General features: G+C 40.3%; 2 protein-coding genes and 1 long non-coding RNA gene across 12 annotated transcripts; 2 read left to right on the top strand and 1 right to left on the bottom strand.

Annotated features, from left to right (window-relative positions):
- The first annotated feature begins 113417 nt into the window (after positions 1–113417).
- On the top strand, positions 113418–136242 carry MOCS2 (molybdenum cofactor synthesis 2). Of its 7 annotated transcripts, XM_055555269.1 has the most exons (8): positions 119086–119230; positions 120073–120194; positions 121371–121515; positions 123823–123950; positions 124552–124702; positions 125766–125889; positions 127746–127851; positions 134049–136242. In XM_055555269.1, exons 3-7 carry the CDS (start codon positions 121418–121420, stop codon positions 127812–127814), a joined length of 570 nt encoding a protein of 189 aa, XP_055411244.1. In that variant the 5' UTR covers positions 119086–119230; positions 120073–120194; positions 121371–121417; the 3' UTR covers positions 127815–127851; positions 134049–136242. The 7 variants fall into 7 exon arrangements, with proteins under 7 accessions (XP_055411240.1, XP_055411242.1, XP_055411243.1 ...); XM_055555265.1 differs by lacking the exons at positions 119086–119230; positions 134049–136242 and adding an exon at positions 113418–113570 and having other exon boundaries at positions 127746–128925; XM_055555267.1 differs by lacking the exons at positions 119086–119230; positions 134049–136242 and adding an exon at positions 114076–114094 and having other exon boundaries at positions 127746–128925.
- Positions 136243–136378: 136 nt separating this feature from the next.
- ITGA2 (integrin subunit alpha 2) lies at positions 136379–243287 on the bottom strand. Of its 2 annotated transcripts, XR_008705034.1 has the most exons (31): positions 243020–243287; positions 210791–210911; positions 194875–194984; positions 191072–191163; positions 187709–187823; positions 187420–187547; positions 184130–184278; positions 179324–179474; positions 178875–179040; positions 176761–176837; positions 173685–173823; positions 172662–172807; positions 171061–171204; positions 168942–169145; positions 168110–168246; positions 166220–166359; positions 161047–161198; positions 158575–158685; positions 157906–157988; positions 155447–155588; positions 154252–154344; positions 153401–153477; positions 153231–153314; positions 149731–149833; positions 148127–148237; positions 147093–147197; positions 144811–144924; positions 141711–141800; positions 138717–138833; positions 138151–138282; positions 136379–137417 (listed from the first exon to the last, which is right to left on the bottom strand). XR_008705034.1 is itself a non-coding variant. In XM_055555263.1 (30 exons), exons 1-30 carry the CDS (start codon positions 243075–243077, stop codon positions 138202–138204), a joined length of 3540 nt encoding a protein of 1179 aa, XP_055411238.1. In that variant the 5' UTR covers positions 243078–243287; the 3' UTR covers positions 138074–138201. The 2 variants fall into 2 exon arrangements, 1 of the variants encoding a protein (XP_055411238.1); XM_055555263.1 differs by lacking the exon at positions 136379–137417 and having other exon boundaries at positions 138074–138282.
- Positions 142004–153222, top strand: LOC129633336 (uncharacterized). 3 transcript variants are annotated; one of them, XR_008705035.1, is made up of 4 exons: positions 142004–144677; positions 146297–146449; positions 146964–147036; positions 147131–148223. It is a non-coding gene; the product is annotated as an uncharacterized LOC129633336 (long non-coding RNA). The 3 variants fall into 3 exon arrangements; XR_008705036.1 differs by lacking the exons at positions 146964–147036; positions 147131–148223 and adding an exon at positions 152303–153222; XR_008705037.1 differs by lacking the exons at positions 146964–147036; positions 147131–148223 and adding an exon at positions 149721–149852.
- Positions 243288–243793: the final 506 nt, after the last annotated feature.

Consider the following 243793-nt stretch of genomic DNA (forward strand, 5'->3'; position numbering starts at 1 on the left):
GCATGTACCTTTCACAACTATTAGGTTTTGTAGTTTGAAGACTCTTTATAACTTTAATTGTAGTTCACTGTGGAGCTGGCTTAAATTCAGTAGTTAAAGGTCAAAATACAATTACATAAGGAATTGGCAACCTCGATCAATTTGAAAGTGGCTCACATTTTCATCTTATTCTTTCATGGCCCCAGATTTGAGTATTTCTTAGAGAGAAATATTATATATATAATACATATTTTATATATATATATATATATGGAGGAAAATGAAATGAATTTCCAACATTCTGTGGTGATATGACAAATTACAGCATGATTTTTTTTTTTAAGTTCATAGTAGAAACTTGGACAATATCTTATTTTCCTTGTAACTCCCCATCCTTCCATCCTCAGAACTATACTGCTTAGGTGAGGTCTTTTTTGTTTCTCTATATTTCATTTTTGAAATACTGGGAGCACAGAAATGGTCAAAGGCAGATAAGCAAAAAAAAAAAAAAAAAAAAAAAGAGAGAGAGAGAGAGAGACTGAAATGTGTGTATCTGACTACAAGTTTACTGTTTAGGCTGTAACAAATATAAAGTTCTAGAAATACTTTAGGTCAAAGTCCTGGAGTTTTCATATAAAATGCAGCCCTTTTAGAATCATTTAACTCCATTCAACATCATTATTATTTGTAACACTTGATGCCTGGCCAGTGATAGGTAGTCTGGAAGAGAAGATATCCTACTTTGTCTAACCTTGAGTGAAGCAACATGCAAATGACATTCCTAAATCACTTCATTCGTCCCCAAGACTCTTTCAATTCACACCAACCCTGTGACATAGGCGGGTCCAATATTGTTTTTTCATTTATAGAGAGGAAAACTGAAATTCCAAGGAAAAACTTTACTTGCCTAAGATTATCCAAGAAGTGGTGTATGGGACTTAAATATACAATACCAGACCACCTTACCTGACTTCTGAGAAACCTGTGTGCCAGTCAAGAAGCAACAGTTAGAACTGGACATGGAACTGCAGACTGGTTCCAAATTGGGAAAGGAGTACATCAAGGCTGTATATTGTCACCCTGCTTATTTGACTTATATGAAGAGTACATCATGCGAAATGCTGGGCTGGATGAAGCACAAGCTGGAATCAAGATTGCCAGGAGAAATACCAAAGCCCAAGATATGCAGATGATACCACCCTCATGGCAAAAAGCAAAGTGGAACTAAAGGGCCTCTTAATGAAGCTGAGAGAGGAGAATGAAAAAGTTGGCTTAAAACTCAACATTCAGAAGACTTAGATCATGGCATCCGGTCCCATCACTTCATGGCAAATAGATGGGAAACAATGCAAACGGACAGACTTTATTTTCTTGGCTCCAAAATCACTGCAGATGGTGACTGCAGCCTTGAAATTAAAAGACGCTTGCTGCTTGGACAAAAAGCTATGACTATCCTAGACAGCACATTAAAAAGCAGAGACATTACTTTGCCAACAAAGGTCTGTATAGTCAAAGCTATGGTTTTTCCAGTAGTCATGTATGGATGTGAGAGTTGGATCATAAAGAAGGCTGAGCGCTGAAGAATTGATGCTTTTGAACTGTGGTGTTGAAGACTCTTTAGAGTCCCTTGGACTGCAAGGAGATCCAACCAGTCAATCCTAAAGGAAATTCACCCTGAATATTCATTGGAAGGACTGATGCTGAAGCTGAAGCACCAATACTTCGGCTATGTGATGTGAAGAGCCAACTCATTGGAAAAAACCCTGATGCTGGGAAAGATCGAAGGCAGGATGAGAAGGGGATGACAGAGGTTGAAATGGCTGGATGGCACCACCAGCTTGATGGGCATGAGTTTGAGCAGCTCCGGGAGATGGTAAAAGATAGGGAAGCCTGTTGTGCTGCATTTCATGGGGTCACAAAGATTTGGACATGACTGACTGACTCAACAACAACAACATATTTTTCACTGTGGGACTCCAGTGGTAATGGATACAGATGTTGTCAACCGCAGGGCAAGACACAAACATTTAGATCAAGCTACACACAAAAACAGTAGGTAGAGACATTACTTTGCCAACAAAGGTCCGTCTAGTCAAAGCTATGGTTTTTCCTGTGGTCATGTATGGATGTGAGAGTTGGACTGTGAAGAAAGCTGAGCAGTGAAGAATTGATGCTTTTGAACTGTGGTGTTGGAGAAGACTCTTGAGAGTCCCTTGGACTGCAAGGAGATCCAACCAGCCCATTCTGAAGGAGATCAGCCCTGGGATTTCTTTGGAAGGAATGATGCTAAAGCTGAAACTCCAGTACTTTGGCCACCTCATGCGAAGAGTTGACTCATTGGAAAAGACTCTGATGCTGGGAGGGATTGGGGGCAGGAGGAGAAGGGAATGACAGAGGATGAGATGGCTGGATGGCATCACTGACTCGATGGACGTGAGTCTGAGTGAACTCCTGGAGTTGGTGATGGACAGGGAGGCCTGGCGTGCTGCGATTCATGGGGTCGCAAAGAGTCGGATGCAACTGAGTGACTGAACTGAACTGAACTGAAGTTAATGATTGTTGTTGTTATTCAGGTTAATGGTAGCTATTTATAAATCATCCTGAGTAGGTTGTTTCATCTGCTGAAGCTGGAGCTACTCAACTGGTGCTCCAAATTTCCATCAGGCCAGTTGCTAAAAAGAGTCATGAAAATATATAATTCACCTTCTGTGTGTGTGTGTGTGTGTGTGTGTGTGAGTTCTTGTAGACATGAGCATATATTATGTACACACACATATATTCAATAGGCACACACATACATTTTTGTACCTTATCAATCATCTACTTTTGTCAAACATTATTCTAAGTACCAAGAGCACAGTGCTAAGCAGTAATAAAAGAAGAACGTGTTAAATTTACAATAAGATACATTTTTGGTTTCTGATTGTCAAAATTTTTCCAGTTATATTTAAAAAATGGTGATGGACACTCATATGCCATTCTTGATAACATAAAGAGGTACCAACTTTGGGGAGAGAATTTTGGTAATATGTATCTAAGGCATTAAAAATGTGCTGTAGAGTCAGCTGTTCAACTCCTAGGAATGTATCCTATAGACATCAGGAGGCACTCAAACGTATTGTACATTTGGAAGTTGCTAAGAGAGTGGATCTTAAAAGTTCTCATCACAAGGGAAAAAATTTGTAACTATATGTGGTGATGGATGTTAACTAAAATTATTGTGGTAATCATTTTTATAATATATACATAGATCATTATACAATAAAGCTAGTACAGTATGGCAATCATATCTCAATGAAATTTTTCAAAGTGAAGCTGTGGAACAGATAAGAAATTGCATATTTGGGCCTGAGGGCCACTTGAGGCCCACAGATGTGTTTTCTTTAGGCTGCATGCTTTGTTTTGGTTTGATTTTGGGGGGCAGTGGGTTGTATTAAATTTTAATTCCTTTAAGATGGCCAGTTTAGACACTGGCTCCATGACTCCTTATTGTCTTAAACAAGTCTGGTTCAAACATTTATGTACTCACCTGGTCCCTGTAGGCTTTTGAAACTGCAATTTTTGGATTAAATTTTTTCTGAGACCAATGTCAATTATGTTTATTTCCCACTGGAACTCACTCCCCTGCTCCCTCCCCCTAAAAATGATGTGATCAAGATTTAACTTCTAGGGAGTTTGATTAATGTTTATAAGAGAGGGAAATTATAAATTTAATAGTTCAGTTCAGCCGCTCAGTCTTGTCTGACTCTTTGAGACCCCATGAATTGCAGCACACCAGGCCTCCCTGTCCATCACCAACTCCCGGAGTTCACTCAGACTTATGTCCATTGAGTCAGTGATGCCATCCAGCCATCTCATCCTCTGTCGTCCCCTTCTCCTCCTGCCCCCAATCCCTCCCAGCATCAGAGTCTTTTCCAATGAGTCAACTCTTCGCATGAGGTGGCCAAAGTACTGGAGTTTCAGCTTTAGCATCATTCCTTCCAAAGAAATCCCAGGGCTGATCTCCTTCAGAATGGGCTGGTTGGATCTCCTTGCAGTCCAAGGGACTCTCAAGAGTCTTCTCCAACACCACAGTTCAAAAGCATCAATTCTTCGGCACTCAGCCTTCTTCACAGTCCAACTCTCACATCCATACATGACTACTGGATGAACCTTTGTTGGCAAAGTAATGTCTCTGCTTCTCAATATGCTATCTAGGTTGGTCATAACTTTCCTTCCAAGGAGTAAACATCTTTTAATTTAGAATGCAGTAGTAAAAAAGATAATGAGAGTTATCATATATTTACTCTGATGTGATTATTCTAGGTAGTTTACATACGTTAATGCATTTAATACTTGTGACAATCCTACAGTTCTAACAATAGTGGTAAGAACTCTTATTGCTCTTATTTTGTGGATAAGGAGACTGCCACAAATAAGTGATTTTTCCAAAGGTTTAGGTAAAGGGTAGGATCAAAATTTGATTTCAGAGAGTCTGCCTCCCTTTTTAACCAATATACTTAACTCTATATATTCATAAAATGGAATTCTATTCAGCCATTAAGTATGCTAGGAAAGTGTCCAGGAGAACAGACTTTAAAGTGTTTAAGGTAGTTCTCTTATCATGTGAAATCCTGAGTATTATTTCATTTTTTTCTCATTTAGATTTTCTAATAATGAATACATATGTAGTGTTTCTAAAATAGACATAAAATGTTATTTAAAGAAGAAGAAGAGCCAAAAGAAGGTTTTGTATTAAAAGAAGATTAATAGCAATTCAAACTGGGCTGCATTCTCTGGTGTCGCTGTGACGTGTCACCTTTGAATGTGCACAAGGCAACTGCAAGATGATCATCCCTTACAAAGCTTTAAGCCTAGTCTAAAACAGCCCAAATGCCCATTTTCTTTTTCTGATGCAAACCATGCATATTGTCACACCATGAGCAATAGCATGTGAATGTCCCAAGTGAAACTTAGAGAACAAACTAAAACACTTAATATACCCCTGTAGAGGGAGGTGAAATCAAAACTGTAGTATTCACCAGAAGTCCTCATTCTTTTATGATAGACACTAAAGCAGTGACCCTATGAGTTGTTGTATCTGAGATTCCAGCTGCAACACACTGAGGACAGTACTTTGCTTATTTCTGGAATATTGCTGTGTTCAACTCTGGATACGGTAACTGGTATTAATGTCCTTTGTGGCATTCATGACATATGTGCATATGGGAATGGTAGACAACTTCAAGGAGACATGGTAGGAGGTTCAGCCTCGTATATATGCTCAATCCCTTCAAGACTAGAACCCTCTAAGTATGATTTATCAAAGACCATTGCTAAATAGTAACACCAGAAAGTGATACCATGGATCCAACAGGTAGTAGCTTCTAAGTCCCCAGAGTTTGGAGGCACATTTGCCTTCAAAAACAGAATGTCCAGAATGAGAAGTTGTTGTTGTTGTTCAGTTGCTAAGTCGACTTTGACTCTTTGTGATCCCATGAGCTGCAGCACATCAGGCTTCCCTGTCCTTCACTATCTCCTGGAGATTGCTCAAACTCATGTCCATTGAGTCAGTGATGTCATCCAACCATTTCATTTGCTGTAGCCCCCTTCTCCTGCTGTAATCTTTCTATCATCAGGGTCTTTTCCAATGAGTCATCTCTTCTCATCAAGCAGCCAAAGTATTGGAGCTTCAGCTTTGGTATCAGTCCTTCCAATGAACATTCAGGATTGATTTCCTTTAGGACTGACTTGGAGAAGGCAATGGCACCCCACTCCAGTACTGGAAAATCCCATGGATGGAGGAGCCTGGTGGGCTGCAGTCCATAGGGTCGCAAAGAGTCAGACACAACTGAGTGACTTCACTTTCACGTTTCACTTTCATGCATTGGAGGAGGAAATGGCAACCCACTCCAGTGCTCTTGCCTGGAGAACCCCAGAGACGGGGGAGCCTGGTGGGCTGCCGTCTATGGGGTTGCACAGAGTCAGACATGACTGAAGCAACTTAGCAGCAGCAGCAGCAGCAGCAGCAGCAGCAGGACTGACTGGTTTGATCTCCTTGCAGACCAAATGAGCAGAGCACCAGTAAAGTGGAAGAACAGGTTCCATTGCAAGAGAAATGTGCAAATCTGAAAAAAGATGTCTCTGAATGAAGCACAAATGTAAACAACTGGGATAGTGTGAAGAGCTCACAATGTCGGGACCATTGCTGTACAGTAAGTTATATTCAAACTCTATGTTATTATACAAAATTCAGGTGTTGTGAATAATACAGTGTAGAGGAGCTAAGTAAGTTTACTTTTAAAACAATGGGCGTATGCTAATTTGTGTCATATACCAATGAGGTACCCAAAGATAGGCAAAGGCTAATTCTTAATAGCCTTGTAGGATCACCCAAGATGGAAGAGTCATAGTGGAGAGTTCTGACAAAATGTGGTCCTCTGAAGGAAGGAATGGCAAACCACTTCAGTATCCTTGCCTCGAGAACTCCATGAACAGTATGAAAAGGCAAAAAGATATAACACTGAAAGATGAACTCCCTAGGTTGGTAGGTGCCTAGTATGCTCCTGGAGAAGAGTGGAGAAATAACTCCAGAAAGAATGAAGAGACAGAGCCAAAGCGAAAGCAACGCCCAGTTGTGGATGTGACTAGGGATGGAAGTAAAGAACAATGGAGCACAGGAATCTGGAATGTTAGGTTCATGAAATTGGTGCTGGACAGGAAGGCCTGGCATACTGCAGTCCATGGGGTCACAAAGAGTCGGACTCAACTGAGTGACTGAACTAAACTGAACTGAACTGAAACAGGAGATGACAAGAGTGAACATCAGCATTTTAGGAATTAGTGAACTAAAATGGACGAGAATGGGCAAATTTAATTCAGATGACCATTATATCTACTACTGTGGGCAAGACTCCCTTAGAAGAAATGGAGTAACCCTCATAGTCAACAAAAGAGTCCAAAATGCAGTACTTGGATGCAGTCTCAAAAACAACAGAATGATCTCTGAATATTTCCAAGGAAAACCTTTCAATATCACAGTAATCCAAGTCTATGCCCCAACCACTAATGCCAAAGAAGATGAAATTCAATGGTTCTATGAAGACCTACAAGACCTTCTAGAATTAACACCAAAAAAAGATGTCCTTTCTATCACAGGGGACTGGAATGCAAAAGTAGGAAGAGATACCTGCAGTAACAGGCAAGTTTAGCCTTGGATTACAAAATGAAGGTGGGCAAAGTCTAGCAGAGTTTTGCCAAGAGAACCCACTGGTCATAATAAACACTTTCTTCCAACAACACAAAAGATGACTCTACACATGGACATCACCAGATGGTCAATACTGAAATCAGACTGCTTATATTCTTTGCTGCTGGAGATGGAGAAGCTCTATACAGCCAGCTAAAAAAAGACTGGAAGCTGACTGTGGCTCAGATCATGAACTCCTTATTACAAATTCAGACTTAAATTGAAGAAAGTAGGGAAAAACACTAGACCATTCAGGTATGACCTAAATCAAATCCCTAACAATTATACAGTGGAAATGACAAATAGATTGAAGGGATTAGATCTGATAGAGTATCTGAAGAACAATGGACAAAGGTTCATGACATTGTAAGAAGGTGGTAATCCGCAAGAAAAAGAAAGGCAAAAAGTCAAAAAGGATGTCTGAGGAGGCCTCACAAATACCTGAGAAAAGAAGAAAAGCTGAAGGCAAATGAAAAAAGGAAAGATATACCCATCTGAATGCAGAGTTCCAAAGAGTAGCACAGAGAGATAAGAAAGCCTTCCTCAGTGATCAATGCAAAGAAATAGGGGAAAACAATAGAATGGGAAAACAAGAGATCTTTCCAAGAAAATTAGAGATGCCAAGAGAACATTTCATACAAACAAGGGAACAATAAAGGACAGAAATGGCATGGATCTAACAGAAGCAGAAGATATTAAGAAGAGGGGGCAAGAATACACAGAAGAACTATACAAAAAAGATCTTCATGACCCTGATAACCACAATGGTATGATCACTCACATAGAGCCAGACATCCTGGAATGCAAAGTCAAGTGGGTCTTAGAATGATTCACTATGAACAAAGCTAATGGAGGTGATGGAATTCCAGTTGAGCTATTTCAAATCCTGAAAGATGATGGTGTTAAAATATGCCAGTAAATTTGGAAAGCTCAACAGTGGCCACAGGACTGGAAAAGGTCAGTTTTCATTCCAATCACAAAGAAAAGCAATGCCAAAGAATGTTCAAACTACTACACAATTGCACTTATCTTGTATATTAGCTAGCAAAGTAATGCTCAAAATTCTCCAAGCTAGGCTTCAGCAGTACATGAACCAAGAAGCTCCAGATGTTCAGGCTGGTTTTAGAAAAGGCAGAGGAACCAGAGATGAAATTGCCAACATCCACTGGATCATAGAAAAAGCAAGAGAGTTCCAGAAAAACATCTACTTCTGCTTTATTGACTACTCTAAAGCCTTTGACTATGTGGATCACAACAAACTGTGGAAAATTCTTCAAGAGATGGGAATACCAGACCACCTTACTTGCCTCCTAAGAAATCTGTATGCAGGTTAAGAACCAACAGTTATAACTGGACATGGTTCCAAATTTGGGAAAGAGTACATCAAGGCTGTATTTTGTCACCCTGCTTATTTAATTTCTATGAAGAGTACATCATGAAAAATGCTAGGCTGGATGAAGAACAAGCTGGAATCAAGGTTGCTGGGAGAAATATCAATCATCTCAGATACACAGATGATACTACCCTTATGGCAGAAAGTGAAGACAACTAAAGAGCCTTTTGATGAAAGAGGAGAGTGAAAAAAGTTGGCTTAAAACTCAACATTCAAAAAACTAAGATCATGGCATCTGGTCCCATCACTTCTTGGCAAATAGGGAAACAATGGAAACAGTGAGAGATTTTATTTTTTGGGCTCCCAAATCACTGCAGATGGTGACTGTAGCCATGAAATGGAAATATGGTTGTTCCTTACAAGAAAAGCTATTACTAACCTAGACAGCATATTAAAAAGCAGAGACATTACTTTATTGAGAGAGGTGTGTCTAGTCAATTCAGTTCAGTTCAGTTGCTGAGTCGTGTCTGACTCTTTGCGACCCCATGGACTGCAGCACTCCAGGCCTCCCTGTCCATCACCAACTCCGGAGTTTACTCAAACCCGTGTCTATCAAGTCAGTGATGCCATCCAATCATCTCATCCTCTGTTGTCCCTTCTCATCCTGCCTTCAGTCTTTCCCAGCATCAGGGTCTTTTCAAATGAGTCAGCTCTTTGCATCAGGTGGCCAAAGCATTGGAGTTCAGCTTCAACATCAGTCCTTCCAATGAACACCCAGGACCGATCTCTTTTAGAATGGACTGGTTGGATCTCCTTGCAACCCAAGGGACTCTCAAGAGTCGTCTCCAACACCACAGTTCAAAAGCATCAATTCTTCAGCACTCAGCTTTCTTTATGGTCCAACTTTCACATCCATACACGACTACTGGAAAAACCATAGCTTTGACTAGATGGACCTTTGTTGGCAAAGTAATGTCTCTGCTTTTTAATATGCTGTCTAGGTTGGTCATAACTTTTCTTCCAAAGAGTAAGCATCTTTGCCCTGCTTTATTTTGTACTCCAAGGCCAAACTTAATATGTAAAATAACTTAAAAAAAATCCTTAGGAAATGTCAAGGTAAATAATTTTTTTTCTTTCTGTGCTTCATTTGAAATGATTTATACAAAATCTTCTGTAGTAATCTTCATGAAGTTTCAAAGACGGAGATACTTGTTTTGGTTTCAAAACAGTCTCACAGTCTTTTCCTTTATAACCATGCTTAGTGTCTTTGCAAATATCAAGACTTTTACATAGGCTTTCCCTTATTTTATTAAATGGCAAACAGGTATTCATGAATAAAATCTTTACCTAACATTTTGAAGTATTAGTAAGATTTTTCTAAAACTTTATTTCAAACATACTTTGGACATTAGTCAGTTCATTATGCACGTAGTCATTTAAAATAGCACCTGAAACACACATAATTAAATTCAAGTCTGCCAAAATCACAGTATAGACTTGGAATATAAATTTAAGCCAGATAATCGAATTTTTGCACCTTCTTTGCAGCAGTTTTTGCTCTGAATCATTTTTTTCATTTTATTTCTTTAGCTGTGGACTTTGCGTGTCTTTGTTTTTAGCCCAAATGCCTCTGGTATTTAAGAAAAAATCATTTTCAGTAGGAAAAACTGTTCTGTTTCCCCAAAATTTACATTTTAGACCAACTAGTTCCTTTGTATAGCTGTTACCACTGCATTCCAGACTACTGATAAGCTTTCATTAATCAGCCGTCTGTTCTTAGTTAAAATATTTCAGAATTTAAAAATAATAAATCAGTTTTGAGTGTACATTCCTCTTTGTGCTTGAAACTTTCCTAAATACTGACAAGGTATACTTAAAGACAGCTTTTTCTACTATAAACTTATTCATCTTACAATGCATGTACTTATGATAGTCATAAATGTGGCAAGACAGACAGAATAAGAAAATAATGTTGATTAAATACAGATCAAAAATACCAATGAACACTTGTTTGCCATAGGACACTTGAAGGGGATTTTTACTTAATTATTTTACTTGGATCTGTTAGTGGGCTGAATTGTAATGGAAGCAGGTACCTTAAAAAGCATGGGAAGGTTGTTAGGGATATAAGGGTTAGCTTATATGTTGCAGATGTGAGGTGCATAAAAAAGCTTTTCATATTATTGCACATTTTTAATTTGCTTTTTTCATAAAAACCTGAATGCTTTTCTCTGTCCTCTGTGCATTAGAGTTGAGTAAAAAAATCCACTACTTAAAAAAAATTTATTTTATTTTTAATTGGAGAATATTACCTTACAATATTATGATGGTTCCTGCCATATATCAACATGAATCAGCCATACATCAATGCATATATGTCCCCTCCCTCTTAAACCACCTCCCTCCTCATCCCTACTAGTTTGAGAGTGGAGAAATGGAATGACAAATAGGAATCACTTACTAAGTTTTCTTTTCATGTATAAAAGGCAACACTTAAAAAAGTGTGACTTTTATTACATCTGCTAAGTTAGAGTAGTATTTTTCTACTCGATGTCATGGTACCATATGCATGTCACTCCCTTTTTTCACATGCAGTGAAATTCCAGATAAGTTGAGGGAAATGAACTTCCTCCTCTCCATAACCAATGTTCGTGGAGGGAAGAGGAAAGAAAAGGTTGACTTAATCAGTGAGAAAGAATTCATTTCCAGGGACACTGACATTGAGAGAGCAAGCTCAGGTACTGCTGATGACTCAGTGTTGACAGGAAAGCCAACAAAGGCTTTTCTAAAGTGAATAATTTGGTAATGTCATGCTAGGTAGCAAAGCGTTTAATTACCATTAATAATTTATAATTCCAGTGGTCAGCTTATATGTTGCAGATGTGAGGTGCATAAAAACACATTTCGTATTATTACACATTTTTAGTTTGCTCTTTTCATAAAAACCTGAATGCTTTTCAAAGTCTTCTGTGTATTAGAGTAAAAAAATATCCACTACTTTTTTTTTTAATTGGAGGATAATTACTTTACTATATTGTGATGGTTTCTGCCATACATCAACCTGAATCAGCCATTTTTTGCTAAGTCGCGTCAGTCGTGTCCAACTCTGTGCAACCCCATAGACGGCAGCCCACCAGGCTCCCCCGTCCCTGGGATTCTCCAGGCAAGAACACTGGAGTGGGTTGCCATTTCCTTCCCCAATGCATGAAAGTGAAAAGTGAAAGTGAAATCACTCAGTCGTGTCCGACTCTTAGCGACCCCATGGACTGCAGCCTACCAGTCTCCTCCATCCATGGGATTTTCCAGGCAAGAGTACTGGAGTGGGGTGCCATCACCTTCTCCATAGGTATACATATGTCCCCTCCCCCTTAAACCACCTTCCCACCTCCCTTCCCATCCCTGCTTTTAAAGTACTGTGTCTTCAGTTCCTGCCTTAGTCTGTTCAGGCTGCTACAACAAAAATACCATTAACTGTGTGGCTTAAAAAGAGCCATTTATTTTCCTTAATTCTGGAGGCTGGAAAGTTCAAGATGCCAGCAGATTCCTTGTTTGGTGAGAGTCTGCTTCCTGGTTCGCACATGGTCGTCTTCTTGCTGTGTCCTCACAAGGGAGCTCTCTGAGGTCTCTTCTATAAAAGCACTAATCCCATTCTTGGGAGCTCCAATTTCAGGACCTAATCACCTACCATAGGTTCTACCACCAAATGCCACTCTGGAGATTAATTCTCAACATGTGACTTTTGGGGGGTAGGGGACACACAAACATTTATTCTATATCAGCTTTCTATACATCCACTTTTTTTCCTCTTCACCAGAAAATATTTGAGGAAATAAATTATGATTGTTATTTTTTGAAGTACCTTCTGCAGATGCCCCCTCCCCTGCAGTTTGTGTTTGGAATTGTATTAGCTGCTGTGAAAAATGTAGTAGAATTAAAACATGTGTTTCCCATCAGGGCTGCCCATAGCCTATAAAGAGTCTGTGTGTAAATTTGAAAAAGATGCCCCTTTCCCTGGCAGCCACAGCCCCAAACCAGGGTCCAAGACTGGAGGGTAGAGCACTGGCCAGACTTCAGCCCCTGCTCACGCCTTATCTGGGTGCCTGTGTGGGACGACCCCACCAGCAAGACACGGGGCCTTGTTCCTGCCTTCCCCTCTGGAGTCTTCACTGAAGTTGGGGAGAGTGGTAGATAGGCAGCAGCTAGAACACCCTGTGGTGTGTAGCTAAATGTGGGATTATGTGGTTTGAACTGAGAGTGGAGACATGGAGAAAATGAAAACAGTGGAGAGGAAGAGTTTCTGCTCGGTGTAAGCATTTTGATTTCATTTCAAAACATGGAAGTTCATTTGGGTCTTGCTTAGCTTGGTGCAAATTTACCCTGACTAGCATTAGTGGAGAAGCAAAGGCCCCTCTCTAAAATGTATGAGGTCCTGAGGTTCATGTACTTTCCAAGGAAGAAAGAAGGGACGTTCCAAATGACTGATATTGGATTTTCCACCACATTTTGGCAGATGGAGGTTCAAGCTGGTTCTAATTAAATCTGAGAAAATCAAGAAATGTGCCAGGCATTATGATAAGTATTGAACACACATTTGAACTTACAGATGATCCACAAAACACTCTTTTGAGGATACTGCTTTTCATGGCAGCTGCATTTTACAATGAGAAAACTGAAGCTTGAAAGAGTTTAGTAACTTGTCACCAGCTGGTAAATGGCAGTGCCCTCATTCAAACTGGGCAGCACCCAAAGGTATCACTACGTGGCCACACTGCCTGGCTCTACCAGGGCTGATTCCACAAGTCATACACTTCAGAGCACGCAGACAGGCTCAGCAGGCAACTTTATGAACTAGTAGTCCTGGCACAAACTGAAGGACTTTTGTTAAAATATTGGTATTGTGACTAGAGGAAAAATAGGAATAGCACATGACCAATATCCATATTCCTTGAGGTCCATATGACTAAACTGGGTATGGTGTGTGTGCGCTCAGCCATATGTCCGACTCTTTGTGACCCCATGGGCTTCAGCCTGCCAGGCTTCTCTGTCCATGGAATTTCCCACTCAAGAATACTGGAGTGAGTTGCCATTTCCTTCTCCCAAACTGGGTGTAGTTATGACATATCATATAAGATAAGCCTATATGCATATGACATGTGGAGCATGTCTTCTACACATGCTAATAATGACATGCATAAAAACAGCTCAGGTGATTTTCAAAGCCCTTAAAGACTTTCTGGATCCTACTTGTTAATTGTTGATATTTAACTTACTCTTTTGACTTAATTTATGCCTTTCCCCACATATATTTTCCATTCACATCTCCATTACTGAGCAAGAAGAAGGCATGGGTGTAGGGGTATGGGCAAGAACTAGGTATTAAGTCTGAAGGCTGGGGAACCTGCACAGGAGCCAGTGGGAGATGATACTGAGCCAGGCTGAAGGATCTTGCTGGCCTGCATGGAGAGCTTGAAGGGGGTTCTGAGGCATGAGCCCATGAAGTTCTAATACTGTCCAAGGCAGGAGGAGGGGGGCTCTCTATTGACTGATCCAGATTCACATTCAAACTGGTTCTAATTAAATCTGAGAGAAGAAGGAAAATGAAGGAAGGTGAAATTACCCCCATCCTAAATGTCATAGGAAAGGAGACAACAGAACTTATCTTCCAAGCTGAGATCTTTTTGAGGGTAAAAGGGGATTACTGTAGGTATGAGATATGTTAGTCCCCAGAAAACTAGAAGATAAGGCTTACATATCCCATATCTCTAGTTATTTTTATTTGTATAGTATTTTAGAGCTTAGCCAGGTACCCATTTCTGTATTTAGGATATACTAAGCATCAACCACCATAGGCTCAATTGAATGACTTATTTTATTCTTCCTGAGATAACCTTTTTTTTTTTTAAGAGAAAATATTTCCATTTGAAGTTTATCAAGAATCCTCTGCTTCACTCATATATACTTTAGTCTATTTTATGAGTTGGGTTAGGCAAGATTTGGATCAGGAAGTCAAAGGTGAGAGGAAGAAATAATCAGGGAAGTCAAGTGGGATGCCCCCAAGTGAACTCCTTAAATGCGTACTTGCCAGATTGGTCTTCAAAGCCTTCGATAATATATGCTGTTGATCTTCCTTCTTATCTGCTCTCTCCACTCCTCTGCTCAATCACCCCTACCACACATACCTTCATCTGCCTTCAGTTCAGTTGCTCAGTTATGTCCAACTTTTTGCAACCCCATGGACTGCAGCACGCCAGGACTCCCTGTCCATCACCAACTCCCGGAGCTTGCTCAAACTCATGTCCATCGAATCAGCAATGCCATCCAGCTGTCTCATCCTCTGTCGTCCCCTTCTCCTCCTGCCTTCAATTTTTCCCAGCATCAGGGTCTTTTTCAGTGAATCAGCTGTTTACATCAGGTGGCCAAAGTATTGGAGTTTCAACTTCAGCATCAGTCCTTCCAATGAACATCCAGGACTGATCTCCTTTAGGATGGATTGGTTGGATCTCCTTGCAGTCCAAGGGACTCTCAAGATTCTTCTCCAACACCACAGTTCAAAAGCATCAATTCTTTGGTGCTCAGCTTTCTTTATGGTCCAACTCTCACATCCATACATGACTACTGGAAAAACCATATCTTTGACTAGATGGACCTTTGTTGGCAAAGTAATGTCTCTGCTTTTGAATATGCTGTCGAAGTTGGTCGTAGTGCTCCTTCTAAGGAGCAAGTGTCTTTTAATTTCATGGCTGCAATAACCACCTGCAGTGATTTTGGAGCCCAAAAATAGCCTCTCACTGTTTCCCCATCTATTAGCCATTAAGTGATGGGACTGGATGCCATGGTCTTAGATTTTTGAATGCTGAGTTTTAAGCCAACCTTTTCACTCTGCTCTTTCACTTTCATCAAGAGGCTCTTTAGTTCTTCTCTTTCTGCCATAAGGGTGGTGTCATCTGCATATCTGAGGTTATTGATATTTCTCCCGACAATCTTGATTCCAGCTTGTACTTGATCCAGACTGACATTTTGCATGATGTACTCTGCATCTAAGTTAAATAAGCTTTAACTTATTTAAAGTTCGTGACATTGTACAGGAGGCAGTGATCAAGACCATCCCCAAGAAGAAGAAATGCAAAAAACACAAAATGGTTGTCTGAGGAGCCCTCACAAAATTCTGAGAAAAGAAGAAAAGCTAAAGGCAAATGAGAAAAGGAAAGATATACCTATTTGAATGCAGAGTTCCAAAGAATAGCAAGGAGAGCTAAGAAAGCCTTCCTCAGGGATCAATGCAAAGAAATAGAGGAAAACAATAGAATGGGAAAACAAGAGATCTCTTCAAGAAAATTAGAGATGCCAAGAGAACATTTCATGCAAACATGGGCTCAATAAAGGACAAAAATGGCATGGGTCTAACAGAAGCAGAATATATTAAGAAGAGGTGGCAAGAATACAGAGAAGAACTATACAAAAAGATCTTCATGACCCAGATAACCACAATGGTGTGATCACTCACCTAGGGCCAGACATCCTGGAATGTGAAGTCAAGTGGGCCTTAGAAAACATCACTATGAACAAAGCTAGTGGAGATGATGGAATTCCAGCTGAGCTATTTCAAATCCTGAAAGATGATACTGTGAAAGTCGTGCACTCAATATGCCAGCAAATTTGGAAAACTCAGCAGTGGCCACAGGACTGGAAAAGGTCAGTTTTCATTCCAATCACAAAGAAAGGCAATGCCAAAGAATATTCAAATTAGTGCACAATTGCACTCACACCCTAGCTAGCAAAGTAATGCTCAAAATTCTCCAAGCTAGGCTTCAACAGTACATGAACCATGAACTTCCAGATGTTCAGGCTGGATTTAGAAAAGGCAGAGGAACAAGAGATCAAGTTGCCAACACCCACTGAACCATAGAAAAAGCAAGAGAGTTCCATAAAAACATCCATTTCTGCTTTATTGGCTATGCTAAAGCCTTTGACTGTGTAGATCACAACAAACTGTGGAAAATTCTTCAAGAGATGGGAATACCAGACCACCTTACCTGCCTCCTGAGAAATCTGTATGCAAGTCAATAAGCAACAGTTAGAACAGGACATGGAACAATGGACTAGTTCCAAACAGGAAAGGAATACATCAAGGCTGTTTATTGTCATCTGCCTGCTAGTTTCCAAAACGTCCTACTCACTTGTACCTTGGATCTTTGCTCAAACTCAGAATTCGAATGCACTTCACCCCAAAACCTTACCTGCTCCACTATCTCCCTAGCAGAACACTATTTTCTTTTAGTTTCAGTTCCAATGATCAAATTCTGTGAATAGGGTTATTTTAAATCTCCTCAATTCCATACATATCTCCTATACTATTTATCATATCCTCTCTCTATAGGGTAACCATGTAATTCATCATCCAAACCAGTATACTTCTTAAAGCGAAAGGATGTGCTATAGATAATTAACAGGTGTTAACTAATATGTAACAAGTTTGAGAAAGTGAGACGTGTCATCAACAAACTGGAATTTTTGAGATGTGTGACTATTTTCTCTTGTTATTATGTGAGCTTCAGAAAGGCAAGTGTATTGGTCAAGATATGTCAGGCTGATGCTTCAGTAACAAAATATTCCAAAATTTCAGTGGCTTAATTAGAAAAAAAGAGAAAGAGTATGTATCATGCTATCTGTCCAGCATGTGGACATCTGGACAGTTGCTCAGAATTCTACCTGGTAAAGGCTCTATCATTGTGGAACTGTACCATCTAGAGCAGCCTTCTTGGTTTTCAAGGAAGGGGAAGAGGAACAGGGAAAGTAATGAGCTAGCTTTTCTATGCATTGACCTCCCTTCCACTGACAGACCTTTGGCAGTACTGACCACCTTGTCTTGTCCAACCCCACAGAGGCTGATAAACGCAGCAGAGCAGATCAAATGTTTGGTGGACACTGTTTTCTCTGTTAAAGGGAAGATTCTTGAGGCCTCTATTTTTGTATATTTGTATACCCAAGCATAGTGATATATACATGGAAAACAGTCAATAATTATTTGTCATCTTAAATGTGTTAAGTAGTTTGTCTTGCCCCGCTTTCCACTGTATATTATTTGCCTACTTGAAGAGGAAACCTGACTTTTTGAAAGCCAGGTTTATGTCTGAATAACTTACCCTGTCTATATCAGAAACAAATGCTTTAAAACCAAAAACAAAAATAAGGAAAGGGTGGGAGTTCATTCTAACCATGAGATACTGCCACTCATAAACATATGGAGGTGCCTCTCATTGCCAAAACATCTGTTTGCTGTTGTGTAGACATGGCCTCTCTGATGTGATCTACATTTAAAAGTATGTTATTACATATAGATGTATGACTGAAGATTACACATGGAATCTTGTGAAATTTACTGATGGCTTTAACACTGGGAGCTGGAGTGTAAAATCCATTCAAGTAACCCTCAAGCTGAATCTTTGAGATTGCACACAAAGAACTGGAGAAAGAAGCACAATTTGTTCTTTGCACATGGGCAGAGGTATTTCTTGTGGGGGGCAGGGCTTCTGGAGCATCACACTGTGAGAGGGCCTCATCTGTGCCCAGGCTGGATGGGATGGTCATGGAAGTGGAAAGAATTGGGGAAGAAATAATCTTTGATACTGTTGACAGCTCTTTATCCTTTGGTCTTCATTCTTTTTCTTTTCTTTTTCCTTCTGTGACCTTCCTTCTTCCTGTTTCTCCTCTCTATTTTCTCTATTTTTTTCTTCCCTAGCTCCTCTTCCTCTAGCTGCACATTTAATATAGTTCCCAGAGTTTGATCCCTGGTTCAAGAAGATCCCCTGGAGCTGGAAATGGCAATCGACACCAGTATTCTTGCCTGCAGAATTCCGTGGACAGAGGAACCTAGTGGGATACAGTCCATGAGGTCACAAAGAGTCAGACGTGACTGAGCACGCAGCAGCACAGAGGAAGTTTATCAGCTTGCATGGTTCTATGTGTCAACTTTTTGCAATAGACCCAATCTATATTTGCAAACAATAAATGAAGAATTCCTGTTTCCCAGTGTCGTGTCTAGGAAATATCAGCCTAAGTTTCAGAAGGGGAAAGTCTCGTTCTGGTCTTAGCATTTTCTTCCAGTGTGGCCTTGGGGCAGATTATTTAATGTCTCTGAATATTGATTTCCTTTCATGTAAAATGGAAATAAAATTTGTTCTGCTTACTCTTGCTGACCTGTAGCATGAGTAAAATGTGAAAATGGTGAAGTTATACTGTGTTTAATGTTCAAAACTATTAAAAACATCACTCTAAATGTTACCATGGAAAACAAATCTGAAGCTGTAGTCCCAACTACTCTCCTTACCATCAGTTCTGAATTTTTACCTACTTGCTAGACACTGACTGCCATGTCATTGTCTTCCAGGCACTTCAAATTCAACATTTTCAGAAGCAAGTGTTGTTTTCCCTTCCCGTGGGGTTTCCCTTCCCCTTGTCTTCTGGTTCCTGCATTTCCTCTATTAGTTCATGGCCATTTTTCTCAACTGGGAACCTTGGGGGTCATCTTGAACTCTGTGCTGAACCTTCATACTTGCCTCATCCAGTCAGATTATGCATCTTGTTGATTCTTCCTCTGAAATGTCTCTAGAATCTACCCCACCATTCCAGTTAGGCCGCTTATTTTCTGCCCTATTCAGATCCTGATCATTTTTCTTCTTCTTCCAATATATAGACTTCCATACCAGTTATGGCTCATTATGGGAGAGGGTCAGTAAATGTTCCTGGGCTCCTCCCTTTGGCAGAGCCTGACACAACTTTGGGATATAAGTTAGACCAGGTATTTCAATCCTTTCTAATGTGATCATCTGCCTCAGCATCTTCAGCTAGGAAATATTTCAGCCAACCAAAAAAATTCCCTTAAATAAAATACAGAGGCATCTGCAAGGCCCTGGTCCTGGGGTTTTGGTGCATAGTGAACCTGTGGAGGGAAGAAATGGGCTGTAGCGAACCAACTGTGAACCAACCGACTACGACCAGCATCTTACCTGCAACCAAGGATGATAATTATGGGACAGCAACAAAGGTACAAAACTGTATTGGTATCCCTTGTTTCCAAATCACTAATGTCTGTGAATTACAATGGGGGTTTTGGTTACTTAAGTTTAGACAACAGTTTCTGCATCTTATTGTTTTAAGCCAAGCATGTTTGTGCCCTGAAATGTGTTTTTTGCAAAAGAAATCTTATGTTTACTTTGTGAGACAAGCAACAAATGAAGATAAAACCAGCCTCAAAGCTTTTTAGTGTGTTTATTCTTTCATCTGTATGTCTTGTGAAAGGCATTGTTTTTTACTTATTATATAAAAACTTGTGAATCAATTAAAAACAATGTCAGGTCTCACACATTCCAACAGAAGATTTATTCTCTTTTCTCCACATGTTTCAAATTAGTCCAATTTGTTCATCAGTGAAAAGTAAAGCAGTAGACTGAGTTCCTGGCAGAGGCTAATCCAGGAATATCAAAGTATTGGAAGAAAAATACAATATTAGGATTCAGAGTTAGTAAATTTCTTTTCGTAGGCATTTCACTTGAGATTTTCCATAATGATATATAACAGTATTTCTGAAATGCTATTTTTCCCTTTCAGTTTAAGTGAGAGACTATAAAGGCACTAACCTTTCCAGTTTTATCTTACTGCTAATGTTGTGCTAAAGTATTTATTTGAGTTAAATTTGTCATTTGAGATTGGTCTGTTTTCTGCCAGATCACAAAATTATAAAAATTAGTTGAAGCTCTAAAACTTCTCAGATAATTTATTCATTACTTTCCTGGAAAAAGTCTTATCTCTTTACTAACAAGAAAGAGTTGAGAAAAATTATAAATAGAGAATACATAGTTCTGATACTGTATCAGTTGTTGTTCTAAGCCTTTTACATATGAACTCATTTAATAGTCACACTAACTCTATAAAGTAGATTATACCTTCTTACCTATGAGGAAACTGAGGTAGCATAAAGAAATGGAAAAGTGATGACTCTTCATCTTGCATCTCACCTTACTTGAACATGAAACTCCAAAGGCTCTCACTGTCACTAATGTAAGCTTATTTATGCTTTTGTTTATTTAGGAGCTAATGTGACATAATTGATTCATTCTACAAATATTCTTAAGCACAGACACTCGCCAGACACTAGGTAGAGCTTGAGATCAGAGATAAAGGCATAGACTCTGCCATAGGAGAGCTTGTAGTCTAGCGAGGAGAGAGACAAGCCAAAAGACGAGAGTATGAATGAGACCAGAGTAAAAGAGCATGTAAATGGAGCCCTCAAGCTTCAGGTGTGTGTGTGTTTGGGGGGGGCGGTCAGAAAAGTGACCTCCAACCTTGAGGTCATATATGAGAGGACATCTGGTGTAGGGAGCAGAACACAGTAGGGAGATGGACAAAGATGTCTAAGTTATGTGGCTGGCACACAGAATGTGAGAAAGAGCTTCAGCTTTGAAGTTCAACTGAACTTGACTTTTCCTACCCACTTATGTGTCAGGAGGGCTTCCCTGGTGGCTCAGATGGTAAAGAATCTGCCTGTAATTTGGGAGAACTGGGTTTAATACCTGGGTTGGAAAGATCCCCTGGAGAAGCAAATGGCAACCCACTCCAGTATTCTTGCCTGGAGAATTCCATGGACAGAGGAGCCTGCTGGGCTACAGCCCATGATGTTGCAAAGAGTCAGACATGACTGAGCGACTAACACTTTCACTTTCTATGTGTCAGGTGACTTCAGACACTTATTCTGACTTTCAGTTTGCTCATCAAGAAAATAAGGATGATAGCTCCCTCAAGAAGTCATGAGGATTAAATGCAATAACATCGTGTATTTGTGTCCTATGACTGTTATCAAAAGTAACCACAAGTTTGGTGGCTTAGAACAACAGAAATTTACCTCGTACAGTTTGGGGGGCCAGGGGTCTGACATCACTATCAACTGGGCTGCATTCTGAGTGTCAGTAGAACGGCCCTATCTCTGGAGGGTCTGGAGGGAATCCATTCCTGGCTGCTGGGGAGGCCAGTATTCCTTGGCTTGGGGCTACCTTACTCCAGTTTCTACTCCCAGAGCCACATTTTCTCTTCATCTTTAATATTCCTCTTTATTGTCTACTGAGCCCAAAATTCCAAGGCACATTCTGCATGAATTCTCAGCTGGTTTTAAAGAGGATTGAACCCCATTTGCCCACAGTAGTAGCCACCTTGATCATGACTCTTGGACTGGCTTTTCTTCAATTCCAATTTTAACTTTCTCTGCCTCTCTCTTATGGAGACACTTAAGATTGCATTTGGGCTTCCCTGGTAGCTCAGCTGGTAAAAAATCCACCTGCAATGCAGGAGACCCCAGTTCAATTCCTGGGTTATGAAGATCACCTGGAGAAGGGATAGGCTACCAACTCCAGTGTTCTTGAGCTTCTCTGGTGGCTTAGATGATAAAGAATCCACCTGCAATGTGGGACACCTGGGTTTGATCCCTGGGAAGATCCCCTGGAGGAGGGCATGGAAACTGACTCCAGTATTCTTGCCTGGAGAATCCCCATGGACAGAGGAGTCTGGCAAACTACTGTCCATGGGGTCACAAAGAGTCAGACACAACTGAGCAACTAAGCATAGCACAACACAAGATTGCATTTAGCGCTCACCTGGATTAATCCAGGATAATCTTCCCATCTCAGAATCCTTAATCTAGTTCCATTGGCAGAGACTCCTTTTTCACAGAAGGTAATACAGGTTCCAGGGATTAGGATGTGATATCTTTAGGGAGCTATTATTCACCTTACTCCCAATACGTAAAGGATATTGGCAAATCAGAGCTCCTCCATACATGCGAATTCCTACCCTCCCATAATTATGTGTCTCCTAGACCATGGACAGGCCTTAATCTCAATGGTCAGACTTTGCACCTGCTTTGCACCTTTTTATTTTTAAGCAAGGTTTCATTAGCTTAGTCTAGACAAACCTGGTCACTATACAAGTAAAAACAAAACTAAACAAAGATGAATAACTTTGTGTTAACGTAGGAAATAATTTTGTTTATTTTATTAATGCAGGTTAAACCCTTAAGATTATTGTGTTGAGGACTCGATGGTACATTTCAGAGAGGGCTTCCCTTCCATGTTGTATTTTGCGAGATATGGCCGTGGGCTTTGTGTAAAAATTTAGTTATATGGTGACCTTTTTCCCTCTGAGCATTACTCATTCTCCTTTGCTCATCAATGTAGGGAAAGAATAATCACTGCAGAGGTCAAGTAGCACTTAGGAGCAATTTAAGAGTCATAGCCCTTGGCTATGAACTTAGGGATATTGCTCAACTTTACAGACTCATCAGCACTTATGTTCATTTTGACAAAGAGACAAATATTTTCATAACTCACTAATCCTAAGTCAAGAGGGAAAATCTTAAGGATTTAAGATAAAATATTCATTGCCCTGAAAAAGTAAAAATTTGTATCCACTTACAAAATTACTGTTAATGGACTAACAAGCAATTGGTTATCTGGAATGAATAATGACTCACAGGATATATAATGTCAAGGATGTGAGCCATTCTATGTTCCAGTGGTTGGCAGACTTGATATTCTTTTACTTTGGCTCCTGGGCCTAACTTCCCACATTAGCACCTTAATAGTCGTCTGTTTACTTGGAACTCCGCCATTCATCTGCCATGTACTTGTCCCACTTTGGTGCTCATCCTGCTCCTTTTGTCCTTTCACTTAGATTATAAAGATAGATATATCTTGGGTACTCTCATGTACTAGAGATGTGGAGTTTGCCTCTGATGAACAGTTCGTCTTAACCTGATTTCCCCTGAAAGTAGAAACTGAGGCATAGACCTGAGGACAAGTGGTTTATTTGGGCAGTTGATCTCAGGGAACAGGAATGGGGCATTGAGAAGTTAAAACAGAAACTGAGGGAAAGACAGTCCAAGAGTTGTGATCAAGTTGGTTACTACTGTGGGCAACTGGGGCTCAATCCTCTTTAAAATCAGCTGAGAATTTATGTAGGATGTGCAGTGGGATTTTTGGCTCAGGAGACAGTAAAAGGGAATATATATTTGTTGGCTGCTGTCCCCTGTTGGTCAAGGAACCCTTGCACTTCCAGGGTGGCATCAAGATGGCTGAGTGGGTCCCTGCAGCAAGGATCCAGAGTGACCATGCCTGAGGGGCCATGAGGCAGAAAGTGAGTTAGTCCATTTAGCTGAGATGGATGAGGTCCTGCCAGGTTATATTGGTCATACCTGATGGCTGCACCAGTTCCTGGTCTAAAATATAGGCGTGAGAACATGAAGCTGGGCACATACCCAAAACCTCCATGGAAAGCCGAGAGTGCAGAGTATAGATGATAATTTATGATGGATAGGATGTCACAGGCTGAAGGAGTGATATGGCCAAAGGAGTGATAGAGACAGTATATTTGGGAGTTCACTGTAGAAGCCTTCAGGACTTCAGCATGTTCAGAAAAGTTTAACTGGAAAGGATGGGTTTTGATCCCGGTCTTGAAGTAAGGGTCAAGTTCAGTTCAGTTCAGTTCATTTCAGTCGCTCAGTCATGTCCGACTCTTTGTGACCCCATGAATCACAGCACGCAAGGCCTCCCTGTCCATCACCATCTCCCAAAGTTCACTCAAACTCACGTCCATCGAGTTGGTGATGCCATCCAGCCATCTCATCCTCTGATGTCCCCTTTTCCTCCTGCCCCCAATCCCTCCCAGCATCAGAGTCTTTTCCAATGAGTCAACTCTTTGCATGAGGTGGCCAAAGTATTGGAGTTTCAGCTTCAGCATCAGTCCTTCCAAAGAAATCCCAGGACTGATCTCCTTTACAATGGACTGATTGGATCTCCTTGCAGTCCAAGGGACTCTCAAGAGTCTTCTCCAACACCACAGTTCAAAAGCATCAATTCTTCGGTGCTCAGCCTTCTTCACAGTCCAACTCTCACATCAATACATGACCACTGGAAAAACCATAGCCTTGACTAGACGGACCTTTGTTGGCAAAGTAATGTCTCTGCTTTTGAATATGCTATCTAGGTTGGTCATAGCTTTTCTTCCAAGGGTCATGTAGTGAACATTAACTGTGTTTGCCACTCTGCTTCCATCTGCCCTTTTCTGGTAACTCAATCAAAATTTCTCTCAAAAATGACTTCTCTCCCCCCAGCCCAGGTGCTTCAGCTTCCCTTTGCTCAGGGGTGGAGCATGTGACCTGAGCCTATGCAAACTGGAGCAGGGTGCTTCCTGGCCACTGGGATTGGCTTGTGACTTTGGAAATGAGACTTTTGCTGAAATTACTGGGCAAAAGACTTGCTCTCATTTGCTGAATTGAAAGCAGAAATGATGCAAAGTGTAGACTTGTTAAAGTTATCCTGCTCCTTTAAGGTGTGAGGCTGCCAGAGGAGGTGGAGTTGAGAAATGGAAACAGAGAAACCAAGACAAAGAGATGATGATGTTTGAACGCTGGCATCAAGCACTATTTGAAGCCAGAAGTTCCTCTGGACTTTTCAAGTCTATGAATTTCTCTTTAATGTTTAAGCCAGGTTTTCAGTTGCTTCCAACAACAAAAACAGCAACAGATCTTATAACTTAAGTAGTTTTTAGGCAATTTTGTCTTCTCTATAATTTATTCGATTTTTCTTACTTTACTTATAATGATGCCAGTATTTTCTTCCCTAACTTTTTCACTGGAGAATGAATAAAACAAGGAGAATGACTGTAAACACAAAGAAGCAAACCAGGGTAGGGGTAGTAAAGTGTGACTTGGAAGTTTGATGGTCTGAATATGGTAGATAGGTCTGTGTGTGTGTCACACTTGTACCATGTCTTGTAGCTTTATTATATAAGACTATGTTGCTCCATACGCATTGCCCTTATAAATCTGTTGTTGGCTTGATATGAAAACTGTATCAGTATCCGTATGAAAACCGGTTACAGTATGAACCAAAAGTTAAAATCAGACTGTCTCTGAAGGACCTACAGTTTCAAGTAGGACACAAGGAAAGTGAAGATGAATTTGCAGAAAAGAAAATTTAGCCTGGATGCCAGGAAATCTTCTAGACAATGAGATGGTTATTACTTATTTATCATATTTACAGGACTTGCCTATCACTTAATAACTCATAGGCACAATTGTGTATCAAAAATTGAAAAGGTTGAATGTCCATGTCAGACGTTATAGCTCATAGTCTATCAGTTCAGTTCAGTTGCTCAGTCGTGTCCGACTCTTTGCGACCCCATGAATCACAGCACGCCAGGCCTCCCTGTCCATCACCAGCTCCCGGAGTTCACCCAGACTCACGTCCATCGAGTCAGTGATGCCATCCAGCCATCTCATCCTCTGTCGACCCCTTCTCCTCCTGCCCCCAATCCCTCCCAGCATCAGAGTCTTTTCCAATGAGTCAACTCTTCGCATGAGGTGGCCAAAGTACTGGAGTTTCAGCTTTAGCATCATTTCTTCCAAAGAAATCCCAGGGCTGATCTCCTTTAGGATGGACTGGTTGAATCTCCTTGCAGTCCAAGGGACTCTCAAGAGTCTTCTCCAACACCACAGTTCAAAAGCATCAATTCTTCGGTGCTCAGCCTTCTTCACAGTCCAACTCTCACATCCATACATGACCACAGGAAAAACCATAGCCTTGACTAGACAAACCTTTGTTGGCAAAATAATGTCTCTGCTTTTGAATATGCTATCTAGGTTGGTGTACACCTCAAAGGTAAATTCAAGATGAAAACAAACTCTCGCATTTCCATGGTGGCATCAGGATGGCTGAGTGGGTCCCGGCAGCATTTCAAATAAAGCCAAGCAGAGCCAAAGGCCTCAGGAAGGAAATTGGCAATGATGATGCTGATTTAGGACGCTAAGTGGAAGGCAGCCTGGTCAGGCTCACCTTTGCTGTAATTTCAGATTTTTAACATGAACTGCAAATGCAGCTACTTTAGTATTCAGACAATATTTTTTCATCAGAGTTTTCCAAACACTTTATAGGCCATAACCAGTCTACATAATCCTGTCCTTTGGCCTCCATAGTGGAGTTTGCTCTTAATATAAATGATTGAAAACCACATGAACAGCCACTTGTGCTGATCACATTTATAACCTTTGTTTTACAGAAAACATATATTGGATGGTCAGGTCATTATATTTGCCCAAAATCATATTTTAAGTAGGAATATACCATGCAAATACCTACAAAGTAAAAGTTAAATTAGAAGATTGAGGCTATTATCTTGGATCCACAGTCTCTGGTGTGAAGGTTTAAACTGTCTAAATTAATCTCCACCCATCTTTTCTTTATGCATCAGATCTTTGCACATACTTAGAGCTCAATTTCTTAAGTAAATTAATGATATGAAAGGTGAACCTTCTTTCAGTAGTTGAAATTGATATTGTGTTCAATACTTGAATAACACAGCATTATTTTTTGTTGAAGTATAAGTTAAGCTACAATATTATATAAGTTATAGATATACAATATGGTGATTCACAGTTTTAAAGATCATGCTCCATCTATAGTCTTTATAAAATATTGTCTATATTCCCAGTATTGCACAATGTATCCTTGTGGGTTTTTTATACCTAATAGGTTGTGCCTCTTAATCTCCTACCCTTATATTGCCCCCCCTTCCCTCTCCCCATTGGTAGCCACTAGTTTGTTCTCTGTACCTGTGAGTCTGTGTCTTTTTTGTTATATGCACTATTTTGTTGTATTTTTAAGATTTATTCCACATATAAGGGCTATCACACACTATTTGTCTTCTTTACTTATTTCATTTAGCATAATATACTCTTAAGTCCACCCATGTTGTTTAAATAGTAAAATTTCAGTCTTTTTTACAGCTAAGTAGCATTCCATTGTATCTACATATGTATATATGTACGTATACATATATATACACTACATCGTCTTTATTCATCTGTTGATGGACACTCAGGTTACTTCCATATCTTGACAGTTTTGAATAATGATGCTTTGAACACCGAGGTGAATGTGTTTTTTCAAATTAGTGTTTTTGTTTGTTTGGTTTTGGCATACATTGCCAGGAGTGGAATTGCTGGGTCATATGGTAGTTTTAGCCTTCACAGATCACAGCCTTGTCGTGGCAAAGGGGTTTGCATAACTCAGTGAAGCTATGAACTATGCTATGCAGGGCCATCCAAGATGGATGGGTCATAGTGCAGAATTCTGACAAAATGTGGTCCACTGGAGGAGGGAATGGCAAACCACTCTAGTATTCTTGCCTTGAGAACCCCATGAACAGTATGAAAAGGCAGAAAGATATGACACCAGAAGTTGAGCTCTCCCCAGTTGGAAGGTGTCTACCATGCTACTGGGGAAGAGCAGAGTGCAATTACTAATGGCTCCATTAAGAATGAAGCGGCTGGACCAAAGTGGAAATGATGCTTAGTTGTGGATATGGCTGGTGGTAAAAGTAAAGTCTGATGCTGTAAAGAACAGAATTGCATAGGAACCTGTAATGTTAGGTCCATGAATCAAGATAAATTGGAAGTGGTCAAGCAGGAGATGGCAAGAGTAAACATTGACATCTTAGGAATTAGTGAACTAAAATGGATGGGAATGGGAGAATTTAATTCAGATGACCAATATATCCACTACTGTGGGCAAGAATCCCTTAGAAGAAATGGTGTAGTCCTCAAAGTCAGTGAAAGACTCCAAAACGCAGTACTTGGGTGCAATCTCAAAAACAACAGAATGATCTTGGTTCATTTCCAAGGCAAACCATTCAACATCACAACAATCCAAGTCTATGCTCCAATCACTGATGACAAAGAAATGAAATTGACCAGTTCTATGATGGCCTACAAGACCTTCTAGAACTAATACCAAAAAAGATATCTTTTCATGACAGAGAACTGGAATGCAAAAATAGAAAGTCAAGAGACACCAGGAGTAGCAGGCAAGATTGGCCTTGGAGTACAAAATGAAACAGGGCAAAGGCTAACAGAGGTTTGTCAAGAGAGCACACTGGTCATAGCAAACACCCTCTTTCAACAACACAGAGATGACTCTACACATGGACATCATCAAATGGTCAATACCAAAATCAGATTGATTGTATTATTTGCAGCCAAAGATAGAAAATATCTATACAGTCAGCAAAAACAAGACTGGGAGCTGACTGTGGCTCAGATCATGAGTTTCTTAATTGCAAAATTCAGGCTCAAATTGAAGAAAATAGGGAACCACTAGGCCATTCAGGTATGACCTAAATCAGATTCCTTATGATTATGCAGTGGAGGTGATAAATAGATTCAGAGGATTAGATCTGATAGACAGAGTGCCTGAAGAACTGCAGACAGAGATTCATAACACTGTATAGGAAGCAGGAACCAAAACCATCCTCAAGGAAAAGAAAGCAAGAAGGTAAAGTGGTTGTCTGAGGAGTGTTGCAAATAGCTGAGGAAAAAGAGAAGCAAAGAGCAAGGGAGAAAGGGAAAGATTTACCAACTGAGTGCAGACTTCCAAATAATAGCAAGGAGAGATAAGAAGGCCTTTTTCAATGAACAATGCAAAGAAGTAGACTTGCATAAAGTCTACTTTATGGGAAAGACTAGAGATTCCTTCAAGAAAATTGGAGATTTCAAGGGAATATTTCAGACAGGAATGGGCATAATAATAAAGGGTAGAAGCAGTAAGGACCTAACAGAGGCAGAAGAGATTAAGAAGAGAACTATACAAAAAAGGTCTTAATTACTGGGATAACCACGATGGTGTATAACTCACCTAGAGCCAGATCCTGGAGTGTGAAGTCAAGCGGGCCATAAGAAGCATTGTTGTTGTTCAGTTGCCCAGTCATATCTGACTCTTTGCAACTCCATGGACTGCAGCATGACAGACCTCCCAGTCCCTTCTAGTTCCAGTTCAGTCACTCAGTCGTGTCCAACTGTTTGCGACCCCATGAATCGCAGCACGCCAGGCCTCCCTGTCCATCACCAACTCCCGGAGTCTACTCAAACTCATGTCCACTGAGTCCGTGATGCCATCCAGCCATCTCATCCTCTGTCGTCCCCTTCTGCTCCTGCCCCCAATCCCTCCCAGCATCAGGGTCTTTTCCAATGAGTCAACTCTTCGCATGAGGTGGCTAAAGTATTGGAGTTTCAGCTTCAGCATCTGTCCTTCCAATGAACACCTAGGACTGATCTCCTTTAGAATGGACTGGTTGGATCTCCTTGCAGTCCAAGAGACTCTCAAGCATCTTCTCCAACACCACAGTTCAAAAGCATCAATTCTTCGGCGCTCAGCTTTCCTCATAGTCCAACTCTCACATCCATACATGACCACAGGAAAAACCATAGCCTTGACTAGACGGACCTTTGTTGGCAAAGTAATGTCTCTACTTTTGAATATGCTATCTAGGTTGGTCATAACTTTCCTTCCAAGGAGTAAGCATCTTTTAATTTCATGACTACAATCACCATCTGCAGTGATTTTGGGGCCCCAAAAAATAAAGTCTGACACTGTTTCCACTGTTTCCCCATCTATTTCCCATGAAGTGATGGGACCGGACGCCATGATCTTAGTTTTCTGAATGTTGAGCTTTAAGCCAACTTTTTCACTCTCCTCTTTCACTTTCATCAAGAGGCTTTTTAGTTCCTCTTCACTTTCTGCCATAAGGGTGGTGTCATCTGCATATCTGAGGTTATTGATATTTCTCCCAGCAATCTTGATTCCAGCTTGTGCTTCTTCCAGCCTGGCATTTCTCATGATGTACTCTGCATATGTTAAATAAGCAGGGTGACAATATACAGCCTCAACATACTCCTTTTCCTGTTTGGAACCAGTCTGTTGTTCCATGCCCAGTTCTAACTGTTGCTTCCTGACCTGCATACAGATTTCTCAAGAGGCAGGTCAGGTGGTCTGGTATTCCCATCTCTTTCAGAATTTTCCACAGTTTATTGTGATCCACACAGTCAAAGGCTTTGGCATAGTCAATAAAGCAGAAATAGATGTTTTTCTGGAACTCTCTTTCTTTTTCAATGATCCAGCGGATGTTGGCAATTTGATCTCTGGTTCCTCTGCCTTTTCTAAAACCAGCTTGAACATCTGGAAGTTCATGGTTCACATATTGCTGAAGCCTGGCTTGGAGAATTTTGAGCATTACTTTACTAGCATGTGAGATGAGTGCAATTGTGTGGTCCCTGTCCCTTATCATCTCCCAAAGTTTGCCCAATTTCATGACCATGGTATGGGTGATACCATCCAGCCATCTCATCCTCTGATGCCCTCTTCTCCTTCTGCCCTCAGTCTTTCTTGGCATCAGGGTGTTTTCCAATAAGCTGGCTGTTCCCATCAGGTCACCAAAATACTGAAGCTTCAGTTTCAGCGTCAGTCTTTCCAATAAGTAATCAGGGTTGATTTCCTTTAAGATTGACTGGTTTGATCTCCTTGTATCCAAGGACTATCTGGAGTCTTCTCCACACCGCAGTTCGAAGGCATCATTTCTTTAGCGCTCTGCCTTCTTTATGGTCCAGCTCTTACAACCATATATGACCATTGGGAAGACCATAGCCTTGAGTATATGGTAAGAAGCATTACTACAAACAAAGCTTGTGGAGGTGATGGAATTCCAGCTGAGCTATTTCAAATCCTAGAAGGTGACGCTATTAAAGTACTGCACTTAACATGTCAGCAAATTTTGAAAACTCAGCAGTGGCCACAGGACTGGAAAAGGTGTTTTCATTCCAATCCCAAAGAAGGACAGTGCCAAAGAATGTTCAAACTACTAGATAATTGCACTCATTTCACATGCTAGTAAGACTATGCTCAAAATCCTTCAAGCTAGACTTTAGCAGTACGTGAGCTGAAAACTTCCAGATGTATAAACTGGGTTTAGAAAAGGAAGAGGAACCAGATAACAAATTGCCAACATTTGGTGGATCATAGAAAATGCAAGGGAATTCCAGAAAAACATCTGCTTCATTGTGTGTGTGTTTGTGCTCAGTCGGTCACTCATGTCTAACTCTTTGAGACCCCATGGACTGTAGCCCACCAGGCTTCTCTGCCCATGGGATTATCCCAGCAAAAATTGTAGAGTGGGTTGCCATTTCTTCCTACAGGAGATCTTCCTTACCCAGGAACTGAACCCTCATCTCCTGCATCTCCTCCGTTAGCAGGTGGATTCTTTACCAACTGAGCCACGTGGGAAAGGCTTCCCTGGTGGCTCGGATGGTAAAGAATCTGCGTGCAATGCAGAAGACCTGGGTTTGATCCCTGGGTTGGGAAGAGCCCCTGGAGAAGGGAATGGCTACCCACTCCAGGATTCTGGCCTGCAGAATTCCATGGACAGAGGCCTGGTGGGCTCTTTGGGGTTGCAGGGTCAGACACGACTAAGCAACTTTCACTTTCTGCTTCATTGACTACACTAAAGCTTTTGACTGTGTGGATCACAACAAACTATAGGAAATCTTTAAATAGATGGGAATACTGGGCCACCTTACCTGTCTTCTGGGAAACCTGTATGCAGGTCAAGAAGCAACAGTTAGAACTTTACATGGAACAACTCACTGGTTCTAAATTAGGAAAGGCATATGACAAGGCTGTATATTGTCACACTGTTTATTTAACTTCTATACAGAGTACATCATGCAAAATGCCAGGCTGGATAGATGAATCACAAGCTGGAATCAAAATTGCTGGGAGAAATAACAACCTCAGAGATGCATATGATACCGCACTAATGGCAGAATTAGTGAAGAGACACTAAAGAGCCTTTTTTAAAAAATTAATTTATTTTAATTGGAGGATAATTTCTTTACAATATTGTGGTGGTTTTTGCCATATATCAACATGAATCACCTATGGGTGTACATATGTCTCCCCATCCTGAACCCCCCTCTCACCTTTGTTCCTACCCCATCCCTCTTGATGAAAGTGAAAGATGAGAGTTAAAAGCTGGCTTAAAATTCAACATTCAAAAAGCTAAGATCATGGCATCCAGTCCTATTACTTCATGGCAAATAGAAGGGGAAAAAGTGGAAGCAGTGACATACTTTATTTTCTTGGGCTCCAGAGTCATTGTGGACAGGAACTGCAGCCATGCTAGACAGCGTATTAAAAATCCAAGGTAACACTTTGCTGACAATGGTCCATCTGGCAGAGTTATGGTTTTTCCAGTAGTCATGTATGGTTGTGAGAGTTGGGCAGTAAAGAAGGATGAGTGCTGAAAAACTGATGCTTTCAAATTGTGGTGCTGGAGAAGACTCTTGAGAGTCTCTTGGACAGCAGGGAGATCAAACCAGTCAATCCTAAAGGAAATGAACCCCGAATATTCATTGGAAGGACTGATGCTGAAGGACCAATATTTTGGCCACATGATGTGAAGAGCGGAGTCATTGGAAAAGACCCTGATACTGGGAAAGATAGAAGGCAGAAGGAAAAGAGGCAACAGGATGAGATGGTTAGTTAGCATCACTGATTTAATGGCCGTGAATCTGAGCAAACTCTGGGAGATAGTGAAGACAGGAGAGCCTTGTGTGCTACATTTCATGGAGTTGCAAATAAGTTGGATATGAATTAGTGACTAAACAATAGCAACAACAGTGATAGTTTTATTTTTAGTTTTGAGAAACCTCCATATTGTTTTCCACAATGGCTGAACCAGTTTATATTCCCAAGAGTGCAGGAGGGTTCCCTTTTCTCTACATCTTTGCTAACCTTTTTTATTTGTGATCTCTTTTTGATGATAGCCATTCTGACCAGTGGTTTTAATTTGGATTGTTTTGTATTCTCATTGTGACTTAAATTTGCATGTTCCTGATGATTAGCTACATTCAGCATCTTTTCATGTGCCTGTTGGCCATCTGCATGTCCTCTTTGGAAAAGTGTCTATTCAGGTCTTCTGCTCATTTTTTAAATCAGGGTGTTTGTTTTTTTGTTATTGTATGAACTGTTTATATATTTTGGATATTAACCCCAAGTGGTGCTAGTGGTAAAGAACCTGCCTGCCAATGCAGGTAAGGTGAGAGATGTGGGTTCAATCCCTGGGTCAGGAAGATTCCCCTGGAGGAGGGCGTGGCAACCCATTCCAGTATCCTTGCCTGGAGAATCCCCTGCACAGAGGAGCCTGATGGGCTACAGTCCATAGGGTCTCAAAGAGTCAGACATGATTGAAGTGACTTAGCATCATATCATTAGCAAATAGTTTGTTCCCATTTTATAGGTTGTCTTTTGTTTTGTTTATGATTTTGTTTGCTAAGCAAATGCTTTTAAGTTTAATTAGGTTTCATTTGTTTACTTATGCTTCTATTTCATTTGCTTTAGGAGACAGAGCCAAAAAAATTGCTAGGATCTATGTCAAAGAGTGTTCTGTCCATGTTTTCCTCTAGGAGTTTTTGGTTTCTGGTCTTACATTTAGGTTAATATGCTTTGAATTTATTTTTGTATATGGTGTGAGGGAATGTTCGAATTTTATTCTTTTACATGTAGCTGTCTGATTTTCCCAACACCACTTATTGAAGAGACTATATATATTTTTTCTATTGTATATTCTTGTCTCCTTTGTCATAGATTGTTTGACCCCTTAGTGTTTGGGTTTATTTCTAGGTTCTCTAGTCCATTTCATTGATCTATATGTCTCTTGTAACACACAACATTTTGTTTCTGTTTTGTCTTAAAATTAGATTTAGAAAGCTGTTTTAGAGATAATATTGTCAATATTCAAATCTGATAGAGTGTCATCTGATATATCTCCAATTATTCCAATATGAAGCAAGAAAGACCTAAAAATGATTTCCAAATCAGAGTAAAATTTCATTTTTTAAAAAGGAATGCCATGCAATATTTGAGATAAAAGTAGAAGAAGGTCACAAAATCAAATAGCATGCTTCCCTCTTAGAGAGCAAAGAATCATTGCCCTGAACTAATGAGGAGGTAACTTGGTTAAACAAAAATATTTGGGTTTATTTTGGCTTGATTTAGAGTCTCAGAAATACCATGTGCATGTTAACATGGGAATCATTTTGAACATGATTTGGGTATTTAAAATCACTCACTGAATGACTTTAATCCCTTCTGATGGGAGACTTCACTACATCTGAGACAAGCTTGATTTTGTTAAACTTCTAAGTCCCATGTTTGGCCACATTAACCTGCGAGCATGATTAGAGTTAGAAAAGCGACTCTGTAGAAGATGTCACCTTCCTACTGAACCATATCTGCAGCTCCCCATGTGTCTCTGGATCACATCTGTTTACTGACAGTGGGCCAGCCAATGTCCTCATTCACTCACACGCACCATCAACGAGGGTTGCGTGCATGTTCTGACAGTACATGTTGACCCCAAACACAGTTGTTGTACTGTTAGCCGTGCAGTTCATACAGAAGTCACCTGGATTCTATCTACTCACCTTTGTACATCATCAAAACAACACCCATCCAAGTTCTTACCCCTGAAGCTTTACCTTCATGACAGTGGGAAAAACAAATATTGCAGTACATTTGATTTTCAGATTTCAAGGAGGCCTGTTTTAAGCTGGCTGAAATAAGAAAGCTTATATTTCTAGCAAATGAAGCTACTTTGGCACAGAGTTAAAATTTACTGGTTAGAATTAAAAGTATTTCTTTCTTCAAAATGTAGAAAGGTACATTTACTTTTTTCCCACCAATCCTTGACATCCACACATAGATTTTTTTTTTTAATTTTTTATAAAGAGGAGTTTTTGGAGTTAAAAAAAATTAGTGTGAGATATTGCCTCATATAATCTCAGCATGTTTTGTAGAGAAAGGATAGAGAAGTGTTTGAATAATAATAGATGTAGAATCTTATTCTTATCATCAAATGAGTAGTTTGTTTAGTGTGTTTTTCTTTATGATAGCTAAAAATAAGATTAGGCCTTTTCCTTATAAGACTGGCACAAATTTTCTCTTCTTTGCTAACTTTTCCTAGTTTTAAAAGTTAGCTTTTCAGAAATAATACCAAAGCATGACTATATAACTTTACTTTTACTTTTTATACTTTACTTGCAGAGCAGCAGTGGATACCCAATGATTAATAGTGTATTACAATCAGTGACCCAGTTTGAGCCAGATTTGTTCTTTTTTGCTTATGGGGAAGAGAGGTCTGCAAATCACCACAGACTCATGGGCAGCAAATAGAAGTAGGAGTCAAATATAGAGCTGTGACTAGAAGCACAGACAAAGGTCACACATCAATCTTTGTAAACACATTTACTTATGTGGGACATGGAATAGACAGAAGTATCTTTTTTCAACATATTTCCAAGTTAGAAATAATATGCTGCATAAGTAGTAAATATATCAAAGAGTAAATTCAGGAATTGAAGTTTGTTAGATGATTGACCAATTTTACTTTTTTGCTTATATATTGGTTTCCCAAAAATGTATGAATTTCTTAAGGGTTGGTACCATGCTGACTCACCATTTAGAGTGCAGATTACTAGTTAAGGATTTACAGTCCATTCATATATTCCATGTGTTTTTTATTTAGCACCTATTATGTGCCAGGGAATATGTTAAGTGGTGGATATAGAGCCCTGAATGAAGGGAATGAGGAAGAAGAAATGCCTAACCCAGGTGATTAGGTTGTACTCTGATTTATAAGTTTAGAAGAAAAAGTCAGGCATTTCTAGCTCAATGTCTTCTTCCATCTGGGGTTGTCTACTGGCAGAGAGCATGTTCTATGGTCTGTCTTTTGTCATGAGATAATAGGGACTTTCACCGAGAGGAGGAGGCCTGAAGTTGCCCACCATTGACTAGGTGAGGTTCCCAATTTCGGCAACAAAGTATTAACCTGCCCACTTGGTCTTCTGCTTAAGATTAGTTTTCCCCAAACATTCTCATCATTAATAAAGTTAGCACTGTACCTGCATGACTCATAGGTTGCTCTCTCACTTGATGGTAAACAAGTGGATAAGAGAAGGGTAGTAATATTGATGCCTTAAAACACCAATATAGGGGCTTCCCCAGTGGCACAGTGGTAAACAGTCTGCCTGCCAACGCAGGGGACACAGGTTCAATCCCTGGTCCAGGAAGATCCCACATGCTGAGAAACAACTAAGCCCATGTACCACAACTATTGAACCTGTGCTCCAGAGCCCAGGAGCTACAACTACTGAAGCCCACACGCCCTCGAGCCAGTGCTCCCCAGCAAGAGAAGCCACTGCGGTAAGAAGCCGGCATGCTACAACTAGAGAAAAGACCACACATCAGTGAAGACCCAGCACAGGCAAAAATAAAAAATTTTAAAAACCACCAAGATAAGCTGACCTCATTAACTAGCAGGAAGACCTGTAGAAAATTACTTAACCTCTGAGTTTCTTTATCTATTAAATAAGACTAGGAAGTGATTTCTAAACTCCCTGGTTGCTCAAATATTCTGTGACTCTATGCTTGTTCTAGCAGAAACTTTTTAGAACTTTGATAGATTGAGATTATTTTTTATTATTGAGAGTTTAGAATGTTTCTAGCTTCAAAACTTCAAAACCAAATTGCTTTTGGTTATGTGATGCAAGAGTTTAAGACCATGGTCAAATCTGGGAAAGTACCTATCAAGTTTCTTTCACATATGAAGTATTACCACTGGTGCATCCTCCAGACGCAGGAATTCTGATGTTTTGTTTTATATGATTTTAAAGTATGGTGCATTTATCATTGTATTAACTGTATTATTTAATATATTCCTGAAGGAAAGAACTTCCCTTCTGATAAAGCATCAGTGAGAACCAAATCTTTTCCTTCCACACTTCCATGCATGATGATTAGATGAATTTTCCACAGACTAGCTTCTGGGTTCTCTTGCATTCTCCAGATACTTCCAACTGCCATTAGAAGTATGTGAAATTGACTTTCTTGTGAATAGTACACACTGAGTGACTATGAACTTCATAAATTTTACCACTAAACCCTAACTAAGCATATCCCCCTATTGGGCTCACTTCAGCTAGATCTCAAGAATGCCCAGGACTCCTCTTGCTCCATGTAACACAAGGGTCCATGTGACAGAAGGTTTAATGGACTGAATTGTGTCTCCCCCAAATTCATATGTTGAAGCCCTAAATCCAACATGACTGTATTTGAAAATAAGGCCTGTAAAGAAGTAGTTAAGGTTAAATGGGTCCTAATGGTAGGGCGCTAATCCGATAGAATTAATGCCCTTATAAGAGTGAGAGAACAGGGATTCTTGTGTGCATGCTGAGGAAAGACTTGCTCAGCAAGTAAGGAAGTGAGGACTCAGGAAAAACCAAACTTGTCGACACTTCGATTGTGGATTTCCAGCTTCCAGACTGTGAGAGAATAGCTTTCTGTTGTTTAGGCCACTCAGTTAGTAGTATTTTATCACAGCAGCCCTAGCAAATTAAGTAATACAGTGGGAGAAGTAAGGTGACAAGAGTCAGTGGGTCTTATCTGATTTTGATTAAAATGTCTTAATGCTGCAACTTTTACAAAAATATATGAGTCGAGGTTTTGCTTTCATTCAGGATGTCAGAGGATGCAGGAGAACACTGATCTCAACCTAGCAACAGGTGAAATCTATATAATCAAAATATTCACAACTTTTCTTGAGCGTATCAGAGAGTGAGATTGGAAGACAATCAGATGGACTGAAGTCCGAAGAGTGATAAGGTCCTTTTATAAAATACAGACACAAGAACTATTTCACCTTTGATAGAGCATTGGAGGAAGAGTCAGGCACCGTAAAAAAGGATAAGAAAATAGCTGAAAACTCAACAAATTCTGAATTCATGTTGGAGTCCAGGCTAACATGACAGTGTACTGAGGCATAGGGGTTCAGTTCAGTTGCTCAGTTCAGTCGCTCAGTCATGTCTGACTCCTTGTGACCCCATGGACTGCAGCATGCCAGGCTTCCCTGTCCATCACCAACTCCTGAAGCTTACTCAAACTCATGTTGATCGAGTTGGTGGTGCCATCCAACCATCTCATCCTCCATTATCCCCTTCTCCTTCTGCCTTCAATCTTTCCCAGCATCAGGGTCTTTACATCAGTTCTTCACATCAGGTGGCCAAAGTATTAGAGTTTCAGCTTCTGCATCAGTCCTTCCAATGAACAAGCACAGGGGTTAGCAAACTTCAAATCATGAGCTAAATCCAGCTTTCTGCCTTTTAAAATATTTTATATTATTGGGAAAAATTAAAAAAAACAGTACATCATGACACATGGAAATTATATGACATTCAAATTGCAGCATCTCTAAAGTTTTGGGGGATACAGCCATCATCATTGTTTATGCTTTGTCTATATCTGCTTTTGCACTGCAGTGATGGAATTGAATAGTTGCAATAGGCATATGGCCTGCAGAGCCTAAAGTACTTACTATCTGGCCCTTTACAAAAAAGTTTTTGTCCCCTGGTTTAGCCTTGTGACACTTAGACATAGGGAAGTTGCACTTACTTGGCAGCTGTCTTGCCGGGTCTCTACCATGTTCCCATGAGAAAGGTCGTGGGCAGGAGAGGAGAGATGAATTCCTTGGCAGTTGTTGTTCAGTCACTCAGTCGTGTCCAACTCTTTGTGACCCCATGGACTGCAGTATGCTAGGCTCCCCTGTGCTTCACCATCTCCCAGAGCTTGCTCAAACTCATGTCCCTTGAGTCGGTGATGCCATCCAACCATCTCATCCTCTGTCATCCCCTTCTGCTCCTGCCTTCACTCTTTCCCCAGCATCAGGGTCTTTTCTAATAAGTCAGTTTTTTGCATCAGGTGGCCAAAGTATTGGTGCTTCAGCTTCAGCATCAGTCCTTCCAGTGAATATTCAGGACTAATTTCCTCTAGGATCCTTACAGTCCAAGGGACTCTCAGGAGTCTTCTGCAACACCTTGGCAGTACACTGACATAAAGCTACTTCCTCTTCCCCAGAACTTTCTCCCATACAAAGCAAGAGCTGCATGCCACTGTAGGAGTGCAAGGAAATCCTTCTACACACATCTTTTCCTTTCCTAGGCCAGGAAAAGATCCAACATCTGAGGGGAAGGGTAGGAGTAAAACCCACAGGATGCTATGGAGAGGAAGGAAATTCTTCTACATCCCTAGTCTCCCTGTGAGGAAGAGACAGAAGTGTGTGTACCTTGAAAGGAACTGAATCAAGAGCAAACCCAAACTCAGCTCAAGTATTGAGTAGACTGACTCAACTCTCTACACTAACAGCTTTCAGAAGAAGCAGTGTTTCCTTTTCCAGGTAGAAATGCTATTGACCTCAGTTTCTCTTGCTTCCCTGGCCCTACTTCCCCAAAGTAACCAACATACTACCAAAAAACAAAAACAAAAACAACTATCAGACACATAAGAAGAAGCAAAGAAAAGAAAATCTGACCTACTGTCAACAGAAAATCTCAATAGAACCAGATGAAGAGATGACTTACGTGTTAGAATTATCAAACAAAGGCTATAAAATAAATATAATTCACATGTCAAAGATCTGGTGGAAAAGATAGACATAATGCATGAACATATAGTATATTACAACAGAGAAATGGAAACTGTTTTTAAAAGTTAAATGGAAATCCTAGGAATAGTTAGAATATTAGAGTTGAATACTTTCTTTGACAGGTTAAGTAGCAGACCAGACACAGCTGAAAAAAATCAGGGGGAGATGGTCAATAGAAATTATCTGTATTGAAATACAAAGAGGAAAAAAACAGGAAGGAGGGTAGAACAGTGCCCACCAACAAATGTAACTGTTTTGTAACAGGAGGCTCAGAAGGAGAAAAGAGAGAGAATGGGGTAGAAGAAATATTAAATTAAAAGAGTTAATAGGAAGGACTTATATTATTGATAATATGAATATTAATAATGAAAGATAAGTCATTGGTATAGGCCCCACAGATATTAAAAGGGCAATAAGGGACTATCTTTTACCTTCTCCTACTTCATGTACATAAATCTGACACCTTGATGAAAAGTATAAATCCACTTAAAGGCACAAATTCTCATAGCTCTTTCAACAAAAACATATATCTGAATTGAGCTGTAGCTATTAAATAAAGTTGATTCATATTTTTAAAACTCTTTCATTTTGTGGATTTTACTAAACATTTAAAGTTAAGGTTTCACCACATGAAATTGGGGAGGGGGGCATAATTCAGTCCACATCAGGTATTGGGGCGGGCACTCTGTAGGGGTGGCCTCTAAAGATCTGAGGGTTGAGGCAGAGCCAACCATGAAGAATGAGGAAAAGAGCCTCATGGGTGGGGAGAACTGTGGACATAGGACACCTTCAAGTATTAGAGTTTGGGGTTATCAAGAGAAAAAAATAAATCCAGCTATTTCCAGTCCAGTCAGAAGTGAGGCTTTACGATCAAACCTCTCATCTTCAGATTTCTGTTCAAAAGTCACCACGCCAGCATTTGAAACTGGCAGGGGAACAAGGTCAGAAAGCATACAAAGAGAAGAGACTAATTATGGGCAGATGGGAATTGCAGCTTGATTTCCAACTCCAACCAACACTACTCACTGAAACCGGTTCACTTAAAAGCCACCTCGTGAAGGATGACTTCTTGGGGTGTCTCATTAAGTCTTCAGTGACTAGATGCCTGCTCCATTGATGGTGATTTTAAAGCATTGCCCAATTCTAGTGGGAAGGAAGATGCCTCAGAAAGTTCTAAAGGTCTCATTGGCTAATGTTTACAGAGATTCTTAATCTCAGTCCTTTCTAAGTCAACTGAAAAATATTTGACATCACATGTCAGCAAAGACTTCTTATGGGCGCTGGTTGAAGTCTGCGGCTGTAGTTTTCCGCTGTTTACCAAGCAGCAGTGCCCGGCAGATTATGGTTGAGACGTGCTCCAGGCAGGAACGGGGAATGTGAAACACAGAAATCCTTCCACATCTATTCAACCACACCCCATTTTTATTATCTCCACACAGGGAGGTGAACAGAAAGAACTACTAAAGACAACAATGAGCCTGGTTTATGCTTGATTCACTGTTTCCTCCCTCTGATGGCATAATTATCAGCTGCAGCATCCCGGCGCTATGAACAAGCATCCATCTTGCCGAGTTCAGGCCGGGGAAAGCGTTCCTTTGAAGAGAGGCCTTTAAAGACTTGAAGTCTTAGCTTAATTCACTCAGACTCTTCATGTAACTTTGTGGTGTTACTTTTTAGCAATCCTCTAATGAAGAATTGTATTTTTAAAAAATTAGCTGTCTTTACAGCGCATAAGATTCTGTTGTTTGTTAAAAAGAAATATACAGTATGGCACAAGGAACTATATTCGATATTTATAATAACCTATCAGAAGGGGACGACAGAGGATGAGATGGCTGGATGGCATCACCGACTCGATGGACATGAGTCTGAGTGAACTCTGGGAGTTGGTGATGGACAGGGAGGCCTGGCCTGCTGTGATTCATGGGGTCGCAAAGAGTCGGACACCACTGAACGACTGATCTGATCTGATCTTATCATGGAAAATAACCTAAAATATGTGTGTTTATATGTATAAAACTATCACTTTTCTGTACACCTGAAACTAACATAATATTGTAAATCAATTATAACAGAAAAACAAGAAATATACAAATATAATGCCAAGGGCTTCCTAGGTGACTCAGTGGTAAAGAATCTGCCTGCCAACCAGGAGACCCAGGTTCTACCACTGGGTCTGGAAGATTCCCTGGAAAAGGAAATGAGAACCCATCCAGTATTCTTGCTGGGGAAATCCATGGACAGAGGAGCCTGGGGCGCTACAGTCCCGGAGGTCACAAAAGAGTCAGATAGGACTTTGACTAAACAACAACAACAAACAACAATAAAATACACACTATATGCTTTGTTATCAATGGGTAAATGTATTCTTGCTTGATAGATTCTATAAGTCATACTCCTTTGATATTCAGGAAACTGGTTGATTTAAGTAATGGCCAAGGAAAATTAAAATTTAGCTTTTTTTACATTGCATTTTGTACTTATATAAATGATAAATAGAATAGTTGCTTATCTAGTTTTCTGTGGTTTAATTCGATCTTAAATGGGCAGAATTGGAATAAACTTTTAAAAGTACTTCTGAAAATCTGACTGTAACTATTATAATCAAACAGAATCTTACATTGTCCATCATGAGATATATTAAAATATCTACTTATACATGAACACAAATCTTTAAAATTTGAGTATGTATGTTATAATATATACATTTATTTAAATCCAGCTTCTTTTTAATGAGCTATAATTTTTCTTTCTATTAAAATCACTTAAGCAGTTATTTAGTGAGATACATTACCTTAAAACTACTACTGTAGATTGATCAACTTTAAATGACAATTACTTAGTTGAAAAATCTAATTGCTGTGAAGACTGTCAACAAAACCTGTATATTCTTGCTTTTCTTGAAGGGCCAATTTGAGGATCTTTTTCTGTTTTTGGTTTGTACTAATAATCTTTTCTTCTTACAAATAATTCCAAGTTTACTTTATTACAGATGGTATTTGTCTATGGCCAAAAACAGTTTCCAAAATGCACCCTAGCTCAATAAACTAGTTTAAAAAGCATCTTTAATAAAAATAAACAGTCAAGAGAGAGATTAACAAGAATCAAAACTCCTTAGCGCATCATAAATGGCCCTTTTCACCTCACTAGTCTTGTTTTTTTTTTTTTTAATGTAGAATACAAACATATAAGAAACAGAAAATTGCGTGACCATATACGCAATTTAATGGGACACAGTCACTTTCAGCAGCCACGTGCACTGTTTTCAAAGCAGGACCTTGTACATCTCTCTAAATCGTGCCAGATAAGAATAGTCACTGAATTTAGTACCATTTAGATGGTTTGGGTTGAAACCCTAGACAGTTGGTTGACTAGACAGGAATATTAACTTTTCTGAACTTCTCTGACCTCTGAATTTATCTTTAGATTTTTAACTTGGCAGGAAGTTATGTTTTTAAAAAAACATCTGAATGCCTCCTACTTGCCAGGCACTGAGCTATATATTCATAAACAGAAATATACATCGTCTCAGCCATCATTAATTAAATAATTATAAACATCTGAACGATAGTTGTATTCCCTATCATCTTTTATCAGTTACATCGCCAATCAATGGCCTTTATAAAGAGATTGTTATTAGAATTTAAGAAAATGAAATGCAAGTTCGATCTCAAAAGTAACATGTTAAAACCAGCAGTGTTAGGTTGTTCTGAACATGTACTGCCACCCAATGGAAATGTGCCCCAATGGCACTGGTCTGTAGGTCTGGAGCCCGTACATCCTTCTGGACAAGTAATGGTGGTGGTCTAATCGCTCAGTCGTGTCTGCCTCTTGCAGCCCCATAGACGGTAGCCTACCAGGCTCCTCTGTTCGTGGGATTTCCCAGGCAAGAATACCAGAGTGGGTTACCATTTCCTTCTGCAGGAGGAGTAACACTATTGTGCAAACCATTCAGTGTGGTAGATGTTTTGCCCAGAATGAACTGATTGTCCTAGGAGAGAGGGGCGGGGTGTGGAACTTTAACTAAAAATATTTTCCTCTCTATCCCAGCAAAAAGAAATACTTGTCCAAGATTTGATCTGAGGTTATCATAGTGAAATAGTGAAACTGTCTATAAATATCTTGAGTTATATCAAGTAACAGTAGCCATTTCATAGAAACACTACCAACATGCTGCAGGTTACATTTCCATCATATGTACAAGTTGGATAGGGAAGAAATGAGGCTGGAAATAAACGATGGAATAGACCACTGTTTTTTATGGTTTGCGGGACTCAAAATCTCAGCCTTAATTTTGTTTTAATTTTGTAGAATCAGCCTGATTCTTATGTATTAAGGATAATTTGTTAGGGGTCCTGACAAACTCAGGAGGAATGGATTAGAATGTTCTTCAGTATCCCTTCCACCCTCATGATCACATTATTGATGTCATTGTTTAAGCCTCTAACAAAAAGTATTTAAAGGGAGGGAATTTGTAACTACCTCAAGAATTTTTAAAATCATTTGTTGTCTTAGGTGCTTTTAAAAAGATATTAAATAGGCATATTCACATTTTATTGATAAAGAAATTGAGATAGGCAGTATATTGTCCCTTGGCATGTTTTTAAATAAAAAGACATTTTGATGTCAAAGACTTGGGTTATGAAGGGAGTTTATCATTCTGAAAGAGCTAAGGTTATTTCCAGTACAGTGAAAATGTTGCTGCAAAGACTCTTTATGCCCCAGAATGCCACTTCTCCTTTTCCCCCAGGAAGTTAACAAAAGGAAACTGATTGGGACCCCAGTGCATAGGAACCAGAGCTCCCTTTTTAAATTTAGTTTTTTAAGAAGGTGTGAGCATCATAATATCCTGCTGGGCATGCTAAAAATTTTTCCAGGGCAGCAGTTGCCTTACTAAATTTATCATTTGACTACCTTAACACCCCAGTCTCCAAAGGGATTAATTACCTAACAATATATCATGTGACTATTTATGTTGTATTATGAAATGTGACAAGAGAGATTAAGTTGGTTTAATGAAGAATGTTATGGTAAATTTCTACTATAGATTTTCTGACTAGGTGATTAAAGCCAGGCTTCATGGAGGCTTTGCAGAGTTTTTCTGCTTAATGAAGTGTCAGAAGTGATAAACATCATTTAGTCATTCAACAAACATCGATTGCATACTTATTATGTGCCCTGTGGTGGATACCTTGCTGTACATGTGGATATCAAGATAAGTAACAAGACAGAATCTTTGCCTAGTCAAGGAGGAATACTACTGTGGCTTGACCAAAAGATGCTGACTGATGGTCTAAGACAGAAGTTAGTTCAAAAAGTGAATCCCATCTACTGAATGCAGGAGTATTGGGACATTTACATTAACTGATTATCATGTTACTATAATTAGAAGCTACTCTGTTCCATTAAAAAATACCTATTAAATTTTTAACAAAAATTGTACCAAAGATAGCATCTTTTAGTCAGAAGAAAGTTTCTGCAATGGAACCAGATTACTTTGATAAAAAGTACTCTACTAAAAAAGTTATAAATGTATGTGTGTAAGATACATCGTGATACTCTACTGACAAGTTATACACATGAGAATACAATTGCTCTGCTGGGTCCTCATGAATAAATTTGTCTTAAAGGAAGTTGCTAGAGGGCCACAGGGGAGAAACTACAGGCTTTGTCAAGAGACAGTGTCTTCTGTCTCACTTGAAATTCATTGGGACTGGGAATCACTAGAGAACTACATGTAAATTGCGACCCTGCTCTTGACTTGCACGAGTCACAAAAGGATCTGTCTTCCTCCCCATTTGTCTTAATCGTGACCAAATTCTCCAAGTACAGAAGTGACTTCCATCTTAATCTGACAGGCTCCTCAGGGTACCAGTTAGCAAATTCACTCTTTCACTAATAGCTCTCACAGGACCTTAAAGTTGACAGCTTTCTAAAATTGCCAACTGAGTCCCAGGGAATAACTTACAAATGGAAAGTTACTGGTTTTGATCTGTGTGTTGGCTTACTGTATACATCGGAAGGTGAGTGGACTAGTAAGTATCGTCATAGGCTGTTCATGTTTGAATCTTGATTTTCATGATTAGAGTTAGTTTAATTTGCCCGACTTTATTCCGTTATATTTAACTTTATCATCCATCATTAATAACATCAACCGCACATCCACTGTTTGTAGAACCCTCTGTTATCCTTCTAGTTTTCTAACTCCTTTTAAGGGAGATATTTTGTTTTCTTTTGACAGAATTTATATCTGTTCTTCTCCCTTCCCGTGGACTGAGGGAAACAAACTGTTCTGTGGGGGAGTTATGTTTAATGTGAAAAGATTTCTGTTCTACGACCTCATCTGGACTTTCTAATTTAGACAGTATACAATAAAACTTGATTATTTTGGAAGATAAAAGCAATGTCTTTGGATTGATTTCATCGATAATAGATTGGTGCTTTATGAATGGGCAAACCCCTCAACTAGTTAATTAAGGAATATAATAAGCAGTTCAGAAGCCATGTTGTACCTCATATAGGCCTTTAGTGACAAAATGAAAACAACGTTTTGAGTATTTGTGATTTCTCCAGAGCCACCCTCGTCCTCCCACTTGCAGAAATCACCTTGTCCTTTCTTTGAATTCTGAGGCTTTTTCTGTATCTTTAAGACCATGCAATGTTTCTTGTTTGTCTGTTCCTTCCCATGGTCATTGCCCAATGACACCAGGTCCAGCCAACTTCTATCCACAAGGATCTGAGTTTGCCCACAGCTATGTCTCCTGATTGTCGCTGATTTCTGTGCTCTGTTCTCAGCTGCTGCTTGTCCCTGGAACTAGTCCCGGTCTTAGAAACTAGCCAGAAGAAGCTGACCTACAAGAGGAATAAAAGAGAGATTTTCTCGGCCCTCTCCAACTCTGTGAACCCGTGGGGCTGTGGTGGTAGCTGGTGGGTGGCTTTCAGTTTCCAGCAATGCCCTTCCATCCTCATTATGGGCATTAGTCCCTTGGATCTTCTCAACAACCCCAGAAAGTAGATAATCCTTTTATAGACAAGGAAACAGATTTCTGGAGGTTCAATCACAGGTCTGCACTGGCATAGCTAGTAAGAATCAGAGCCAGGATTTGAACCTGACACTGGGGATCATGCTGTTAATTATTACAGGTCAGATACCATACCATGTAAACAGCGCCTATGCCATTTGGATTTACCAACTAAAACAAGTGAAATGTAATACAGATGACCTAATCAGTTATGTTTTATATGATATATTTGGACTTTAGAACCTCTTGAATTCATATATGAATTTATGGTAGCTAATAGTTTTGAGCAGATAAGTGCTGGACCCTAGAGCTTTACATAAATTTTCTCATTTAAATCTTACAATTACAATGTAGAAAGGCAGGCACTAATTATCTTTTTAATAAACATTTTACTGAAGTAACTCATATGGAAAAATGTACAGAATCATAGATGTACAATTCAATAAAGCTTTACAAATTGAAAGAACTGTGCAGGTCAAAAAAATGAACATTACTGCCATCCGAGAAGAACTCCTCATTCTCTCTCCCAGTCACTATCCCCTGACCCCGGTTGTAGGCACTATTGTTCTTTGCACGTAAAATAATTGAACACAGATGCACAGCATGCTTAAATAACTTGCTCCAAATCAGAAGTCTGGGAAGAGCTGAGGCTTGAACTAGGTATTGCTTCTTCACTCTACTTTATCCCTTCTGATAGAGTTTTATGACTTCCATTGTAAGTGCTTGCTATGAGTAGGTATTAGGCAAAGAGTCATTAACTCATAATGTATTGAGTCCTCAAATTATCCCAAAGGGCTAATACTATAATCCACCTCTTACAGCTGAAGAAATCAAGGATAAGAGAATTTCAGTGATGCCTTGATGGAAAGTAGTAGAACTAGGATGTGAACCTAAACCTGATTTATTCAGAGCTGATGCTTATGGGAAATAATCTGAAAAATAAATAATGCCCCCCCAAATAGCATTTCTGAAGAGGAGGTTTCAGAAGAACTTCCATTTTCATGCAGGTTTTTGTACCTCAGGTTTCACTTGAGGCCTCCACATCACTTTTGCCCTTGAGCAGCATCATGTGTATCACATAAAACAGCACTTATTGGACTGAATTCTGCCTCTTGGTTATAGTTATACAGTTGCAGCATTAGTGTGTTGTTTTTACCTGCTAATTAAAGGGCTATATTATCTATTTTTTTTGTATGCCTGCCTGGGAAATCCCATGGACAGAGGAGCCTGGCAGGCTACAGTCCATGGGGTCACAAGAGTTGGACACGACTCAGCGACTAAACCACCACCCCCACTGTTATCTATCTGGGGCTTCCCTGGTGGCTCCGATGGTAAGGAATCTGGCTGCAATGTGGATCCTTTGACTCTGAATTGCACACAGGTTGACGAGCATAGGCAGACCATTAAGACGCCTGTCATTTGCCACCTATTCCATGTTCCTGGAGTCCAAAAACCTTTCTACTGTGAGTTGTTTGCAGTCACTTGAGGCTATCAAATAGATCTGCCAACGCATTTCTCCTGGCTTTTCTGAAAGTGCTACCAGCTCATTCTGTGTTGCTATTCGAGTTGGCTCACATGGCGTTGACCTGAGGTGTCCCTCTGTGGTCTTGTTACAACCCTCTCAGCTACATAGCCTGGTTCATATAATATTTGCAAATATGTAAAGTTTTAATCTCTATTCTTGGAAGTATTGGACTCTATTTGGGAGTGAATAGTACTGTGATTTTCGTTACTTGCTCTTTTTTTTCTCCCTTCAGAACAGAGTTTGGACAGTTTCTCTGTTTCATATTATAATTCCCAGTTGTATCGGCATTCATATTTCCAAGTTGAATCTCATTTCAGGACTTTCTGCCATATTTCCAGCCTCTTTTTTTCCATGCTATGTTATATTGTCTATTATAACAATTGCAAACAACTGCCAACTTGACACATTTATCAAGCTAGCAGAGGATACACTGTAACCCCACCCTCTACCAAACAACTAATAAAGATATTAAATTAACCTGATTTCAATCCAGTACTATAGAGGCCTTACTGGACACCTTCCCCTTGTCTGGGGATGGCCATTTATCACTGTTTTTGGATATCATACTCTGGCTTATTTTCAGCCCATGAGACAGGGCTTCCATACAAATAAATCTACCCCAAGGGAGATTTTTGTCTTATAATATATTAGCTGTGATATTAAAGATCAATTCTATTAGGTCTACTGAATTCTTTCCTGTACACTAATTTGGGTAATTCATTCAAAAGAGGGATTAAGTGTGCCTGGCATTATGCACACTGTATTTTGTTTAGAATTCCATTATTCCAGATGTTCAGAATAAGCAGCTGTGGGCACTTCAGAGGAGATAAGTAAAATATTTCCAGGTACCTCATTATGTGCATAAATGCTGGAAACGGTCAATCTCACACACACACACACACACACACACACACACGTATATATGAATCTCTATGTGTGTACTCATAGATGTGCTTGTATGAGAGATCGAAGTGTACTGGAGTGGGGTGCCATTGCCTTCTCCGGGTTGTGGGTGAAGCAGAACCACAAAAGAGAGAAAGCACTGAATAGGTTATCACAAGATCTCTCGTCTACTCCAGGCTCTGACACTGTTTGACCTAGGTTAAGACAACTGATCTTATAAAGTCTCAGTTTCTTCACAAGTAAAATGTCTACGTCAAAATTATTTCTAATATCCAATGTGGCATATAAATGTGTTTTTTTCTTTTTCCCTTTTAATATTCAATTTTAAAATCAGAACAAGCAACATTCCTTTAAGATAGCCTGAGCAAACTTGTATATTATATGACTCTTTTTTGAGCACTATATTAGGGGATTCAGGCTTTCTTGGTACATAAGCAGAAAATATTTGATTCTGGAACCAAACTTTAGGGAGGAAGTGGAGGATTTGCCAATGTTGTTATTTGCAGAACAGGAGCTGTATCACATACCCTGGACTGGAAGATTTACCCTTAAGTTTGTTCCTGAGGGTTTCTAACAAGAAAATGGAAACTTCCTTGCCTCTGTAGAGCTTCTGCTTTAGAGATGCACAGAATTTTAGATCTTGGAAGATGTATGAAGGTCAACTATTCAGTCCCTCATTTTAGAAGACCTAATTGCCCTTAACTTTCTTCTGCATGCAAAACAGAGAGAGTCAAAAGTTAATAGCAAAAGCGTGGCCCTGCCTTTAAATTCCACTTGTAACAGAAGCCAGGACCTGCCTGCCACAAATGAGTAAGTGAGAGGCACAGAGAAATGTGTCAGACACCATCCATGCTTCTAGGGAGTGGGTAGGGAAGGCAAGGCCAACCAACCTGCTTCCAAAGCCAGAGGAGGAGACTTTGTCCCTGGGTTTTCATCAGGTTTTAATTCACAATCTGAATGTAAGACAAGTGGCCATGACCGTCCACCCTGGTTTACCTCTAAGAGCTTAGAGTGAAAGTACAGGTGAGGCAAACACTGAGGGATCCGCCCCCACCAAAGCATAAGAGAGTTGCAAAGTTGTTTATTCACAAAAGCAGTAAAACCAAAGAAAAGTCTGTACTTTAATCAAATGCATGTCATTTGAAAGCCAAGTTTCCTAGAGTAAATTATGTCCATTTCTATTACCAGTGAAATATCTCTATCCTTTAATTAAGTGATCTGCAACACATGAAGTAATGAGATGCTGCATGTTTCAAAAATTATACAAATGCTTTGCAATCACTGGATTCTAAAAACGGTTTCATAAACTATCAAATGTGCAAACTGGAAAAAGAGAAATAATCTCTTATTTTCATTAAAAATGTGTAATTGCATAGACGGGTGACTAGAAGAATGCCCACCAAAACATAGAATATTTATCTCAAGGTTGTAAGATTTAGGATAATTTTCCCTTTCTTTTTAAGCTTTTTGCATATGGCTTAAACAGTCTAAGTAAAAAATTCTTTTGTACTCTAAAAAACCAAAACTTGTTGTATTTATAAAAGTATAGAGCTAGCTTTTGATCATCCCCAGAACTCTCGAGCTTACTGTTTGTGGCATGCACGTCCATACGTCATCTATTCAATCTCTTCTTAAACTTCCATTATCTGTTCCTCTTCAACCTCACTCTGATGGAATGCTCTTTTGAATCTTACTAATAATGTGTCCTTTTAATTAAAAGGCTTGATGCTATTTTTCTTAATTTTCTCAGTTTTCTATAGTCCAGAAACCAACTGGCTATGTATTCCTTGAATATCTCTTCCCATAATTTTCAATGATGCTGAAATTTTCTCTTCCTCCTTCATCCTATGTGAGGATTCCTTCTCCATGCTACCACTGAAGTGAGCTGGGTCCCCCCACCCCCGCCACACCCCTTCTCATCATTCACTTCTTTTGTGCACCCATCCAGTTCCATGATTCTAACCACTCAGGATTCTACCACATAGAAAGTGAGAGCCCCTGGGTGCCAGGCATTGCGCCAGGTGGTAAGGATCCAATCCCCAAGAAGACACGTTGTCTTTAAGGAACTTACAAAGAATGGACAATGTTAGGTTATTCAGCTTGCTAAATTGAAAGGTAGAATCACAATGAGAAATGCAAGGAAGGAAACCTAGCCCAGCCTGGAAAGTGAGGAAAGCCTTCATTAAAGAAATGATCAGTCATTTCAGAAATAGAGCACAGTACAGACAAAGGCACAAAGACATGAGAAGGCACAATAGACAGTGGGAGCTATAAGCAGCCTGTTGTTGATGAGCCTGCAAGACAGGGATGCCCACAGAAGGCAGATAACAGAGTGCCTTGTGTGATATGCTAGTGCTATGGACTGCCTTGTGTCTCCCCAAATTCATATATTGAAGCCCTAACCCATAATGTGACTGTATTTGGGGATAGGGTCTTTATGGGAGTCTGAGCCAGCAGGGAAGCTCTTTACGGAAGCAATTAAGGTTAAATGAAATCATAAGGGTAAGGTCCTGATCCAATAGGATTAGTGCCCTTATTTAGGGCCACCAAAGGGGCTTGCCCTCGTCTCTTTCCACCATGTGAGGGCACAGTGAGAAGGCAGCCTTTTGTAAGCCAGGGAGAGTGTACTTGTAGAACTGCTGACACCCTGATCTTAGGCTTCTAGCCTCTAGAACTGTTTAAGCCAACTAGTCTGGTATTTTGTTATGGCAGCCTGAGCTGACTAAGGCAGTGAGGGAGTCTGGACTCCATCCTGCAGAGCAGGGATTCTTCACAGGGAAGTACTGCTGCCAGGGGTATTTTGGAAATTTGAGAGGGAGGTTGTGTGTGTGTGTGTGTGTGTGTGTGTGTGTGTGTGTGTGACTGTCACAGCCATTGCCAGGTGCTATTGGCATTTACTGGGTGAAGGCCAGGGGTTTAGATGTTTTCAGCTTTGTGGAGCATTCTCATGCAGTGAAGAAATGTCCGACACCTATCAGACATTTATGTAGGTGAAAAACATGTTTATCCTTTCTGGGTCCAGAACCAATCTTCACTTTACACAAAAATACCAAGTATTTCAATATAATTTAATATACATTGAACTTTTTCAGGAATGTCACTATCTGTAAATAGAGGAAAAAGTATTTTTAAATGTTTTAACATTATTCAGAATTTCAGAAAATCGTGTTGCTACAATTAAAGTGACCGTGTTCGTGTTTTGAACATGTATGCCAGTATCAGTTAGTACAGATTATTGTCACATGTGGTGGGTCAACATATACATGTAAACATCTATCTACTTTATCATGCCTTTTAATATTTTGTGTCTGGGCATTGATTATTGAAAGATAAGTACTTTATGTTTTTCTTTTATAATACAATTAGAAAGAATTCTAATTTTTTGCATTGTTTTGTAGTAAATATGTACAGGAAGGTTCTACTTCTCTGTAGATTTTATTTTAGGATAATGAAAAGGACATTGTTGTAAAAATAGGAGGATTAAGAACTGCTGCTATGGAAGACTGGGACCTTGTGGAGAATTTTAAGGCAATTTTATTTATTTATTTTTTAATGTATCTTAATCTCTTCAGAGCCCTTAACTTTTTCCTCTCTTCCCAAGGGTTCAGAGGTGGGTAGGACATAAAAGTCCTTCTTCCTACCTCCCTCTCACTGGAGGGTACTGTTGCCATGGGAAATCTGTCCAAGCTCCCTCTTTGAAAGTCACTGAATTAAGACCTTGGGCTTGACTGTAGGGGCATAGAATGAACCTGAGGAGAGGGAACCACCCATTTCAAAATTGTGTTAGCCAGCCCCATCAAAACCTTGCTCCCTGCTACTGTCAGTCTCAAGAATTGTGGTAACCTGAAGACCCTTCTGTCCCTTTTCCTGAGGTTGAACTTCTTTCAGGATGAATGAAGTTCTGGGCTCATGGGAGCCAGGAGCGTATGTGGCCATGTTGGTTTTGTATTTGGCAAGGATAACAAAGTGATCAAGGTGTCTTTCAGCCACACTAAGTCACACAGCAATAGCTCTGTGAGTTGGTTACCAATACTACCTGAGGGTTACCAGTACTCCCAGCCACACCCAACCCAGCTTCTTTGCCCAAACCTAGCTCTGTGACTATGAAGATGCCTTGACGCTGGGGATTCTGGCCCACCACTCCCTCCCCTTTCATCAGTGCTGCAGCTGGAGCCACCTGTGTTGCAGACTAGGCCTCAATTCCTTGAAGGAGGAGTTACAATTCCAGTGGATTCCCAGGAGATGGGGGTTTGTTCCAGGTTATGACAATGGATTCATTGGCATGGGCTGAGCTTTCACTGCTAGACCAGGCTGATTGTCTCCATCAGGGCTGGCATTTCAGATATACTTCGCTCATGGTTGGGTTAGTACCCAGGAGACCACATCCATTAAGAGAGGTGTGAGGGAAATCCTGAGATGTTAGGACCATTGATCATGTGCTTCCTACACCATACTTCAGTCTTCACCTGCCTGGCTAGAGGTCCATGACTTGACCTTCTTGTAAATGAGCTACCCCTTTTCTTCTTTTCAGACTTCAGCTAGCATGAGCTAGGTTCTCCCACAAAGCTCCGTGCCACCTCTGTGCCATTGGTTGTGAAGAACCATGCCACTTATGAGGAAGCATATTCCCCAGTGCTTGTCTCCTTGCCCTTATTTGCATCACAGATAAAACTATGTGATTGACTTAGAGTTCACCTTCAAGGCAAGAAGATAGACAAACTCTTTTAGGATTCACAAGTGCATTGACACAGATTTAATAGAGTTTTATTGGGCTCCCAACCACTTTGGAGAGAAACATAGTATTCTGTGTGAAGACCAAGTTTGTGCAGCTCTGCTTCCGGAAATAGATGATGGCCTAAACATGTCTTTTAACTGGTGTCAATTTCCCTGATTCCTGAGCTCCTGGATTGGCTCTTGGGATGCCCTCCAGAGATGTTTCAACCTCATCTAATTTTGGAAAGGTGATAAATAGAAGGTCTTGCAGACATGCCTTGTCTAGTGTGAGTATATCCTAACACTATGTGCGGAGGTTGTGGTCCCTTCCCCAACCCCCAGCAGGTTCTCTTTCAGGAATGAAGGATTTATTACCTTAGCTGTTGGGTGTGCTATCAAAAATACTCTATGGCTGTTAGTCTCCTTCAGGTTTGCCTCAGCTGAAGAAATCACCATTGCTCGGTGCCATATTCCATTCCTAGCATGGTCAGCATTCAATGTGAAGCAATAAAGGCCTTGACCTTTCTAACCAATGTGGTATGGCTAAGGGAGGATCCTATCTTCAGAGTAACCTAGCAGATCAGCTGAGGCTTCTGTTAAGACTGTATCACAGATGAACTTCTCTGTCTGACCCATCTTGCTCCTTTCCACAGGCCTTGATCCCAAGAGCACCACCTAATAACATCCTATTTGCCATTCTTAGCCCCAGAGAACACAAACTTCAATAGCTGGTGCTAGGAGTGCTCTGAGAAAGCAGATACTGAGATGTGATTTTGGAGCTGGGTCCCCTACCATGGTGCTGAACCAGGATTGTATGCTTTGGACTAACTTCTAAAGGTATTGATCAAGGGAAGAGGAGTATAGGTTTGGAAAATGGAGAGGTTATCAATTGGGATCATGTTTCTCAGATGCAGCATTTAAACATCCTAGAGATGGTGCACACTAGTTACCAGGATGATCCTTAAGGTTTGGGGAAAATGGTGGTCCATTCTAAGTGAGGCAGAAGTGCCAAAATGCTGTGCCCTAGAAGGAGAAAGACATTGCAAGGCTCAGAGAAGTGGGCATGCTGGAGTGGGTGTACCTTAAGGCAGAAAACCCATCAAGACTGTGTTGCCTTGGAAGGTTCGGAGGATACACCATTTACTCGAGCAATAAAGAATGTGCTGGTGAAAGAAGCACAAAGGTCACTCAAAAGCTCCATCAGCAGAACCCCTCTGCAGCCCTGGGGGTTGGTGGGTAATGCCATTACAGAATTAGACCCAATATAGTAATGTGGATAATGGGACTCTGAAACAATATAGACCAGGTGACTCACTTTACCAACAGAATCCTAGTGGATGAAACGATGTTATGAGGGTCAAGAAGCGTTCTAACCCATAGCGAGTTATGGATATGGTTAAAGGAACATGGGGTCCCTAATGATAAATAAAATCAAGAATGGGTGATCAAGAAATTAAGCAGTTTTGGTACATATGCACAAAGGATTATTACTCAGCCCTAAAAAGGAATGCATTTGAGTCAGTTCTGATGAGGTGGATGAACCTAGAACCTATTATACAGAGTGAAGTGAGTCAGAAAAAGAAAGATAAATATCATATTCTAACGCAAATATTTGGAATCTAGAAAGATGATACTGAAGAATTTATTTACAGGGCAGCAATGGAGAAACAGACATAGAGAATAGACTTATGGACATGGGGAGAGGGAAGGAAAGGGTTTTATGTGTGTATGTAAGAGATATATGGAAAGAGTAACATGGAAACTTACATTACCATATGTAAAATAGATAGCCAATAGGAATTTGCTGTATGGCTCAGGAAACTCAAAACAGGGCTCTGTATCAACCTAGAGGGGTGGGATGGGTTGGGAGATGGGAGGGAGGTTCAAAAGGGAGGGGATATATGTATACCTATGGCTGATTCATGTTGAGGTTTGACAGAAAACAACAAAATCCTGTAAAGCAATTAACATTCAATAATAAAATAAAATAACATAAACCAAGCAGTTTCCCAGTTTTCCTGTATGGGGCAGTTCTCAGAACTAGAATATATTGACTGAAGAAGAGCTCAGGTATCCAGGAGGAAGGATTTTGCAAACAAATGTGTGTGCTTAGTCACTCAGTTAGGTCCGACTCTTTGCGACCCATGGATGATAACTGTCAGGCTCCTCTCTCCATAGGATTGTCCAGGCAAGAATACTGGAGTGCGTTGTTCCAGGGGGTCTTCCTTACCCTGGGATTGAGCCCTGGTCTCCTGCATTACAGGCAGATGCTTCACCATCTGAGCCAACAGGGAAACCAGAATTTTTACAATGTTGTGATCTTGTGTTCAGTCACTAAGTTGAAAACAATAATAATTCCCTATCCTTCCCAAAGAGACCTACAACTATTTATTGAGATAAATATATTCTGGGAAAAGAATAATATACATATATTTTGAGGACTTTTTATATATTGAATGAACTGACATTGATATCTGGTAATCTGAAGTGACTTTATGGGCCCTGGTTAAAGTGAGGGCATGTAAGGGGCAGATGATAAATGGAGACCTGGTCCACATCTGCTTCCCAGTGGGTCTACTGGATCCTGGACTATCCTGTGGTCATTTACTTTGTCCCAAGTGCACAACTGAAATAAACAAATTAGTAGTTGACACAACGTTCGAACTGAGGTGCTGGAGAAAGTCCCTGGGACAGCGAGGAGATGAAACCAGGTAATCCTAAAGGAAATCAACGCTGAATATGCACTGGAAGGACCGAGGCTGAAGCTGAAGTTCCAGTACTTCGACCATCTGATGCAAAGTACTGACTCATTGGAAAATACCCTGATGCTGGGAAAGATTGAAGGCAGGAGGAGAAGGGAGTGACAGAGGATGAGATAGTTGGATGGCATCACCAGTTCAATGAACATGAGTTTGAGCAAGCTCTGAGAGATAGTGAAGGAGAGGGAAGCCTGGCGTGCTGCAGTCCATGGGATTGCAAAGAATCAGACATGACTGAACAACTGAACAACAACAACAACAACTTGAAAGGTTGTTGATGAGCCATGAAAGACACCGGGATTCTTGGCCTCCAGAGGAGAAGAATTCAATCCGGGGCCAGTGATGAGGCTTCATCCCTCAAAGCTTTTGTTTAATAAAGTTTTATTAAAGTATAAAAGAGATAGAGAAAGCTTCTGATATAGACATCAGAAGGGGGCAGAAGGAGTGCCCCCTGATAGTCTTTAGCTGGATGTTATATAGCTACTCAGTTCAGTTCAGTCACTCAGTTGTGTCCAACTCTTTGCGACCCCATGGACTGCAGCATGCCAGGCCTCCCTGTCCATCACCAACACCCAGAGGATACTCAAACTCATGTCCATTGAGTCGGTGATGCCATCCAACCATCTCATTCTCTGTTGTCCCCTTCTCCTATTGCCTTCAATCTTTCCCAGCATCAGGGTCGTTTCCAATGAGTCAGTTCTTTGCATCAGGTGGCCAAACTATTGGCACTTCAGCTTCACCATCAGTCCTTCCAATGAACACCCAGGACTGATCTCCCTTAGGATGGACTGGTTGGATCTCCTTGCAGTCCAAGGGACTCTCAAGAGTCTTCTCCAACACCACAGTTCAAAAGCATCAATTCTTCGGCGCTCAGCTTTCTTTATAGTCCAACTCTTACATCCGTACATGACTACTGGAATAACCGTAGCCTTAACTAAATGGACCTTTGTAGGTAAAGTAATATCTCTGCTTTTCAATATGCTATCTAGTTTGGTCATAACTTTCCTTCCAAGGAGTAAGCGTCTTTTAATTTCATGGCTACAATCACCATCTGCAGTGATTTTGGAGCCCCCCAAAATAAAGTCTGCCACTGTTTCCACTGTTTCCCCATCTATTTGCTATGAAGTGATCGAACCAGATGCCATGATCTTAGTTTTCTGAATGTCGAGTTTTAAGCCAACTTTTTCACTCTCCTCTTTCATTTTCATCAAGAGGCTCCTTAGTTCTTCTTCACTTTCTGTCATAAGGGTGGCGTCATCTGCATATCTGAGGTTATTGACATTTCTCCCGCCAATCTTGATTCCAGCTTGTGTTTCATCCAGCCCAGCGTTTCTCATGATGTACTCTTCCTACAAATTAAAGAAGCATAGTGACAATATACAGCCTTGATGTACTCCTTTTCCAATTTGGAACCAGTCTGTTCCGAATCCAATTCTAACTGTTCCTTCCTGACCTGCATATAGATTTCTCAAGAGGCAGGTCAGGTGGTCTGGTATTCCCATCTCTTTCAGAATTTTCCACAATTTCTTGTGAGACACACAGTCAAAGGCTTTGGCATAGTCAATAAAGCAGAAATAAACTAGCAGTCTGCTAATTAGAGAAAAGAAATGTTTCAAAACTCAGACTGGCACCAGGCCCCTCAGCCATAACATGCATTTTGAGATAACATTGGCATGAGGTGAGTTGTCCTGGGCCATAAAATGATTGACATGAATCTTGGAGAAAGGCAGGTTTCCAAGCAAATACAGTCTCATTAACATACAGTCTCATTAACATAGCTTAAGAGAACATTTGCATGAGTAAAACATACTGGTTTGTCAAGTTGGTTCTGAGTCTTAGGCTAACCAACTTGAAGACAGAGTCTAAGGTAAATACACAGCTCATTAACATGGCTTAAGACAAACATTTCCATAAGAAAAACGCGTTTGGTTAGCTCAAGGTTCTGCACTCAATATGCAAATTTGGAAAACTCATCGGTGGCCACAGGACTGGAAAAGGTCAGTTTTCATTCCAATCCCAAAGAAAGGCAATGCCAAAGAATGCTCAAACTACTGCACAATTGAACTCATCTCCCATGCTAGCAAAGTAATGCTCAAAATTCTCCAAGCCAGGCTTCAACAGTAAGTGAACTTCCACATATTCAAGCTGGATTTAGGAAAGGCAGAGTAACCAGAGATCAAATCTGTCAGATCATCAAAAAAGCAAGAGAGTTCCAGAAAAACATCTACTTCTGCTTTCTTGACTATGCCAAAGGCTTTGACTCTGTGGATCACAACAAACTGGAAAATTCTGAAAGAGATGGGAATACCAGACCACCTGACCTGCCTCCTGAGAAATCTGTATGCAGGTCAAGAAGTAACAGTTAGAAATGGACATGGAACAACACACTGGTTCCAAATTGGGAAAGGAGTACGTTGAGGCTGTATATTGTCACCCTGCTTATTTAACATATGCAGAGTACATCATGAGAAATGCCAGGCTGGATGATGCACAAGCTGGAATCAAGATTACTGGGAGAAATATCAATAGCCTCAGATATGCAGATGACACCACCCTTATGACAGAAAGTGAAGAAGAACTAAGGAGCTTCTTGATGAAAGTGAAAGAGAAGAGTGAAAAAGTTGGCTTAAAACTCAACATTCAGAAAACAAACATCATGACATCCTGTCCCATTACTTCATGGCAAATAGATGAAGAAACAGTGACAGACTTTATTTTTGGGGGCTCCAAAATCACCACAGATGGTGACTGCAGCCCTGAAATTAAAAGACACTTACTCCTTGGAAGAAAAGTTATGACCAATCTTGACAGCTTATTAAAAAGCAGAGACATTACTTTACCAACAAAGGTCCATCTAGTCGAAGCTGTGATTTTTCCAGTAGTCATGTATGGATGTGAGAGTTGGACTATAAAGAAAGCTGAGCACCAAAGAATTGATGCTTTTGAACTGTGGTCTTGATGAAGACTCTTGAGAGTCCCTTGGACTGCAAGGACATCCAACCAGTCCATCCTAAAGGAAATCAACCCTGAATATTCTTTGGAAGGACAGATGCTTAGCTGAAACTCCTAATACCTTGGCCACCTAATGCAAAGAACTGACTCATTTGAAAAGACCCTGATGCTGGGAAAGATTGAAGATGGTATGAGAAGGGGACAACAGAGGATGAGATGGTTGGATGGCATCACCGACTCAATGGACATGACTTTGAGTATACTCTGGGTGTTGGTTATGGACAGGGAAGCCTGGCATGCTGCAGTCCATGGGGTCATAAAGAGTCGGACAGGACTGAGTGACTGAACTGAACCCAGTTCAGTTGTGAAAAGTTAAATTCAGGTGGAAGCAGGTGTGGCCATGGCAAATTCAGCATTTTAAAAGAAACCTCTTTTTAAATTTGTATAGAGAAGGGGAAAAAAATCTAACACTTGTTGTTTGTTTCCTCCTGCAGCTTAAGAGAGAGATAAAAAATGTCTGACACTTGCAGCCTATTTCCTCTGTTTGGAGACCCCTGGCCTTCCTCCCTGTTACCCTTCCAAACCCATATTGGTTCCTGGGCTTCTTGGATAAGAGCAGTCATAGTAGGAAAAGCTCAGTGGAGCCTCTGAAACTATCTTGGCTTAAGCCAAGAGAGTAAATAAAAAATAATATATCTGGAGGTTATAACAGAAACCAATAAGACCCTTAAAATATAAATACTATTATATTTAAAGTAGATAGCTGACAGGGATCTGCTGTATAGCACAGAGAGCTCTGCTCAATATTCTGTAATAACTTAAATGGGGAAAGAATTTGAAAAAGAAACATGCATGTGTATAACTGAATCACTTTGCTGTACACCCAAAATGAACACAACAATGTTAATCAACTGTTCTCCAATATGAAATAAATTTTTTTTAACAGGGTGCAGGAGTAGTGGTCCCCATCATATCTCTGTTTAATTCAGGGGTCTTGCTCCTGCAAATATCAGAGAGATCCTAGAGGACAAGAGTAGAGTACAGTGAAAGCTACCAAATAAGTAGCCCCAATGAAGCTACTGTACTGGATGTATTATCTTTGCTGGAGCAGATCAACACAAATCCAGGAACATGATAATTTGCCATTGGTTTTGTGAATGCATTATTTTTTCATCCTTATCAGAAAAGAAGTTCAGAGTCATTTTGTGTTTATTTGGAAAAAACAACAATATACATCTTCAGTCTTGCCTCAGGGCTGCATCAACTCCCCTGGTCTTCATCATAATATAGTCTAAAGAGACCTGGGCTTACTAGACATACTGTGTGTGTGAGACTCAAGGATGAAAGAGCAGATAAAACTGAGGAGGGTCTTGGAATGCAGGAATGAAAAAACCAGACCCTTATCATCCTTCCCTCCCCATGTTGTAACTATTAATGGAACAGTATAATCTGTGTCCCCTTCTACCCCATAGGGAAAGGTATTTGCCCTACTCTTCCCTCACCCAGGATACATGCCTCATCCAATCAGCAAATGACCCACAAGACCTTGATCCCACTCCTTGGACCCTGAGTATAAAAGTGGACTAAGGACCCCTGTTCAGTGTCGGTTCTCCCTTGAGCTGGCCCGCTGGTCTAACAGTGTCTCCCATTCTAATAAACTTTGTTTCCCTTTCATTCTGTCTCATGTCTGGAAATTCTTTTCCAACCCATGCCCAGACCACAACATTTTTGGTGGCCCATAAGGAGATTTTGGGGTCTCTTCCCCCACCTCCTTGCTTCTCCTTTTTCATAGGGACCCTCTGAGAAGAGGCAAGTGCTGTGAAAACAACTGAGGAACTCCAGCCAGGGTTACTCTCTAGTGTATTCCAAAGGCTCCACTGCTCACTGCACCCCAGTAGCTGCCACCCAAATGGGTGAGGGTCTCTCCTTTTAACTTCTTTCCAACTGAGGTCTCAGATCAGATCAGATCAGTCGCTCAGTTGTGTCCGACTCTTTGCGACCCCATGATTAGCAGCACGCCAGGTCTCCCTGTCTATCACCAACTCCCAGAGTTCACTGAGACTCATGTCCATCGAGTCAGTGATGCCATCCAGCCATCTCATCCTCTGTTGTCCCCTTCTCCTCCTGCCCCCAATCCCTCCCAGCATCAGAGTCTTTTCCAATGAGTCAACTCTTCGCATGAGGTGGCCAAAGTACTGGAGTTTCAGCTTTAGCATCATTCCCTCCAAAGAAATTCCAGGGCTGATCTCCTTCAGAATGGACTGGCTGGATCTCCTTGCAGTCCAAGGGACTCTCAAGAGTCTTCTCCAACACCACAGTTCAAAAGCATCAATTCTTCGGCGCTCAGCCTTCTTCACAGTCCAACTCTCACATCCATACACGACCACAGGAAAAACCATAGCCTTGACTAGACGGACCTTTGTTGGCAAAGTAATGTCTCTGCTTTTGAATATGCTATCTAGGTTGGTCATAACTTTCCTTCCAAGGAGTAAGCGTCTTTTAATTTCATGGCTGCAGTCACCATCTGTAGTGATTTTGGAGCCCAGAAAAATAAAGTCTGACACTGTTTCCACTGTTTCCCCATCTATTTCCCATGAAGTGATGGGACCGGATGCCATGATCTTTGTTTTCTGAATGTTGAGCTTTAAGCCAGCTTTTTCACTCTCCACTTTCACTTTCATCAAAACCAACCAATATTGTGTGGGCATGGGTTGGGCACTTAAAAACCATTAGGGCTCCTGCCACATGAAGACTCTCGTGTGAGGATAAGGGGAACATGGAACAGATCATGCCACAAGGGCATCCGCCCCCAGCAAGACAACTTTTATGCACCGTGTCAGTGGTTGAAGCAAAACAGAGACCATTGTCCCTTGGCCACTGCCTCCCCAACAGGATTGTAAGGTGGATTCCTCAGTCTTCTTCCCTGTCACTTTCATTTCTTTCCCTTTTGGTCCAGATTGATTTACAGGAGCTTAGGTGTTGCCTAGGAGAAATATCAATAACCTCAAATATGCAGATGACACCACCCTTATGGCAGAAAGTGAAGAGGAACTAAAAAGCCTCTTGATGAAAGTGAAAGAGGAGAGTGAAAAAGTTGGCTTAAAACTCAACATTCAGAAAACGAAGATCATGGCATCTGGTCCCATCACTTCATGGGAAATAGATGGGGAACAGTGGAAACAGTGTCAGACTATTTTTCTGGGCTCCAAAATCACTGCAGATGGTGACTGCAGCCATGAAATTAAAAGACGCTTACTCCTTGGAAGGAAAGTTATGACCAAACTAGATAGCATATTGAAAAGCAGAGATATTACTTTGCCAACAAAGGTCTGTCTAGTCAAGGCTATGGTTTTTCCAGTGGTCGTGTATGGATGTGAGAGTTGGACTGTGAAGAAGGCTGAGCGCCGAAGAATTGATGCTTTTGAACTGTGGTGTTGGAGAAGACTCTTGAGAGTCCCTTGGACTGCAAGGAGATCCAACCAGTCCATTCTGCAGGAGATCAGTCCTGGGTGTTCATTGGAAGGAATGATGCTAAAGCTGAAACTCCAATACTTTGGCCACCTCATGCGAAGAGTTGACTCATTGGAAAAGACTCTGATGTTGGGAGGGATTGGGGGCAGGAGGAGAAGGGGACAACAGAGGATGAGATGGCTGGATGGCATCACCGACTTGATGGATGTGAGTTTGAGTGAACTCCGGGAGTTGGTGATGGACAGGGAGGCCTGGCGTGCTGAGATTCATGGGGTCGCAAAGAGTCGGACACAACTGAGCGACTGAACTGAACTGAACGGAGGTGTTGCCTCTGAGCCATCCCAAGAGTGCCTTCCATGTTTCAGAGAATTGCCAAATGGTGAGTCACCCGGTTGCTCCCAGGAGTCTGTCTTTCTCTGTCCGCGTCACATGGTGCCTTAGTTGCATGGTTCTCAGAGGTCACCTCTCACTGGATGCAACTGTTGGGATGGTCGGTCATTTTTGTGCCATTTGTTGCATGGAGACATCACTGAAACAGAAAGGGATGCCTTTTTGCCAGTCAATGATCAGTACCCCCATTCTACAAGATATAGGCTAAGGATGGATTCTGGTACATCTCAGGAGCCTCTCTCAGACACACTCCTTGGATACATTCTCAAAAACTGGAAAATTTTGACCCTACACAAGGCCTGGCCCCAATACAAATGGGGGGACCAAAAAAAAAAAAAAAAAAAAAAAAACCACGGCCTCTAAATGGCACACTAGCTTTTGCCAAAAGCAGGGAAGGGACTCAGAATTTCCTATGTTCAGTCCTTCATGGCCCTCAGTCAGAATTTGGATTTCAGGGACTCATGCCGCATGTGTCTTTCTGTTTCCTCCCTATCTCCTGTTCCCCTCTGTTTCTCTCTATCAAATATCCCAGACAACCCCTACTTGACCTTTCATATCCAAATGACCTCTAGGAAAGAATTCTGAGGTTCCCTTTGGTCCAGGTCTTTCTCCTATTTTCAAAAGCCTGAGGGATCAAAAACTCTCCTAACATTCTAAAGAATTCCCTTCTAACTACTCCTGTTTCTCAGGGTGGAAAAGGACCAAGCTTCCCCCACTCCTGAAAATTCCCTTAACCCTTCAGATTCTTCTGATGGAATAAAGACCTTACTTCCCACCAGAGGGACAACCCAAGATTTTTATCAGCTGATCTGCCCCTGAAATCAGAGTCAATTTGAGCACTGTTTGGTCTATATTTTAGCTATAAAACTAGGACTACAGAAAGGAAAGGTGACTTTTTGACACAGAATGGCCATGATATTTTTTACACTCCAGAGAAAATTGTTTAAAATGAATTTGTTTCTTGGAAACTGCAAAACCGGTTCTTTTTGCATATGCAGTACTCTTGCCTGGAAAATCCCATGGATGGAGGAGCCTGGTGGGCTGCAGTCCATGGGGTCGCTAGGAGTCGGACATGACTGAGCGACTTCACTTTCACTTTTCACTTTCATGCATTGGAGAAGGAAATGGCAACCCACTCCAGTGTTCTTGCCTGGAGAATCCCAGGGATGGGGAAGCCTGGTGGGCTGCTGTCTATGGGGTCACACAGAGTCAGACACGACTGAAGCGACTTAGAAGCAGCAGCAGCTTATTAAAAAGCCTGCCTAGGGAAAAGCTTGAAGTTAACCCTTTCCATGTCCCTGAAATACACAGCCCACCTTTGCCCGAGACCTCAGCCTTGGGCAAATTAGAACTTAAAAAAAAGCGGGAGAGAGAGGGTGAATCAAAGAGACATTTTAAATCTCAAGTGGAAAACTATGCGATCTCTGTCTGTCTGTCTGTCTGGATTTATGTATGTCTCAGTGTCTGTCTATGAGGTTTTTTTTTTTTAATGATATTGCTGAAGTTGTAAATGAGTTCTGATTTAATTGGCATAAAGAACAGTAAGTGCTTACCAGTCAGACAATCCTAAATACAAGAGAAATTAATCTAAATGAATTTCAGATTCACAAGAACTGGGACATATTCAATATTAAATATCTAGTATTACTGTTTGCTTGCTAATCTAATATAGACATGTCTAAATGGCATCTGGTCCCATCACTTCATGGGAAATAGATGGGGAAACAGTGGAAACAGTGTCAGACTTTATTTTGGGGGCTCCAAAATCACTGCAGATGGTGACTGCACCCATGAAATTAAAAGACGCTTACTCCTTGGAAGGAAAGTTATGACCAACCTAGATAGCATATTCAAAAGCAGAGACATTACTTTGCCAACAAAGGGTCTGTCTAGTCAAGGCTATGGTTTTTCCAGTGGTCTGTGAAGAAAGCTGAGGGCCAAACAATTGATGCTTTTGAATTGTGGTGTTGGAGAAGACTCTTGAGAGTCTCTTGGACTGCAAGGAGATCCAACTGGCCCATTCTAAAGGAGATCAGTCCTGGGTGTTCATTGGAAGGAATGATGCTAAAGCTGAAACTCCAATACTTTGGCCACCTCATGCGAAGAGTTGACTCATTGGAAAAGACTCTGATGCTGGGAGGGATTGGGGGCAGGAGGAGAAGGGGACGACAGAGGATGAGATGGCTGGATGGCATCACCGACTCGATGGATGTGAGTTTGAGTGAACTCTGGAGTTGGTGATGGACAGGGAGGCCTGGCGTACTGCGATTCATGGGGTCGCAAAGAGTCGGACACGACTGATCGACTGAACTGAACTGAAAAGTCATAAATATTAAGCATAATATTTTCATTGTGCATAGGTTTATTATAAGTTAAATGTTGTTATATTGTTATATCTGTTACAAGTTTGTCAGCAAGGAAAGTAATTCGAATGAAGAAACTTTTAAAAAAGAAAAATATAAACGAGCTTTTAGATAAACTGTTAAGAATAATTATACTTTAGAAGTGTCTGTCTGAAACAGTCTCTCTAGATTTTGGTAACCTGAATTTCTCAGTTCAGTTCAGTCACTCAGTCGTGTCTGACTCTTTGTGACCCCATGGACTGCAGCATGCCAGGCTTCTCTGTCCATAACCAACACCCAGAGTATACTCAAACTCATGTCCATTGAGTCGGTGATGCCATCCAACCATTTAATCCTCGGTTGTCCCCTTCTCCTACCACCTTCAATCTTTCCCATCATCAGGGTCTTTTCAAATGAGTCAGTTCTTTGCATCAGGTGGCCAAAGTATTGGAGTTTCAGCTTCAGCATCAGTCCTTCCAATGAATATTCAGGGTTGATTTCCTTTAGGATGGACTGGTTGGATGTCCTTGCAGTCCAAGGGACTCTCAAGAGTCTTCTCCAACATCACAGTTCAAAAGCATCAATTCTTTGGTGCTCAGCTTTCTTTATAGTACAACCTTCACATCCATACATGACTACTGGAAAACCATAGCTTTGACTAGATGGACCTTTGTTAGTAAAGTAATGTCTCTGCTTTTTAATAAGCTGTCAAGAGGGGTCATAACTTTTCTTCCAAGGAGTAAGTGTCTTTTAATTTCATGGCTGCAGTCACCATCTGCAGTGATTTTGGACCCCCCCAAAATAAAGTCTATCACTGTTTCCACTGTTTCTCCATCTATTTGCCATGAAGTGATGGGACCAGATGCCATGATCTTAGTTTTATGAATATTGGGTTTTAAGCCAACTTCATTAAGCCATTAGTTTTAAGCTTCATTACCTCCACCATCGTTTGGCCTCAGATCAAATAACAGGGAAGGAACACAATCCCACCCTTCAACAGAAAATTGGATTAAATATTTACTGAGCATGGCCCCGCCCACCAGAACAAGAACCAATTTCCCCCTCAGTTAGTCTCTCCCATCTGGAAGCTTCCATAAGCCTCTTGTCCTTCTCCATCAGAAGGCAGACAGAATGAAAACCACAACCACAGAAAACTAACCAATCTGATCACATGGACCAGTCTTGTCTAAGTCAATGAAACTATGAGCCATGCCGTGTAGGGCCACCCAAGACAAACAGGTCATGGTGGAGAGTTCTGACAAAATGTGGTCCACTGGAGAAGGGAATGGCAAACCATTTCTTGCCTTGAGAACCCCATGAACAGTATGAAAAGGCAAAAAGATAGGATACCGAAAGATGAAACCCCCAGGTTGGTAGGTGCCCAATATGCTACTGGAGATCAATGAAGAATTAACTCCAGAAAGAATGAAGAGACAGAGCCAAAGCAAAAACAACACCCAGTTGTGGATGTGACTGGTTATGGACGTAAAGTCCAATGCTGTAAAGACCAATATTGCATAGGAACCTGGACTGTTAAGTCCATGAATCAAGGCAAATTGGAAATGATCAAACAGGAGATGGCAAGAGTGAACATCGACATTTTAGGAATCACAGAACCTGAATTTCTAGGGTTGTGCTAAACTAAGTAATGGAAGTTTATTGAATAGCTAGGTCATTTCCAAAGAAAATAAGATTCTGAAACATTCATTACTGAACACTAGCTTCCACTTACAGAGAAACTAGAGATTTTGGACTGTTAATGAATAATGTTGGATGCCATTCTGAGATGTTCTCTAGAATATTTTTTTAAGAAATTGTCACTGATATTTATGTTCACCAATCTATAGAATGCTAATATAAAGGTCAGTTCTTGGTTGCTTTAGGAAAGTAGGATGTGTGTTTTCAGTAAAGAAGGTATGAGGAATGAAATTACATTTTATGAAGGGAAAAGGAAGTAGGTATGACTTACAGGTGGCTGTTTCAGGATGTGAGAACCAAGTGATGGGTACAGAAATTGATAAGGTTTTATGGAAAGTGGACCCCAAGGGAAGAGTTTGGTGCATAAATATGTAAGGGGAATGTGTAATTTCCTCAGTTCTGGCTCTCCACAGCAAAAATTTGAAGCGATGGACAAATCAGTGTGATAGCTCAGTTTTATTGGTAAGCAAAGGAAAATAGGCGTGAGAGTGGGCCAACCCAAAAGACACGAAGAAAGAAGCCCCGGCTCAGTTTTGGCATCTCTTTTTATATGTTTTTTTCTCCTCCCCCTGAACCTACCCCACGTAAACTGGGCTAGCCAGGAGGGCTGTTTGTTTTACCTGAGGTCTTTACTCTGGTCCTGGGACCTTCCTTTGTTCTATTTTTTCAGGCTTTTTCCTTCTTTGTCTTTTAGCCACCGCCATTTTGGACTCCTTTTTTCTATTCTAACTTCCTAACATTCCCTCCTCAAGAGATGGGAGGCCCAATTCTTTGGGAATATGGGCTTCGAGGTCTCTCTGGCTACTTCCTGCAGAACTGGGATAGCAAGGGGCATTGAGCCTCGCCCTCTTGCTAGTCTCAAACCTCAGAGTCCTTACAGCAGTGTCCATCTAAGGGTGAGTGATATTTTCCATGGTCTGCTGCAGTTTTATATATCCTTGTTAAACTGGCAGTGTGTTGTAGCCTGTTGACCTGGGCAGAGACAAAATGGGTTAGACAATTGATAATACATGGAACAATCATAAGCAGCATCAATATGGTGATAACAAGGATTAGCAAGGGCATTAGCCAACTCCAAATTCCCCATCGCCAGGAGAAGGATCCCCCAAAGAGAGATTGTAGCCACACCAAGAACTCTCCAGCTCATTCTTTGAGGTCCTGTAGGATCTAGAATGTTTTTCTTGAGGACTGTGAGACTTTTTTAAAACTTAGCTGGAGGTATTTACCCAGAAACAACACATCTCATTCAAGACGGCTCAAGTCCCTCCTTGTTCAGGGATCAGGAGATCTATCTCCTATCTCTTTTGGAGTACAACCCCTGCCAAGCTGTGTTGGCTCTTTCAAGCTGTCCTGAGAAATCTTATCTCCAGAAACTTAATTTTGGGGGTGTTCATTAGAATGACACTCATTTGTGGTTCTGAATAGGTATCTGAGATCTCCTAGGGTCTCACAGGTGGATTGAGTGTCCTCTTCTGTTTTCTTCCATGATTTGATTTGTGAGTAGTGAATCCAGAAGTCATGTCCTGGAAACTTGACTGCTGTTGGGGTAGAAAGTATTACAGGGTAGGGGTCTTTCCATGTGAGCCGCATTTGAGCCTTTGGGGACCCATCTTTCCAGACTTTAATTAGGACTTGAGTCCCTGGAACATATAGTGGTGGCTCTTTAGAACCTTTTGGGTCCTGGTTGACACCACACAAGATTATATCCTGCTGGAATTGTCCAATGGCCTTGGTATAAAACTGGAGGGACTGAGCCTCTGGATCAAGAAAGAGGTCTGACATAAGCAAAAGGTCTCCCATATAGCATCTCATAAGGACTAAGACCAATCTGTTCCTTAGGGGCAATATGGGTATGGAGGAGAGCTATTGGTAAAGCTTCCTTCCATCCCAGGGAGGTCTCCTGGGTAATCTTTTTTATCGCTGATTTTAAGAATTGGTTGGCTCTTTCTATTTTTCCTGAAGACTGAGGCCTGTGGGCACAATGGGCACAAGTAATGCCCAATGCTTTAGAGACCCCCTTGGGTGACCTTAGACGTAAATGATGTCCCATTGTCACTTTGCAATGACCTGGGCAGACCAAATCTCGGAATAATTTCATGGAGCAGTTTTTTTGCCATCTCCTCAGCTTTCTCAGTCCGGGTGGGAAAGCCTTCAATCCATCCTGTGAAATGTATCTATCATGACTAAAAAGTATTTATATCCTTGAGAAACTGGCATCTGGGTGAAGTCCATCAGCCAGTCCTCTCCTGCATAGGTCCCATGTCATTGGATGGGCTGGGCCAGCTGGGGTCTTTGAGCTCCTTGGGGGTTGTTTAATTGGCAGGTGGGACAAGAGGAGACCACTTACCTTATAGTCATTTGAAGGCCTATTCCTCTGAAGGACCTTTTTAGTAATCTTTGGAGAGCCTTCTTCTAAATGAGTTGTGGCATGTAAGGAGTTAACCAACTTCTACTGGAGGTCCCCAGGCAAAAAAAAAGGAGTCCCTCCTTTTGGAATTACCTCTTATGATCTTCTTGAAAGCCCTCACTCTTAGCTTTAAGTGTCTCACCTTCAGTATATGAAGGGGTTTCTGGCAAATTAGTTTGTGGAACTAAGGTGGCAATGCCTATTAGGTCATTGTTCTGTAATGCTGCTCTCTTAGCTGCCTGATTGGCTGCTTAATTCCCTCATGCCACTGCCGTGCTCCCTTTTTGGTGTCCTTTGCAATGGGAGACTGAAACCTCAGCTGGCAGATGGACTGCCTCCAAGAGCCTAAGGATTTGATCACCATATTTGATTGGGGACCCTCGGGTGGTCAAGTGGCCTCTTTCCTTCCAAATAGCAGCATGTGTATGTAGCACCAGAAAGGCATACTTGGAGTCAGTGTAAATGGCTACTCTTTTTCCTTTTTGCAGCTCTAAAGCTCTAGTCTGGAGAAGGCAATGGCACCCCACTCCAGTACTCTTGCCTGGAAAATTCCATGGACGGAGGAGCCTGGTGGGCTGCAGTCCATGGGGTCGCTAAGAGTCGGACACAACTGAGCGACTTCACTTTCACTTCTCACTTTCATGCATTGGAGAAGGAAATGGCAACCCACTCCAGTGTTCTTGCCTGGAGAATCCCAGGGACGGGGGAGCCTGGTGGGCTGCCGTCTATGGGGTCGCACAGAGTCAGACATGACTGAAGCGACTTAGCAGCAGCAGCAGCAAAGCTGTAGCTGGGGCTATGAACTCAACTAATTGGGCTGAAGTGGCAAAGGTTTAGCCTCTGTGGTCTCAAAACTGGAGACTACTGCATATCCAGTTCTTCTTTTTCCATCCAAAACAAAGCTGTTTCCATCAGTGTACCAGATTTTCTCAGGATTGGTTAGAAGATCTTCTGACAATCCCTCTCGAGGTTTTGTCCAATGGTCCAAAGTTTCTAGGCAAGAGTGAAAGGGAAGAGAGCTCTCAGGAGTACTCAGGAGGGTAGCAGGGTTAAGAACTTCACAAGGGGATATAGTCAAGCCTGGATTTTCCATCAGTACTACTTGATACCTGGGGATTCTTTGATCAGACATCCATAAGTGGCCTCTCCCATTCAGGAGTTGTTTCACTTGGTGGCTGGTAAAAATAATTTGCCCCCCGAGAGAGTTTTAAAGCATCTCTATTAGGACTGCAATAGTTGCAATATTTTGAAGGCGGGGAAAGATCTCTTCTCAATAAGGGAATAGGATACTCAGGGGCCACCTGAGTATCTGGTGGGAAAATATTTGCCCATCCCAGCAACAAAGAAGTGTTCAGGTGAATCTTTTGTAATAATTTTTCCTGTATCACCCAAAATGGTACAAGTTTGGGAGGAGTAGGCTCTGGAGTAGGAGGTCAGGACAGAGTATGTAGCCCCTGTGTCAACCAAGAAATTCTCAGACCTACCTGCCACATCCAGTGGCACTCTTGGCTCCAGCCCCATGTTGGTTATCTGTGACAGGTGGGCTGGCTGGAGCAGGCTGCTTCAGTCCTGTTGAACCATCATGAGGGAAGGCTTGGCTCTTGACCTTGAGGCTCTTGGGTCCCCAGGGCAGAGTGCCACCCAATGTCCAAATTGATGGCATTTGTAGCAAGCCATCTTAGGAGCCTTGTCAAGGTTTAGACACTCTGGCTGATTGTCCCGGCTGTCTACAGATTAGGCATCTGCCTCATGCCTTGTCCTTCAAGGACTCAGGGTTTGCCATAGGGCTTCCCTGGAGGGCGGCCAGTATCTGGGCATGTCTTATCTCTTTCCTTTTATCCCTTTCCTGGACCTTGGCCTCCTTCTCCTGTTCTCTGTTATAAAAGTTATTGGTGGCTGTCTGGACCATCTCATCTAAAGAGGCAGCAGGGTCCTGCTGCTGTAGCTGCCTGTCCCTTGTAAGAGTCTATGTCCAGATTGGTAAACTTTTGGAGGGCCTCTTCTAGCCTTTTCAGAAAGGCAATGGTTCTCATTGGACTCCTGAGTTATTGATGAGACCAGGTATAGTCCCACAGCTAATAGGCTTCTTTTTATTTCCATGGGTGGGCTTCCTTAGTTGCAACCTGAGAGCCAGGCTCCCTGGGTCAAGGTGCAGATCCCCAGGCAGGCTGAGGCATGACAGCCTCCTGGAGATCGAATCCCCAGGCAGATTGAGTCAGGTTGGCCTCCTGAGAATTGGATCCCTGGGCAGGTTGAGGCATGTCGACCTCTTGGGACCCCTGGATTGGTGGATCCCCGAGAAGGTTGAGGCATGACAACCTTTCAAGGACCAGATCCCTAGGCAGGCCAAGGTAGGTGGGCCTCCTAGGACCCCCGGACTGGAGTTGGGTGTCCCCAAGGTCTCCAGCATGACCAGTGCTGGGTAAGATTAAGGGGTTGTAATCTTAACTCATTGCCGGTTTGTCCACTGCAGATGGGAATAGATACCATGAATTAAAGTAATCCAAGTCTGTGCCCTGAGACTGGGAACCTGGTGAAATAGCCATAAGCTTTATCCTCTTATTGCTCTGAGGAAATGTAAGTCACTGAATTTTTTCCCCTAGTCCTTCATAAGAACAGTTTAGCGTGTTTCAAATAGTAAACATTTCATTATCATAGACCCACCCTAGGTAATAACAGAAGTAATGACAAAGGAGTGGGTTATCTGGTCCTGTTAGGGGCATTAAGAATATTTTAATAATAAGTGGGATGGAGCAGTGTTGCCTACAAGGGGGCAGGGTCCTGATTGTAGGAGTTAGTAAGTGGCTTAAGAACAAATTGATAAGAGGCAACAAACCAGCTCTTCTGTAAAAGCAGAATGGAGATTTGATCCAGGGGTATGTATGTAACTTTAGGAGAAGGGTAGTAAGGGTTTGGGCCCAACAGGGCTAACTCCCAAAGTGGCAAACATTGTCCCTGGAAGCCCAGTTGCCCTTGAAGGGATGCCACCAACAGATGATCTTCTAGCAGGCATTGTGTACCTGTCACCCTGATGCCCTAGTGCATCCCCTGAGAGGTGCTATTGTCGCATATGTTGTAGGAAACATGGAAGACGAAGGCTTGAATCTCTACAGGGATGGATATTGTACAGTATTTCCCTCCCAGGGGCCAGGTATTTTCTGGTTGTCCTGCCAGAAGATTGTAGAGACAACATTGTGGGCCTGGATGGGGCTCAGGAGAAGAGAATAAAACAGGAGCGAAGCGGGCAGGGCACAACTTATTAAAAGTATGACATAGCCCAAGGTATAACATAAACTGATTAAAATCAAATGGGTCCAAGATGACAAGTCATATTCAACTAAACCTTGATCCTCAATCTGCAAGCTAAATGACACACCCAGGGGTGCCAGGACAGTTCCAAGTCACTGTCAAAAGACCTAGGAGTGAGTGGTTCCCCAATTGTAGGAACAATCCTCCTACTCATTAGCATATGAAATCACCCAGCTCTTGAAAACTAACCACACCACATTCCATGGCTGCTGCAGTCTCCTCTGTGATGGCCCACACCCTGTGGAGTGTGCGTCTCTCTGAATCCGAACAAATCCACCTCTTACCTATCACTGTGTCTCTCTCACTGGATTTTTGTAATGAGACATCAGAGCCTGAGCTTCATTAGGTGACATCAGAGCCTGAACTTCACTAGGTCCTGAAGCCAGTCACCATGGGTTTTGGCTGGGCTCAAGTCCCAGGAGAGAGGAGCTGAAGGACGAGAGGAAAAAGCAGTGGGAAAAATGTGCCCTTCATAACCTGCCAGAAGATCTGCTAAATACCTGACCTATGCTCACAGTTTTCATTGGCCTGATCGTTGGCACAAAGAAGATTAAGAACTGAAGAACCCCCATCTGCTTGGGCAACAGTTACTAGGGCACTGCAGATAGTGGAGCCTTCGGGATACCCTCGGGCATCCACTGCTGCTCACCTGTTCGCAGGTGGTTCGAGGAAACAAGAAACAAGAGATTGTAAAGGAATTAAGATTTTGTTAGCCATATGTCCTTCCAGCCATAGGAGCGAGGACTTTCTACCTTAACCGAAGGTTTTCTGGAGTCTGAGACTGAGCTGCGTGAGCTTTCTGTCAAGTTTGTTTTTGCTGTCCCGGTTTCCAGCACGGTAGGCTTCTTGTCACTTCCACTCCGCTGGGTTTTCTTCGTGTTCAGCTTCCACTTCGGGAGCTTTCACAGAGTTGGGCTTCTGCTGTGCTTGGCCTCTGCCTTGTGGGGGCAGAGCCAAGGTTGTTTCAGCCAGGTTAAATCCGAATCATGGCACCATATATGTCAGGGGAGTATGTAATTTCCTCGGTTCTGTCTTGCTGCAGCAAAAATTTGAAGGAATGGACAAATCAGTGTTATAGCTCAGTTTTATTGGCAAGCAAAGGAAAATACATCCTCAAGGCGTGAGGGCAGGCTGACCCAAAAGATGCGAAGAGAAGAGAAGCTCCCAGCTCAATTTTGGCTCCTCTTTTTATGTTTTTTTTCCTCCTCCCCCTGAGCCAGCCCTATGTTAATTGGGCTAGCTAGGAGGGTTGTTAGTTTTACCCGAGGTCCTCACTCCAGTCCTGGGACTTTCCTTTGTTCTATTTTCACGGGCTTTTCTCATCTTTGTCTTTTAGCCACCGCCATTTTGGACTCCTTTTTCCTACTCTAACTTCCTAACAAATACAAGTTTTCTTGAGATGTTGAACTGCCTTTGATGATTTTAAGTTTCTTCACCTCTGAAGTGATCTGTTCTGTTTATCTTTGAAATCTTCTTTGTTACTTTGGCTAAGTGAATATATAGTTTCACAGTGATCTATATGATTCTATCTGACTGTTATAAACCCTTTTGATATTTATCGACAAAACTTCCTAAATAACTTGACTTCTAGCTGACTTTGGGGTGCTTCAGAGGGCCCCTGTGACATCCCAAAGAGCTATTAAACTACCTGGGTTCATTGGACATATTAAATTACAAAATCTTCTCAGGTTATACTGTATGGTTGATGTCACTAATATAGATATCCTAAAATTATGTGGAATTCATATATCTCTGGTATGCCCTGATAAAATGTGGTCAGTTATAAGTCTAGTTATCATATCAAAGTGTTGCATATCACAGCAATGACCAGGCTACTTTGTCAACTGCAATTTAATCAGATTTTAAACGTTCCTTTTATGGTTTCACTCTGATGCGTTTGCAAGAATACTGCTGCTTCAAGATTTATGGAAAAGTCTTTTCTAAGATTAACCAATAAACAAATTTTGCTTGTTTGTTATCTAGTAAACTGATAACAGACTGTAATTTAGTCTACTCTCTATATTAAGAGAACAAAGTTTTCTTAGAATGCAGCTTTTGATAACTGATTATTAGTTTCTTTGCCTTTAAGTGATTTATATTTGATTTTAAAATCTTCTGTTACTTTGGTAAAGAAGCATTATTTTAGATTATGGTACATGTAGACAAGCTCATTCTGCTTCTACAAAAATAAGCCCTCACAGTTAGACTTTAGCTATTTTGGTGTCCTTTAAAACATGGCAACAGTCTACTCCTAAATTGGGGAATTAAAAATGGGTGAACAATAGCTGTAAATCAAAGAGCTAGGGCTATGGGAAATCCAAGATGGCCTCTTGGCTTTTCCTGGATCCCTGAAAAGCCTAATTTTTATTTGATAGATTAAAGCCTTCCCTGGCTACAGGGTTAATGCTCTCATAATGAAAAAAAATCATGTTTCACTGAATATCATTTTGTTACTTGTTAAACTAAGCTTCTAGTTTTGTTTACTGTTTACTAAGTGTTTCTCAGTGTTTACTAAGACTCACTTCTGAGATAGTTCCTTGTTGTTATATTGCTAAGAGATTTAGTTAAGTTATTAAAAAGGACACTCTAAGTTTGTTTATAAAGCTTATCTCAGTAACCAATCTTTGGATAAAGGTCAGAAGTTCCATGATGTACAACCAGGAGATTAACACCTGGCTACAATCATTTAACTAAGTTAGATGACCTGGGGTATACTAGGCTATGAAAGTTCTTGACTTCTAATTCTTACTTATGATCTTACTAATAACTGCTGCTGCTGCTGCTGCTGCTAAGTCACTTCAGTCATGTCCGACTGTGTGCGACCCCATAGACGGCAGCCCACCAGGCTCTGCCACCCCTGGGATTCTCCAGGCAAGAACACTGGAGTGGGTTGCCATTTCTTCTCCAATGTGTGAAAGCGAAAAGTGAAAGTGAAGTCACTCAGTCGTGCCTGACTCTTAGCAACCCCATGGACTGCAGCCCACCAGGCTCCTCTGTCCATAGGATTTTCCAGGCAAGAGTACTAGAGTGGGGTGCCATTGCCTTCTCTGACTAATAACTGCTAGCTATATTATTTTCTATGTTGCTTGTTTCAGAAGATTGTTTCTTACATTACCAAATGTGTGACTGAGCCTGTGATAAAATGCTGATATGCAGTTCCACATGAGATCAATGATTGTACTAATGTAACTCTAGATATGGGAAGAAGCAAGAGGAGGGAATATTTTTCTGGACTAAGAGACTAGTAAGAGAGGTATGGTCCAGAGACTTTTGCTACTTGCAAGATCTGGTCTAGTAATAGCACACTGAGTGACCTGTCAATGAAATCTTCATTGAGCCTCCCCAGCACCATGGGACACAACTGCCATGAAATGCCCACAAAGCATGGTCAAATATGTGGCTTTGCAGGGACCCTGCTGACTGGAAGTTGGCACTTACTTGCCAACTATCTCTACAAAGATTACATCGTGACCACTGCAAGCTGCTGACCTTCAACAGCCCTTGAAAGGAGTTCACAGTGGAGATCAGAAATAAGACACTTTGTGCTCTGGGAAAAACTCAGAAGAACTGGCCTTCAGAGAGTCAGATGTTTTCAGCTAAAGATTTTTATGAGCCCAAATTCTTGCATCTTCTCATACTTAGAGAAACACTAATGTCATGAACCAATGTCTATTCCTGGTTCTCCTGTCTAGCTCCTCAGAAGCTTTTCTACTTCTATTAATCTTTGGGCCATGTATCTTTATATTTCTTTTTAAGTTTGTTCCTTCTAGAATACAACAAATCTCCAAGTGATAGTTTGACACCAATATTCCCTGGCCAACACCCAGACAATGCCGAAACAAGCCACCATATCATTCCATGGACTCTCATCTCCTGCTGTAAATTCACCCTGACAGGGAGCAGGCACAGGGAACCCAGAGCCCCATGATGCCCCTGTACAGCCTGAAGAAGCCAGAGCGGTCATCACCCCTTTTCCTTTGAGACTGGGTTCCCAAATGCCTGAGAAGGGAAATATGTAGATAGTTAGACATGAGCAGGGTTTCAAAAGGGTCCAAAGAATTGGCCCTAAAAATAAAGAGAGGGAAGAATGTGGTGACCCAAGGACAAAAGAGCAGATAAAACCAAGGAGGGTCTTGGAATGCAGGAATGGAAAAACCAGACCCTTATGGTCCTTCCTTTCCCCTTGTTGTAACTATTAATGGAAAGGTATAACCTGTGTCCCCCTCCTACCCCACAGGGAAAAGGTATTTGCCCTACTTTTCCCCCACCCAGGATACATGCCTCATCCAATCAACAAATGACCCGCAAGACCTCGATCCCACTCCTTGTACCCTGGGTATAAAAGTGGACTAAGGACCTCTCTTCAGTGTCGAGTCTCCCTTGAGCTGGCCTGCTGGTCTAAGTGTCTCCCATTCTAATAAACTTTATTTCCCTCTCATTCTGTCTCATGTCTGGAAATTCTTTTCCAACCCATGCTTGGACCACAACACTGTGGAACATCACTTCAAGGGCATCATACTAATCAGACCATATGAGTACATAGTGGAAGGACATTGATGGCTTTGGTAAGATACATGTACTCCAGTGGGGAGGAGTTAAGTTTTGAAGCTTAACAAGAATTTAGGGGCCCACCACCCTTTTAGGTGGCTAGTGGTCTGGGTTGTGCTGGAACATCCCTTTCAAAGTGAAAGCCACATTATTGATTATTTTACCTCCCACCCAGTAGCAATTCCATGCCTATTAGTATTGCTCCAATTAACATAGTGGGTAACACAAAGACTGCCAGCTTTGAGAGAGGTCCAGAATAGGAAAAGACTCTGCATCCATTCCAGGTTGCAGAGTAAGGAGACTTACTGCTCTAACCATATAATCTGCAAGACACTGTGTCATTAGACATATCCCTGGTGGGATAAGACACTGTTTCGAGTTTATGACAAGCTTCAATGGGGGATTCATAATGCAGATCTCTTCAGTTCTGGGGCAAAGCCATGCCATCGTCAGTGTAAAATTATATACCTATCAAAAAATAACAAGCTGTGCTGTTGAGCCCTGATACTAGAGCACATGACCATGAGACATCAAATAACCATGTCACCAGAACTACTCTCCTAACTATTATCAAGCCTACTAAACCTGAAAGTCAAATGAGTACAATATTAACCTGTCTTAAGATGGAAGTGTGGTACCTCTAAGATAAAGCCCAAGTAGGACCAATACAGGAATGCAAGCTCTGTGAGCCCAGACTCCCATGTCTTCTACCACTGTTGTACTCGTGGTTTGCACCTTGGTTTGCACCTATGAGAGAATTCCTTAGGACCAGGAAGTGGCGAAGAATAAAGGCCCAAACTTGGTTCATGGATAAATCAGGTTAGGAATGTGGTATAAGCCAAAAATTGAAGGTGGCTGCACTATAGCCTCACTCACGCATGGCTTTGAAAGTCAAATAAGAAGGGAAATTTTCATAATGGACAGAACTTTAGGCAGTAGGCCTGGTGATCCACCTTTTGTAGACGGAGAAGCAACCTGAGGTTAGATTATACACAGTATACATGCACTTACTGGCAGTGTCAAAAGATTTGGTTCAGTCTGCAGGAAACTGGAGATGAGAAAATTTCAAGATAGAGACAAGTAGACCTATGGGAATGGACAGAAAGGGGGAATATCTTTGTATTTCATGTTACTGTCTACCAGAGAGCATCTCTCACTGAAGAGACACTAAACTATTAGCTAATCAAAAGGACTTGGCAGTAGACATCAGCTAGACTCTGTCATTGGCCACTCCGGTATTGTCATAATTGACATGTGAATCAAATAGCCATGTTGGTAAGGATGAAGGGTATTTGTGGGCCCAATAACATGAGCTCTCAAGGCTGACCTAACTACTCCTGCTAGAAACAAAGGCTAATGCTGAATCCCCAGTGGCTTGTTAGATGTATGGATCTGGAAGCTAGAAAAGAAGGGTGTGTTGGTGGTACACTTTCAGTACTTATGGGATAGAATTAGTATGTTATGGGGAGAGAAGATGGTACAACCTAGGGAGTAACAGCACTTAAAGGGCAGGCAAAGGGAGATAAATTTTAGATGGAGGCTGAGAAGGAGAAGTTAGATAGAAATCGAGAGCCAAGAGAGGAGAGCTTTATAAGGAAAAATATATAGATGAATTAGGTAAAATTGGGGTTAGAAAATATCCACTGGTTTTAGCAACAAAGAGGACGTTGAAAATTTTGGCTAGAGCAATTTCAAAGCAAACTAGGGCAGAGGGAAGTTGAGATGTGATTGGGAGCTGAAGAAAGGAATTCAATGAGTGTTGTTGAATTTTAAAGCGTGATATTAGTATGGGGGAAAGAACAGAAAAGGTGGTACATAAAGAGGAAAGTAGTAAAGTTTTAAAGGATCTGCTATGGAAAAATAAGGAAGGTAACCAACTCTGTGCACATGTAAAGATCATCAAGTAGTGCCAAAGCCAAGCCAAAGTTGAAGTCCACAAATCTACACTGGCATCAATCAATATGGTTTAGATATATTTTCCACTAGGGGTGATTGGCTTCTGGGGGTGGAAGTATGAAATGCATGTGATTAAACTGGCCTAAGAATTGATATGAAGGTAAAGGTTTTCACTGTGAGTGTCGTTGAAAAACAAAAAAAATGGAACCAAAATGTTTAGGGTTCTGGCAAGTGAGATTATAGTGTGACTCACTGTGGTTGTGAGTCTTCTCTGGTGGCTTAGATAGTAAAGAATCTGCCGGCAATGCAGGAGACCTGGGTTCAATCCCTGGGTTGGGAATATCTCCTGTAGGAAATGGCAACCCACTCTAGTATGCTTGCCTGGGAAATTCCATGGACAGAGAAGCCGGGCAGGCTACAGTCCATGGGGTCACAAAGAGTCAGACACGACTGAGTGACTAACACACTGTGGTGGGAAGGACAGGAAACCATGAGGAGGGGAGGGTCTCAGAAGAAGAGGGAGGGCCCGGTATTTTAAGACCAAGAGTTTTGAAAGGCGGTGAGTGAAAGAGATGGAGAGGTGAGAGGTTATGGGCCGATACTGATGTACCAGAATTTATACTTTGGTCATTCACTTCCAACTGGTGGTAATGTCTACCTAAAGCACCAGTATAGAGTGAAGAAGAGCCTTTTATGGATCACCAGCACCAATAAGTCAGTGACCAAAGTGCAACAAATTCAAAAACCATTGAAGTGAGGAAGGAAGTAGAAGTTGAATAATTGTTCAGTATAGATGCTGACTGGCTTCCCAGGTGGTTCAGTGAGTAAAGAATCCGACTGTAATGCAGGAGATGTGGGTTCAGTCCCTGGGTCAGGAAGATCCCCTGAAGGAGTGCCTGGCAACCCACTCCAGTATTCTTGCCTGGAGAATCCCCATGAACTGGTGGGCTACAGTCCATGGGGTCACAAAGAGTCAGACACGACTGAAGTGACTGAGCACGACATAGATGCTGACAATACCCAGTAATTCAGCTTTGAGCTTCCCAGCGGCTAAGGCACAATGGAGGATCCATCAGGTTATTTAGCTCTTATCTTATTTTTAAAAGTATCATATTGGTCTGAAGAGATGCTGAATTCTAGAAAGAATGTATTGGGGGAATAACTTTCACTATGACTTAGATGAAGCTCATGAAATTTGTTCTGGGGGCAGCTCTTGGACTGCAAGGAGATCCAACCAGTCCATCCTAAAGGAGATCAGTCCTGGGTGTTCATTGGACTGAATGATGCTAAAGCTGAAACTCCAGTACTTTGGCCACCTCATGCGAAGAGTTGACTCATTGGAAAAGACTCTGATGCTGGGAGGGATTAGGGGCAGGAGGAGAAGGGGGCGACAGAGGATGAGATGGCTGGATGGCATCACTGACTCGATGGACGTGAGTCTGAGTGAATTCCGGGAGTTGGTGATGGACAGGGAGGCCTGGCGTGCTACGATTCATGGGGTCACAAAGAGTCGGACACAACTGAGCGACTGAACTGAACTGAACCTGAGTTCTGTAACAGGCTTCTAACTATTCAAAGTGTATAATTGTCATTTTTCTGTAAATCCCCAAAAGACAACAGTACAGGTGTGCAGACGAAATGTCAGTCATGTGCCTCAGATGTCATCAAGAGCCTCTGTACTTCTTGAACCCTCCAAATTCCATGATCTGCAGGAATTCAAAGCCTTCCCAGACGTGTCTGCTAATGCACAGGTGGTTTCCGTTTCCTAAACCTCCCTTAACTCTTCACTTTTTCACTCACCACCTTTGCCCCACACCATAATGACTAAACCTCCCTTAACTTTTCAGTTTTTCACTCACCACCTTTGTCCTCCACCATAATGACCCCAAAATTAAATTCAGTCCTTTCTGCAGTTTTTGCTATTAAGATGACCACAAAGAAATTACTCAAATTAATCATTCTTACTTAGGAGTCAAAATTTATAACTTAAGTCTTATAATGGATGGAAACCAATAGATAGCACATAGAATCTTTATCCATTCAGCTGCTGATGGACACTTTATTTCTTGACATACTCATAGAAAATTTTTTTGGATCTGTTTCCTGAAGCAAGGGAAATAAAAGCAAAAATAAACAAATGGGACCTAATTAAACTTTAAACTTTTGTTTCTGTCATATCTTGGCAATTGTAAATAATGCTATGAACATTAGGATGCACGTGTTTCTTCAAATTAGTGGGTTTTGTTTTTTTTTTTGTTTTTTTTTGTTTTTTCAGATACATACCCAGGAGCAGAATTGCTGCGTCATACAGTACTTCTCTATCTATCAGATCTAGGCCCTTAAATCTATTTCTAACTTTGATTGTATAATCATAAGGGATTTGATTTAGGTCATACCTGAATGGTCTAGTGGTTTTCCCTACTTTCTTCAATTTAAGTCTGAATTTGGCAATAAGGAGTTCATGGTCTGAGCCACAGTCAGCTCCTGGTCTTGTTTTTGCTGACTGTATAGAGCTTCTCCATCTTTGGCTGCAAAGAATATAATCAATCTGATTTCAGTGTTGACCATCTGGTGATGTCCATGTATAGAGTCTTCTCTTGTGTTGTTGGAAAAGGGTGTTTGTTATGACCAGTGCATTAAAGCTCAACATTCAGAAAACGAAGGTCATGGCATCCGGTCCCATCACTTCATGGGAAATAGATGGGGAAACAGTGGAAACAGTGTCAGACTTTATTTTTCTGGGCTCCAAAATCACTACAGATGGTGACTGCAGCCATGAAATTAAAAGACGCTTACTCCTTGGAAGGAAAGTTATGACCAACCTAGATAGCATATTCAAAAGCAGAGACATTACTTTGCCAACAAAGGTTCGTCTAGTCAAGGCTATGGTTTTTCCTGTGGTCATGTATGGATGTGAGAGTTGGACTGTGAAGAAGGCTGAGCGCCGAAGAATTGATGCTTTTGAACTGTGGTGTTGGAGAAGACTCTTGAGAGTCCCTTGGACTGCAAGGAGATCCAGCCAGTCCATTCTGAAGGAGATCAGCCCTGGGATTTCTTTGGAAGGAATGATGCTAAAGCTGAAACTCCAGTACTTTGGCCACCTCATGCGAAGAGTTGACTCATTGGAAAAGACTCTGATGCTGGGAGGGATTGGGGGCAGGAGGAGAAGGGGACGACAGAGGATGAGATGGCTGGATGGCATCACTGACTCTATGGACGTGAGTCTGAGTGAATTCCGGGAGTTGGTGATGGACAGGGAGACCTGGCGTGCTGCGATTCATGGGGTCACAAAGAGTTGGACACGACTGAACGACTGATCTGATCTGACAGTACTTCTATTTTTAGTTTTTTTGTGAAAACTCTAAACTGTTTCCACTATGGCTGCATCAATTTACATTCCCACCAACAGTGTAGGAGGGTTCTCTTTTTTCCATATCCTTGCTACATTTATTTTTGTGTTCGTTTTCGATTATAACCATACTAACCAGTGTAAGGTGATATCTCATTGTGGTTTTAATTTATATTTTCCTGATGAGATGAGCAATGTTGAGCATCTTTTCATGTACCTCTTGACCATCTGCATGTCCTCTTTGGAAAAATGTCTATTGGAGTCTTCAGCCCATTTTTAAATCAGGTTGCTTGTTTTTTTGATATTGAGTCATATGAGCTATTTATATGTTTTGGATGTTAACCCCAAACATCATTTGCAAGTCATATTGTTTGCAAATATTTCCTCTCATTCAGTGGGTTGTCTTTTCATTTTGTAATGGTTTCCTTTACTGTGCATAATTTTTTAAGTTTAATTAAGTCCTAGTTAAACCTAGTTTAATTAGGTTTAATTTGTTTATTTTTGCTTTTATTTCTCTTCCTTTAGGGAACAGATCCAAAAATATTTTTCTATGATTATGTCAAAAAGTGTTCTGCCTGTATTTTCCTCTAGGAGTTTTGTGGTTTGTGGTCTTACAGGTTTAACAGGTTTTTTTATTCACTTGCTAATGCAAATGGAAACTTCCTTCTCTGTAAGAATTTTGTGCTAATCGATTGAAAACACACACACACACACACACACACACTCATATGTTCTTTTGTCACTAAGAGAACAGTTTACCAACCTGTCTCTTTGATGGTCCTCCTGTCTAGCCTAAGGAAACAGGAGAGGGGGACACTGAGGATGCTGTGTGTGGGCATAACAAAAAATTCGTACGGGGGCACAAGAACTTCACTATAGACGTCATTAAAGCTGTTATCCTTAGAGGAACTGGCAAGCGGCAGATGAGTTGTCACAACTTGATTCTTTCATTTCTGTAACAGGAATGATCTTGGCACAGTTTACATGCAGCAAACTGTGCTTAGAAAATGGTGGTGTTTTCTCCTATGTATCAGAATAGATAATCATATGAAAGATGGTGTGATGAAGAGAAATGTTATACCTGTTACCAAGTGTATGTTACTTTAAACTCTTTCCTTAATCATATTCCCCCAAACTAACCAATAGTACTTTTATTACCTTACATAGATGAGTATTATTTGGCAAATTATGAAACAGTTTGTTACACTTTTTAAAAAGTTAATAACACAGCATCTGATTCTTTTTAATAAAAATGTTCTTCCCTTGAATGCTTTCATTATTTTTGTCTTTAGATTATAACCAGTTGTTCTTTCCACTGAATAACCCAGCTTTTCTAGTTTCTGGTTCCACATAACTGGAGCCCAGTAGGCTTAATTACATTTGAAGATGACTTATGTAGATGAACTTTGCCTTAGCTTGAAGATGTAAGCTTAACTGTGCCTTGCTATGCATTAGCTGCCTAATCAATCAATCAGTGGGCTACATGTGCTGCAGAAGAATTCAGCTGTGTGTTCACGTGAAAAATAATGGAACTGGGTCCAAAAGAATACCCAGTGGATTCTCAGATCATTAGTTTTGGATTAGGTCTTTACTTTGGCAACAAGTGTACAAATAAACAAGCATGACTGAAATTAATTTATTGCATTCAAGAGACATCTGTAATTCTGCAGTTACTCTGTGAGAAAGAATTAAACAATTTCATCTTTGACCACTTCCCTTCATATTTCAGCTAAACAAACCTCTCCTTCAGATCCTCTTTTCAGCTGATAGGAAAACAAAGGGCCTCATAAATAAGCCTTTGTGTTTATAAATATTAATACATATCAAAACACAAGGATGACATTAAAGTGTCATGAAAAGCCAGTTTAGAGACAAATTATAGACTAATGCTTCTTGCTTCAAGTGGATCTTGGGCATATGTGCCAAAGTTTTGTAGCACATGCTATGTGAGAAAACAGGAAATCATCTCTTTCCCGTTTTGAAATACGAGGGCTGGGGTACAAATTACCTTTCAATATCTTATGGATCCTGGGGAGTTATATTCAACAGGACTTTATTTCAATTGAACTATGACTAAAGGAAGCCAAAATATACTGTCTGTGAAGCTGTCATAGTGTAATGTGTCTTATTAGGCATACACTCGGCAAAGCTGCAGGGCTAGCTGATGGATGGGTTGGCCTCTAATGACCCAGGAACAGTAACCAAAGGCCAAAGGGAATCAGAAATAAATCAGAATAAATGACAATCCTGCTCCAATTGTTGATCAACATAATGTTCAAGGGTATTTACTGTGGACTCAGAAAGAAGTGTCTTGAGATTTCTGCCAAGGTCAGAAAATGCTTTAATCCCAAGTGATTAACTGGGAAAATGTTCATGAGTACCAGTATGTGTTATTGAAAGAGCCATAGAAAGAAGGGAAAAGGAGAGAAGGAAGAAGATAAATACAGGTGGCAGGAAAAAAACAGGGATGTGGGACCATTTAATGATGATAATAATAATAGTAATAATAATGGAAGGAGACAATCAGCAAAATAAAAAAGCAACCTATGAAATAGGAGAAAATATTTGCAGACCATATATCTGATAAGGGATTAATATTCAACATATATAAGGCACTCATACAACTCAATAGCAAACCCCCCCTCCAAACAAACAAACAAAACCAACCAAAACATCCACATAACCTTATTTAAAACTGGACCAAGTAGCTGAATAGATATGTTTCCAAAGAAAACATTCAAATGGCCAACAGATATATGTAAAGATGCTCAACATCAGTAATCATCAGAAAAGTGTAAATCAAAACCACAATGAGACATCACCTCATATTTATTAGTATGGCTATTATCAAAAAATCAAAAGATAACAAGTATTGGTGAGGATGTGGTGATAAAAGAATCTTTACACACTGTTGGTGGGAAAATAAGCTGATACAGCCATTATGGAAAACAGTATGGAGGCTTCTCAAAAAATTAAAAATAGATCTACTATATGATCTAACAATCCTACTTCTGGGTATATATTTAGAGGAAGTTAAGTTAGTATTTCCAAGAGATATCTGTACTTCCATATTGATTACAGCATTATTTACAATAACAAAGATATGGAAAGAAGCTAAGTGTCCATCTACAGATGAATAGATACAGAAAATGTGATAAACATATATATGTGTGTGTGTGTGTGTGTGTGTGTGAGTATCTCAGAGTAAAAAAAAAAGCTGCATTTATATATATTCTGACCTGGGAACAGTAACCAAAGACCAAGGGGATCAGAAATAAATTAGAATAAATGACAAAACGTGCTCCAATAATTGACCAACAATATATATGATTTATATATGTGATTTATAATGATATAATTTATATATTTATATATGACAGATATATGCAGTTTTTTTCTTTCTACACAGGAAACTTTTTGACACTTGGTATTGTTTTGAGAGTTTTATGGAAGTAAATTGAATGGAATAGGTTATATTTGCATATGTGCTCAGTTGCTTCAATCTTGTCCAACTCTTTGTGGTTACATTTATTGAATATCTAATATATACTCCCTTTTACAGCAACATTATAAGGGGTTTTATTTGGATTTTACTGATAAGGGCCCTGGAGGAGGAAATGGCAACCCACTCCAGTATTCTTACCTGGAAAATTCCATGGACAGAGAAGCCTGATGGGCTGCAGTCCATGGGGTTGCAAAGAGTCAGACACGAACTGAGTGAGCACACACATGCACACAGATAGGAAGTTAAACCTCTGGAAAGTTAATATATTAAGAGATTTGCTCAAGTCATGCATATAACAGGAGGAGAGGTGGGCTTGAACTTGGGTCTGGCTTCAAGGCCTAACCACCTTACACTACCCACTCCAGAGAACCAACTCCCCTGACCACAAATTGAACTCACTGCATTGGTATTTAATTTTTCAAGATTTACCTTTTTTAAAGTAAGATTTATTATATGAAAATGTCACCTTCTTAATGTGCTTTTTGTTCCATAGGATATTATTTTCTAAATTCATTTAGGACTTGGAGGACGGCAAAATGATATAGAAGACAGACATAGGGTTAGAAAACAAAGGGTGTGATGCCTGTTTAGTGTTGTTCAGATGATCCCATGGTATGTTATTTATGCTTTTATTTTACTTTAAATTATATTTAACTTACAGAGTTAAAGACATGAAATTAAATTGACTTACAGAGTTAAAAATAATCCATAACTCATCCTATTCTAGAACATAGTTCAGGTGCCATGAATCATAGTTAGCTAAATGTTTCTAAACTCCTTCATCTGTCCAAACTAGATTGTCCAATTCTTGGGGTCAGAGACAGTTCTAGCCATCTTTGTTTCTCCAGAAGTACTCAACAGTTCAATTTAAAAACATTTATTTATTTACTATGGTTGTGCTGGGTCTTCATTGCTGTACCTGAGCTTTCTCTAATTGTGGCAAGCAGGGGCTGTTCTTCAGTGCGGTGCCCGTGCTTCTCATGGTGGTGATTTCTCTTGTCGCAGAACACGGGCTCTAGGGCTCACAGGTTTCAGTAGCTGCAGCACGCGGGCTCAGTAGCTACAGCTCGTGGGCTCCAGAGGACGGGCTCAATAGTGGCACACGGGCTTAGTTGCTCAGACGAAGATTCCAGCATATGGAATCTTCCTGGACCAAGGATTGAACCATTTTCTCTACATTGGCAAGTGAATTCTTATCCACTGTACTACCGGGGAAGCTCCCCAGTAGTTCTTGATGGGGTAAGTCACCAACATTTGTTGAACTCATTCCTGCTGACATGACCTGACAGATGGAGTGCACAAAGAAGGACTTCTGTAGGAAAGAATTGTACTGATTGTTTACCAAGTGAAATAGGATATTTTAGAATCAAGGCTGGGCTTCCCTGATGGCTCAGTGATAAAGAATCCACCTGCAGTGCAGGAGACACAAGTTTAGTCCCTGGATTGGGACAATCCCTTGGAGGAGGAAATTACAACCCACTCCAGTATTCTTGCCTGAAAAATCCCATGGACTGAGGAGGCTGGCAGGCTACAGTCCAAAGGGTTGCAGAGTCAGACACGACTGAGCGACTGAGCACGGGCTCAAGAATTGAGGTATGATTCAAGTTCAGAAATCAATACTCTTTATGGGTTAGCAGATGACCCTTTTGAGTCTTTTAATATCAATAACATGTTGAATTAAAAATATTTCTATGTTTAAAACCTGTCACTCTGTAAATTTTTCAGGGCCAGCAACTGTCATCACCACACCTTTACATTGTAATAGACATTATTATTTCTTCCCCGTTTTGGGCTTCCCTGATAGCTCAGTTGGTAAAGAATCCGCCTGCAATGCAGGAGACCCTGGTTTGATTCCTGGGTCTGGAAGATCCCCTAGAGAAGGGATAGACTACCCACTCTAGTATTCTTGGGCTTCCCTTGTGGCTTAACTGGTAAAGAATCCACCCGTGGTGCTGGAGACCTGGGTTCAATCCCTGGGTTGGGAAGATCCCCTGGAGAAGGGAACAGCTACCCACTCCAGTATTCTGGTCTGGAGAATTCCAAGGACTATACAGTCCATGGGGTCACAAAGAGTCAGACACGACTGGGCAAATTTCACTTTCACTTTTGTAAGGGGACAAAAGAGGCAAGTGTCCTGAAAGTACATGTGCTGTTTTTTGCCCTAGGTTTTGCTTTTATCTATCTACAAGTTTGTGAGTGTTCATGACTGCCTTCTGCCTGCTTTACTTTTCATTTGTTGGCAGATTAATTTGTATTTTCAGAAAATAAAAAGGGCACTTCAAAGACTTTGGTCTTACCTTATTCTTGTATTATTTTTTTGCTTTCACAATATGAATGCTATATTAAAGTGGAAATTAAAATACAATGTTACATTATATATATTTAAAGTTATATTATCTGTGACAGTGCAAGGCACATAGTAAATAATAAATAACTGTGGATTAAGAGATCGATCATCATAACTATCCTCTAGTTATGCAGAAGCCTTAGTTCTGCAACTCACTGTTGACTTTGGACAAGTTATAGCATGCCTCCAAGTTTCAGTTTTGGCATCTGAAAAATAAAGAGAATAGAGCAAACAATATATAAGAACCACTGAAACTTTTTAGCATCTTCTGATCAACTGCAGAGAATGGGTTAGTATCATTACCTCTGATTTTCCACTAGGAGAGTCAAATTATATGTATTTTATGGGATAGATGAGTTTAAAATCCATTTTTATCTTTTCTGCTTTTCAGAGAAAAGGTCAAATTCAGGGAAAATTATATTAGGATTTTTTGGTAGTATCATAAATACTCTTTCTTCTTCATCCATCTAGGGTAGGCCTAAGGCTGTAAGCATGGATTCTTTCTGGCATATCATTTCACTAGTGGGGTAAAGGCTTTCAGAAATAGCACTACTCTCACTGATATTCAAGCTATCCTGACTATAAAAAAATTTTTTTAGCCTGCTAAAATTGCCCAATAAGTTTAAGAAACACCTGGCATGAACCTGACTTTAGATGAAATCATAAACTAATCCAAACACAAGTTAACTTGGAATGAAATTAAACCCCGTCATAGTGAACTCCTAACGTCTGTGAAAGTGCTTGCTGTTTTTCAGAAGGGTGTTGGGTGGGAAGGCCACCTAGCTACAAATTACACTGTAAGAGTTTGTGGGTCTGTAAATCATTTCTAAAGGATTGTTGGTGATATTCTTCTGTTATACAGAAAAAATTTCCAGCAAGAGAATTACCAGGGTTGATATCTGATATCAAGCAACATGAAAAGGAAAAATGGAAACTTTTTATAAATGCCAATAAAAAATCACTATTTCCCCCTTCTTTTTAAGATGGATAATTTAAACGTGATTTCTTTGAAATTTTTTTGTCCCTGGGAAGCATTTTTCTGACTCTGGTCATATGTGATCAACGATGTAATGTGCTCCAAAGATGGAATTAATTGTAGAAGTCAGACAGAAATTTATTTTAAAAGCTTAGACTACCCAGAGGATCAGAAAATATACCTTGGGTTTCTAGGGATTCTGGAAAAAGAACTTGGATTATGCTGCTAGCAGTAGGTAAGTAACATTCTGCATACACAACTGCAATATGCTGACATCTTTACTGAGTTATAGAAAAATCTCCCTTAGTGCCTTAGGTAACTGTTTGCTCTAGCACATTTATTGTTGCTGTCTACAGTTAGCAATATAATTGTTGCTAATCACTGGTAGATGATTCTAATCAAATGTGCAAAATATGTTTTGAATCCATTTGAGTATCATATTGAAATCAATATGTCTTGAGTTGCTTCCTTCCATGCAAAATGTATGGGCTTCCCAGGTGGCTCAGTGGTAAAGAATCCACCTGCAAATGCAGAATACACAAGTTCAATCCCTGTGTCAGGAAAATCCCCTGGAGAAGGAAATAACACCCACTTCAGTGTTCTTGCCTGGGAAATCCCATGGACAGAAGAGCCTGATAGGCCTGAGTCCAAAGGATCTCAAAGAGTTGGATACAATTGAGTGACTGAGTACACATGCACAAAAATACTTAAGTTTGGAATTAATGTTTGAGTATATGGTTACAGATTAATATTTAGATTTTAAAAGAAAAATCTATAAATAATTTAAATAAAAACATCTCATGAGTTGCTGAATGAATGGTTGTTTATATCTTATTTTATAAAGATATGTTGGAAATCAGTACTATTTTAAGAATTATTTTGTGTAATGTGTTCTAGTTTATAAATAAAGTTTGTAATACATATTGGCTGCAGCTAAAATAATACAGCATTTAATCACTTCATACAAACAGTGCATTGAAATGAAACATTTTGAAAACTAGAGAAAAAAAAAGAAAGATGTGTTGTAGTCGTATAATTTGCTCCAGTATTGTGTGCTGCTCTCAAAAGTGAACAGCAGATATTTGGAGATGCTCTTGCCTTCTCTGGACAGCTTGACTTTTGGAGATTTTTGTTCTCAAAAGTTATATACAATTCTGGAAGTTTATTGCATGCTAAGGTAAAGGCCTTTGCAATCTCTCAAAAACAAAGACTACTTTCTAAACTGGCCATAGAGAAATTTGCAACTACTCAAGTCTGAAGGGTGGTTTGAATTCATGTGCCATTGATTAGTAGGCTCCCATTCCCTGAATTCTGCAGGCAGCCCATTCTGACCTTGACTCAAAGAGCAGAAGGGTGATTTGCATTTACATTAGAATTTGCATGCCCTTGGATCAGTTGAGTGTGCAAAACTTCACACATGATAGAATTAATAGAGAAAGATGGGTGGATAGGTAGGTAGAGAGACTCCTAAATGGACAGAGGTCACCATAATTATTTTTGTGATGTGGATTAAATTCATCATAAGGAGACATAATTATTTTTAAGAACACCTTCTCTAGCCAATCTGCAGTTTCTGGTATTTAGTGGAAATAATAGGCGCCTGGGACTTTCCCATGCCTTCACTAGTATCAGATGTTAGGAGACTTTTGCACCTCAATGAATTTGGCAGCAGTTTTGCTTGTCTCCACAGAAAACTGCCCAGGTGTGGTTGGTACCTGTAATACTGGCATAAAATTGGACTTGAATTTCAAGTGTTGGTTTGATCTCAGTCGTGGCTTCTCTTGTTTGTAATGATCTTATTGTGGCTACAGGAGAATCATGACTGAAGGTTATGTTGCATGCATCTGCTTTGTATAAATGCTCTGTTTCACTTGGAAAAAGTTCATCTGTTCAAGAGACCACATTTTTTGATGATTGTAGATGGACAAATGATGCTCTGGAACTTTAAGAGAGGATAAGGAAGTGTTTAGTTTTTCAGGGATAATTGAAAAACATCCCTCTCCTTTACATCAGATGTGGTTATCTTAGAGGCCCCCTTTGTTTGCTTTCTTCTTACTTAGAGCCAACATACACATCACTCTGATTTCCTGGAGTTTCTTCACTCCTCCTTCTGCCAAATTACATCCCAGTCTGCTTTCAAAACTATGCGGAAAACACACATCCTTCAGGGAGCTTTCTGCACTAACCCCACCAAGCTCCAGTCACTCTCACAATATTCCTGTTGGGCTTTAATTTTATATTTTAAGACTCAGACATTCATTCACTGAATCATCTAACATGTGCACCAACTCTATACTAGGCCTTGTTTACATGTTGGAGATATATTTGTGAAAAAAAGTTTCTTTCCTCTAGGAGTTATAGTTCAGTAAAGAGGGTGTGATGGTTAATTTTGTTCCCATGGGTAGGTCATAGCATCAAGATATTTGGCCAATACCAGTCCAGACATTGCTATGAAGGTATTTCTAAGATGAGATGAGATGAACACTTTGATTAAAGTAGATTATCCTCCATAATTTGGGTTGCCCCATCCAATAACTGAGGCCTTAAGAGAGAGTAAGGGAGGAAGAAGGCATTTTTGTCTCCAGGCTGCCTTTGGATTTGAGTTGGAACATCAGTTATTCACTGGATCTCTAACTGGCCAACCCACCTTGCAGAATTCAAAACTGCCAGCTCCTACAATTCCATGAACCAATTTCCTAAAGTAAATCTTTTCTATCTCTCTGTATATGGGTGTGTGCTAAGTCACTTCAGCCGTTTCCGACTCTTTGAGACGCTATGGACTGTAGCCCACCAGGCTCCTCTGTCCATGGGATTTCTCAGGCAAGAATACTGGAGTGAGTTGCCATTTCCTTCTCCAGAGGATCTTCCCAACCCAGGGATTGAACTCTGGTAACTTATGTTTCCTTAATTGGCAGACAGGTTCTTTCCCGCTAGCGCTACCTGGTAAACTATATATATATATATATATATATATATATATATATATATTTATATATAGTTGTTGTTCTTTAGTTGCTGAGTTGCGGACAACTCTTAATACTGGTGAGGGTTGTCATTGCCTTCTCTCTCTGTGTGTGTGTGTGTGTGTGTGTGTATACATACATAGTGGTAAGTATTACCACCTGTCACATGGGAGACTGGGGTTCGATTCCCTGATGGGGAGTCAACATCCCCTTTTGGGCTTCCCTGGTGGCTCAGATGGTAAAGAATCTGCCTGAAATGCAGGAGACCTGGGTTTGATCCTTGGGTTGGGAAGATCTCCTGAGAAGGGAATGGCTACCCACTCCAATATTTTTGCCTGGAGAATTCCATGGACAGAAGAGCCGGCAGGCTACAGTCTGTGGGGTCGCAAAGAGTCAGACATGACTGAGTGACTAACACTTTCACTTCACTTTCATATATATATGTGTATGTGTATGTAAATATGTGCATATATAATTTATATAGTGAACTACCATACAATTGCACTCATCTCACACGCTGGTAAAGTAATGCTCAAAATTCTCCAAGCCAGACTTCAGCAATACATGAACCATGAACTTCCAGATGTTCAAGCTGGTTTCAGAAAAGGCAGAGGAACCAGAGATCAAATTGCCAACATTCGCTGGATCATCAAAAAAGCAAGAGAGTTCCAGAAAAACATCTATTTCTGCTTTATTGACTATGCCAAAGCCTTTGACTGTGTGGATCACAACAAACTGTGGAAAATTCTGGAAGAGATGGGAATACCAGACCACCTGACCTCCCTCTTGAGAAATCTGTATGCACATCAGGAAACAACACTTAGAACTGGACATGGAACAACAGACTGGTTCCAAATAGGAAGAGGAGTACGTCAGGCTGTATATTGTCACCCTGCTTATTTAACTTACATGCAGAGTACATCATGAGAAACGCTGGGCTGGATGAAGCACAAGCTGGAATCAAGATTGCTGGGAGAAATACCAATAACCTCAGATATGCAGATGACACCACCTTTATGACAGAAAGTGAAGAAGAACTAAAGAGCATCTTGATGAAAGTGAAAGAGGAGAGTGAAAAAGTTGGCTTAAAGCTCAACATTCAGAAAATGAAGATCATGGCATCCGGTCCCATCACTTCATAGCAAATAGATAGGGAAACAGTGGAGACAGTGGCTGACTTTATCTTTCTGGGCTCCAAAATCACTGCAGATGGTGATTGCAGCCACGAAATTAAAAGATGCTTACTCCTTGGAAGGAAAGTTATGACCAACAGAGACAGCATATTAAAAAGCAGAAACATCACTTTGCCAACAAAGGTCCATCTAGTCAAGGCTATGGTTTTTCCAGTAGTCATGTATGGATGTGAGAGTTGGACTACAAAGAAAGCTGAGCACCAAAGAATTGATGCTTTTGAACTGTGGTGTTGGAGAAGACTCTTGAGAGTCCCTTGGACTGCAAGGAGATCCAACCAGTCCATCCTAAAGGAGATCAGTCCTGGATGTTCATTGGAAGGACTGATGTTGAAGCAGAAACTCCACTACTTTAGCCACCTGATGCAAAGAGCTGACTCATTTGAAAAGACGCAGATGCTGGGAAAGACTGAGGGCAGGAGGAGAAGGGGACAACAGAGGATGAGATGGTTGGATGACATCACCGACTCAATGGACATGGGTTTGGGTGGACCCTGGGAGTTGATGATGGACAGGGAGGCCTGGCATGCTGTGGTTCATGGGTCATAAAGAGTCAGACACGACTGAGCGACTGAACTGAACTGAACTGAATTTATATAGTATATTAGAATATAATAAGTGTGAAAGAAAAAGTGGGGAATGTAGAGCAGCATAAGGGGTACTGGGAATGTTGGGGATGGGAATAGGCTGTTTTATTAAACAGAGGATGCCTCATTGAGAAGGTGAGATTTGAGAGACTATCAGAAGATAGTGGGAAGGTTAGCCAGGGGACTCCTAGAAAAAGCGCATTTCAAGCAGAGCAAGCAACTGGAGTAAAGATCCTAATGCAGGAGTGTATCTGGTATGTTTACGGAATAGCAAGGAAGCTGGTGTGACTGGAATGGAGAGCATAAAGTGTTGAGTACTAGGGGATGTGAGCATGTAACAGGAAGCCAGATGAAGTAGAGCTTTCCAGGCTTATTGTAGAGTGTTGAGCCAAATTGAGATCTGATTCTACATTATGATTTTTTTAAAAATTATTTCTGGGAACTTCTCTGGTGGCCCAGTGGTTAAGAAGTCACCTTCCAATGCAGGGGATGCAGGTTTGATCCTTGTTTGGTAATTAAGATCCCACATGCTGTGGGGCAACTAAGCCTGAGTGCCACAACTAGAGAAACCCGAGCACCGCAACAAAGAGCCTGCACACTACGATGAACACCTAGTGCAGCAATTTTTTAAAAAAAGTTACTTCTGTCTGATCTACTAAGAAGAGTTCAGGATCTCTTGAGGCCTAGGCTCTGAACTGGTATGCCATTACCTGGGGCATATTTTGTTAGTTGAAGCAAGTCATGGAGTTTTCATTGGGAGTAACAGATTATACATCTCGATAGGAAAAGCCACAAAGACACATTACAAAGGAGTACGATATAGTGAGGGAAATAATTGCCACTATTTTGGCAAACAAGCTGTAGTAGAGGCTATTTTGGATGTCCAGGTGAGAGACAGTGGTTGCTTGGACCAAGATAGTAGAGTAGAAAGTGAAGTCGCTCAGTCGTGTCCAACTCTTTGCGACCCATGGACTGTATTCCGCCAAACTCCTCCATCCATGGGATTCTCCAGGCAAGAATACTGGAATGGGTTGCCATTTCCTTCTCCAATAGTAGAGTGGAGGTGGTGTGAATTGGTCAGAGCCCATATTTACTTTCAATGTTGGGACTGAAACATGATTTCTTGATGAAATCAAGGGTGGAGAAGAGGAAAGGAGAGGAGTCAAGGGTCAGTCTGAGGTTTTTGGCCTGAATGACTGGAATGATGGAATTGCTATACACAGAAATAGGAAGATTGTGTGTGGAGATGTTTTCTTGAAAGCAAGAATTTAATTTTAGTCATTTCAAATTTCTGTTAAACTTCAAAGTTGAAATGTGAAATAAGCAGTTTTATATCAAGACTAGTGTTTGACAGCTCACACAACAACAACAACAACAACAACAAAACTCAATCAAAAAATGGGCTGAAGACCTAAACAGACTTTTCTCCAAGGAGGACTTACAGATGGCCAAGAAGCACATGAAAAGATGCTCAGCATCGCTAATTGCTGGAGAAATGCAAATCAGAACTGCAATGAGGTACCACCTCATACCAATCAGAATGGCCATCATCAAAAAATCTACAAACAATAAATGCTGGAGAGGCCGTGGAGAAAAGGGAATCCTCCTACACTGTTGGTAGGAATGTAAACTGGTACAGCCATTATGGAGAACAATATGGAACTTCCTTGAAAAACTAAAAATGAACCTACCATCTGACTCTGCAGTCCCACTCATGGGATTAGAGAAGACTCTAATTTGAAAGGACACATGCACCCCAAGTTGAGAGCAGCACTATTTACTGTAGCTAAGACATGGAAGCAATCTATATGTCTATTAACTGATGAGTGGATAAAGAAGATGTGATGTACACACACACACACATACACATATACATATTTGTATATGTGTATGATGCAAATGGCATCATATGGCAAATAATGCAAATGGCATTATTTGATTCTTTTATATGCCTGAGTAATATTACTCAGACATATAAAAGAATCAAATAATGCCATTTGCAACAAGATGAATGTACCTAGAGATTATCATACTAATTGAAGTAAGTCAGACAAAGACAAGTATCATATATCACTTATATTTGGAATCTAAACTATGATAGAAATGAACTTATTTACAAAGCAGAAACAGACTCACAGACACAGAAAACAAATAGTTAGCAAAGGAGAAAAAGGGGAAGGGATAAATTACAAGTTTTGGATTAGCATATACAAACTACTATAAATGTAAAATATATAAACAACAAGGTTCTACTGTATAGCATGCTAAGTTGCTGCAGTCGTGTCTGACTCTGTGGGACCCCATAGACGGCAGCCCACCAGGCTGCCCCGTCCCTGGGATTCTCCAGGCAAGAACACTGGAGTGGGCTGTCATTTCCTTCTCCAATGCATGAAAGTGAAAAGTGAAAGTGAAGTTGCTCAGTTGCTCAGTCGTGTCTGACTCTTAGCGACCCCATGGATTGCAGCCTAACAGGCTCCTCCGTCCATGGGATTTTCCAAGCAAGAGTACTGGAGTGGGGTGCCATTACCTTCTCTGCTGTATAGCATAGGGAACTGTATTCAATATTTACATAAAATTATAATTAAAAAGAATATATACATATGTATAACTGAATCAGTTTGCTGTATATCAGAAACTAATGGAACATTGTAAATTAACTATACTTCAACTTAAAAAAATTTTTTTTGAAGACTAACATCTGAGAGAGAGGCTTGGGCTGGAGTCCTCAGCAAACCGCTGATATTTACAACCATGGGACTGAATAATGTTTCTTTAGGAATGACTAAAGATGAAAGAATCAAATACTGAGCCACAGAACGAATACCCTAATACAAACAGTAATACTGCAGTGTATTAGAAGTTCAGGAAAAAGAATAAGAACCAGTAATGGAGGCAGAGAAGGAATAGCCAGTGATACAGAGAAGAAAACGGATCAAAAGAGTGCAGCGTCTTGGATGCCAAGAAAAAGCAGCGATTTGAGGAGAAGGAAAGGACTACACCAGATGCTGCTGACGGGTCACCTGAGGTCATTGCCAGCCAGATCATTTGAGGATCCTTAAAAAAAAAAAAAAAAAAAAAGCCTTTGGGATTCTCTTGCTAATTTTTCTATCAAGAAATGTTCCCACCTTGGCCGTCTAAGGAGTGACAGCGGTGGTAATGGTGTCAGGTGGTGGCGGTTGCAGCCGTGGCGGCAGCAGGAGCGCGGTGGTCGTGGCGGCGGTGTGATAACAGTAGGAGTCGCGGCGGTGTTAGTAGAGTAGTGGGGTAGCAGCAGTAGCTGGTGGTGCTACGGTGCTAGCGGTGGTGGTGGGGTAGCAGTGCCCTGGCAGCCGTACGACCAGCGTGTTAGTAGCAGCGGTGGCCGCAGTCGGGGCGTTGAGCAGCCCTGTCTAGCAGCAGCAGCATGCTCCAGGCTTTGTTTCTCAGGCTCCGTGGAGATAATCTCCCTGCATCCTCACAGTAATCCTTTTGTTTATAGATGAGGAAACTGTGTCGCGGGAAAGTGAACTAACTTCCCCACAGTCACAAGGCCATAATGTTATGGGTGGTGGTGGTGTAGTTGCTAAGTTGTGCTCAACTCTTGTGACCCCGTGGATTGCAGCCCACCAGGCTCCTCTGTCCGTGGGATTTCTCCAGGCAAGAATACTGGAGTGGGGGGGTGCCATTTCCTCCTCCAGGGGATCTTCCTGACCCAGAGATCGAACTCAAGTCTCCTGCATTGCAGGGGCATTCTTTACAGCTGAGCCAGTGGGGAAGCCATGTTATGCGTTCGGAACTCAAACCCTGCCCTTCTGATTCCATGGCCTTTGTATTAACCACTCTGCTATACCAACACTCAGGGAGCAGGAACAAGGGCCGTCATAGTGCTGTGGTTCAACAGATTACACTTCAGGCCTCAGGTTCCATCATCCTTTATTATGAAAGCTAGGCTCCTGATTCTGTAACCATTTTTCTAGCATATCTTGTTCTTATTTATTTACTGAATTATTTCCATTTGAAAATTTGAAGCAGCTTATACAACTTATACAGCATAAACAAATAAAGAATAAATGATGTAGTGTGGTAGACATCTTGCTTCCATCAGCCATTCTAATACCTGGCATACTTGTGGTAGGAAAATTATAACATTTATTGCTTCAAAATTTACTCGCCAACCAGATTCAGAAGGTAATATGCAAATTTTGACAAACGTGAATGGTAAAATTTCCTTTGACATATAAGTATAAATAGCATGTTGAATTTTTTGCACTATACATAATCAAAATATTATCTGAATTATAAACACATTATAATTGTGGCTAGCACAGCAAAAGAATAAAGTTTATTCTACCTCAAATTTACCCTTAAAGTCATTTTTGTCTATTTCATGTTTCTCTAAAATAATACAAACAGGCTTCCTATTTTTTCTAATAATATAGAATGCTTCAACACAATACAAAAATATACCTTTGGCCACAAATTACTTTAGTTGTGGTGGCCATTTAAATTCATTGTTGCAAGTGATAAATTGGAGAAGGTTGTGAGAAGTTCAAGTGGAGATGCCTTCAGGCAGGCAGGTAAGCATCTGTAACTTAGGCCCAGTGGTGCCCACTATGGGCAAAGTGTGATTGTAAAGCCAGTCAAAGACAGGAGACACAAACGAACACAAATCCACTCTCATCATCAAGCTACTCCAATTGGGAATGAATATACGTGTGTGTGTGTATGTGTGTGTGTACACGCACACTCAGTCGCTTCAGTCCTGTCTGACTCTTTGTGACTCTATGGACTGGAGCCAGCCAGGCTCCTCTGTTCCTGGAATTCTCCAGGCAAGAGTGCTGGAGTGGGTTGCCATTCCATTCTCCAGGAGATCTTCCTGACCCAGGGATCGAACCCATGTCTCTTGTGTCTCCTGCATTGGCAGGCGAATTCTTTACCACTTCACCACCTGGGAAGCCCGTGTATGTATATATACGTGTATAAAAAGACCTCAGATTAAACATGTTTAAAATAGGACATGCTCTGAATTTTTCTATTTGCTTTTAGTCTCTCAGCTCTCTATCTATTCTTTGTATCACCTCCAGAACAATTATATTAAAGTTTGCGTGTTGTTTTTCTTCTGAAAGTCTTCTGAAAATAATTGTCAATAAGATCCATGGACTCCATGCTTGCTTGGGCAGGTTGACTTGCTAAAACAACAGCCGTTTATTCTTTGCCATCCAACTGCAAAAGCTGGAAAGCACATGCTTCTTGTCTCAGCCTCTCTTTCACTTGCAAGTGGCCACTGACTCATTTGTAAACAATGAGATGTAAGACCACTGGAGATTCTTGGGAAGATTGATTTTCTGATAAAGAGAACATAGGTGGTTGTTGCTGTTCTTTCTTCCTGTTTCCTATATTGAATATGATCATAATGACTGTAGATTCAGCATCCATTTTGTTACCACATGGAGACAGATATAGGGATAAAAAGTCCCTAAAGATGGCAGAGTAGTATAAAGACTTTGGTCCTTGAGGACTCTGTTGAACTGGTGACACAACCCTGAGACTGACTACTTTTGGATGTATTGTTAAGAAAACAATACATTGTGTTTATGTTTTAATCAGGTTTTCTGTTTCTTGCATATGATATTATTCCTAATTCAGCTTTGCATTCAAACACCTACACTATCTGATTTGAAGTTGTCCTTCCATACGTATCTGTTTTCTTGGCTACCTGATCACTATGTTTCAGAAAAATCTTCATTATTTCCATGTCTAGAACATGCCCTGGCCTTTCCTGCATCAGTGATTTGGCTCCTGCTATTTCTTCTGTGTGGAATTCCTTTCTTATTTTTTTTTTTTATTCTTCTGCCAACACTGCCCTCTTTTTGTTGTCTTTAGTCTTGCTGTATAGTCTTGGATGTCCAGCTTACATGTCACGTCCTTCATGAAGATTTTTCTGCTCTTACTGGAAGTGATAGCTTCCTTCTTGAATTCCCGTGAAACTTGGCTTCATGCAACCAAGATCACACCAAGTCCCAGAATACAATTATTGATGTTCTAAATTGTAACCCTTGACTAAAATCTGACTCATATGTCATTATTTCTTCTTGGGGAGGGATTGAACCTAGGTGTTTATCTATTTTTCTAAATGAGTAGATAAATGAATAAAGCAAGTGAATTCTGGCTTTCAAAAGTGTCAAGTAGGTTGGGAGCAACAGACACGGAGAAGAGGTGAAATAGGGAGGATTCCATAAATAGCATCAAAGAGTACTCACTCACTGTGAAGAGGTTATGAAAAGTTCCACCAATTTCAGGACAGCCTAATGAGGTTTTTGTCGATTTCAAGGAATGAAGCAATTCTTGTGTCTCAGGGCACATTTTGACTGTTGGATAATGCTTTTTTACATTGCTTTTGTTCCATGTAATGAGAATCGGGTACATAATTCTATATATTCTAGTAGGAACTCTGGGCCCAGAAAATATTCTAATAAAAATTATGTTCTTTGAGGTTTTATTCACATGTTTTCTTCTTATTATAACCTAATATGCTTCTTAGAAAAACACATTTCATTGTTTTTGAGTCATTTCCCCATCTTGAGTTTATTAAACTTGAATTAAAAAATTATTCTAAAAACAAAGATCTGTTTTCTACACTGGAACTTGAAAAACTTTTGAAACTAAATAAAGTTAAAATTCAAAACATTAAGCAAATATAAATCTTAAAAATGGTAAGGTCTTGCCCAAATCAAACATAGACATTTATTGCTGCAACATGGGAGTCATTTCTGTCCCTTGGTCTTTTCTAGCTGAGGCCATTTGATTAATGTGATGTTAAATGCCTAATATTAGGTAATGAATTAAGTTACTCATCGTGTGCCTAGTCCCTTCCCACCCACTTGTAGAAGCAAAGGGTGGATGAGGATAAACAAATCCATGAGGGTAAATAAATAAACTTACACATATGTACAGATAGACATATCTATGGCCTTAGAAAAAGAGAGAAGGAAGGTGGGGGGAAAGCTTTGGGAGAATATGTTTCAAATATTTTCCTCTCTCTCTCCCTCATGTTTTATAAATATGTATTACGAGGAAGACATGCTTAGCAAACAAGGAAAGCCCGCTATCACTCCCTAGAGACCGCTGTCACTACTAAGTCTTGATGACAGCCAAAATTCTGAAGAAATATATTTAAATCGTAGACTTTTCTTTAAAAGTTAAGAAATCCAGAAAAGTCACAGGTCTTGATTACCGATTCTGGCACAAGCTCGGTAACAGTTTTTAGACATAATGTCCTCTCAGTTGTAAACCCACATATGGGTCCTTTGCTGGCCAAGTTCAGAGCCAATTTCTTCATACAAGCCTGGAACTTTATCTGCTCCTTTCAGATCTTTCAACAGTTTGCAAGGAGTCAGCCTTCCTTCTTTCCAGAAAGCAACCACCCATTCTTTCAACTTCATGTCATTAACATTACTCATCACAGTGGAGGAAAATACATGGGTAATCTTTTCTTTTTTTAATTTTGGAAACAGTCCAAAAGTTCCAAATTTCTTTCAAAATTATTTGAAAGTAATTTCCTCATCTGTGACTGTCAGTCTTTTCAGATGTTATCGGACATTTCCTTACTTTGTTCATTTACTCATTCACTTCTTCATTCCACAAATTTTTGTCAAGCACCCACTATGTGCCAGGCACTGGTCTTGACTCCAAGGGTACATCAGTGGACAAAATCCTAATGGAATTTGCATTCTAGTGGAAAGAGATGATTATAAACAAATGAATGAAAAACAATATGCCAGGTAGCGATAAATGATACAAGAAAAATAAGCAGATTATGGGGAAAGAGAACGCTAGGTGGGAGGGCCGCTTTGCACTGGGTGGTCAATGAAGGCTGCTCTGATCACTAAGCAGGAAGTGAAGGTGTGCACTATGCAGACGTCTGGGAAAAAAGCCCTTTAGACAGAGGATACAGGCAGTGCAAATGTCCTCAGTGTGCTGATGTGTTCAGGGAATGTCTTCAGCTTGTATGCCTGAAGCAGAATGGGCAAAGGTGTGTGGGGTTGCGGGAAATGACATTAGATAATAGAGAGCTGAGGCCAGATCAAGGCCTTGTTGTCTATATTAAGGCTTCTGGCATTTACTCCAAGTAAATGGGAAACAATGGAAGATTTTTTTGAAGAGTGATATGATCAGATTTAAGTCTTAAAAAGACCACTTTGGCTTACAATGTTGAGAACAGACTGTAGGGATCAAATTCCTAAGCAGGGAGACCAGTTACGAGGCAATTACAATAATTCAAATGCTAGATGAGTTCTTGTCTTCAGTTCAGTTCAGTCACTCAGCTATGTCCACCTCTCTGCGACCTCATGAACCGCAGCATGCCAGGCCTCCCTATCTATCACCCACTCCCGGAACCTACCCAAACTCATGTTCCTTGAGTTGGTGATGCCATCCAACCATCTCATCCTCTGTTGTCCCCTTCTCCTCCTGCCCTCAATCTTTCCCAGCATCAGGGTCTTTTCAAATGAGTCAGCTCTTCACATCAGGTGGCCAAAGTATTGGAGTTTCAGCTTCAACATCAGTCCTTCCAATGAACACACAGGACTGATCTCCTTTAGGATGGACTGGTTGGATCTCCTTGCAGTCCCAGGGACTCTCAAGAGTCTTCTCCAACACTACAGTTCAAATGCATCAATTCTTTGGCACTCAGCTTTCTTTATAGTCCAACTCTCACATCCACACATGACTACTGGAAAAACCATAGCCTTGACTAGACGGACCTTTGTTGACAAAGTAATGTCTCTGCTTTTTAATATGCTGTCTAGGTTGATCATGCAGAAGGCAATGGCAACCCACTCCAATACTCTTGCCTGGAAAATCCCATGGACGGAGGAGCCTGGTAGGCTGCAGTCCATGGGGTCGCTAAGAGTTGGACATGACTGAGCAATTTCACTTTCACTTTTCACTTTCATTCATTGGAGAAGGAAATGGCAACCCACTCAGTGTTCTTGCCTGGAGAATCCCAAGGACAGTGGAGCCTGGTGGGCTGCTGTCTATGGGGTCGCACAGAGTCAGAGACAACTGAAGCGACTTAGCAGCAGCAGCAGCAGCAGGTTGGTCATAACTTTCCTTCCAAGGAGTAAGTGTCTTTTAATTTCATGGCTGCAATCACCATCTGCAGTGATTTTGGAGCCCCTAAAAATAAAGTCTGCCACTGTTTCCACTGTTTCCCCATCTATTTGCCATGAAGTAATGGGACCAGATGCCATGATCTTCGTTTTCTGAATGTTGAGCTTTAAGCCAACTTTTTCACTCTCCTCTTTCACTTTCATCAAGAGGCTCTTTAGTTCTTCTTCACTTTCTGCCATAGGGTGGTGTCATCTGCATATCTGAGGTTATTGATATTTCTCCTGGCAATCTTCATGCAGCCCAGAATTTCTCGTGATGTACTCTGTATATAAGTTAAATAAGCAGGGTGACAATATACAGCCTTGACGTACTCCTTTCCCTATTTGGAACCAGTTGTTCCATGTCCAGTTCTAACTATTGCTTCCTGACATGCATACAGCTTTCCCAAGAGGCAGGTCAGGTGGTCTGGTATTCCCATCTCTTTCAGAATTTCCGCAGTTTATTGTGATCCGCACAAAGGCTTTGGCATAGTCAATAAAGCAGAAATAGATGTTTTTTCTGGAACTCTCTTGCTCTTTTGATGATCCAGCGAATGTTGGCAATTTGATCTCTGGTTCCTCTGCTTTTCCTAAAACCAGCTTGAACATCTGGAAGTTCACAGTTCATGTATTGCTGAAGTCTGGCTTGGAGAATTTTGAGCATTACTTAACTAGCGTGTGAGATAAGTGCAATTGTGCAGTAGTTTGAGCATTCTTGGGTATTTCCTTTCTTTGGGATTGGAATGAAGACTGACCTTTTCCAGTCCTGTGGCCACTGCTGAGTTTTCAAATTCTTGTCTTAGAAATTTATAAATCCAGCCTTGTTTAGATTGGATGGTTAACCAAGATGCTCATCTCACGGCCAACTTGTAGGCCTAGCATTTTCTCAGAACAGTGTGTCTCCTGCTGTGATCTCATTGCTGTACATGGACCAATGAATGTGTCCCTAATTCTCCTACACCCCACTCAGCTCTGTGACACTATTCTGGGGGAGGAAGACATTTGGTCTTTTGGTTCTCATGGAGAGATGGAGTCTTCCTCTGGATTTCAAGCATTTTTGCAGGAACTTTGCATTTGTATCTTTCTCCTCTTCCAAGGTGTCTCTCTCTTTTTTTATGGGTAATAAAAATTTTTTTTTTATTGAGTATGGTTAATTTACAATGTCGCATTAGTTTCAAATGTACAGCAAAGTGAATCAGTTATGTGCGTGGTCAGTCACTCAGTCTTGTCCGATTTTTTGTGACTCCATGAGCTACAGTCCATGGGGTTTCCCAGGCAAGAATACTGGAGTGGGTTGCCATATCCTGCTCCAGGGGATCTTCCTGACCCAGGGATCGAACCCACATCATCTGCATCTCCTGCAATGGCAGGTATATTCTTTACCACTGAGCCATCTGGGAAGCCCAATTGGTCAAATATGTACATATATCCATTCTTTTTTTGATTGTTTTCTTATATAAATCGTTACAGAGTATTGAGGAGCAGTTCCTGTGCCATATAGTAGGTTCTCGTTCGCTGTCTAGTTTATTTATAGTCGTGTATGTATGTCAATCCCAGTCTCCCCATTTATCCCTCTCCCCTTTGTCCCTGGTAACCATAAGTTTGTTTCCCACATCTGTGACTCTATTTCTGTTTTATAAATAGGTTCATTTATGACATCCAAGATGTCTCTGATACCTCTATGTTTGAGGAATTCTCTGCCATCCCTTGGTGTATTTAAAAAAAAAATCTTCTTGGTCTTATCTACAGCCTATTCAGTTTTGTGTTACCAAAGCAGGTCCTAGCTTTAGTTGGATCTCAGTTCTCCTCACCTGTTCTGAGTGGTGCTAGAGACTAACCTGTAGCTGATTTGCAGTGTGTGACATTATCTTAGGGGCACTCGTGCCTCATTCTTAGCATTAGCAGAATTTATTCCACTTCCTCTACCCTTCAGACCTCCTATAAAATTCCTGTTTCCAGTCTGAGAGATGCTTCTGGTCCAGAGATGCCTCTGCTCTAATTCTAGAGCAATAATGATTGACAGGTCCTGAGCCTTCATTCCATTTTCAATCCCGACCACCTTCCCACATTACCTATGGCAGAAGTTGCTGGCAACCCATCAGCCATGTCAGCTCAGAGATATGTTTCATTTGGCCCCTACAGTGCTGTTTAAAATTGTTTGAATAATTGCCAGTACTTAAAAATTATGAGATTTATATAATAACCTGAATTTTTCATTTCTCTTGCAAAATTGTTAGTTTTGGCCAAACTGGGTACACATGCTCACATGGCAATAGCACAGCGCTGTTCAGCAGCAGCTACGTCATGGGATGAGCCATGTGCACGGCAGTGCGTGCTCCCAGCCCCTTTCACTGCCACGTCTCCTGCTTGCTGGTTCCTCTAGATATCTGAGTGCAAACCTTGGTCACTACCCTCATTCTCCCGTATCTCACTGGCCTTTAAAGTTAGCCTAGAAGTCCCCATTGCCAATGCAAACATTTTAAGGGTGAGAGTTATCTATATAAAAGCAGCAACAACACCTCCCAACACATAGAAAATAAGAGACGTGAATTTCACAGAGGAAAGAGCAACTGATGTCTTATGGCTTCTCAAAATGAGAGTCTAAATAGATTTGGGTTGGTTATCCAGTTTAATGCAACCGAGGTAACCACTGAACACGCACTTTGACCTTCCGCTTAGCCTAACCTTCTGCACCCCGAATTTGTTCTAGCAAAGTCTTCTGAAATGGGACTTATAGAAGGGCAGCAGTGCAGCGACTGTGGGCAGAAATATTGGTGCCACAGTTGCCATGGCTACTTCTGACCTAGTGCCAAAGTTTCTCCTGCCTCCTGGTACATTTTCAGATGTCTGTATGGTGACGGAAGAATTCTCCAATCTCTCGTTAGAGTTTCTAAGCAGTCTCAATTCTGTGGCGTAGAAATTTATAAAGAGTTTATTTCTTCCAGTCACCGCCTTCAACTGTGCCTCATTCCTTCTCCATTTCTTGTCACTTAATACCATCTGGGATCGAGCCCATAAATTTCCAGTCATTTGAGTCATTAAAACTCATTTTTTTTAAAGCATCAATCTCAAATTTGATTTAATCCCATCCTTCCTTTGTGATCTTTCTTGTGTGGTCCATGTGTGAATCTTTCAGAGGGTCTTGTAGGACCTGTCCATTCCACAGTTCCCTGGCCAGGAAAGCCAGCTCTCAGTCCAATTCTTCCACCTCTGATTGGCTGGTACTCCACCCAAAACTTCTCCTTACTGGACCCGTTGCCAGGAGGTCACCACCATGGGCTGAGCAAGATGCCCCAAACCTGGCTACTTTCTGTGGCAACCACTTGACCCACAGTCAACTCACTCATCTTTGCCACCAAACGGTGGAAGAGGAGACTGCCCCCATCTCCCTTCTGCTGTCTCTCTTTAGGTCCCCCACCCAGATGGTCACAGGGACAGATGAGTCAGTTCACTGCCTAGGCAGATATCTCACCAGGGCATCCATCCAAGTGCAACCCCAGGCTGAGCCATTCTCCTGCAGTCTCACTCTCACTTGCCTTGGTGACCGGAATGCCCTCCTCTTCTCCCTGGGGAAGGGGGAGAATCATCTTTCATTTACACCCGACAGTTTCCCCGAGGACAAGGAATCCATCGACTCTCACCCTTTCCTCTCCCCAGTCCTCTGCCCTCCAGACTGGAGGATGGGAGACAGTCACTTGTGGGTAGGTCAGTTCTACAGACTCTTTGAAAGCCCCAGGAGAGTTGTCTGGTCCACTGCTGGCCGCTGTTGTCAGAATACAGGCACTTTGTGATTTCACAAGCGGTGTTCTCTGTTGTTGGTGCCAACTTGGGAAAATCTGCTCAGTATCTGCGGCACCGTTGTATTTGCTCTAATTGCATCAGCTTGAGCACATCCAGTTGTGAGGGACAGAAAACTTGACCCCAAATAGATCTGCCAGCGAGGAGGTATATTGTGTCACTTAACTTCAGATTGTATTGATTCCTGGTTCAAATGGTGTTCTTGGGTCTCCAACTTCCTCGTGTTTTCTCTGGGTGAGAAGTGGTAGGTGGGGGAGTCTTGGGGCTCTTATGGAAACTCATTCAAGGATTAACTCATCAGACACCAGCAGAGGAGAGTCCACTTTCCCAGCTGCTCAAACAAAAGTCCTGGAATGTGACTTAGGTCATGTGCCCATTCCTGATCCAGTCAGAGTGTTTGGAGGTGGCTGATGCCACTTTCAGAGCCAGGTGAAGATTGGAAATGACTTTTCTCCATCTCCCCCACTTCCCATGACATCCTTCAAAGGAGGTCATAGAGTTCCCACATCTACCCTTGCTCAAACAACCTGAGGGTTGTCCTGCACTTTAGGACCTGAGCCTGAAGTATGAGTCTGGCAATACAATGAAGTTATTGTCAGGTTTCAGTGGGGCATGAAGACTAATGGTTTAAAGTTTAGGACCTTGGAATAGTACAGAACTGGATCCAAGTCCTGGCTCTGTTGGAGCAAAGGAACGTGACCAGGTACACCTAAATTATCTGAGACTTAGTTTCTCAGTTTTCCCAGCTATAAAATGGGAATGTTAATACCCAAGTCATCGGGTTGTTAAGAGGATAAAATAAATTGTGCCTATTTCAATTATTATTGTATAATGCCTGACACAATTAGCTGTCCAATAAATACTATTTTTATTGCTGAGAACTTCCTTCTTTGTGCACAGACACCAATACTATGGAAAAACATACCAAAGTAAGAAGGTTCTTGCAGTTCCTAGAAGAGACTAACTTGACACTGTTGTCCCAGGGAGTAAGCAGATTTTCCTGCCAATTTTCCTGTTATTCTTTGCATGGAGCAAGTGAAAGACTCAGTGTGAAAGATGGAGGATGGAAGAAATCTAAGTGTATGAAATATTGTAAGCATCGGGGTGTGTGGGTATGTAAACCACGATGCTCATGCTAGGAGTAACCACCAGAGATTCATGAATCATTTTCAAAGAGCAACATCAGGTGCTTTGGAGAATCTGCCAAATTCTGAGTAACTTATGAATTTAGCAACACCCTCAGGCATTGCTGAGGCCTTCTACCCTTAGATTTGTTTATAAAACAGGGAAAATGGAAACATTTTTGTTTTGTCATCTAAAGCAAAGAAATCTTGCCCAAATTTCATATTTTAAGGAAATCGTAAACATATGAATAGAATCAATTCATTTCTAAAATGCATTTTGTATTTATTTTTAAAAATTAAATAATACTGGAATTAAATGTGAGAGATTATTTTTTATATCAACTAGGAACTGCAGCTTTTTGAAATGTAAAATCTCACGTTTTGAGAGACAGTAACAGTGGAGGTGATTTTCCCAAGTAGAATATGTGGATTATGTTGAAATATATATGTTGTGCCTGTGTAAATGTAAAATATTAACAACAGCCTATTTTGCATTCCAAAACTGAGCCCCTATTTGTTCTGAAAATAAGGTAGCAACTGGTGCCCTCTTGTGGAAATGATTATTTTAGCTATTTAGTTGGAAAGGAAAATCTACACAGTATTAAAGCATACCAATCACAGATATGTTTTTGCCAGACACTTTTGATGTCTTTAAATTAATCATATGGTTTTGTTTAAACATGAAGTCCAGGAGGAGATTTTAATATGTAGCACAGTGATGGTCCTCACAGATTTATTTACATTATGGCTTTTTTTCTTAAATAGATTTTGATCTGTTATCTGAGTTGGCTCTTCTAAGAACTTAAAAACTAATGAGGCCTCGTTTAGGTACATTTATATTTCACCTCAAAAAACTGAACCAAACAGGTGTGTTTAAATACCAATAAAAATACTTTTCACAAACTTTAAATGTCTGTGCAGCATCTCCCCTCCCAAAACTTCTCTTGATGGCGCTCCTCCAGGGATAGGTTTTGACCCAGTTCCTGAACCAGCTTCGATCAAGTGGGAAGTCCTCCACCAATTTTAACCACCATGACCACCTCCATATCCTTAGCAGCTGGCTGTCCCTGCTGTATGTCAGAATATAAAGAACAGTCACACTAGTCCAAGACTGAAAGTGATTCTCGGGCTCCAGAATTCTCTGGCATTCAAGGTATTCAAGGAGTGGGTGGCCAACTGCTTGGTAGGCCTACAGCAGAGAGCATTCAAGGTCAGTTATTTGGACTCAGTGATCTTCATCATCCTTTCCAACTCTGAGATTCTAAAGCTCCTCTATGTAATCCAGTCCTGCTGAATGAACTAATCTTCAGCCCCATGATAGCTGTGCAAATTTGAACCCACTCAGTGCAAGTCTGTATGTTCTTCTGGAATTACTCCATCAAGTATACTCTCAGAACCTTCACAGGGCCATTTAAAGCGCACATTAAGGGGGACACTGGAGCGTAATAGACATACTATGCCCTTTCACCATTATTTTTGAACAGTTATAAATAATCGTGGAATATGCAAATTATCTTTAGCAAAAAATTGTTAAGCACAATTACAAGTGGATGCCAATTCACATCAGAAATGGTAGAAGGCCTAGGGTCACATATTCAAGGGAGACATGAAGCATCCCGGGGGGGAGTAATGTGTGGGTTTGGGGGGGCACAAAGGAGCCAGATTCAAACCCTGATTCTGTTATTTGCTAGATGAATGACCCCAGGTAAATGTCTGAGCTTCCTTCATCTGTAAAATGAGAAGAATTATACTTACCTCAGAGGGTTGCAGTAAGAATTCAATGATATAAGAAAATATGCACAGAGCATGGTATGTAGAAGGCTCTAAAAATGCTAGGTATTCTCACTTAAGGGACAGAAACCATACAAAAGTGGAGCCACGGCCAGAAAGGATCCTTGATGTTTAAGGCTTCATAAGCATTGAGAAAGAAAAGTTAAGTGTTTCCTGTATATAGTTACACTGTGTTCATTGATTATCCCTGATAAGCTTACCTTATGAATCAAGGAACTATCTCCATCTTCCCCTAGTATTTTATCTTTGATTATTTATCAGGGTATATTTTAATCTCTCAGCATTTACATTCACATAGTAAGCATTCTTAGCTGACTCAATTATATGTCAATAAGAGCAGAGCACTGGAATTTGTACAACTCCCTTGGCTTTTCATAAGGACATCTCTGAACTTGACAGCAAAAACTTTTAGTAAACAACAGCTTCAGGTGCCCATCGTGAAGGATCTGTGGAGAATCTTGATAGATTAGACCTGATTATTCCATAGTTCAAACTACTGGATTAGTCAGGCCTACAGACTGGGTGGTCACAGTTTATATATACAAAAGAATAATTTACGAAGTCTTAGTAGATTCAGAAGATACATAATTTAAGACAGAAATCTTTTGGAAAATGATATTCATAATTATTAGCTAAAGTGACGCCATCATGTGGCAAAAGCAAAAATAGCATGCACTCAGAGCTAATTCGGAGAGTAGCAATTTTGGACTGATTTTAATGAATTGCTTTTGATAATTGGATTAATTGATTGTCATTAATTTTAATTGTTGTTATTTCAAATATTTTACAAAATGAAACTTTATTACTGTTTCTTAGTGGGATGACTTCAAATGCATGTAATTCAAATGTGCATAAAATGTGAATAAAAGTGCATAAGATATGTAAAATAATTAAATGGACTGCCAAAGCTAAGTGAAATGTGAGGAAGTCTGGATAATGTTAACTAAGCATTAGATTTCTTTACTCTTTTTTAGAACTATACTAAATAATTTGATTCCTTGAGTAAAAATAAATATATAGACCTACTAAGAGAATTGACCAGCATTAAAAATATAAAAGCAAGGTTTTGTGGTCAATATGGCAGGCTGAGTGCATGCAAATATAAAAAAAAACTGAGAAAGATACAATACAGGAGGTTTAGATCAGGCTTCAGAAACCTAGAGCTGGAGAAAAAGCACAATGGTATATGGGAATGAGAACACAGAGCAAAATAAGAGTTTTAAATTAAAATATATACTTAGAAAGACTTTCCCAATGGCTCAGTGGTAAAGAGTCTGTACACAGTGCTGGAGAACGTAGGAGATGTGGGTTTGATCTGTGGGTCAGGAGCAGGAAATGGCAACCCACTACAGTATTCTTGCCTGAGAAATTCCATGGACAGAGGAGCCTGACGGTCTACAGTCCATGGGGTTGCAAACAGTCTGACACGACTTAGTGACTGAGCACTGAGCACACACTTAGAAAGTTGAGTCCTGAATTCCTAGCCACCGGCCTTTGTATGCACAGAACTCGAGGCAGCCAGACTCTCATGCCCCGTGAAACAAACTAGACTGTACCTCTCTGGCTTCCTTGCCAAACACTATGGAAAAAGCTTCTTCTTCTGGTTAAGATAGAGTAACATGGGCTAGATTTATCCTTCTAATTGAAACAGCTAAAAAACAGAGCAAAACATATAAAACATATGAACTCTTAAGACTCTGAGAAGACCTGAAAGGCAGACAGAGGTTAAAAAAAAAAAAAAACAACTTAGGTAAAGAGGAACAAAGATAAAGTACATAAGAGAAAATAAAAACAAAATGCTGTAGAGAAATATCTTTAAGGCACCTAAAGAAAAAAATCTACTAACCTAGAATTAGGTTAGTGTTCTATATGTTAATGAGATCAAATTGATTAACTGTTGTATCCAAATCTTCTATATGCCTGCTAAATTTTTTCTTCCTGTATATCTATTTCAATGTGTTAAAATCCACAACTATGATTGTGAATTTATCTACCTTTGTTTTAATTCTGTAAATATTTGCTCTATGTATTTTGAAGTAATGTTATATGATATATTCTAATTTAGAATTGTACCTTCCTCTTAAATTGACCCTTTTATTATGACATAATGTCCTTCAACTCTTACACTTCTTGCCTTATAATATATTTGTTCTCAAACTAATGATCACCAGTGGGGAAGAATAGGGGGAAGAGATAGTTAGGGAGCTTGGGATCGACATGTACACTCTGCTATATTTACAATGGATAACCTAAAAGGTACTATTGAATAGCACAGGGAACTCTGCTCAAGGTTATATGGCAGCTTGGATGGGAGGGGAGTATGGGGGAGAATGGACACATGTATATGTGTGGCCGAGTCCCTTTGCTGTCCATCTAAAACTATTACAACATTGTTAATCAGCTATACTCCAATATAAGATAAAAGTTAAAATATATATACATATATTTCTATGTGAATATTTTTTTTCAGTTAGTGTTTGCACACTGTATCTCTTTCCATTCTTTTCTTTTTGTTCTGCTTGCTCTCTTCTTGAACACTAGTCCCTTGTGCCAGGGTTTGGAAAATACCCTCAAACAGAAACCTGGAATGACAGTGAGGCTCATTCCCCACACGTGCTTTCCTTCCTTTAGGGCCAGTTTCAGACAGCTGTTTAATGCGGCTGAATTCTCTTCCACGCCACTGTTTTTTCCTTACTATATAAGTGATACTGCAAGGGTCAGCAAATATGGCCTGAGGGACAAAGAGGCCCATCTCCAATTTTTATAACTCATTTTTACTGAAACAAAGCTCTACTCATTCACTTCGTATTGTCACCGGCTGCTTTCATGGCGCAACAACAGGGTTGAGCGGCTGTGACGGAGATCGGATGTTGGGATGTCTAAATATTTACCGTCTGGCTCTTTACAGAAAATGTTTGCTGACCTCTGAGGTAAGAGAAGGAAAAATTACGTGTAGCCTGAGGGCATGGGGCAGGATGACAATCAGGGTTAGAAGAGATTTTCCTCAGCTAGGGCTGCCTGCAGCCTCTTTGGCCCAATCAGGCTTTGTTCTCTCCTCTGGCCCTTTATTAAAGGCCTTCAGCCAGGTTTACTTCCTAATGCAGGGCTGTCCTCTTTACGTCCGGGGATAAACTTGAGCTTCAGATCATTCTCAACCTCTAGTTGGATCTGGGCTTCTGGAATCTTTGTTCCTTTTAAGGAAAGACAGCCCTGCTTGTGCTGTTGCCCTGTATTCAGGTGTCAGTCAGTTCTACTCCCAGATTGCTGTGTGGCAAGTAAATTTGGTTCTCTTCTTGAGCACCTTTAAGATGACGAGGGCGTTGCCTGGCCTGTCCACCAAGGACTCTGGACTCAGCCTCTTCGTGCATCTGCAACTGCCTCAGATTTCTTTTTTATTTCTGTAGCCTGTGGGTTTTCCAGTTCTACAGATTGCTGACTCACCAACTCCACTTTGGTAATGTTTTTCAGGTTTTTGTTTACTTCAGCTCTTCCTCTTAATGATTCCAGAAAGCTATTAGGAGGAGCTTTCCTAGCGCCCACACTGTGTTCCTTTACATAGCTTTGCTTTCCATTGGTTAACAACCCTTGTGTGGGACATTTTTCTCTCTCTCTTTTTTAACCAATTTGTTGTGTATATTTTAGATTTCACTAATGAAATTTTGAGGTCTGGCTTTATTCTGTTATCTGAAACTGGGAGATTCCATATTGGTTTTAGAATATGGTCAGTAAAGTACATATACTATTTGTAAAAAGCTCTTTTGTTATCAAATTTCTTCCCACTTGTAAGATGAAGGATTTGTAATTAGAATTTTAACCACAAGGGGGGAGTGTTTCTTTTGATTTTCTTTTCCTTAAAAAAAAAGAAAAAAACCCTTTTATGTTGGGTTTTATGTTTGTGACCAATGAATAAAATCACACAAGTGGAGTATGATGTTTTTGTAAATAATTCTATCCGAATACAAAGCTGAATCAACAACTTTTTTGTATACTTACAAGGTGCAAGGCTCTCCTAGGCTGTTTATTAGTAAATGCTACAATGTGTCTTTACAAGCCAGTTGTACAGAAAAAAGCTTGGAATTCTGGGTGACTTGTTAAAAAGAGTAATTCTAGATGAGTTTATGTTGAACTAATAATTTAAAGAATAACTATGACATCATCTATTTTTTACTGAGAAATTTACATACCACCAAAAATATCTTGGGGATTCCCTAGTGGCTCAGATGGTAAAGAATCTACCTGCAATGCAGGAGACCCCAGGTTCAATCCCTGGGTCGGGAAGATCTCCTGGAGAAGGGAATGTCAATCCATTCCAGTATTCTTGCCAGGAGAATCCCTATGGACAGAGGAGTCTGGCAGTCTGTAGTCCCTTGGGTTGCAAAGAGTCAGACATGACTGAGAGAATAACACTTCCACTTCCAAAAATATCTTAAAGATATCAGTTAAATGACTAATGACTACAGATCTCCCACCACACTTGACTTCCTCAGAGATATTTTCACTTTCTACAAATTATGTTACACTTAATAAAAAGGTATATGTGGACTGAGATTTTAAAATCTATTTCCTCTATTTTTTAATATAGCATATAGGCTTCAACTTGCATAAAGTCACTGACGCTAAATAGCATTTCACAGAGAGTTCCTGATAGTGGGCCAAAACGTATGACATGGTGCCTGGGACTAGATACTGTTTAATAGCTCAAAATGACAGCAGAAAATATTAGGGCAAAATAAGGAATTTATTAGCTTGCATAAGTGAAATATCCAAGGATCAGGCTTTGTCAGCTTTCTCTTCAGAACTGTTTGTGCTCAGGTTGCTCAAAATGACTCCAAGCTGATGCAGGGTCAAATCTGAAAATGTGTGTGCATGTGTGTGCATGTCTGTCTGTCTTCCGAATGAAAGTGGAATAAAATCCTAGCTGGCTTCCAGGACCTGCCAGGATCTTTAATGTTCAGATTCCCTTTAATCTCTTCAAAATCATCCCACCAGGCTCTCCCCTTTATATTTCAGGCACACTAGTTTCTCTTCTGTTCTTCAAATGTGCAGAGTCCTCTCCTACCTGGAAACCACTTTACCATTGTTCAGAAACTATTTCCCTGGCACTGCACAGGCTGGCTCCTCTCCTCCTTCAGGTCTCAGCTCAGCTCAGTGTTCATTCCCTTCTGACCCTAAGGAATGGGCACCCTGCTCCTTCCCTACATGCCACTCATCAAACTGTCCTTATTTGTTTTCTTACATATAGCCTATCTTCCTAATGAGAAAGTAAGCTCCATGATGCAAGGACCTTATTCTTACAGCTCACAGATGTATGCCCAGAGCCTAAATAACAATAAGAGCAAAAATAACAAAGAGCACTCAATAAATTTATTACTGTTAAAAATTAAGCAACACAGAAATTTACAAGAGGAAGCAAAAGTATTTTTTATATTATCCACAATTCTACTACCAAGATACGGTAACTGTTATCTGGTGAATGTTATTCCATCCCTTTTCTTTGGGCATATATATATATGATACTATATATCAATTTTCTTTTTAGATTTTATTTTCACTTGTACTTTATTTACAACAGAATAACTGAAGTGAAACTAAAGGAATTAAAAATCATCAGAATATTTACTTGTAAGACATAGTCACCCCTAACATATCCTTCTAAACTTAACAAGATTGTGAGAGCTATTAAGCATCTTGAATCAATGTTTTGTTGACTACATGTTCCAATTTGGGGGCAGTTTCTATTTTTTAACAAAATATTCTGATGTCATTTACATTTAATTCCATAATCCCACAGTTGTTTTTGGTTTATATTTAAATGGATTAAAATCTCACCTCCAGTTTTTTGTTTTTTTGTTTTTTTTTTTTTTACCATTAACTTCCTTAACACTGAGTTTTAAAGTTTGATTACCCTCTTGATTGACTGGATTTCTGCCCAAGGAGATTTTTAAAGAGCTGTTGGTATCTGAGCTATTGTGCTTTTTGAGCTTTTGTGACTTTAGGAGTGTCAATTTGTATTTTATCAACACCAGCTTGACTGTATGTAATATTTTGGGTCATACTTTGCTCTCAGGCTTTTTTAGATATTGCACACCACCATCCTCTGGCATCAGATGTTTCAGACAGTTCTAAGGTCATTGTCATCACTCCCTTATTTTTCTACCTGGATGTGAATATAATTCTTTATACTTGTTTAGTTAAAGTTGTTTAGCAACTTTGCCAGAATATACCTTGGTGTTGTTGCTGTTTAGTCGCTCAGTCATGTTTGACTCTTTTGTAGTCCCATGAACTGTAGCCAGCCAGGCTTCTGTCCATGGGATTTTCCAGGCAAAAGTACTGGAGTGGGTTGCCATTTCTTTCTCCAGGGGATTTTTCTGGCCCACGGATGGTACCTGGGCTTCCCTTGTAGCTAAGTCGGTAAAGAATCTGCCTGCAATTCAGGGGACTTGGGTTCAATCACTGGGTTGGTAAGAGCTTCCGGAGAAGGAAATGGCAACACACTCCGGTATTAGTGCCTGGAGAATCCCATGAACAGAGAAGCCTGGCAGGCTATAGTCCATGGGGTCACAAGAGTTGGACATGACTTAGCGCCTAAACTACCACCAGGGATGGTACCTACGTCTCCTGTGTCTCCTGAGCATTGGCAGACCTATTCTTTACCATTGTGCCACTGGGAACACCCCCACCTTAGTGTTACTCCTTGTCAATTTCTCTGTCCGTGGGCTACTACTTGTTAAGTCCAGCCTCATTTCCCACTACTTCCTTGAAGGAGCCACACCTATTTTGCCAACTTTTTGCCCTTCTGTGACGTCATTATGCTGCTTTATATCCTCTGGCTTGGCAAAGGCTAGTAAAATTTCCTCATCCCTACTCCCACCTTGCCCTTTGCTGCCAATCCTTCCAGCAGATTTAGCTCAAGCATCTCTCTCCTCCAAGAGGACTTCGTAGACCACACTCCTCAGGTGCCCGCCTCTATTCCCCCCCACCCCACCCCATTCCTACGAAATGTAACATGTAACCCTAGTATATTGTATTCGGTGCACTGAGCTACCATCACTGGTTCATGACCGTTTCACATCCAGGACTGTGAGCTGCAAGGAGAGGGCCGCCTCCTTTATACTCACGTAACTACATAACTACCCAATTTAAAAGAATTCTTGGTGGTAAAAAGTTGGAGACGGTAGAGGAGTGCGCGGACAAATCACTAAGCAGATAGTAAACTACTCAGAAAAAGTATAAATGTATACAGGTCAAATGCCTTAAGCATCTAATGAACAGTAATCACAAACCGGAAGGTGCTGCTGCTGCTGCTAAGTCGCATCAGTCGTGTCTGACTCTGTGCGACCCCATAGACGACAGCCCACCAGGCTCCTCTGTCCCTGGGATTCTCCAGGCAAGAATACTGGAGTGGGCTGCCATTTCCTTCTCCAATGCATAAAAGTGAAAGTTAAGTCACTCAGTCGTGTCCGGCTCTTCGAGACCCCATGGACTGTAGCCTACCAGGCTCCTCCGTCCATGGGATTTTCCAGGCAAGAGTACTGGAGTGGGTTGCCATTGCTTCACCGGAAGGCGGGGGTGTAAAAACTGTGAAAGAGAAGCATGCTGGTGAGCGAGCGGAAAAGCAGAGTTTCCGTAACGGAGGAGGCAGGTGTCCAGGAGAGTCCAGGATCGGCTCTCCTGTACCTCGGCGCCTCGTCTGAGGATAAAGGCACGCGTGGTCAGCCTTTTACCCGTTGAATGACAGCCATAGCTTTCGCCCACCAACTCGACCCATCCGCGACCGAACACCAAACTCCAGGGAACCGCGGCGCAAACTCAGCTAGGTAAACAGCGGGGCGGAACCAGCTCTGCGCATGCTGCGTAGGGGCGGAAGGGGCCTGCAGGTTGCGCCTGCGCGCTGCGCCACTTGGCGCCTCCGCTTCCGCGGCCGGGATAGCGGGCGAGACGTTCCTGGCGGGATGGTCCCCAGGTGCCAGGTAAGGGTGGGGAGTCCTCCCGAATGTGTCCGCCCTTTCCTCCACAGAAGCAGCCCTGCTCAGTCAGACCCCGGAGACTGTCACCGCGGTGGTGGCCCCTCCCGGTTTCGGAGGCTTTGCTATGGCCTCCCCAAAGAAAGTCAAGTCGATTTCTGCGAACTCTAGTTATGCGGGTGACGGCCCAGAAGACCAGCTGGTTCCTAAACGCTTCTCAGATTATTCTTTTCTAAGAAGACAAGTTTTCAATTTAAAAAGAAATGCTCTTAACTAAGAATTCTTAGGTGAAAGTGCTGCATCTGTGCATTGGCCAACCGTTGATTATCTGCAGACCTCTGCTTGTTTCGTGGTTTCCCTAGTGACTCAGCGGTAAAATAAATAAATAAATAAATAAATCCACCTGCAGTGCAGGAGCCTCAGGAGATGGCGGTTCGATCCCTGGGTCGGAAAGATCCCCTGAAGAAGGGCATGGCAACCCACTTAAGTGTTCTTGTCTGGAGAATCCCATGGACAGAGGAGCCTGGTGGGCTGCAGTCCACAGGGTCGCAGAGTCGGATACGACTGAAGTTAACTAGCACTCACGCACGCTTGTTTCGTAGAGAATGATTTGCTCCGAGTGACAGGTGGGTTATTTTACTTGGGCGGATCCCTTGGATACCAGGCTGTCTTACATAGGTTTGTCCTAGGGAATACCAGTTTATCCTGTGTTTCAGACCCATCTGCTTTTGTAACTATCAGGGTTTGTATGTTTCGTAACATAATTCCGGACAGCTGGGTTCAATGTAATGTAGACTGGAATCGAAGGTCATATGACAACCGTGAAAGACATGTCTTTCACTTATTTGGTCATTTATTTGTGTTATTCATCTCTTGACTCAGACATTTGTTCACTGCCTAAGTGCTTATAAAAGGTGCTATGCTGCTTCAGTCGTGTCCGACTCTGTGCGACCCCATAGACGGCAGCCCCCCAGGCTCCCCCATCCCTGGGATTCTCCAAGCAAGAACACTGGAGTGGGTTGCTATTTCCTTCTCCAATGCATGAAAGTGAAAAGTGAAAGTGAAGTCGTGTCCGACTCTTAGCGACCCCATGGATTGTAGCCCACCAGGGTCCTCCGTCCATGGGATTTTCCAGGCAAGAGTATTGGAGTGGGGTGCTATTGCCTATAATTTTATGTAAATTAAAGGCCAACTTCATGGTTTCTAAGAAGATATTGTTAGAGGTTTAGTCGTGCCACGCGTACATTTATAAAGCTAAAAAGCATCTGAAAGTCTGAATTATACTTAGAAAGCCTACAATTTCTTCAAAATTGTGGATATAATGAAATTTTTATGGGCATTTTAATTTTCTCTAACTTATCAAAAGTGTCTTTGATTAAAGTAATGCATTTGAAAAACAAAACCCCACGTTGAGAGTCAGATAAGGGCTATGAGTTGTTACTGTTAAATACGTTTTCTTTCTTTTCAGGTGGAAGTGTTGTATTTTGCAAAAAGCGCTGAAATAGCAGGAATTCGCTCTGAGACCATTTCTGTGCCGCAAGAAATAAAAGCATTGCAGCTGTGGAATGAGATAGAAACACGCCATCCAGGGTACTTAAAAATTTGTAGAATGTATATGATAAGCACTTTTTAATATTTAAAAATGCATGAGTAAATGATAAAAGTAAGAATTTAATGTTGATTTCCATGTTTAATGTCAAAAGTATCATTAGCTGTATTTTTTCTGAAAACTTAATAGTATTTAAAAATAAATAGTTCCTTAAGAAAGGTTTGATATTTTACTTAAAAAACACAGTGAGCTGAGATACTCCGAAAGAGACATGACTATATTAGCTTTTTTAATTTACATAATACTGAAAATTTAGATTTTGCATTTTTATAGCATTAAATGAAATTGTTACAAATTCTGTTAAGATGTGTGCTTTAAATTTTTATGTCCCACCCCTTCTTTAGAGAACTCAAGATAGAAATTTTTAAGACTGAAAGAAAAATGAAAGATAAGAAACGGTAGCTGCTGCTGAATTTTCATTTTTGCAATATTTGATTTATTTTTTTTCTGATTCTTGAAAATTGTCTAATTTTACTGCTCTTGTTCCTACCTCAGATGAGTCTTATTTGGAACAAAGTATAAAATTGGCTTACCTGAATGTGTTCCAGGAATACTGAGTCTCACTTAAATCCATGTAGATGTTTAACTTTGGAGCTTTGGTGCTGTGTAGCAAACAGTCCACAATGTATGTTCCAAAAGAAAACTATTCCTTCTTGATTTCATCTCTTTTTAAGTTCTTAAAGTGCCCTGATAATCAATGGCAGTGGTTGGGCCTCTGTCCTGCTTTACCTTTAACCTGGCTGAGAGGCACTTGGTATTTTGCAACCTTACAGGGTATACTTGGCATACTTGCTTCCTTAGATGGAAAGCTCCTGGGGAGGGCATGCACTGATAAATTTTTTTTTTTTTTTTAACTTGGTCTGAATGTTGTCTCCAGTTTAGTGTGGTGTTTTTTTTTGTTGTTGTTTGTTTGTTTCTTTAATTGCCTAAGACACCCAACATCCAGTAAAGAGTTGTTAACAATTTACTGCATTCGTCATGGTGAATAAGTATGTTCTTCAGTGGATATATACTTTCTCTGCAAGATATGAGTGAGTTTAATTAGTCATTTTGTAGCGGATGCTTCATAAAATAGTATTCATGTAATTTTAATTGCAGCTGAGGAGATTTAGGATCTAACAACGTTGATAGGTCTAATTATACTTTTTGCCCTGCAGATTGGCTGATGTCAGAAATCAAGTGATATTTGCTGTTCGTCAAGAATATGTCGAGCTTGGAGATCAGCTCCTCCTGCTTCAATCAGGAGACGAAATTGCCATTATCCCTCCCATTAGTGGAGGGTAGTACTTTTGAGCCCCCTGGGTATGTGAGAGAGTTTTTTTCTTAACCAGTGTTGTGGAGCAGGATCATACAGATAATAACCTGTATATTGTTTACTTTATACTCTTTGTAAGACTGCCTGCACCAGCTCTTTATTGGTGCAGGTGGACTTACAAATGCCTGTCTTTGCAGTTGAATGTCATTTTGATATGTTCACTCTGTTGATTTAACATGGTTCCCTTGAGCTTTTATTTTGTGTTGGGCACAGTGCCAGACACTGGTGTTTTAATATTCCTATTTTGCAGAAGGGAAAACTGAAATTCAAAGAAGTTAAAAAAAACTTGTCATGATCACATAGCTAATAAGTGGGAGAGCCAACATTTGAAGTCAGATTATTGGACTTTATGGGTACTTTTCCACAAATAATGCTTATTAATACTGGATAATAGCTTTCCTCATTAGAGACAAATGTAGAAAAATTGCGTAGCTGGAAAGTAAGAATATTTCTCTTCCTAAGGAAAAAAAGAGCTTGCCATTTTCCAGGTACAAAAAGACAAGCTTTATTGTTATAATTGTATTGCAAATGGCTCTAGGACCCATGTCATCTTTCTACTACATAAAAATGAGGTCCATGTCTGAGTATGATAATGTGTAAGAACCTTGCTTAGTATGATGTGGAGAGGCAAACAGATGAGGCTTAATTTGTCAACTGAGAAATAAATGATGTAGAAATTAATAGTCATCCCTAATTGTAAGTTAGGAATGAAAGAAAACTTTCTTAATATGATAGTGGTTTTATTTCAAAGTCAAGAGTAAGTATCATCCTAGACGGCAAAACTTTGGTTGCATTAAAGAAAAAAACAAGCCATGAATGCCTGTTTCTTTCTCTCATTTTTTCTCTCCACTCTCCTGGAGGACAGTCCCCCAAAAAGTGAAGAATAAATATTGCAAAGCAAGTCACCTGGCAAGATTTTCTATTTAGAAAAAATACTATGCTTTGTTAGATATGTATCTCAATTTGATTTGAAAACTGTGGCCACCAACCATATCACCACCATGGTTATAGAAGAATGCTACTTTTTGGGTTTGGAATTTATTCAGAAAACAATCGCCTGCCATTGAAGGTGTGTGTGTGTGTGATGATTAGAGCTGTCCTTTGAGAAGACTAGGAAGATGCTCTGCAGCAGTGTGTGTTATTTGAGTGTGTTTGGCAAGATTTCTAACATGCAGTTTTAGAATCTGTGTTCTTATAGGATCAAGTTATGGGACTCAGTATGGTCTGAAGTTCATAGATGTTTGGGTTACCTATATCATATTGCAAGAAAAAGTGGAAACTCAGGTGGCACGTGCAGGAGGTTGAAACATCCTGAAATCTCGTAGCATCAGAATAATCCAGTAGTTTTTTTTTTTTCTCTTCAGTAGTGTGATCATAAATATCCTCATAAGTACCCCTTCCCCAGCCCCCATGCTTTGTCTCAGAACCCTGTTTGTTTCTATAAGTTATCCCTGTTTGTAATTCCTATTTACTGCTTTGTTCCTCCTCCAACATAAGTGCCCTGAGTGCAGGAGCCAGGTCTTTTGTCCCCCGGCCAATATCCAATCTCTCACACTTAGTGAGTATGTAATAAATCCTTGATGGATGAAATGAAATATATGGCAAAGGACCTATAGCATCTGATGAATAGGCCTTCAGTTCGTTCCCTTGTTTCCTCAGTTACTTAACTGGGTTGTGCCTGATTATGAAATGAACCCAGTTCCTGTGGCATCTCCATCATTTCTGCTTGCTCTCCTGTTTGGATAAAGAAAAAGCCAGTACTGAGTGTACTGCTTGGTAACATAGTGGTTTAGAGGTGATGTGCCTGTGGATGAAGGAGGTAAGAGTAGCAGTTCTAGAATGGGGAATATTTCGCCCTATGAGATAGATTACCTTTTAAGTGATGATGTTAATGGTAAACTTCTTACAACATGCCTGATTCATTAGGGGTATTTGTAAATTACTGAGTTCTGCTAAAATTTTACATTTTTTTTATCATCATATTTCAAATCATGCCTCCTAACATATCTAAGAGTCACAAAGAGTTGGACTTGACTGAGTGACTGAACTGAACATATCTAATGTAGAAAAAACTGTAAATTGAAATACAGCCGATAAATTGGGTGTTTTGACTCTAGTACCTATATTAAGATTTGCTATGCATGCTAAGTCGCTTCAGTCGTGTCTGACTCTGTGTGACCCTATGGACAGCAGCCCACCAGGCTCCTCTGTCCACGGGATTCTCTAGGCAAGAATACTGGAGTGGGTTGCCATTTCCTTCTCCATATTAAGGTTTAGTATTATCTTATTTCTAGAACAGATATGAATGAAGTTGAAGAGAAATCTAAAGATATAATAAAATTCACACCTGAGAAACTTTCAGTAGATGAAGTCTCACAGCTGGTGATTTCTCCACTCTGTGGCGCAATATCCCTATTTGTAGGTGAGTTTTAATTTTCATAGCGTCCATTGACTGTATGAGACGGTTGAAGTTAGCAAGTGTTTCTCCTATTCAAGTGTTTAATAGTCAGAGGATTTTAAGATCCTGAGCAGTAAGCCGAGATTACCCATGGTGGTGACTAGAAATTTTTTTAGTTCTTATTTTGCTTTAATAATCTTTAAATTAACCTATGTTTAAAGAAAAAAAAAGTAGAAGAAAAGTCATTATTAATAGAGAATTCTGTGTTTTCCAGATATTGAGGGGAAAAAATGGTGATGATAATAACTTAATGATAATCCTGGGAGCATGATGTTTTCCTTTTAAGTGTCAAATCTTAGTTCTTAGAAAGGGAATATATACTGGTTTGTCTTTTGAGTGTTTTCAGTAAACCTGGCTAATGAGTGTCATTTTATTTCCTCATCTTTGTGATAATTATCTTTTGATTTTCTAATCAAGTCTTCATGTTTAGAAATTTTCAAAGTAATTTTTACACAAACTGGTATGCTATTAAAAAATAACCCCCTCCTTTTTTTTATTAGTGTGGCTATTTCAACTATAAGGAGAAGCTTTATTTTGTAATTTTTTTTTTTTTTTTTTTTTTTAGGGACTACAAGGAATAATTTCGAAGGGAAAAAAGTCATTAGCTTAGAGTATGAAGCGTATCTACCAATGGCAGAAAATGAGATAAGAAAAATTTGTAGTGACATTAGACAGAAATGGCCAGTCAAACACATAGCAGTGTTTCATCGACTTGGGTATGATTTCCTTTATCAGTTTAAAAGATTAAGCGTGTTTGTTCTCCAGCTTTGTACTAATTCTGATTCTGAGATCTTTCACTGGCATCCTGTATTACCCTGAGAGGGAGGTTCAGGTATCATTCTGAGGGACTGTGCCTTTAAGGGCAGCTTGTTATATTGTAACATTTGGAGAGTAGTAGTGGTAGATGCTGTAACAAAGTCCAAATGTGCAAGACTCTCAGGCCCTGTGCCTAGCTGTTTTGTAGCCCGGACTTTGTTTGTGTGACAGTCTGAGATTTTTTGATGTAAAAGCCTCTTGAGGTCATGAAATTAGTTTATCTTTTTATATCTCTGAGAAGAGTAGAATTCCAGGCTTTGTAAAGAACCCAGCAGTGGGACTAAATCTATCATCTACTATATTTTTTAATACTGTTACCAATTCTGTTATTTACTGTTTATTGCTATTCAGTATTTTAAATTGTGTTATATTCATCATGCAATTGCTTTGTATTTCTAGACATTACCTGACCTGTGCCTTGTTGTTTGAATCAGATACTTGTTGAATCAGTGAGGTCCCTTTCTTCTTGGTGCCCATCAAATAAATCTAGTGGATACACGCTAACAAGTTGGTCACAGCTTTGGCTTCTGCTAAATGCAACTGAGATGAATTACTGTTTTCTAACTAAATGGGATGTTTAGGTAAAATAGAATTGGATATTTAGTTCTGTGTGCTGTGCTAAGTGGCTTCAGTTGTATCTGACTCTCTGCGACCCCATGGACTGTAGCCCACCAGGCTCCTCTGTCCATGGGGATTCTCCAGGCTAGAAGACTGAAGTGGGTTGCCATTTCCTGTTCCAGGGGATCTTCCCAACCCAGGAATTGAACCCTCCTGCTCCTGTGTCTCCTACTTTGGCAGGCAGTTTCTTTACCACTGAGCCTTTACCGCTGAAGCTCAGATATTTAGTTCTAGGAATTAAACATTTGCTGGATTTCAGTGGAATTTTTTTTTTTTTTCACATGTCGATTCTTTAACATGCAGCTTCAGAGGAGATGATGAGTTTTTGTCTTCATTTTGTTAAAGCTTGGTTCCAGTGACAGAAGCAAGCGTTATCATTGCTGTGTCCTCAGCCCACAGGGCTGCATCCCTTGAAGCTGTGAGCTATGCCATTGATGCTTTAAAAGCCAGGGTGCCCATATGGAAAAAGGTAAGTTAGAAAAATACCTACCTTTCTCTCTGGACGTGATTTTGTCTTAGGAATTTTTAAAGGACAAAGAAAAAGAGTACATAGAGTATATATTCATGGGCCTTCCCTGACTTTATAGAATCTTGTTTTCTTTTATCTGTGAAATAGGGTGTTTATGTAATAATCTTTTTTCCAAGCATGAAAAATACATGCCTCAAATAAAGCATGACTGGGAGAAGACCTCAGCAAGTGGTAGCAGTTAGAATTCCTAGTCTGGAATGTTCCAGTGGCTCATATATGCAGTAGTATCCCTTGGAATTGAATTCCCTTGAGTTAGAGGGTCTTTCCTTTGGAGAGCAGGAATCATGCATGGCTATTTAGGCAATGGCTAAAATAGAGATTTCTCAAAGCAAAAGAACCTTGTCCTAGAATGCCTTCATTTCAGGGGGAAAAAAAAGGATATTGCCTCTGTGGACAAAATGCAGAGTGGATTTAAAAACCTAACTTTGAAAGTCTAGCTTGTTTTCAGTCCATACATCAAACCCATCAATAAAAGCAAACAGTTCTCTTCTTAGAGCATCCTGAAGAGATGAAAAGGCCCAGCTCCCTGATTTCTCCCCTGGTATAGTTACCTCAACAGTGGGAACTCAGAACTCTGAGACACGTGTAATTCCACTTGAGAGCCTTGAATTGCCCACGGCTTGTGGCTGAATGCAAAGCTGAGGAATGCATTCACTGCCCAGTAGAGCAGGGCTCGGAGTGAAGGACCAGAGGGCGAGTCCTTCCTAGGAGCTTCCTGCTTCAGTCAGTGCTGAGATGAGTTAGTTGGACTCTGAACCAGCGCTTATGAAATTTAGTGACCCATATTTCCTGAATTAAAACTGAAACCCATTGTTATAAGGGGATACTTAAGGACTAGAAGATAGCGTGTGTGAAAGGAATCTGTCCTAGTGAAGCTCAGGTATCTGGTTGCTTGGCTGTGAGCAAGGCTGCCGCCATTTTGATAGACCATGAGACAGGCGCCTGGAGCGAGCAAGGTAGAAAGAGCATTCCAGAATGAATTGTGAGCCTGGCTGAAAGAGCTTTCTTTACCTGGGAGGAAAGAATAGTGAGCTAGCCGACAAAGTAGAGAGAGCAGGAGATGGGATGTTGAGGACTAGCTGGGCTTTCTGTTTGCTTCTCTGTCTGTAAAAGGTGAGAGGGTGTCCATAAAATGGAAAAACCTGAACTTTGTGGCCAACATGATAGAATCTGATAAGAGAGAGAAAGAATAAGTGATATTCTTATTCCTCTTCTGTCCCCAAATTGTCTAAATTCCAGTCTGGTTCTGGTTCCAGCCTGTGCTTTGAGATTGTCTGTGACGTCGGCAAGAGGGCGGTGGGCAGGCGGGCACTTACAGAGCAGTTGCCTCCAGCATGTGGCTCAGCCTGTTTAGGAACCTCCGTGGTCTCTTTAATTTCAGAGCTAATGCAAACATCCCTTCTGCCTTTGGAAAAGCATGTTTAGAAATGTGGAAGTAGTAGGTGTGTCTGATAGAACAAAATGTTTAAAGACCTTCCATCTTCCCCACGTAACTTGGCCCAGGCTATTGCCCATCGTGGTCCCGAGTAGATTTAGTAGTTTATTCTTCTCGATGTTGGCACCTTGCCTTGTTAAGGCTTCTTGTCTGTTGTTTCTCCTACTGGACTGAATCCTTGAGTGTAGGAAGCATGTTTGTTTATTTTTTTGCTCTCAATGCCTTACGCAAATGTCCATTGGATTGTTAAAAGAAGAGCACATTTAAATAGTTGTGATACTCATTTGCTTGATTTATTCCAGTGTATTTGCATTTATTAAAATGCTCTCTTTTGAATTCTCCTTATGGTTCTGTTTTTTAGGAAATCTATGAAGAATCATCATCATCTTGGAAAAGAAACAAAGAATGCTTTTGGGCAACCAGTGATTAAACCACTTAGGTTTTTAGAGCCCTAAAATTTAAACTGGGTAAATTCTTATCTTTGATCATATTTCCATTCTTCTTCTCTAGAAGATAGTTTAATGAAGCTGATCTCTTATGTTATACCAGTGGAACAAAAGAGAGGAGAAAAGAAAGCAAAATAAATGAGTGTTTAGGATGAGGGCTTATATGGGAACTAGAGACAGAGGAAAGAAAGGCTTTAGGGAGAAAAATGGAAGAATAATTTGAATGTGAGGAGTAATGCCTGTGGTGGACAAACAGTTCTATGACTGAGTTCCAGTTGTAATTTGACTCACACTGAGGGGTCGCCCCTCATCAGTGACTATCTCAGGCTGCCCCCTTTGTCCCCCCTCCTGCCCCCAGCACCCTGACCCCACCCCCCTGCCCCTATGCCCAGCGATATTGTTGTCAGGGATGCATTTTGGGAATGTTGGCAGAACTGAAAGTTATAAAAAGTCCTTATCAGATACTCTTGATATATTTTTAGAATTTATATATTTTAAAAAATAAGCTAAGTACGATTTTAAAAGTTTAAAGCAATATTTTCTTGTTTTTAAAAATTCAGTGATGATGTGTGTGTGCTCAGTTGCTTCATTTGTGTTCAACTCTTTGAGACCTATCAGCTGTAGCCCACCAGGCTTCTCTGTCCATGGGATTTCCTAGACAAGTATATTTGAGTGGGTTGCCATTTCCTTCTCCAAGGACTCTTCCCGTCCCAGGGATTGAACCCACATCTCCTGCATTGGGAGGCGGGTTCTTTACCGCTGAGCCACTGGGGTAGCCTGATGATATGTAAGATATTTCATAATATGAGGATTTCTTCTATTTCAGAATCTAGTATAATCTTATCATAATGCTTATTATATTTTGTTATTAGTATTGTATCAGTATATAAATGAGCATAAAATTGTCAAGACAAACTAGCAAGGGTGGTTTGTGTTTTAATGTTAGTTATAAGATTGTACTCACAACCAATTAAGAAGGAAAATTATACGATTATTTCGTAAAGCATTTTCAGATATCTTTTGAGCTTAAGCAGCATTTCTGTTAGTGAAGTCATTAATAAAGTTATGTTTTCTGCAAAATCTCATACTAAATAATGGTCCAGTTTTTGTTTGGTCAACCCATATATTACCTTGATAGATCTTAATGTATAATTTTCATATAGTTCTTTTTTTTTTTTAACTGAAGTGTGATTTGCAATATTTGGTTAGTTTTAGGTGTGCAGCATAATGATTTGGGGTTATTTTGCAGATTATATTCCATTATAAGTTATTGCAAGATTTTGGCGTAATTTCCTGTGCTGCACAGTAAATCTTTGTTGCTTATCTGTTTTATGTGTAGTAGTTTGTATCTGTTAAGTCCACATTCCTCATTTGTCCTTCCCCTCATCCTCTCCCTTTTGGTAACCATGAGTTTGTTTTCTAGGTGTTTTTGTTTATATTTGGCTTCATTTGTATTATTTTTTTAGATTCCACACATAAGTGATATCATACAGCATTTATCTTTCTCTGACTTTTTTCACTAAGCATAATACTCCATCCATGTTGTAGCGAAGGATGGTTTTGTGTGGTGAGCAATACTCCAGTGTGAGTGTGTCTCATCTTCTTAAGTCGTCTGTTGAGCTGCTTTCGTGTCTTGGCTGTTGTAAGTAGCGCTGCTATGAACACTGGGGTGCATGTGCCTTTTCAGATTAAGAGTTTCATGTTTTCCAGACATATACCCAGAAGTGGCATTACTTGATCATATGGTGCTTTTAATTTTAGTTTTTTAAGGAACCTCCAAACTGTTTTCCGTAGTGGTTTCCCCAGTGTACATTACCACCACCGGTGTGTGAGGATTCCTTTTTCTCCACGTTCTCTTCAGTATTTATTTGTAGACTGACTGATGATAACCATTCTGACCAGTGTAAAGTGATAGACCTCATTGTGGTTTTGGTTTGCATTTCTCTAATAATTAGTGGTGTTGAGCATCTTTTCATGGGCCTTTTACCTATCTGTATGTCTTCTTTGGAAAAATGTCTTTATGGGTCTTTTGTCCATTTTTTGATTGGGTTTTTTTTTTTTTTTTTAATTTTTTTTTATTGTATGTGTGCTTAGTCACTCAGTCCTGTCTGACTCCCTGTGACCCCATGGACTGTAGCCTGCCAGGCTCCTCTGTCCCTGGGATTCTCCAGATAAGAATATTGGAGTGGGTTGCTATTCCCTTCTCCATGGGATCTTCCCAACCCAGGGATCGAATCCGGGTCTCTTGCATTACAGGCAGATTCTTTACTGTCTGAGACACCAGGGAAGCCCCAAAAGTACAGTAGTACAGTATAAGAGCTGGTAAACAGGAGCTGGCATCCAGTGAACAGGTAAGAAGAGTTACTGACTGGAGGAAGGAGAGGAAGTGGGAGATGGCAGAGCTGAAGGGTCGTCAGCAACAGGAGCCGGAGGGCGAGCTGCAGTTTCACTCACCCCTGATGTTGACGGCACAGGTTCTGGTTCCTTGCTGGCTCTAGTTAGAATTATCTACCTTCTTGAAAAATGATCCAGTGATGCCTGAGTAGTAGCTCTCTTTTTCTCATTGTAGATGACATAGTAGCACTGGATTGCATTCTGAACGGCTACTGCAGCCTTTGTGTACCGTTCTGTGTTCAGGGCTTGTGCCTCAAAAGCTGACAGTGCCTCCTCAAAGAAGAGCCCTTGCCTTTTCCTGCGACGTGACTTTCCTCGGTCCTTCAGTTACTGCTTCTTCCTCTTTGTCCTCCCTCTGGGCCTCCAGGTCCACTAGGCCTTCATTACCAAGCTCCTCTTGTTGTACAGCAAGGAGTTCAGTGAAGTTGTCCTGCAGATACAGCTCTAGCTTCTCACTGAGTGTCACTGAGTCACTGAAGACCTCACTTTTGCATCCTCAAAAGCCCACAACTTGAAAGTTCCTTTGGAGGGGACTTAAGAGTATATGTTCATATGAGGTCTATGTGGCTTTTGGAATTTTTCTACTCAATTTCTTTAGAGGATCTTTATTGATAGTAATTATAAAAAGAACTGACTCATTGGAAAAGACCCTGATGCTGGGAAAGATTGAAGGCAGGAGGAGAAGGGGATGACAGAAGATGAGATGGTTGGATGGCATCACCGACTCAATGGACACAAGTTTGAGCAAGCTCCGGGAGTTGGTGATGGAATGATGGACACGGAAGGCTGATGTGCTGCAATCCATGGGGTTGCAAAGAGTCAGACATGACTGAGCGACTGAACTGAACTGATACAAAGTACATGAAACATTCTCTAAGCATCTTTTTTTTTTTTAATCATATCTTCATTTTAAGTAGGTTTTGTTTAAATCAGAAACTCAGACTATTAAGCTTTTAAGTCTCCAATGCAGACAGGTTAAGAAGTTAATCTGGGGCATGCTAAAATTGGGATGGAGCGTCTGACAGTTTTCAGTGCATTGCACTGGACTTGAATCGGGTCGTCGTCGATCCCTACTTCTCTTAGGAGTGGCAAAGTTAATTGGTGAAATATTAAGGAGCTGGCATCACTCTGACATAGCCTTTCTATATCTGTGACTTAACTGGCCAAGTAGAAGAGTAATCTAAAAAAACTGACCTTTAAATAGATTGTAATGTTTAAAGTCATTTGGTGACTGTGGCTTTATATGACAGCTTAGGAAGTTCATTTAAGAAGTAGGAAGCTGATTTCTTGTGTTTCAAGTGTTTTAACAGGTAGCAAAAGTGAAAGAGTTTTATCTTTGAGTGAAAGTAGCAGCAGATGTTCTAGTGAACTGTTTTGTGATTTTGTGGCTATGCTTGTTCTTTACATATGCTGCTGAGTCACTATACTTTCAGTATGTTTTGAGAAGTAGTAAGAAGTTAAAAGTTTGAGTCTTGATCTTAGATCTTGAATGACCCTATTGGACAATTGGAAAGCAATTCCTGGATGCCTCTTGAATCCACTCATTTCTTTATTCTGCTGCATCTGTCATCCAAGCCACCACTCCCATTTCTCTTGAACTGTTGCTGTGGCCTGGTGACAGTTCCTCTTCCTTCTACTTTGGTCACTTCATCATCCTACTTGAACCTTCTGATAGGTAATCACACCCCAGAACCTCTGTCCTCACCATGACCGACAGCCTGCATGGCCCGGCTCCTGCCTCACTGCTCTCTCGTTCCAGGCTCCCTCTCCCCAAGGGTCCTCGCCTGCCCCTTTGCTAGGATGCCCTTCCTCCGGCTATTCCCTCAGTTGCTTCCTCACTTGCTCCTTGATGAAATGTTACCTCTGCAGAGAGCCTGCTCCAACTACACTCTCTACAGCTGGATTCTTTGTTCTGCTTTATATCTTACAGTGGCAGTTAGCGCACTGTCTCAGGTGCTACATCTGTTAGTGTATCTCCATCACTAGACCATCAATTTCCTGAGACTAAGGACTTGTCTCCATCATCAGTGTCTAACCATAACATGCACGCAGGAGTGCTCAGAAGTTTTGTTGGTGTTAAGCACTGAAGTGAAGTGAAGTGAAAGTTGCTCAGTCCTGTCCGACTCTTTGCGACCCCATGGACTATACAGTCCATGGAATTCTCCAGGCCAGAATACCAGAGTGGGTAGCCTTTCCCTTCTCTGGGGGATCTTCCCAACCCAGGGATCGAACCCAGGTGTCCTGCATTGCAGGTGGATTCTTTACCAACTGAGCCACAAGGGAAGCCCAAGAACACTGGAATGGGTAGCCTATCCCTTCTCCAGGGGATCTTCCCGACCCAGGAATTGAACTGGAGTCTCCCACATTGCAGGCGGATTCTTTACCAACTGAGCTATCAGGGAAGCCCATTAAGCACTGAAGCCCATATTAAACACACGTGACGTGATGTGTAGTTGTAGTGCTTAGAGATGTGTAAAAGTACCTGGCATGACGAATGAAGTGGATAGGTGCAGCGAGCTTTCCTTCTCCACTCCCTTCCTCACTCCCGTCCTGTAACATCTCTTCACAGTTCCTGAGCATCTAGTAAAGGCCTCTTCACATTACATGATTTGTGTGGTGTAGTTAGGCAGCTCACCCAGCAGAGGGCGAGTAGAGCCAGGGCTACAGCAAGAGCAATTTGAGTGAGTTAGCTTTTTGCTCTATTTGCACAGAATCAAAAATTTCAGATTTAATTAGTAGCCTTTTTCTTTTAATTAGGTTGGAGTGGTCCTCAGATGAAAATGTAGCCTTTTTCTTTTACTTAGGTTGGAGTGGTCCTCAGATGAAAATCAGCCCTTCTTTTTGAATAAGAAAATTTTCAGTCTTTAGTTGGTTATCTTTAAAATACTAAAGGGTTATGCTAGGATGAACCCCCAGATGGTGCAGTGGTAAAGAATCCGCCTGTCAATGTAGGAGACGCGAGGGACGTGGGTTTGATTCTTGGGTCGGGAAGATCTCCTGGAGGAGGAAATGGCAATCCACTCCAATATTCTTGCCTGGGAAATTCCATGGACTGAGGAGCCTGGTGGGCTACAGTCCATTGGGGTCGTAAAGAGTCAGATACAACTAAGCGAATAAACACATGACAGAATGAGGATTATTTTTATGTTCTGTGTAGTTTTTCAGAGGTGATAAAGAATAAATAAAAGGGATTATTTTTTAAAATACTGGAATATAAAAGTATGTTCTGATTTGGTACAGAATGCTAGCTTTCAAATGGCACCCCACTCCAGTACTCTTGCCTGGAAAATCCCAGGGACGGGGGAGCCTGGTGGGCTGCCGTCTATGGGGTCGCACAGAGTCGGACAACGACTGAAGTGACTTAGCAGTAGCAGCTAGCTTTCATACAGCTAGCAGCATTTCCTAACCCACTGTGACAAAACAAAAATGAATGTTCTTTTTCTCCAAAGTTGTATTTTAATGTATGAAACATATAAGATACACTTACTGGTGGTGGTTCTGCAGTCTGCTTCTGTCACGTGCTTCACCAGAATTGAGATGGGTCGAATTGAGGGAGGTGTTGGGGGCGCGGTGGGAATCAGAGCTATTTGTGCACAGGTTGTGAAAGGCAGCACCTACCCCTCAGCCTTTGCATCAGTGTACCATCTGTGCAGTGACAGCCAGTCTCTGAGCCTGATATGTGTCTTGTTTTACAATTTCAGCACATTCATTTCAGCTTATTTAATTCTTAAGAGTATGTAAATGCTCTATTAAAAATTTTTTTAAACTATGCAGATGACTGCTCGTGTAGGCTGCAGTAGCTTGACTCTTTTTTTCTGTTTCAGGCACATATTTCTTTCTAGAGATAAGTTGTGCTTCAGAGTGGTGCTTCTCAAACTGTATCATACTGTAAGTCCTCTGGTGATCTTATTAAACTTCCGGTTGGAATTCAGTTCTGCATGGCTCCTGGGAGCTCCATTTTGTAACAGGCTCCAGGTGATGCAAATGCTGCCCGCCTGTCAACCACACTGAGGAGCAAGGCTTTACACCTCGTCTCTGAACTGCAGGCGGCTTGTTGCCTGCAGAACATCCTTGTGGCCACTGCTTTTATAAGTGGTGAGATACATCCTCACTCCTATAAGTGAGTCTTGACTGACTGTTCTCAAGCACAGTGAGTGCACAAAATACAGTGAGATCCGTAAGTCATAAAGTTCAAATTCCAAAGTGAATAGCTTTATTTTCAAAATGATTTTAATGATATTCAGTAATGTGCTCTGTAAAGAGTAGTTTACAATTGAATAATACTCTTCTGTTTGATTCTCATACTTTAATAGGAGAAAAGCTCTTAACTAATTTAATGTTGATTATTGCTCCAATTTGGTTGTTTCTTAGAAATCAAATGAACTGTGTGACACTTCATGTACAAACATGCATACATTCATTTTTGTATTTTTGGTGGAGAGAAAAAAAGACAAAAACCAGTTAATCAAAACAGCAAATATTCTTAAAGATTTATACATTATGTATGAAGGAAACTATCCAAGACAATTTGTCTTTAAAAAATATACAATTTAGCATAGTTGTGCAATATATACATTTACATTTTGACTTTATCTGCCAAAATAAACCAGGTATGAAACCATTTTTTAATATTTACATAACGGCTACATTTTCATTCTTTAAGGTTCAAACAGTCAACATTTTGTTTCAGACACTGCCCCCATATATACTTTCTACCCCTACATGGTTAGTCTTTCTAACTAACTAACATGATTAGAATGAGTGTGCATTAATGAGGGCATACTCCTGAAAGTCGTGTATATGATTATTTTCTATGTGCAAACTGTATTAAAGATGGACCAGGGAGCGAAGTTTGAGGACTCCTGTTTAATGCTTATGATATCTTAATTTATGAGATTGTCATATATTAAGTTATAACTGTATATCAGAATACACTATAAAATTACACCTTTTATAATAACTACTTGTGTAATAACCATTAGTATAATCACTTGTGTGATTATGATAAATTGTTTTCCACTTTTTTTTCACAGTTAATAATGTTCACTATTTTATAAAAACACATCCAGTTAGGAATCTGTCCAGTTTCTCAGTTTGCTGCTGAAGTGAACGATGCACAAATTCAAATTTCAATGCAGTTTCTTCAGACTGTTTTACTTTATTATTTTATAAAGCTTGTATGGCAGCCATGCATGAAGCAACTCAGTTCTTACCCCATTCTATACACATTGTCTATATACCATTTATGAAATGGAAACTTTAAGATGACATCTTTTAAGCCCTATATTCTACTTACTTTTAAAACAAAAGTATGGCTGAATAGGAATACAGAGCCTTTTTTTTTTTTTTTTAAACAATTTTTAAATATCTTGGATGACTATTCAACCTTTGCTTAAAAGTGCTCAAAGAATACTCCTCAGTGGCGCCTCTGCCTTAGACCCGTGGTCTGGTGACAGAAGTTGTATATTTAGGCCACGTGCTCTCGTGCAGTGGTTCTCAGCTGGAGCGACTATACCTTTCAGGAAGCGTCAGCCAGTGTCTGAGACATTTTTTGATTGCCACGAGGGGGAGAGGGTGCCTCTGATGTGGGTGGGTAGAGCTGTAGACCGAGGCCAGGGATGCTGCTAAACATCCTACAATACGCCGGACAGGCCCGCATCAGAAGGAGTTACCTGGCCCCAGTGTCAGTAGAGCCAGGGCTGAGAGACCTACCCCAGCGAGATAAGTGGTGCAGAGACGAGCGGCTGGCTTCTTAAGTTTGCAGTAATCCAGCTCCTTCATGGAAACAGTGCCATCAAGGCGACTTATCTAAGGCGAGGCTCACCAGAGCTCACCAGCTTGCTGTGGGCATGTGACCTCTGTCTAGTGTTTATCTAAGGAAGCTTAGAGGCAGAGTAAAGGAGGATGACATGCTGTAATTCTTAGTATATTACTTTGAAGAACTAGTATACATATATATACAGTGGTTACCCAGTTTATTAAATAGTCTTTATCAACGTAATGACCAGTTTCCCCTCCGTTCTTTTTTTAACACTCCTTGGAATGAAACAGTGTTTGAGTCCACACAGCTGTTACAAGAATTGGGCTCTAGCACATGTTAACTAGAGAATACAATGTCATTTTTGTTACAAACCCCTGACATTTTTTTTGCCAATTGTTTCTTTTCCCTTTGTTTCATCAGACGCAAAATGAATCCCGGAACTGTGCAGACAGCTCTGCGCCTCCATCACAGACACACACGCGGGCACGTGCCTGCTTTCCTGACTTCCGAGTCACATTCTGGGAGGATTGTCTATTTGTGTTATAAGAAACCCAGACAATGGGTTTTTAAAAGTTGAAAGTGTCACTACTGAGCTCCACCCCAGTGTCCCCCATTTTATAACGAGGACGCTGAAGTTTCAGAGGCTGAGCGACTTGTCTGAAGCTTTAAGTATGTATTTTCTGGCAGAAAATAGTCCCCACAGCCTTTGCCTCTGCGCTTTCTCTCTCAGGCCCGCCTAGAGGATGAACCTAGAAACTAACAGAGAAAAGAAGGTGCAGCGGAGGAATGGATGGTGTTCCGCAAGGTGGCCCGTTTACATCATAAGGACCTGGACCCTTGTTAAAATACAGGTCATCAGGCTTCATCCCAATTTGATGACTAAATAAGATTATCAGGAATTGGGGCCTGAGACTCTCTGGTGAGCAAACTCCCAGGTTAAAGTCATTCTTCTGGAAATGTAAGTTCTCCAGAACCAAGCACAGCAGGTGCTTACTAGGTGGTTTCTAAGGTCTTGTAATTTTCTGCAAATTCCTGAGATTATTTATATTTTACCTTGTTTACCCTGCCTGAAATATCAACAATTAGAAGTTCACTTGGGCTTAATTTTTCTTACATATTTAGCCAACTGAAAACAGCTCCCTGAAGTTAAGGGGATTATACAGTAACTCACGCAAGTGCGGGAAGTGGAACGGATGACTTCCTCCTCACACCTGGGGAACAGCCCCTGCCCTGGGAGTGGAGGTTTGGACAAGAGTCCCAGGAGGGTGGAAAACTCCGGACTCCTGGAGAGGAAGGTGGGCAGCTGCAGGCTTGCAGAATATGGAGCACCAGGACATGGGAGAGGTTCATTGTGGAAGCAGAAAGGATTCCAAAGCAATTACTCAAATTTCAAAAATTGACAAGGTGCCAGCCAGGTCAGCCAGTTTTCATCCTAAAGGAGAAAGGAAATGTCTTTCTTCTTCCCAGAGGGGACTCCAGCAGACAAGATTTTACTATAAATGTTAGAGATGCTAAACAAACGTTAGTGCTGTGGCTTCTAAACCCTTTAGGCCCCTAACCCTCCGCCACTTAAGAGGAGATTCCATCTGCAGGAGGCTCCTACCAGTCATCAAGCATGTTTTGATAAGCACATCATCACAAGAAACGGGACCCTGGGAAACAGCTGTGGGCTGACAACAGCAAGTTTTACCTCGTTTATAAACAAAATTATCACTGAAAATATCCTCTGTGGCAACTTTGGACAAGCAGCAAAAGTTGACCTGTTTTTTTCCCCCAACAGTATCAAAATCCAAGTTAATGATGTATCTACACCTACTACTTCCACTTGTTTAAAAACAGTCGTTTTAAATAATTGGGTTCCCCACCCCTCCCACCCCCCCCCCCCCCGCCCCGCCCCCAAAAGTTGTATTTTTCTCTTAAGACTTCTCCTGTTTGGAAACATGTCATGCTTCAGATACAATGTACATGATAATGTAAACTCTGGACCAGCCAGCGGTAAAGAGCACTTTTTCCTCCATATAAAATAAGTCTTTTACCCTTTGTACCCCTGCCCTCCCAATCCCCTCACAATTTCTTTCCAAACTGACCTGCAGTTCCTTTTTAATTATTACATTATTAAGTTACCCTGGTATTAAAAAAAAAAATCCATTCATGTGAATAGTAACCTCTGGCTGTACTGCTGCTGCTACCCACTATGGTGGGAGCTGCTGGATGATTCAGCTGTTGAGTTCTGTGGTCTCATCAGTTTCATCTGGATTTTTGGCCATTTTTTCATATTTTCTTTTGAAGAATCCAAGCTGTAAGATGATGTAAAAATGTTACCACTTGTGGCTAATTTTGTATAAGACCCAGACCCAAGCCCCGGCCGGGAGAGGGGGGTGCTCCGGAGAGGTGGCTGTGCAGAATACTGACCTAGCATCAGCCCTTCAACGAGGAGATTGATATCCAGAGTTGAATGAATTGCATAAAGTTAAAATTTTCAGGGTCTGCGTATTTGCAGCTGAACAAAACATTCAGGGTCAGCACGAAAGGAGGGTTGGGGGAAAGGGATGAAGACCACTGGAAATAAAATCCTTACTGATCGTTTTCAAAAACATGAGTGAGAATTTGCAAGCTAACTTGCATTTACTTTTTTCTTACAATATAAAACGTAGGGTTGCTCTGTGATAAGGAAATTGGAAGACAGAGGTCTTTAGGACCCTCATATTTTAAAATACGAAACAGTTCTTACCTTCCATAAAATTGCAACTAGAGCTAATAGCAAAAGGATTCCAGCGATTACACTTCCTACTATCACTCCAGTCGGTACTTCAACTTTCTCATGGGGTTTCATTATCGTAAGGGGAATCTGTAAGTGTATATACAAAACAATTGTGTTAATTTTAGCACTAGGAAAAAAGTAAGATGGTCTAGTCAAATCCTCTAATCTTAAAAGTGATGCTCTAGAAAGGGGATGTGATTTCCTCACGATCACAATCCTTAGTTAAACATTGTGAATTAGAATCTCTAGAGGAAATGCGCCTGCAAATACAGGCAAGGCAGCACGCAAGTCTTCCCCTTTTCTTCCTTTAAATGCATCAGTGCTTAGCAGGCATGTCATCTCTGACGATCTCAGATGCTTTAATCATTTATGAAATGGGAACTTCAGTTTCTGACACCCACTCAAGTGAAAGCATTTGGAACCCAGTCTTGGGAAGGGAAGTCAACAAATTAACCACCCAAATCCCTTGTGATTAAACAACAATTTTGTATTGGGTTCCTAAAATGTTGATTTCACTTACTCTCACTCAAGATTACTTGATAATGAGTTGTTAACAAGTAGAAGTAATATCTCAAGACTCAAGCTGACATTTTCAGTGATAAATTGCCCTTGAGGCTATGCGTGATTCTTAATGTCCACTTTCTGGCAGTCTTTGTGACTTTGGGCTTCCCTGGTGGCTCAGCGGTAAAGAATCCACCTGCCAATCCCTGGGTTGGGAAGATCTGGAGAAGGAAATGGCAACCCACTTCAGTATTCTTGCCTGGAGAATTCTATGAACAGAGAAGCCTGGTGGGCTACAGTCCATGGAGTTGCAAAGAGTTGGACATGACTTAGCTACTAAACCACAACATCAGCATGGCTGCTGTAAGTTCTAACAGTAATGTTCTGCTTTTTTTTTTTTTTAATTGGAGAAAGAATCACAACCATTTCCTCCACAAAGAATATTCTTAAAAGAGTTACATTTTGGAACCAAATGAGAGGAGAAAACCTAACTAACTTACTTACATTTAACACTGAATTACAATGAGAGATGAGCTGCTTTTCACCAAAGAATTTATGAGTTGGGCTAAATTTTAGTCTGGTTTTTTGGTGACTATAGTTCTTCTAATTTGGATTTTGAAGAGCTAAAATAAAGCTTTGTAAATTTAGGAATAAAATAACTAAATTCATATAGTTCACTGTGTATTGGCCGTCATATCCCTACTTCTGTCTATTTTAGAACGTCCTAATCCAGGCTCCACAGATCTTTAGGGAACCATGAGTACAAGATTTTTGTATCAGATTTTTAAGCAGGCTTAGAATTCAAATCTAAGAATCATTCGTCTACCTATAGGGATAGGTCAGTTTATTCTTTGGATTCCAAAAACTATTTAAAAATTATTTAAAATAGTATTTGAATTAAAAAATATATTTTTATAGGCACAAGTAGTAGTTGGCCTCTATTATCAGTATTGAGCAGAGAAAACCATGGAAAGAAAAATCTCCCAAAAGGTTCATTGATGTTAATTTAAACTTTTCATTAACACATTTATTTAGTGCAGCTTTCTTAAAGATTTCAGCAGAGGTCCAGGTATTGTCTGAATACTGTATTTTTCTGAAATGAACTTTTAACATATGTATAGTATTTCCTTCCCCCAACCCTGCAGGCTAAGTTCATAGCGCTCTGATTTTGAATCCCACATTTCCTTTGGCTCCATTTCTGTCTTTCCACACTCCAGCCCCTGAAGATAGGGTGTGGGCCTTCTCTGATAGTCCTAAACCAGAAGCAGAAAAGCATGCTGTGTGGAATCATTTTTGTTGGGACAACAGTGGAACGGCAGTGCTGTGAGCTCTACTCGCAGGCAGAGAGGCCCAGGGTTCACAAGGCCATTGGCATTTTAGCCAAGTCCATAGGCTGCAGCAGTGGACTGAGGCCAGCTGCCAAGCTGGCCTTGGGGGCAGAGTCTTGAACTGGCTTCCAATTCCTAACAAAAGCATTGGGAGGAAAATGCCCAGTTCTCTGCCAGCAGATTAACTGAGCATGGAAATCCCGCTATACCTAAACAGCGTATTCTAAGCAGAGTTCCAGTGCAAAGGAAGGTCGTCCCATGCCAGCTCTTGGAACAGTGAGCCTCTGTTTTCTGTGAACATATGTTTCTTTGCCAAATCTTTTTTTATTTTTTTAAATCAAGAGAAGCATTTATAGTTTTCTAGACTGAAGATCTAATGAATGGATGTGTCATACAGTGTCAGTTGTAAGGAGTACTACTTAAAAAAAAAAGCCCTCTAATAAATGCCTTATTTATTAAGCATGCTTCAGCACTTAAAAATACTCTGAAATACCATGTATGATTCAAACAAGCATGACTTAGACTTCATGGCCTAGGATGTAGATTACTTAGTGTAAGCATGAGCAGCAAGGAGGAGCCGAGGTGCTGGTTGAGGCTGGAGCAGCGAGAAGGGGGCCACAGCCAGATGGAACCCCTTGCATCCTGCCTTCTGTGGGATCATCATGTCTGATCCAGCTTTGCCAATGTTGGGACATGGAGTAGGGCAAGTACACAGCTGGGCTTTTTTGAGTAGCAAACACCCTTGTCAAAAGCTCAACATGCCCCCTGCACACAGCACTGGCAGAGGGGTGGGCAAATCACCTGAGCCACCCCTCCAGCCCAACCCCTGGATACAGCCCCCTACCCTCACCCCATGTAAGAAAAAACAGCTCCCCTCTCAGGGGGCGAGTAAGCAGGGGAATCTGTTAACTCATTCTTGCTCCCCACCTGCTAAAGCAGGGCCCCTAATAAATCCTTGCCTGAAAAAAGAAAAAAAACTCAACATGATTAACTTTTAGAGTTCAACTAGACTTGTAGAGTTTCACTGAGATAGTTCTATATACAGGTAGGTGAGAAGAATGAGCGTTCCATAAACTGTCAGAAATGGAATGCCTGCCAGACTCCACGACCCACAGGGAGGGGTATGAGCACTCACCGTGACCGTGTTTTCTTCGATCACGTATATCTGAGGGTTGTACGTGTCAATTTCTGCAGCTGCTGTCAACTGTACTGTCTGGAAAGTCGACTGGAACATAAGAATAAAGAGCATATTTTTATCCTAGCAGAAGTTAATGCATAAAACAACATTATTTATTTCCTTGTGGAAAGTGACTAGAGCAAATGCCAACTCTGAAGACTCAAACATCTTTGTGTGCTTAAATCACTGATATGACAGGACCCCACACGGGAACTTAGGCCGTGTGGGTGGCTGGGCCCTGCAGTGGCAAATTAAACTGAGTCTTGGCGGGTGGGGTCTAGATATCAGCTTGTTAAAATGTCTCTCCAGACGACTCAACTTGAAAATGGGTGAAAAACAAAGGTTTAGAACTGAAGTTTTTAATTGGGAAAGATCATAGTTGAGGCTTTTAAAAACTTGTTTGTGACGTGAGAGAAAACTGAAAACTTTATGCTTGCCTAAGTCACAAAATGAAATAGAAAATCAGATTAAAAAAGAGTTTTTCCTCTGGGTACACATGTATAAAATAATACTGTTTGAAGACCACACATGTCAGTAGCAGACACCCTAAACCTTATGTCAGCCCTATATAACAGTGATAACTTCAGATTTCTTAAGTATTTCTACAAAAATATTGGATTTGGGGCAGGCATTTGGAAGGACATACATTTTGTGCTGATGTCATTAGTAACCTCCACAAATGAAATAGTTTTGCATGTGCTCCTGAACGCACTTACAGAAAAAGCTATGCACTACCGCTGTGTTGTTTTCTCTGTAATCAAATATTGGGACTGATGCTTATTTTGAGATGAAATATAATGCCTGGATTTGAGAACTGCCTTCCCATGCTCTGGCTACTAGGATTGAGTTTTTCTGGTTACCAGGCACATGATTCAATATACTCCATGAGGTAATTTGTTAAACTATATCTGGGAGCCAGAAGAAGAGAATGCATATCCAAAAAGTGAGCAATTTATTTCTTTTCCACTGGCTCAGTCTCTGATTAGTCTTCTTAATTTTCTCAAAATGGAAGACTGCAGCAGAAGTTAACCCTGATTACTGGTCCCTCAAACATGCATTATTTGGAGAACATTAAGAGTACTGACAATGGTTTAAATTTAAAAAGGAGTAACAGTTTAGTGAATGCTCACTTCATAGTCCCTGCAGAGTACAGGTGAAAGCATTTCCTTACAGCACTGATATATCTGCCCTCCCGAGTCTGGCCGTTCGCACAGGCGCACAGCCCCTGCATGGCTGATAAGTAGAGGTGGGCGTACCATGCATGCCCAGGAGAGGGAAGTCACACCTGCTAGCATTCGGCCTTTTCCAGAGCAGCCAACATGCCATTGATTTGGAGGTCTGAGCAATCACTTTGTGATGAGATTACTTTAAAATGTTGACTTACACTGCCTCAGGAAAAGGGCAAAAAGTGGTATATTAATGGATTCTAATACAGGAAATAGGATTCCTATTTCAGACTGGGTCTCCTAGGTGGTCTGAACATCCACTTGGCTGTTGAAATAGCTGAAAACAAGGTGGGGAGAAACATTTGACCTTTCATAAAGGAGGAAGATGTATAAGCCTTGATATACAGTAATTCCCATGAGTGTTTTTCAGCATAAATAATACACTGCTTCAAAATTTTGTTCCCAGAAATGAAACTGCTGCTTCTGAAAACCTTGGGAAGGTACTTTAAAAAGTCTTACAGTTAAAATGATGTAGCTTTAAACAAACTTGAGAAAAACCAAATGCATTTTACAGAGTTGGAGTGATTGCCTTTTGATTTGCAACGGTTTTCCTTCCCAGCTGGCAAAGATTACTATGAAAACATTTGTTCCTCAAATCCAAGGAGCCAAGATCCAATGGGTAAAACTCAGCACCAATCTGCAGCAGCTGGGATGGTGGCATAACTGCATGCTTTGCCTCTTAACAGTATTTAGAAGCGTCCTGAAGGCTTGAAAGCAACTAACGAGAAAACAGACTAAAAAGCAAACAAGCAGAAAACCCAACTCCTCACTCCTCCACTTCTCTAGCAAATTTTCCCCTGCCTTTCACAGCTCTTCTGTTATTTCTTTATCCAAGAATATTGCTTATATTTTTGTTCCAGGGACAAGTTTGGAGGGAGCTAATTCTCCAATGTTACATAAAACTCCTCAGCAGGGAATGGGGTCTGCTGGAGAGATCACGAAGTGGTTAGAATATAGGGAATAGGATACAGTTGGTAAGCACCTTGAGGACTGATTTATTCATTTTAAAATCACCTAGAGCTGCAAGGCCCCTTGGAGATTTTAGACTAATTTTTATTTTGCCTTAGAGCCAATGTTAGTAAAATGAACAACTCGCTGCTTATGTAGTCAGATTTAAAGAGCTTGGTCCATCCTTCCAGTTTCTGAGCCAGATTGAAATTCTGGCTTCCGAAATCTCTATTGGAAGCAGCTATCACTACTGCCAAGTCACACTTGCTGATGGAATAACACCCTGACATTGTTCTGGAACTTTCTTTGAACTTTTCATGAGATTGAAATGACTTTAAAAGAAGTTGTAAGCAAACTGGAGACTTCATGAGAGAAGGGGTAAGAACAGGCGAGCAGAGTGTTTATCTGGCTCTAGGAAGACAGATCCTTAGGTCGGATTCTCCCTCCAGGTGGTCTGACATCAATCAGCAGCCCCCTGGGGGTGCCAGGAATGAGGCTGGGATGTGCATGCTTTGATTTGGGTGTGGCAGAGGAGACAGAAGGTCAGAGGAGAGCATGAGGAGGCAGATAGAGAAGGTGGCCCCTCGCACCTCAGACAGCAGAGGGGATCCTGACACCACTCCAGGGATTCTGCTGTGGTAGGTTGGCCTGGGGTCTAAGAAGCAGAAGCTTTGCAAGCACCTCAGGGGATTCAGAGGCACAGCCAGGTTGGGCAAGCCTTGGAAAGGGATGGAAGCATATTACTTCCAAGGTAAGATTGCTCTGGGCCACTGGGCACAGCTGACATTAGCCAGAATGCTAATTTTGTCAAGGGGTGTGAACTTAAAGCGAAGCTTTACATTTCCTTGCTATCCATAAACCCAGTAAATTAAGCTGATACTTACTGCTGCGAAAGTCCCATTCCAAATCCTGGTGGACACATTAAGGAAGTATTCTCCTTTCACCTGAAGGTCTCTCAGCCAGCACATGATGCTACTGCATGAAGCAGTTCTACAGTTCTTTCAGGTTGGAGTCAATGATAAGAGAAGTTAGTATGAGCTTTAAAAGAAGAAATGCTAAAATTTTACGAAGACAGATAAAACCCAGGGAAGGATCTAGGGAAATTGGCAGTCTCGTGAACTACGAGTAATTATTACATAACCCTTCTAGAGATTCTGGCACTTTGCCTCAAAATGTAAGAAGTACATGTCCTTTGCCCTGCCATTTCCCATCTGTATGGAGGACCTCAGGAAATAATCATAAATGAGTGCAGAAAAATACAGCAATCCTATTTATTGCACTACTATTGATGAGAGAGGAAAAAAAAACAATAATTCATGTTTATCAACAGTGTACTAGTTTATTACTGAATATATATACACTAAGGGCTTCCCTGGTGGCTCAGATGGTAAAGAATCTGCCTGCAATGTGGGAGACCTGGGTTGGATCCCTGGGTCAGGAAGATCCCCTAGAGGAAGAAATGGCAACCCACTCCAGAATTCTTGCCTGGAGAATCCCAATGGATAGAAGAGCCTGGTGTGCTACAGTCCACGCGGTCGCAAAGAATCAGACAACTACTCAGTGACTAACACGTTCACTTTTTCGTGTATATACACAAAATTCAGTACAGTTTAGTTAGTAACCTCATGATAAAGATGCCTTCCTTGAATTTTAAATAAGTCGTCATTAAAAGAATCAATGGTTACCAAGGAAGGGTTAGTGGGGAGAGAGGGATGAATAGGTATAGCTCAAAGGAGTTTCCGGGCAGTGAACTATTCTGTATGCCATAATTGTGCATCCACGTCATTATACATTTGTCCAGACTCATAGACTATACATCAAGAGTAAAACTAATGTAAACCATGGACTTTGGGTAATTATGATGTGTCAATAGGAGGGATTTGATAGTGTGGGAGGCTGTGGGTATGTGGGGGCAAGGGTATATGGGAAATTTCTGTAATTTAAACTCATTTTGCTGTGAACCTAAAACTACTATAAAAATAAAGCCTGTTAAAAGACCTATGATATATGGGCCAAAGAAAAAAGGTAGCTTGGTCCATTTATGTAACAGTATACATGTGCCTATTTGTAGATTAATGATTATAAAGAAGAATGCTCAGTAAATGTTAAGTGGTCAACTGTTAGATTTCTAAAGAACTTTAGTTTCTGCTTTGTAGTTTTTTGTGTTCTGTTTGCTTTATATTGGAAGTTGCCATTTTTACAAAATCAAACATTTTCACAAAAATATGGAAACTTCTAAGAGGTATCATATTTTGGCATACACTGAGATGAGTTTCTCCTGGGCATTTTTACATACCTCTGTTCAGATTTAGACCACATTTACACTGTAATTACACTATAGTCACTTAAGAAACTGTTTCATTCTCCTAGCTCCCTGTTTTCCCATCCTTTGCAATGAAAGGAAAACAGGAGAAATTCCACGTTGTTCATAGAGGAGAACTGACATTGATCTTGTACATGTGCACTAAGTCACGATTCTATGGACTGCAGCCCACCGGCTCCTCTGTCCATAGGATTTTCCAGGTAAGAATATTGGAGTAGGCTGTCATTTCCGTCTCCAGAGGATCTTCCCAACCCAGGGATCGAACCCACGTCTCCTGCTTGACAGGCAGATTGTTTACCACCGAGCCCCCTGGGAAGCCCTGAAGTTGATCTTACTGTTTGCTAAATGTTTATGTATTTGAATACTTAATAATGTGCCAAGCACCATGCTAGACACTAGACAAGCCTCTTTCCCAAAGAAAGTGGCATATAGCTGCACAGCAGGATATGATCAAATATGGAAAGCAGAGCAGGGTTGTCAGAGAGTCAAATTTAACAGCTCAATAAAGACATCAGTGATTCTGTGGAGAAGGTGAGAGAGGCTTTACCTCGCATACATGCCCAGCTCCCGCCCAGCTCTTTGCAGTGTTTCCAACACGCACGACACAAAACTAGTGTGACATGGGGTCCTTTTGATTTCATGAAATTATAATAATGGCATAAGTGATAATGCCAATAACCTGGATTTGAGTGTGTATTTTCTTGATTCACACAGACCATCAAAGGCAAAACAGGAAAGTTCTCCCACATGTGTGGTGGCAGGGAAAAAGAAGTGCCTCAATTTCCAGGTAAAACAAACAATGAATCAGCCAGGGAAATTTTCACCCCATTAACCTGTCCTTACCAATTCTTTTATGTGCCGGAAATTTTCACTCTTGAAAGATACAGAAGAAGACGTCTGTCCTATTTTCAGTGGATTTATTTCGGCTTCGCAACTGATGTCACCAGCCTACAAAGAAGGTCATCAAATTGGTCTTCGGAAGCAAGATGGTTTATGATGTTTTCAACTTGTCAGGAAATCCTGTTGTCCCATGTTGGGGCAGGGGGGGCTCCCAGGACTCCCTTCATTGTGCTGACCTGGCCACACTTCTGTACATCACTACTGTAATTCTCAAGCATTCAGGTCCTTCTGATGTGACTGGACAGCATGGCACCGGTTCTTAACAGTCCATGTGTGATGAAAGAAATTTGCAATAACAACTGACTAGGAGTGATTTCACTCGGGTTCTTTGCTGTGGAACAGTTGAGGCTTTTGCTTCCCTGTGGCCACCTATGAGCACCACAGAAGTAATGCTGCTGTAGCATCAGCTAAGCGCTCCTCACGGGGTTTGGCTCGAGTCTCTCGGAACTACCTGGATGGCCCTTAAAGGAGAACACCAGTGCTAGAGCCTTCGCCCTGGAGATTCTGGTACAATTGCCTGGGGTAGGCCTTGGCATCACACAGATTCGAAAAACGACCCAGGTGATTAAATGAGCACCCAGGGTGGACAACTACCGGACAAAAGCCCTGGCTGAGAGCTTGAAACAAAGCTACTGCCTGCAGCTGTGTGGCCCAGTTACTCTCCCACCATGGGTTCAACCTCTCACTTCCCAGCCAGCTAACTTCTCTATAAACAGGGCTCTGACAAAGTCAGATCTTCACCTGATCAGAACGAGGTGCTAATAATTTCTGCTATCTGTAAATCCCTAGACTCAGACATTTCTGATGACAATATCCTGCTTTTACTATGAAATTAACTGCTAGTTAACTGGCCCCCAGGGTGCAGAGGGATTATCTTTTCAGTTCCTCGTCTATAAGAGGGCAGGCATGATCACCCCACCTCGGGGTGTTCCCACATGGGAGGTGTGCATTTTTATAGGCAGTTTGGCTGCCTTTACCTGATCTGTGTGCACCCCGGTCAGGTACATCAGCGGGTTCTTGTCTTTGGTGTATTGAGGGATGTGGATGATCACAGATGCCATGCTTACTGGAACACTTCCTGTTGTTACCTGTGTAGTAAGGACACATTCTGATTGCTGCTGCATCAGACACACATTGCAAGGAAAGTGATCAAAAACCTCAGGGTTGATGACGGGCAACTATTAAGTAGTTAGACTGAGTTCCTATGACAGTGAGTCACTACTTTGTGGACTCTCTGAGTCCTTGTGTCTTCTCTCTCATTAAAATCTCAACATCTATGATTTGGACTGGTACATAATTTGTGACTTAGGAGATGGTTAAAAACACCTGCCATCTGTGGGTTTGGCCTGTCAGGGCATGAAGTCCCACTCTGCCCCTGATAGCAGTGGGGCTTAGGCAAGATACTTGACCTCTTCATGCTTCAGTTTTCTCATTTGTAAAATAAAGATAGGCAGCAACTCAGTAGCCATGCACAAGTATAGCCTCTGTGCTCACTGGTGGGAAGTCTGTCCTAATTGTTCAGGGCTCATACCCTATTGGGGTTAGACATTTTAAAGAACGCTCATAGGAATAATAATCCTACCAATCTCATAACTGATCTGGGAATTAAATGGGTTAACATGTATAAAGCATTTCATACAAAGGCTGATACTTATTATATGTCTTTGAATATTATTTTATTGTTACTACTAATTGACTAAATGTTTCATTAAAGAAGTAACTGCCAAATACCATGCACATTTTGTCAATTCCATCAATTTGGATCACAAATCAAGATTCCTTTAAGACTTTTTAAAGAATATAAATTATCACCAAATTATAGAGTTGTAACCACTTGACAGATTAGTAGAATATGTACAAAAATAAAATGACAGGCTGGTGGATGGATTCTTTCCTTTCTATTTAACAAAGTTTATGTAATGTCATTATAAAATATTCTCTCACAAATTCGTTTCTCTTTATATAACTGGAAACAAACTTTAATAATTACCAATTAATAGCCAATAGAAATTGATTTAAAAATATTTTGTATACTACTTAGCATGACTGTACAAAGTAAATATTTGTATACAAATGGTGAGCTTCTCAAACAGAAGTGGTTTCCAAGCATAAATTGGCATTATATTGCAGAGACTTCTGTCCACAGCAGTAGCTTTATGTTAATACTCTGTTGATTAATATTCAATATTTGCTTTCAAAATACACCAATTATCCCTTACCCTGGATACAAAAGTATGTATCAATACAAAGCCCAGCTGTTTATTTATCGATGGCCCATCTTTGTGGTTCTCAAAGAATGGCACCTGGTCCAGAAGCATCCGCATCCCCTGGGAACTTGTTAGACCTGCACATTGTTAGGCCCACCCCAGACCTTCTGAATCAGAACTACTGGAGATGGAGCCCAGTGACAAATGTTTGACCACACTCAGGTGATCCTAATGTGTGCTCAAATTTGAGAACCACTGGCATATTTCAACTTCGTTTTACTTTCTTCTTCTCTTCCTGCCCTCATTCCCGGCACCACCCCCCTCCACCCCGCCACTTTCTCTTGACTTCCCATTCTTATAACAGGTGTACCAACCTTAATGGAGAAGATGAATTTTGGACCAATATCTTCAAAACTGTGCACGACAGAAGAAACATTCCCATCCAAGGAGACTTCATAAAAATTTATGTTGGTAGATCTGTTGGATGATATTTGTAAAGCTGAATATTTTAGTTATGCTATTGCTCTTGAAGTTTAATATATCTTTTACTTATATATCTTCCAGCTTATATTACAAGTGAAAGAATTCACATTTAGGTACAAAACATTAAAGGAAAACAAATATTTGTTATGGACTTAAGGCCCAGTATACATTTCTAAGGCTAAAACAAGTTCATTTCAAAACATATCCCTTCATGATCATTCTGCTAAGATTCTTTGTGTTACATCAGTTGTATATATAGATACATATATCAGTTGTAAGTTTCTAAAATAAGTACAAATGTATTACTTTGGAACCTGTAGTGAAACTCTTTGCAAGATTGCTATTATATTGACTGCTGTGTTAATACAGTGGACACCTGGTCCTTATTGATTGGACGAACAGATTTATAAGGCAGAGGATTTTCCACTTGTTATGATGGCTGAAATATTATCAGGCATTAGCTCCTGTACTACTCATCACTGGATGCCTGTGAAACGGTATGCTGCTGTTGCTAAGTCGCTTCAGTCGTGTCCGACTCTGTGTGACCCCATAGACAGCAGGGTATACATTTTGTTTATTATTCCTTCAGTATTCTTGCCTGGCATATCCCATGGACAGAGGAGCCTAGCAGGCTACAGTCCATGGGGTTGCAAACAATCGGACACAACTTAATGACTAAACAATGACAACAATCCTTGGTTTCAAGCCAACTCTGACGCTTTGGTCTGAATCGGGGTAGGTCCATCTGTTTCCACTGCTGACCACAGAAACCACTTCTAAGATGGCTGACTTGGGAGTTTTGTTAATAGATTAGACCTAGGGGTAATGGCCTAACTGAATGTCTTTGCTTGGGGCTGCTGAGTAGGGTTTGCAAGTGGAAGAATGACCAGGCCTTAGGGAACCCACATAGGACAACCCAGACTGAAATGTAACCAAATACCATTCCCTCTCTTCACTCATTTCTGGGAATCTGAGGCTGAATTCCAACCAGGGCAGCTTCCTTGTGGGGTAGAGGGCAGATGGCAGGGGCAGGAGTCTGAGAAGCAATATTTATTGCCATCAGACAGTTTATCCTAATTATAATACATTGATTCTATTTCCTAAAAAAAAATTGGACTGGATATTTTCAAGATAGAGTCCTTTGGTTTCTTTACTGAAAATCTTGCCTTTTTCTCTTTTATGCCTTAGAATTTTCCCCCAAATTCTCAAAAGGAAAATATGTCAAAGGGACTGAAATAAATGTAGTATTTGTCAAGGTTATGTCTATGAGAGGAAATAATGATTTGTCAGCTTTACATGGAAAATGGGAAAACTGGGATTTAAAACAGAAAGCCTGACTCCAATAAAAATTAATTTAAAAAATAAAATAGAAAGGCTGGCTGTATGTGCCTTTCAGATCTTTGTGTGAGCCCCTATGTATGGCCAGTTTTCAAATTGATTAATATGCTTTGTTTCTGCATTTTAAAGAGATCCAACATTTTTTTCATTTGTTCCTTAAGGGTTCTGTCAGTTACTTAAATACTGATCAATATATTTACATTAGCAGTTAGCTATAGTGGGGCAGATCCTGTTTTAGAAATAAACTCCACTGTCATCTATTTCCACCCGTCATATATGCAAAATATAATTGCACACTTACATAGTATCAAAATGGTTCCTAAGGGATATACTCAATAATTGGGATTGGGTAGGAAACTTTTTTTTTTTCCCCAAAAAGTAAGTAAACTGTGTGTGTATGTGTGTGTGTGTGGCATATATCCTAGTAGATAGATAGACCTTGTATCTGGAAAATATTCTGAAACAGCCGAATTAGTCATTACAAAATGACCAGAGGAGATCGGAGGGATGATTTCTCTTCATCATGCATTTTTCCATGATGTTTGAGTTTTCTATCCATGCACATTTAACATCTTTCTTTTTAAAAAGATATTAAGACAAATTATCTGGATGATAGGTTTAGGAACCGCTTTAGCTTTTTCTTGCTAATTCTCCGTATTTTTTAACTTCATGATATACTTTAAACATCAGAATGTCTGAGAATCCAATTTACCATCACAAAAAATACATAGCTAAGATTTAGTAAATGTTAAGTTCCACTTCAATATTAAATTTATTTCATCTCAAAATAACGAAAAACATTGGAGAATGGAATGATGAAAAGGCTCTATTAACAAAAAGCATTTAGGATGAGAAAGTAGCATTATAGGTAGGAAGGAAAACATTTAGGTAATGTGGTGCTAGCAATCTCTTGGGCTGCAGCTGTTTTCAGTTACTTATTTTAGCAGCTGAGGGCCCTTTGAAATCTGTAGTTACTGAATAATTTTTCAGGGATGGATGACTTGAGATACAGTTTCTGCTTTTGCCGTTTGCAACTCACTTTATACAGAAGCATTCTTTTCATCTTTGCTCATGTGTCTTGAGCTCTAGACATAATGACATATTTTCCTTTTTGTTTTTGCTCAGGGATCTGTTGGATGATCCACATATTCCATGCTTTTAGGGGTTGGAGTGATGTTAGAGAAAGCTGCGGTCACTGGACACTTCGTAGCCGGCTCCCTGGGGATACGCTGCTGTGTGTTTTCCAGGGGTCATTGATCTGTGCTGCAAAGCTGCCATAGTGTTTCAGCAGCTAGAGAACTCTGGTTCCCAGCCTTGGAGGCAGGCCTCGCCTGGGACTTCTGCACCTGCACAGCTGTGTGCAATGTGTGTGCCCACGAACCCGCCTCACTAAGTGGGAATGAAGGTGATAATATCAGCACCTGTGGTGTCTACAAGTTACTCACCTCGCAAGACACCTGTCTCTCTGAACAATTCAAGATAATAGGTATCAAGTGGTACTGTTTTGGCCGGAGCTCTCAGGTTTACTTGCTTTGGACAGACAAGAAAGTGGAATAACTCATTTCTTTCTGGATGACCTCTTTTGAAAAATGCCTCATTTCATCCTGGTTGGAAGAAACCCCTAATCCACTGTGCCAGGAATTTTCTGTGACTAGATTCAATATTTGTGCCCAGGGCTTTGATGTCCAGGAGTGGGGCTACCCCTTGAGATCTCATGTGGACAGTGGGACAGAGGTGTGGGGAAGAAGTGGTGGCAACTCCTTGGGGCCCTGCGAGCTCTGGTCAAACAGCTCGTCCGAGGGCCTGCAGGGGAGTTCCCCTTGGCATGTGACAGACAATTGTCTTTCTGGTATTGCTCTTAGTCAGTAAATCTAAAGCGTCCCTCAAGAGTCCCCCAGGGACCAGCGTGCCCCTGGACTTCTGTTTTAGTTGACAAGGAGGAAACACTTAAATTCAAATTCTCCAGTAAAGAATGAGCATGTAGAGGACTTCTTTAGTCATGAACCAAATGTGTTGTGAGCTGCGATCACAGGCTCCCCACTGTTTCACCTACCTTGTTATGTGAATTTCAGCATCATACAGCAGAGAGAGTTTTAAGTTGACTGAATTATCTGCCATGTTTTCTTCCTGGCTTTCGCTATTGAAAGGAATATTAGGAAATTACTGAAAGAAAAATATTAGAAAAGCCACTTTTCATCAATTTATGACTTCATCATGTTTTACCTTAAGGCTCGGAAACTGATAGATGCCTGATTCTGAAGGTTTTGAAGATTGAAGTCGAAGTTAATAGTGAAAGTCACCTATATACAAAATGAAAACTCATCAATCTATGATGCTTTGTACTCAGGGACCAACATAAAAAAAAAAAGTGTCCCATAAAAGTAAACTCACTCCCATTTGATTCTGAATTTTATGAAACTTAAGCTTTCTAATTTGTAGAATATCTATGTATTTTTCCACCTTGCCTCACCTTCAGAACAGAACTGAATTTACTTAACAAATACATACAGCAGGTCTCCCTAATGACTCAGTCAGTAAAGAATCTGCCTGCAAAGAAGGAGACCTGGCCTTGATCCCTGGGTTGGGAAGATCCCCTGGAGAAGGAAATGGCAACGTACTCCAGTGTTCTTGCTTGAGAAATCCCATGGACAGAGGATCCTGGCGGGCTAGAGTCCATGGGGTCACAAAAGAGTTGGACACAACTTAGCGACTACACCACCACCACCACCACACTTCCACAGGCACTAATACTTGTCTAAATTTGAAGGCTTTGTGCTGATGTAAAATTTGCTTTATTCGTGACTATGTGTAAATCACTTTGGTGTTGGTCAGTATGTTCAGAAAAAACTTTCTATGTTGTATGTGTCTTTGGAAATGAATTGCACAGGGGGAAATCCCACTTTTATTAATTTAAAGCATGCAGATATTTTAAAACTTCCTTTAAATATGCAGCCAATTATTTTGTGGTGCCTCTCAAATGATGACACTTAATAAAGAAGGATGGTTCACTGGTGAGTTAACACCAATGATGAGAAGGGGTCAGCAGAGATTTGGGGATGAAATGGAAGTTGTACCTGTTGTTTGCTCTTTAAAGCAGGGTAGCCCACATTGCAGGTAACAGACTTCTGAGATGAAGCAATCTGGCAGGTCACTTCTGTCCCATCAACCTGAATGAGACCAAAGAAACAATAATCAATTCTTTTTCAATGTCTGTATGTGTGTGTGCTCATGCACATATGTGCCAAAAGAAATATAAACCACCTAGAGATTTTAGCAGTAAGGTTGTGTTCACACCAAGACTTGAAAATCTTCTATGTATTATCCAGATGGCTAACATCTATTTTTATTGCTAGACAGGCCACCCAACAAAACAAAGTCAGATACTGAAATTTCCCCCAGAAATAAATCATATGTCATATTTCAGAAGCACAAAATAAATTTAATCCACTATTTAATACATACTGTCTTTAATACATACCTTTCTCTCAATATATTTGAAAGTTATAGTTTCAAGAGAAAAGCAAATAAAATATAGCTTTTGTTTATATTTTAAATGACTTAGAATCATCTTCAGATTTCCTCAGGTTTCTTCTCTTTAAAATAAGAAGCTGTCATTTGGCCCAAGAAATTTAAACACTAAAGTCAGAATCGGTGTAGAACACTAAATCTATTAAGTTCACAATGACTTGAAACTGGATGAAACCATTTTTAAAATCCTTTCATCAAGTAGTGAATTTTGAAAATCTCAGCTTTTCCCTTCTCTCCTTCTCATTGCTTGGTGGCAGAGGGACCAGGGGGGCATTCATGGTCAAGTGCGTTCCTGGTATAGCCATCAAGTCAACATGCGTAACTGACCTCGCTGGAATGCATTATCTTGGCAGCAGCAAGACCTGTGGTTACAAAGCTTGGGCTGAGCTGTGGGACTCTAATTTCTGAGAGCAAGTGCAACTCCCAGCATCTGTGCAGCTCCATGGCAGCCTCATCACACAGATGGCTTGAGGAGAGTTTACGGTAGAGTCTGGCTACAACTGCCAAGTGTCAGGTCAAAGGAAAAATCTGATCCAAGCCATGAAGCTGAACTGGTCTAGATACACAGCCAGGCTATGTTCTCAAGTAGTTTAACTAGTTGGGAGCCACCAGCGTCAAGACTGATCATGTTGAGGGGCAAGGAGTTTCTTCAGAAAACACAGAGGACCTGGAGATTCGTGTAGAAGGAAGACAGTAATTGACAACAAAAATAGCAGTTAACACCAGAGTGCCTTCACATACCGGCATGGACCAGGAAGCAAAAAACAGGTTTTCTGAAAAATCAACAACAATCTCAGTGTTGTAGGCACTTTCCTTCTTGTTTTTCAGTTGTACTGAAAATGTTAACCTTTTGTTTTGGTTGCTGACAATGAAGGGCTGTTGTCTGTTAACAGTAAAAAGGAGAAAAAAAAGTCATTACAGTTTTGTTTTAAGTCAGCATTCAAATACTTTACTCATTTAAAAAACAAATTTTGGATTTACTATTTAGAGACTGAGAAAACTGCTTATAACAAATTATCTTCATAGTAAAATAATATTGGCAATGAATGAATAAATCCTATTGGGTTTTCTTTGTTGCTTTTAATTACATTGCAGAAAAAGACACCATCCAAATATAAGTGGTTTTATATTTCTTAGTGCTTACTCCTATATGGATGAGAGAAATTGAAATTTATACTCTCTATATTGAAGTATAATTGATTTATAATATTAGTTTCATGTGTACAATACAGTAATTGAATCTTTTTATAGGCTATACTCCATTGAAAGTTATTACAAAATAATGACTATATTTTGCTGTGTTGTACAATATAGCTTTGTTACTTATCTATTTTACATTTACATAATATTGATAGTTTGCATCACCTAATTACATACCTCTATCTTGCCCCTTCCTCCTTCCCTCTGCCCACTACTAGTTTATTATTTTTCTATTTTGTATTATACATTTGTTTTGTTTTTTAGATTCTCTATATGAGTGAAACAGAATATTTGTCTTTCTCTGACTTATTTCATGAAGCACAATACCCTCTAGGTCCATCTACATTATTGCAAATGGCAGAATTTTATCCTTTTTATGGCTGAGTAACATTCTATTATATATATAAATGTGTATACATAAATATATATATACATGTGTGTGTTAATCCTTTTTATGGCTGAGTAACATTCTATTATATATACAAATGTGTATACATAAATATATATATACATGTGTGTGTTACATCTTCCTTTATCCATTCATCTATTGATGGACACTTAGGTTGCTTCCATGCCTTGACTACTGACAATAATGCTGCTATAAACGTCTATCTTTTCGAATTAGTGTTTTTGTTTTCTTTGGATGCATGTCCAGGAGTAGAACTGCTAGATCATATGATAGTTCTATTTTTAGTTTTTTGAGAAACCTCCATACTGTTTCCCATGGTTGGCTGCACCAGTTTACATTCCGACCAACAGTGTAAAAGGGTTCCATTTTCTCCACATCCTCACTAACATTTGTTATTTATGTTCTTTTTGATGACAGCCATCCTGCCAGGTATGAAATGGCATGATACCTCATCATGGTTTTGATTTGCATTTCTCTGATGATTAGCACTGATGAGCATTTTTTTATGTGCCTGTTGGCCACTTGTATGTCTTCTTTGGAAAAATGTCTATTTGGGTCTTCTGCCTATTTTTTAAATCAGGTTTTTGGTTTTTTGACATTGAGTTGTACAAGTTGTTTGTATATTTTGGATATTAACCCCTTAGCAGTCATATCATCTACAAATATTTTCTCCCATTCAGTGGGTTATCTTTTTGTTTTGTTAATGGTTTCCTTTGCTGTGTAAAAGCTCTAAGTGTAATTAGGTCTCACTTGTTTATTTTTGCTTTTACTTCTTTTGCTTTCAGAAACAGAGACAGAAAAACCACTGCTACAATTTATGACGAAGAGTGTTCTGCCTCTGTTTTCCTTTAGGAGTTTTGAGGTTTCAGGTCTTATATTTAGGTCTTAAATCCATTTTGCATTTATTTCTGTATTTGGTATGATAAAATGTTCTAATTTTATCTTTTTACATGTAGCTGTCCAGTCTTCCCAGAACCACTTATTATTAAGAGACAGTCTTTCCTTCATTGTATATTCCTGCCTTTGTTCTAGGTTAATTGACCATAAGTAGATGGGTTTATTTCAGGGTTCTCTATTCTGTTCCATTGCTATACGTCTGCTCTTGTGCCCAAACCGTGCTCTATTGATTACTGTGGCTTTAAGGCATAACCTGAAGATACTTCCAACTTTGTTCTCTTTTATTAAAATTGCTTTGAAAATGTGGAGTCTTTGTGGCTCCATATAAATTTTAGAATTATTTGCTCTAGTTCTGTAAAAAATGTCATGGATATTTTGAGTGGGATTGGATTAAATCTGTAGTTTGGTGTGGACATTTTAACAATATTAATTCTTCTAATCCAAGAGCACAGGATATCTTTCCATATCTTGGGATTATTTTCAAATTCCATTATTAATATTTTATAGTTTTCAGAGTATAAGTCTTTCACCTCCTTGGTTAAGTTTATTTCTAGATACTTTAGATTTTAAGGATCTTTAGGAGTTATGATGTTTCTTTTGTAGAAAAAAATTTCCATACACAATCACTTGAATAAAGGAATCTAACATGTCTTTTATTTCAACAATTTTCACTGCACTTTAAAGTAAAACTTACTGAGTGGCTGGCAGCTGCTGAACATTTAGAACTAGATCAGAAATGCAAACTCCATCATCACCACAGTCTTTATGGAAAGGGATCTACAAAAAAAAAAAGAGAAAAACAATCCCAGAAATTTGCTATTGAGTTAAACAAGCAAATTGTAGAAGAACACATAATAGTATTATTCCATTTATATAAAGTTCAAAACCCTGTGAAACTAAACCATATTTTAGGAATATATACGTGTTTAGCAACATCAGAAAGAAAAACATTGATAAATGCAAAATTCAGGATGGTGGTGCTATCTGGGGGTGCAAGATGAAAGTGGATATGATAGAGTATGGAGTGATACAGAGAATTTCAGAGGTACCGGTACCATTTTATTTTTTTTAAATGGGTCATGAACACAAGGTGTTCCCTTTATTGTTATTTATTTCTTCAATAAACATTTACTGAGCGCCACAAAGCACTACTCACAGTGCTGGGAACAGAGCAGAGAACAAGGAAGACAAAATCCCTATCTTCATGGAATTTACATGCTGGTGAACTTTCCATAGAAGTAACTGTACTTCAGTTAGAAAATTACCAACTTAGGCTATGTCCTGAGTGTCTTCGAAACACTAAGGCAGTGACTGAAACTTTGCCAGCTCATCAGGAATTCCAAGAAAGGCAAATCGTACTTACACTGAAGACCTTGACCGTCTCAGAGTAGGCTTCAAGGGCAGGGTTAGTGCCAGGGTTTTCCAGACTAATGTTCATACACAGATTCAGAGGGCTGATAGTGTCAGAGGGCTCCTAAACACACACAGATTAGTGGATTAGGGCATGGCAGCTTCAAACAAGAAAATGACCACACATGTGCTCACAATTAAACATGCAGTCCACTCTCAGTCATGCAGAATAGCTCTGTTTTGAACTTCCAAGGCTATTGCTTCTTTACATCTGTCCTAAGTCTGCTGTTAGCCTCTCCACTTCTAAGAGACTTCAAAACTTGGGCTCAGTAAAAATCTGAAGCAGTGATTCTTAGGTAAACTCATCAGTCATTTCATTATTTATATAAGTAATGATCAATATTTAGATGAGATATCCAGTTTTCAATGCTCAGAAGAGCCCTCTGTCAGTCCCCAGCTCTTGGGTTGTTGGCCATGTTCTTCCCGTTTGTACTGCCAAGACTTTTGGCATCTACAGGTGTCCTGACCAAATCTCTGGAAGAGAATATTATGACCTGGAAGGGAAAGTGCCCAGCGTTCACTGTCAGGAATGGACAAGGGGACTCCCCTTCCTAGTCTCTAGCCTACAAAACCAGATGAAAGTGTTTCCCGCACTCAAAACTAAGCTCCCCAGTTTCCAGCCTAGCTAGCTGTTAGTGCTCTTTTGCATGTCAAAGATGATGCACCTATCACTCAGCAGGCGTTAAAACCAACACTGTCCAGCTGTAAGTTGGGCAGTTCCTCTTTGTCTAGCAAAGATGGTGGAGGATTTGCAATGCTCCAAGAGGCCTGGGCCGCTTCTAGTTTTTGAGGTTTCCTGTCTATCGAACAATGAAAATAATGCCAAAATAGGGCTGCAAACACCATCTAGCATTCTTCTTCAAGAAAGAAGAATGCCTGTACATTGGTAAGCACTAAAAATCAAATTTTCCTTTTCTTAGGAGTGATATCTTTATCTCAGCAGGACTTCTGTCTTGAGCCCTTTGGGTAGGGGGTGGGTGGACAGGGGCAGTGACTTCCTGACTACAGGGAAATGTATCCTCGGCTGCAGGGTTGGCACATAGGATGGACTTGTGTATTGATAGCAAATATGGTGTTACCTGGAACAATTCCTCTCAGCTGACCACAATAATACACACCTTATAAAGACTTCACAGGTATACATGAGAGAGAATAGGAGATGTATTTATATATATGTGGTAGTTTGGTCACTCAGTCATGTCTGACTCTGTGACTTCATGAACTGTAGCCTGCCAGGCTCCACTGTTCATGGAATTCTCCAGGCAAGAATACTGGAGTGGGTTGCCATTTCTTTCTCCAGTTTTTATATATATATATATATATATATATATATATATATATATACACACACACACACACACACACACACACACACACACACACACCACATCCTGGCTGGTACTTTCCCCACAATGGATTACATGTTTAATTTGACCCACCACGTAGCACAAGGATAAGAGAGAATGGAATCTGGCTTTTATTCCTTTAAAGAAGCTGTATAATTGGCACATTATCAACAAGAAAAGTCCAGGCCTTCACAAAGAAGAAACCTTCAACTTGAACAATAAATTACTCAACTGATTTTAGTTCATCCAAGTCTTTGTTCAACTCTTAGCACTTCTTGAGATGAGATTTCTGTATCATCCTCTACTTGAGAAATGTCAGGGGATGCCCCTTAGACATATTCACTGGATCTGAAGGGAATTTCTGAGGGAGGTGGGGTTCCAGCATACCAATTTTATAAAAGTTTCTTTGGCAATTCTTATGCATCTTAAACTTTGAGAACCACATTCTAGGAAAGTTCTTAAGTAACTCTTATAAAAATAGTTTCCTGAATAACTTATACTTTCAAATACCATAACCTGGCTTCTGGGGGGAAATAATCATATGATTTATAAGATAAGCTTTTTTAGAAATTTTCTTCTGAGAAGCACGTTATATACTTGGGAGAATTTCAAAATCCATGTGAACTGTAGTAATTACGGCATAAGATTAGAGCAAAGAATTTTTACCTCCTAATCTACCAGCCTTCACCTGTATCAATTTAAATCCAATAATGGAAAGGGCAGTTAGAGTTATCCTTTTCAATCATTTAAAAATAAATAAATATTCTCCTGATATGAAAATGTCAATATAAAATTTATTGTCAACTAAAAGTTGTTCCTATTAAACACTTAAGAAAGCACTTTGATTTCTTGAAGAATCTTATTTTTGCCCTTTTACTTGCCATCCCAAGTAAAACTTAATGCAACTAACTTACATAATAGCATGTAACCATCTAGATTAGTGTAAAGGAAATATACTCCTATTCACAGACCAAAAAAAAGCAGTAATTAGAAGAGCAAGGGTTCTTCTCACTTATAAGCCTCCAATTCATTAGTCTTTAAAAAGAAAGGAGATGAAAGAAGAGGACTCTGAGGCTCACCTGTATGTGGATGATGTACTCGGAACAGCGCTGTGCTTGACTTACTATCATGGTCTTCTGCAAGCACCTTTCATTATTTTCCTTAAATAACCCCCTGGACATCACTCTGGATGAAAACTGGTCTTCATCAATTGTGATGTTATACACAATGGCTATAATAAAAGTCATAAAGAAATGTCATTACAAATACATTTTTAAGAAAAAGGCATTCCTGTTTTATCATGTCTCACTGGGTTAAGTCTCTGACTACAAGAAAACAAAAACCAGTCTTCCTTTTGATGGACTGTGAGCCATGGCTAGCCTGCGGTATTTGTAACTGCAGCTCTGGTATGATGTACGTCGACTGTGGATACAAAGAAATGTGATTCAAAGGACTGTGATTTGATGCAGTGGAAGGAATAGCAGATTTGCCACCAGGAAATCTACTGAATGAAGTTGGTCAAACTCCTCAAATAGCAATTTCATTGTCTGTAACATGGTGACATGAAAAGGAAAGGTATTATTATTGAGTGCCTACAACTGGACATGTTCCTATACGTTATATAAGTTTTACAATAAACCTGGAACATGGATTTTATTATCCTATTTTTCAGATAATTAATAGAATATTATTCGGTTTTTCAAAATAATTCACCTCAGCTCACATAGCTAGGGTATGGTCAGAAGTAAAGTTTGAGTAATTTTGAAACCAGACCCCATGTTCCTACTATTTCTATGCAGTTTAGAGGATTCATTGTTATTTGAGGATTAAATTAGATACTCTAAGGGGAAATGTATAGCACCTTGCATATTCCAAAAGCTTACTTGGGGAAAGTCATGTTAGACTGCAATAAAAATTGTTGAATCGGACAGACTTGTTTTGAATCTTAATCTCATCATTGACGAGCTTTAGGCAATTTTCTTAACCTCCTTGAACCTCCATTTCTTCATCTATAAAACAGAGATAATAATACTAACCTAGGGAAATGGAAATGAGAAACATATGTGATAAAAACTGATGTCAGTAGCTAATGTCCAACTATCAGAACTTTCAATAAAATCTGTTGGCTACCCACCCAACACTGAGAAGATCTGATACTATTAATAGCATCAACTGCATTACTTAGGATTATTCTATCTTATTATTTACAAGAATGGATGCTTTTGAACTGTGGTGTTGGAGAAGACTCTTGAGAGTCCCTTGGACTGCAAGGAGATCCAACCAGTCCATCCTACAGGAAGTCAGTCCTGAATATTCATTGGAAGGACTGATGTTGAAGCTGAAACTCCAATACTTTGGCCACCTGATGCGAAGAACTGACTCATTTGAAAAGACCCTGATGCTGGGAAAGATTGAAGGCGGGAGGAGAAGGGGACGACAGAGGATGAGATGGTTGGATGGCATCACCGACTCAATGGACATGAGTTTGAGTAAACTCCAGAAGTTGGTGATGGACAGAGAGGCCTGGTGTGCTACAATCCATGGTGTTGCAAAGAGTCAAACATGACTATGAGTGACTGAACTGAACTGAATTACTTCCAAGAGTTTAAAGATTGACTATACTTCCAAAAGCATTCTACATGTGACCTTTCAAATATCTATTAGAAGTGATGTATAATTTTTCTGGCTCTGAATACTTCATGAGGTTAACAAAGATAAAATACAAAAGAATCAAGAACTACAAATAAGTAGTGAAAATAACACAAAGGAAAAGTAATGGCAGGGAAGTGATGGTAGCTAGGACAAAGTTAGTACACGTGGTAAGGACAATATTTCATTTTTTCCAAAATGATAGTTACATAGGCAATATGATAATCCTTTTGATGTAATTAACTTCAAACTGCAATAAAGGCACCCAATGCAATAAATAATAGAAGTCATATGCTTTATAAATGGACTTTTCAAAGTCACAGAGGTGGGATTTCTGTCTTATACACTATTATTGCCAGGCAAGTAAGTGACAAATGATCATGACCATATGGACCTAAGACATCAAGAAGAGGATTCAAAGGGAAAGGTGCCCAATGGTGAGAGACCCTAGAGAACAGGTGAGAGGGAATCAAATTCTCTGAAAGCAGAAAATGCCTTTCAAGTGTGTGGTAACAGAAGAGGTGAAGTACAGTCAAAAACTAGGAGGAAGATGTTTGAGACAAACCCATGCTTCAGGGCCAGCAGAGGTTACCTACCAGTCATTTCTGCCAACTAATAGATTTTCCGAATTAACTTTTTATATTTAATGTTTTATTCCTCCAGCTTCATTAAGATATCATCGACATATAACACTGTGTAAGTTTAAAGCATACAACATAGTGATTTTATACATTGCAAAATAATTACCACAATAAGGTGAGTTAACTTACCCATCACTTCACAAAGTTACAATTTTTTGTGTGTGGTGAGAACCTTTAAAATCTAGTCTCTTAGTAACTGTATACGATACAGTATTATTAACAAAAATCACCATGCTGTGCATTCCATCTAGCCATTTCATGTTTAGAAGGAATGGTTTCTGACTCAACTCTCACGGCTACTCAGATGGATGTGCTAAAAGGCAGGTGTGCAAAATGTGCTACTCAGAGCTGGGTCAGTGTTTGAACACTTGAAAGGAAAAATGCCAGGTGAATATGAAAAATAGGAAATATGGAAGGTGTGCCAAGATGTGAATCTAACTTTGTGTTCCTAGCCTTCTTATTTCTTCTATAAACCATGACAACGTGCCTCTATATTTTTACCCTTTAAGTTAATTTGTTCACCACCTAATAAAATAGCTATAGTCAACCCTAACAGAAATCAACCCTGAATGTTCATTGAAAGGACTGATGCTGAAGTTGAAACTCCAATACTTTAGCTACCTGAAGCAAAGAGCTGACTTATTAGGGAAGACTTTGATGCTGGGAAAGATTGAAGGCAGGAGAAGGGGACAACAGAGGGTGAGATGGTTGGATGGCATCATCGACTCAATGGACATGAGTTTGAGCAAGCTCCGGGAGTTGGTGAAGAACAGGGAAGCCTGGTGTGCTGCAGTCCATGGGGACATAAACACTCAGACACAATTGAATGACTGAATAACAAGGAACTACAGGTTTCAGAAAATTAGAGCCAAAATATGATGGAGAGGATATATATGCATAACTGAGTCACTTTGCTGTACAACAGTAAGTAACATAACATTGTAATTCAACTACACTTCAATTTAAAAAAATCTGATGGAAAGGATGTGGACCCATGAAACAGAAGCAAATGAAAGAAGGTAATATTGGATTAAGTGCTAAAAATCAATGGCTGCATATTGAAGGAACTGAGATAATTGGAGCAGGAGAGATGGAGGTGAGATGCAGTGGTTAGAAAGACTTAAGGGACATGTAGGACCTCAGCCAGGCTGCCAAAGATAACCTGGACCAATCCAGAGAAAGACTGCCCACAGTCTTCCTTACTCTCTCCTGCCAATAGGTCATGTTTCACTTTCCCTCACTTCACTGGATTATTTGTTGTTATTGTTCAGTGACTAAGTCATGCCCAACTCTTTGCAACCTCATGGACTGCAGCACACCAGGTTTCTCTATCCTTCACTATCTCCCTGAGATTACTCAAACTCATGTCCATTGAGTTGGTTATGCCATCCAACCATCTCATCCTCTGTCATCCCTCTCTCCTCCTGCCTTCAATCCTTCCCAGCATCAGGGTCTTTTCCAATGAGTCAGCTCTTTGCATCAGGTGGCCAAAGTACTGGGGCTTCAGCATCAGTGCTTCCAATGAGTATTCAGGGTTGATTTCCTTTAGGATTCACTGGTTTTATCTCCTTGCTGTCCAAGGGACTCTCAAAAGTCTTCTTTAGCACCACAGTTCAAAAGCATCAATTCTTTGGTGCTCAGCCTTCATTATGGTCCAACTCTCACATCCATACATGACTACTGGAAAAACCATAGCTTTGACTATATGGATCTTTGTTGGCAAAGTGACATGTCTGCTTTTTAATATGCTGTCTAGGTTGGTCATAGCTTTTCTTCCAAGGAGCAGGCATCTTTTAATTTCATGACTGTAGTCACCATCTACAGTGATTTTGGAGCCCAAGAAAATAAAATCTGCCACTGTTTCCACTTTTTCCCCTTCTAACTGCCATGAAGTGATGGGGCCAGATGCCATGATCTTCATTGTTTAAATGTTGAGTTTCAAGCCAGCTTTTTCACTCTCCTTTTTCACCTTCGTTAAGAGGCTCTTTAGGTTCTTTTTTGTTTTCTGCCATTAAAGTGGTATTATTTGCATATCTGAGGTTGTTGATATTTCTCCTGGCAATCTTGATTCCAGCTTGTGATTCATCCAGCTTGGCCTTTCACATGATGTACTCTACATAGAAGTTAAATAAGCAGGGTGACAATATACAGCCTTGACATACTCCTTTCCCAATTTTGAACCAGTGAGTTGTTCCATGTAAGGTTCTAACTGTTACTTCTTGACCTGCGTACAGGTTTTGCAGGAAGCAAGTAAGGTGGTCTGGTATTCCCATCTCTTTAAGAATTTTCCACAGTTTGTTGTGATCCACACAGTCAAAGGCTTCAGTGTAGTCAATGAAGCAGAAGTAGATGCTTTTCCGGAATTCCCTTGCTTTCTCTATGATGCAATGGATGTTGGCAATTTGACCTCTAGTTCCTCTGCCTTTACATCTGAAGTTTTCGGTTCACATAATGGATTATTTAGAAAATATAAAACACTGGACACAAATTACACATTGTTTTATACTTTCTCTTTCATTATTTCATGCTTCTTAAATTTTCAAGAATAGAAATATTTGATCCTCATACTGAACACACTGTACCTATATTATGGCATAGCCAACTCACAGTGGACTCATCTAATATGGACTCAGGTTCAGTGTAATTTGCATGTGCCAATGGTTTTCCGTTAGGAAGTTATGGGTAAGAGAAACTTAAAGAATAGACTGGAAGAGGCTATAATTATGTCACTGACTTCATGACTTTCTGCAGCAGAATGTGACCTTCTAAGGATGACAGAGGACAGTCTAAAACACCATCCACACCTAATCAACCATTCTCAGGCACCTCAAATATGTGGCAATTCAAGTGTCTGCAAGACCCTTATTTCTTTTGGTTTCCATATCCCAAGCATAGTTTACATCAGAAGTGAAACTCTATAAGCAAACCCATCTCTTGTGCAGATTATTTCAGGTTTACTCACCCACTTGATTGTTTTGATTAGTAGGTCTAAACTTAGCACTGAAGCAGAGTTTAAGTTTTATCTCAGCATTTTTGTTGAGCAAAGTGATTTTTTTTGGTGTGAATGAAGCATCTACAGATACATCAGCAATGCTCTGTGACCTGAAAGACCAATGTTTAAAAAAATTATTCTCAGGAAGCTACCCAGAAAAACTAGTCTTAGCACCTTGTAGGAATGTGACCACAAAACAGCATTAACCTAGCTTAACAGACAGACAGACAGTGAAGTTGCTCAGTTGTGTCCGACTCTTTGTGACCCCATGGACTATAGCCCACCAGGCTCCTCTGTCCATGGGATTCTCCAGGCAAGAGTACTGGAGTGGGTTGCCATTTCCTTCTCCAGGGATCTTCCTGACCCAGGGATCGAACCCGGGTCTCCCACATTGCAGGCAGATGCTTTATAACCTAACTCAACTGGTCCCCTCAAAATGTGGATTTGAGTTCTTGTGTCTTGACTTTTTAGATGAATCAAACCCACCTTCAAAGAAAAAAGTTTGGCCATCATGAGCTATCTTAAAAGGGAACGTCACAGTATAGGAAGTATCTGGCCTAGCATGTCTGAGGTCTACCAAAGTGGCTACAGGGTGAAGTTCACTGAAAGGTATGATTTCTTACAAAACTGTTCCAAAGAAGCCACATAATTATGTCATCATTCCTTGTATTTTTCTAATGTTACTCTAAACTGATTTTATTCAGTAAATATATTTTCTTTTTTTCAAAGCCTTAAATATTACATTTGAGTTTTATTTCTTCCACATGAAGATTTCATTAAAATGATGCACTAAAGCAGTGAGCCCCAACTCTTTTGGCAGCAGGAACTGGTTTCGTGGAAAGCAATTTTTTCACGGACTGCAGAGGGGAGGGAGATGGTTCACACCCGTGATGGAGCGGCAGATGAAGCCTCATTTGCTCACGTCCTGCTATGTGGCCCGGTTTCTAACTTGGACTGGTGGTTGGGGACCTCTGCACTAAGGAACTTCTCTGGTGGTCCAGTGGTTAAGGCTCTGTGCTTCCACTTCAAGGGGCACAGGTTCAATCCCTGGTGGAGAAACTAACAACCTGCCTGTCGTGCACTGAGAGAAAAATGATGCACAGAAAACAATGCACTTCATCCTTTAAAAGCACAAGTGAGATACTGTAAATAGTTTCATTGAACTCAGTGTGATTTACTCACTACCTAATTTCTTTCTGTTCCTCACATACTTGGACATTTAAAACATATTTTTCAACAGACATGAATGGATAACTGAACTCTATTTTCTTAGAGACTCCTGATAGAATTCTCAGTTTCTTTCTGGTTGCATTTCTTCACCAGCCCAATATATTTATTTTTGCCCTTGCTCCTTGGCTCTAGAATCCCTTATTGTTCCCCCCTGCTCTTCAACTCCTCCTGAAGTCAATGAGAGGTCAGCTAAACCTAAATAATGGCTTCTTGTTTATGACTAATAATTTTAAAAGATACCTTTTAACCACAGGAGAAGTTGTACTTCACTTGTGTGGCCTTGGTATTCAGTATTTTTAGAGCATTCTCATGAGAATTCTTTTCTACAAGTTGAGGTAATAAAAAAATAATCAGAAATATCCTTAATACCATTTCAAGAGCTTTAGCTTTTCAATACACTTTTCCTCTTCATTTTATAGAGAAGAGAGACTTGGTTCTAATGTTAAGCAAGCATTTTTTTTTCCCCACCAGGAAAAACATACTCCTTCCTCTATGCAAACTATGACATACAAATGTCTTAGATTGTTATATAATGCCTGTGACATTTTCACAATACTAGCAAAGCAATCTGCTCTACTTAGCAGGCCATGTGTTTGTTAACTAGTTTGTGTCTGGCTCTCAAAGACTCACCAGAGCTGAACGACCTGTCCAAAGGCCCCCACGGACACGTCGGTGATGGAATCCCCATTTAAATCTCCATAGCCATCCAGGGATCTCCCAAAGTACTGGAGGTGGCTACTAAAGGCTCTGTCGGACCCCAAGATTTTCTAAAAGAGCAAGTTTGAGATGAAATTATAGCTCATGACAACTGAAACAGAAAAAAGGCAGCATCTACATTGCCCTGGTATATTCTTTCTATGGCCATTTCTCAGATTGTTTTATTCTCCACAGAACTCCATTGATTTTTCATAGCTCATCCGATCTGATTATTATTCTTGCAGCCACATTTTCATCAAAGAAAACAGCATGAATCTCTCACATAAAATAACAAGCCAGCACAAAGCAGTGAGAGATCAGTGAACTGGAGAAGGAACTGATGCAGGTTTGGGTCCTGACTCCTCTCCTAGCTCATTTCGTTCAGATCTTTACTCAAAAGCTGCTTCTGAGTGAGGCTTTCTTGGTCACTCACTCAAATATTTGATACCTCCTAGCCCTGAAAATTTATTCTCTAGTTTTTTTTTTTAATTCCTTATCATTTAGTACTTTCTGGAATATTTTTCTTATCTTCTTTCCCTCTGTCTCCTTCACAATAATGAAAGACCCATACAAAGCACAGTTTTGACCATCCTGTTCTTTACAGTATTCCCAGAGCCTAGACAGAGCTTGACGCACAGCAGATCTGATGAATAAGTGAATTAGGTTATAAATTAAGAGGGATGGATTGGATGATCCACATGATACTCTCTAGCTCTAACATAATGATACTCACATGTACACATATCACCATAAAGCTATGGATTACCTGAGAATACCTCAAGCGAATCATGCCCTCATGACCATTGTAGATGTACACAGCTCCAGAGTTCTGATTTTCCAAAGGTGAACCAACAATCACGTCATTAAAGCCATCCATGTTGATGTCTGAAAGAGCTGCAATTGCTGAACCAAATCGAGCATTTTCAAGACCCTTGGGGCCTTCCAGAAATTGGTGCCAATTCAAAATGCCCTTGCAAAGAGGGAAAAAGGGGACAATTAAAGCCAACCTTACATTAACAAATATATACTACTATATATTTATAGTAGTATAAATATAGATATAAATAGATAACCAAGGACCTACTGTATGGCACAAGGAATTATATTCAATAGTTTTTAGCTACCTAAAAAGGAAAAGAATCCGAAAAAAAAAATCTATCTATTCATCTATCTACCTGCTGCTGCTGCTGCTGCTAAGTGGCTTCAGTCGTGTCCGACTCTGTGCGACCCCATAGATGGAAGCCCACCAGGCTCCCCGGTCCTTGGGATTTTCCAGGCAAGAGTACTGGAGTCGGGTGCCATTGCCTTCTCCGTCTATCTCTCCGTCTATCTACCTACCTATGTACAAATGAATCACTGTGCCATACTGAAACTAAGGTCATAGGCTATCTGCTCATAAACCAAGGTGAAAAGAAGCAATTCTTTTCTGTAGGTTGCCTGTACAACCTACATAGGAGTGTCCATTTCTTTGTCTTTTTTCCCCTTAATCTTAGGATCTTCACTCATCTGTTTCCAAAATTTTGATTTAAAAAATTTCTGGTAAAAGTCTACTAATCTCTTCAATAAAATTAAGGTAGAAACAAATAAAACACAATATCTTAATATAGTTCTTTACTTAAAAGTTATTGAACAACAGTGGCATAATTATAATGGTATAGGAAGTGAAAGATGAGATTGTTAATATTCCATCATATAAAACACTGAATATTTCTGCCAAAGAAAAGACATTTTCCTGTAAAAGATACAATTGTGGGCTTTTTCTTTTTTTTGCAGATTTTGAAGTCAAGAATGGAAATATTTCATGACTTCATAAGAAAGCAATGTTCTTCAACCATGAAACTGAGTCTGTTTTGGTTCTTTCTCCTCTATAATAATCTTATGAAAGTTAATTTATTACTGACTGAGTCTGGTAAAATACTAAAAGATCATTTCACCTTTAGCAATTAATAATATTCAGAATATCTGACTAGCAAGAAACATTTAAGAAGCTGGGGATTTGTTAAATTTTCAAACTAGTAGATATGCTCTTCCCTTATTAAATACTTAATTACACTTTATAAGCTTTAAAATTGTTTTAATTGCTTCTGTTTAAGGGCTGTTATATTAATTTAAATAAAGTAGGACAAAATATCACGAGTTAAATATAACATTTACTACATTAATAATCAGCTTCTCTTTTTCCATCCTTTCCTTATCTAGCCATCTAATTTTCTATGTCAATCTGTGCCTTTAATTTTGGTTTTCTTTTCAGGTTTCACTAAGTTCACTATAATTATGTGCATGGATTTAGTTCAGTCTATAAGTTGGTAAAACTAGGCTTTTCCATGTTAGAGTATGCTCAGTTCTATGTGTAAGAACTGGAATTTCCAAGACTTGGATATATACCTAAATGTTACACCAAGCAATGGAATTTTCTGACAAACTAATGTAGAAAGCACACAGGAATATATGGCTATTTCTAAAGTGCCCTGTACAATTTGTCCTTACCATTGTAAAATGTCAATAAAGTAGCTTTGCCCTGTTATTGTTATATCTTTATAGCAAAGAAGAATAATTGAATGAGATATTTGGGAAACACACAGATGTATATGCATGTGTGTGTATGTATTTCAAAAAACAACATGCATTTATAATAACTTTATTTGTAAAGAAAATATATATTCAAAGACCTCTTGTGGAAGATGGCAGGACACTATACCTTAAGTTCCAGGTTATGCTTTTCAATGTCATTTTTAAAACTATAACAATGGTGACATCCTCAAAATGAAATATAAACCATACTTTTATTTAATAATAAAGTCTTTAATCTGCAAAAATGCAGATTCACTTTTATTTATCAATACTAAAGCAAATGAAATGAAATCAGTTTAATAATTTTTTTTTACCTTTGTGATAGTAAACAGGTAGACTCTTCCTTCCTCTTTCTTTAGGTCATTCATGTACATTGGCGCACCTACCAAGAGCACATCTGTAATCGCGTCCTTATTCACATCGACTGCACACAGCACACTACCAAAATAGGAGCCAATCTGCAGGAATAAAGCATATCAACATTAGGGTTCTTCTACTCTTAGTATTACACTAAATTTTTATTTACTCAGTCAACAAACAAAAATTGAGCATCTGTTGCCTGTAAGGTGCTAGGAACATAAAGACAGATAACATCCCCCTTCTCTCTGTTTGTGTCACAATCTAACACTTGCTTCTTAGCACTTAGGGTGCACAAAAATCACCAAAAAAGCACCTGTAAAATACAGATTCCCAAGAGCCATTTCCAGAGATTCTGATGCATTGTCTATAGGTCAATCAAGAAAACAGTATTTTAAGCAAGCACTCCAGGTATTTCTGATGCTGGTGGGTAAAAGACCACACTTAAGGAACACTTAGAAGCTTTATGAGGTGTTGTAAACAAAGGTAGGCAGGGAAGAGGGAGGTTGAACAAATAACAGGGCTTCTGTGATAAAACATAATAGAAAGTGAAAGTGTTAGTCACTCAATATTGTCCAACCCCATGGACTGTAGCCCATCAGACTTGTCTGTCCATGGGATTCTCCAGGCAAGAATACTGGAGTGGGTTGCCATTCCCTTCTCCAGGGGATTTTCCTGACCCAAGGATCGAACCCAGATCTCCCGCATTGCAGGAGGATTCTTTACCGTGTGAGCCACCAGGGAAGACCATAAACTTTAAAATACTAAAGAGGAGGAGAATGTATGACCACAGTGGACTTGTGGTCAAGGAAGTCAAAGACTCAGATCTTCTTCCTCCAGGAAAATCCATAGAGACAGTGAATCAGATTTAATATTAGAGAAGGGAAATCTGTGGATAGTCAGTTTCTCTGATTTAAGGAAGAAGATTTTCTGTTGGTCATTGGAGTACAGTGATGTGCATTTCAAATATGTGCTAAGCTCAGGAGTCAAAACTACTTAGCAAGAAAATAGGCTCTATGGCTTTTGTTCTCGTGGACCTTGACTGGGAGGCATCACTGGTCCTCACGACCAAACTGCCACACATCAGAAGAAAGTGACAGAGAAAAGGGCTGCTTTACTTTTAGAAATGTCAAAATTTTTGACATTTAGAAATGTCAGAGCCACAGGACACCTGTACAGGCCTAGATGTTGTAGCTCAGTCTAATGCTCCATTGCTCCCTTTATCTATTTGTTTCTTCTCCAGATCCTTGGTTCCTTGTTGGAGCTTGCCTACAAAGCAGTGGTTAGGTGTCTGTCATCATTGGACTTTAATGACAACTCAACCCCATGAAAGCTATAGCCTTAGAAAGGTAGTTAAACTCTCAGCAGCTAGTCAAAAGGGGATGGTAGATCTCAGTATTGTGAATATTTAAGAAATATTCAAGTAAACACAAATCACAGAGGCAGCTACAGGGTAGGCACTCAATAAATGTTAGTTTCCATTTCTACTACTCCTCCCTTCCCACAAGCCTCGGTTGTCCATGAAATTAATTGCACCTGCTTAAACAACGGAATTTACCTGGTCACCTCTGTGAGACTGAATAACTGTGACATTGCCATTCTCATTAACACTGTAGAGCACTATCTGGCCAGTATAATTTGCTCGAGGAGCACCAGCAACAAAGTGGACACTGTTCCCAGTAGAAATTGAAGCCACAGAGTAACCTAGGAGAGAAGGGGTTACAGAGTAGGTGCTGTTGAATATCTTGGCCAGATAAGCCTGTGAAGCTAGCAGAGATGATCAGAGGGCCCTTTTGTTAGTGTGATGCACAGCTGCTCGTGCTGCTGAGTATAACATGAAGGTCGCATCCTCCTGCTTTTTCTAAGGCGAATTGCTTGTGCCCTTTGGCCAGAAACTCTGCCCTGTGGAGGTGGAACATGTCCCCATAAAGCTGACCCTAGATTCTGCATTGTTCTCATCAGCTCCTTATGAACTCAACAAATATTTGAGAATGAATAACTAAATGAATTTAAAAGGTGGAAATTTGCACAGTGGGAAGAACATAGGCTTTGGAGTCAGTCTCTGGTTCAAAGTTTGGACTCACTACTTGTTAAGTTTTGTATCTTTGAGCAAGTAATTAACCTCTTTGGAAAGGTAAAATGAGGATAGTAGTAATCCCTTCAAAGGATAGTTGGAAGTATTTAAATATTATGTAGACAGACTAGCCAACTCAGGGACTGTCCCATAGGAGGTGCTCAAAATTGGTGACTACCTATTAAACGAACAGACACATTGGAGACTCCAAATTGATGTAAAACTACCACTTACGGTATTGACTTTTAGGTACTATTTCTATTTTGGAGAAACACAGTCATGTCCCAGGATTAACAACTGCTGGAACAACCAGAAGAGATTAACGAGTCAAACATGCAGTGTTTCATTAAGTAGTTATGGGCTAAGGCCTGACTGGCAGAGGCAGCTGAAATATGTGTAATTAGATGACAGCTCAAGTGTTTTGCTGAACTGATCCTGAAATCCAACAAGAGACTAGTTTAAAGGAAGCAACTTAAATGTGCTGAGCCAAGTGCTGGTAGGTCTTACCTAAATATGAACTGTGATTTCTGTCTTGCAGAATTTGTTCAAACACTTGTTTAGAAAAGATCAAATGTCCATGAGGTGTCTTCTGGACCACAGTCCCACTCCAGTCATAAGCTCCTACTGCACCCAGCATCAGAATATTCTACAATAATTGAAAAATGAGAAGCCTTTAAACAAATCACCTGTAAGGCATAAGAGTGTTGGGTGGGCAAAACGTTGAAACAAATGGTCTAAATTTAAAGAAAAAAAAAAACTAAGATGAAGCAAAATAAGCAAAGTATACATGAACTGCTTAGAAAAGAGAGACAACAGGTCAAAAATGGAATCCCCTGTGCCAAGTCTACATCATCAAACCTAGACCATACGTAACCTAACTGCAACTTCAACCTCTCCCAGGAAGGTCGTCTCAAACGGTCACTTTGCAATTCCCTGGTCAGCACTAGTGAGGCAATCACCTGGGAGACCCCTTCTGTCCCCTATGTGAAGGTGACTATGCCTGAAACAGTCTGACCATTTCCCCTTCTGCCCATAAAAGCCTTCCATTTTCTACAGCTCCTTAGAGCATCTTTCTGTTTGCTTAATGAAATGCTGCCCAATTCATGAATCAATCTGGTGGTTTAGTAGCTAAGTCATGTATGTCTCTTACAGCCCCATGGACTGTGGCCTGCCAGGCTCCTTTGTCCATGGGATTCTCCAAGCAAGAATACTGGAGTGGGTTGCCATTTCCTTCTCCGGGGATCTTCCCGACCTAGGGATCAAACCTAGGTCTCCAACACTGCAGGCAGATTCTTTACCGACTGAGTTACAAGAGAATCCCATGAATCGTTGAATAAAGCCAAGTAGATCTTCAGATTCACTCAGCTGAATTTTGGTTTTTCAACAGATTGTATGTTGATATATCTCCAAATTGTTTTGATACATTTTGTGCTGGAAAAGAAGCCTTCCCATGAGCTGTATTACTTTAGGCTTTGTTTAGTACAACACATTTTAAAGATAAATCTGTACCACAGTACAGGAGGGGCACATAGCCATCTTCCAATTTCCATGCAAAGGGGCACATCTGCAAATGCTGAACAGTTGTAAGCCTTTAGAAAGGAGTTAGAAGAGAGCCTCTGGCCTAACGTGTTCCTAAGAAGAGCTTGGGCTATGAGACATGCTCAAGAAACAGGAAGTGATGCTGCCAGAGGAAGAGAGGTGGGCACTGTTCCCCCAGACCCGTGTGGTAGCCCTCTTCTGACCTGACTTATCTTCAGCTTCCTTCCTCTTTCTTCTTTTAAACATTTTACTTTAAGTATTTTTTGGCTGTGCTAGGTCTTCATTGCAGTGTGTGGTCCTCACTAGTTGTGGTACACAAGCTTAGCTGCCCTGTGGCATGTGTGGTCTTAGTTCCTCAACCAGGGATTGAACCCACATCCCTTACATTGGAAGGCGAATTCTTAACCACTGGACCACCAGAGAAGTCCCTTTCCTCTTTCTTCTAAACTCCTTCTCAAACATTCCTCTCTCTCCTATCCCATCTATTTGAGAATGGCACAGCTACAGAAAGCAAATGAAGATATGATATTTCATCTATGGAAAGAAAAACAGCCATTGGTCAGCACCAGTGAAAGAGGACAGGTCACTCGGCATTGGCTCAAAACCCAATCTGAATATTCAAGGCTATAAGTCATCGCAGGAAGCAGATGGTCAGGATGGGACTTATTTTAAATTTTTTTAAAAAATTAATCAACCAATTAACTAATTAGTTAATTATTTTACTTTGGCTGTTAGGTCTAGTTGTGGCTAGATCTTTCGCTGCTGCACACACTCTCTAGTTGTGGCACTCGGGCTCTCTAGATGTGGTGGGTGGGCTTAGTTGCTCCAGGGCAAGTGAGATCTTAGTTCCCTGATTAGGGACTGAACTCAAGTCCTCTGCATCGCAAAGAGTATTCTTAGCCACTGGACCACCAGGGAAGTCCTTATTTACAAGTTTTTGATCTTAGAAAATATCAGAGATACAATTTTGGGGTTTTGCTGTTATTGTTTAAAATTTATTTTCTTGAAGTATAGTTGACTTACAACATCATATTAATTTCTGCTGTACAACAAAGTGATCTCATTATATAGACATTATTTTCCATATTCTTCTCCATTATGGTTTTCAAGGTATGATTTTGGAATGAAAAATACAAGCCATTAAAAAAATAGGGAAATAATGTGTCCCATTCTGAAGATAACAGACCATGAAATTATGTGAATGATTATCATAAATCCTGGACTCTGAAATCTGGGTACAGGAAGGAGCTTCAGGAACTATACAAAATTTCAGGAAATTGTGTGAAAAATTCTTTGTGTAGGTCCACTGACATTTTTTCTGAGGGAAAGACCCATAACTTTTAGGAGCATCTCTTAACGATTGATGATCCAGAGAATGTTAGCACCTTTTATTCTACCAAAAAAACACACCCGATCCTGGGCCTTTATTCAGCCAGTCAAATCCTGTTCCCTGAGTATTTCCCAGGTCACCTGTCTCTTGGCCTCTTTACTGCTGCACTCATATCCTGAGTAGGATTAGAATCCGAGACCTGTGAGATGGATGTCTCTGAGAAAGAATGGACTTCCCTGAGCTAAGATGTCCCATCTCACTCTTTCTCTAACTCCTTACTTTTTCAACTATTTTTCTGTCTCTGCTGTTAAAAAACAGATATTCAAATAACTCAGAATTCAACCATGACAGTGATGATAAGAGTTTGTGTTTTAAACAAACTTTTCCAGCAGTTGATTGATATAAAGAAAACTCCTACAGTAATAATACCTTGAGTTAATATACTGCCTGTCCCCTGGAGCACTCAAAGGCTTTCTTGTATATTATCATTTTTTTCCATTAAAAAAAATCCCTGTAAAATAGGGGAGGGAAGGCATTATTAACCTCTGTTTTTTAGATGATAAACCAGCAGCACAAAGAAACTAAACGACCGTGACTAGGAGTGAGAACTGCTGATCACTAGATGGCTGTTTTTCCTATTTCAGGACAAGGCTACTGGGTCCAGAAGTGTCAAGGCAAATGGAAGCATGGCTGGAAGTTATCTGATATACACACATTTTGAGGAGAGTATTCTGCGCTGAATCCCACTTGTGACATTTCCATTTGGAAGTTGTCTCCTCCTTGAACTGTACCTGGGAAATAGCAATTTCAAAAATTATATCACTGTTACCGATTTTAAATCAAATTTTCAAACACACGTGCCTACACACACACACACACACACACACACACACACACACACACACACACACACACGATTCTGATGTCCACTCAAAAATACAGAGCTGGGAGGGAGGAACCTCTAGGGAAGTGTCCTAACAGATGCAGAAATCCACAATGCTTCCCAGGTAGTCTGAAGTTGGCATTAATCTTGATTGTGCATTCATGTATGTATTGGTATACTATGAAATTCCTGATGTCAAGAAACACTCAACATAGAGGATGAGGTAAGATGAAAACTGACATGATTATCTTTTCTTTTTAAAAATGATTGTTACTTGCTAAAGACCTAACTGAATTTTTAGCTTTTAAATATTGGTACTAATAAATGCACATATATCTCAGACATAGTTGGAGGAGCCAGGCAATTGATCTGTGGTGAAGACTGTGTTGAGAGATACTTGGATTTGGCTTCAGGAACCAGGATTCAAGATTGAGGAGGAATTTTACCAATGTAGAGGTTTGGTCCAAGTTCTACATATGTGCTTACCTCTGACACTAGCACCATAAGACTCATTTAGAACTCTTTTTCCATATAGAGCAGCCAAAGTGGTTACCTCTCACTAATCTTCACAAAAAGAAAAAAGTTTGCGGACTGTCACATTAATGTAGTGAAGAATAAAAATGTTTGGATAGATGCTTCCAATGGATAATCAGGAGAAAAAGATTTGACTATAGGGATTAATACTTAATCTATCAGGAGATAAAGATTTGACTATAAGGATTAATACTTAATCTATGCAATCCCTTTGATCATAGCAAGTGCTCAATAAAACATTCACTTCATTGCTGAGAGTTATTTGGGTTAACCATCAGGAACTAGGATTTGGGTCACATGGGACTTTTTACCAACTGGGAATTGTTTTTTAGTCCTCCTTACAGTGAGGTCTTAAACATATGATATTTCTACAGTGACTAGACCTCCCAAGCCACAGAAGTAAATTATTATATATCTGGTAAATGTTTCCTCAAAATCTGAACTATTAAAAATCTTCACTGTATTTTTCTAACCTAAAAAGTATACATATTTACTGCAAACAAATTTTAAGAATTTCAGTGTAAATTATGGAAGCAGCATAAAAAGGTAAAACTATTTATGATTATAATAGACGGTACTACATTGCTGCTCCCAAAGGTTATACAATTTATAATCTTCTCAATAGTGTATGAGCTTCTGTACTTCCCCATAATCTCCCCAAGATTAAACATTACTAATCTTTGTTGTCTTTTAGGCACAAAGAAACATTGATTTAATTTAAATTTTAAAATAATTACTAAAATTGGGAATATTTTCTTTTGTTGACTGACCATTTGTATTTCATCTTTTATAAGCTATGTAGTCATCATTCTTTATTTTCCTTATTGATGCTACTTATGAGTTCTCTTTGGATAAGGTATATGTTAAGTGAAAGTTGCTCAGTTGTGTCTGACTCTTTGCGACCCCACGGACTATATAGTCCATGGAATTCTCCAGGCCCAAATACTGGACTAGCCTTTCCCTTCTCCAAGGGATTGAACCCAGGTCTCTTGTATTGCAGGCGGATTCTTTACCAGCTGAGCCACAAGGGAAGCCAATTAATTAAAAGAGTGTTTGGTAATAAAGAATTTTTTAAGGTTTTTAAGAACATGTTACTTTTTTTTTATTTTTTAAATTTTTATTGGAGTATAGTTGATTATAATGTCATGTTAGTTTCTGCTATACAGCAAAGTGATTTAATTATACATATATGTACTCTTTTGTAGATTCTTTTCCTATATAGGCCATTACAGAGTATTGAGTAGAGTTCCCTGTGTTATACAGTAGGTCTTTATTATCTATTTTATGGACAGTACTGTGTATATGTTAGTCCCAATCCCCCAATTATCCCTTCTGTTCCCCTTATATGCTGGTAAGTTTGTATCCTTGAAAAAAGTGTTTGAAAGAAAATTCTGAGAAGGAGTTCTTTTACCTTCAATGCTGAAAATTTGTTCTCCTATTGTCCCAGCCTTTTCTAGTAGATCTGCTTCATCAGAGACATTGAAGAAGTGTCTTTCTGTTGGAATACTGGCAATAGCTTTAATTTCCTTTATTAAATTTTTAGTATCCAGGGCGTTTCTGTTTAAGTACCCAAGAACCTTGGAAACAGAGGAGAGAGGAGAGGGCCATCAATGCAGTACTTTAATTTTCCTGTTAATATTTTCTAGACTGTTTTTTTTTTAACACAATAGGCCTTTCAGAGAAGTAAAATAAGCAACACTTCCATATCCTTTTGGTTGGCATGACCGAAAATCAGCAAGATGCTGAGGTAGAGTAAAAATATTCTTTTATATGAAGCTATGAGCAGGCAATAAGAAAGTATAGTCTTAAAGGAATATTTCCCTATGAACTGAAAGACCAGTAAAAAGAAAAGCCACTTACTGCTATGCCAAACCTCAGTATATTGTCTTTGTTACATTGATCAATCACAGCTTTCAACTTTGACCCATCATGGGATTCACCATCAGTTACAACCACCATAACTTTGGTAGCACCTGGTCGTCCACCAGCAGCCGTTGAATAAGCGGTATCTCTGTGGCAGATAAAATAAAAACTCACTATTGATGGATAAAGTTTATACATGGACCTCTGGTTAGAAAAGTAACTATAAAACTGACTTCTTTGAATATAACCTATTGCGACAGAATTGCTCTATCAGTTCTGGTGACATTTTAACTATATTAGATTTGTAGTTTGTAGAGACACATACAAGAATGTAAATCTCACTTGGCATTAAAAATAGCTCCCATGGTTTTCATAGTGTGTGGGTATGTGTATTCACATCAGGAACCCATAGAATTATCCTCTGCTAAGAAAATTAAACTCATCAACAGAGCAGATAATTCATTTTGTCATAAATTTTACTCATTGGATCTGTATTTTTCCAATAACAAATTGCTTTTTAAAAAGTAATAAATATATATGGTAAAAGAAATCTAAAGCATTTCGAAAGTTATAAAACAAAAAGTTTACATCAAGCCACTATTTCAAAGGTAATCACTATTATCAGTTTGTTTCCTTCTAGAAAATGTTGCATATAGAGAAATATATGCAAAATTTACTCCTTAAACTTTTATGTGGGGACATATTCTATACAGTGGTTTTTCATTTTGATGGAGAGCTTTCCATACCAGCACATATAGAACTCTCCTTTTTTGTGTTTAATTTGATTTCTAAATTTTCATTTAAAAAATACTCATTTTATATAATTTTAGAGGTAAATTTCCATTTACAGTTATTATAAAATATTGACTATATTCTCCTTGTTGTATTACATCCTTGAGCCTGTCTTATACCCAATAATTTGTGCCTCCCCCTCCCCTACCTTTATATTGCACCCCCACCACCCCACTAGTAATCACTAGTTTAGAACTCTCCTTTTTTAATGGCTATGTAGTATTTCATTGTTTTGAGGAACCATAGTTTATTTAACCAACTCCCCATTATTATGCATTTAGGACATTTTTGGTTTTACAAATAATGCTATAATGAATGTCCTTGCGTATATATCTTGGCATACTTTTTCAAATGCATCAGTAGTATAAAATCGTGGCATTGAAATTATGTGGACAAACGATTTACACATTTCAAATTTTGATAAATATAGTACTAAATTGTTCTTCAAACTTCTTCCAATTTATACTGCTATCAGTGTACAAGAATGCAATTTTCTCCATCTCCTTTCCTTAACAATGAGGACTATTAATACTTTTTAATGTGGGAAACTCTTATAAGTGAAAAATAATATATTATTGTTGTTTTATTATGTACTCTTTAACTATGAAGAATGATGAGTATTTTTATGTTTATTAGCCATTTATATTTCTTTCTTCATGAACTCTTGATTTATCTTTACATTTGCTCATTTTTGTTTTTCATCATATAATTTTTTCAGTTCATGAATCGTTTTTAAAATTTTAGTGATATTGATACTGTGTGGAAATTTTATATTTTTGTATAATCAAATCTGTTGCTTTTTGTGTCTGTGTCATTTATACTTGATATGTCATTTTAAAAGGGCCTTATCTCTAAGACTTTTATTTTTCATAAGCCAAGTTTTCTCATAGTCCTTTAGTTGTTTCATTTTCTTAGATTTAAACTGAAATTTGTTTTGATTCAACGAGCAGGGATTCAGCTTTTGGTTAGCCAGGTATCCAAAAACTTTTTCTCTGTCTATTGAATTCTCTTGTTGCACATTCTTTCTGGTGTCATCATATTGGTTTACCACCACCACTTATATGATGACAATTTAAAATCTATATTTTCTTCCATTCATCTCTCCCATCTTCAAGTTTGTGTATTCAATGTAGTGAATATTTTCACCTGAAAGTGTACAGAGTTCTTTAATTCAACATGTTTAAAACTGAGAATATCATTTTATTTCCTAAAGCTTTTCTGTGTTCTATATAGCAGAATATAGAAATATTGAAAAATAGTTCATATTTCTCAACCAGACAAATTTGAATTCTTATACTCACATCAAATAATTTTAAGTGACTTATACTCTTTATGACATACAGTAGAGCTCTCGTCTGATTATAAATTTGCTGAGAGTAGAAACTATGCCTCATTTAGTCTTGATGACCTGTGTGTGTGTTAAGTTGCTTTGGCCAAGTCCGACTCTTTGCAACCCTATGGAATGTAGCCTGTCCATGGGGCTCCTCTGTCCATGGGATTCTCTAGGCAAGAATACTGGAATGGGTTGCCATTCCCTTCTCCAGAGGATCTTCCGACCCAAGGATTGAACCCAGGTCTCTTATGTCTCCTGCATGAGCACGTGGGTTCTTTACCACTAGCGTCACCTGGGAAGCCCATGATTATCTGCAGGGCTTGGAACAGTAAATTGTAACTTTAGGCACCAAATCAAATAAGATCAACAGAAAATAGAAACATTCACTGAAGGAGTATCAGAATTCTATTTGATGTTGTAAAGAAACAGATCAAGAAAGAGAAAGAAGAAGAAGAAAGCGAAAAAGAATTAGATGTAATTAAATTCTGGAATGAATGAGTAAAAAGTTAGGTGGTTCTCCTCACAATGGAAAGACTCCTGTTAGCTTGGAAAATAATGGTGAGAGAGGGATGACAGGGAGAAAAACAAAGTTTTGAAAAGATCATAAAAGCCATATGAGTCCCATTTTCTCAGAAAGTGCCTATTCTCCCTAAGAAGGAAGCTTGCCAGGCCCCTAGGCTCTTTCCAGGGAAAAATGCCACGCCCACATTCCCTTCTAAAAATAAAGGCTCTTTACTGTTTGTAACTCCTGGGAGGCCATTTTTCTGCGTCATCTTAGTCCTCCCCTCAGCCTGCTTTACTGAACGAGGAAGGGCCAGCAGCTGATGAGATAGCTTGGCTCCAAAGCAAAACTTAATAGGGACATAACTTAACCAAACCAATCATATCTTGTCTTGTAGGGAATCTACTCTTGAAACATACAGGGAGAGTCAGCAGTTGACAGAAGCAGCAACTAGAACACAGAATATACTGAAAAAAGAAAGGACAGATATTATAGGAAATGCAGAAATAGAAAAGGACAGGATGTGGTGACTGGCCAGATTATGTGACCTAAAGAGGAGTAGAAAGAATAAAATAAACCATTAAGTTTACAGTCTGAATAACGAGGAGGAAAGGTGGACAATGAATCAAAATGGCAAAGTCACGAGGAGGGGAAGGGAAAAGCACAGGGCTAGTTTAGGAAGCACTCAGTTTGACAAGTGAGCCAACACTCCAAATAAAAGACACTCGGCATCAGCTGGACACCAGTGTGAATTCTGAGAGAGGTCAGGGCTGATGACATAGCCGTGGGGTAAGCCAGGCAGGGCTGATGGCTCATGTAACCATGAGAGTGGACACAACACCTAAGAAAAAAAGAGCTATGAAAGAAGGACTCTGTTTAGTGAAGAAAAACTAGGAAAAGGAGCCAATGAAGAGGCAAACTTGTTGACAAAAGTTGGCAGGTTTTCTAGAAGTGCGTGGTGTCAAGGCATCTGGGGTTGAAATAGCACCACATGCTCATTATTGTCAAATGATAAGGGAAGCTAAAGAGGATGAGGCTTGAGGCAAAACCACATTTACCTGGTGGCAGAGCCATATGTTTCAGGGATATGAAGAAAGGAATATAGATACTTCTTTTAAGGAATTATGGCAGTGGAAGGAAGGCACAACCAGATGGAAAAGGGCAAAAAGTAGGTTTAAAGGAAGATGAGCTTACTGTTCTCATTTATAATTTTTAAACAATATGAGAATGTTTAGCACTTTTTGGGTAAAGGTATCTGATCAAATCAGAGTGAAGATGAAGGTCAGCAGTGCTAAGAAAATAGAGACACTGAGCTAAGAATTAGGAGAGTGTTATATAGTTATGAAATTGCCCCAGATAGTAGTAAGCAGAATGAGTCCTTCAATTCAGACTCCTATGTCATTAACACTTAAGATTCTATGGCCCTTCTTAATTTGGCTGAAGTATCCCACTAGCTCAAGTTGTTTGTGGTCTTAATAAATAGTAACAAATAACTGCAGATTGCTCCATGTCCAACTTAACCCAAGGTCTTTTAATTTCATTTTATTTACTTCATATAAAATATTTAAAAATCTTATAAAAGTCACAGAAATCAAAGATTTAAAAATTTTATTCCCTTCTGCCTTCTCAAAGTGTTCAAGTAAAAGAATGTTCAGATTTGTCTACTCTACTAGTTCTGAGGAGAAGGGCAGGAGGAGAAGGGGACGACAGAGAATGAGATGGCTGGATGGCATCACCGACTCGATGGGCATGAGTCTGAGTGAACTCCGGGAGTTGGTGATGGACAGGGAGGCCTGGCGTGCTGTGATTCATGGGGTCGCAAAGAGTCAGATGCGACTGAGTGACTGAACTGAACTGAACTGACCACATATTTAGGTTTCCCGCGTGGTGCAATACTAAAGAATCCACCTGCCAATGCAGGAAATGCAAGAGATGTGGGTTCAGTCCCTGGGCTGGGAAGATACACTGGAGGAGGAAATGGCAACCCACTCCAGTATTCTTGCCTGGAGAATCCCATGGACAGAGGGGCCTGGTAGGCTACAGTCCATGGGGTTGCAAAGAGTTGGACACCACTGAGCAACTAAGCATGCACGCACCATCTATTTTTCTTTGTCTTTTCTCACTTATGAGCACTTCTATTTTATCAACATATTGACCTGTTAGCATCATAACTTACCTTGCATACTGAATTGCTTTAAAGGTATTTGTAAGGTCTCCACCATATTGGAATGTCTGCGATGTTGCTTTAATCATTTCATCTTTGGATTTAAAAGTATTCAGGTTAAACACAACCCTTGGATTATTGGCATATTGAATTAACCCCATCTTTAAGAGAAAAGAAGTTTATTACAGGCTTGTCATTGTTATAAATCATTCCTATGTAACCAATATAATAAAAATCAGAAGTGCATTTATACAGGGGCTGATAGCTTAAGGGAATCATTTCCAAAATTTTTCTTAAGAATAGTTATTTTTCTTCCAATAGGATAATTTCCCTGTCAGAGGCCATCAGTGTACAGGAGTGGGACTTATTGACAAGCATGATAATGTGCCATTTATGTGCCATATGGTTCTCAAGAATAATAGCTGCAGCTTTTAAAGCACTGCCATATGGATGAATAGCAGAATAAAGTTCATAACAGGAAGATTTAAATAGATTTTCTAGTTACAAAAGGATATATACATGTTAACCATTACAAGCAATCATGAATGGAACATAACATCTCATCAACTGAGGGTAATTATCTAATAAACAAGGAAGTATAGTTGAATACTAGGAAAAGTGACTGCTAATCAATGCAGTCAGTATAAATGTTTTCACTGTGCTGAATTTCCTCTCATCACAGACATTAGAAAGGAAGCTACTATATGTGTGTTCTGGACAGGACATTTCTGGTCTTCAGGGAAAATGCCACCGGAGAGTCTTATTTGGGAGAGCTGAGAGGTAGGACAACTTCTGAACAAGACGTTTGAGCACATACCCTAATCCTTTAGATCAAGGAGGTCAAACACTTTGGTTAATGTCCTTGTACTCAGCACTGAGATCACTCCCTATGCCTAGGATTTGGGGTTTCCAGAGTGTGAAGTGGTTATAAGAAAATCAGTGGTAAAAGAGTCACTGAAATAGAGGCCAGTGTGTAAGGAAGGTGGAATGGGCAAGGCCTGGATATCTGAAATCAATCAGCTGCTTTTGCCAGGAAGGCCTAGGAAAATGACCAAAAAAACATGATATTATTGAATTCCTCTCTTCAAGGTAAGATGTAAGACTTGAGAGAGAGGAAAGGACAACAGTAACTCTAAGAATCTCAAAATCTAAGCTGAGAGGAAGAGAGTGACACAGCCCTACAACTTCTGTGTGAGAGGGAGGAAGGTGGAAGAGAAGATGTGGCAGATTAGGGCTTACAGAAAGGTCACATTTAGGTTGGAAGAAGATGCTGAGTAAAACCACTTTTAGATATGAAGGAGATGCACTGGGGTTGCAAGATAGGAGAGGAAGGTGAGGAATTTCACATGGACACTATTAAACAAAGTAAGTCAAATTACAGGGGTAATTCATTTAGAGACAGAAAATAAACAGATGCAGATGAAAACTTCTCTTATGAGGGGCTTCAACAGTGATGTTCTCTAGAAACCAGTACAATACTTAGTTTTATTTAACAGAATTTTCAGTAAAAGCCCACAGTGAAACCTTCAAAGTTTTGACGGATATTAATATCCTCTTGGTATTGAAATGTCAATGGGGAAAACATGCAACGGTATTTTACAATACTGTATAGAGATGCAGAAAGGCAAATTTCAATACAGAGAACTGCAAAGCATTTAGGGGAAAGTGTTCCAATAACTGTTGGGCCTTGGAGCATCAGATGCAACACAGGAACTGGTAACTCTGTGAACTGGTTCCTGTTGATATCGGTTCAATGTTTTCCTACAGCCAGGATGACCCAGAAAATGGCAGATCCAACAAGAAAGAAAGAAAAAACCCAAAACTTTAAAAATGCTATTCAGTGTTATAAAAGCAGGACCTTTCTGCTCCTTAATTTTGGTTGCCTACCACAGGAAGAAAGAAAACCAAAGACTCTTTAAAACAGAAAGTTACACAAAACTATTGAAAGGACTTCTGTAAAGAATGGAAGTTTAGCCTAGACTATGATACTGAAGTAAAAGTTGCTCAGTCGTGTCCAACTCTTTGCGACCCCATAGACTATACAGTCCATGGAATTCTCTAGGCCAGAATACTGGAGTGGGTAGCCTTTCCTTTCTCCAGGGGATCTTCCCAACCCGGGGACTGAACCTAGATCTCCCACATTGCAGGCAGACTCTTTACCAGCTGAACCACAAGGGAAGCCCAAGAATATTGGAGTGGGTAGCCTATCCCTTCTCCAGAGGAACTCCCCATCCCAGGAATTGAACGGGGGTCTCCCGCATTGCAGGCAGATTCTTTGCCAACTGAGCTATGGCAGAAATATGCTGTCTATGAACTTATTTATAAAAATCCTAGAATTCAAAGATAATTTTTTCACCAGTAAAAAGAGAAAGTTATCATTATTAGTCCAAGTGTGTGTAAAAAAAAATACATAATGGATTTTTAAATGTATTGAGTAGTGCATGAGTTAATGAAAGAAAAACTTAGCAACGAAAGATAATTAAGATGCTACAGCCATGAAATTAAAAGATGCTTACTCCTTGGAAGGAAAGTTATGACCAACCTAGATAGCATATTCAAAAGCAGAGACATTACTTAGCCAACAAAGGTCCGTCTAGTCAAGGCTATGGTTTTTCCTGTGGTCATGTATGGATGTGAGAGTTGGACTGTGAAGAAGGCTGAGTGCTGAAGAATTGATGCTTTTGAACTGTGGTGTTGGAGAAGACTCTTGAGAGTCCCTTGGACTGCAAGGAGATCCAACCAGTCCATTCTGAAGGATATCAGCCCTGGGATTTCTCTGGAAGGAATGATGCTAAAGCTGAAACTCCAGTACTTTGGCCACCTCATGTGAAGAGTTGACTCATTGGAAAAGACTCTGATGCTGGGAGGGATTGGGGGCAAGAGGAGAAGGGGATGACAGAGGATGAGATGGCTGGATGGCATCACTGACTCGATGGATGTGAGTCTCAGTGAACTCCAGGAGTTGGTGATGGACAGGGAGGCCTGGCGTGCTGCAATTCATGGGGTCGCAAAGAGTCGGACACGACTGAGCGACTGATCTGATCTGATCTGATCTGATTTGATCTGATATCACATATCCAATGCCTGTGTCAGAAATAGGAACCCATGCTTTAAAGATCAGCATTAGGCAAAGTTACAATAGAATAACTCAACGTAGCACAAATTTCAATTAACTTTCAAGATTACCATTAAATGCCTTTAATATGGGGATTGGACAAATGCAAAGATGAAGACCTCATCTCTAGTAATATTTTCTCAGAAAGAAACCTGTGGGTTAGGGTCTATATAACGGATGTCCATACCTGTGTCTTTGTGGGGCCTATATCTAGGCCTTGTACAAATTTTTCCAAAAAGTTCTTTACTGCATCCCAGGGATAAATACTGTTTGATTCATCACATACAACCACAACATCTATGAAGGAAGGGCAGGCTACATAGGAAATGACAAAAGAAACATATTTCCATAGGTAAGACAAAAGTCACATCCACATGAAATGAGACCGAGTAAAAGAGAATGGCACTTGCTGATACAATTTTTCCCCTCTTTTAAAGTAAGGCATTGCTCAGACCCTTGGCACATTCATAACTTACTCTGAACTGCAGGCGCAAAGCTGGTCCGCAACTGAAAATCGGGACTGACATCAGAGCAAACCCCGGTTGTGTAATACTGACTTCCGCACTGCTGTGCCCACAGGGGACCACAGGTCTTAAAAAAAAAGAGAACAATGACAAAATACATAGAAAATGTTAACCTTCCACCTTGCCATTTGTGAAGCTCAGGAATCATTTCCCTTCTAAGACACTAGGAATCATCAATTCTTGAAACTAACAAGTCAACAATGCCTTTGAGACAAAGTGCACTGGAGCCCACAGAGGGGAAGGAGAGGGTGGCAGACGTGCTGTGCTCAGTGGCAGGTGTCTCGAGGACAGGGACACGGGGACCGTCAGTGTCGGGAGGAGCCCATCAGGTGACCCACCAAACCAGAGAAAAGGGGTGCTGTCCTTCCAGAGAACAACCAGGAGAAAAAAGGGGCCAAGTTCATTTTTTGTCTCTCAGGTACCTGGGTCTCACCTGCCTCATCTATAAAATGAGGATAATCAGACCTCCTAACTTAAGGCTGTTGCGAAGACAAAATGAGTCTATGTCTATGAAACACTTGGAACAGTACTGGGTAAACAGCAGATGATATATCATTGTTAGCCAGACTCATTAGCATTATTATGCCTTGAACATATGTCTCCTCCTGTCCCTTCCATTTTCACTATTCAGGACAAATAATAAACCCTGTGTCCCCACAGACCAGGCAGGCAGCTTGGCAGAGAGCCTGGGCCAGGTGTAGACACCACGGTGAGTGAAGAGCCCACACCTGCTGTGCAGGGCAGACCACTGTGGCTCCTGCCCACTGGCTGCTGTGAAACAGGCCCTGTGTGGCTGAACCTCTCAAATTCTCAAGGAGAATCAAAGCAAAAACTTTTTGTGAAAATTTAGAATTAAAACAAAAAAACACCCTTGAAACACTCTACATGCTAAACAAACACACAGGAACTAGCAGGCTCATGAGCTGCCAGTTTTTAACTCTGCAGTTATCAAAGCATTTCTTTGAGGACTTCAGAGCTGCCTACATCCACTCCCTAGAACCTTCAGTCATCCAAGCTGGCACTTGTCTTCGTGTGCACATCATACTCCAGTTATTAATATCACCATTAACCCAGTCCCAAAGCTCTCCCTTTCAGTAGCCCTTGAACGGCAAGAACTCCTGATTAAATCATGTGGGAAATATCAAGTGTCTGTGTATTAGTTGCTCAGTCATGTCTGACTTTTTGGACTGTAACCCATCAGGCTCCTCTGTCCATGGAATTCTCCAGGCAAGAACACGGGAGTGGGTTGCCATGCCCTTCTCCAGGGGATCTTCCCAACCAAGGGATCGAACCCAGGTCTCCTGCATTGCAGGCAGAAAATATTAGGTTAAATACAAATCATTAGATGTGGAGCGAGAAAAAATGGGGAAGACAAGTCTAGTCATGATCTTAAAAAAATCTGCAAAGTTTAACTTTATGTAAAGCTGTGGAACAACTATTAAGACTTAACTGAAAAGTGTGGACTTGCAAAAAGTGATTGGAAGAATGAAAGGGAACTTATTTGACCCAGTTTAATTGTTGGTAGCTCAAAGGAGAAGCAGCTGTGGTCATATTTCATGCTCAATGAGCAAGGCACAGTTTTTCCCTTATAAAACTGGTTCATTTTGCCAATTAGGGGAGAATCACAATTGATGCCTTGGGTATGTTTACCAAATGAGATACCAATTACTGATTTCCTACATCCGCACCCCCAAATTGGTATAGCTTAATCACCCTGAAAAACACTAACTCATGAAGTATTCAAAAATATTTTTTGGTTGTAAAAGCAATGGAAAACAACATTAAGGAGTTGAAATTAGAATATGCCAATTGTTAATGCCAGAACAACATTCCGACTTTAAGCCCAGAACTTAAGAAGTTTCAAAAAATGTGATGATTGTCAGTCTTTTCCACAGTATTCTTAAGAGTATCTTAAGATTTTGACATTTTAGGTATGGAAAGGAAACCTTAGCTTTTTTTCTTTTTCCTTTATTTTTTTTCTCTTTCCCTCTTTCCTTCTACTTGCTACACTGACTATTAAATTAACCTCAAATTCTCGTCAACTTCATTTTATATATAAGGTTTATAAAAGGTTTTACAGTTACATAAAAATTGATTAAGTTACAGATTAAAAATCTGAAGTTACAGCTTAAAAACTTTGAAGCATATTCTGTAATCCCTATACCTCAATATATTTTCTTTTTTAATTCATTTAACTTTAAAAAAAGAAACAAGAAAGACAAAACAACCCTATGATAAAGACTTCAGAAGATTATAAACCAGGAAGATTCATTGAAATACTCATGTATGCATTGATCTAACATATATTATAAGCAACACCTAATTTACTAGGTGGTACCAAAGTCTAATATCTCTCAGTAAAAACAGAATCATATTGTTCAATATTGAGCACATTTTTAGAGAAATCTGTTTATATACACAGGCTTTTAAGTTAGCATGTCAATGCAACATGTCATAATCAAGCTTTCTAAGATGATTTTAACAGAGATATATAACTAGGTTACACCTACATGGGCTGGTAGAAATGTCAAATGAGGTTGGGTTTTTGTTTGCTTTTAAACTCTTTTTTTCTTTCTTTTATCTTTTGGTGTGTGATGATTTTTTTTTTTTAACATACTCATGTCTTTTAACAATTTTCTATATTATTTTTTCTGCTGGTTCCAAGGTCAGAAATTCTCTCAGAAAACTTCCATTTTCTTCTAGTTTTTTAGATTAACTCTTTAGTTCACTTGGAAGTATACCTGGATATGCAAGATATTCACCAATTAATTGTCCCCAGACTACTTGTTAAATACAGCATTCTCTTTTACTCTGATTTGTGGCGGTCTTTACACAGTGTTCTAGAAACTAAATGAGAGTAAATGCTAACATGAAATGAGTCCAGATTATTGCTTTAAATAATATCAGAGTAGTCAATGATTATCAGAAATGATTAAAAACAAAAGTACTCTGTAGCTTTGAAACCTACTTTCTGAACTAGCTGTACCTATCCAGAATGTTTCTACAGGAAGGGGAAATGAGAGCTAGAATTCTGTTGTTATCAACAAATACAAAACACATTTTTCAAGGGCAAAGAATCGCTGTTCCTTCTGCCCTCTTTCCCCAAAACATTCTGTGGCAATATTTTTGCTAAATATCTTAAGATGCTTACATATCAACACATTGTTCTTTTCATGTTGGCTCTCCTCTAGCATAACTTATCCAAAATTCAAGTTCGAACATTTAAACCTCAAGATTTGGTTTGCTAGGAGGGATGGTCAGAAGACACTGACTTCATACTTGAGAGGAATGAGGATTTGAAAAGTAAACACTCACAAGAAATCCTCCTGTTCCCACGTTCCTTGTCAGTGTCAAGCCAAGGCTCATGTTGGTTTTCATCTCAGTAACATTGGAAATGCTCGTGGAAGCTTTCAAAGGGGAGAAGATTTTTAAAAGTGGTTAAATTATCATTTATTTAAAGACTTTTTTTTTCAATGTACACTCAGGTTTATATGTAGCATTGAGTTTAGTGCTCATGATGTGTAATCAAGTGTATGGAAATGAGATGTTTCCTTGATCTGGCTGCTCACTTAAATGAGTGAGGCTGCAGAATGTGATGCTCGGGGGTGGGGTCTACAAAGGTCATGATGACTCCATCTAATGCTTTATTCTGGATCAGAAAAAAACATTCTTAAAGTGTTATCAAAGAATGCCATATGGTAGAATCTGGCCCAAAGCAACAGTAAGTGAACTTTAGAAGGCCATCATGACACTAGCGCATAGAATAATAGATAAATCTCTCCAATCTTCTCTCTCCCATTCAGCTAAGGCATCATTTGCTGTATCCATTCTTGACCTACTGAACATTGAAATTCTTTTCAATAATATCATTTTTTTCATTATTCTCTAATCTCTGTCAAGGTGTATATGTGTATAAACATATATGCACACATACCTGTACACCTATACATATTAGTTTTTCATTATCCTCTAATCTCTGCCAGGGTTTGTATGTACATATATATAGACACACACACGTATACATATACATAAAATTACACTATTTCTGTAAATGTGTATATACATCGTTTATCCTAAGTTGTGTGTGCTCAGTCACTTAGTTGCATCCGACTCTTTGTGACCCCATGGACAGTAGCCTGCCAGGCTACTCTGATGGTGAAATTCCAGGCAATAATACTGAAGTGGCTTGCCATTTCTCATTCCAGGGAATCTTCCCCACTCAGGGATCAAACTTCTTTACCAGTGCACCACCTGGGAAGCTCTAATCCTAATTATCTGCTCATTTATATACATATGCATAAAATTTCTAAAAATAAATATATATATATATTTAGGGGTGAGAGCTCAAAAGTTTTATTATACAGTTTATCCCCTATTTCCCAGGATGCCCATTTTAAAACTTCACCCTTCTTCTCAAGCCTCTAAACTCAACCCAGATTCCATCACTCTCTAGTGCAAACAAGATAATCACACTCAAAGAGTAATCTCAACTTCTCTCATCTTTACCTAATGGTCCTTTTAGAATTCTGACTTGTCTCTTTCCTCTGTGTTTCAGAGAAGGGAGCATTCTTCGTAAGGCTCATTTTCCCAGGTACCAGAGACATTAATTTCATCCAGTTAACTTTATTCTTGATTGGTCGTCACTCCCTTTTATTGCCTCCTTCCTCTCTCCTTACAAATATGATCAGTCAGTTCAGTTGCTCAGTTGTGTCCAACTCTTTGCAACCCCATGGACTGCAGCACCCCAGGCTTCCCTGTCCATCACCAACTCCTGAAGCTTGCTCGAACTCATGTCCATAGAGTTGGTGATGCCATCCAACCATCTCATCCTCTGCTGTCCCCTTCTCCTCTTGCCTTCAACCTTTCTCAGCATCCGGGTCTTTTCCAATGAGTCAATTCTTCACATCAGGTGGCCAAAGTATTGCAGTTTCAGCTTCAGCATCAATCCTTCCAATGAATATTCAGGACTAATTTCCTTTAGGATGGACTGGTTTTATCTCCTTGCAGTCCAAGGGACTCTCAAGAGTCCTCTCCAACACCACAGTTCAAAAGCATCAATTCTGTGGCACTCAGCTTTCTTTATAGTGCAGCTCTCACATCCATACATGACTACTGGAAAAACCATAGCTTTGACTAGATGGACCTTTGCTGGCAAAGGACTGTCTCTGTTTTTTAATATGCTGTCTAAGTTGACTGTAGCTTTTCTTCCAAGGAGCAAGCATCTTTTAATTTCATGGCTGCAGTTGCCATCTGCAGTGATTTGGGTGCTCAAAAAATAAAGTCTGTCACTGTTTCCATTGTTTCCCCATCTATTTACCGTGAAGAGATGGAACTGGATGCCATGATCACAGTTTTCTAATGTTGAGTTTTAAGCCAACTTTTTCACTCTCTTTCATTTTCAATCAAGAGGCTCTTTAGTTCCTCTTCACTTTCTGCCATAAGGGTGGTGTCATCTGCCTATCTGAGGTTATTGATATTTCTCCCATCAATCTTGATTCCAGCCTGTGCTTCATACAGCCTGGCATTTTGCATAATATACTCTGCATATAAGTTAAATAAGCAGGGTGACAATATCAGATCAGATCAGTCGCTCAGTCGTGTCCGACTCTTTGCGACCCCATGAATCGCAGCACGCCAGGCCTCCCTGTCCATCACCAACTCCCGGAGTTCACCCAGACTCACGTCCATCGAGTCAGTGATGCCATCCAGCCATCTCATCCTCTGTCGTCCCCTTCTGCTCTTGCCCCCAATCCCTCCCAGCATCAGAGTCTTTTCCAATGAGTCAACTCTTCGCATGAAGTGGCCAAAGTACTGGAGTTTCAGCTTTAGCATCATTCCTTCCAAAGAAATCCCAGGGCTGATCTCCTTCAGAATGGACTGGTTGGATCTCCTTGCAGTCCAAGGGACTCTCAAGAGTCTTCTCCAACACCACAGTTCAAAAGCATCAATTCTTCGGCACTCAGCCTTCTTCACAGTCCAACTCTCACATCCATACATGACCACAGGAAAAACCATAGCCTTGACTAGACGAACCTTTGATGGCAAAGTAATGTCTCTGCTTTTGAATATGCTATCTTGGTTGGTCATAACTTTCCTTCCAAGGAGTAAGCGTCTTTTAATTTCATGGCTGCAGTCACCATCTGCAGTGATTTTGGAGCCCAGAAAAATAAAGTCTGACACTGTTTCCACTGTTTCCCCATCTATTTCCCATGAAGAGATGGGACTGGATGCCATGATCTTCGTTTTCTGAATGTTGAGCTTTAAGCCAACTTTTTCACTCTCCACTTTCACTTTCATACAGCCTTGATATACTCCTTTCCCGATCTGGAGCCAGTCTGTTGTTCCATGTCCAATTCTAACTGTTGCTTCTTGACCTGCATACAGATTTCTCAGGAGGTAGGTAAGGTGGTCTGGTATTCTTGTCTCTTGAAGAATTTCCCACAGTTTGTTGTGATCCACACAAAGGCTTTGGTGTAGTGAGAAAGCAGAAGTAGATGTTTCTACTTATAGGGTCATCTCCTTTTTATTAGAAAAATCATTTCTTAAATCTGCTTGCTATCTTATCAAACTATTTTGCCAATTCTCCTTCACTACTTAAGTTCTGGAAATAGAGGTCTGCTTTTGTGGATAATTAAAACCCAGCAATTCCAAACAGTTACAAATAATTCCAAAGAGTGATTTTTTTTTTTAGTAGAACAAGATCATTTTCACATGATCAGAAACACAGAGTATTCCTCAGCACCCCCCAAATTATCCCTAGTACTGATGTTTCTATACTGAATGATTTATTTTGGGGAGGGAGAGAAGTACGAATAGTCTCAGATTTCTGTTAGCAATCACCAAAGTCATCCTAAATGTTGATGGAAACTGGTCCACAGACTGGGCCAGATGGTCCAGGAGGCAGCATGTTTCCCACACATCTTACTTAATTAGGTCATCAAACTGTGTTGGAAATTTGGATACAGTTGGACCCCATGTGACTACAGAGATAAAGGCAACAAAAGCTGTATATATTTCTTGAAGGCAAAACTCTGACTGGTTTTGTTGTCTTTTTTCAACTGAGTATATAACAAGATTTTGATATGTATAAAAAAAACACATTGCCAATTATAACTTACTTTGCAAATTCAATTTTTCACATGTAGTGGTGGATAGATCAACAGGACATTTATATACATCTCCCATTCGGTTCTTAGGAAAGCCACTCCATGGTGAACCAACCAGTAACCTAGAAATAGGGATTTTATTTTCCATTAGACATGAAATGTTAGCTATAGTTTCTTAAAGGTAAAACTGACCACAAAACAGTAAAAAATCCACATTTAATTTCAATTTAATGTGAACAGTTTCTATTTGCTCAGCTATAATTTGTTCTTTTTATTTTTCTTCTTAGCTGATGAAGAAATTAATGAACATCTGCAGTACCACTGTCTTGCCACAATACCTGGGAGGTCTCTCTAAAGCATTTCTGTCCAATGGAAATATAATTCAAGTCAGAAATGTGAGGCACATATGTAATTTTAAGTTTTCTAGCGGCTGCATCAAGAAAACAAAAAAAGCAACAGATGAAATTAACTTATTTAAATAATATATTTTATTTAACTCAGTATATCCATACTAACTTGCTATCAATATTAAAATTACTGAGCTATTTAACATTGTTTTTCCATACTAAGTGCTTGAAATTCAATGTATATTTTCTATTTTGAGCACAATCGAGCAAGCATGTCAAGTGCTCAGTAGCCACAGGTGGCTAGTGGCTACCATATTGCTCACTATAGCTCTAAAGAATGAAATAATATTAAAACCTAAAGCAAGAACTAACATTTGTTGAGTATCTTCCACACCCTAAGCACTTTCATATGTTATTTAGGGAGCACATAAGTTATCTAAGTGGCTTTATGTTTTACTGTCTATACAAGGGAACGCTCAGCAAAAATACAGAGCGAGTATACTGTGGGTCTGCGCATTGTGTTTATAGCTGGAACACAGAAGCAGAGGTCAGAGATAGGTGCTAACATTTTCCTTTTGGTTAGTTTCACTTCCTACAGACCTTTCCAAAAAGATACTAAGCATTTCCTTATAGAATCACTGGACATTTCTGGCCAAGAATAGACAGAAAGAGTCCATATAGCAGTCTGATCTTTAGAAACTCCTGTAGGTTAACTACTCAGCAGCAACCAGTGACTAAGGAAGCATATTTGACTCAATGTTTTTTCCTTGTCAAAGTTGGAAAAGATTAGATTATTGATCTATGAAACTTAAAGTCTTTCATGATACTTCTGTCTAAATATTTTGTCATTATTGATTAAACAAAATGTGCTCAATTAAGTGCTATAGTGAATTAAGAAAAATCTAAGGCACGTTTATGTCTACTAAATGCAGTAAAACTGTTTAAAAAAATAACAAATAAAAATAATAATCATAGTGAATGGAAATATATTAATAAATTGCTCTTCTTGAAAAAAAAATTTAAATGGTCAAAGGAAGCTAACATGGACATGGAAGGATGAGGCTGGTAGCTGGCATTCTTATCAGAGGGAGCAGCGTAAACAAGCATGGAAAGAGGGAAATACAAATTATTTTGAAAGAGTTAATGATTCAGTAATAATCTTCTCCCCTTATCTTATACAAATACTCTCAAGCAAGTATTTTGTAGAGAATTCTAGAATACTTTAAACCAGTTAACTTTGATTAAGGTTAGAGTCGCAAGTTTTTGTCTTATGAGTAGATACTTTATCTAATTTATCTGTTAAAATATTGTCTATAGAAACCATCTACAAGACAAAAAGATAGCCTAATGAATGGGAGAAAATATTTGCAAATGCTAAGACCGATAAGGGATTAATGTACAAAATATAGAAACAGCTCCTACAACTCAACATCAAAGGAAAAGAAAAAAACTAAAACAAAGGGCAGAAAACCTGAATATACATTTTCCAAAGAAGACATACAGATGGCCAACAGGCACACAAAAAGATCCTTAAGATCATCAATTACCACAGAAATGCAAATTAAAACCACAATGAAATATCACTGCACATCTGTCAGAATAGTTATCATCAAAAAGACCACAAATAATGAATGTTAGTGAGGATACAGAAAAAAGGGAACTCTAGGACACTGTTGGTGGGAATGTAAATTGGTGCAGTCACTGTGAAAAACTGGAGGTTGCACAAAAACTAAAAATAGAACTATCTTATGACCCAGCAATTCTATTCCTGGGTATATATCTGGAAAAAAAAATGAAAATGCTAATTTGAAAAGGTAGGTGCACATCAATGTTCATAGCAACATTATTTACAACTGTCAAGATATAAAAGCAACCTAAGTGTCCATCAATAGATGAATGGATAAAGAAATGTGGCATATATATATACACACGCACATACATACATACACATATATGTATGCATATATATGTATATATATGTAGGTAAAGGGTCTGCCTGCAGTGCAAGAGAGTTGGTTTGATCCCTGGGTCCGGAAGATCTCCAGAGAAGGGAATAGCAACCTACTCCAGTATTCTTCCCTGGAGAATTCAGTGGACAGAGGAGCCTGGAGGGCTGCAGACAGTCACAAAGAGTTGGACATGACTGAGCGACTTTGACTTTCACATACACATACAATGGAATACTACTTAATCATAAAAAGGATGGCATTTTTATTATCAAACTTTATTTTAAAACTTTAGCATGCAGTCTATTGACTGAATGAATTTTTAACTATAGAATATAGTTGGTCCCCTATAGGATAATGCAGCTCACATCACAAGTTCAACTTAAACCTTGAATTTGGAGTAAAGCACATAAGAATGTTGCTAAACGTCCTCAATCACCACTTCGTTGCCCTTTGGGGAAAGAAAATCCAGAGGTAGTGGGTGATGCTACTTAAGTAGAATTCCACATGAGCTATTTTAAAATGTAAATCCTTTTCAATCTGAATTTTTGATTAAGTTTCAGCTAATAATTTCTAATGGTAACATTATAACAAGGTTTTATAAACATGCATCTGTAATTTTTGTTTTAGTCACAAATACAGTTTTTTTTTTGCCAAAAAAAGAAAAAAAATGACATTTTGCCATTTGAAACAACATAAATGGACGTGAGGGTATTATGCCAAGGGAAATACATCAAACAGAGAAAGACAAATACTGTGTGATATCACTTACATGTGGACTCTAAAAAAATAAAACAAACTAGAGAATATAACACAAAAGAAACAGACTCACGGATATAGAGAAGAAACTAGTGACGACCAGTGGGGAGGGGGAGGAGGAGGCACAAACTATTATGTATAAAATAAACAAGCTGTAAGGATATATAGCACCATACAGGAAATAAAGTCAATACTTTATAATAACTCTAAATGGAATATAACCTTTAAAAATTGTGAACCACTATGCTGTACACCTGAAACTTTTACATTAATAATATTGTACCTCAAGTATGCCTCAATTAAAAAGTAATACATCAAAAATATTGCCTATAAAGAGGAATGCAATAACACCAGGCATATAGGTTAAGATTTCTGAAGAAGATAGAAATTGATATGTTGGCTATAAGTCCCAAAATTTGCTTTAGTGAAGGAAGAGAATCAAGGAGCAGGATTTGAAGTGCATGTTTGAGCATATCTGATGTTCTTCAAATTCATGACAACTCAGAGGAAATGAGGAAACTTATGAGGATTCTGTATTGTAAAAACTATCTTCCAGCAGCTTGATTTTCTCCGTTTGTACAAGTCTGTGGTCTTCATTCCATAGTGGGACTATACAGAATTACCTCTAACCTTTGTGTGCAGGATACATCTTAAAATTTAAGAAAGAAAGAGACTGAAAAATGAAAAAGAATATATATATGTATAAAATGGAATCAATTTGCTGTACACGTAAAACTAACAACATCATAAATCAACTATGATAAAAAAATTTTTTTTAATTAAAAAAAGAAAGAAAGAGATAATGGCCTTTGCTTTCTTTTCCAGGCCTGTTTTCTTATACTTTCCTGAAATTCTGTATTTTAGTCATTAGATTCTGATCTGGTGGAGAAGCTAGGTTCTTCTTGCTTCTAAACCTTAACATGTGCTGTTCCCTGCCTGGAAAAATTCTGGTCATTACTTAGGTCTCCCATTAGACAACAACTTCCTCCAAGAAGTCACCTGGTTCTTCTACATTTGAGCAAAGTAGATTTCCTAAGTAATTTCTTAGCCTCTGAGCTTTCCCTGTCCTGGTTTTCATCACATTGTCCTGTAAGGGCCTGCCCCCTGACTAAATACTGCTCACCTGCACCCCTGCTTCCCAGGGAGGAAAAGTCCATGGGGACTAGGAATCCTGCCTATAGCACTGAGTGACTAGGTGTCAAATGAATGAATGAAAAAAACAAGTGAAGAAACAAATGGATGATTGATTCAACATTATTTTTTAAAATTTCTATTAGAGTATAGTTGATTTGCAATGTTGTGTCGATTCTACATTATTACCTGGCGCTTCCCTTGTGGCTCAGCTGGTAAAGAATCCACCTTCATTGTGGGAGACCTGGGTTTGATCCCTGGGTTGGGAAGATCCCCTGGAGAAAGGAAAGGCTACCCACTCTAGTATTCTTGGACTCTATAGTCCATGGGGTCACTAAGAGTCAGACACAACTGAGCGAATTTCAGACACACACACGTGAGAATTCTCTTGTTAAGGAAAAGTTGAATAGAAAATTTTTATTTCTTTTTGTCTGAATTAAAGATAAAACAAGCAAAAAAAGAGGTGAAAAAACTCCACCAAGTTAAGAAGAAAGCATTATATGGGTACTCTTCTGTCAATTGTTCCTGATTCAGTCTCCATGTAGCTACCACGTGTCAAACTCACATCTTTATTTTTTTATTTTTTTCCCATCTTTATTTTTTAAACAAAGGCTGACTGAGGAGTCCGTAGCGAACAACATAGCACCTTATAGCAAGAAACTGTAACAAAAAGTGTGGCTTTGACCCTTTAAACTGTGGGAATTTATATTAATGACAGCAAATCTTACAACAACTGATGCTGTATAGGAGGCTTTCCGAGCATTATTAAGTTCCTGTGCCAAATGGGTCTGAGATTATTTTATCTCCATTTTACAGATGGAATCACTGAGACAGATGAGCAACTCACTAATATTCACATGGGTCGTGAAAGCCAAGCATAACTGATTCTGACATCCAAGCTCTTAACCCTTAGGCTATTTATTCTCTTTCCTAAATAGTGGCAAGAAGGCCTGGCAAAGGGCCCAGGTTGGGAAAACTGTCTGAACAGATGAGTTGGCTTCCAGAATCATAAAGGAGTAAAAACTGGAATCTGAGGGTCAGACCCACACCTACTGAGAGGTGGGTTGTAGGCCCTGGCTGTGCTGTGTACGATCAGGTAAGAACAGCATATGTTCAGATAGTACCAAGTGTGGTCATTCAGGTGGCTTCTATTGTACACCTTTCCTATCTATCCTTAGCTTATTCCAGAGAAACACACCGAGAAACATAAGTTGAGTATTTCTCACCTGAAATTTAATCATTTTGTTCTTCTGGGCCTCCAGCCATAGAGCTGCATCACTAGCTACCCGTTTTCTCAGTGAGAAAGCTCAAAAGGCCACCTGCTGTTTCCTAGTGAGTAAGTGTTCCTTGGACACTCTCTCTTGGTCTCCTTCTACCTCATCCCAGAATTCAGGGTTGGATAACCTCATGGTGCTGGGGGGTTATGACATGTCTACCACCACCGTGAGAATTTGGGTCCCTGCCCCTGCCCCCATTCATCAGACAAGACGAAATGAAGCCTCTGTGCAGCTATATGCCATTTAATGAGAAATTCATGAAAGGGCTTGAGAGTCTCACATAGAACACATAGAAATCTCTAGCGGCACCACATATTAAACCCTTAACACAAAACAATAGAGGACAGTGGCAACCAGACCATTATGTCTGCAATGGTGTTTTCACTGTGTATGACTCATTCTTAACTACTGAGAACCACATTAGTAAGTAGGTAGTCATAGGTCATACTAGCGATTACAGCGAGGGTTTGAAAATCCACTGCCCACCTCCTTTTTTGGCCGTGTTTCCAGCAGATTCTCCTCCTGTCTTGGACCCAGTGAAATCCTCGTTCCTGACAACTCTCCCTCAAAAGGAGAGGTTATGACATCACCCGTGGCTACTCCGAGGGAATTGTGACATTCTCAAATAAATCAGACAGGAAGATGAGGGAGGCAGGTATATTTATCTACAAAGTTTAAGTAATCAGCTATAGCAGGAAGAAACATGCCAGGAGAGAATGTTATAAAGGTGGGGGACAAGACACCTCAGCGGGTAAATTAAGTGTGGCGAAGCCTCTCAGAAGTAACAGATTTAATTTAATCACAACCAGGCAAAGAGCTGCATGAACAGTTGTGTGTGCTGATTCTCAAAACAGAACAAAATCCCAAGATAAAAACTTCTCTTTTCCTACAGTGAAACTGGGAATTCTTCCAAGACTACTTAAAATAACACTTACTGTTCAATTATCTTGTGGGAAAATAGTGATTATATAGAGTTCCAAAACATAGCCAATTTGCCCACCTCCAGTGGGATTCAAAATACTTTGTTTAGTTAGTAAATAGTATTTATGGTGGTGTAGGTAGTTTTAAACCCACAATCCAGGGGCTGTTATAAATATCTTCCTTTGGTCTGTGAGTCTCTAAACTCTCCAAGCATTTCTTTGATACTACAGATTTTCCCAGAGATTACCAACAGAGGTGCACTTAAAATACTAGGGCAAAGCATGTTTTATTTGATTCAAGACATGCTTCTTGAGGTCCTAGGAGACTGACATGTTGTACAACTCTAGGGAGTTCCATTCCCACATGCATGGTGTGCCTGGGCCTTGTGCAGTGTACAACCTGTGAAGCTGTACATGGGGGCCAGGCAGACTATGTGCCAGACTCAATTCTAGGCATTGGGGATACATTAGTGACTAAATTAGTCAAAAATGTATGGCCCCGGACTTCTCTGGTGGTACAGTGGATAAGAGTCTGCCTGCCAATGCAGGGGACTTGGGTTCTATCCCTGGTCTGGGAAGATTCCACATGCATGGAGCAGATACACCCACACTGTACAACTCCTGAGCCTGCATTCTAGAGCTGGAGAGCTGCAACTCCTGAGCCCTTGTGCTACAACTATTGAAGTCCATGCACCTAAAGCCTGTGCTTCATGACAAGAGAAGTCGTCAAAATGAGAAGCTGCAACAAAGAGTGGCCCCATTTGCCTCTGCTAGAAAGCCCATGCCCAGTACAACTAAAAATAAATAAATTAATAAATACATAGAATTTTTTAAAATTCTGGCCTCTCAGAAGTTACCTTCTAGTGGGAAAAACAGACAATAAATGTAATGAGTAAGTAAAACATACAGTAATGGTGATCAGTACTTTGTGGGACAAGTGAGGAGGGCAGAGTCAAGAGTGTGGGGTGCAGGGTGTTGCAATCTTTATTAGGAGAGCCAGGAAAGTGTCACTGAGAAGGTGACATTTACGTAAAGAGTTGAACGAGGGAAAGGAGTAACATCTTAAGACTCTGGTGGAAGAGAAGTCCTGACTATGAGAACAACAAGTGCAAAAGCCTGTGGCTGGCGCAGAATGCACAAGGGGGAAATGGTAGGAGATGAGGTCATGTTAGTAATGGGCCTGGATCCCATAGAGCCTTGTATGAAATTGTAAGGACTTGTTTTTTCCTCTGAGTGAAATATGAGAAGGCCACTGGAGGGTTTTGAGCACAGTATTGATACGATCTGACACATTTTCGGAGGACTTTGAAGATTTCTCTGTTGAGAATGACTGCATGGAAGTAAAGGTGGAGCAGGTGAAGCACTTAGAAGGCGCGTGGCACGATGCAGGCAAAAGCTGATGCCAGGCTCCTGTGGGGCTGGCAGAAGGGAAGGTGGTGACAAGGTGGTGACAATATATGTTAAATAAATTTTGAAGGTAGGACCAGCAGTATTTCTTGAGAAGCTAGTTTTTCAATAAAAACAAAGCAAAGGGTGACCCCAAGGTTGTCAGCAAGAATTAAAAGTAACCAAGTGGCCATTATCAAATAAGGAGGATATGGTCAGTGGAGCAAGATTCTTCAGTAAAGGAAGCTCAGAAGTTCAGAGGGAGGTATTTTCAGTTGGAAATGTCTCAGCCATCCACAGAGTTGTTTTGTCTGGCATTAGAAGCCTACCATATGTAATACCCACATTAAGATGAGACATTTCAAAGCCTTTAGCTTATAAATATAAATATTATTCCTTATATTGTTTAGTTCCAGGCCACTGACAACACAAGGAATCCAGTGAGTTCCATACGACTACTTGCTTGGAACATAAAAGGAGTTTGTCATGGGAAGAATTCACCTGTAACGATTTCCCATCTCTAGGAAGGAAGAAGACAGGTAAGAGTTCATTTTTAGCTCTTGGTTGGGAAGCACTGGTATTATAATTTACTAGCTAAACTCTAGCATATGTTTCAAGGCAATTTTAGCCTCCTGGCCTCATTATGCTGCCCCAGACTTCTCTGGCTGCCAGGCTGCTTCCTCAAATAGTGGGATGGCTACATGCTCAAGATCTTTCAGTCCCCCGATGCAGAGTCCACTGACCTCATTATTGCTAGACCATCTTAAGCCTATTATAGTTTTATCTCACAAAACCCTGGAAATCAGCTTTTGCACTGGAAGCAAATGAATCAATAAAAACTGATTCTGTTACACTGACTCATCCAACATGAAGTTTTCCTGAAGTTAAAATCAAAAGCCAAAACAGTCAATTTAATGCCTTGTGACAATATAAATTCCACATGCTTGTGCCCCGGTGGGGAGGAAAGGAATGCTTTTAAGGTCACACATTTTTATGTCTCAAAGTCCATGAGACAGTACCTTTTAAATAGATGCTTCAGCAGATAGCTATCAATGGAAAGAACTGGAAAAGCAACAATATTTGTAAACTATAGTTTATAAGGAACATTTTAACGTGCATTATCTTCTTTCATCCTTATAAATATCCTGTGAGGTCAAATATTATAAATATTCCTGTTTCCATATAAAGAAATCTAACTCTAAGAGTCTGATTGGCAACAAAACATAGATCTGCATCTATGTCCTTTCACTCCAAACCTCCAGTTCTTTCTGTCATACTAAGCTGGCTTAGAACTCTTCCAGGAGAGCTACTCACTGTGGTTCCATCATCTGGGTCCTAACCAAATTAACAAATAGGTTCCACCTATGCCACTTAGCATTTACCAGATCCTTCTTAAGACAGAGTCAATGGATGTAAAGTTTCAGACAAGTATCCACCAGAAAGGGGGGGTGGGGGTGTGGGAACGTGTGAGTGAGTGTGTGTGGGAGTATGTGTGTATGGGAGTGTGTGTGTGTGTGTGTGTGGGAGTGTGTGTGTGTCCCAGCACCATCATGAATGAACTTGTTCTGAAAACAGACCTTCAGGCATTAACACAGAGGGAAGCTTAAAATGATAAGACTAGGTGGTGAGGCTAGATGCGAAAAACTGATTCTTTTGAAAAAACCCTGATGCTGGGAAAGATTGAAGGCGGGAGGAGAAGGAGACAACAGAAGATGAGAGGGTTGGATGTCATCACCAACTCAATGGACATGAGTTTGGGTAAACTCTGGGAGTTGGTGATAGATAGGGAGGCCTGGTGTGCTGTAGACATGACTGAGCGATTGAACTGAACTGACTGAGGTGGCGAGGCACGGAGGATTTTCACAGATCACTGAAGGTCTCCAGAGTCTCTGGCTCAGCAGATCTATTCCATAGGCAAGTCACAAAAAGTGGGCACGTATGTGTGATCCCGTTTGTGGATACACATACAAATTTGTGTCCAGAGCTGGGGGAGAAAGAAGTTAGTTGGAACAGGGAATATTTAAAGTGCCCTTTCTACGATAACGCAAATCATTGAAAAAAATGTAGCCATAAAGATGATTTTAACTTAGTGGAAAAAAATTAGCAACTATGGTGTGACAAAGATAGGTAAATCAACACTGGAGTGGTCTATGGAGCTCTAAAAGGAACTTGGTTGCCTATCTACCCTGGCCCTACTGCCAGCCATGGGAAAGTCATTGTTGATAGGAGACACGCCACTTTGTAGACCTATTAATAGTGTTAGTTTAAGTATATGACAATAGAATAATAATTAGCCATAAAAATATTAATGGTAAGTTTTGTAAATTTAAAAATACAAGAATATTTTACAGTCAGACTTCTAAGCCTTTGTAGAATCAAAAATAGGACTAAGTTAGAAGTTGGTGAAAATAACTAAAATGTAATAGAAGAACAAAAAGAAATATATATGTCATGGATTTAAAATAAAAGCAAACCTTATGAATAAACAAAGTAAGCATGTTAAATGGCACTGCCAGGAAAACCTAATGGCAAGAGAATTTTATCTTTGGGCAGAGACATAAAGGATGATGTTGGCTGATATCTAAAGGCTGTATAATGAAAGACAAAGATGATTATTTTGGAAAAGGGATCAGAATAGCATTCTTGGCCAGGAAGAAGAAGCAATGGACCAAAATTAATCTAATATTGCATGGGAGCTAAACCGTGACAGATGAGAAAGGGCTGAGGAGGAAGTGGTGGGTGGAGAGAGGTGGGGAGGAACAAGTCATTAAAAATCCTGATTTTGCTTCTATATATGTTTACACAGAGCTAATGAGAGTATCTCATATATGCACAGTAGTTTAGTTTTTGAAGTGCTTTACTTTTATTCTCTCACAAGGTGCTAAAAACTTCTGGTTTGGTCAGGATGCTTTTTTCTTTGTGATCCAGAGAGGCTCTGTGACTCTCCCAAAGTCACCCAGCTGGTGGTGGGGAAGCTGAGGGTAAAAACCCTTTTGTTCTAGCTCTTGGCTAATCTGACAAATCTCTGTCTATCAGAGAATGAAAAGACAGATGGGAACTGTCATCCCAGGTAACACTTTTTATAACAATTTTTAATTCAAAATGCTGAATGAAGTTCACCTTACTTTATAAACTTTACATGAAAATTATATTTAAATATTATTTATAAATGCCAATTACATTCTCCCATGTTCTTCCCTGGACACTTAAAAAAAATGCCCACTTGGAACACCTTATTTCTGTACTAATCTGTGTGTGTGCATGCTAAGTTACATCAGTCGTGTCCAACTCTTTGAGACTTCATGGACTGTAGCCCACCAGACTCCTCAGTCTGTGGGATTCTCCAGGCAAAAGTACTGGAGTGGGTTGCTATGTCCTCCTCCAGGGGATCTTCCTGACTCAGGGATTGAACACCTGTCTCTTGTGGCTCCTGCACTGCATGTGGATTCTTTACCTCTGAGCCACCAGGGAAGCTGCTTGTAGTAATCTACCCTATGCTTATTATTTCTTAGCTCTGTAAACTTAGACGACTAACAAAGCTTTCTAAGTCTCACCCCTTTATCACTTATAAAATGGGTAATAATTTGACAAACCTCTTAGAGTCATCATGAGTATTATGTGTTGGCTAAGAATTTACTAGTATTGATATTGCCAATATACTATATGACATAGTCATTGCTGTTTGTGCAGAATTGAATGTTACTTCTCTATTGTTTATCTAAAATTCCCTTACAAGAGGTATCTCATACACCCTGTTATATTTATAATACACATAATGCTTTACTACAATTTTTCTTAATTAAAAAGTAGAATCTAAAATATATATAGATGGAAGGGTTTTTATTTTTGGCTATGAAACATGTTCAGGGCTTCCCTGATGGCTCAGTGGTAAAGAATCTACCTGCAATGCAGGAGACACAGGAGATGCCAAAGTATAATAAATAAAACCCAGCAAATGACTCAAGATCATTTTGTTAAAATCTTATAGATCCCTGTGCAAAATATGCCTATACATTCTTAGAAACATGGGTCACGTGGAACAGATAAAGTTTGTACTTTGAAAATAGCAGAGTGTGACTTAAGAAAACTCTTCCCTGGGTTGGGAAGATCCCCTGAAGGAGGAAATGGCAACCCACACTAGTACTCTAGCCAAAAAAATTCCACGGAGAAAGGAGCCTGGTGGGCTATAGTCCAAAGGGTCACAGAGTTGGACACGACTGAGCAACTGAGTGCCCATGACACATATTCATTATATTTCTCTTTTTAAAAAGCAAGCATGCACTGGTCCTCACTACAACAAGAAAATACATTTCTACAACTGGAAATACCCTCAATTCCCAGACAGTCCTCGTCACATAAGAGATTGCAGTGTTCTAAGATTTTTGAGTCATACAATGAGTTCAGATGATTCTTGAGACAGGCCCTCAGATTAGACAAACAGAAACAGTACATATCACCACAAGCTTCCAGGAAATGACTTTAAATGTATCACGGTCCTTTGTACAACTGTGATAAGGATTGCATCACCTACATCTGAACATCCTGTATATAAAACGACGGCTCCAAAGTAGGGTGACCCTTTGCCTACACTGGAGGGAGAACAGACCACAGCTTTACTTACAGGAAGAGGAGCACTGTGGAGCTCTACTTGGGAGGTAATCTTGCTTTTAAAATCATCCAGCTCATAAGAGACCATGAAAAAGTTTCAAGAACTTGCAAAGCATATCACTGCTGTTTTTATAGTAAAAGTCCACAGTGTAATAAAAGTATAGTAAATACAACCAGCAAAGGACTCATGATCATTTTGTTAAAATCTTTGTAAAATCCCCGTGCACAATATGCCAATACATTCTTAGAAACATGGGGCACATGGAACAGATAAAGTCTGTACTTTGAAAATAGCAGAGTGTGACTTAAGAAAACTCAGGCTAGAGCTTTAAGTGAGTTTTCAGAAGGCAGGAAAGGGCTGAGAGATGAAGTCGGGGTTCAACAAGACAGATGGTAAAGAAAGTCAAAGTGAGCTGAGGAGAAAACTACCAGCACAGCAGCTTTATTTTTGTACTCCCTTTTTAAAGGGAGTAAAAAAAATAGAGAGAGACGTGTGTGAGTATTACATATATAAAGTCTAAGGGAAAAAGACTCATAGTTTATTAAAGGAATTCACAGTAATATCACTTTCTGTGCCCAAAGTTAACTTGATTAATATCAGAAGGAAAGTTAATGTTAAAACAGTCTTTCCCACATCTGCTACTCCCATAATGTCTGCGTGACTGTCATAAATTAGGAGTGGGGAGGGGCACAGTGCCAACTGTCAAAACAAATAGGCCATTCTGGATTCCAAGTTTCATAGTATTTTCCTTGATCGCAAGAGTCATGAAAGCTGCTGGTCCTAACCTCGGCCACCCCAGCACTGGAGTGGGAACACCCACTCACACCTGGATCCTGCCCCAGCCCTGCCCCCAAGCAAGGAACCTGGGCAGTGTCAACTAGTGAGAGAAGTCAGGAAGGAACCCTGTCCCTCAAGGGTCTCAGGTCTTGGGAAGGGAAAATGAACTCTCGACAGTAAGTTAATATAGCAAGTGACGCTAGAGGAACGCAAATGCCGTTAACTGTGGGGGTTGGCACTTATGCCTCTGGCATTATTCATGGCTGCCTGATCTGCACATCCATCTTCCTCACAGACTCTATTCCACACGCCTTAAAGTCAAGGTCCATGCTTTGTACTTTCTGCACCTCATATAGCATCTAGCCTGTGGTGCATTAGAAGATCACGTCCATGACTTGGATGTTAGGAGGCCAGATCAGGGAGTGACCTAGGCTAGCATGTCAGGCCAGCTTATGTTCTCTTTTCTTCCTGCTTCACACCCCCACCAGGTGTAGCCCCCAGGTAAGACCTCCCTTCTCTGCTTCCTGTGGGTGGGGTATGCGCATACCAGCTGGTGGCTGTACTGGGCTTGAGGAAGGAAGTCCTTGATAAGCCCTACCATACATCTTAACAGAAAGCTCTGTGTTTATGTATCTTTCTGTAATGTCATGAGAAGGTCAGGGCAGGATTTAGAAATGTCTGGTGTCCTGGGTCTTGAAATAACCCTGTCAGCACCAGATTCTCACCACAAATGAATACATTTGTCTTTTTAAACATTTTTATTTTATATTGGAGTACAGTTGGTTAGCAATGTTGTGTTAGTTTCAGGTGTAGAGCAAAGTGATTCATTTATACATATGCATACATCTATTCTTTTTCAAATTCTTTTCCCATTCAGGTTATGCCATGGTATTGAGCAGAGCTCCCTGTAATGTGTTTGTTTTCTAGCAATGCTTTATGTACTTAAAGGGAATCCTGGAGAGAGAAAGGAGACACGGCTCACTTGGCCAGCACTCTGCTGCTAGATTTCTGTCAACTTTGTCTCTTTGGGTAACTTCCAACTCACAAAGTGGCCAGTGGCTAAGCTGCCAGCAATCCTTGACATCTCTAATAGCATCTATTGCTGATGGTGGCTCTTTCTCTGTCCCAGAAAAACTGTTACTTAAAAAGAATCACCTCAAGTTTAATGCCAGGTTGTCCTCAGCAAGGCCAAGCTTACGAAGTGGACCATCAGAACTCGTCTGAAGGTCTTGTTCAGCTTCTATGTCCATTGGTCTACAAGAGATCACTTTGTAGACTACCTCGAGTGAACCAGGTGGAACTAGGACTTTCATTCAGTAATCAAGAAAATAATTACTGACTCTCTACTCCACATCAGCTGCCACTCTGGGTTCTGAGCACACACCAGTGCCCAAAGCAAGGTGCCAACACTCAGAGACAGAGCAGAAGATGGGTCATGGGTGTATAAACACATAAAGATAATTTCAGATAGTAACAATGGCTATTCAGAACATAAAAGGCTAGAGACAACTGAGAGCGGTTGTGAAGTGCTAATTCAGACAGGTTGGTTCTGAAAGGTCTCTTTGAAGAGGAGGCATTTGAGCTGAAACTGAGAGATAAGAGCCAAAATCTTGGGAAGACAGTCCCTTCCAGGAGAAAAGCAGTGCACCAAAGCTCTGAAGCAAAAACGAGTTAATACTCTTCTGCTTGTTCACCTCCACTCTTAAGACCCAGCTCATGATTCACCTCCTCTGCGATGCCTTCAGAGACATACTACGATCTTGAGTATCATTTCATTTTGTTTCCCTATCATGCAGATAAGCACACACCAAAATGTGATTCATTGGGATCCTAAATGTTTGCTTGAATTCCACTTTTTTAGAGCACCAGACATAAGTTCATGAAGGAAAAGGGGTATAAATTATAGCCCTTATTTGATAAGCTGCTGCTGCTGCTGCTAAGTCGCTTCAGTCATGTCCAACCCTGGGCGACCCCATGGACTGCAGCCTACCAGGCTTCTCCGTCCACGGGATTGTCCAGGCAAGAACACTGGAGTGGGTTGCCATTTCCTTCTCCAATGCACGAAAGTGGAAAGTGAAGTCGCTCAGTCGTGTCTGACTCTTAGCGACCCCATGTACTGCAACCTACCAGGCTCCTCCATCCATGGGATTTTCCAGGCAACAGTACTGGAGTGGGGTGCCATTGCCTTCTAATAACTGCCTATTTAATCATCAGAAAGAGCTCTAAATGAGCCAGGATCTGCCTGGAGTTTTCTGCTGCAACAGGGAGCATGAATGCTTGTGAGGACCCTTGGTCACCTGGAGTAGGGAATGCTGACTTTAAATGAAGCCAGCAGACAAAGCTTTGCTGAAGGAGAAAATGTAGGGAACAATTCTGCCATCTAGAAATGGTCCAGAGGTAGTGTTAGCTAGTCGAACACTTACAAAACCTAACGGATACCAGTTTACAGAGTAAGAAAGGAAGACAAATCTATCCATCTACCTACCTGTCTATCTGTTTATCTGTCATCAAATGGTCAAAATCTGGTATCATGAATTCACAATGGAATATTTAGAGAAAATTTCTATCTAGGTTTTTTTTTTTTAAAAAGTACTTTTAAGTCATCCCATTAATTATCAATCTGATATTTACCAAGTCTGAAAGAAAAATTCTTCATTTAAGGATATTTGAGGGCTACCAATTAATAACATTTTCATGTATCAATCTGAACAAGCAATTGTAGTCAAATATTAAATTTATTTAATGACTTTACTGAAAACATAAAGAATGTTCTTACCAGTTGCCTTTTGGATTTATAAACTGCTGCACTGCATAGCCAAACTGTTCACTTGAAGGACCAGAAAATATCTTTGCTTTTGGGAGACCAACGTTGTATGCCACACAACAGTTTAAAATGCCTATTAAAGAAAAATGAAAACAGTCCATATTTACATTTTGTGAATATAAGGTTGTAATATAATTCTCAAAGGCCGCTTTAAAAAAAACTGATTGAAATAATAATTATTCTCCATCAATGTTTACCAAGAGTTTTAAGTATTAATTTGAGGCCCTGGCAGTATGCTAAATACTTTATGTGCATGATTCACTATTTCATTTGGCCTCATGGCAACTCTAGAATATGACTGCTATTATTATACTTGCTTTGCAGAAAGTTGTTGGAAATACAGATAGAAAGTCAAAAGGGAAGGCCAGGATAAGGCTGTCTGATTGAAGAGCTTGAACTCTTAAACCACATATTACCTTTACAGATTCTTAAGTAACTCTGGTTCTATCTGTCCTTCCTAATGCAAGAAGACTCTAAGCCACCCAAAGGCAGGATCAGAGGGTTATCTTCTATTTCTCCTGAAAAGCTTGACATGAACTCTACATGAAATGTCCGTTGGAAAAGCATTGCTGACTACATCAAAGGAGGTTAAAAAAACACACACACACAGCTGCTTGAAAATTGTTTTATTTCTTTCAGAAGGGATCACTTTTGAGGATGAAAATGTAAGGAAAGGGGTCATATGTTTTATTCCAGCAGGATCTGCAGAAGTGGTTTCGCTTTTTGATGTTTCTTTCTGAATACCTGAGAAACAATATTCACTTTCAAAAACAACAAAGGCCCTGATAGGATAAAACCTGGATAGATCTTTTTGAAAAACCTTGTTTTTGATAGAAAGAAAAGAAGGGAAAGAGTTGGGTTGATGAAGACCAGCCTCTCTGACTCTGATGGCATAGACACTGGCTGCACTGCATTCTGGAGAAAGAAGGTAGTGTGGACATTAATGTTCCCTATAGACACGGGATGGGGTTTCCCAGGTGGCGCTAGTGGTAACGAACGCGCCTGCCAGTGCAGGAAACAGAAGAGATGTGGGTTCGATTCCTGGGTCGGGAAGATCCCCTGGAGAAGGAAATGACAACCCACTCCAGTATTCTTGCCTGGAGAATCCCCATGGACAGAGGAGCCTGGCGGGCTACAGTCCATGGGGTTGCAAAGAGTCAGACATGACTGAATCGACTTAGTGCATAGAGATGGGAACAGGCTTCAAGCTGTTTGAGATCAGTAGTTATCTTTGCAGACACTGAAGGCAATGTGAGTTCTTCAAAATTGACATCAACTATGTCAACTGTCAACTGATAACTATGTGTCTTCACAAAGGAATGCCCTACTTTCTGGGCAACACTGAAAGTGCATTATTGTTTCCGGCATTGAAAGGATGGAGGAAAAGGGCTGGCTCTCCTGTTATGTCCTTGTACTTCGGGAGCAGATTCTGAAATGTGCTCCAAAGGAATAACGAGGTCAGTGATGAAGCTTTGAGTGAAAGTAGTTGACGGCCCTCTTCACATGCCAAAATCATTCCACCATAGGTGTGTTCACTCAAGAGTGCACAGCTCATTATTAGCTATTTTTTTTTCGAAATAATGTGCTGTCAGGAAGAGAAGGACAAATAATTTTCAAACACTCTAAAGCAAACACTACACAGCTTTACATTTGCAAATTTTCTCTTTAATATCATTTTTTGAAATACACCACTCCATTATCCTTTTCAGGAAATTAAATGCAAGGGAAAATAACACAGTATTGGAAGCAGAGAACCAGAACTGACATTCAGACTACTGGTGTTTCCAATCAAGAGTTTAACTTTGCCCCATAGTACAGAACTCAGTAAATCTTATTTAAATATATTACAAATTATCTAACAAATCAGTAAAAGCTTAGGGAGGTAATGCAAACTGTCCCCTCTTTTAAAATATCTAATTCTGGAAAAGCTGCATATGGAGATATATATATATATATATATGTATGTATGTATGAAATGACCTCATTTTCCCCCCATTAATTAAACATTGGCAGATCATGTCATGCCATGAAATCATGATAGGCTCCATTTTATCACCTAGCAGTTAAATTTTACTACATATATGTATACATATATGTGTGCATATACACTTATATATATACTATGTGTATACATACATACATGAACATGTATCAGTTCAGTTCAGTTTAGTCACTCAGTCATGTCCAACTCTTTGAGACCCCATGGACTACAGCACCCCAGGCCTCCCTGTCCATCACCAACTCCCAGAGTCTACCCAAACTCATGTCCATTGAGTTGGTGATGCCATCCAACTATCTCATCCTCTGTCAGCCCCTTCTCCTCCTGCCTCAATCTTTCCTAGCATCAGGGTCTTTACAAATGAGTCACCTCTTCACATGAGGTGGCCAAAGTATTGGAGTTTCAGCTTCAACATCAGTCCTTCTACACCCAGGACTGATTTCCTTTAGGATGGACTGGTTGGATCTGCTGGCAATCCAAGGGACTCTCAAGAGTCTTCTCCAACACCACAGTTCAAAAGCATCAATTCTTCAGAACTCAGCTTTCTTTATAATCCAACTCTCACATCCATACATGACCACTGGAAAAACCATAGCCTTGACTAGATGGATCTTTGTTGGAAAAGTAATCTCTCTGCTTTTGAATATGCTGTCTAGGTTGGTCATAACTTTCCTTCCAAGGAGTAAGTGTCTTTTACTTTCATGGCTGCAATCACCATCTGCAGTGATTTTGGAGCCCCAAAAATAAAGTCTGACACTGTTTCCACTTTTTCCCCAACTATTTGCCATAAAGTGATGGGACCAGATGCCATGATCTTCGTTTTCTGAATGTTGAGCTTTAAGCCAACTTTTTCACTCTCCTCTTTCACTTTCATCAAGAGGTTCTTTAGTTCTTCTTCACTTTCTGCCATAAGGGTGGTGTCATCTGCATATCTGAGGTTATTGATATTTCTCCCGGCAATCTTGATTCCAGTTTGTGCTTCACCAGCCTAGTGTTTCTCATGATGTACTCTGCATAGAAGTTAAATAAGCAGGGTGACAATATACAGCCTTGACGTACTCCTTTTCCTATTTGGAGCCAGTCTGTTGTTCCATGTCGAGTTCTAACTGTTGCTTCCTGACCTGCATACAGATTTCTCAAGATGCAGGTCAGGTGGTCTGGTATTCCCATCTCTTTCAGAATTTTCCACAGTTTATCATGATCCACACAGTCAAAGGCTTTGGCATAGTCAATAAAGCAGAAGTAGATGTTTTTCTGGAACTCTCTTGCTTTTTCCATGATCCAGCGGATGTTGGCAATTTGATCTCTGGTTCCTCTGGCTTTTCTAAAACAAGCTTGAACATCTGGAAGTTCACAGTTCACGTGTTGCTGAAGCCTGGCTTGGAGAATTTTGAGCATTACTTTACTAGCGTGTGAGATCAGTGCAATCGTGCAGTAGTTTGAGCATTCTTTGGCATTGCCTTTCTTTGGGATTGGAATGAAAACTGATCTTTTCCAGTCCTGTGGCCACTGCTGAGTTTTCCAAATTTGCTGGCATATTGAGTGCAGAAGTTTCACAGCATCATGTTTTAGGATTTGAAATAGCTCAACTGGAATTCCATCACCTCCACTAGCTTTGTTTGTAGTGATGCTTCCTAAGGCCCACTTGACTTCACATTCCAGGATGTCTGGCTCTAGGTGAGTGATCACACCATCATGATTATCTTACACACATACATAAAATATTAGTTAAAAATGTAAATCATATCATCTTTCTGCTTAAAATACTCCCAATGTCTGAGAATAAAATCTAATTTCCTTACCACAGTTTCAAAAATCCTTTGTGATCTGGCCCCTATGTATCTGGTGACTTTCACTTTTCACCACCCTCTCCAATCACTGTATTCCAGCCACAATGGCTCTCCTTCTGTCCCTTGAACACATCCAGTTCACTCTGCTTATGGCCTTTGGAGCATCCAGACCCACTGCCTACAGCACTTTTCTCAACTCAGTATTTATGTCCTGCCATCTATCCATCACTCAGATCTTTGCTCAAATAGGTCTCTGCTATCCTTGTAGAGACTGCCCATGACTCATCCACCAGTTTACATCCTCCTCGATCATTATGCTACTATCACGGTACTTACCATCTGAAATGATCTTGTGTATCTGCATTGTTTTGTCTCTGTTTGCCTACTAAAACCTAAGCAACTTGAGTCCAGACCTTATTTCTTTTATTCACTCTTATTTTCTCAGCACCTAGGATAATATTTGTTGTATAAAGTAAATTTTTAATGAATATGTTATTTGATGATGATATGGAATATAGGCAAAATTAAGAGAACAAAGATAATTCATAATCATATCATTCTAATGCAAGTACAGGTAATCTGGATATACTATTTCCTTCTAATATTTTTTCCAATATTTAAACCATAATGTATATTCCCTTTAGTAGCCTACTATTTCTTAATGCTTATGTTGGTCTGCCTATGTCAGAATAATCTTGATTCATTTGATCCCCACAACAACACTGTGAAACAGCAAAACTAGGGAGGTTATTAGAGGTTAGACACGTTTCTTGCTCACTGTCACTCAACTGGTGGCTAAGAGCTGAGTCTTGGTCTGGCTCATCATGTCAACCTTATAGTCCAGAATTTCTACTCGTAAATAGTCCACTCATTTTTCTCACAAAACAAGATCTTCTCCATCACAATGCCTTCATCCCACTGATCCTAAATCTCTTCTTACCTGATACATCAATCCCTCACTGAACAGCCTGCCCCTTTTGATTAAGTCTCTCTGTTCTCTACACTTATTTTTTCAAATACATATTTACAACTCACTATGTCACCATTTCATACTTAGCCTATGATAGCTAATTAGCTTTTACAAATTTAATGTAAGTATTCTAATTCAATGTCTATTTCCTCTTTACAATCCCACTGCTTATAGTAATGTGTTCCTATGTCTGTCATAACTTAACTGAATCATATGGAAAATGACAACCTACTTGGTTCATCCTGTTTCCTTACATCCTAAATATGCCCATATGCTAAGAAATAAATCATTCAAAAATATTTCTCCAATTCCTTTGTGTTAGGCATTTTCCTAAGTCTTGGGGACAGAAGCTTTTTAACTTATGTGCAGAGTATATCATGCAAAATGTTGGGCTGGATGAAGCACAAGCTGGAATCAAGATTGCTGGGGGAAATATCAATAACCTCAGATATGCAGGTAACACCACCTTTACAGCAGAAAGTGAATAAGAACTAAAGAGCCTCTTGATGAAAGTGAAAGAGAAGAGTGAAAAAGTTGGCTTAAAACTCAACATTCAAAAAACTAAGATCATGGCATCCAGTCCCATCACTTCATGGCAAATAGATGGAGAAACAATGGAAACAGTGACAGACTTTATTTTCTTGGGCTTCAAAATCACTGCAGATAGTGACTGCAGCCATGAAATTAAGACGCTTGCTCCTTGGAAGGAAAGTTATGACCAACCTAGACAACATATTAAAAAACAGAGACATTACTTTTCCAACAAAGGTCCATCTAGTCAAGGCTATGGTTTTTCCAGTAGTCATGTATGGATGTGAGAGTTGGACTGTAATGAAACCTGAGTACTGAAGAATTGATGCTTTTGAACTGTGGTGTTGGAGAAGACTCTTGAGAGTCCTTTGGACTGCAAGCAGATCCAACCAGTCCATCCTAAAGGAAATCAGTCCTGGGTGTTCATTAGAAGGACTGATGTTGAAGCTGAAGCTCCAATACTTCAGCCACCTGATGTGAAGAATTGACTCATTTGAAAAGACCCTGATCCTGGGAAAGACTGAAGGTGGGAGGAGAAAGAGAAAACAGAGGATGAGATGGTTGGATGGCATCACCGACTCAATGGACATGAGTTTGAGTAAACTCTAGGAGTTGGTGATGGACAGGGAGGCCTGGGGGGCTGTAGTCCATGGGGTCACAAAGAGTTGGACACAACTGAACGACTGAACTGACCTAGCGACAGAAGCAATGAACCAAATAAACAAGACCTCTGCTGTCATTGAGCTTCCATTCTTGTAATTGGAATAAGAAATAAAAATTATATTATCATGGGATAAGTATTAAATTTCAGAAAGCTACAAAGAACCTTGACCCAAGAGTTAAGAAGAGGATAAATCTAATTTGAAGGCTTCATTCATAGAAGAGGTGGCAATCTATATGGATCTTAGAGGATAAGCTGGAATTCACTACACAAAGAGGAAGACCAAGGTCATTCGAGGCCTAAGGAACATCCTGCTGAGTACTATGGGGACATGAAAGAGAAGAGAATGGAGACAGTGAAAAGATGACCCAGCAAGTCACAGATTATTAATTTATACATTCCAGGTCTATATTAGATGTAGTGAGTTTCAAGGTCATGTCATTACCCAGAGTGTAACTCTTCCCTTCTGTCCTCATGTGTATGCTTGTGAATGCAGGAAGTACTTATCCAAGGTGACCTTGCTGTGTATTTGTTGACAGCAACCAAGTCAAAGTATTCAGTCAATCTCACCCATCCTTATTGTAAAAATAAGCAATGCATGGTCCTGGATGGTTAACTAATTTCCTCTCTGCTCACAATTGAAGGGGGTCTTTCATTCTTGATTATAACCTGGCTTGCTGTCATTTTAATATCCACAGGCAAACCAGATAGTTAAGCACACATTGATTAATGCAAACTTCTTTTTTCTTCCACTCATTTAAAAATTTTATAGCACCTCCTGTCTAGAGAGTTCCTGCTCATCTCTAAAATAGATTTCTGGGAAACTTTAATAATTTAAGAATTAGTTTCAGCAAATATTGAGTTCATTCCCCCACTTTATTCTGAAAACTGATTTTAAATTATAAGATTACAGATGAGATATAGTTAACCCAGTTTTGTTCTCAAAATGTAGTGAGGCTCAGAAAGAACCAAATCTTTTGAAAACAAGGGCAGAAATAAATGTATTAAACAAAACATGTCATTCTATATTTAGCAACAAAATCTGGGGGGCAAGTGTCGACATCTATATCATTGTCAGAGCTTAATGACAAACATTTGCAGTAGATGAAGGAGAGTAATTTGTGTAGCTATTGCAAAATTTAAGAATATATGTTGAAGGGCAGGTGGGGCTGGCTTTTCATGAAAGATATTCATTTGCAAAAAGATCCAGAGAGATAAAGGGAAAAATTCATGTTAACAGATTTAAGACCAAAAGCAAGAGGTAGAATTGGACAGAGAGGAGTATTTTAAATTAGGACTTTCTTAAGGCATTCTGGCCCATTCCACAGATGCATGCTGGTATTTGAGGGGAGGAAATACCTCTGTTAAATAGTTAACAAAAATATAAGAACTCTTTCAGATATAAAATAAGTCAAGGGGATGGATGTAAGGTACAGCTTGGTGACTATAGTTAATAATACTGTATTGTGTATTTGGAAATGTATAAGGGAATAGACCTTAAAAGTTATCATCACAAGAAGAAAAATATATAATTACGTGTGGTAAGAGAGCTTCCCTGGGGAACCAGCAGTAAAGAATCCACCTGCAATTCAGGTGATGTGGGTTCAATCCGTGGGTCAGGAATCCCCTGGAGGAGGCAATGGCAAACCACTCCAATACTCTTGCCTGGGAAATCCCATGGACAGAGGAGCCTGGCAGGCTACAATCCACGGGGTTGCAAAGAGTGGGACATAACTTAGTGACTAAACAACAACAACAACAATAGATGTTAACTAGACTTACTGCGGCAACCATCTGGCAAATATACATGTATCAAATCACTGTGTTGAAAACAACTCAGTCAAAAAATGGGAAGATCGAAATAGACATTTCTCTAAAGAAGATATATCTTCCAAAGAAGATAATCAAAAAACATATGAAAAGATGCTAAACATCCACTAATTATTAGAGAAATGCAAATCAAAATTACAGTGAGGTATCATATCAATCAGAGAAGGCCATGGCAACCCACTCCAGGACTCTTGCCTGGAGAATCCCAGAGACGGAGGAGCCTGGTAGGCTACAGTCCATGGGGTCGCTGACTTGGACACGACTGAGCGACTTCACTTTCACTTTTCACTTTCATGCATTGGAGAAGGAAATGGCAACCCACTCCAGTACTCTTGCCTGGAGAATCCCAGGGACGGGGGAGCCTGGAAGGCTGCCGTCTATGGGGTCGCACAGTCGGACACGACGGACGTGACTTAGCAGCAGCATCATATCAATCAGAATGGCCATCATCAAAAAATCCACAAACAATTATCTGGAGAGGATGCAGAGGAAAGAAAACCCTCCGAGACTGTTGTTTGGAATGTAAATTGGTACAACCACTATAGAGAACAGTATGGAGGTTCCTTAGAAAACTAAAATTAGAACTACCATAACTATCATATAACCCAATGACCCCATTTCTGGGCATATATCCCTGAGAAAATCATAATTCAAAATGATACACACACCCCAATGTTCACTGCAGTACTATTTACAATTTTCAAGACATGAAAACAATCTAAACATCCACCGACAGATGAATGAATAAAGAAAATGTGATACTTACACACAATGGAATACTACTCAGCCATAAAAGAATAAAATAACTGCCATTTGTAGCAGTATGGGTGGACCCAGAGATTATCATACAAGTGAAGTAAGTCCGACAGAGAAAGGCAAATATCATATGATATTACTTGTATATGGAATTTAATAAAAATGATACAAATAAACTTATTTACAAAACAGAAAACAACTCAGATCTCAAAATCAAACTTACAGTTACCCAAGAGAAAATGTGGCCGGCGGGGAGTGATAAATTAGGAGATTGGGATTAATTTATACACACTGTGTTTCGCTATGCTGTGCTAAGTTGCTTCAGTTGTGTCTGACTTTTTGCAACCCTAAGGACTATAGCCCACCAGGCTTCTCTGAACATGGGATTTCCAGGCAAGAGTACTGGAGTGGGTTGCCGTGCCCTACCTCCAGGGGATCTTCCCGACCCAGGGATTGAACCTGCATCTCCTGCAGTGGCAGGCAGGTTCTTTACCACTAGTGCCACCTGGGAAGCATATAAATACTACTATATATAAAACAGATACCTAATAAGGACCCACCGTACAGCACAGGGAACTCTACTCAATGTTCTGTAATAACCTATATGAAAAAGAACCTGAAAAAAAAAATATATATATATTTGCATAACTGATTTACTTTGCTGTAACAAAGAAACGCTGTAAGTCAAATATACTCCAATAAAAATTTTTTAAAAAATCACTGCACTGTACATTTGAAGCTAATATTATATGTCAATTACATCTCAATAAAAAATAAAATCCACATTACTCATATACATGAACTCCAAGGCCTGCATCTCTGTTAAAGTGCCAGCCCAGGGTGTCACTGCTCCGAGGGCATGGAGCACACCTCTCCCCTATGCCTGGTGGACTGGTCCTCAGAAGCTGCAGAGGTATTGGCGGAAGCAGGGGCACAGGGCAGTGAGCTGAGCATTGCAAGGACAGCAGAAAGGTGCAGCTGCCACCAAGATATAGAGAACCTCTCTCAGGGGACAGCAGAGGTTCCCAGGAGAACTGGCTGAAGAGTCCAGGAGAAGCTCATCTAGATCAGGGATGGGTAAAACTCCAGGTATGGTCTATCTTAGGGTAGATTTCTCCCAATCTGGGGGTCTATTAACCTCAAAAATAAGTTCTCTGCTTCTGAAAAAGGATGGTGTAAAAATCTGTGATAGAACTTTCCATTTAAAGGGAGAGATTCGAAGGAATAAAAAAGTCAATGGTACCAAGAAAGTTTAACATAGCAGGTCAAATTCTATTAGGTTTTAAGGTCTGAAAATAACCCTCTATTGCTCAAGGCTCCATCCTCTGGGCCTGCAATAGCTCTACTAGCCTCTGCTTCTCTTTCCCCTTCAGTCCGAGAGGAGCATTTCTGCTGAGACAACATTTCTGTAAACCTTGTAGGTCTCTTGTGTATGTCATGGGGATCTGTGCCATTAGACAAGAGGGCTCTCCACAGACCTTTCCTGGATACCTCTCTCTCACTTCCTGGCCTCTGTGAGATGGTTGAGAGGATCCAGGAATCACACGCCGAGTCCATTCAGCAAAACATTTTCCTACCACACCCTTGGCCTTCTCTTCAGAGCACACTCTCTTAACAATCAGTCTCCTAATGTTTGCTTTTTAAAACAACTATGGATATAGGTTGAGAATTTCTTAAATCATTAAGTCCTGTTCTTTTTTAAAATTAATTCATTTATTTTTGGCTGCTCTGCGTCTTCATTGCTGCGCGGGCTTCTCTAGTTGCAGCGAGCAGGGGCTACTCTGTAGTTGTGGTGTGCGGCCGTCCCATGGTGGTGGCTTCTCTTGTGGAGCACGGGATCTAGAGTGCACAGGCTTCCGCAGCTGAGGCACACAGTCTCAGTAACTGGCTCAGGCTTAGTTGCCCTGCTGCATGTGGAATCTTCCTGAATAGGGATCGAACCTGTATCTCCAGCATTGGCTGGTGGATTCTTAACCACTGGACCACCAGGGAAATCCAGTGCTGTTCTTTTTTGTTTAATACTTTCCTCAATTTATCTTTTCTCTTGCACTTTACTACATTCAACAAGGGAAAAAGGCAGGCTGCTCCTTCAACATTTTGCTTGGAAATCTCCTCAGCTAAATGTCTAAGTTCATTGCTTGAAAACTTCCCACACAACAGTAGGACACAATCAGACCAAACTTTCTGCCACTATAAAACTGGGGTCACCTTTCCTCCAGTTTCCAGCAACACATCCCTCATTTCCTTCTGAGCCCTCACCGCAAGTGGCTTTGATGTTTATGTTCCTACCAACATCTTCCATACAGCAACCTTCAAAGCCTCGGGTTCAAAGCCTCTCCGTCTAAATAAGGTAATATTCACAGATTTGGGAGATTGGGATGTAGAAATATCTTTGTGGGGACTACCATTCAACTCAATACAGTGGGTCTGCCAGTAATGCAAAGTCCAGATGGAGGTCTGCCTGGGTTGTGTTTGTAGTGAGAAGCCTTGAGGGCGAGGTGATCTCACTCCCCAGGACAAAGAACGGGTGTGCTCACTTCTTGCTGTAAAACAGCAGGTCACCAAACTTACTTTTCCTCTCTCATAATGCAGCCTACTGAGTGTGCAGGCTTCTGTTTGGACCCCCTCCCATGGCCCTCGTGAGCCTTCATGGGGAAGTACAAGGGGAACTTGTGTAAACATGCTCACGTTGCCTGCCGTGCTGTGAGTAATAAAGTCCTTGCTCTGTAACTCAGGAATCTCATGTCATCTGTCAGCGTCCATGAAACAGCAATGGGCTAATGTATTAGCTTGTACATAGGATAAAATCAAAGAGCAGGCCTGTCAGAGTAGAGAAGAAACACTCCCCAGTCTGTATACTGAGGACTGAATGACAATGAAAATGGATATCTCCTGGGGGTTCAGACAAATCTTAGGGGAGCAATGTATTTTCCTATAAGGGTGGAATAGGGATTCAAAAGAAGTATCTTTCAATTTTAAGAAGCAAAGGGGCTCCAGCTGATGTCTGGGCAATGATGTCATAATTTGTTCTGCTCTGTAATTTTATGGCCACTTTTTTTTTCAATGGTGTGTGCACATATCATTTATGTGATAACTACCCTGCTGCTGCTGCTAAGTCGCTTCAGTCGTGTCCAACTCTGTGCGACCCCATAGACGGCAGCCCACCAGGCTCCTCTGTCCCTGGGATTCTCCAGGCAAGAACACTGGAGTGGGTTGCCATTTCCTTCTCCAGTGCATGAAAGTGAAAAGTGAAAGTGAGTCACTCAGTCGTGTCCGACTCTTCGCGACCCCATGGACTGCAGCCTACCAGGCTCCTCCATCCATGGGATTTTCCAGGCAAGATTACTGGAGTGGGGTGCCACTGCCTTCTCCGAATTACTCTGCATTCATGTTAAAAAAAAATATGTGTATCACTTTCCTGCAGAAATGAATGTATCACTATGCAGTTAAGTTTTAGGGGTTCAGGCTCTGTCCATTGGATTTCTTGGTAGGAATGCTGGAGAGGGTTGGCATTTCCTTCTCCCGGGGAACTTCCCCACCCAGGACTCCACCCCTCATCGCCTGCATTGCAGGCAGATTCTTTACTATCTGAGATAATAGGAAGCCCACTTATCTTAAAAGATAGCCACAACTGTCTTAAAGCCACTAGCTTTTAAGTGTATTTAAAGTGTGGTGTTCGGAGAGGGCAGTGGCACCCCGCTCCAGTGCTCTTGCCTGGAAAGTCCCAAGGATGGAGGAGCCTGGTAGGCTGCAGTCCATGGGGTCGCTGGGAGTCAGACACGACTGAGTGACTTCACTTTCACTTTTCACTTTCATGCATTGGAGAAGGGGGTGGCAGCCCACTCCAGTATTCTTGCCTGGAGAATCCCAGGGACAGGGGAGCCTGTTGGGCTGCCGTCTACGGGGTCTCACAGAGTCGGACACGACTGAAGCGACTTAGCAGCAGCAGCAGCATGGATGAGTTGTATCTTCCTCAAATTCCCACATTGAAACCCTAATTCCTAATGTAACTATATATGAAGATAGGATCTTTAAGGAGGCATTAACAATTGGGTTGGGATTCCTGGATGGCTCAGTGGTAAAAAATCTGCCTGCAATACAGGAGCCACAGGAGATGCAGGTTCAATTTCTGGGTCGGGAAGATCCCCTGGAGTAGGAAATGGCAACCTACTCCAGTATTCTTGGAAAATTCCATGGACAGATGAGCCTGGCGGGCTACACTCCACAAGGAGTTAGACACGACTGAAGCAACTTAGCAGAGTTTGCTATGGCAGGCACTGCACCATCCATCCCAGCCAATAATTGGGAACCTAATTTTATAGGACTGGTGTTCATTTAAGAAGAGGAAGAGACACTAGATCTCTCATTCTCCACGTACATACAGAGGAAAGGTCACATGAGGATGCAGCCAGAAGTCTACAAGCCAGGAAGAGCGGCATCACCAGACACCAACCCTAAGGGTCCCTTGATCTTGGAATATTAATACGATCTCCAGAACCATGAGAAAATAAATTCCTATTGTTAAAGCCACCCATTCAGGTGTATCTTGTTATGGCAGCAACTATAGCAGACTAAGACAGGGGGAAATAGGATTATATTGATATCAGACATTTTCAGTTTACTATGCTGTGTTTCAAAGACAAGCATGTCAATATACAGATGCACACATACAAGAGAGATATGTACTAATTCAAGTTATATCTTTTAAAGTTCATATTTTGTACAAAAAAAAGCAAGTCATTTTTTTGTGACAAAGTAAGCATATCAAGTATCAGAGTATTGTGGCACATGGTTAGGTGATTTTGATGTCCTTTTACAATTCTTGACCTTGCAGGCAATTAACATCTTCAAAAGTCTATAGCAATTGCTTCTTAAGTCCGTTTATTATGACTTAGCGCTTCCTAACAACTCAATAAATTCTTTTTTCACAATGATGTTGGAGGAGGAGCTGCTATCTGGCAGACTCACTGGCTCCCAGTGGCTGAGAGGATGGGGTGAAGTACTGGGGTACCAGCTCATCAATTCACTTTCTATTTTAACATGAAACTCCTTTTATGTGAAAGGAGAAACTCCTGTATCTTCCTTTCCCTCCTCAGAACAGCATTTGTGTCCATTTAGCAAGTCAGAGCCTGTAGAATAGCTTGCTCATTAACATGATATGCCTGACACATCTTGAGGCCATGTATGGAGACAACAGACACAAGTGAAGTTAGTTTTTCTTTTGTTATATCTCTGTTCACAGGCCATTTCTCTATAGACTTTTGGTTTTCCCCTATCATTCTAGCCTGTACACTCTTCTTCTAAGTCACCATTTGCATCTCTTATTGTGATGTACTATCTTGAAATGTTATATTGTTCTCCTGTGTAAGCTTTGTCTCAATAGTTACATAATCGTTGCCTCCTCATCCTGTCTGACCTCACCTCCTACCCTATCTTTTTAGCTCACTTACCTGGCTCTTCCTTAAACTCACCCTGACATTTGTCCTTTTTGTGTTGTCCCTTCTGCATGGAACCCTGTTCCCAGAGAGCTTTCTGTTTCTGCATCAAACATCAATCTATCAGAGCTGCCTTTCCTCATCACCTGTGGTGGTCAGCAGGTTCCCAGTGGTTCCCATCTCCTGCTATCTGTGCTTTTGTGTGATCCTCTTCCCTTGAGGGCAGGATCTGTGACTTCAAACCAATTGAAATGAAGATTTGAAATGTAGAATCAAATATCATAGAGTATTACTTTTGTATTTACATGACATAGAATTATAACTTCTATCTTGCTAGCAGATGTTATCATTTGTTGACAAAGCAGAGAGGCCCAGAGGGCAAGGAATAGAAGGAAGCCTTCAGCTGAGAACCAATGGGGAACTGAGGCACTTGGTTAACAGCCCCAGACGAGATTAATTCTGCCAACAATTAAAAATGAACAGAAGTGGATCCTTCCTAAGTTAAGCATTCAGATGAGACCCCTGCCCCTTAAGCCAGCACCTTTGACTGCAGTCTTATGAGAGATTCAGAAGCAGAGGATCCCGGTGAAGCCATGCCCAAATTCCTGACTCACCCAAATGATAAGGCGATAAATGTATATTAAGTTGCCCTAGGTATGGTAATTTGTTATATAGCAAAAGACATAATATAATCCCAAGTTAAAAATAACTTTCCATTTCCCACTACCTGTGCAGCATTTTCAGATCCCCTTACTGTGCTATTTTTTTTCTTAATAGAGCTTTATCTCATATGTTATATAAAAATATTTATCTTTTTCATTTGTCTGCCAACCTTAGTAGAATCTGTATTTGAAGTTAAGTTTTATAGGGGTTGACACTTCAACAATTTGAGGCAGAATGTCTCCATAGAAAAAAAATTTAAAAATTGTAGAACACATTCAGATAGAATATTTATAATAAGAAAAGTAATCCTAGCAAGCTAGTTTTAAAAACTGAAAAATATTTTAAAAAACCATACATTTTACTGATTGCCTGACATATTCCTGTAATACATTTTGCCTTGGCTCTACATCTTTTGTTCACCTCTTCACTTGATAACTTTATAAAATAAAATTGTATTCTCTAAAAAGTATTTCATTTTTGGGGGCATGGTAAGTTGAAGGTTTAAAATTATTATTATTTACAGTTAAAAAAGTTTCTTTCATTTCCATAATACCTTATTTGTAATGTCATGTAAATATTCAGGATTGTTATCCAGTATCTTTGTGTGTGTGCGTGTGTGTGTATGCACGCACTAGTTACTCAGTCGTCCGACTATTTGTGACCCCAAAGACTGTAGCCCATCAGGCTCCTTGGTCCATGGGATTCTCCAGGCAAGAATACTGGAATGAGTTGTCATATCCTCCTCCAGGGGATCTTCCCAACCCAGGGATCAAACCCGGGTCACCTGCATTGCAGGCAGATTCTTTACCATCTGAGCCAGCAGGGAAGCCCCCAATATCATATAGGAGCTATAATATTTCAAGGCACTTCAAATTCTCTTTTACAGGGATTAATCCAGAAACTTTTTGAACTGATGATATTTATCAACCAGTTTGTTGTTAATGTCTTTGTTGAAATATGTTAGGGTATGGAAGAGACAATGATCTGAACTTTCGCACATGTACTAAGAATATCAGACATGTGAATACATGGAAACAGGCCTGAAGTGAGGGTCCTGATACTTAAGCTTCACTTGTTTTATCTGCCTTTGTTCCTTAAACTAGATGCTTTACCTGTTCTGTTCAGTGTTATATTTGCCAGTACTTGGAGTATCTGTACTGTACAGTAGATCAATAAAAATCAGTTGAATTAACAGAATGACTGCTGATTGTTTCACCTTTCCAACTAACAATAAGTTATGCATCAGTTCAGTTCAGTTCAGTCACTCAGTCATGTATGACTCTTTGGGAACCGTGGACTGCAGCACACCAGGCCTCTCTGTCCATCACCAACTACCAGAGTTTACTCAAACTCATGTCCATTGAGTCAGTGATGCCATCCAGCCATCTCATCCTCTGTCATCCCCTTCTTCTCCCGCCTTCAATCTTTCCCAGCATCAGGGTCTTTTCAAATAAGTCAGCTCTTCACATCAGGTGGCTAAAGTATTGGAGTTTCAGCTTCAACATCAGTCCTTCCAATGAATATTCAGGACTGATTTCCTTTAGAATGGACTGGTTGGATCTCCTCACAGTCCAAGGGACTCTCAAGAGTCTTCTCCAACACCATAGTTCAAAAGCATCATTTCTTTGGTGCTCAGCTTTCTTTATAGTCCAATTCTCACATCCATACATGACTACTGGAAAAACCATAGCCTTGACTAGATAGACCTTTGTTGGCAAAGTAATGTCTCTGCTTTTTAATATGTTGTCTAGGTTGGTTACACAGAGAAGGCGATGGTACCCCACTCCAGTACTCTTGCCTGGAAAATCCCATGGACAGAAGAGCCTGGTGGGCTGCAGTCCATGGGGTCGCTAAGAGTCAGACACGACTGAGCAACTTCACTTTCACTTTTCATTTTCATGCATTGGAGAAGGAAATGGCAACCCACTCCAGTGTTCTTGCCTGGAGAATCCCAGGGACGGGGGAGCCTGGTGGGCTGCCATCTATGGGGTTGCACAGAGTCGGACACGACTGAAGTGACTTAGCAGCAGCAGCAGGTTGGTCATAACTTTTCTCCCAAGGAGTAAGCGTTTTTTAATTTCATGGCTGCAGACACCATCTGCAGTGATTTTGGAGCCCCCCCAAAATAAAGTCTGTTACTGTTTCCACTGTTTCCCCATCCATTAGCCATGAAGTGATGGGTCCGCATGCCATGATCTTTATTTTCTGAATGCTGAGCTTTAAGCCAACTTTTTCCACTCTCCTCTTTGACTTTCATCAAGAGGCTCTTTAGTTCTTTTTCATTTTCTGCCATAAGGGTGGTATCATCTGCATATCTGAGGTTATTGATATTTCTCCCAGCAATCTTGATTCAAGCTTGTGCTTCATCCAGCCCAGCATTTCTCATGATGTACTCTGCATATAAGTTAAATAAGCACTATGACAATATACAGCCTTGACATACTCCTTTTCCTATTTGGAACCAGTTAGAACTGGACATGGAACACAGACTGGTTCCAAATAGGAAGAAGTTATGCATACAATGGGAGATAAGTAAAGACCTGGTTCATTAACAAATATAAGTTCTAGACTAATTCAAAGAAAGATGCTTGAATTCATGTTACTGAAAAGATACATTTTGAGATACAGTCCTCCTTCTGAGAAGGATTAAAAGATAGGTTAACACATGTGTATACAGATATGGGCATACATTTGCTGTTGTTGTCCAGTCTCTAAGTCATGCCTGACTCTCTGCGATCCCATGGACTGTAGCCCGCCAGGCTCCTCCATCTGTGGGATTTCCCAGGCAAGAATACTGGAGTGGACTGTATGTAAAAATATACACACACGTTTCATTTTCTATTTAGAATTTTAAAGAACATTTAACTTTACTTTTTACCTGGCTTTAGGAGAATCCTAAAAAGAAGATTGACTATATTTTGGGGTGACGAAGTGGCAGAACTATGCCAGTGTTGGAAGTACAAGAATTTTTTTTTTTTTAACTGAAAAACCCACATATTGGACAAGCCCAACAATACTTTGTAGAGTCTAAAAGCTTGGCCTCTGATATTGGAATAGCTCTGTGACCTTGGACAAGCTATTCATCTTCTATAAGCCACTGCTTCTTCTTTGAAATAGACCCAATCTATAAGCCTACTTTATTGTGATCAGAGAGAATATAATAAAATTCTCAACCCAGTGTCCAGCACATGATGTGCACTTAGTAAAGATAGCTTGCTTTTGTGATTATTTTTACTATTAGTATCATTCATTTTATGTTTCTGACAAGAGCATCCTTTTTTGAGAAATTTTAAAAGGCATGTCAATTTGTGATCCCACTTTCACCTCTGACATAAAAAGCATATCCTGAATAAGTTTCCATTTAAGTTTCTGAGAACTGCTGTGTAATGGGTAGGAGGGTGTCTGCGTGTCTGCGATTTGCTGACACACACTCACCAGGAGAGCCAAGAAAACATTATCAGCCCATGGACCCTCCAGGAAGCCACGGACGCAGGAAATGGGTTACTCAGACCCTGACTTTGAAACTAAGAAAGCAGACTTCAAACTCTCAAGTCAGTTAATCATTACCTAGAATATGTATGACAACAGAAAATGGGCATAGTTCGTATTAGATCCTTGAACATGTACAAAATTGCAGGAAATCATTCTCAACAGCATTGTCTTCATGCTGAAAGTACAATACTGTGGAAAGAATTTAGAAAATCCTTCCCCCTTCCTCTCAAAAAAAAATAATAAAGCAGCTAAACTTAGAAATTAGGCCCTTTGAAAAGAACCACACATTTATTCCATAGAGAGATTTAAGCTCTACAATGTTTGGCTTATAGCTATAGTGCTTAAAAGAAGAAAAAGCAGTGCGAAGCCAAAGGCATAAAATGACCCTTAAAACTACTTCTGATATACAGCAGTATAACAGTCTCCTGCTTTCATTAAGAAAGAAAAATGCAGTTTTTTCTTAAAAGTCTTTGAGTGTTAAATTTTATATTCAGTAAGGATCTAGATTCTCTTCCACAGGTGACATTAGAAATGGAAAGCAGAGGGCCTGGGGGGCTCCTTTGAATCCTCTGTTTCCTCCAGTGTCTGACACTCTACCGCCCAATGATAGGCACTCCATTGAGGACCCTTAAAATAATGAATGGTGATGAAAAGGATGAATACCAAGGATATAAATTTTGAAAAATAACATTATATTTGCTTTTATAGCGTGCAAAATACTTTTCTGTTCACAATTCCATTTGATCCTCCCAGTGACCCAGCAAGGTTGGGAAGAGTTTGCCTGTGACTTATCCAAAGTCATCCAGAAAAATGGCAATAAAATTAAAATCTGCTCTTCAGGGGTGGAGTTCCTCCCATGATGCCATGAACATGTTTGTTCAATGTATTAAGGGTTCTCAACTGGGAGCAATTTTGCCCCTCAGGGGTCCTTTGGTAATGTCTGGGCACATTTTTGGTTGTCATACCATTGTGGGGAAAGGGAGTGTCTACTGGCATTTAGTAGGTAGAGACCAGGGATGTCACTCAGCATCCGAAAGTACACAGGACAGCCCCTCCTGCCACTCCTACTGCTCCATGCCCCCAAACAATTACCTAGTCTCAGATGCCAATAATGCTGAAGTAAACAACCAACGGTCTTATAAACACCATTAAGTTGATTAAGTCATTGTGGTGGTTTTAAAACATGTCTGGGATTGACTTGAGGCTCTTCCCATCAAGATGCTGAGTAAGTCTCCTCCTCTACAATCTAGGTGTGGTTTGGTAATTTCTTTGATGAATAGATGCAGTTGCCCGATTTCTGAGTCTCGATTAGAAAAGATCATGCAGTTTCTGCCACTTTTGAGAGGGACACTTGCCTTGGGATCCCTGAGTTGCCAATAAGAAATCAGGCTGTCCAGAGAGTGCCATTACCCTACCCTCTGACAGTAACCACATGAGGGACCTCAAGCCAGAATGGCCCAGCCAAGCTCTTCTCAAAGTCCTATGCAAGAAACCATGAGAGGTAACAAATGATGGTCATCATTTTAAGCCACCAAGTTTTAGGGTGACTGGTTACATGGCAACAGCTAACCAGAACAATCTTCAGAGACTCAAAGTCAAGTGCTCTGGCAAACAGAAAGTCTTTTATTTCTCTCTAAAGTATTCTGACATAGAGACGTATGGAAATCTTAACTACATGACTACAACTCCTCAAGTGAAAATGGATTAGAATCCATTTTGGAAGTAGGGGACAAGGAGAACTTTATCAAAGAAATTTTCAAAAGAAATTGTGAAGGCTATCTTGAAATGATAGACTGCAGGTTGGAGTCCTGGACTTCAGTCATTTTCAAAAACTAGTTATTGTAAAAATGAGGTATTTATTGGCAATACTAGATGATCTCTTAAGGCTTCTTGTAGGACTAGCTAGAATATCCTACTCTAATATATTTTTCAAAAGATAGACTTTTAAAATTGTAACTTAAAATGTACTCTGATAAATATAAAGAATGAGAATTAAAGTAAATATGAAGCACAAGTTTGCATTCACCAAACTATAAGAAGTTTAAAAAAACCTACAAAAAATAAGTAAAAGTGGTAAAAATCACACACTGCTGATGACCACAGTGTTCAGTATGCAAGAAGAGCTAAAAAATAAAGATAAGTTTTGATCCAGTAATGTTGCTTTTGGAAATGGTCCAAAAGGAAAAAGAAAGAAAAAAACTTCTCCGACAATGATATTTATAGCCACATTACTTGCAATGAGGGGAAAAAACCCACAGGAAACAGCCTGAATATCCAACAATGGGACAATCGTTAACCCTGACATGGCCGGATGTATTAATGTAAAGTTCTAAACATAAGGACCGCATGGCAAAGCATATACAGAAGATAAGTGAAAAGGGTAAACAAGTCAATTTCATATAAACAGTGATGATATCTATGAAAATTTACTTTCACACGAATATCAAAAGAAAGAAATATATTTTTTTCTGTTAACATGAATATCAGTACATCGTTTCCTATAAGGATATTGAAATATTCTGCTTTATAAAGAAAAGCTATAAACGTAAAGTATCAATCAAGTTTAGCACTTTGATGGACATATTTACCTCATATTATTGAAATTCTATCTTTATTTAAAAATTTTTTTTTAATTTTTTTTTTTTTAACTTTACAATATTGTATTGGTTTTGCCATACATCAACATCATTATCTGGGTGCTTACAACATGCCAGGTCCTGGGAATACAATGATAAATAGAATGAAAGGTAATCTTAAAAGTGTATTCAGTGGGAGAGATAGTCAAGTTGAAGATAAATTATAGTGCTGCTTTATGAAAACAGAAAAGGGGGACAGAAAAGGGCTTTTTAGGGGGAAAAAAAAGATGTCTGCACTGTCTTAATACTTTAATTTATCTTGTTATTTGTAAACAGCACCATCTTAGTTTGACATTTCAAGACAAAGGAGAAACATTCCAAAAGCAAACAAACTTTGTCAAAGTGAAAAAAAATCAACTAAAGGAATATTTTAGCGTGTTTGGATAAACCTGTAAATAAAAGGATCTGTGCATATACAAATTGGAAAGTGCTAGAACGTTTTCAGCTTGGGATTCATTCAGAAAGTGTGCGTTTAATCCATACTACATTAGCTGCCATACACGCTTCATTCATTCAACAAAGCAAGACACGGCTCCCATCTTATCAGATTTTGTGATCTACAGGATGTAAATCCAAGTAAACAGATCATTGAGATAGAATGTGACAACTGCTATGTGAGAAGGACAACTGAATTGGATTAAAGGATTTACAGAATATGAGTTTGGAGAAGGCAATGGCACCCCACTCCAGTACTCTTGCCTGGAAAATCCCATGGATGGGGGAGCCTGGTGGGCCGCAGTCCATGGGGTCTCTAGGAGTCTGACAAGACTCAGCTACTTCATTTTCACTTTCATGCATTGGAGAAGGAAATGGCAACCCACTCCAGTGTTCTTGCCTGGAGAATCCCAGAGACGGGGGATCCTTGGGGGCTGCCGTCTATGGGGTCGCACCGAGTCGGATACGACTAAAGCAACTTAGCAGCAGCAGCAGCAGCAGAATATGAGTTAGGGGCTAAATTGTATCTTAGAAAGAGAGAACACAGATAAAGATAAGAAACTATGGAACTGTATTAAAAAGGGCTAAGGTCACATCTTGGGGCTTCCCTGGTGGTTCAGATGGTTAAGCACCCACCTGCAATGCGGGAGACCCAGGTTCAATCCCTGGGTTGGGAAGATGCCCTGGAGAAGGGAATGGCTACCCACTCCAGTACGCTTCCCTGGAGAATTCCATGGACAGAGGAGCCTGGCAGCCTACAGTCCATGGGGTCACAGTGGGACAGGACTGAGTGACTTAACACTTTCACTTTCAAGTTCTCGTCTCAGTTGAACCATAGCCAAAATAAATAAATAAAATGATACTGATCTGTTAAAATATGATTACTTAGGGGCAAAAATTAAATACTGCAATAATAAAAGGGACTTCACAATTACTACTACTATGCTATATGGTCTGAATGTCTGTGTCCTGTCAAACTTCCTAAATTGAAATTCTAACCCTCAAAGATGATGGTACCAGGAGGTGGCTGCCTTTGGGAGGTGCTCCGGCTTTGCCCTCACGAAGGGGATTAGTACCTCGTAAGAGAGGCTCTGGAGAGGCCCCTAGCCCCTCTCACCACACAAGGACATGGCAAAAGCCACCAGCTATGATCCAGGAAAGGAGCACTCACCACAACGTGACCTTGCCGCCACCCTGATCTTAAACTCCTCAGCCTCCAGAACTGTGAGAAATACATTTGTATTGTCTATAAGCTACCCAATCTGTGGCATTTTGTTATAGCAACCTGAAAGAACTAAGACACTATGACATTTACATAAATTATCTAACCATCTTTCAATCTGACACTAAGACTTTTTTTAATCTGGGCTATTACAATTTATATAAAGGAAAATAAAGAGCATATAAAAGTACCTCAATTTTCAAAGCTATGTTCCCCCTCCCCTCCAAAACAATGTTAATAAATACACAGAAAACTAAGTCAATTACTCTGAAATATCTATGTTATGTACTAACATTCAGAATATGGTTACAAAAAGGTTTTATAATTCAGTGCCCATATCTTAACAAGTGTCCAAGAGGCTGTTTAGTTAAAGGACCTGAGGGAAGCTGGTCAACAATCTGGGATAGAGTTATCTGACTGAATTGACCAGAAGCCAGCTTGCATTCAGTCTGCATTTCTACGTGGTATCCATGGAAATGAGATCAGGCCGGCACAAAGACCAACAAAGGCCACCTTTGAATGAATCGGGAGAATGACAACTGCCAATGTTCAAGGCATCCACGAACACAATGGCTTTGCACACGCTCTTCAGAACACAATGGAATAGTCTCTTACACTGACAATACAGCATCCCTCACTCTTTTTTTTTCATTGCTCTGTTTAAACATTAACCTCATTTTTATACAGAAAGCCTTTCAATGATCAGGAGTTATGTACAGCTTCTGTAGTACAAACTGTCTCTAGTCTCTTTAAATTAATAACAGGAGGAATTGCAGCTACTCTTTCAGACACAGAATAATACTGCAGGAATCTTCTAGGAACTGTTTGGTCAATAAAACAGACCATTCTCTCAAAGGAAGAAAAACCTATTTGAAAATTATGAACAGTCCCAATAGTCAATGAACCTGAAAACATTACAAAAATATGCAGTTCAAGTTTATACTGGTTAGTAAATGTAATTTACATGTACAAGAGTAGGCAGGCATAGACTGGATAAAATATTTGACTACAAATACCTTGAACTAATAACTTTAACAAAATTAGGAGTAGGCTTTCTCTTCTAATTTATATTAATGGAAATGTTCAAAATGCCTTGAAAAAAACCACTGAGTTATACACAGAATAAAAGGCTTTAATATTTTAAGAACAGAACCTTTTGAAGATGACACTAATTCTCTGTGCTATATGGGACTCAGATTTCTCAAAAGATATTTTTGAGGATCTTTATTATGCTAGATAGAAATAAAGCATTAAAAGCTTAACTGGAGACACATAAATCTATAGCTACAAAAGAATTTCTTTGTTTTTTTTTTTTTAGAAAATGTGACTGAAGCACTGAACTTAATTCTAATAGAATTGGAATATTTTTATATATTATGCACCCTAAAAACAGCTGTAAGCTTGTTAATTACAACTGCTTTAATGCAGTAAATATGTTTTAAAGCAAACAAAAGCGTATATACATCAGCTCCCTCTAACCCAAGCAGCCACTTTGGAGGGTGGGAGGTGCCGATTCCCGTAGCTCTGCTGTCTTCTCTCTGCAGGCCTTGGTTAGCTTCACCTTTCTCTCATCAATTAACATCCTCTCCATTTCACAGCCCAGAATCTGCTTTGCCTTCCTTCACGTGATCATCTGTGGTTTCTAATCTGTCCAGCGGGGCTGCAGGACATCCAGTTTCCCCCTCCGTCTCCTTTATCCCTGACAGCATCCTTTCCACGGACATCAGTTCCCCCCTTCTCCTCTCATGTCATGGGCTCCTGCCAAATACAGATGCTTCAATGTAAATTTCAAAACTACAAGGGTACCGTGCAGTACCGTAAGTGACAGAAGTAAAAAAACAAAAAGAAAAAAAAAACCCTCACAATGATGATGTTTACACAAGTTTCTCCAATATTTGTTTTTAAGCAGATGTTCCCACTTCAGTCCTCTAGCTCCTTGCTCCTCTCTTCCTGTCAAACTTCCGGACACTGTCCCCACCCTTCATCTCTGGTTGACTCCTCAGTCCACAACACTCTGGTTGTGCTTTTGTCTGTCAGAGAAGACTGCCCTCGCCAAGGCATCAGACCTGCCTGACTTAGGGAAAAGGGCTGATCCTGTGGACCAAGCTCTCGAAACACTTCTGTGGCGCCCTAGTCTCCACAGTCCTTTCTTCCCTCCTCCAGCTGCGCCTTGGTGTCTCCACTTCCTCATCTGACCCTCTAAGGTGGCTCCTCAGCTTGTAGCCAGAGTCACCTGCTAGTCTGTCTCCGTCTGACTCATCAACATTACATCTTCAATCCCTCTCCAGATGCCCACGACTCCTCGCTCTCTATCCCCATCTTACTCTAGCTCCTGTTTCTAACACCACTGCATACAACCATCTAATAACTGCACATGTACACCTGGCTGTCTCAAACTCAACCTGTCAACCTGAACTGCTCTCTTTTTCCTCTGATCTTGCCTTCCTTCAGCCTTCCCTGTTGCAGTGAATGGCCCCCCCTTTTAATTATTTACATCAGAAACCCAGGCGTCAGTCTTACAGTCTCCCACTCTTGTCAATCAATCAACAAACCCCGTCGATTCTTCCTTAATTCCTTTCACATCTGTCCCCAGCTATCTTTCTCTACTGCTGCTATCTGGGTTTGGACCACTGCCATCTCTAACGCTGAAATGAGACCATTCACTCTGCTGTCCCCTCTTGCTGCCAGGGTGACCTGCCAAGGAGCCAACCTGAGTGTATCACTGCCCTGCTCAAGGCCCTTCAGAGCCCTCCAACTGTCCTCAGAATAAACTCTAGGCTCCTTGCCAGGACTTATAAAGGCCTTTCATGGTAGAGTGCCCGCTCACCTCCCAGCTCTCACTTTCTGTGAATACTTTGAGCAATGTGCTCCTGAAATAATGGCCTTCTCCTTTCCTATTCAAGCATCTGAGACATCTGGTTCAGGAACTAGGAGACGGAGCCTACTCCTGATCACAATAAATTATCGCTTATAGTCATTTAAAAAGAACTGGACTCCAAAGCACTTCACAGCAGACCTGAACGGTAACGTTTATTCCTTAGGATGGCCTCTCCAGAGTTTGATACTCAAACGTGTCTCAGTGATATTTCTCCATTCTCTGAATTCAACATCTAGTTGTATACCACTAATTCAGCAATTAATTACATGAGACCATATGACACCTATTATGTTATCAAAACTTACGTTACATGGTTATGTCATAGGCATAGACAACACAACAATAGAAACGACATAAGTTTCAAATTACATGGAAATTTTTAAAAACACCAAGAGGTATGAAGACTTGAAATTTCAGTAACTCAGAAACTCAAAGTCAGTATCAAGGACCTGCTTTCTTTCTCTCTTTCCACTAGGCCAGTGTGTTGGCTTTATCCCCAGGCTAGCTGACATCATGGTTGCAAGATGGCTACGGCTATTCCAAGATTCCCATCTAGACCTGACAATATGCTTATTAACGAGTATCTCTCTTAGGAATAAAAAATTCTTTCCCAAAAGTCCCTGAGCAGATCTGTACCACTCATTCAGCAATTAATGTATCTGTACTTATTCAGCAATTAATTACATGAAACCACATGACATCTATTATGTTACAAAAACGTACATTATACCTTTGTTATAGGCATGGACAACACAACAAAAACAAAACAAGTTTTAAATTACACAGAAAGCTTTCTCCACATCTCATTGGCTAAAATTCCATTATATGCCCATGTCCAAATCAGATAGTAGCAAGAGATCTGGGGCCATCATCACTGGTTCAGTTCAATTACCCTTCAATTACCTCCTAGTTGTGCAGAGGAGAGATTAACCCAGTAACTGGGCTTCTCTAAGAAAGGTGGATGTCAGGGTATGAAATTGGTTAGGCAGCCCCCTCCCAGGGACTGAGACAATTTCTTTCCCTCACGTGCAGATGTGTTCCAAGTAGCTTACAACCTTTCTGGACCACATTTCAAGTTCCTATGGTTCTACATTGGACCCAGCATACTGCCTTACATAAAGCAAGTGTTACATAAAGATATGATCAAAAACAAGTTTTATGGAATTCACTGTAACCAGAGCAGCAAAGCACCTACATCTCATCAGAAGAGGGATCATAGGGATCACTTTCATACACAAGACCTATTGTTGTCTCAGGATTTGTGGTAACAAGATTCTTCTCTTTAGAGAGTCATTATTCTGTGTGCTCCTCCTGGTAAATCATTAGTTACCATAACAAAAGCATACACACACTCCGCATCTTGGAGTTACTGATTAGAGTAACTGCTTTCCATGGTTCTTTCCCTCTTATGCTGTGTTTAGTCTTTCCATAATGTCTGAAGCTAAGCAAGGCTGATTAAGACTTTGGTGGTAGCATTTATATGATGTCAAGATGATACTTTTGGTCCCAAATATTTTCCCTACTCTTCCTGAAATTTTTTACATTTTCTTTTGTATAAGTGCTGCTTTATTGATAATGTATAAAAGCAAACATTTTTGGCATGTAAGGGCCCCAAGTATCACTTCAGTTCAGTCACTCGGTCATGTCTTACTCTTTGGGACCCCATGAATTGCAGCACGCCAAAAGCCTCCCTGTCCATCACCAACTTCTGGAGTTCACTCAGACTCAAGTCCATTAAGTCGGTGATGCCATCCAGCCATCTCATCCTCTGTCGTCCCCTTCTCCTCCTGCCCCCAATCCCTCCCCAGCATCAGGGTCTTTTCCAATGAGTCAACTCTTTGCATGAGGTGGCCAAAGTATTGGAGTTTCAGCTTCAACATCAGTCCTTCCAATGAACACCCAGGACTGATCTCCTTTAGGATGGAATTGTTGGATCTCCTTGCAGTCCAAGGGACTCTCAAGAGTCTTCTCCAACACCACAGTTCAAAAGCATCAGTTCTTCAGTGCTCAGCTTTCTTCACCGTCCAACTCTCACACCCATACATGACTACTGAAAAAAACCATAGCCTTGACTAGATGGACCTTTGTTGGCAAAGTAATGTCTCTGCTTTTCAATATGCTCTCTAGGTTGGTCATAACTTTCCCTCCAAGGAGTAAGCGTCTTTTAATTTCACATATCACTTAAATTCAAATAAATATGGGTGTCTGGCTGAGTTGGTTTGAGTAGTAGAAGTGATTTTTGAAACAGCAGATATGTTATTTCAAATTTAGGCAAAGATAGAGAGTTGAAATATCTTTTTATCATATCTTGAACATTTTGTCCAAATGAGAGTTACTATGGGGAAGTAGAGTAGGTTTACATATGTTTTCAGAAAGGGACAGACAGACATGGTATTTCAACCAATACATTCTTACTGATGACTATGAAGTTGGAAAGGAACATGAATCAAAGAGAACCTGTTACTTCTAGCAATCAACATATGGGAACAATTCTGTGACTATCCCCTTGAAAGTAGCTGCTGGCTAATGTCACCAAAGAGGAAGCAAATCTGCCACAGAAGAGGATGCTGTTGGCCTTGTTGTGCTTGATGAAGAACAGGAAAGGGTAATCACAATGGAAACGCAAATGGTGCTGATAATACACTAGAAATTCTTTATTTTTCACACACAGACTGAATGGTCTTTATCTGGCTGAATGTCTAAAATTCTACCATTAGATGCTCATCTCTTTATGTTAACAGGCTTCTTCCTTTTTTATATGTCCAGGGCTATCAGCACACTAAGACAGAAGCAGTCATCACCTACTTTAGAGGGAATTCACTTGACCTGATGCATTCTCTCAGTGTTGAAATACACCTGACTTGGTGGTCACCACAGAACAGGGTGGTACAGGCAGTTTGGAATTTTATTTGTTAGGAAAGAGAAGGTGCAGTATTTAAGCAATTACTTCCAAACCTGGCTGTATATCAGAAATGTATGAGTAATTGTTTTTAAATACTGAATGGCATGGCGTGAGTGCATGCATAGTCATGTACAACTCTCTGCAACCCTTTGGACTGTAGCCTGGCAGGCTCCTCTTTTCATGGGATTTCAGGTAAGAATACTGGGAGTGGGTTACCACATCCTTCTTCAGGGGATCTTCTCGACCCAGGGATTGGACCCGCATCTCCTGTGTCTCCTGCATTGCAGCAGGATTCTTTACATGCTGAACCATCAGGGAAGTCCCTTAAAAACTGAATCCTAAGGCTCATTCCACGAATGTGAATCAGAACAGTAGCTCCAGAACCAGTATTTAGAACAGTAAAGCTTAGTGTACATTGGGCAGATGTAGATAGAGAGTCGTGGAGGAAGGGAGTTACCATATTGGATGGTGGCCTAAGGTGGTTGAGGGGCTGAGGCTGAGTGGAGAGAGGTCGTTGAGGATAGGTCCTGGAAATAAGAGATTACTTAAAATTTCCCTTTTTATTATAAAAACTTCCCTACTTTATCATTTTACTTGGGGTTGTCTCTTTTAACTTAGGACAAAGGTGAGTTGCAAACGGATGAGAGAAAAAGGGAAGAAGCATCAAGGCAGTGAAGGCAAAATAACATAATCTGGAATATATTCTAACCCAAATATGGTATGATCAAGTGCAGTCAGAATACAGAATGGTGTACATAGGTGTGTATGAGTGGCTCGGGAATGTATGTACTGTGGATGTGCCTATGTGCAGTCTGTGTGCTTGTTTGTGTGTGCAGGGTGAGTGTGGCAGAGAAGAAGCTGAAGAGGAAGGCTGCGGTCAGATGGTGAAAGACTTTATGACATGCCACAAAATTGGGACTTTGCACTACGTGATCTGGGCAGCCACTCAATGTTTGACACAAGGGGGTGACTGGATACAGATAAATGTTTAGAAAGATAACCCTGGTGACAAAGCAACACACACAGTTAAACCAGCTTAAAAACAGTAGGGGTCCAGAGACAAAAAAGTGAGGGCCTGAACTGGGTGGGAGCAGAAGGCACATGAGTTGGGGAGAACAGACAGAACTTGGAGATGGGCTGTGAGGTTGCCAACAAGGGAAGAGATTCTGGTTTTCATGTTTGCAGCATAATGCTGCCATTAAACACTAATAGATGACATAGGAAAAAATTTCAGAGGAGAGGTATCCACTTTGTTTGGGGACCCAAAGTCGCCTAGGAGGAGATATTTACTGAACCAGAACTCAGCAGAGTTGGCTGGAGATGCTGACCTGAGTGGGGAGCAGGCCCAAAGAGAACTGGGAGAAGGAAGAGGATCCAGCATGGAACTCTGTGAACACCAACACGGACTGGGTCAAAGAGCCAAGCCTGTGAAGGAGACTAAGGAAGAACAGCCAGGAAAATAGGAGACAAGCAGGGAGAACAGAAGCCAGGGATAGACGGTGTTTCAGGAGGAAAGAGCGGCCAAATCACACACTGATGGAGGACCTGCTTACTAAGAGGCAAATTAGAATATTTACAGCCCTTGGGGAAATTAGGGATTTGAAAATATTCATTAGGCAGGGGTGACTTGGGCAGGGTACCAGAGATAGCAGAAGATGAGGCCTAGAATCCAGGGGCAAGGATTATCCTTGGCCAAGCAACACACTAGAGCGTGTAAGTGACATCACACATTTAAAAAATCACATTCTCTTTCCTCTATGGAACTTGGTTTATGGATTATCCAGGGCTCTTATGGTCTTTCTTTTCCAGTCTCAACCTGCTGGTTATCACTTCAATGATTGCAAGCACTTAAATCAAGGAAGATCAATGAAAGGTGATAAATATGAAACCAAACTAAGAGCACTGCTTTTTCTTAAATACCTGTGAGAATGTTTACAGACAGCCCATCTGAATCTAAGTGTTAAAATGAGATTTGAGGGTTTTAAGTTTCTACAGTGGTTGGCTTATATGCTAGAGTGTATGCTAGAAGTACAAATACACACACACACATGAGCCTTTTACATTTTAATTTTTGGTATTTATATTGAACAGTTACACATGGATATAACCTATAAACAACTACAAATATGTATGTATAATAATGATGAGTGCTCAAAAATTTTATACAGATAGGGTCATGCCATAAAAAACTGTACCTGTCACAAACTGAGAGCTTTCAATTATTCACTTTAATCTTGGATATTCATGGTATCAAAAACATGATGCTGTTTTCCTGGGAACTTGGGTTCAGATCACAAATGAGAAAGCTTTATTACGATCATCCTGAATTAAGAGAAAACCTGTTCCTTGAGTAAGGAAATACCTGGAGCAGGAGGAACGAGGAACTACACAAACTGTTTGGACAGACGTCATTTTATATCACCTCTGCTGGCTTGCAGCAAGGTGTCGAGCTGTCCTTGTTAACCAACTCTGGGGGAAAGAAAACTCTGAACCTTACTTCAGGCCTTGCAGTACCACATTCCTCTAAAGTTATTTCTCACTGCTTTGTTAAGAACAAGCCTCAACACTTCGAAAGTAAGAAAATGATGTTATACTTCCATAGCTTCTGTTAATAAAGGGTACTTGAAGAGAGCTGAAAAGCTTGGACTGAAGGGTCCATTAGCTCTTAGGAAGGTGGTGGTCTCCAGGGACTGAATCTCAAGGTGAAAGTAACTTTATCTAAAACCTCTAGATTAGGGTTGATGGCCCCTAAGAACATCTTTGGGGTCCCAGGAGAGAATATCTGAAGTAGCAGACCCAGGATTAGACAAGAAAACTAACTGATGCCTATTCTCTACTGGGGTGAGGACTATTTCTCTTTCTCTGCTATTTTTCTGTATTTCTGCTATTTCCCTAACCTGGAGCAAAGGCTACAGGATCTTCTGCATTAGATTTCTTTCAGGATCAAGGACAGCAACTGGCTACGTGCCTCAAAGGAGGGCAGTTTAGCAAAGATTTATCCTCTTGCTTATAAACATTTGAAAATGAGACCACTTTTTTTTGCTAGCTATTCAAATTACAAAATACAAATGTGACTCCCCAACTCCACCCCAAAAGTAAACTAAAGTTCTTGAAATAAGCACACACGAGGCTCTGGATAAAGTTTGGACAAGTCACTCTTGATGGACTGTGGTCGCACCCCTAGACTCATTTCCCCACTTAGTGAAAAAGGGGTCAGGAGAGGGGCGGACCCAGCTCTCGTCGCCTTGCCCTAGGAGCTACAGCTGCGGGTAATTCTTTTGTTGTAGCGCCAGAGATCGAGAAAGTGCAAAGAACTTTTTCCGGACCTAAGTTTACATTCGTTGAATAGACGACGTTACAACAATAAGAGGAAGGCAGAAGGGCAGAAGAATTCCCCTCTGCCAAGCATTTAAGAGGCGCTTAGGTTTTCCTACGTCCCCCAAGGGAAGACACAGCAGTGCTGCGTTCTGGAGAAATGAGGACATTATTCACACGCTCCGGGTTGAAAAATAAGCGTATTGGGCTCCCGGGCTCCTGCAAAGCCACCAGGCATCGCGCTGAGGGGCAGGCTACCTCCTAAGACCGAGTTGCCGGGATGCACAGAACCGCGGAGTCCGGGTCCGGCGGGGCACCTGTCTGAGCCGGACTGCAGGCGCCCCGCTAATCCCCACTCCCCCATGCTTGTGTGCGCTTGCGTGTGTGCCTGAGAGCAAAGCGCGCTTCCAGTTAACTTCGAAAGGTGCTTTACAGACAGGGTGAGAGACACGCCTTATGGGGACACCAGGGAGGGGCGAGCCGGAGCCGGAATGGGGAGTCTCTCTCCGTCCCGCTGGGATGGCTGAAAGCCTGGGTCCACGTGGAATCAGAGCAGAGACGCGCGTCGCCTGCGCCTCCTTGGCGCAGATCTCCTGGCTCGTGCCCTCACCCGGGGACCCACGCAGGTTCCTCCTGCAACCGATGCGGAGCAAAGACGTCGCTTACCTTGACTAAGCACTAACACCAGCTGCAGCGGCGTGCCGCCTCTCCGTCCTGGCTGCATCCTGAGCCCGTCGCCCTGGCGCTGGAGCTGCTGTGGGTTTGCGCGGGGATCCAAGGACACTGAGACGCTCCAGAAGCCGTCCCGAGGGCTTCTCTCCCGCTCCCGGGCGTGAGCCGGGAAAAGTTGCCCGGCAGCTCCCGGAGCGCCAAGGCCCGCCCCTTCGCTTCGGCACACACCAGACCTGCCCCGGTCTGCTCCGCCCTGCTCGCCCCCCCTTCTCCGCCCAGAGAGCCGCACCTGGCTCCTCCACACCCCCGGAAGCCACACCTCCACCCCCACACACCATCCCAGCCCCGGAGTCCAGGAAGCCGCGGGGATGGGGACCGCGTGCCTGGGGGCCTTTCCTGCCTGCACCGCAGACGGCGAAAGTCAGGCAGTCACTACCCCGCCCCCCGACAGTCTGACGTAAGCCCGGGGGAGACCCCGGGTCCCCGAGAGACCCTGGCCCTCGTGCAGGCCTTCCGGCTCCTGGCAGGGGTGGGAGGGCTGCGGGGGAGCCATGAGCCTCAGTCACCGTTCTCAGGGGCTGCGCGGTGCCTGTCTTCTCTGCCTTTCCCAAGTGGGTGGAGAAACGGACAAAAATAAGCGCAGAATGACCAGGTTAGAAACTAACCCGACAGGAAACAAGATCTGCCCACAAGTTATGATTATCCCGAAGTGATATTTAAGCAAGAGCTGCTGCAAGAGCTGCTGCAAGAGCTGGAGCTAGCGGGGTG

Source organism: Bubalus kerabau, chromosome 18 (genome assembly GCF_029407905.1).
Source record: "Bubalus kerabau isolate K-KA32 ecotype Philippines breed swamp buffalo chromosome 18, PCC_UOA_SB_1v2, whole genome shotgun sequence".
NCBI lineage: Eukaryota > Metazoa > Chordata > Mammalia > Artiodactyla > Bovidae > Bubalus > Bubalus kerabau.

Coding starts and splice junctions, on each gene's coding strand:
- MOCS2 (XM_055555265.1), top strand. CDS start 121,418: ATGTCGAGCTTGGAGATCAGCTCCTCCTGCTTCAATCAGGAGACGAAA. Junction 121,516..123,822: donor AGTACTTTTGAGCCCCCTGG/GTATGTGAGAGA, acceptor TCTTATTTCTAG/AACAGATATGAATGAAGTTG. Junction 123,951..124,551: donor CGCAATATCCCTATTTGTAG/GTGAGTTTTAAT, acceptor TTTTTTTTTTAG/GGACTACAAGGAATAATTTC.
- ITGA2 (XM_055555263.1), bottom strand. CDS start 243,077: ATGCAGCCAGGACGGAGAGGCGGCACGCCGCTGCAGCTGGTGTTAGTG. Junction 194,985..210,790: donor ATAAATCCAAAAGGCAACTG/GTAAGAACATTC, acceptor CCCTATTTCTAG/GTTACTGGTTGGTTCACCAT. Junction 144,925..147,092: donor TCCGGCACATAAAAGAATTG/GTAAGGACAGGT, acceptor CCAACCTGAAAG/AACTGTAGAACTGCTTCATG.